The 223,956-nt window shown below is 49.7% G+C and overlaps 3 protein-coding genes across 13 annotated transcripts; 2 read left to right on the forward strand and 1 right to left on the reverse strand.

Moving 5' to 3' along the window:
* Window positions 1-17,711: 17,711 nt before the first annotated feature.
* Window positions 17,712-68,542, forward strand: SLC7A6 (solute carrier family 7 member 6). 2 transcript variants are annotated; one of them, XM_090062788.1, is made up of 11 exons: window positions 17,728-17,779; window positions 21,700-21,820; window positions 39,262-39,828; window positions 44,538-44,663; window positions 45,272-45,416; window positions 49,325-49,448; window positions 63,481-63,584; window positions 64,232-64,328; window positions 65,083-65,232; window positions 66,033-66,216; window positions 67,341-68,542. In XM_090062788.1, exons 3-11 carry the CDS (start codon window positions 39,384-39,386, stop codon window positions 67,433-67,435), a joined length of 1,470 nt encoding a protein of 489 aa, XP_089918914.1. In that variant the 5' UTR covers window positions 17,728-17,779; window positions 21,700-21,820; window positions 39,262-39,383; the 3' UTR covers window positions 67,436-68,542. The 2 variants fall into 2 exon arrangements, with proteins under 2 accessions (XP_089918913.1, XP_089918914.1); XM_090062787.1 differs by lacking the exon at window positions 21,700-21,820 and having other exon boundaries at window positions 17,712-17,779.
* SLC7A6OS (solute carrier family 7 member 6 opposite strand) lies at window positions 66,265-80,138 on the reverse strand. 3 transcript variants are annotated; one of them, XM_090062789.1, is made up of 6 exons: window positions 79,863-80,138; window positions 76,475-76,831; window positions 72,850-73,053; window positions 71,692-71,824; window positions 70,643-70,746; window positions 66,265-69,405 (listed from the first exon to the last, which is right to left on the reverse strand). In XM_090062789.1, the coding sequence occupies exons 1-6, from the start codon at window positions 80,013-80,015 to the stop codon at window positions 69,364-69,366; spliced, it is 993 nt and encodes a 330-aa protein (XP_089918915.1). In that variant the 5' UTR covers window positions 80,016-80,138; the 3' UTR covers window positions 66,265-69,363. The 3 variants fall into 3 exon arrangements, with proteins under 3 accessions (XP_089918915.1, XP_089918917.1, XP_089918916.1); XM_090062791.1 differs by lacking the exon at window positions 72,850-73,053; XM_090062790.1 differs by lacking the exon at window positions 66,265-69,405 and having other exon boundaries at window positions 69,932-70,746.
* Window positions 80,139-80,144: 6 nt separating this feature from the next.
* Window positions 80,145-124,994, forward strand: PRMT7 (protein arginine methyltransferase 7). 8 transcript variants are annotated; one of them, XM_090062784.1, is made up of 19 exons: window positions 80,246-80,276; window positions 80,752-80,894; window positions 83,903-84,081; window positions 84,628-84,664; window positions 94,316-94,465; window positions 96,388-96,496; window positions 96,876-96,988; window positions 98,362-98,603; window positions 98,917-99,097; window positions 99,205-99,332; window positions 102,309-102,447; window positions 103,019-103,102; window positions 106,135-106,182; window positions 109,952-110,041; window positions 110,649-110,810; window positions 117,724-117,798; window positions 119,520-119,680; window positions 123,132-123,228; window positions 124,650-124,994. In XM_090062784.1, exons 3-19 carry the CDS (start codon window positions 83,987-83,989, stop codon window positions 124,809-124,811), a joined length of 2,073 nt encoding a protein of 690 aa, XP_089918910.1. In that variant the 5' UTR covers window positions 80,246-80,276; window positions 80,752-80,894; window positions 83,903-83,986; the 3' UTR covers window positions 124,812-124,994. The 8 variants fall into 8 exon arrangements, 7 of the variants coding, with proteins under 7 accessions (XP_089918909.1, XP_089918910.1, XP_089918911.1 ...); XM_090062785.1 differs by having other exon boundaries at window positions 80,752-80,884; XM_090062783.1 differs by lacking the exon at window positions 80,752-80,894 and having other exon boundaries at window positions 80,145-80,276.
* The last annotated feature ends 98,962 nt before the right edge of the window (window positions 124,995-223,956 follow it).

Genomic DNA, 223,956 nt, shown 5'->3' on the forward strand with positions numbered 1-223,956 from the left:
CCACAAACTTGGAATTCTGATCTTCTAAGGAAAAAAATGCGTTATGAGTAAATTCAAGGGTGCAAGTCCTCTCAAGCACCTTTGTCAATTTGGTTTCACAATTAGAGTTTTATTCCTTTTGTTTTGTTTCTGTTTATAAGATATTTTCCTCTTCCCTTTGCAATATCATAGACCTGCATACAAAGTGGAAAATCAACTATAAAAGTTATGTCAAATGTATAACTAAAGTGAAAAATAAGTGTTTCTCCAATTTGTACTATAGCAGTTTGAAGTATCACTTATATCGGATAGTCTAACCATGTCTGAGACAAATATCATTATATGGGATAGAAGAAAAAGGATTCAGACATTAAAGACAAAGAAAGATTTCAATAAATAAAAGCTTTCTGAACAATAGAAATATATTTCAGCCTCCTCCCATCTACTCTGCATTGCACAATACAGCCCAAACAAGAATTTTTGCAGCTCTGAATTTAACTGTTTCCCCTAAAGGAAAAGATTATGTTCCCAGAAGTTAAAGGTTACAGATGAGCCTAGAAAGTTCCAAGTTGCTGGTTTTATTTAGAATAAATGAAATATATCAGAGTATGGAGAGATTTGAGAGTCCTTTATAAGTGAATGAAACACAACCATGTGTTGCTTTTTATTATCTAGTCTCAGACTCGATTTACTAATTTGCCATTTAATTTGCTGTGGGAGGTAAATAATGGAATTAATTGATTGAATTGTTCAGATGCAAAACAATTTTATTTTTCTATAGCAGGAACAGACTTGGCTACTTTCCTTCATTTACTGAAGTGTTCACAGGCAATCTCACTATAATTATAGATTATTCTTCATCTCTTTTTTTAGACAAAAAATATTAATATAAAGTATCCCCAAAAGGTCAAGAAATCAAAATCCCTTTAATTGGGCATTTGCAACAAACTCATTCTTGCTCAAGCCATGGAACTAGAGCTTAACCCTACCACATAATTTGAAGTTTTGGTTTTCCTATTTAAAATATGCCAATTCATGCTAATCATTTAAATAAATTGGTGCCTGCTGTACTAGCTGTGGAGGTGATGGCAAATGGAATTTGTTACTTTGAGCTAGGCTTGTCCATGTAAGATGATAGTCTGTTTTCTCTTTAGCTAAGTTTCTAATAGATTAGAGGTAGTGAATTTAGATTTAGGACAATACATTCAATGGGAAGAGGAAGACCTTTTAAAAAGGGGACAAGATTAAAAAAACAAAAACAAATGCCAAACTATTAATTCAGTGCTTTATTTTTACAGCAGTGCCTGTTCTGGATACCATATCATCAGCCTTAATGTAGTTCTGAAAAAGGGAAAACACACGCACACAAACTGACAAAAGGCTCGGGAACAGAATAGTAGCAGTGTGACTTGAATCCTGAGAGATGGAGAGACTCCCCAAAGATACAAAAGCACTTTAGTAACAGCAAAAAGGCTCTTTGAAACACAGGTACTGATCCTGCAAGACACCAAGTATCCCACACATCCCACTGACTTTAATGTAAGCTGGAGGCAGTCCAAATTTTTCAGAACTCTGTCCACAGCAGCTGTTATATTGGAGTGCACTGATGACCCATCTATATTATTATCCTGCTTCCAATGGTAGCTATTATCTGATGTTTCAAGACAAGATAAAAATATCTCTACAGTTTTCCCATACAGATACAAAACTCTCTCCCTGATCTCTACTGGCAATCATAAGCATGAGGTTTGGTTTCTTTGTCACAGTTTGAGCTGTGATATTAATCCTAAATGCTGGCTCAGACTTCAATTACAATTGCTGGGTCAAGTGAGCATAAGGATAAATGCCTTCAATTTTGCTATTACATGTATTCACGTCTTATGAAATCAATATTACTGGCATTCAGAAAGCACTCTTACCATGTAGCATGCTGAAGTGGACATCTGGTACTGGAACAAGATTAGTAATGAGTTTCAACAGAAATAGCTGGGGGGGTGGTGTTCTTGAATTAAAAATACACTTAAGAAGCAAAGACAGCAGAACTTGATTGTTTTTGAAAGTTTAATCTATGGCATTTCACAGTAAGTGACCACAGGGTTCTGAAAAGGCTTTACATACTTGCAGGGATTTTGCATAACTTAGTGAACTCTTGGTAGCTTTTAATTAGTCCACTGTGGTTTGCTCAGCAAGACTTATGCAGGTACTAAATGACTGAGCAGTGACAACTGTGCAGTCCGCTGCTCATGTAGACGCAGCCTGTATGCATCAACCAATCAAAAGAAAAGCATGGAGAAAAGGCAAGAACATACGCAGATGGGCACCGTGAGCTCTGGAAATCATATTAAGACAGTTAATAGTCATCCATAATTCTCATTTTAAGACCGAGTACCTTCTAATATTAGCAAAGAACAGAACATAATTTGGAACAACTGAATGCATTTGCAGATGAAAATTTGGATCCAACAGATAACAGTTGCCCTACTTATTCCCAGGACTCATGGGTCAGCACCAGATTCTCATGTATTTTAATAAAGAGAAATTTACTTAATCGTCAAAGATTTATAAGATAAGACTTACAAGATTTCCATTTTAAACTAGTTCTGTCAGGCTATATAATGAACAAAAACCTGAATTCTTTACTCAAACAAGACTTGTCACGAAATCAACAGGAGCTCTGTCTGAGAAAGGATTGAGTGAAAACCAAGGGTTTCAGGTTACTATCTGTGATACCCCAGTTTTCCTTATATCACAAGGCACAACAGGCTATTAATGCTTAAGAATTAAAATTCCTTTATTTTGAACTACAAATGCAGTTTTTTTCACTTTTGCATCTGAAGATAAATTAGTCAATTTTATTTTTTTTATTCAGTTTGTAGTTAGCTTCCACTTATGTTATTATGCAGCAATACAAAGCTACATTTTGCAAATCAAACATGATCTAGGAATGTTCATGGAAAGATCTATTAGGATTATGTTGTATGTTTTGGAAAAAGGCTTTTTGAGGAATTAGGATGGGGACAGTGCGGTAAAACTGTATAATATTATTCTACACATAGGAATGTTGAAATGTTTGGAAATTAAAGGTCTTCACTTCCTGTTATTAAAGTTCCTGTTATAGTGCAGTCCCACGATACACAAGTGTTACAAGTAAAAACAAATTCCTTTAGGCAGATTTTTTTATATTCCACAAATGCTAGAGAGCACTTCAACTGAAAGTCCTGTCACGAAAGCTGAAGTTCTTTCACTAAGCTCGGAGTTGACAATACTGCTGCAAGCTTAATTAAAAGTAACACTACTAAGATGTCAATGAGTGTAAATTGTGCATTTCAGACTGAACATTGAAACAGCAATAAACTGATCGGCTTCATAATAATTAGATGCCTGTAAATAGTGTTAGAAATATTATTAAAAATGCATTATCAATAGCAGATTTAGAAAAACACAGCTGCTTAGCTCTCCTTGTCTCCTTGGTGAGAGAAGGGGGGTTTGGAAATTGAAAGGGAAAAAACTACTAAGGGCTCTTTGTACTAAGGTATCACTCTGTCTTTGTTCTGCAAATTTACTATCTCTTTGTTACACTAAATCACACTTCCTTTCATGGCTCCCACATTTCTTAGACTAGATAAAAATAATTACGATTTTGACCTTGAATTTAAACCCTTCATAACCTCAGGTGCTTTCTGGGCACGCGCAATAAGCTAATACATATTAAGCCTATCCGCCCCGCATACTTAAGTAGTTAATTATAATACACATGCGATGTATGATGTGACGTATTCACATGCATGTTTGTATGAACCGGAAATGAGTTGTAAGAGTTCCTGCTTCTGTACACGTGTTCAGGAGAGTGGGGATAAAAGCCTGCTGATGAGTGTTCTCCGGGGGCAGAGCAGAGCGTTTGATCTTTTGTCTCTCTCTCTGACCCTATTTGCAAATATATACCCTTTTGTATCACCAACGTGTGCCTGAAGGATCATTAATATTCATTGAGCCTCCAAAGAAATGAACCAAGAGATTTTTTACTTCAATAGGATGACAATGTCAAGTAGTGTTAGACACCGTTAGTTTCTATATTCCTGGGTTAAATTGTAGAAGGGGTAGGTACCCCAATGACTAAAGAGTTCTAATCAGAAAAAAAAACTGACAAGGAAACTTTTGCAGCACTGTTCTGAAAACTCCTTAAGTAACACAATACTAAAGAATTCCAAGAGTATTTGAATTGTGATTGTAGAAGTCTGAAATCTATAAAGCCAACATGAGATTTACACAGTTTCATTAATTAAGAGACAATAGAGGCCTTAAAAAGTCCTCTAAGAAATTTTTCGAAACGCTGCCAAACCAGGTTAAAAATGCTGACATGCAGCCAACCCAGGTCCACTCACAGTCTAAGCAAGCAGAAGTCCTAATTTAATTACCAATATCCTCAAGCAACTTTATTGTTTTTGCAGCAGAAACCCCTCTTAACTTGTTTTTTTGCATACCACCATTCTTATTAGCCTACAACTCAGACAAGGACAAGTAAATATTATCTATAAACATTCTGTTGTTCCATAAGTCCTGGTGAAACAGTGGCCCTGACTCCCATGCTGTTTTCCAGTAATGTTATGACCCTAGTTCACCCATCTACACTGATAATCAGAGAACTTCAGTGGATGCATTTCAGCATAGCTATGCCAGTTCATACCAATTAAGGATTTGGTAAAATATTGCTAATGAATGTTAGGTAATTTTAGGTGTCTAAATAATAAAGACAACTCGTTCCCTTAAAAACAATTAAAATCACAAGTAATCAAATAGTTCAAATTAAGTCTCAAAGCCTAATGAAAGAAACCCAAACCAATGCACCTCAAACTTGTAACAAAGAATTGCTCTATAGGGCGCTGCGTAAGTACTTTACTCCCTTGGGTACAGACAGTCAAAAAGCCCGAGGCTGATTTGATTCAGTCTTTGCAGGTTAGTCTGAACTGTATAGATTAAATTGAAACAGAAATGAACATTTACCTTTGATTCAGGAAATTCAGCCACAGGCCTGCAGACACTCAGGCCAGAAGCTTAGGCGGTACTAAAACTGAGCGCTTGGCTGTGTGTTCACTTCCTCTTCCTACTACCCCCAAGATCGCTGGGATTTGCAGTCCAGAATTACAGCAGCAGGACTGTACAGGGTTGCTCATCACTTCCTCTTCCTTCTTCCAGGTGCTTCTGGGATTTGTAGTACACAGCTGCAGCCAGCAATAAGTTTAAGCAGGGAAAAGGGTGTTTAACCCCTTCCCTGGTCCTAGACCCCAGCCAGGGTTTCCCAGGGAGAGGGGGGCACCACCACATAGACTAGGTCAGGGGTGAGCAACCCCCAGCACGTGTTCTGAGCACAGCACACAAGGCCATTTTGCTCGGCACACCACTGCCAGCCTGCGTTCTAGGCAGCTGCTCCCAGCTATGAAGTCTGGGCTGCTCCCAGCAGGCAGCTGGGCAGCTACAAGCAGACCAGGCTCTGTGGTTGACTGACCCAGAGCCTGGGTCTGTTACAGCCAGGGGGCTGCAAACATCTGTTCCGGGCTCTGGATTAGCCCACCATCCACTCCGAGGTGCACATCCACCCGCCAGTATAGAGCTGATGCCAGAGCCCTGAGCAGTTGTTTGCAGCCTTCCAGCTACAGCCAGCCCAGGCTCTGATAGCTCCTGCCAACCACAAAGCCTGGTCTGCTTGTTAAAAATGGAGTACTGTTAGAAATGCACAGCTTGCATCTTGCACCTGATAAGAAAGAAACACTGCCAAAGACTTTTTTCCTTGCCCAGCCTTGCCACAGCTCTTCTTATACTAAATCGCAGACTCTCCCCCAGCTTCTCCCTAGCCTTTCTCATGCAGATTACAGAAGCTGGAATTCAACTGACTGTGTCCTTGAAAGGGGGCGGGGTTAAACTCTTGGTAACCTATAGTACCTTCTGAGCATGCTTAATTAGCTGATGCATATTTACCTCTCCGCCCTGCATACTTAAGTAGTTAGTTATAATATACATGCGATATATGTAGTGATGTAACCACATGTATGCTTGTATGAAACGGAAATGAGCTGTAAGAGTTCCTGTTTCTGCACACGTGCCCAGGAGGAAAAAGATAAATACAGCCTGCAAAAATTCCTTGGTAGGTTCAGAGTAATCTGAGTTTTTTACTCTGCTCTGACCCTATTTGCAAATACACCTTTTGTGCCATCTAATGAGTATGTGTCTGTGATTTTAGTGGCCTCCAGAGAAACGAACCGCTTTTAAGCATCAATTTGGCGACCCAGATGGGACGTCTCTGGATCACCTCAGGGCTCAGTGACAAGATCGTCTCTGCCACCACAGGGAGTGCGCACCAAGCCGCCTTTTTGGGCTCGCCCAGGGGGTTTGAGACGTGAGTCGGGGTACCCGAGAGATTAAAGGGTCCTGTGCAAAATTTTTGGTTTCTGAGGATGCCAGACACACATTCCGGCATTCTGATCAAGATCTCTGGGGTATCTGAGTGAGTATATAAATTCCCTTGCCCAATTTGGTCTGGATCCGGGAACAAAGACGCGTTCGATTTGGTTTAATACTGGGAAATTTTCGGCCTGGTCCATGAGAACCGTCTGTAACTAGGATCTTTTGGTATTTGGTGTGCGTTGGGCGCACTCTTGTGGGCATATGGGTGCGGGTCGCTCCCGTGTAGAGAACTCGGATACGCCTTTAGGTTATATATGACAAAACTTCAGTAAATTTGGAAAGCAGGCAGATTATGGAGTGAAGATGAAAAAGGGTGATTTAATTAAGTTTTGTCAACTCGAGTGGCCAACATTTGGGGTCCACTGGACCCCAAAAGGATCCTTTGTAGTAAAAGAAATGATAGCTATCCATGAAATAGTTATGCAGAATGGATATTGGAATCAATTTCCTTATATCGATTGTTGGTTGTGGGTGGTTCAAAATCAGCCACCTGGAATTAAAAAATGCTTAGTAAAGTCTCATGTGATGGTTGTTAAAGGAAAGACTCGAGGAGGACCGCCTGTACTCCCTGAGTCTAACGAGGGGGGGAATTCTGAATTGGCTGAGTATCGGACCCGCTCTCCGGTCACCCTGTCAGGTAGTGAGGATAAATCAGACACCTCCTCAGGATCCAGTCCTTCTGCACCACCGCTCCCTCCCTCAGGGAAACCACCACTGGCGTATCAAAACATACCTAATGATTCAGAGTGTGAGCCTTAGCCAAGTGCCCCATCTGAATCAGGGAATAAGGGCTATTATTTGCGCAAGACTGTAGAATCACAGCCGGTGCTAAATTGCCCGATGCGAGAGGTTATCAGAGAGGGGGGCAATACAACTTTTGTCTACACCCCATTTAGTACTTCAGATTTATTTAACTGGAAAAATCAGAGCCCCTCTTTTCGTGAAAACCCTGAAAAGATGAGGGACCTGTTTCGATCTATTGGGCAAACCCATCGACCCACTTGGGCTGATGTCCAGATGATGCTTCAAACCCTCCTGACCTCGGAGGAGAGGAGATTAGTGTTGGGAACGGCAGAGCGCATTGCAGCAGCCAGGGTAGAAGTGGAAGGAGCTGCTGGTCGTACCTTGCGTGATACCTGCCCTGTTGAGGAACCGAGATGGGATAATCATACTGCAGAAAGAAGAGAGCTGAGTGCACGGTATCTGGGGATTATAGTGGAAGCAATGGGGAAGGCAGTGCCTCGGGTTACTAATCTGTCTAAATTGTATGAAGTGAGACAGGGAAGAGAAGAGGATCCCTCAGCTTTCCTCGGGAGGCTGTATGAGGCGTTCCGCAGATTTTCGGACCTAGATCCAGAAGCCCCAGATAATCAACGCATGGTAAATCTTATGTTTATTGGTCAATCCACTGCTGATATTCGTAAGAAGTTACAAAAAACTGAGAGAGGTGCTTGGAAACCGATTTCAGAGCTGGTGGAAATTGCATATAAGGTATATGGGAATCGTGAGCATATGCAGGAGCGCAAGGAGGATAAAAAGGCTCAGCGACAGATGGCAGCGCTGGCAGCTGCTATAACTGGAGGTAACCCTGGAAAGGCTGAGATGCAGAAAGTTAAAGGAGAAGAGAGAGGGTGAACCAAGAGGTCACCTCATGCGGGCAGAGGAAAAGGGTGAGGACACAGAATGAAGGGGACGGGGATCTAAGACCACTACCCTTCGGGTTGGAGCCTGAGAAGATCCCATGGTAACCATTAGGGTTGGTGGCAAAAACTTTGAAGCCTTGGTGGATACTGGGGCTACATTTTCAATGATTCCAGAAACCGCCCCCTGTGCAGAAACTAGTGAACAGCATGTACTTGTAGAAGAGATGGAGGGAACGCAATCCCGATTCCCTGTTTGTAAACCACTCCTCACCAAAGTGGGGGACTATTTGCTTGAGCACTCCTTTATATATTCTCCAAGTTGCCCGGTTGCACTACTTGGGCGGGACCTACTCACAAAATTGCAAGCTGAGATATTTTTCAGAGACGACCAGATGGTGGTCCAGCTACCTGTCAAGCAGTGCTCGAACTATCAGATGGCTCTCCTGGAGGACCGACGCCCTGTAGTAAGTTCTGAAGATCACATGACTGGAGTAGACCCTTCGGTATGGGCTGATGGAACCCCTGCACAAGCTAAGTCGGTCTCCCCGGTAAGGATCATACTCAAGGATGGGGAGGGGCCTGTTCGGGTAAAGCAGTATCCACTCAGCCGAGCGGCCAGAGCTGGACTCAAGCCATTAATAGAGAAATACAAGAGGTGCAGATGGCTAGTGGAAGGGTCCTCACCATATAATACCACCATTCTTGGAGTGCCGAAGGCAAATGGGGTCTCATACAGACTAGTCCAAGACCTGCGAGCAGTAAATAAGAAGGTCCTTTCAGACCATCCTGTAGTCCCTAACCCACACACGATTTTGATTTTGACACAAGTACCGGGGAAGCTGAAATATTTTCAGTGCTAGATTTAAAAGATGCTTTCTTCTCCATTCCCCTTCACCGAGAGAGTCAAAAATTGTTTGCTTTTGAATGGGAAGATCCAGATACTTTCCATAAAGCCCAACTCATGTGGACAGTTCTTCCACAAGGATTCATAGCAGCCCCCCATATTTTCGGACTTGCCCTTCAAAAGGACTTGGAGGAGTGGAAGGGATCACACCCTGCAGTAACTCTCCTCCAGTATGTAGATGACCTGCTAGTTGCAAGCCCAAATTTGCAACTCTGTGAGGAAGCCACCAGGTCACTGTTAAACACCGTAGGGGAAAAAAGATATAAAGTTTCTAGAAAGAAAGCCCAAATATGTCAGCCTCAAGTTACATTTTTGGGATATAAGCTCTCAAAAGGAGTCAGAGCCCTGAGTGCAGATCGCGTACAGGCAATCCAAGGTCTAACCTCACCTAAGTCACCCAAGGAGCTGCGGGCATTCCTAGGGCTAACTGGGTTCTGTCGACTATGGATACCAGATTATGGTGGGAAGGCTAGACCACTGTATGACTCACTGACTAAGGAGAGTCTCACTAAATAGAAATAGAATAAAGAAATGCAGCATGCCTTTGATCTGCTTAAGGCAGCATTAACCCAGCCCCCTGCCCTGGCCATCCCAAATAGTAAAAAGCCATATCGACTGTATGTTCATGAAAATCGAGGGGTCGCATCAGGGGTGCTGACACAGCCATCAGGCCCAACCTGGAGACCCGTGGGATATTACTCAAAGGTTCTAGATCCAGTTGCACTCGGGTGGCCAGCCTGTCTTCGGGCTGTGGCAGCCGCAGCAGTGGTTGTTGAAGAAGCCCAGAAGATAGTCATGAGTGCGGATATGGAAATACTCACCCCTCATGGAGTTCCCCAGATTCTAGGGACTGAAAGAGGAAAGTTTCTCAACCCCTCCAGACAATCACGGTATGAAATATTTTTGCTCTCTAATCCAGGACTTACTTTCAAACATACTACAGCCTTGAATCCTGCAACCTTGCTGCCGGAGCCAGGGAAACCGATGCATGACTGCCTTGAGGTCCTGAATCAAACCACACAGGTGCAGCCTGATCTTGCTAAAGACCCAATTGAAGACCCAGATGCTGAATACTTCGTAGACGGCTCCAGCTCTGTCATCGATGGAAAAAGATGAACAGGATGTGCAGTGGTAACCTTAGATAAAATAGTATGGAGGGAGTCATTGCCGAGCTCATGGTCGGCACAGGCCGCGGAACTCACTGCGCTCACCCGAGCATTACAGCTGGGGACAGGCCAGCAGGTTAATAGATACACTGATTCTTGCTATGCTTTGTCTACGGTCCATGCGCACGGACTATTGTGGAAAGAAAGAGGTTTCATTACGGCTTCTGGGAATAAAATTGCTAACGGCCCTCAGATTATCAAGCTACTAAAGGCACTCCACCAGCCTAAAGAGGTAGCAGTCATTCATGTCCGGGCCCATGGGAAGGCTGCTGAGAAAAAGCATAAGCTTGAAAATGCAAAGGCTGATGCGGCAGCAAAGAAAGCCGCATTTATTAGTGGAGAAGCGGAGAAAATATCCAGGCAGGCCTTGTCCCATGCTATATGGCCATACGTCCGGGATTTAGTCCCGCAGTATTCCCCTGAAGAAAATAAATTTGCACAGAAAGCTTGTGCAAAAAAAGAACTCCCAGGAGTGGTGGATAGTACCGGGAGGAAAGGTCATGATACCCAGGCCATTGCTTCGGGAGGTGCTGCAACAGCTCCATGCAAGAACCCATATGGGAGGCTTGGCTATGAGTGATCTAGTGATCTGCCAAGCAGTAGCCCCAGGGCTATATATAGAAGCTCAGCGTTTTGCTACCAGGTGCATCACATGCCAGAAAGTAAACCCTCGAAGGAAACCCCCTGTGCCAGTGGGAGGTAGACCCTGGGCAGCGTACCCTGGACAAGCATGGCAGATTGATTTTGCCGAGCTCCCACGGTCCGGACATCATAAGTTTTTACTTGTCATGGTAGACCAGCTCTCTAGTTGAGTCGAGGCATGGCCCACCAGGACTGCCACTGTGGCTACAGTAGTAAAGTATTTGTTGCAGGAAATCATTCCCCGGTATTCTCTGCCTGAATCCATGAAGTCGGATCAAGGACAACACTTTGTGAAAAAAGTAGTTCAAAAAGTCGCAAAAGCTCTCAAGATCACTTGGAAACTACACACACCATGGAGACCACAGAGTTCAGGACAAGTGGAACACATGAATAAGACCTTAAAGACTCTACTCACCAAAATCTGTATTAAAGCACGCCTTAAGTGGCCTCAAGCATTGCTGCTAGCTCTTCCTTGCATTCGAAACACTCCCCGACGAGGCATTAAATTAACCCCATATGAAATTATGTTTGGCAAACCCCCTCAAGTCTTACCCCCTGGGATGCAAGAAAATGTAACTTTTAAATTAGGTAATAGCGAGCTTCATATGTACGTTATTGCTTTGCAGTCTGTCTTATCTTCTCTTCACAGGTATGCAGCCTCCTTTCAGCGTCTGCCTTTAAACGTACCGGTACATGACTTCTGCCTGGAAGACTGGGTCTTGGTGCAGTGGTAGAAAAAGGAACCTTTGACTGAGAGGTGGAGTGGCCCTTTCCAAGTACTTCTAACAACCCACACTGCTGTAAAGATTGCTGGCCATGACAGTTGCATACACCATACCCGTGTGACACGACATCCACGAGCGTCAGAGGACAACAACTCCCAGGACGAACTCACTCCGGAAGCTGAGTCGTCCTCGAAACAAAAAGCCAGCAAGTGGAGCTGTGAACCTACTAGTGATCTCCAAGTGTGCCTGAGACGGCTTAATCAAAGTTCAAAAAATTAGACAAGAAAGTAAAAACAAAAATTTTAGGCTGTACTTGATCTCAAGAAAGGGAGAATATAGTGGAAATCTTAATATGCTTTGTTGTTATCTATGTAGTAAGAGAAACAGGATTGAGCAGCCCTAGCCACCAGCCTATATCCCCGCTTCCCCCAATTGCTCCCCCAGGGACAAATTTGTATGTTGACATGATGAAAAGAATTGCAGGTACTTTCAATCTTACCAACTGCTGGGCCTGTGGGGGACTCTGAGAGGCCGAAGAACAGTGGCCTTGGAGGACTTTTCCTTTGGCCCCAAAATGATTAGTAAGTGATAAGGCAAATGTTAAGAGTACTGGTCAAGAACGGGATGAGAACCGGAGCTGGGATCTTTCCCAAGTGGCATTAGGAAAGTACTGTCTCACTAGATTGATAACCACCACAGTTGAAGGGATGCAAGTTGCAGCAGTCCCCCTCAAAGCGCAGACTGTAGCAAAAGTCATAGTACTCAGAAAAATTCCTCGTAATTATCTTGATCTGCCTAAATGAGAATGGGGAGCAGAAAGCATCTTGAGGGGGGAATATTGTTAAAAATGGAGTATTGTTAGAAATGCACAGCTTGCATCTTGCACCTGATAAGAAAGAAACACTGCCAAAGACTTTTTTCCTTGCCCAGCCTTGCCACAGCTCTTCTTATACTAAATCGCAGACTCTCCCCCAGCTTCTCCCTAGCCTTTCTCATGCAGATTACAGAAGCTGGAATTCAACTGACTGTGTCCTTGAAAGTGGGGGGGTTTAAACTCTTGGTAACCTATAGTACTTTCTGAGCATGCTTAAATAGCTGATGCATATTTACCTCTCCGCCCTGCATACTTAAGTAGTTAATTATAATATACATGCGATATATGTAGTGATGTAACCACATGTATGCTTGTATGAAACGGAAATGAGCTGTAAGAGTTCCTGTTTCTGCACACGTGCCCAGGAGGAAAAAGATAAATACAGCCTGCAAAAATTCCTTGGTAGGTTCAGAGTAATCTGAGTTTTTTACTCTGCTCTGACCCTATTTGCAAATACACCTTTTGTGCCATCTAATGAGTATGTGTCTGTGATTTTAGTGGCCTCCAGAGAAACGAACCACTTTTAAGCATCATGCTTGCAGCTAAACCCACCTGACTCCCACCCACTCCTGGCCCAGACCACCACCAGGATGAGGCTGGTGCTGCCCACTGTCAGAAGCACTGCACCTTTTGTGCACTTAGCTGTGCATGGTGGGTGGGTGGGTGGTTGGTTGGGCTGATGGGCAGGCTCCCAGCCAGGGCCTCGGCCAGCTGTGCTGCAGCCTGGGGGCCAGGGAAGCACAGGGGCTCTGGTGGGACCAGGGCATGTTTGGGTTGGACTTTGTCCAGTGGCCCAGGAGCCCAGCTCTGTGCATCTGGTTCTGTGTGTCTGTGTGTCCACACGTGTCTGGTTCTGGATGTGTGTATGCATGTGTCTGTTCTGGGTGTATTCTGGTTATCTGCGTTTGTGCACGTGGTTGTTTGTGTGTGTGTGTGTGTGTGTGTGTGTGTGTGGTTCTCTCTCCTTTTACTTTCTCTCTCGCTTCTCTTTCTCTTGTCTTTTTTTTTTCTCTCTCTCTCTCTCTCTCTCACTGCAACATGCTCAACAAAAAAGGAATACATAACAACAAAGGCAACGTTGATGATTATTAAATATACTAATATGCAGTGCATCCTGCCATGTACCACCCCCTATTTTGTTTTTCTGGCATGCCCGCACTCCGGCACCTTCCAAGGTAGAAATTGTGGTTTTTTCGGCACTCCAGTCAAAAAAGGTTGCCTACTTCTGGTCTAGGCTGTATCCCAAACTGGGCTTGCTCCTCCCCCTGCTTGTCAGCCAGCCCCACTGCTCCAGCTAGGGAGCAAGGGGTTGGAGCTAGCCCTGCTCTCTGGAGCAGACAGGGCTGCAAAGCATGCTGGGGGACTGTGATTTAACTTGAACCAGGAAAGGGTTTAGGACAGAAGTTTCATAAACTGGTTTGATCCAAATCAGTTAAGTCTGATACTACATTGAGCCATGTTTATCTTAAATCAGTCTCAGCCATTTTGAAACTGGTTTATGTGCACTGAGCTTCTCTTCTGTTACAGGTTCAAACCAGTTTCTGATCACTTAAACTGGTTTATGTGTAACTTCTGTTCCTAGCCTTTAAGTCCATCCGCAGACCTAGAGGTTTTGAACTGTTTAGACAGGGACAATCCTGCTTTGAGCAGGGGGTTGGACTATATGTCCTCCTGAAGTCCTTTCCAGTTCTATTTTCTATGAAGTATTTACTTTCCAGTCAAGGTTTTGTTGCTACCACTTGAAGTTATGTCCTCCTTCTCAGCTTTCCAGCTCAGACAGGACTAAGTGAATAGAAAGTGGAATCATGCAATAGTTTTTTATATGCCAGTAAAATGATAATCTTTGATTAGTGTGAACAACAAGGGGTATAGGGATTAGGGTAAGGCAGTAAAAGTAAAATATTACTCACAAGTTAGCAGCGGCAGATATGGGGAAATGAGAAAGGAAGGTTGGATGGGAAAGTTTACCACAAACTTCTATTAAACTTTTGCAAACTAGTGACTCAGGTTAAGATTTTCAGAAACTGGGTCCTAACGTTAACCTCTGAAACAGCCAAATAAGTAGTCTCATTTTATAAAAATCATTGAGTCAACGGAAACTGCTCACTACCCAGCACCTTTAAATAACCAGACAACTTAGATATTTAAATTGGGATTTAGAAGCCTAATTTAAATAATTTTTTAAATTCTTGGTTGTAGGTTTTCTATTTAATCAGCTCCCTCAGTATGCACTCTTTTTATCCTTGCTGTATGGGGTTAGCAGTCACTCATTTTCTAAATAGGTTGATACATGCACTTTTTAAGATTCTGTCACAATATGCTGTCATACCTAACATTCCTATCTCCCACACCTCATAAAATATTTCTCTTCTGCTGACAGAAAAGCTGTTTAACTTTGCATGGGATACTGCTTCACTGATAGAGCTCTGCAGAACAAAAGATCACTGGTAGGATGGTGATTTTTGTATTTATAAATGACACAGAAGAATAAGCATTAACAGGCCCTTCAGTAGTCTATCTAGTAAGAATGATTCTGTTTCTAATCCAGGGTACAAAGCATCAGTATTTAGATTCAGAATTGCAGCTGCTTCCCCTTGGTGTGCATCAATACGTTCATAATTTCTTTCTATCTCAGTTTATTCTGAGCCACCTGTGTACATAGAATTCCAAAGGAAGGGTGAACAGGTAGAGGATAATGTACTCATTTATTTTCCTATTTAAACAAAGCCACCCATACCTGAAACCACAGAACGGGACAACAAACCCATAAGCTTGTAAGATCATTTGCTGGAAGAGTTTCTATTGTTTTTCTGAAAGCTATACAAGTGTATATGGATAAAAATACACAGGTCACATTGTGTGGTTTGAGATGGAGTTGCAACAAAGATTTTACCAAGGATGATTCCAATTCAAATGTTCCGAACATTTGTCATTGGGTAGCATATAATACATGCATAAGTAATAAATTGCGTCTTCCAAAGAACATTTATGGCCTCCAGAGATAAATTTCTGGAAAAGGTGCTACAGTAGTATCCAGAGGGAATTAACTTAATCTGAAGCATTAGTAGGCCCTGAAAAATTATCACTACTGTTTTATGGAAGAACTTCAGCAAGAGCTACTACAAATTCTCAACAGCTCATCGTTGCTAGCAGCTCCTCCACAATACTTACATGGAACAAGTAAGCCCATCCTATTTGCTTGGCTCCAGCATTGACCTTTGTAAAGCTGATATGTAGGTTCCTGTCTCTACCTGCAGGAATATTCTTCACCAGGAAGAGATATATTCTTAACTCAAATAAGTGAACACAAGGGAAAACTAGAGAAGAAAAGGCAGGTTGTAGCTCTCATATGTGGTAGCAGTCTGAGTTGGACTTTGACAGAATCTATGGTTCACTTTGGCATGTGAAAATGTTGCTGGCATTTTTCCTAAGAATTCTTTTCTGAGGATAGAAAATGGAAAATTATCATCTGTACTTTCAGCATATGCAGAACACTCTGTTTTTTTCCTGTCCTTTTAGCTCTAAATTGATTTCTTTTCCATGAATGCAGTTCCCCAATGTCTCATGCAACTCCATCTCTCCAGGGACTGAATGTTATCTCCAGTAGATACAATTTTTGACACAGCTTGCCAAGCACTCCAGCATGAGTTAAATCTAACTTCCTCTCTTCTGCCCAAATACAATCACCTCTTAGTAATAAGTTACTGAAGGGACAGCTAAAAATATACCTGTCTACCTGAGAGATACCATTTTGGTATTACAGACAATAGGGTGCTAATGAAATAAGTCATAAGTAAATGAAATCTATTACCACCAAAGAACTGTTTGGCTTATATGACATTTTGTGTCATTATTTCAGTTGCCATTGGGCATATTTGAGACATTGCTGGGATACTACAGAAGCCAGCACTACATTGTTGATGCTATACTTTTCTGTGTATAGAACAACAATCTTCATTCCTCAGGGTTACAGAGGCCTCTGTGAAGTTAGGGCTTTTAGAAAACACTATTCCTCACTGGCTTGAAGAGGCAGCATGTTTGATCTTGTTGCATCAATGTGAAATAAGACAAGGATAAGCAAAAAAACCCACAGTTGTAACTGGCACTAATTAAAACAGAGGGATGTTAAGTGCTAGCCATATTAGCTTGAAGTCAGGCAGAAGGCAGGGTAGAGGTGCACCTTACAGACTAACTGAATCAGAAGTTAGGTAGGAGGCAGGATGTAGGTCCAACAAAGTAGGTTGTTGGCAGTTTGGTGTTGAAATGGTCAAGACTCCAACACACAAAGCTTAAACACGTACACAGCCATCTTAAAAAGAAATTTAAAAAAAAACTTGCGTCATCTACTTTTGCTTCTTACACAACAGAAGCAGTATCTAGGTATATCAGAGATGGTCATGGCTGCTTCCCATGTCAGATACCTGTCTGACAGTGAAGGCAGCAATGAACATTTAAAACAAACAGGTATGGCTGGAAGGGAGTGGGAAAAAAGAGGCAGCAAGAAACAGACAATGTGGGACCCATTCTTGCTATCTGCAAAGTCACTGGTGAATTTCCTGTTTGCTGGTACTCACAATGCGGCTGTAGCTTGTGGCAGAGCAATGCTGTCTATGTCCTAACTGGCCTAGGTACTATTGGCCTAATGAGTCTCAGATCCCTACTCCAGGACACCAACCACATTGTGACTCACATGTCTGGGACTGTAAAGTCCAGTGCCTGGGCTGGCACCGAATTATTCAGTTGCTTTTAGTCAGGCAGAGCAGGACTACCCATCTCGTGATATCTACTGTAAAAGCAAGCGTTGGTAAGGGCCTTGCCTTGAGCTCAGGCGAGTGAAGAGCAGCTCAGGGGAGGCAAAGGCAGCAAACCCGCAACACTAATCACAGGTTTACTGGGGTGAGGCACACAAGGAACCTCAAGGCCTCAAGATGGCCTGGCCCAGGGGACAACACAGAGAGCTGCTTACCGGGCTGAGCCCCAGACTTTGGTGCTGCAGGGCCCCTAGAGATCAGTGCCATATATATAGTGGTTTCATTTAAATAACAGAAAAAATGTGGTGTTGGGGTTACTTTTTTAACCCTAAATTGGGGGGTGTTTTTAAATCAGACAAAACCGGAATCCCTGGAGATCACCCAGCTCCAAAGCTCAAGCTCCCTCCCTGCAGGCTGGGCTGTGGCTAGGGCAGGCGCCTCGCCCGGACCCATCCCGGCCCCCGCGGGTCAGACGCGAGTCCGAGCAGTCTAGCAGGGCGGGAAGCCGCCGCCGCCGCAGCCCCGGCTCCTCCTGCCTGGCTGCAGGAGGCGGAGCAGCTGCTGTCACGTGGCGCAGAGACGCGGCTGCAGCGGCCGGAGCAACTGGGAGCGCGGAGCAGCGCGGGTTACGGCGAGGTACTGCGGGTGGGGTGCAGCGGCCGCCGGCACGTGCCCCGGGCCGGCTGCGGTGTCCCCGAGCCGCGTGGCGGAGGGGCTGGTTTGTAGCGCCCGGCTCCGAGGTGCTTGGCAGCAGGTCCTCCGGGGCCGCGGCGGTCGCTCTGCTGCTGTCCCCGGGCGGGGCGGGGCGGGGCGAGGCGCGGCTGCGGGCGGGCGAAGCTGGATGAGCCTCGCGGGGAAGTGCTGCAGCCCGGCGGGACGGGGGCGCTCCCAGGGGCCCGGCCGGGCTGGCTCTGCAAGCCTCCGGCTCGGTCCCGCCGACAGAGCTGGGACGGGGAAAGAGTCGCCTCGGCGCAGCCTTGCAGGGAAATCCCGCTCGCGAAGTCATAAGGGTCCGCAGCGGGTTGTTGGCCGGGGTGCACTCGGACTTTACCTAGTACCTGCAGGGTCACAGTTGTTGTAGGGATGCTGAATATTTTAAACGCTTTTTTGAAAGCAGAACAGTTCAGATCTGTTTGGCCGTACACAGACATAGAGATGATGGGTGCTATATAAAAGCACTTAAGCAGAAAGGAGGTAACTTGATGTCATGAACTGGATAATTTGCTAAACCAAATACAGTTTTACAGAATTGCAGCGCACTCAGTCTAGCCCTGTGGGTCTCAACCTTTTTTGCACCAAGACCCATGTGTAACCATCAGTGGCCAGTCCTGACCTGGTGCCCCTCACTGCTTACCTGCTGCCACTAGGTCCCAGCTCCCCAGTGTGTGGGGTAGGGGCGTGTGGAAAGTCGCAAGCAGTCCCTTGCAGGCTGGAGCTCTGCCAGCCTGCAAGGGAAAAACCACTGTTTCCCACATTTTTCTTATTTAAAGGAAAATCTATTTTTAAAGTTTGTTCATGACCCTTTCATATGTTGAGACCCACATGTTGAGAAATGGCCTGCAAGGGTCAGCAAAAGCAAACACGCACACTTTCCGTACATAACCAACTGGAGAAACACTTGTTGGAAATCTGTTTCAGTTACTAAAACTAAGATCAGTGAAGTCAGTTTTGTCTACTTTGACATTTGCCAGTGCTCTGTGTGTAGCAGTTCTCTATACAGCCATCAGTTAGGTCTTCTGTTCAAATAGCCATTATAATCTGATGCTTGTTTAATGACCTCTGAAGAGAACTGAAGGATTATTACTTACAGGAGGCCTACTAGTTGGGGATGGTCCTGCTTTGAACAGGGAGTTGGATTGCTGAAACAGAAACATTTACATTGCTTGCCTGTAGGATTATGGCTTTACTGAAAATAGATGCATAATATCCACCAGGAGCCATGTATTAACAAAGCCTAATGTGGTAATGAAAAATAGGTCTAGAGGGGACGTCAGGAGGTCATTTAGTCCAGACCCTTGTTAAAGTCAGGATAATCCCTGTCTAACCCATCCTAGACAACTGTTTGTGTAACCCACTCTTAAAAAATTCCAAGGAAGGAGATAAAGGAAGGGCAAGATTCTGATGAACCAGGAACTGCTGTTGCCAGTATACAGGCTGACTCCTAAAGGTAACATTTTAAAACCAGACAGCTCAGAAGTGACGCAGCAGTTCAAGTCAGATAAACTATGCTCATTTTTTCTCCTCCGAACAATCGTAAGAGCATGTTACTGAATGCATGCCCCTCCCCGGCCTGGTGATATCCAGCCACTTTTCATATTGTATGCTCTTTAACAAACCCTAATATTGCCCCAGGTGCTATATTTTAATTAATCTCTTGGTTTTGGTTAGAGCTGGTGCCTTTGGCTAGCTTTGACAAGTTTCCAAGAATGGTGTACAGGTCTGGAAGGCTTAGAAAAGTTTTGCAACATATGGTATAGCTAAAGGTCTTCCCGTGCTGCTACTTCTAATAATCATTCCCCCTCCTTCCATTTTCTTGTATGGTGAACTTGCAGGTTCGTCATCTAGGCATGGGTGACTGGTGCCTCCTGAGTCTGGTGGGGCATCAGATTGCAGACAGCGGGGTGTCCCCTACCTGCTAATCGCTGACCGGGGTGGGTCCCCCAGCAACCAACTGAGCCAGCAGCGAAACCGGAAGTGCACTTCCAGCGGCGCTTCTGGTTTCACGGTTGGTGCTTCCAGGGGGTGCACGGACAATCTCAGGGGGTGCACATACACCCATCGCTAAGGCATCTAGGGATGTTGCAGCCGGTAAAGACCTACAGGAAGCTATATTACTTAGTGAATACAGGCATGTGTGTCATGATCAAAAAGGGGTCATGTCTGACAACCAACAAAGAGAGTGCAATCCAGGGAACATAAACTTCCTACCTGGGAAGGTTGCAAGGAGGACTGAGCAATTTTGAATATTGTTTTTTCTAATTGCAAAGATTTTGCCTCCCAAAAACTAAGGTTTTTAATTCCAGGGTTAGTGTCTGTTTGTGAGAGAGGAAAATTGGTAACAGACAGCTATAGTTCCTAAATGCATTATCCAGGTAATACAGAGGGACTATTTTCTTCAGTTTTGGTGAGGCAGACCAGGAAGTATGGAAATGCTTGCTCTGGTAATTTAGATGACTATCCCTCTGTCAATGCCCATGAAACGAAAGGAAACAGGTAATCTAATCTTAATACGAAAAACTGTGTCACCAAAAAAGTTGAGAAGTCCCACCTAAGCTTCCTTAAGTTACACTGCAGTACTAGGGATATATGTTGTAGCAGTGTTGGTCTAAGAAAGAGACAAACAAAACTCTTGGGGTAGAGGTGATATCTTTTAGTGCCTGACTAATTGGAGAGGAGTAATTTAAGTGTAGATAATTTAACAGAAATGCAAACTCTAGAACTCTTGGTTCAGAGATGATACCTTTTGTTAGACCAACTAAGAAATCACACAAAAAAATTATATTTTTCTGCAAGCTTTCAGGCGCACACACCCTTCCTCAGGTTCAGGGAAAATTAAAGATGATAAGTCCCCATAGGTAGAAAATAAGCTATCATCTCTGAACCAAGAGTTATAGAGTTTTGCATTTCTTTTGTCGTAGACCAACACAGCTACCAAATACATCCCTGATAACTCAACAAGGTAATTGAGAGAGAACTCAACAGGGTAATTGAGAGAGAACTTGGTTAAACAAAACATTCCTTTTAAATTGGAGCTAGGTCCCTGTTAAATAGATTTAAACCTTTCAGCAGGTGTACATTTTTGTCCTAATGAGCTTGTGCCCTTTCTACTACAAAGGGTAATCACATTTTTACCTGCATGTACAATATAGGGTGTGGTGATGATTTTTATCAGGGAGGAAGGGGCTGGTGGGCAAAAACTTCCAACTTTCAGCTTTGAAATGCCCCACTGTACTGTTCAGGCTGATGATACATCACAGGGATACATACCAACACATCACAGGGATACATACCAAGCTTTCCACGCTTATGCTTAGTACAGTGCAGTGTTTTGCCCATTATAAGTTTTTATGCCTGTCTGTTTGTTAGAGCTTCTCTTTGTTTTGTCATAAGTTTCTGTTTCAGCACTGACCTCATGGAGCCATTATGGCTTGCAAGCAATAGTCATCTTAACCACTACCTTTCAGGTTAAATAAGTTGTTCAAACTTATTACCAGGGACCTGGGTTTTCTGTTTGCTAGGCAAAATGAGAATTTTCTCTAATGGGGAAAACCACAAGAAATAGTGGGTTTGCCCTTGCAGGCTTTCACAGTTCCAAACTGGGGGTAAAGGGACTTGGGGGGGGGGGGGTACCACAGGCATGTGATCAGCAATACAGCCAGGCAGCAGTGGAGAGCAGCTCCCCAGCTGTCTGCAGGTAAACCGGGGGGGGGGGGGTGCAGAATGAAGCAGCCACAGTTAGGGAGGGAGTGTGGCAGGGTTGGTGACTAGAGATGCACTGATGCATCAGTCCATATTGTATCGGCACCAATAATGTCAATTTTCCTTTTATCGACAAGTGGCTTTTTTTGGCTGATGTCACTGATAATGTCGCTGATAAATGATGTGAGCATGCATGCAGCTGCAGCATTCATGTGGTCAGGAGTGCAGCCCGGCAGCTTGGAGAGCAGCATATGGCTGGTAAGTCTGTGGGGGGTAAGTGGCATGGGGGATAGATTGAGGGCCCTGTGGTGAGAGAGATAGTGGGGCTGGGGCAGGGGAAGGCGCTACACAGCCGTGGCAGGACATGGGGTGGAGCTGCGAGTGGCTTGTGTGGGGGTGGGGAGGGGAGGAGGAGGCTCCTGCCACTGTGCACACCCCCAGGGGAAGTTTGGGGGCCATGTGTCACATGAATCAGTGCATGGGGCTAGAGCGGGCTGCCCACTTAAGGCTGGGGGTTGTGCCAGGCTCTTCTTAGCAGAGGGGTTGGGCCAGGGCTGCGCTCAAGGCAGGCAGCGGTAGCTGTTGGGGGGGGGGGGGGCTACAGCCACCCCAGAATTTGCTGTAGTCCTTCTCCCAGCCCCTCTGTTGCCTGCCCTGGCCCAGTGCCCGCTGCTAGGAAGAGCTACGCTCTGCTTCTGGCCCCGAGAAGGCAACCCACCCTCACCCCATGCACATGCCCAACATACCTACCTCAGGGGTGCATGCAGGAGCTGCCCCTGCTTTCTACTCCTCCCCTGCACCCATCTGGACGAATTGGTCCCAGATCTGTCCCATGCCCTGCCCTGCCCTGGCTCTGTGTGTGTGTGGGGTGGGGGCTGTCCCTGCCATTGCCTCTGCCCCTGCCCAACTCCGTCCCTCATTATGTGGGCCTTGATCTGCCCTGCCCATGCCTCTTCCCCCCCCCCCCCGACTTATCAGCTGGATGCTGCTCTCCAAGCTGTTGGGCTTCATATCAGCAGTTGGATCAGTAAAGGCTGATATGGTTAGTTAATAATCGGCCATTGGTATTGACCCAAAACATCTTTATCAGTGCACCCCTATTGGCAGCTGGAGCTGGGAGTGCTGCCTAGCTTGGGTGGTACCCAGGGCTGTGGTGGAAAAGCGCAGCTGTGAGAGCCAGTCAGAGAGCCAGATGGAGCCCCAGATGGCTCATCTTGGGTGGGGCAACTTTCTGCTGCTGTGCACACTTCCAGGGAGGGGTCAGGTGCTAGAGGCCACACATCTGGATGGGTTGGGAGGCACATGCCTCCCCAGATATGTGTGCCCACAATGGGGTGTAGCACTGCAGCCTGGCTGGACCTGCACCAGGCAGGAGCCACCTCTGCGACCCTGCAGGTGCAATCTAGCATGGGAGGGCAGAGAGTCTCAGTGCTAGCGCTGCTGGGAGCCCTGCAGTAGCTGCGCTGTCAAGGCAAGCTGCCCCTTGCCTGCCCAGCAGCCATGGGGGAGCACAACTCTGCACTGCTGCCCCCACTGCTGCAGGGTGGGCACGGGGGGGACCTTGCTGTGACAGTGCAGGTGGTGTGGGAGTCCTGGTGGTAGTGGCACCGAGCCTCTACGCCCTCCCACATAGGTTCCCACTTACTGGGCCACACAGGTCCCTGGGCGAGGGCAGCAGGACAGACTGCATCTGCCCCTACCCCCCATGGGTTCTGCTTGGCTCCACTCTGGTGGTGCCACTTGTGCAGGGGCAGGGACAGGCTTCGCTCCAGCCACAGCAGCTGTCACCTCCTGCATGTGGCAGCCGGGGCTTGGGTGGTTGTGGCTGGTGCCCGCAGAACAGGGAGCAGGCAGCATGCAGCTGCCGGGTCCTGTAGCCCTGGCAACTGGGGGGCGGCAGTGCTGGGGGGACGGGGGGTTAGGGCAGGGGACTGTGGGTTGGGAGTGAGGGGCCCTGATGGGGATGGGAGCTGGGGGTCTGGAGTGAGGGGCACCAGCAGGGCTGTGGGGTGTGGCAGGCTGTGGGTTAGCAGTGAGGGGCACCAGTAGAGTCAGGGGGCTGCAGGTTGGAAGTGAGGAGTGCAAGCAAGGCTGTGGGGGTGGGGATCTGCAGGGCTTGCGGGGTGGGGGATGTGGATTGGAAGTAGGGCACTGGCATGGCCAGGGGGCTGCAGGTAGGGAGTGAGGGGAACTAGCAGGGCTGTGGCTTGGGAATGAGGGCTGACAGCATGGGCAGTACACTGGCATGTCAGGGCTGCTTATCGCCACAAAAGAGCAGGGGAGACAGCTGCAGCTGGGCCCATATCTTGGTGAGCAGAGGGGGCAGGGGGAGTTCTGATTTTCTATGATAAAATAACTCAAAATCAAACACCAAAATATATAGTCATTTAGAATTGATTTTTTTATAATGATTGAGACACTGATAGGCTTCCAAATTGCTTTAAAATTGTAGATGTGTCAATAAAGCAGTGTGTTAAACTGATACCTTTAGACAGACAGACAAAGGACATGTACAGGCATAACAACTTTTGCAAGTATAGGTAGAATGTGGCCCAACTTAAACAATGGAGAGAATAGTCTATAATTTCCATTTTAGAGGCTATGTACTAGGTTCTGTGATCCAATTTGAGGTGTTATAACGTAGGTGTAATTCACTCTGTATTAGGGGACTTTGCCACGTTAAAGACTATTTTCTTAGATGCTAGTATAATTGTTGAGAGAGAGCTGGAAACAGTTTCTAGATATATACTCTTGAAAGGTATTTAGTCTGTAGCTGGAACTTCTTTCCTCTAGCCATGTGTCAGAGGCCAAGTTGCTAGCCTTTAGATCATTGAGTTTTCTAGTTAGTCCTTTCCTGAAGTTCATTATTATTATTTTTTAGTTTGAGGATGATTCATATTTTGCAGCCTATTGCAAATAGCTATTAATTACTATTTTTTAGTATGAGAACACAAGAATGATCCCTTTACCTCTACTCTGTATCTCATAGATCTTGAGTGTAACAAATAGGCCTTTATCTCATAGCAACACAGAGTGAAAGCTAAGGCTAAGGGGAATGATATGGGGAAGATTATTATGCAGGACCTATCCAAATTGATCTGTTCCCTTCGTCTCTTCCATTATAGCTTGCAGCATTCAGAGACCTAGGAAGTCCTATTTGCACCTACATATATAACTGTTATAGTTAATGTATTAATGTTAACTGATGGACCTATCCTTTTATTAATTTTTCTAATCTTGGTTAAACTTGGTTAAATTAATCATCCTCTAAAACATCTTGCAGCAGTGAATTCTACAAGTTAGTTTTGTGTTTCACGCACTCAGTTGCAGTAGTTATCTATGCATGTCTATAAATTATTGTCACCCTGTAAAATGAGAAAAAAATGTTAATTCAATATTTTTTCCACTCTGGCACTTTTTTAAAGGAGACCCCTTCCTGTGGGCAGCTTAAATTTGGCATATTTCTGTACTGTTTTTCTGCAGAATTGTGATGTGGCTAACCTAAGGTACCTTTAAAGAAAGGTACTTAAAAGTTTGGATTTTAATTCCTTATGTTCAAGGTATTGGTGAATAGATTTTGCTTCAAGCAGGTTCAGCAGCTGGCATTGCCTGTCTACATTCTGCTGTTGGAAGTTCCTTTTGCTGGCTGTCCTTTTGAACTTAGCTCATTTGGCATTAACTATGGGCATCTCTGCCCATCTGTCATATCTTGATCCTTATCAAGGGTAGCAAAAAAGCAACACACCAAGGATGCTGTTAATGGTTGAAAAGGAACATGCTGTCCATATCCTTCCCTGCAAAATATTATTTTGTTATATTCCCTCTCAAAATCCTGCAGGAAACAGAGGATTCAAACTGAAGTATCCCACTTGATGTCCTTGATGGTTTTTAAACCTTGGAAAATATAACTACCCACTTGTAGCCCTTATATATTTAGTAAAACAACAGCATGCTACTGAGATACTGATATGTGCCGTGAAGTTAAGAAAGTGCCCTGCTGAGGAGTTTATCATGTGAATAGAAAATATTTCACTATGCCTCTGTTTCATTCTTTTCTCCCAAGTCTGTTCTCATTGCCTAGTCATAGCCTTGTGACAGAAACATGGGTTTTAGTAAATATTTTCTGTTCTCAGCATGTGTTTTTCTAACCTTGATCCAGCTTTAGTTCTGTTCTGTAATATTTTTCCACTCTGTACTCTGCCTCTAGGATTCTTCTTTAGTTGGATCAGACCGAGTTTGCCAATTACAGGTGATAGAACAGAATGCTGGGCAAACTGTGGCGAGAACCATTGCATGCACGTGCAGTGCTCATTTATATCACTCTTTAGCAGAAATTGGAAGCTGGAGAATAGAAAAAGCATACGGTCAGATAAGGGGTTCCATGTATAAAGAGAAACTTGGGACAGTGTAGCCTAAAGTGAGAAGATGGTTTAGAGCAGCTATCTGTTTAGCCATGGCAGAGTGTGATGGTAAAGCAGAGGCAGGAGCTGAATTGGCGAAGACTGTAGCAAAATATCTTAAGTTTGAAGAGGATGACAAGTTTTCATTTTGACTCGGTATACAAAGCATAAACCCACTCTTTTTCTGCAGGATTGGGTTGTATGTGTACAGGTATATCAAAACATTTAAACCACCAAGGTCTTGTCTGTGGTATGAAAGAGGTTACATGTTTAAAAGCTGTTTCAAGTGGCCAGGGTGGATACGTTAAGAATAATTTACACACCATAGTTACTTCCAGAAATGGGGTTGAAAACTTGCAGAACTTGTTTCATAATGGAGTTGAGACTTAACATTTTGTACTGTTTTATACCTTTGCTGAAATAGAAACAAGACTAAGTATAAGGTCAAATTTCAAAATAGCATTTAGTTGTCATAAAAATGTAAGTATCTTCATTAAGTGATAGTGGTTATGTTGTTTGCCTCAGATGAGGCTACCTGAAGTACACATCTAGCAGAAGTCCTATTTTTTAATTGCATCTTTCATTGTCAGAGTGTGCATCTACATGTGTCTGCCATTAAGGCAATGCAATAAATTCCAGTTCAGTTTGTAGAGTCAGGAGCTCTTGCACGCAGTGTCTACATGTATGCCTAGGACCACAGCCATTTGAGCTGGGGCGGAGGAGCCTCAGGCTGTCAGGGGGCCCGAAGGGTCAATTCCAGGTGCAGGTGGCAGTGTCGGGCAGTGGAGGGGCTGGCTGGGGCACTAGGGTGCTGAAGTGTGGGGCTAGGCAACAGGCAGCCCCTGCATTTTACTACTCTTGTACCCCTTCAGCCCTGGTCACCATCTATACATGCTTTTCAGCAGAGTTAAGTACTTTGCTGTAAGATACAGTACTGTCTTATGGCAGAGTTAGTTAATTTACTGTGCCTTAATACTGGCAAGCATGTAGAAGTTTGCATGCATGATGCTTTGCTGTGGACCTAATTAGTCAACTCCGCAGTAAAGCACACATGTAGGTGCACAGAGATTGTCATTATGCCAGCTTTGAATGTTAGTTAGTCGTTATATTTAAGATGGTTACATTTTAGGATGATGTACTCTCATTTGTGGCTAGCTGTTACATCTTTTCTTTTACAATAGCAATAGTTATACTTTAGCTTTTTCTGAAAACATAATAAATTAATATAAATCATGAGGGTTTTTAAGACACCAAAAACAAATCAGCTAATGTATAATGATTCGCTATAGGCACAGATTTACAGGGCTGTTTGCTAGAAGTCACTGTGATAATTATAATATACTTGGATTTCTAGAAGGTATTTGTTGTATACCATACGGAGTTTTGTTTAAAAATAAATCCTATGCTTAAATTTAAAAAAAATATGGCAGACAGTGGTAGATAAAAACTTGGATCACTGGCATCTTAAAATATAATGTTTTAAGGGGATGATCAGTTAACAGAACTGTTTCTATCAGGGTCTTCAGCAATTTATATAATTTTCATAGATTTCATAGACATTAAGGCTGGAAGGGACCTCGGAAGATCATCGAGTCCAGCCCCCTGCCCAATGGGCAGGAAGTCAGCTGGGGTCATAGGATCCCAGCAAGATAAGCATCCAATTTGCTCTTGAACGTGTTCAATGCAGGTGCTTGAACCACCTTTGATGGCAGACTGTTCCAGACCTTGGGGGCTCAGACAGTAAAGAAATTCTTCCTTATGTCCAGCCTGAAACAGTCTCACAGTAGTTTATGACCGTTCGACCTCATCATCCCTTGGGGCGCTCTGGTGAACAAACGTTCCCCCAGATCCTGGTGGTCACCCCTGATAAACTTATAGGTGGCCATCAGATCACCCCTGAGCCTGCGCTTTTCCAGGCTAAAGAGCCTCATGGCTCTCAGCCTGTCATCATAAGATCTGTTTTCCTGACCTCTGATCATGCATGTGGCTCTCCTCTGGACTCTCTCAAGCTACTCGACATCCTTTTTGGATTGTGGAGCCCAAAACTGGACATAGTACTCCAGCTGCGGCCTTACCAAGGCCGAGTACAAGGGGAGAATGAAAGGTGGAGAACCTTCTATTTTTCAGTGTTAAACACCATCAGGTTCTCATCCACCCATTTGCTGAGCCTGTCCAGGTCAGCCTGGATCACCCGCCTTTCACCCGGCGTGGATGCTTTGCCCCAAAGTTTGGTGTGATTGGCGAACTTGGCCAGTCCGCTCCTGACTCCAATGTCCACATCATTAATGAAGATGTTGAACAATATGGGTCCAAGGACAGAGCCTTGAGGGACCCCACTGGTCACAGGACACCATGATGAGTGACTGCCATCAATTCCAACTCTCTGGGTCCGACCACAGAGCCAGTTTCCCAGCCAGCAGATCATGGTGGACCCGAGGCCACAGTTGGCTAGTTTCACCAAGAGGTGATCATGCGCTACCAGATTGAAGGCTTTTTTGAAGTCAAGATATATGACATCAATCTCATCTCCCTTGTCCAGGTGATAGGTCACTTGGTCGTAGAAGGAAATGAGATTGGTCAGGCAAGACCTACCCACAACAAACCCGTGCTGGCTCTCCCTTAGGATGTTGGCCTCGGCCAGTTCATTAAGGATGGCCTCTTTAATAAATCTTTCTAAGATCTTCCCCAGGATAGAAGTCAGGCTGCTGGGCGTATAGTTAGCTGGATCCACTTTCCTCCCTTTCTTGAAGATAGGCATCACATTGGCCTTCTTCCAGTCTTTAGGCACTACACCACAGCGCCAGGAGTTTTTAAAGATCCGTGCCAGGGGCTGGGCTATGACGCTCACCAGCTCCTTGAGTACCCTAGGGTGTAGATTGTCAGGGCCAGCTGACTTGAAGGTATCCAGCTTCTCAAGATGTTCCTTCACGAGGTCAGCATTTATGGAGGGCAGGGGATCTCCCCCACCCAGACCTCCCTGTCCCGTAGTGGGCATGGGCGTCCCATGGGACTGATGAAAGACCGATGCAAAGTACCCATTTAATAGGTTGGCTTTTTCCTGGGCATCAGTTGTCATTTGCCCTATCTGGTTCAGCAGGGGTCCAATGTTGCCCTTGCTTTTCCTCTGGCTCTCCACATATCTGAAAAAGGACTTTTTATTGTCCTTGATGCTTGAAGCTAGTTGGAGTTAAGTTGCAGCCTTAGCTTTCCTGGTTTGCTCCCTGCAGGACTGGACCAGTGCAAAATAATCCTCCTTGGAGATTAATCCTGTCCTCCATCCTTTGTAGGCTTTTCTTTTTAGCCTTAGGAGGCCTGGTAGCTCCCTGGAGAGCTAGGAGGACTGTTGTGCCCTCTTGCTGCCTTTCCTTCGAGTTGGAATAGACTTAGCTTGTGCATTGAGGATAGTTCCCATGAGGAGCAACCACTCTTCTTGAACTCCCCTCTCCCTGGGGTCATGGTGCCTTAGGACTTGACTGACAAGCCTCCTGAGCTTGTCAAAGTTGGCTTTTCTGAAGTCAAGGACTTCTGTGTTGCTGACTGACTTGCCAGCTTTACGGCGGATGGTGAAGGTGATCAGCTCGTGATCGCTGTCACCCAGCTTCCCATTGATCACTAGGTTGCTGATTAGGTCATCCCCTGTAGCCAGTACCAGGTCGAGCAGCACTTTGACTCTCATTGGCCCATAGACTTCTTGAGTCAGGTAGAGGTCATCTACACACAAGAGGAAGCTTTGCGACCGTTTGGATTTTGCTGCGTGATCCTCCCACGAGATGTCCAGGTAATTGAAGTCACCCATGACAACCAAGGTCCTGCAGCATGCGGCCTCAGCCAGCTCCTGGACGAACTCCTGGTCAAGCTCAGGACTTTGGGTGGGAGGTCTGTAGTAGACTCCCACCGTTGTGTCCCCTGTGCCGTGTTCCCCACGGATTTTAACTCAGAGGGTCTCCAGCCATCCACCCTGGTCACCAATATCAGCTTGCAGGGACATGTAGCTTTCCTTGACATAGACAGCTACACCCCCACCCCTTTTATCTATACAATCCCTCCTGTACAGGGTATAGCCATCTATACGCGTGGTCCAGTCATGGGTGGAGTCCCACCAGGTCTCCGTTATCCCAATGACATCATAATTCTTTGCATTGAGCAGGAGGACGAGCTCCTCCTGCTTGTTTCCCAAGCTCCTGGCATGTGTGTACAGGCAGGCAGGTGTCTCCTTGGGGGCTCTTGCCTTGCCCACAGATTGTACCAGGGCTGGGGCGAGGGTGGGCTCCCTTAAGTGCCTTGGTCTACTGGCTTTGCAAGGGTTGCTCAGCGGGCCAGTAGTGGCGGTAGTCCCCCATCCCCCAGCGGGCTTAGTTTAAAGCCTGGTGGAGCAGGTCAGCCAGTCTGGCTGAGAAGAGCCTCCTCCCAGGGGAGAGAGGTGGAAGCCATCTCTTCCCAGCAGCTTGCTGCCTCTCTCATCAAAGAGCGGGCTGTGGTCACGGAAGCCAAAGCCTTCCTGATGACACCAGCTCCGCAGTCTTTGGTTGACTACGTGGATCCTCCTCTCCTTCCTCAGCCCATAGCCCAAGACTGGGAGGATTGACGAGAACACCATCTGTGCTCCCAGACCCTTAAGCCCCGCTCCCAAATCCCTGTAGCGCCTCATGACCCGGCTGGGAGCGCTCCGAGCCATGTCATTGGTGCCCACATGAATAAGGAGTATAGGATAGTGGTCAGTGGGCTGTAGGAACTTTGGGATCTTCTCCACAATGTCCCAGATGCGGGCCCCCGGGAAGCAGCAGACCTCCCGGGCTAAGGGGTCGGAGCGGCAGATTGCCCCCTCAGTGCCCCGCAGGATGGAGTCTCCCACAACAAGCACCTTACGTTTTGTCTTGGGGAGAGCGGGGACGGTAGCTTCAGGTGAGCCTGTGTTGCCTGTGGGAGCTGGCAACGCAGCAGGCTCTGCTGGAGCAGCAAGAGGTGCGAACCTGTTGCTAAGCTCCAGCGGGGCAGGGGCCTTGGTGCGGCGGGCCTTAGGGCCTTTGACCACCTTGGTCCATGCCCCTGACTGGACAGACTGAACAGAGTGGGAGGTCCTGGAGTCCTCCTTTGTCCTGGATGGAGACGGTGGTCTGCCTTCTGGCCCGCAGGGGAGAAGGGCCTGGCAGTAGGAGTCAATCTCCTGCTCACAGTCCCTGATGGCACGTAGTCTCTGGACTGTGGCCTGGAGCTCCTCCAGCTGGTGTGCCGGAGACCCCAAAAGGGAGCAGACCCCACACAGGGAGGTGGCCATGCTCCTGGGCCCCAGAGCCTGAAAAAGGGACAGGCAGCCCCCGCAGCCAAGAGCCAGGGGCTCCGTCTGTGTGGAGCCTGGAACTATGGGCTCCATCTGGGTGGCCATCTCTGAGGTGCCCGATGGGGGGGCTGCAGAGCCCGAGGGGACCCTTGTGGTGCGGCGCATGCCCATCCATGTCATGCCTCTGGTAGGCTGGCTACGGCTGGGACTGACTACCCTGGTGGGTTCGCAGGCAGGGTCACGGTCCCTCCTGTGCCCCCTCCTGTGCAAACTCTGCGCTAACTCACGTGCTGGCAGACAGCGTGCCTGTTTGTGCAGCCTGTTCGTGTGGCTCCCTGGGGGGCTGGGCTAGTAGGGGCCTGGGCGGGGGCTTGATCTGGCCACAGCCGCCTCCTCCCACTCAGAGAGAGTGGAGTTAACCCCTTTCCACCACAAGCCCTGCTTGCCTCCAGCTGTGCTGGGGGTTGGTAGGGGGCTCTGCGGCTGCTGGGAAGTGTCTGAGGTGTCTGGGGGGCTTTGGGGAAGCGGGGGCGCAGTGGGCTTTCACCCGCACATCTCTCACCACTCCAGAGCCTAACTGGGCTTAGTATTGAATAGAGAAACAAGAAATAATGATCTAAATCAGTGCTTGCCAGCCTTTTCCTTAGAATGAGCCCATTTAAACATTGGGAATTGTTTGTGACTCCAAAATGATGCAGACAAGATCAGCACCCCCTCCCCGATGGGCGACATTGCTGGAATGGATCCCATGGGAGGGGTGGGGGAGGATGTGGACTGCCTGCTGTAGGTTTGGGGCTTCCCATTCTGCTGCCCTCCCACTGGGGGCCTCCATAGCCCAGTGGGTAGGCCCTGGTGCGGGAGGGCAGGGAGCCTCGGTGTCGCTGCCAGGATACCCACACTGGGCACATCCCCATGGTGAGGTGCCCCCTGATTACCCAGCAGCAGCAGTGGTGGTGTGGAGTTGTGCCCCCCCTGCTGCTGGTCGGCAGGGGGTGTCTTACCATGGTAGCATTGCTGATGTGGGGGTCTTGGCTGTGGCACTGAACCTCCCCACCCTGATCCGCTTTCCCATGTCGGGCCCTGCTCTTTGGGCTGTGGAGGCCCTGTGGGGAGGGCAGCAGGGTGGGGAGCCCTGAGCCTGCAGCAAGCACCCTACATCTGCCCCTGACCCACTCACAAATCTGGGGGGCAGCCTCCTTGGGTGTGTGCACACTGGCAGGGAGCTAGCCCCCCTGCCACCTTTGAACGAGCTGCCTGTGGCTCCATCCTGTTCCCCTAGTTGGGCCCCACATTCCTGCTTGGGCCTCATGCAGTGGCCCTGCTGGGCAGCAACCCCAGCCCAAGCCCTGCCCCCCTCCCTCCCTCACTTCTGAGGGCCTCAATCTGTTCTCCCCTCCTCACCCCTATAGACTTACTGGGAGAGAGTTGCAGGAGCTGTTTTTCATGCTGCCTGCATGTGGGTTTTTCATGCCAGTTGCATGTGGGTGTGTGCACATGCACCTGGAAACCCCTGCCGATCACCCTTCTCTCGCTCCTCCCCCAGCCCCTTGCAGGCTGGAACTCTGTCAGCCTGCAAGGGGAACTGCCATTTCCCACCTTTTTTCTGTGATTTTCATCATAATCAGTCGACACTGTCAAGTGTCTTTGCAACTCCATTTTTTATCTCCATTTTTTATCAGATGGGGTCACCACCCCAAGGTTGGAAACTGTTGATCTAGACAGAGATGCGAACACTTTGCTGATGAGCTTACAGTGGATGCACAGACTTGTGGGGTATCCAGTAATGAAGAAAGTGGGTTACTAATTGATCTGTATTGCCTAGTTAACTGGTCACAATCAAACAAACTGTTTTAATACAACCACATGCAAAGTAACTTATTTGGGAGCCAAGAATGCCAATTACATTTCCAGGGTAGGAGATTGTGTGTGGCAAAGCAGAAGCTCAGTGGAATTTTGTGGTGGTGTCTTTGTAGTCTTTGTAGAAAAGGGTTTATTTGATAAATTAATGTATAAAGAAAAGTGTCAAGTAGAACTACAGAAGTGGTTTTGTCTCTGTTGTAGTGTTAATAAGAGTATCGCTAGAAAACAGTGTTCAGTTGGGAACACTGAAGCAAGTCCGCAGGCAGGTTGAATAAATTTTTCAGAAGCTGGAAAAACAGACCATTCAATATGAGGCTTCAGTTGTTTAAGTTACTCAGCTTATCAAAGAAAAGACTGAAGAATAGGTTGATCATTGTGTATAGATCATTAGGCATAGAAAATGTAATAGGGAAGCTTTTCAGCTTTGTTGCCAAAGACACATCAGGTTCCAGTGAGTAGAAATTAGAGGCAAACAAATTCTGTCTTGAAATGGTACATAGTTGTGAGGGTTACTAAACTCTCGAAGGGGACATGGTAAACTCACCTTTGTATGGTGAGTTTAAAGTAAAATTGGAGAGATTTCTTTAAAAATATGGTTTAATCCAGAATCTGGGAGAAATTCTGTGGCCTGTGAGTGAGGTTGAGAGGAGGGATGTGTTCAGGTTGGGAGTTTGTGACAGTCTACTTGGGGAAGGACAGGATTGCTATCAATATGCTCATACCATTTGCCACTCTGTTTTTGGATTTTTTTGCCTTTCTCTACTTTATGGGCCTTGTGTGAGTTCAATGCCGAATTATATAAGGACTGAATTAAGCACAGGCTCAGACCTGTTCAATTTAAAACTTTTATTGTTTCACAAAGTCATAAACTAAAGGAGGTCTGTTGGTTCATGAGGTTCCCAAATCAAGCCCTTGCTCTCTAACCCGGAGGCTAGGTGCGGCTGCCTGATTCAGTAGTCTCAGAACTGGTCAACAGCTCAATTAAAAGGAGTCCTTTATCTTTTTTTTAGGCAAAAGATACAAAACTGTCCCCATGGTGGAAGTGAGGCATCTAACATAACTTTACTATTAGTTATATATGATAACACTTATACATATGCATTTCTAATTCTTACTTCTATTGGTTATTTAGTTAACTTATCTATATTATAATATCAGGTGATATGTTTTGTATTATAATTTTTACGCTTCTTATGTTAATCCTTAATGACCTTTATATTTCTTATGCTAATTTTCTATAACCTAAATACATTATTCATTTATATGTTTTGCTGGTTTTTGCAGAGTTAAAATGTCAAGACTGACATAATACGCGGTTGTTTTTTTGTCATTGCGGTTTAGCCGTGCAGTTTCCTATTCTTAACAATGTAAGCGGCGTGCCTGCTATTTTTATCATTGTTCAAAGGTCAGAAGTTCAGCATTTTCATCTAAGGGTGATTATGTGATTACCAGAATGTCAATCGCTGACTCCTCAACCTCCTTGAAGCATTCTGGGAGTTTTAGTGCATTGTTTCTAATGCTAGGCCTTGCTTAGCATAAGCACTCTCTCACAGGCCTTGTTCATTTGCTGGATTTCCTTGGCTTGCTTCAGGTAATTTATTTCTTCAAGTTAAATTCCACCAATTTTCTGGGTGTTGGTAAATTTGGTCACTTCTGTTCTTTGCCAGAACACACAGTTTAATGTTATGAAGACTGAAATAATGTAGTTTAACTAAAGTTTTGGGGCTTATTATTAGCATAACCAAATGAAACTTTTCAGCCTGTCATAGCAGGTTAAACTAGATGATCTCTTGTAGCCTTAAAATCTTGAGAACTTTTCCAGAGGCAGCTTTCCTATTACTCTTGACACTATACTATGTCATATGCCTGTTTTCGTATGGGATTATTTTTCCAAATGTGCGTTTTTACTGCATAATGTTAGCTATGTTTTGGTTTACTTTACCTGATAGTATACATACTTAACATTTAAACATTACTTAAACACATTTTCAAAGATCTATAAGTTTTAATTTGAAATAATATACAAAACATTTGACTGTAAAAGAGAAAGTGGGTTTACAATATACTTACTTTTAATAAAGAAAAAAATCCATTTTAGATGTAGTATTGTAAGAATTTTTCATTTATATGCAAGTAGAGTATTTATCCTAGACATAGAATGAGGAGGCTATATTCCATTCCAGTTACTGGTTTATATTCCTTTTCAGCATAGGTCATGTTTTCAACCAGGGTCGATGTATTAAAGAAGTCTTGCAATGAGTAAAAATTATTCCCACTTAAGTATGTTATGTTTGGCTGTTTTATTTGACATGTATTATGGCATGTAATGTTGATTCTATAATAAAAAGGTGATTTTTTTCCCCCCTCTAAAAGAATGGGTCTGTAATTGTGTGAACAAAACAGCAAGTATAAATTACTGTAGTTCCGTGGACAAAACGTATATTTCAGAGATTTTCAGCCAGGATATTGTGGCACCATGGAGTGCCTGGAGAGCCTTTCACTGGTGCTGTAGGGTGCTATGCAATATCAGCACAAATTGGTTGTACACACAATTCACAGAATAAACACAGATTTCAAATAGGAATCCATAGTGTTAAATGCATTCTAACCTGTTGTGGGCTTCTCGAGTTTTTTGCAAATAAAAAGTTGCTGTGTTACTTTCCTGTAGTCCAAAAGCAAGTAAAAATGTAAGAGCTAGCATTTTCTGAGGAGTGCCTCAAGTCCAAAGAGGTTGAGACCACTGGTATATTTTTATGTTCAGATATCCAGTCAGATGTATTATTAATTACTTTTAGGCACAAAATACATGTATTTATGTGTCTAGTTTTTCCTTTTTTAATTACATTAGAGTTTGGACCTATTTCAAGACATGTTTACATTTGGCTGTAGCAGGCTCACCTTTCAGAGCTTGGGTTGAGTCCCAGGCTTGAGATCGTGCTGTTTTGATTAGTGGTGCTTATCCTCCGATCAGGAGGCAGCAGGAGAAATAAAGTCACACTCCTTTCCTGAGGGGAGGGGGAGAAGAGCTCCCCTGGACCTGATTGAAGCCTGTAAACTGTCAGGTCTGGAAGACTTCAGGGGTGGAGCCCTGGAGTGTATAAAAGGAGTTGCGTGCCCAGCATAAGGAGCAGATGCAGGGAGGGACTTGAGAAGAGTGGAGCCAAGAAAAGTTGGGGAGCTCTCCCCCAGTGGGCAGTAGGCCCAAGGCTCCTGAAGCTGCCACTGGAGGAACAGTCTTGGGAGTTGTGCAAGACCGCTCAGGCTGTTGACAGTGGACAGGGATGGTGCACAGAGACCTGGCCCTGGGAACGGTATAAGGTTGCTTGGGCCCATCACGGAGCACGGAACCCAGGCTTTGGGAGCCGCTAGTGGCGGCCCAAGTCTGCAACCCCAGCCTTGGGGGGTCGCAGTGAAGAGGTTTAGGTCCCATACCCCAGCAAGCGACCAAGCCCCACAGTGCACAGGGCAGTGCATGGACCCAAGACTTGGGAGCCAGGGAGCAGCAGAGGCTGCTTATAGCACAGGCTGCCTGAAGGGCCCTGCCTGTGCTATAAGAGCCCTCGGTGCTGAAGCCAGGGTACGGGGAGATAGTGTGGCAGCATGAGGCCCTGCACCCAGAAGCCAGCAGCGGTGGCGCAGCAGCTGAGAGGAGCTGAGCCCTCAGTGCCCAGAGCAGGGCACAGGGTGGGGAGGAGCTCAGTGGTGCAGGAGAGGCCTGGAGAGGTGCTCCAGCTCGGAGGAGACCTCATTGAGCTGTGTCCTGACCACTGCTATCTTAGGGAGCGCAAGTTCTTGGGCCCTTGGGATACTCCCTGAAAAAGTCTACAGTCTTTTATAAGCAGCCCTATCATTTGAGGATTCCACCACCTCTCTGAGGACCTGCTGTAGAGTAGAGTCCCAAGCTGGAAAAGGTAGTGTCCCCCCTGATTCTGAGACTACTGGGGCACTAGCGCTCCCTGAAGCCTGGGAACCACTACGGTTCAACATATCTCTAGGGTGAAACCTCTGTAGAGAAGCACAGCACCTATAGCAGCAAATCACCTGCCCCGAATCCTGGACAAGTCCCCAAAATGTAACCCGGGTACACCCAAGGGTGTGCTGTGAGAGGGATGCCTCTTTCCTCCATAGAGTTAGTCCTAACCCAAAGTTCTTAACTATATATAATTTGTTGAGTTATAATAAACATAAAACTAAATATTATAAACATATATTTATACAGTGAACATTAACCAACAACCAAGGTCAAACCCTAAATAACTCTAGTCATGATACCACATTTCAATCACAAAATATAAGGTACAAACATGGACAATCTTAATAACATCTATTCCTTAATATAGTCTCTGACCCATGGCAAGAGATAATCCTTCTTCCAATGGGGTCCCTTGCGGGGGGTGTCCAGGGGCCTCTCCCTTTAGGGCCTTGACTAGGTGGGGGAGCTGCTCACCCAGCCCCTTCTCTGGGTTTTCCTGCCCCAAATGTCTTTCTCCTGTGGGACCCAAGGGCCAAATGACTCTCACTCCTTCAGGTGGCAGTGGTCAGGGCACAGCTCGATGTGGTCTCCTCTGCTGGAGCACCTCTCCTGCACTGCTGGGCTCCTCCCCACCCTGTGCGCCACTCTGGGCACCAAGGATTCAGCTCCTCAGCTGCTGCACCCCCACTGCTGGCTTCTGGGCCTCACACTGCAGCGCTATTATTTCTCCGTGCCCTGACTTCAGCACCGAGGGCTCTTTTAGCCCAGGCTGGGCCCTTCAGGCTCCATCCATACATCCTCACACTGGGTGGTTAACCCAAACAGCCTCTGCTGCTCCCTAGCTCCCAAGTCTTGGGTCTGTGTGCCTCCCTGCACACTGTGGGGCCTGGTAGCTTGCCGGAAGATGAGGCCTGAGCCACCTCACTGCAGCCCCCAAGGCCCTGCTGGGGTTGCAGGCTCAAGCTGCTGCATGCGGCTCCCAAAGCCTGGGCTCCATGCACTGAACCATGCATTGTTATGGGCCCAAGCAGTCTCACACTGCTCCTAGGGCTGGGTCTCAGTGCACTGTCCCTGTGCGCCATCAACAGCCAAGTGGTCTCACACCACTTCCAAGGCTGCTCCTCCAGTGGCAGCTTCAGGAGCCTTGGGCCTATTGCCTGCTGGGGGAGAGCTCCCCAGCTTTTCTTGGCTCCACTCTTCTTGAGTCCCTCCCTGCATCTGCCCTTCATGCTGGGCACACAGCTCCTTTTATATGCTCCAGGGCTCCATCCCTGAAGTCTTCCAGACCTGACAGTTCAATCAGGAGCTCTTCTCCTCCTCAGGAAAGGGGCATGACTTTTTTTCTCCTGCTGCCTCCTCATCAAAACAGCAGGATCTCAAGCTTGGGACTCAACCCAAGCTCTGAAAGGTGAACCTGCTACATGGCATTAAAAATAACCCTAAGTAAGTTACTGTTATAAAGAAATTAAATGCAAAATAAGCCAGTTCTGGTAGCTACATTGCTTTATCATAACTAGCCCAAAATTGCCCCTCCTGTTCTATAGAAAACTATTTAAACATGCACTGTGAATTTGGTAATGAGCAAGGATAGATGAAAATAGACATTCAAAATGAATGGAAGATAATGGAAAATAAAGTGAAGCATTTGAAAGTTTTAGCTCCACATTTTCCATTTCAATTTGCTTTTGGCACTGTAAGAGACAGTCATGTTTGGCGGGTAAAGGATTGAAACAAATTTGATTTGTATATGGCAGTAAATCATGTTGTCCTAACTGCTCCCATCTTCTGTTCTTATGTTTTCTTTCTTCTTCCTTTATTCCTTTTGTTTTCCATTTTTTCAGTTCTTCTGATGTGTTCATATCTTCTTTGCTTTTCTCTCTCTACCCCCAGCCTTATAATCAATTGTTTTGTACTTTCTCCCCACTCTTCCTCCATATCAGTCACTTTTTTCACCTTTCTTCTTCTGAGGTATGTTGGGACTGTCTCATTTGCTCAGATATATCATATATCATTAAAAGTAGTACACTTTTTTGAAACCACGTAACTTACCAACATATGGTAGCAAGAGAAGGATATCCCTGGTATATCATATCTCTGGTAACTCTCAACTTTGACTAGAAAGGGTTAGCAGGAGAGTTACAGGTAAGAAACAATTAATATTGATTTCAGTTGTCTTATTTTGTTTTAGATTGTGACTTGAAATTTTGGAGAATACACAGCAATTCTGGCATGGAACTGTACAATGTCTCGTAGTTCTTTATCTGAATACTGCCCCGTCAAGGAAGCAAGCAAGCAAGCTAGATCCAAGTGATGGCTGTAAAAATGCATGACCAAAATCAAGATTCAATGCAACTGAAAAAAGAAATCTCCTTGCTCAATGGGATCAGCCTCATAGTAGGCAATATGATTGGTTCAGGTATTTTTGTCTCTCCGAAAGGAGTTCTCATCTACAGTGCATCCTATGGGTTGTCACTGATCATTTGGTCAATTGGAGGAATTTTTTCAGTGTTTGGAGCTCTCTGCTATGCTGAACTTGGAACCACTATCACCAAGTCAGGAGCCAGCTATGCATATATCTTGGAGGCATTTGGCAGCTTCATTGCATTTATTCGCTTGTGGACTTCACTACTGATCATTGAGCCAACGAGTCAGGCAATTATTGCTATCACCTTTGCTAACTACATAGTGCAGCCTGTTTTCCTTTCTTGTGAGCCTCCTTATTTCGCTTGTCGTCTCATTGCAGCTGCTTGTGTGTGTAAGTATTGTTTAGAAACGGTGGTAATTTTGTTGACTTTTAACACATAAATTACTCCTATTAGATCTCAGAACTGTTGCTCCCTGCATCTACAGCACTTTGTGTTACAATAGGGATAGAAAGTGGTTTCTAGCTCATAAGCAGCATGGTTTAGACGTTTACATCTTCCTTATTTATGAGACCACAAGGTAAGCCCTCTCATTACTTAAAGTCTTGTCTGCATTGAAAAATAACTTAGATGAGTTATTTCTCAACTCTTAGATTAAGCTGAACCTACAAGTTATTGTGCAATAGCTAATGTACTTAAAATGACTGCTCATAATTTATTTCACAATAATTTTCCCATGTAGACAAGCCTGTGGCTATACCCTAGTTCAGCCTCTGATTCTTCGTGGAGGAGGTTATTTCAACTGTCTGAAGACTTTTTTTCAATTTTTAATCAAATTTTGTCCAGGTTGACACATTCCCACAGGAGGTTCTGTTTTAAAAGAATAGTGTTATTTCAACAAAGTCATTTCTTTGGATAATGTCAGCTGGCTCTTGTAAGGAGGTGTAGTTGCAGTCTGAGAGGCTTTTTTTGAATACCTTTAAGAATCTGCTCTGTGAGAGTGCGGAGGCATTGTTATACAGTTCTAAACAATACAAACTAGCAAATTGACAAATTAGAGGGAGACATGAATAGAATATTTAATTTCTGATTTCAAGAAAGCTTGTTCAAAGTACTAGCCTATCTCTGTATGGCAACATGGGAACTCCCTGACCAGCCACAGTGCTAGTCTCCCACCTACCTCTGGGCACACCACCCACCTCTCTCACTTGCCATGCCTTGTTAAATGACTAGGGTTTTAATTAGGCAGGAGGCTGCCCTTTGAATGCCCTGTTCTCCTGGGCCTATGCGTGTACCTCCAGCCATCCCTGTACTGCATCCCAAGTCTTGCAGATGTTTCTAACAGCTGTGTTCTGCTCTGGCCCAAGGCTGGGCCCAACTCAGCATAGTGTTAGGCCTCTTGCATTCTTCCCTATTATAGGCTACACTTGTACCACCTCTCACACGGTCTCTCTCATACTGCCCCTTGTGGGGCCACACTTGTCCCGCCCCTCCTTTTCCCCAGGGCCTGACTCACCCTGCCCTCACCTGGAGGGTCCTTGGGCTTACTTCCCTGCACTCCCTGGCCAGAAAGGGCGTGGCCTCTTGAGCACCTCCCACTGCCCACATCCAAGCAAGCACTGGGCGGTTTGCCAAACACTGGTCTGACTCTGCCTCTGGTCTCTCGCTGGGTCACTCACCCAGCTGCTCTCAGTCAGGGGCTCCTGACTCACCCTGTTGTTTACTTGTGGCTCTTCCTTAGCCATCTCACCCAATCAGCCTCCAGCCCATCTGTGGCCTCAGGCACCTGAAGGCTTATCTGAATGTAACTCAGCCCCCATGCCCCCATGTTAGCAGGACCTACCCTTAAGCCCCCTGTTCACTATATGCCCCTTCCTCACAGAGACTCACTACTACCCCTCTCTACTCACCACTCTCTCCAGGCCTCCCAACTGCCACTCTTGTGCAGGCTATTGGGTGCCCTGTGCACCCCACGCTGCACCTTCGCCTTCACTGAGGTACATACTCTGCCCCATTCTCTGGAGCCTGGGGGTCGAACACCCCCTGTAGGCTCAGGTGCCACTTGCTGGTGTGCATGGCCCACCATTCTTGCTCTCTCGGGTCTTGCACCCCGTATGGGCTCAGGTGCCACACTGCCCTCTACTGCCTCTGGTGTTAAATAACCCCAGCCCCTGCCTTTGGGTGGGCTAAGGCACCCCTCCTCACCTTTCACTGGGGAGGTAACTAGTCTGGCATTTCCTGCAGACTCCCCCATGACAGGGAGTCCCACCAGGCCACCCTTCAGCAGGGTGCAGTTTCAAGTCATGCCCAGGACCAAGAGGTATCCTCCTTCCCTATAGCCTTTCCCTCAACTCCAACTTGTTGCAGGAGCAGCAGCTTCACCAGGAGATGGTCCTTCCATGGCACTGGGCAGCAAACTGCAGCCTCCTGTTCTGCTGACCTGGATCTAAAATGGCCGCTCATCAGAGCTGGGGCCACACCTGCCCCCAGCTCTTAACGTGGCAGACACCCGAAGTGTTCTACCACCCACCTTCCCCCTTAAACTGGTTCCTGGGAGAGGCTTTTCCCTGCTGCTCTGCAAGCAAGCTCCCACGCAGCTTGTAACAGCCCCAGCATGGTGAGCACTGCACTGGTGCTCTGCCACACTCTGGTTATTTTAAAGAAGAAAACTTAGTCAAAAACTGAACATGCCAGACCCCTTCCATTGCTAAGCTGTGCGCTGTAATCTGTTTGCCGAAGTTACTTTGCAGAATGTCATAATATGAACATATTCATGATTATTCACATATATGAAGATAGTATAAGAAATGCCAGTCAGCATAAAGAACTCTGTCACTGTACAAGTGGTTTATTACAGTGGCCATTCATAGTAGAAGTTAGATGTAAGGCCATTCCTTTTCTCAAGAGTTCCTTGGAAGCTAATTCAGTCCTAGCTTTTGAAATATGATGCTTCTGTTTTTCACATGGTCTTGCAAAGTTCTAATGAAATCTTGTTCAGCTGTTTCTATTTGCTAGCATTTACAGGTCACAAGTATCATGCTCATATGAGATCATCACTCTTGTTTACTTTGTGAATTGTTAACTTTTTTGTGGGGCCCCTGGACTGAGTAAGGTTCTAGGTAAAGCAACCCCCAGCATGTGCTACTGCTGGCCACAGGGCCCAGGTTTCTTGCAGCAGGCACTGGGGAGACTGTGAGCAGCCCAGGCTTCATGGCAGGAAGCAGCTGCCCAGAGCCCAGGCTGGATGCGACAGGTAGCCAGGAGGCTGCAACCAGTGCCCTGGGGTCTGGAGTCCTGACCTGGCTCTGTGGCCAGCAGCAGCTGCATGTGTGCCTTGGGGTGCACAGCAGGGAAGGGGCCTAGTGCAGTGCAACCCTGGCTCCTTTCCTGCCTTGAGCCCCAAGGTATGTGTACAGCCACTGCTGCCATGGCGCTGGGCTGGTACTCTGGACCCTAGTGCAGCTGTTTGTAGCCTGGCCACTGCCTACTGCAAGCCATCCAGACTTGATGGGTGGCAAGGGCCTGTCCAGAGCCCAGATTGCCTATAGCAGACAGTGGCAAGATTTGTTGCTGGTAGCAGCTGCATGTGTGCCTTGGGGAGCACAGCAGCAAAGAGGCCAGGGCTATGCTACCACAAGCATCAGGCCCTCATGGCTCCCTTGCTGTCCATCTCTAGCATGCCAACATCTTCCAAGTCCAGGTTGCAAGGTTTTTTTGGCACCTGACCCAAAAAACATTGCCGATCCCTGAGCTAAAGTGTGCATGCAGCACTCTTCTTGTTGGTCATCTCTTGCACCCTGGTTTAAATTACTTCCCTTGTACTTTTTATTATATTTTCTTTTGGGCTTGCCATTTCACCACTTTGAAGAAGTCACTTTGATCCATGTACTTAAAATACATGGTAGTCTAAGGCTATATATAAGCTTAAAAAATGTGGTTGAAGTTAACTGCCCATACTTCACTTGCTAGTGCAGATATGTGCATCTGAGAGAGGTGTCTAAAATTCGGGGTTGAATTTGATTACTTGTTTATAATCCTAATCAATGCAAAAGTTAGAATTAAAGAAAAATATAAAGATTGAGCTTTGAATATGGCACATACAATGGAAGCCTTTCTGATGCTCAGAAATAAAAAGGAAAAACTGAAGAATGCAAAGGGGAAATAACGTGAGCATATAGCAGCAGCAAAAAGAGGCGATCACTGGAGACATTTTATCACACAATTGTAAAGACAGACACTACCAGTTGGAATATTCATGAAAATTAGAAATCTGCCTTTCTTTTTGTTGTGGAAAAGTACCTTCAAAATAACATTTCTGAATGTTTTCAGCTCATCTTGGCAAACAATGCTGATATTGACCTTTTTGGAAACTTGATTTTTCAGATATTTCATTATAACTTAAGATGTTCTAAGTATGTGCTTTTAGCTTTGAATGTCTCACTTAAATTTGAGCAGTTGGTGAATCTCTAATGCTGAAGGAAAACAGAGAGGTAATTTAAGGGCTTGTGCATCTGGGAAGTTAGTGTACAGTAAGTTAGGTTGTAAATTTACAGTGCATTGGCTATTCCACCCACAAGCTTACTGTGACTGAGTTTTCCATGTAGACTAGCCATAAGTGGGAATACTAATTGTCTATAGTTAAAGGGGCTAAGCTCATTCAAGAGGAAAAAATGAAATTCACATAGGACTGCAAATTTTGAGTTCCCCAGCACAGCTTCTGATTTCTGTTTTCATCCTACTGACATCGGTTTTAATAAATATTTTTTCTATCAGATATATGTTGCCTTATCTGTGGAGCTTACGTTATTAATTGCTCTTGAAAGCAATATTAATTGCTCTTAATGTCACAGTTTAATGAAGGTGCAGAAAAGTGTAACACATGAAGGTTCTTTACTTCACTTAAAAGGGGAGGAAAAACCTTTAGAGTGTCACTTCCCTATTCTTGCTTTTGTCATAAATTAAGGAACTGACATGAGAGTTTTGCAGGTATTGCAGATACTTGCAAGGTAGGTTCAACTTTAAAATGATATGGATAAAAACTTAAAATACATGTTTAACAGAAGATTGCTCATAGCTTACTTCTCCCTTTTTTGTCTCGTAGGTCTTCTAACATTTATAAATTGTGCCTATGTTAAATGGGGAACAAGGGTGCAGGATGTATTCACCTATGCCAAAGTCATTGCCCTTATTGTCATCATCATAACAGGAATTGTTAAACTATGCCAGGGTAAGCTTGCAAAATTAAAATCAAGGTTGGTAATATTAATCAATAAGACTGGGGAATAATTAATTGGGTTTCCTTTGCGTTTTTTCTGAACTATACCCCATCAAATAAATGAGAGCTTCATAAATTTGAAGTAGAGATTTATTCAGTTGGATAATCAGTTGTCCTTAAGATTCTGTAAACATTTTTAAAGGACTGTCTTCCAAGAAATAAAATCTTAGTTTTGATACACAGGTTAAGTGGTTCAAAATTCAGGGTACACACTATGACTGTACTATTTTACTTGTATACATTTGCTGGAAGTTCTGGAAGGGTACTGTCAAGGGTGTTAGAACTTGTAGTTTTGTTTTGGAATAAAAGTATGTATTTCACTGTACCTGATTTCTGTTTGTGCTGTTGTGAGCAGACTAAGTTTTTAACTGTAGAAGAATATCACTTCTGCTTCCACATGGTGAGTGTTGTCTATAAGAATAGAAAGGTGGTTCAGCAGTCTCTAGAGATACTGAGACTCTGTTTTTTGGTTCAGTTGGCAACTTTGTACATCATCCTAAAACACTCTTTGTTAGCTGTGTCTTATCGTAATGTATGCATTTTCTTCAATCCGTACACAGGACATTCAGAACACTTTCAAAAAGCATTTGAAGGATCTTCTTGGGACCTCGGAGACATTTCTCTTGCCCTGTACTCTGCCCTGTTCTCTTATTCGGGTTGGGATACACTTAATTTTGTAACGGAAGAAATCAAAAACTCAGAAAGGTAACTAAGTTAAACTTGTAACAGTTTTTCAGTCATTCACTCAGTGGCTGTCTTTCAGTGAAGGTTTTTTGAACTGACTAGAAATTTGATTGTATATGGTAAAGCTACTCTGTGTTGACATAACTCTAGCACTATATGGAAACTGCGGTCAGGGATTATAAAGCTAAAAGGTCATGAAAGTTAAAATATTTTAAAAATGAGAATGTTCTAATGGCTGCTGAAATACTATGTACAATGTTTTAATTGGCATTCAGGGCAGATTCTTGTATATCGTGTACAGTACTGTTCCCGGTATGAGGCAGAGGGTGAGATGATCTTTATATCTGCAATTTCTCCAATTATTTCAATCTTTCAATATAATCCATACCCAAATATGCAAATGTGTCACTGATAAAATTCCTTTAGTTCATAGGTTTGAACGTATTAATAAAAAACATTCAATTTAAAAATTGCATCTCTCTTCTGAAGGTTTTTATTACTATTAACAGCCAAGATTGCTATAACTGAAAAGATAAGAAAGAGGTTTCTTTTCCTCCCCAGTTGACCTGCTTTATGCATTGTAAATTAGTTTGCTCTGTTGCTTGTGACCTTTTTTCACAAAATGAGGACAACTGGAGTGGTTTTAAAGTGACATTAGATAAACAAATTGGGTGAGGAAGTAATTGTTATAATTTAAGATAATTTATAGCTTTAAACAGACTAGATTTCAGATTGAGAGTCTTTATAAACTGCCAGTGGGTGTCACACTCCTACTTAGAAGAGACACAGTACTCTGTGCTTTCCTTAGTTATCAGATGCTTTTAATTTTTTTTTCTGCTATTGGTCTTTTATAACTTCTGTAACAGTCTTTTTACCGTCTTTGAAGATGATCTATTCTCTGATGTTAGTTAAGTAACTTTTATAGTGGATCTATTTAAAGTGAGTTGTCTGCTGGGCATATTTAAACCAATGGAAGCACTTTGTACATCTGTGTTCCTATATAAACTCATGTTTCTAACACATGAGACTTTATTCCTAACTCTTAAAGTCACCTTCAATTTCTAGTCACTCGCATCACAAAAACATTTATAAGAAGTCATATGTGTTTATGACTCTTGAAAATTCTTCCAAAGATGATGACATTTTTCCATAATTATTTTGCCATTTTACTCATCCAGTCAGTTAAAACTCCACAAAGTAAATTTGCAAAGATCCCTTGGCTTTATTTTGAAGGGAGACTGCAGGCCTTAAACTGCCATACCACCTCCCTTTTTTATGACATGATATTTCTGAATTAAATTCTAAGTAGAGATGCACCTATAGAGATTTTTTAGGCTGATATCTATGTCTGATTTTTAACGAGCCATATGGGCTGATACCAGTCCAATTGCCGATAAGCAGCCAAGCAGTTTGGAGAGCAGCATCGGCTGGTAAGTCTGTTGTGGGGGGCAGATGGAGGCCCCCTTGGTGAGGGAGAGAGTGGGGCTGGGCCTGGGGCAGGTGCTGCACAGCTAGGGCAGAGTGTGGGATGGAGCCATGAGCAGCTTGTTCAGGCTGGCTGGTGGAGGAGGGGCTCCTGCTGCTACACACACCCTGGGAGGGCATGGGGGCCATGTGCCCCTGGATCTGCACATGGGGCGAGGGCAGGCTGCTGCTGTGGACTGGGGCTAGGGCACTGCTGAGCTCTTCCTGGTGCAGGGCTGGGCTGGGCTGCATTCATGGTGGTGGGTGGGGTGCTGCAGTGGGTGGGGGGGAGAGCTGCAGCCATTCCATAATTCCTCATAGCTCCCCCCATCCCAGTTCTGCTGCCGCCTGCCCTGAGTGCAACCCTGGCCCAAACCTCCCCGCCCTCAACTGGGAAGAGCTTGGCACCTCTCCAGCCTGCAGCAGCATCCCACCCTTGCCCTGCATGCAGATCCAAGGGCACATGCCTGCCATGCCCTCCCAGGGTGCGTGCAGTGGCAGGAGCCTCAATCTGTCCCATCCCACCCCAATGCCCCTTCCCTCACAACAGACTTACCAGCTGGACCCAGCTGTCTCCGTGCTGCTGGCTGTGCTTTTGGCTGCCTGTGTGCTGCACTGTGGCTATGTGCAACAACAACATTATCAACAACATTATCAGCCAAAAAAAAAGCTGATTGCCGATACTGTCAAGTTTCCTTATTTTGGTGCCGATTCGATATGGGACCAATGTATCAGTGCACCTTTGCTTCTAAGTGCTTGACTGCACTTCTTTGTGCTAAGGTCTGCAGATTTATTACAACAGGTGCTTCAGCCTTCCTGCAAGTTGGGCACAGTCCAGAACCATCAGTAAGTGCCAGTAGGGGAAAAAATGTCCCCACTTCCTTGAAGTTATCCAGGTGTTCTTCTGGATCTCCAGAAGCATGCAGGTTAGCTCATACCATTTGTCTGGGGAGTTTTTTAGATTAAATTTCCAAATCCTATGTTAAATGTTTGGACTAAGCATTTGTTTGAATTTGCACATCTAATTACATCTATGTATAACAGCTGCATTTGATTTGGAAGGGCAGGGGAAGTTCCCTCAGCTCTTCTTTTTTTTTCTGAGGTATTTGCAGTGTCCTTACAGACTTCAGGGCAACAGATGGGTAATTAAAAGCCTAGGACCTATCTTTCTTCTACTATCATTTAGGAAGTATCTTATTGTGGAGCTCTGGCTGTGTTGTCCAGGGAGGGGAGTGGGGGAAAGATCAGGCTTGCTGTTTTTCTTGGGCAAAGCCTGCTTTCCCAGCCTGCTGCAAGGCTGCCTGCAGGGCTTCCTGCAGAGCTGTGGAGCTGCACGGAGCCTGGTGCTTTGCTCTATAGCTGAAGAGGCAGCAAATTAAAACTCCTTGATTTTAGTTTGCTGTGCCCCAACTCATTTAAGGCAGATTGCGCCACCGAATTTTCTACAGAGGCTGGAATTAATATGCAATACACTGCCAAGGCATGCAAACACCGACACCATTAAAGTGGTGCCAAAGCATTTAGCCTGTTTTAAAGTGTCCTGCACACACGCCTCTCATTTTATCTACACAAGTGCAGATGAGTAGCTCTGATCTGTTGCTTTGAAACTGCCTGCATGTCCTCCCAACTGCTTTATGTGGAATTAGACCAGACTCTCTTAATGTGGAGACAAAAATCAATACCTATAAGCTTTGAGAAGAATAAGTAATTGAGCATTGTCTAGAAGTAGTTACCTATGAAGTGGTGGAGTAATTTCAGTAACATGTTCCCAACAGATCTCAGAATAGTGTAGTATGTTTGGCTTTGAAAATAGGATTTCCAACAACCTCTCTGTTCTGAGGCTACTAGCTTTACTACATTTGCTCCTAAGATTGGTGTGAAATACAGAAAATACAAAGTAATAGTGAATTTTACTCGCCAGTAATTTGCAGCCATTTGAAGAAAAATTGTACTGAAAACACAACTTTAATGAATTCTGAGTTCTGCACCACTCTGAGACCTGTTGACCTTCAAATGCTACTACAGGGAGGGACCACGGAGTAGTTCATATAGCCTATGAACAAACTGGCTTCACTGGTACTTACCATTTTTGTTGTTATGTAGTGATTCACAATGCATTTCAGAAAATCCAGTAAGTGTGGTTAAGCTTAGCAACTATAAATCAAGGCTTAACCCTAGTTGTAAACATTATACAGAGGCAGTCAAACTGAATGTGCTTCTCCTTTATAAGCTCCTCTCAAAATGACTAACACTGTCTGTTTTTTAGGAAGCTGATAGCAATGCACTAGAATATAGAGTTGCATTACCAAAACTGCCTTAAAAAGGGTAACCTAGGGCTAGAAGACTGTCTGGGTCAACCAGTCTGAGCACTTAGGGCTTCCAAAGCCTTTTAGAGGTAAAGTTGGTAACTAAAAAGCCAATGTTATCATTAATTTAGTATTTTTTCCCTATTTTTGTTTTATCAGGAACTTGCCACTAGCTATTGCCGTTTCTATGCCAATTGTGACAGTTATCTATATTATGACCAACATAGCTTACTATACGGTGCTGGATATTAATGCTGTTCTTTCTAGTGATGCTGTGGCAGTGGTAAGTCAAACATATACCATTACTGCTATATTGCTACTCTTCAAATTTTAGTGACGCATTATCATTTTGTGAATATACAATCTCAAATTGACTGGGGCTGTCCTGTGCAATGTTAATTTCCCATCAATCTAAAACAGACCATGTGCATAATTTAATTTTTCCCAAATCCCTGAATCAAGTCTGAAATGGGAATGCTTTTAATAAACATAGCATATTAGTTTCATGTATAATATAATTTAACAAGCTAATTAAAACCAGTTGACAGAATCCAAGCCATTAATATTTTTCGTGGGGATTCTAACTAGGCTTCCACTTACAGAGGTGTTTGAAAGACGGCAGTGGGAATGATTAATACATAATTAATTTTTCCTTTATTTGTTCTCACTTTACAGCCTAACAAGTTGAAATAGCATCTTTCGGCATGCTATATTGAACCATTACTCAATCTGTCTTCAATTTCAAGTAGCTCTATAACCTGTTTGCGTTGCAGTCTAGGCAGATTGAATTTGGAGTTATGTTTTACCACAAGAAGAGATGCATCACTCCAGTATACTTTTTCCATCCTAAATTTTTACTGATTTCTATTATTCCCTGTTTTACATGAGGTTAAAAAAAAAAGAGGAGATCTATATCCCAAATGAAAGGTAGTGTTTGAATTTGGATCATCTAGGACTCATTTGTATACAAGTCAATAAATTGTATTAATTAATTCATATAATAAAGCTCTATAATATAATTTTACATCTTTTTCTGTATTTTGATCATTTAGCTAGAGGTAAATTGGATTTATCCAAATGAAATTATGATTACAAATTGATTATTGTAAATCACAATAAGTAAAGTAGAATAAATCTTTTTAAAATAATCACTATAAATCTCTAGTGTTTGTACTTTTTTGATTATTTTCGTAAAGAAAATGAAATATTTGTTTGGCATAGTTCTGTGTTATTTCCTAACCAGGTTGATACGCTATATCCATATACATTTATTTTAAGTATTTATATAGCTTAGCACACATTTATTCAGATTCCTGTGTTATATGTTTTTCACTCTTTATTTACTAAATTATATTTTTTACCCATGATTTGTCAAGCGACAGTTAGCTGCAAATTTGATTTCAGTTAGCATGTGCAAATTACTTTAAATATGCAAATATATAAGAAAAAAAAGTAGCTTATTCAAACATGCAGTGTGTGTAAAACTGATTGATTAAACAAAGCACTGTCTACAGTTAGTAAATAACCAGACTGCTACTAGTCAGCAGGGATCTTTGTTTTCCCTGATAAAAATTTGCAAATTTTCCAATTAAAAACACCAAATTCAGCAATTAAAATGAAACGCTACTAATGTGTGTGTATATAGGTATATGTATATAGGTATAGGGGTGTATATGTGTGCAGGGGTGTGTGTGTATATGCATAGGTATATGTGTACAGGTGTAAAGCAGTTTGGAAGCCTACTAGTGCCTCAATCACTATAGTAAAATAAATTCTAAGTACCTGTATATTTTGGTATTTGATTTGGGGTTTTTTATTATCAGGGATACGGTTTTTCCATTTCTCACAGAAAATGGAAGCAAACTGCGATTTTTACGTTTTTACTGGAGGCAAAGGCGGAATTTTCGTTTTACCAGAGAAAACTGCAGATTTTGCAGTTTTGTAATGAGCTCCCTACAGGCTGGCAGAGTTCCAGCCTGCAGGAAGCTGGGAGGGAGTGGGAGGAGGGCAATCAGGCAGGGGGCACCATGTGCATGCATGTGGCCCCAGGCTGCCCAGAGAGCAGCTCCCACAGGTAAAGGGGGGGCAGGCTGTGGGGGATTGAGGCCCCTGTAGGGAGAAAGGGAGCTGGGCAGGGCTAGGGCTGCTGCCCAGCTGGGTGGTGCTTGGGGCCCAGGGCCACAATGCGCAGCTGCAGAGCCCCAGTGGGGAGTAAGACGAGGCTGTGGGTGGAAGGGGGAGGGCCAGCTCCCCGCTGCTGTGTGCTTCCCAGATATGTGCATGGGGCAGGCACAGGCTGCATGCTCAGGCTCCCACCCTGCTTCCCTCCCCCGAGGCCACTGCAGCCCAGCAGGCACAACCTGACATGGCAGGGCTGGTGGAGAAGCTCATTGTGGTCGCTGCAAGCCCCATGCTGCTATGGCAACATTCCCCTTGTCCGCCCCATAGCAGCAAGGGGCACAACCCCACTGCTCCGGGGTGGGCAGGGGACACCTCGATAGGGCAGTGTAGGGCTCACAGTGGCAAGGAGCTTCCCCCATTCACCCTGCTCTGCCCTGTGTGCTGGGTCCCACCTGCTGGGCTGTGGAGGCCCTAGAAGAGGGCAGCAGGGCAGGGAGCCCAAGCCTGCAGTGCACAGCCCACACTTGCCCCATGTACGTGCTCTCCTCTGTTTGCTCTGGGAGCACATGCAGTTGCCACCCCAGCCACGGCCCTGCAACCACACGTTGCAGTCCTAGGCTCCAAGCCCCACACACCGCCCAGATGGGCAACAACCCCAACCCCAACCCTGCCCAACTCCCTCCCTATGGGGGCCTCTATTCACGCACCCTGCCCCGCTTAGCTGCATGAGCTGCTCTGCACACCCTGCCTGACCGCCTTGGTCCTGCTCCTGCCAGCCCCTTGCAGGCTGGAACCCTGCCAGCCTGTAGAGAGCTCTTTGCAAAAGAGCAAGATCTGCATGTTTCCATATTAAAATGAAAAACCCTTGTTTTTCTCTGGTAAAAAGGAAAATCCGCTATTTTCCTCTTTTTTCCATGGGAAACGGAAAACCCAGATCCCTGCTAGTCACTATAGCTTTTGTGTGAACAAAAGGATCTTATTTTTTCTTACTTCATTTTGATTCATTTTGGAAGAGAAAAAGAAATGTTTCTCAATTCCCAATTGGTTTCTTAACTTAGCATGAATTAGTTAACTGGAAGTGAATGAATATTCTCTTTGCACCTACAGAAGACATCAATATGTCAAAAGCCTAGTTAAGCATTTCAGCAAACTGGTTTTAGTTGTTTAACTAGGGACTTGCATTAGTTCAGTGGGGTTGGTTTTTTTTCTTAACTTCTGTAGCAAAGGTACTGCTTAAATATTTTTAAAGTAAATATTTGTTAGATTGTGTAATTTTAAGGCTTTATCCTGGGTTGTTATACTTTATAAATAATGCTTTACAATGACTTTTATTTTTAAATCAATTTTATCCACCCAGGTTGGTAGAAGGTACAGAAGTAAAAATTTGTGATATTGCAATTTATAAAAAAAGACACAAAATGCATAAAACAATTTCAAAGCAATCAACCAACAAGCTCTAAACAAGATAAATTAAACTTAGTTTAGGATCAATGTTTTATTAAGTGGAGCTAAGTCTTCATGAATTTTCATTCCCCAATATTGGCAATAAAAAAAAATATAGCAATTTTCGTGATGGTGATTTCCAGTAACTTGAAGTTATCTTCCTCATTCTCTCATCTTTCTGTTCAGAGCAAAACTAAAAATAAAACTGACTTGTATTCTCCTCTGTCAACCTTTTGGTGCTAACTTTTGTAAAAATAATGTACCACAGCTTTCTAACTATGACTTGGAAGATGGATTCTAACTTTATTTTTACACTGTTTCTCCTCAAAGAAGACTGAGCAACAGTCATTTAAAAAAACTAATTTATTACAGTGTTTACCTCCTTGTAGAGGGGCCAGGTAGTGTGGGGAGGGTAGCGGCCAATCAGTGATGAACCTGAGCCTATGTTTATCTCCTTACACCTTGTGGCACCCTTCAAAAGATCTCACAGCAGTTGGGTGCTCTGTGATACCCTTTCTGGCAAAACTGAATGTTCAGGCTCAAAGCTGCTTTGTGGAGCCCTTTCATAAATGCAGATGGATAAGGCTTTAGTCAGTTGACTGCTATTCAGAATCTTTTGGGCACTAGTGAAACTTCTAATGTTAATCTTGTTCTGTTGCTACTTAGAGAAAGTATAAGCAATACCTGAGGTAACAACTAGCATTATTTACACTGGGATGGAAGACCAAAAAACTAAAGGTGGGAGTAGAGTAGCTTTCCCCAGTGCACCTTAGCTGGGAGGTTTTGAGTGGAATGGTAAACTATTTTCCCCCTTTTCAGCAGTCATCAGGAAGTGAAGGACTACCTTTCAGATATACTAGTTGGAGGTTGTATCCGTATACATCACCATTTCAGGAATCCATCACTCTACAAAGTAACGAAGAGCTGAAAGAGAGGCTTTGTTGGTAGGGACCTACTTAATTTTCAGCGAGACAAAGGAATTTTTGGGGCTGGTCACAGTTCACAGAGCCAATTTCGCACATGTTCCTGGCAGTCCTGGCCCTCCCTGCTGATCGGCAGAGAGATGGGAAGGGTAACATTTGCAGACAATTGTGGATTTTACGGTTTCTGCAAAATAGCAAAGTGGGCCCCTATTCATTTGATGTTGCTACAGACCTAAGTCACAAAAGGTCCTTTTCACATTTGACATTGCTGGGAGGGAAGGTTTGGGGGGGGGGGGTGTTATGGCAGATTTTGGGGTGGGTAGAGCCTACCCTGTAGCCCCCCCTTCTGGCACCACTGCTGCCCACTCTGTGTGCAGCCCCAGCTCAGTCCCTTTGCTGAGAAGAGCCTGGCACTGCCCCAACCCCTGCCTGCAGCAGAAGCCCACCCCCTCCCCACACTAATTCAGGGGGCACATGCCCCTCTGTGCCTCCTCTGGGGTGCGCCAGTAGGGGGAGTTGCACCCCCAGATGAGCCACTTGAGAATCTGTCTTGTGCCCTGCCCCACCCAGCCCTGCTACATCCCTCCCCCCATCCCTTTTCCCCCTGCAGACTTACCAGCTGGATACTACTGTCCAAGCTGCTGGGCTGCACACATGCACACAGCATTTATCAGTGAAATTGTTGGCCACATCAGTCAAAAAAGCCGATTGCCAATAATGTCTATGTTGCTGTTATTGGTGCTGATACGATATGAACCCATACATTGGTGCACTTCTAGTAATCAGAGCCTTGTCTTACTACAAGATTCCAAGTATGTATTTGGGATTTTCTTCATGGTATTGCCTCTACAGGTTTCCACTTCATGGTTTCAGGACCTCTGTTCCAGCATGTCAGAAAAAAGAACCCACCTGCATCTTGGACTTATAGCCCAGTACTCTAATATATATATATTTTTCTAGTAGTAAGGAAAAGTCAAACTACAAAAAAAAGTTTATACATTGATTAGATGCCTTTTGCTTTTTCAGATGAATGAAAATTGATTTTTTTAAATTTTTTGCAAAGAAAATATTGCAATGTAGCTGTCTGTGGAGGAAAGTGTTCCAATCACATGGTGTCAAGAGGCTCTCCTGAGTCTCTGTCAAATACACCGCAGCTCATCTAGGGTTGAATTCTAGTTTCAGAAGTTTTTGCATTCTTGGGATTCTTGCCTCTGAATAGGGCAGCCACGTTCTCCAAGAGTTTGAGGTTGTATGTCTGCATCTACTTCTAACAAGGAAGCTATGCTTACCACACCAATTCTAGGCTTGGCCACTCTTCAGTTTCCCCTTCATGGTTTATAGTTAGGTAGATTTGTTATGATAAGTGATCTGGCTTCTCATTCAAGTCAGGATTCTCCTTTCACAGGAATGATAATTTTAAATGAAAAAGCAGTTGTTGGCTGTCCTTGGATAACAGCAATCTTTCCAGGAGCTATACAATGTTCTTCCTTGATACTGCGGAGTAAAGATTGAGCTTTAAGATTCTTAAAGGCCTTTAGGTGGGATGTTGCATTCAGCAAAGCAGTGTTCTCAGTCGTTGTACACCTGAAATGCCATGGTTTCTTTCTTCAGTTGAATTGGTCTAATGCTTTGGAATGTGCCTATAGATCACTCAAGAGCATATGTACTTGTACAATAACAGGAATTATTTGGGATGTGTTGCCCATACAGACATTCCACAACCCACCTTCCATTCCTTCTGCCTAGGAGCCCTATTTGCCTAGGATTCCATGGTTGAGAAGAGTATTTGGTCCTCTGCCTTCTAAGCCATTAATGTCTTCTAAGCCATTACAGCCATAAAAACTTTACATTCTCAGCATTAAGCTTTTATTTTTATTTCTGCATGTCAAGCTTTCCTGCTTGCTGCTGTTATCCTACATCATACAGTTTCTTTGAGACTATTTTTTACAGCAAAGTACAGGTCTTAAAGGAAAAATAGTGAAAGCAGTTCACAGTTCTTACTTCCAAACCCCTCCCCCATTATCTCTTTCTCTCTCCCCCACCACCAAGACCTTGGCAGAGCAAAGTGTGATCTGCCTGGTCAATTTCCTTCTGGGCCAGGCCAAGATAGTGACTCTGAAACAAAATGTGGGCCAGCTTGTGTTGTGCTGGGCTATCAAGGGGGCACTCTGCAAGGTTAGAAGATAGACTGCTGGTCCTAAATGTGTAACCTCATGAAGGGTATTATGGGGGGGACAAAAGGAGGGGTTCAGTCTCTGCTGATATGGGGGTTTTTGTTGCTAACAGGTGTTTCAGCCTGGGAGGGCTACGCATTTTTGCACTTTAGATTTTAATGTTTTCATAATGAAGAATTTAAAAGTCTCCCATCTCCATAATGGATTCATCCTGCCACTTCTGGATGAATTGGTGAGGAGAGCACCTTATAAAATAAAACTAGAAGAACCCACATGTATGAGGATTTTTAATGAGCTTTTGGCATTGCAGAAATTCTTAAGTCTTTCTTATGCAAGGCAAGATTTTTTTGCTGTTCTTAATTCAGGAAAGCCTGGTATCTGTTTCCATTTGTCCTTTGAGATCAGTGTTGCTTTAGTACATTGTCAGTATTGCATCTTTTACTGCATCAGCTGTCAAGGTATGGTGTTGCTTGCTATCCTGTTAGCTCAAACTAAAGCAGAAAACAGATTTCCTATTGTGGTTCCTAAAAACAGATGTGGCTCTGTCTTACAGCACTGTAAACTTGACTAATTGGATGTGGGATAGATCCTAAAGGTAGAAAACCATCCTGTGTATTGTGGCAACATTTTATTTGTGGGAGTTTTGCTTGCTTCCTGTTCAGAACTATTACTTCAGAAAAAAATAATTTTAGTAAATCAGGCTTCTGTAACGTGAAATGAAGCAGAAATTCCGAACATTCAATCTTTTGATCATTCTTTTGGGAGCTATAAAGGAACACAGTCAATTCAGCTGAAACATACATGCTGGAAACTATTGACTCCCCTGCAGGCCCCCTCCCCTCCCCCCGCTCCTCAGCACTTTAATAATTACTTCTGGTTATTGATTTCAGAAATAGTTGCTGTTGGGAGAAATTCCAAATGTGTGTCTACATACAGTGTGTGTGTATATATATCTGGGCCACTGTTGGATTTTATCTGTAATTAAGTCCTTTATAACTTTTTTTAACTGTTTCCTGGTTGCAGAAATGGTTATAGTTCAGGACAAGACTACAGGACTTGTCAGACTAGAGTAAGAATGAACATTTATAATCTCTTAATGCTTCTTGCTCTTCAGACTTTCTCAGAAGAAGCCCTGAGCTTCATGAAATGGACCATCCCCATAGCGGTGGCTTTCTCCTGTTATAGCGGATTAAATGCTTCTCTAATAGCTGCCTGCAGGTAGGCCCTTTGGTCGCCATCCATGTATTCCCACAAATGCTCCATTCTCTCCTTTGTCTTCCCTGCCGCACATGTCTTTAGAAACAAACCTGACTATTTACCAGTGGTAGTAACAGAGACAGTGGAATTTATCAGGCTTTCGTTTGAGCTCCATGACTCGTATTTACCTATGGAGGATCTATATATAAGTAAACATGTCTATAATGGAAAGCAGTCACTAACCTTTTTGTCCATATTCCATTGCACTTGGTGTTATGGCCTTGATTTGATCTTTGTTCTAATAATTCTCTGCATCTTCTTGCTACTGGAAAATAACTCCCCTTGTGTAGTTAAATCAGAAGGTGGTCAGATTTGTCGCCCCTCATTTCTTGTACCTCATCAAAATGTCCCGAGATGATTAACACCATGTAGAGATACTTTTTGCCATTAATTAAAGGAAAATACAGGACAGTCTTGGATATGACATCTGTTGACACATAGAATGACTTACATCAGAAATGGTAGGTGGGAATGGTTGGAGGATTTCTAAATATGCATTATGAACATGTAATTATGGATGTGTATTTTTTGTCTTGGAAGAACACACAAACTTTTCAGAATTACTGTAAATTATTACTGTAAAACACACTTTGTAGGTGCCCTCTGTTCCTGCTTTCCCTGTTTTTCTAGTTTCACAACCAGAAATGTATATTTAACCAAAAAGTTCAAGTGGCTCAAGTTTAAACAGCTTAATTTGGCTGAAATATCTTCAAGTAGAAGACTAATCAAACGGGGGGAGGGTGGCTAATCCCTGGTCCCTTCACCCATAAAATGATTACCAATCTACTTAGCTTCTCCCTTCTAAGTGAACCACATTTTTTTTACTCTATGGTTTTATTTGTCTGTTTGGTTGTTTTTGTTTTCTGTGCAGAACACTGTCCACGGTTCTAGAAAAGTATGTTTGTGTAACGGGTTGATTAATTATACATTTACCTGAGGCTTCTTTCAAAGTAGGTTATGGGTTTACAAAAGGTAAAAACTAATTGCCTGGCTTTATGAGTCAGCTCACTGTTTTCACATCATCTTATAAGCCTCAACACCATATCTAATATAATTAAATCCAGTAGACCTTTATCTTTAAAGTAGCATTACTGATAGTGATATAACTTTGCCTGAACCTTTTCTAGACTTCAGTGTCCCATGTTAAGTAGTAGCTGCTTTCTAAGATATATGAAACATTAATTTCATCCTAGAAAAATAAGATTGGACTTACTGAAAAGAATTAACAGTCTGCCCAAGTTAAGTCTCCTAGAAGTACTTGCCCAGTATTACATGTTTCAGGAGAGGGTGAAAAACTCCTGAAGTAGACTGACTTGTCAATGGAAGAAAATTTATTCCTAACTGCACTATTGACTTCCATCCTAAAGCATCAGGTTACATCCTTTTTAACTTCTTTTTTCTTCAGTTTACTTTAGCTGTTAATCTTTATCCATATAAATACCTAATCCTCTATTCAACCTTACTAAACTACTTGACTTCATAATATCTTGTTGCAGTGCGTTCTGCATATAAGCTATGCACCATGTTTGCTTTTCACTAGTATTTTGTTCATGAATCTTAATAAACGATTTAACTTGCTCTCTAGACTCCTAAGTCAGACTATCCAGCTTTTATAGTATTTCAGAGAAAAGAATTACAGTGTTTATAAGAATTTTCATCTTTTAACACTCATTATTTGTTCTAAAGAACTTTTCAAAATTTCACCAGATCATTTATTTCTCAGGACTTGTTTTGCCAGAGATGCAGAAGGGGCACAGATTTGAGAGAAGCACTGTGGACTTCACTGAGTACCCTTGTGGGGTTGCAAAAATCTGTACAGAATAACCTGCAGGTGCATTTTCCTTGTCAATTAATAAGAGCTGAGTTGGGCAGTCCAAGCTGCTATTCGTATGTCTTACAGCTGTTGTTAAATATGTAACCCCCAGCTGCACATGGTTCAATTTTTATAGTGTTAAATTTGTTAACCTAACTTATGTCTTTGTGTCTTTCCATTCTTTTTTTGTGCTCTGGTAATCTTCCTTACCCTGGACAACTGTTCTGATTTCAGATCAATAGATAAGGAAAAATGTACATTTATATAAATCATAGTAAAAGACAGCTAATTAAATAAACTCATCATCCTAAACTGGAAAGCTTTCCCAGTAGTTCTTTGAGGCTAGATTGTAAATAGCACCTCTTTCTCTGATACAGCATCATATTTCCATTTTTAGAGAATAGAATTCTCTTCTTTTGAGGAGATAGCCCTAATGACTCCTTTCATATAATTTATTTTGCTGTGGAACCTCTATCCTAGAGTAACATGGAGCCAGGCGACCCAGCCCAGCAACAATGACATACCACCTCCCAGGCTGCTTTCCCATTACCCCTGGTTTCTTTGCAGAACCCCTGATGTCCTATCGTGGAACCCCAGGGTTTCTCAGTACACCTTTTGAAAGCCACTGATGTATGCTATTGCTTTTTCAGTGTACAGGGTGTGTTTTCATTATGAGTGACTTCATATCAATGTGTATGTGTTTGGTGAAGTGTTAATGGAAAGAAATGAAATTAAGTTATAGCAGGGAACCCCAAATGCAGTGGATGAGGAGGAATGAACCCATGGTATGCTTCTGCAGATGGTTGTTTAGCTTTGAATGACAAAAGGTTCAAGAGTGGAATCTATCTCTCTGTACAGAAACTTCCCATTTGAGACTGTAGGTAGCTGCACTTTTTTAGTTTGTGTTTAGCAATATTAACATCTGCCCTGTTCTTGTACTTCCCACTCAAAGTATCTATGTTGTTAGGTTGCAATAAGAAGCTGACAATATAAAGCCAGCATGCTGACCCCCAGATTTCTGTTTGAAGCTGAAGACTTTTGGCAAGCATTTAATTTGGTAAACTTTGTAATAGGTAAGGCAGCATAAGTGAACAAGAGGCTTCAAGGTTTTTTCCTCTGACATGAAAGGAGAAGATGCTCAACTCTGTTGACTTCTCCTCTGTTAATGGTGCTCAGTAAAGAGGGGTTTCTACTGCTACATACAAGTTTTGCTAAAGACTTCAGGGGAAAAAATGGTATTTTCTAATAGCTAAATTTTACCTACACAAAGTGACTTACATAACTTACAAATTTTTGGTGTCAGTTTGTGCAGATTTCTCTTAGGATATACATTTTTGTACTGGCACATCATTTAGGCCAAATCTAATCTGAATTTGCTCAGCATTTCATACGGGGACCAAACAAATGCTGTTTATAATACCTACAGTTGATCATGTATAGCTAGGAACCTACTGAATCTGTGAATTTGTAGATTTGGCAAAACCCAGCATTGCCCATAAAATTTAGGCAATGCCCATGGAATCCATGGAAAAGAAAAAACTTACCAAAAATAAAATGCTAGCTCTCCAGAGGGAGCCAGCAGTCCTTAGCACATGGTGACAGCCCAGTGCAGGGGAGGAAGGGGCAGATGCCAGCAAGATGATTGCCACTGTCCTGTCCCCCCTGCTGATTGGGTGCAAGGTCTACCTGTCATGTGGCCCCACCCCGCTTGACCAATTAGCAAGGGATGGGGCCATGTGATGAACAGCTCTTGCAGCCAGTCAGCAGCATGGGGGAGGAGGGCATTGCGCTTCACCCACAAAACAGCTGCTCAGGCCCATTTTCTGCCCATGAAATTGAGGGTAGTCCCTGAAGTTAGGTAAGTCCCTATGTATAGCTAAACTGAGTTGGGTTCAGTATTTAAAGTGGCTGGACTAAAATTCTGGAGAATGGACCTGGTCTAGAAGCTGGAAAAGGCAACTCTCAACAGGTAAGAGCTTTGTGTTGATCAATTGTTTATAAATATCCTTGAACCATAAGGTGGTTTAAAGATTTATACAAAGGACTTCTTGGTTTTAATTTTTACAAAAGTTAATCTGAAACCTTATAGTTAGGATAGTTATTTGCCTAACACTGGTGAAGTTTTTAAACTATACAGCTTGGCCACTACCACAGTTAATTTGTTCATAAAGCCATGTGTAGGATACAGGAAATAGAGATGTCAACAACTTGGGCAACAGCTGACAAAAAACCCCAAAAAATCCCACTCAGAACCTTTTATTCCAGTGTGCCCACTTCATACAAACAAAATGCCAGCATGAATATTTACATCATTTGATTTGACCTTCTTAGCCCATATTGTTTCGTGAATGAAAATAAGCTGTCTGAAAGGAAAGAACAGGGTTAAGGAGGTCAAAATACTAATTGTTGGGTACAGGGTGAACGGGAAGCAAGACTGATTTTTCACAGCTCTTGCCATTTGGGAACATTGAAATATCAAAACTGATTCATCAGAATAAAGCTCAAGAAACTAATGAGAGAAATGGTTACTGGATGTGGTTGATGGTTAGCAGTAAAGTATTTATCACGTCTGTGATTATGGTAAAAATGCAGGTTGTTTCCTGCAACTCATTTAATAAAAGATCTTTGTCGTGAATGTTATTTGGATACCATCAGCCAGTTTTCTTTTTTTCTTTTTTTTTACTACATATGAAATGAAAACATATTTTGGGTTATAACTGAAAAAATGACTCCATACAGTCATAATGAGTCAAAGTTTGCACCTGCTTCTATCTTTGTTAGTTTGCTTCAATCAATATTGTCATGGATGTGACATGGAACTTCTGTCTCATAGCTGAAATCTAAAATAGCTTCCATGTTGGATAAGGGAACTTTTCTCTGCAGCTGAACACAGTGGGAGGAGGAAGGATTTGGTGTTTTTAGCTTAATTTAAAATTATTTAAATAGATGATAGAACTTGGATCATTTGTTTTCAGGTGGTTTGCAGTTCCTTTAATTTTAGCAGGTTATCAAATTGAGAACATGTCACTCAGCTGTTTATTGTGTCTTTTACTTTAAAGGATACAGCTGCTTATCATTATCAGCTGATGAGCAGCAGCCCTTGAAGAAACAGCTGCAACAAACAGCTGGATCACCTCAGTAGTCCTCTGCAGCAGTTTGCCAGGACTGTGTATGCTCCTAAGTATTTCACAAACCCTCATCTTTGCATGGGGTAATAAATCTAATCCTGTGACGTATCCAGCATCTATGGTATAGGGCCCAGACATGGAAAACCTTCAGACTGAGAAACTCTTAGTTACTTTGAATTAAACCCTTATTTTCATGTAGCCTGAGACCTTACTTTCTGGGATTCTTTCCTATTGCTTTCATTCAGAGGGCAATACAGTGATGAACAAAACATTATCTAGTGTGATACCTTGTAAATTATGGTGTTAAACAATTGCATTCCTGTTTCCAGAGTACAGGCCTCTGGAAACCCACCTGCTGTGAAACTGTGGTGCTCTTGGCTTCCTTACTCCAGAGCACTAGCACTCAAGGCCAGAGCCATAGCAAACTCCTTTAGCATGTGAGGGGTTGGGATGGGGGAATTCTTCCGATTTTGAGACTGGAGTGAAGGAGAGCTGAATGTTACATCCATTACCTGTCCGGGCTCTCTGCACTCTGGAAGCAGCTGCTACTGCTGTGCCTGGTTGATGTAGCAACATGGACTCCGTGGGAGCTGCCCTGGTGCTCCATTTGTTCCTTCCTCTCCCCAATACACTTAGGCACACAGCTGCACCTACCTTGAAAACACTTCCTAGGGGTGCCACTGTTCACTCCTGCCCCCCAGATACACTGCTGCGTGTGGCCTGCACCTGCCTGGATCCTATGGTTGGGCAATATGGTGTTGTGTCTAATGTGGCAAAGACTACTAGGGGCAGGGGCATTGTGCCCTCTTCATAGTTTGCTACTGGGGCTCATGCTCTGCTTGTCCTTCTCCACCCTCCCAGGTATATTACTGCTGGAGGCCACCACAGTAGCATGCAGCATGGTCTAGCAGCAGTAATAAAAACGCTGATGTTAGCTGACAGTTTGCCTGCTCCAGGCCAAGGCAAGGCTGCATGAGGAAGATAAATTTATGTGTTTGTTGCCTTCTGCAGTATACCATTTCCCTCTTTGGATCTCAAAATATTTCCCATTATTTTTTCTTTGGAAGCCAGTCTATTACACTGGTTTGATTTCTCTCACCTCCATTAATGTGCTGTATTTTGCAACTTAATAGTGAAAATCCAATTTAAAATCTGTTTTATAAAATATGTGAATATAATTCTCAATTAATTGTTCTAAGACAAGGGCTTACTGGATTTTCTGAGGAGTAAGTCCAAATTAAATTGCTTAACTTAATGAAAGTTAATTTTGTGTTGAATCAATAAAATAACTGCAACTGTTGGCTGCCAGTTTTTGCAGCACTGTGGATGGTTTCTAATATGCATATTAAATTGTTGGTTTTTTACACATCATATTAGAATAGCTCTGAGTTTACTGTTCTATTCCTGTACTGTCATTTAGAAACATTTAAATGTTTCCCTTTTCTTTGTCTATTAGACATTTGCTGACCGGGTATTCGGCATTTTCAGTTGGACAATTCCCATTGCTGTAGCCTTTTCATGTTTTGGTGGACTTAATGCCTCAATTTTAGCATCTTCTAGGTAATATTTTGGCTTTGCTTCATAATAACTTCTGGCTAAATTGTTGTTTTATGACAGAGTAAACTAATGTGATATCAAGGCTTTTAAAGAATATCACAATGAAGTGACAGGTCTCAATAGATAATAAGAAACTCCAAACTCCACTGCATATAATATCTATAGTATAATTTAAGGTATGATTAATGATATTCAGTAGGTGATTAAACTGTGTGGTCTCATTTATTGTCATCTTGTTTGGACAAGTAATGTAAATGTTATTCTCTAATTTACTTGTAGAATTAATAAGTTTTATTTCTTGGGAGGTGGGCTATATGCTTAAATTTAATGCACTTCAAACTCATTCTCATATGCAACAAATCACTTATCTTCATGAAATCTAGTGACTATAACAGCAGTCTTTGTGTGCTTTTAACACTTAACAGTGGAAAACTGCCCTAGTTACCAAAAAGTGCACTAATTTATCTGTGGTATTTTCTTTCTAAAAAGATGTAATACAAATGTTTGTATTAGATGGGTTGAATATATACATACAGGTTTATCAAAATAGTTATCAGTGCCCTCAAACACTGTCAGGATGTGTGTTCTGTTCATGTATGTGGTCTTCTCCCTTAGCTTAAGAGTTATGCTTTTGTATGTCTTTTTTTTAGGCTGTTTTTTGTAGGCTCCCGAGAAGGCCATCTCCCTGATCTGTTGTCTATGATACACTTAGGGAGATTCACACCAATACCTGCACTGCTGTTCAATGTGAGTTGCTGCTACTGTATTTTTTTAAGTTCTCTGTGTTTGAGGGTTTGCAAGCAGTTCAACACGCATTTTTTAAAATTGGGTTGGAGTTCTTTAACAGAAGAAACATGTTGTACACAACAGGAAATGATCTCTTATATGAAATAAGATGACACCTTAAGAGGTAGTTGATAAAATGCAAAAAAATTTGAAAAGCAGAAGCAATTTACGAAGTTTGTAACTGGAATGAAATGAACACTTTGTTGTTGTGTGCAGTTTTTTGTCTTTGATTTTAAAATAATAAAATAAATGCTAAAGTAAGACTGACTTGCCTATTAAATTTTCAGTGAGACTTATTTGATGTGCTGTTCATAAGTTCTTCAAGCTGTTTTAAATCTTGAGGATATAAATGAGCTATGAATAATAAAAAATCCAGCTATTTTAGCTTTTCCTCACAGATAACTGTACTCGAAGCATCTTGCCCCTCTTCTAAATTTTTTCCCTAAATACTTAGCCAGACATTGCTACCTAAATTCAGCATTGGACCTGCCTTCCTCTTTGTTCAATGGCAAGAGATGTTCTACTAGTTCCATACTGACTACTTAGGAAATAATAATAGGAAATCTATTATAATCCCACTCTTGGGTATGATAAAAATCATGTGAGACTCAGGCATGAAAGAGGTGGTGTTACTTCAATGTGCATATAGAAAAAATAACAGTAAACTTTTGAAAACTAGATGTCACTTTTTGGGACCTCTCTTCTTTTTTAACAGTGTACTATGACCATCATTTACCTCACTGTAGAAGATGTCTTCCTTCTTATTAACTACTTCAGTTTCAGTTACTGGTTTTTTGTTGGACTATCAATTGCTGGGCAATTGTATTTACGCTGGAAGGAACCAGAGCGTCCAAGGCCTCTTAAGGTAAGAATTAATATATGCAAAATTGTTGTTAAGATCTCTTCTACTTAAAGGCTGGGCCACATGCATTGTCAGAATGGTACTGTTGAACTGTAAATCTATCAGAGCTCAGCCTCTAGGTGAGAATGAAACACTTCTTTCAATTCTAGTTGGTCTAATCAAAGATATCACACAAAAATCCTTGACTCCAACATTTCCTGGCTCATTGAAGTTTCAACATTTCAACCTGATGGAACTCTTGTAATTCTGATATTCTCTTCATTACGTATCACTTCAGCCACTACCTCTCCCTCTGTCCTATGATGTAGCTCATATAACTGAAAACAGTAGCAAGCCTTGCTCCTTGGATTACAGATCAAGTGATAGTATCCTTGGCTCCCTTCCCTTCTTCCCATTGTATTGTTTCAAGTTGGGGATGGCAGATTATGCCTGGAGAACCTTTAGAGCCAGTGTTTGCCTGAATCTCTGATCCTTTTAGCATATCTCTCTAGCAAAAACTAGATAAATTTCGTGGAACTAATGGCCTTCTTCACTGCTCTGAAAGGTGACATCTCAGTTAAGCAGTCGGTTAAACTGCTCTGCTCCAGTACAAACACTTTTTCATCAGTTATTTTTACCCACAAAGGTCTTTGTTATTATACTGTGGTTGTGCCAATATCTACCTATTATTCTGACTAGCTGAGTACATTTTAGGTAACACAGGCTGGTTTTATTTGGGGAAATAAAAAGTGAAAATAACACTCTAGATGTTACTTATTTATTTGATATTATAACAAGAACTTTTTTGTATGTTTCTTTTTCAGCTGAGCTTATTTTTCCCAATAGTCTTCTGTATATGCTCAGTATTTTTAGTGGTAGTGCCTCTCTATAGTGACACCATTAATTCATTGATTGGAATTGGTATTGCTTTGTCTGGAATTCCAGTCTACTTCATAGGAGTCTATTTGCCCATATCCAGAAGACCTCCCTTTATCAACAAGATTTTAGGTAAGTGCTGGTAGATGGTTAGAATAAATTAAGACCGTTGCAATAAAATTAAATAAAATATTATTTATTAAGAGTATCTCAATTATTGGACAAAAGAAAATGGACACATTGTTTGTTTGCCATTTGATACATTTCATCAAACATTAACATTCTTATTTGGGAAATCTAGTTATGATTTTAAAATGGCTTGACTGTCATATGCTTGGTCTTGCTTTGCTTTGACTTTACAAACTCCCAGAGCTGATCAGAACTAATATTTATGCCATTCACAGCTGAAAACTAATTTCCTTAGAATTTTGCCTACTGTGTACTTTTGCTGAATTTTTGCAATTCAAAATAAATTCCCCTCTTCTATCAGTCCTACTGCTTAATGGGTACATCTACGTGTGCATTAATGCACCTTTTTAACTACATATTAAATTTAGGACCTCCAACATGAGGCACTAAATGAATGTGCATTGGGCTGTGCTAATGCACAGCAGTGCGTTTTGCATGCTTTTTTAGTGACGCTTAAAACACATCAGACTATTTTACTTACTATGCATTATCATGTCAGGGGGGTTTTTGTGACACTTTTTAACATGCAGTAAAATAGTCTATTGTGCATATAAGCACAATGTTTACTTGTATAGGGATTAGGCATGAATTTAATCTTAATTTATGAATGGGGACAGTACATCAGCAGTAGTTCTATGAGTTAACAATTAAATCATAACATCTTAAAGTTTATACAAAACTTTCCCCTCATGCCCCTTTCCTTGCTTTTTAAATGTTATCATTTTACTTTAGGCATTTGCAACAATGGGACATACAAATTTTGGTATCTGACAGGATGCTTGGCAAAAACCTTAAAACATCATTAGGACAACACAGTGTTCTTGTTGATGGCTTTTAAAGATGCTAAACCAAACATTTTAGTGTAAATTTTTAGTGGAAACTTAGTGTGCTTCATGTGTCTCTTTCTAAGAAAAGAAATGACTATTTCAAGATTTTTCAATGATCATCTTATACATAGAACAATTGTCTATGAAGTTAAGTTTTAGGTAAGCAGCTATTCTTATGGTAGTGCTCAGATACTCATCTGATTTTTATTTATTTTTATTTTTATTCAATTTCCTGTGCAGGTGCTATTACTCGAGCTACCCAGCTGCTTTGTTACTGTGTTTTGACAGAAATGGACATGAGTGAAGAAAAGAAACAGGAGACCAAGTCTTACTAGATATGAAGCAATTCCAAAAATGTAAAAAGCAAAAAAACATGCAACTAAGGAAACAGAAAAAGCTCAATGGGGGAAATGGGACAATTGAAGGATCAGAACCAGAAGCAGATATCAGTGATACCTGAAGAGGGATTTCTATGCAGACCATGATTTGCTATGGTCTTCCCCTTAACTAAACATTCAGGACAGATTTTTATCCACTTATTTCCCGCAGGAACAATATTTGACAGCTATTTATTGTAGTTTGATGAAATCTCAGAGAAGTGGGATTGAGGTGGTAAGAAGAGCAACAATAAATCTTTGGATGGTAGAGCCGAGTCATCAAATTAAACAGACTTTGGAGGACAGCAGAATAATAACTCTCAGTTGAATTCAAAACCACTTCATGTCCTAAGTGACCAAAAGCCATTCCTATCTGAAGGATGTTTCATGGCCTATGTCAAATGACTTGCTTATCTATGTTTCCTTATCTTGACAGAAAATCAGCCATGGCAAAACTCATTGGCAGTTACAATAGAGAATACAGACAAACACAGATTAAGCTGAACTTTTTCCTGGAAAATCATTTCACCAATATGGTAACTTGGGTGGAAAGATTTTAGTATTCAAAACTTAGGTCATTCAGTATCTTTTATGAACTTTACAAACCTTTTTTTCTGAAATGGTTATTTCACGTGTTAAAGAGGCACCAATTAGGCAAACTGGTTTAACATGTAAACTCAAATGTTGAAGTTTGAGTGGTTCATAAGTGTAACACACAGTGTTACCAAGCCCAGAATATAGCTTCTAATACTGTTCATGGGAAGAAATGCAATATTGTATAAGGCCTTCTTGCAGAATTGAGTATTGCCACAGCTATTACGTCAGCTTGAAAACTGAAGTGGTAGAAGTGACTGATAGGGAACAATATATCAAAAAAGTGAATCCTTAGCGTTTGAGAATTTGAAAAGAGACTCGTTGGCTTTCAGCATAAGCACTTTTATCACTCGTGGATCTGTACTCAGGGTAGCTACAATTTTAGCATGCATCATCACTACAATAAAGAGAGGAAAGAGGTACAATTTGTTAAAATTGTAGCCATCTTAAAATAAAGTACAGTAATCAAAAGGGGCAAGCACTATGGATTGTTTCTCTCATTTTCAAAACATTGGTCTAAATGTTTGTTTAAAATTGAATCAAACTGTGAATTGGAAGTCTACAGTGTGTATCACTTCTAGGTCTCAGTAACTTATTTTTCTAAGTCTGCTTCTTCTGGTATGAAGCAAGCCCCATCAAACCTGCACCCCATTGAACTGAAGATTTTCACTGGGAGGTTAAGAAATTGCTAATACTATAAACTGTTTTAACACTTGTTATAACTGTTGGGCTCCTGGGCATTGAGTTTCTAGTCAACCTTATTTTAGCTGTAAGGCAAAGTTGAAGTTGTGGTACAAATTAAATTTAGTGCTAGTTTTTGTTGTGAACTGGTAGCATTCTGCAGCATTTACCAACCACTGAATTTAATTACTGTTTTAAGTAAATTTAAGGACACTTCAATGTAGGTATTTTGTTTAAGTATCACAATTTTTTTTTAAATCTCACCTAATTATTTAATTAAAAGTGGCATTTAACTACTTAAATCTTGCTGTGGTAGTAGACTGCACTCTATTCTGTAAGTAGGAATACTTCAGTATTTTTGAAGCTTTAACTTTAACAGCATTATAAGTCTCAGCAGGCTTCTTGGATTTTCCAAGAAACTTGGGCATATTTTGTAAGTTCAGAGTTCAAAATCTGTGCTGAAACCAGTTTTTTCCACTTATTATGTTGAGGTACATTTCAGTGACAAGTAATGTGTGATCCTAATTGTCCATGGTGTAATCTAAATACAGTCATTTTCATTAGTAAAGTTGTATCTGACAGTTTGCTTCCATAGGCTCTTGAACTTCTGCTCATGGAAGGGCCCTTTCCTTCCACATCAGAACCAGATGGTGCTTATGAAAAAGGAAGCAGAAAAGCAACAAGTCAGTAGCTTAAAAACACTTGTAAAGTCTCAAGAGTCCTGTTTATTTTTATTTATATAGAGGATCACTGATTTCCCTCTTCTCGTATTAAGTAGTCAAAAATCAGGTAATGCTCCACAATGCACAATAAAGGTTAACGGATCGCTTCAGACTTTTTTTCCATGGACTAGAAAATTATGACCATCTTATCTCCTCAATTTAAAACTAAATGTCACTAACCAAATTAGAGATTATTGTATTACTTTACAAGCAAGCAAAATATATGCTGGACCAACTCTTTAATAGTAGTACCACTTGTTCCACTACTACAAGTATAACTATATGATAGCTGTACTCTTGACTTTACATTTCTGGGATGAACTGGGGCCAAAGTTCCTACTGACTATTTAGTAAGATTTAAAATGTTGCAGTGGAAGCCTCTGTCTTGAGTTAAAGACCAGCTGTGGTAGGTCAAAGTTTGTTTCTGGTTTGTTTTTAAAGACACTGTTACAATCAGTTCGACAAAACAATTCTTTATTTACATACAAAAGTGCATAAATACTTTACTCCATTCTAGTAACTAATATTAAAGGCAAAAAAGTGTCCAGACAATAATCCATAGAACATGTTTACTTATTATATCTGATCTCTCCATTTTTATGTAGAGACTACACTGCCTCTCTTGTTTGTTAAAACAAAATGCAATAGTAACTGAGGTTTACCAATCAAAATTTTACCTGAAGCCATGGTTTTCTCTCTGCTCCTTTCAGTCTCTCATAATACTCAAACTAGAACATAACTTCCTCATTCAAGAAGTGAATGTCTTATTTGATGAAATCAGTGCTGTGTTGTACACATACTTGCTTTCTAAAAGAAGCAGCCAATAATTTTTAGCAAGTAATTTGCCTTTGTCAACAGTTTACCTTAATACTGTTGCTCACTATCTGGTATATTACCATGTCTCGAGATCAGACAGATAGATTATAGTTTAATTTAACGTTTCCCCACCTCACAAGTAGCACTTATGGAACATTAGGAAACTACTTGTTTTGCAAGAGAGAAATGCTTTCCCATTCTTTAACTTTAATCTCATTTCTATAAATAGCCTTGAAAAGCAGCACTTATTTTTGTTCCCCATAAATCTTACCAAGGAGAACAAGAGTATAATGCTATGTATACAGTAGGTTAGTATTCTGAATATAATTTAATCAGAATCCAAGTCTCGGACCTCATCACATGCAAACTCTTGTAGAATATCACTGTGGTATGCATCCCAGGCTCTCCTCTTGTAACCCCCACCATCTTCATCACTGAAACTCCCATCCTCAGACCCTAGAGAGAAGAAAATTTTTAGAACTACAAGTCTGAAATTATAGATCAACTACTCAAAATAAACTAGTACTAAGTTCCTTATTTTGTGTTAAAGTAAAAGCTATGGAAAAGTATTGCTCTTAAAAAACAGTTTTCAGTTGCAATATAATTTCCTGGAGTAGTAATATTGTTTTCCTCAAAGTCTGTGATTAGACTCAGGAACTTAATATGGTCAGAGCAGAATAGGAATTCCATCTCTAAGCAAGGCAAGCTTCCAATAAAATTCTCTGTAGGTGCAGTAGTTTGATATTTTCTAGCCAAAGTAGTTTAGTCAGAATAACAGAGTTAATTCATTCATAGTTGGTAGGGTCAGAAGGGACATTCAAGACATAGGAAATCAGAGACCACTAGAAAAAGCTGCTGCAAGGATGATAGAGTAATGGTATAAAATCACAAGCATCCTTCCTGTTATATATAAGAAACACAAAGAAAACGTCTGCAGCAATCCTGAAGAAAGCTTCATGGTCTTAGCTGTCAGGAGCTTACATAACCCTACAAAGGCTTTCAGGAATTTTGGATTTTAAGGCTTACTGAACTCTTTAAAGTAGTTACTATGATCTCAGTTAATACTTGTTTATGAATGTAGGATGCATGAAAATAAGGAAGCTTATTCCTATTGCCTGCTGCCTGTAATGGAATATAATCATTAGGTTGTGTACTTCTAAGGCAGTTTTGAAAGAGGAATATTCTCCCTCCCCTTGAGAGAAATCATTCAATATTAATCACCTCAAATTGTCTGCCATTAGTTACAATCTTTTTTTTTTGTAGCCAGTATAAAGGACTAGCTTTAGAAAATGTAAGCCACTGTCCTTTTTGTTGAACTATCAATTGTTGTACAGATGCACTTACACTGGAAGGAACCAACTCGGAAGCATGAAAACAAAACCATAATTAGGACTATGATACCTTTTTCTCTGTCACTGTTCTCATTTTCTTCAGGAAGGAACTCATCTTCATCAGGATAATCATTACGCCAATTATTCTCATCATTCTCATCATCTTCATCATCATATATTTCTTCTGAAATATGATCTGCTACCTGTATTTGTCAAAATGGACAAAGTGTAAACAGATGTCACAAAAAGCACTAAGCAATTCCTATGTCCATGTACATAGTGGTGAATGAGGAAGAAAAAAGATGCACTAGTGATACTTAAGCCAATTACAGTACAACACTATGCAGTAGTTAAAGTTACAGCTGCACTACTTAGACTACAGCCTTTTCTGATATGGCACAGCTTACATTTTGGCATATGAAACTACAGTAACTAATAAACTATTGATAGCTTAAGTGCAATTGGGTATTTACCCATTCTGAAATTAACAGCAAAATTCCACCCACTTTCAGCTGTAATTAAGTTATTGTATATTAGATGGGGAGAAAGCATAGATTAACTATTTCATGTATAAATGATAAAAGCTGCATCTCATTTTGGTGTATGGAAGCAATGGACCAGAGGACATGCAATGAAAGAACACTTAAAATAATTTATACTTTGAACAGCTTATGCTTTGAATTAATTACAAAGCTACATCATGACAGAAAATCATCACAAAAAAACAACCAAAAGAAAAGAACATTCAAGGCTCTAAAGTACTCAAAATTTAGGGAATGCCACAATTCAGGGCTTCTCTGTAATCCTAACTTGGTATCCTTGAAATCTTTCTGCTGCTTTTTGGACAAGTACAGCCAATGAAAAAATAGTTTATTGCTTTACAACTGTCGACCATGAAGAACCATACAAGTGGAGTACAAATGACCTAAATTCTTTCCTTTCTTGTGCACCAAAATGAGTTAGCACAAAAATAATGGTTCAGATCTTGGTAAAACTAATGAAAAAAAATTAAAAGGACTGTTAGTGTCAGGTAAGATGCACTTTGTCTTGACAACCTGGAAGGAACTTACATTCAGTATGCAGAGCTGGTAGAAGGAAAGTGTTTGCTTGATAATAAAGTAACTGAGCTACAAATATAAAAGCAAGAGGCCATATTATGCATGATTAATACTCTTCCATTAGCTGCTTTCATTACAAAAAAGGTCTAGTTTGATTTCCAGACCCTTACCAGTTCGTATTCCTCTTTATAGGGCTGCACAGACAAGATATTCTCAATCCAGCCAGGGGTTGATGTTTCCATGTAGTAAATATCATAAACATAATGATCTTCCTTCTTTTCATACTCTTCCCTTTTATCACACTCAGATACAGTTAAACGTTCACGGATCATCTCTACAGCATTGCAGAGAATCGCTTCTGGATCGTCAGTCTTCTGTTACCAAAAAAATCCATCACATGTATTTTAAGTCATGCACAGACTTTCAAAGTGCCATAGAAATATAACATTTTTCCTCAATAACTTAATAAAGGCAAAGAGAACAGGCATCCTGCAAAATACTGGTCTAAAACCTTTTCCAGTGAAAAATGTAGATTGCCTGCGCTCCAAATAACCAGCTATATTACTAAAGGTCTTGGGACACTGAAGAGATGCTTTCAAGTTGAAGGTGAAGTTTCTAGCTCTAGAAGTTTTAAACCAAGCTTTTCCTCAGTTATGCTGTACATAAGAGATCCATTTAAATCCAATATTTATTTTCCTTGTATCATCAAAAAAGTGTTAGTTGTCCGTTATAAAAATTTGCCATGTAAAATATTATCCATTCCTTGAACTTCCACAAGTCTCCACATTCTTACTTGATAGAAATGCAGCCCCTCACATATGGCTCCCTGGTACTTCAGCTGCTTTATCCCAGCAAAAGTGGTAGGTGTAAAATATGGACTATAGTAAGTGCTGTTCTATCTGCTTAGTGCTTCTTAGACAAAGCAGTTTACTTCATAACTTCCATACCAAATTTTGCTCCCGGATTCTTGTGCTTCAAAATACTGAGAGAAATCTGCTATTGTAGTAGCATTATGTAGTTAAATATTTTGTAAAAAAGAACATGACTAGGTAAAGAGTAGTCTCATGCTTACATGGGAAATGATGAAATCAAGTATGAGAGACAGGAAAAGGCTGCTAGGATCAGTGAGTGTGCCCCTTATTGTTTCCCTATTTCCACGTTCACACAAGCAAAAAAAAAAAAACCTGGCAATTTCTTCCTCAGTCAGGGCCATGTGTAAGTTATTTGTTTTAGGTGACTTGCTCTTACATTATCTGTTTGGATTGGCACAAAATATACCTTTGCTTGAAGGCAAGTTTTGAGAAAATTTCATCTATTCAGTACCACTGGCTACATCCGCTTTAAAAAATTCAGAGGCAAAGGTGGGGAGCCAGGCACATGCTCTTATTCCTTCCCAATATTACAGATTTAGGAAAAAGAAAAATAGGAACAAAAGGGAGAATAAAGGAAGAGAATAAAGAAAAAGCTAGCTTGGTTTTAGTTCTTGGTCTTAATACCTAAAAAATGACAATCAACCAACCTACAAGGCAGTAACACTGCGTAGCATTTTAAAAGAATCTGTTCCAATACAGAGTATTAGACTCAAATGGGACACAAAAGAACAAACTTGATTTGTAAGGCCATACATTCCCAGACCATGAGAATAATGTCTGGGTTAAAGATAACCTGCAGCATCACTTCCTTATAAAGATATAATTAGTCTATACAGTTTTTCCTGTCTCCTCCCTCCATTTTAGACCATCCTTTGTTTCTAGCAATATTATTTTGGTCTCTGCAGAAACTGATTATCTGCTCATAAAGGAAAGGCTATTAAGGATATAGACAGGCAAGATTTTTTGAGTAGATGTGCTATCTTTTACTAAACCAAATGAGTAGTTGGAAAAAAGTTCTCAGCAAGCTTTTGGGCGCAATCACCTCCCTTCAGGCATAAGGAGTCTCTGCTGTTCCGAGACTCCAAGGAATAAGAGAAACTAAAAGTGTGGCAGGATGTCAGTGAGAATGTAAATAGGTAGAAATTAGAAAGACAAAAGGTGTAAAGCAGGGAAGGCAAGGGGAGAAAACGGGGAAAAAGGCCAAAGGGAGATACTCCAGTAGTAGTAATACAAGGTAAAAAAGAGGCTGCCTGTGAAAAAGGAAATAGCTGAAAATTAGGAAGACAAAGGGAAGAAAAGTAGGGGAAAAGAGGAGAGAAAAGAAGAATGCAAGAGGTCAGGTCTGACAGGTACCTGGTGAATCGGAGGTCAGGCAGGTTGTAATGTGTCAATATAGACACTGGATTTATGCGTCCGTGATTTTTTGCATCCAGTAGATGTATGAAGTGAAGTTCATAGGCTCATCTATAAAAGGTACTTTGTAAGTTCCCTTTGAGGATTAGAACTGGGAGATTGGAGAGGGAGTGATTGTCCTGTGAGAAGTGTGTACCCACAACTGCGCACCAGAATGAACACACAATAAAAATCTATCAAAGACAAGAATACCCAATTATGTGTGGGAGCACACTTGTCACAGGACAATCACCCCCTCTCTCATCTCTGCCAAAAAGGACTTTGGGGTTACAGTGGACAATAAGATGGATGAGTCAGCAGTGTGTCCTTGTTGCCAAGAAGGCTAACAGCATACTGGGCCGCATTAGTAGGAGCACCGCCAGCAGATAGAGAGAAATAATTATTTTGCTCTAATCTGCACTGGTGAGGCCACATCTGGAATACTGTGTCCAGTTTTGGGCCCTCCACTATAGAAAGGATGTGGATAAGTTGGTGACAGTCCAGTAGGGAGCAATGAAAATAGGGGGCTGTGCCACATGACTTCTGAGGAAAGGGTGAGAGAACTAGGTTTATTTAGTCTGCAGAAAGACTGAAAGGGAATTTGATACTAGCCTTTAACTACCTGAACCGGGGTTCTAAAGGGGATGGAGCTACACTATTATCAGTGGTGGCAGATGACAGAACAAGGAGCAACTGTCTCAGGTTGCAGCAAGGGAGGTTTAAGTTGGGTATTAGGAAAAACTCTCTCACTAGGAGGGTAGAGAAGAACTAGAACAAGTTACCTAGAGAAGTGCTGGACTCTCCATCCTTTAAAGTTTTTAAGACCTGGCTTGACAAAGCCCTGGCTGGGATGATCTAGCTGTGAATGTTCCTGCTTTGACCAGGGGGTTGAACTAGATGACCTCCTGAAGTCCCTTCCAACCCTAATTTTCTACGATTCTATGAAACCCAAGTACCTTCTCTTTCTCACTAAAAGGACTACTTCCAGGAAGGTTTCATATGAAACTAGAGGTGCTTGTAGATGTAAAAAACCCCCCAAACATACAGCACTTTACTTTAAACCTGGCATGTTCCCATGCTGAGCCCTGCACATGCCCAAAAGAGGCAGTATATCATTTCAACCTGGCTGTGCAATGTCTAATAATCGGGTGCTTCAGTGGGGCTTTTTTGGCACTTTTATCTAATAGCTGATTGACTCAGCTTTAGATAAAAGTGCTAAAAAGCTCCACTGAAGCATCTGATCTTTAGTTAGGTAAAGCATGGGGGTTTGTTTTTTTTTAACATCTACAAGCAGCTTAGAATGTTATCTAGTTAGTTAAGCTGGTATAAAGACCCTTTAATATTTTTTTTTAACCTTTATGTTTAGTCTTCCAGCAAACAAATGCATTTTTAAAGGCCTTATATAAGTAACAAATTGGATTTAATGCCAGTGGCAAATACGGGCTCTTTCAAATTTGCCCACATATGCAATTTTACTGCACAGAATAGTTTTAGTTTAGTTTTTCAATGCTAAACAAGTCTCAATACCAACCTGTGTGTGTGCTGCAACAATACTGGGGTCTTCTTCCTCTCGTACTATATCAAACAACTGGAACCCCCCACAATCAGTAGTATTGCTCTCTTTTTGTGAAGCATCCTTTGTTGCTTCAGAGTCTGATCTCTCACCCTTAGTTAACTCTTCATCATTTGTGTCAAGTGCAATAGTTTCTTTCTCAAAGTCTGGCCGGTGACTTGTTAAGAGACGGTATCGGTTTTCCTTCCTATTCACCTGCTTGGAAGAACGCATGTCCTGAAAGATTCTTTGAGCACTTCTGAGAGAGGGCCGCAGAACATGAGCTGTTTTGTCTCGTGTAATAGCTTCTTGTACACACTTCTGAACTGGTTCATCCTGGGTAGAGGGGAAGATTCAAATCATACTATCAGAACTCAAATTGTCTCTGAAAACATGCTGCATCTACTAGGGGTGCAATGATAAAGGATTTTTGGCCGATCCTGGTGGCCAATTATTGACCAGCCATATTGGCCAATATACAGTCCGGCACCTTGGAGAGTAGCATCTGCCCAGTAAGCCTGTGGGGGGAAAAGGGCTTGGGGGACACGGCAGATTGAGGCCCCCGTGGTGAGGGAGTGGGATAGGGGTAGGTGCTGAGCAGGGCGTGGAATGAAGCCGCAGGTGGCTTATCAGCGGGGGAGTGGCTGTGTGCACCCCTGGGGGAGGTAGGGGGGGCATAACCATGGATTTGTGTGCAGGGTGAGGGTGGGCTGCCTGCTGCAGGCTTGGGGGCTGCATCAGCCCCTTCCTACCAGGGGGGCTGGGCTGGGACTGCACTTGGGGTAGGCAGAGGCAGTGACGATGGGGTGGGGGCTACAGCATGGGCTTCAGTACTCCCAAATTCACTGTAGCACCTGCCCATCACCCACTCCACCCCTGCCCTAAGCCCAGCCCACTCTCACCTTGCACACAAATTCGGGGGGCCATGTACCCCCCATGCCTCCTCCAGGAGTGTGTGCACCAATGGGGACCCACCCCCTACCCCACTCCCTCCCTCACTGCGAGGGCCTCAAACTATTCTCCCCCACCCCCAGCAAATTATTTTCCTGGAGGGCAGCTTAAGGGCTTCAAGGGTAGCGACCAGAAGGTTGGGCTATCTTGGAACTAGAAGTCCCACCCCTAATCCCTGGACTTTGCCCCTAGAAGTCCCTCCCCTTGCTGCTGAAAGTATTCCTTTGGAGGGGGCATGGGGATTGCCATCCTGGAAGCGGAAAAAAACCCAAATCATATACTAAAGGTCAAAAAGCTTCTATAACATTTTATTTGAAAAGAATATTTGTCCTCATTTACATGCATTTGCATAGTATAGAGATAATTGCATAATAGCTCAAAAATAAAATCTTACTCTTGTATACAGGTTTCCTTCACTTTATGCGGGTTCTGAATGTGCAAATTCACTTTTATGCAATGACCCTTTTTATACCAAAAATTTATTATATGCAAGGTATCTCTTATGCAAAAAGCCCACTGTGGTGCACTGTAGGAGAGAGGAGAGACACACACCAAATATATTCTCCTGTGTGGATCTGTGCTCCTTGCTCGTTGTCTGCAACGTGTTTCTGTAGTTGCCGTCCCCATCATTTATAGCGCCCTGTGCTTGTGTGTACTTTCTGCTGTTGGTGAGTATCAAAATAGTCTTGTAAAAGTGGTAAAAATGGGTCTGGAGATCAATACAGTCGAGGTCTTGGAATGTATCCCCATTTGTTATATTGTAAAGTGGGTTCCCTTAACGCAAATTCGAGTTACGTGCCATTTTCCAGGAACACATGTACAGCATAAAATGAAGGAAACTTGTATTGTATGGGGTGGGGGGTAGAGAGGGGTAGGGTATGTTGGGGGTATTGGTGTGTGTATATATGCAGGAGTGTGGGGGGTGTGGTTTGTTGATGGGAGTGTGGGAGGAGGTGCAGGGACCTCCCCCACACACGGCCCCCTACTCATGGTACAGTCCCCACTGGTGGTGGCAGCAGCAGCAGGCCCTCAGGGTGCCTATGGCCCGTGTAGGCACTGCCACCCAGTAATGCATGGCTCCAGCCAGTTCCAGGAGTCGCACATGGTGGCAAGCAGTGGAGCCAGGCCAGCCCCCATCTATTGGCTGGGGCTCCCTGCAGCTCAGTATGCAGCTCCTGGAACTTGTGCTGGGGGGGGGAGCTGCACGCAATGGAGCTGGATGCCTTCCCTGCTCCCTGCCACCAGGTAAGTGGCGTGGCGCTCTGCTCCCTGGCTGAGTCCTGGAAGCTGCACGCAGTGGCAGGAATAAGGGAAGGCAGCTGGCTCCATCACACAGGGCTGCCCCTCAGTGGTGTGCGAGTCCCAGGAGCTGCATGCGAGTTGTGGAGAGCATGCCGCGATACAGGCAGGCCGGCTTGGCTCTGCTCCTTGCCACCATCTGCAGATCTTGGAACTGGCTAGAGCCGTGTGCTGCTGGGCAGCTGTGCCTGTGTGAGCCATAAGCACCAAGGGCCATGAGCACCCCAAGGGCCTGCTGTGTGCTGCTCCTGGCAATGGGGGTTGTGCACCATGGTGGGGAGAAAAGGACACATGGGGCAGTCCCCCACACACCCCCTCTTCCCCTCAAACCCCACATACCCACACCCTACCCACCTGAGCTCTGTGCTCCCACAAGCCCCAACCCCAGCCCCATGCTCCCACCCTGCTGCAGCTTCCCCCTGCCCGCCACCATTTCCCTACCTGCTGCCTGGAGCGAGCACTGCAGGACAGGCATAAGGAGGAGCTGCTGGCGGCAGGAGAAGCCAAGCAGGTCCCCCAGCAGCAAGCTGTGTGTGTCCAGGGCTCTCCTGTGCATGAGGGTGGGCAGGAGGTGCACAGTTTGGGGTGGGGGTGTAAATTAATTGGTGGGCAACCACATGCTGGATGCAATTGCCTGGTGGGCCAAATGCAGCCCACAGGCTGTATGTAATTTGCCTGCCCCTGTTGTTCATGCTGCTTTACGGTTGTCTTAGGTGGAGCATCAAGACTGATCAATGAGCCGTGGTACCTCAAATCAAAGAATCGCTAATGATGCGAAGGAGCAAGACTGAAATAGAAATGTGCTTTGCACTCAAAATGGTGAAGTCTGTCAGCTGTTCATTTCCAAGGAAATTTGTTTCATAGTCTTGAACTAGACCCCAAGCAAGACCTGATCCCTCCCTTGGGCAAATTTGACCCTTTTCATAAAAAGATTCATTGTGCAGAGGTAAAGCTGCAGACAGGAATATTCACCCTGCAAATTGTTTCTGGTCCTTCCGTGCCGAGACACAGCCTACAAGGGAAAAACTGAGGTCTTGCCTCTGCTCTCCGCGCGCCTCTTTACAAGGACTGCGGTACTGGGGGAGGGGAGGGGAGGGGAGGGCAGGGCGCCCGGTACCTGCGAGGCGACTGTGGCCACGAGCGTGAAGAGGTTCCTCTCGATGTCGCCGCCCTGCTCGGTGCGCAGCCGCTTAGACGACAACACCAGCACCTCGGCCGGCTCCGGCCCGCCACGCTTCCGCTTGACGCGCAGCACTGCGGCGCGCTCCATAGTAGGAGGCCGCGCCGCACAGCTCGCCGGGAAACCAAACCGGCCCCGCGCCCCCGCCCCCTGCTTTGCTTGGCCCTGCCCCCGAGGCCCGGAGCTTCAGGGCCGGGTGCGTGACGTCACGCTGCGCACGGCTTCGTCCTCTCTTGCCGAGAGCCGGCTCGGGTTCAGGGTGAGGCTCGCGGCGCGGGGCGCTTCCGCCTCGACGGGCTTTGTGTTCTGGGAAGATGGCAGTGTGCTGCTGCTGAACGGCTGGAGGGACAGGTGAGGGCCGCGCGGGAGCAGCTGGTGCGGCTCTGACGCGGGCTCCGGCCGGTTAGCGTCGCTGTTCGTTTCTTCGTCACCCTCACCCTTCGGGGAGGCCGGACATAGATGTTTTTTCTAGACCGGGGTGTTCAGCCTCTTACCCGCTGGGCCTCCGCGCTTTTGGGAGTTTGGCCGTAGGAGAGCGGTGGTCATTAATAGAGCCGTTCTCCTCCTGCCCGGTTCCCAAGCCTCGCAGAGCTGGTCAGAGCTAGGCCTAGTCCTGTTCCCCTGTAGGGCAGGGCTCTGCCCCCTGCCCTCGCTGCTTGTTGGAGCTGGGCCAAGCCCCCTTAGAGCATGCTGATAACTGAGTACCTGAAACTTTCATGAGAATCTCTAAAGATGTGGAAAGTGTGTTTTTCTCTTCTCCCTCAACATTTCAAAAAATTCTTTTTCTGTACGCACTCTGCTGTGGCATGTGCTTGCGTGGATGCAGATCTTCAGGCAACCGTTGATATCTACATGGACACATGAGAAAATGGGACTGATATTTAACATTCAGAAGGTTAAGGTCTTCCACCAACAGACTCCTAATGAACAGCCCCCAGCTCCGGTAATCCAGGTCCACAGTGAGTAGAGGTACACCAGTATGTTGATTGCATATTGGATTGGCACCAACAAAAAGGAAATTTACATTTATCAGCCTTTTTTGGTTGGTGTAGCCAAGAATAGTCACTGATAAATATAATTAGTTGGGTCTTCTGGCCAGAGCCCTCACATGCTGTGTGCATGTGCACAGCTGCCCACATGCATGTGGCCAGGAATGCAGCAGGGGAAGCTTGGAGAGCAGCATCCTGCAGGTAAGTCTGGAGGGGAAGGGGTGCCCTGTAGGTAAGTCTGTGGAGGGGAAGAGGCATGTGGGGGGGAGGCAGATCGAGGTGCCTACTCTGAGGGAGGGAGTGGCGTAGGTACTGGGTCTAGGGACACTGCCCAGCCAGGGCAGTGAATGGGACCTGGGGCAGGGAGTGGGATGGAGCTGGGGGGGGGGGATTCCCCATGGCTGTATAGCTGCTTGGGGGGGCATGTACACATGGGGCAGATGCAGGCTGCTAGCTGTAGGCTGGGGGCTCTCTGCTGTGCTGCCTTTTCCCTGGGTCCCCCACACCACCTGGCAGCAGTGGGGGCAGCAAGTTGTACTTCCCAGTGCTGGGCAGGTAGGGGACACACGGCCAGCACAGGGCTGCTGGGGCAAAGACAGCTGGGTGGAGAGCCCTGAGCCCACAGCAGGCAGCCTGCATCTGTCCTCATCCCACTTGACTGCTCCAATTAAGAGCATCCCTGCACTTAAAAATGGCAGTGGCAGTGCTTGAACTAAAGCTCATTTAACAAGCTTTAGCTCGAGCACCTCTACTGCCATTTGTAAGCACTGGGACCCTGCTTCCCTGAATAAACTGCCTGTGGCTCCATCCTACTTCCCACCCTGGGTCCCATTCACTACCCTGGCTGGGCAGTGCCCCCAATCCCTGCTCCACTCTCTCTGCCACCGTGAGGGCCTTGATCTGCACTCCCCCATGCCCCTTCCCTGCCCCATGCCTCTCCCCTTCCCCTTCCCCTTCCCCTTCACAGACTTACTTACAGGGAGTTGCCCTCCTTGCTACCTGGCTGCATCCCTGAAAATCAGTTATCAGATTGATAATTTAGCCGATATGGTTGGTTAATAATTGGCTGTCACCCAAAAAATACTTTATCAGTGCACCCCTAACAGTGACTCTGGAGAACATACCTTGGAAGCCATCTCTCACAGAAGGCTGACATTGAAGAAATCCAGCCTACAAGGGGAAAACAGGTCTTGCAGGGCACGGACCTCCTCGCAGGATACCAAGCTGCCTCTGCTCTCCGCGCGCCTCTTTACAAGGACTGCGGTACTGGGGGAGGGGAGTATGCAAATGAATATATGCAAATATGCAAATGAAGTCTTTAGACACCTGAAGAAATGGGTGTTCGAAGATCATGACATAGGATTTGAAACCAAGCTCATGGTTTATCAAGCCATTGTGATTCCCATCCTACTGTATGGAGCTGAGACATGGGCAATGTACAACAGACATTTAAAGTTGTTGGAGAAGTACCATCAACAATGCCTGCAGTAGATCCTCTGAATCCAAACACCATGTGTACTGAGGCAGTGATCATCTGGCATCAGCTTTGTTGGGCCGGCCATGTTGTCCAGGTGTCCAACTCCAGGCTCTCAAAGCAAGTTTTATTCTCCTTTGCTCAGCCAAGGTATATGCTGAAGAGGAGATCAGAGAAAGTGCTCAGGGCCAACTTAAAAAAATGCAGCATGGATGTCAACTCAGTGAAAGATTATCACCCAGGACCACCCCAAATGGAAGAAGAATCTGCTGCAGTGCATAACAGCAGCAGGAAATGGAAAAGTGGGAGCAGCAAAAACAGTGTCGTGGACCAAATAAAGAATCCAGCACCACACCCCCACATGGAAACCCATGTACAAGCTACAGTAGAGCCTACCTGTCCCAAATAGGACTCGCAGATAAACAATCATGGGCGACTGTCATCCTCAACCATGAGGGGTTTCTAAAAAAGACTCTCTGGTATGCAGCATGCTGTGTAGTGCTATCTAAAGATGAAATTAAGGGCTGGGTCAAGCTTCTTTCACTTGAGCTGCCACATTGGCCAACCTGTCGCCAGCCCCTTCTGCATAGCTAGGTGGTGTTTGCCGTACCTGCTCCAGGCACCAGATCAAGACCACCAGCTGGATCTGGCCTGGGGTGGCACTCAGCACTGTCCATCTGACCGGCAGGGGAAAAATTTTGAGCACCACTGTTCTGGACTAATTGAATCAGAGGTGAGATTTCAGGAGCCACATAGTTATAGTTTCATAGTTTGTAGGGTCGGAAGGGACCTGAGCAGATCATCAAGTCCGACCCCCCTGCCATGGCAGGAAAGAGTGCTGGGTCAAACAACCCCAGCAAGGTGTTTGTCTAGCCTTGTCTTAAAGACCTTCAAGGTAGGAGCCAGCACCACTTCGCTAATCTAAATTTACCCTCTGCCAGCTTGTGACTATTATTTCTAGTCACTCCTGAGGGAACAGGGACTCCCCCAGTGCCTGCTGGTCCCCCCTGACTAGTTTGTAGATGGCCACTAGCTCCCCCCTCAGCCTTCTCTTGTGGAGGCTGAACAGGTTCCGGTCCCTGAGCCTCGTAGGGCCAACATCTTGGCAGTGTTTTAGCCATCAAGGCATATTTTCATACTTTCATACAAATAGGGGAAGACCTCTTCCTGGTATTAAGGATTATGTGATTTGGATAAACACAGATTCAGACACACACGGTGTGAAATGGAGGCTGTGTAAGAGATCAGATTACTTTTTTTTTGCCTCTCTATTTTTAGTGATTGTGCCCATGTTTTTCTGTTCCTGTTTATCCGCAATTATATGTTGTATAATAATATATCTGCAGTGGGAACACATAGAATGTTTGATTGATTTGGAGAAAACTCCCATGTTAAAGGTTGGCTTGAGAGAAGATAAAAGTGCATGTTTGTTTACTGAAGAGATGCTTAGGAACAAGGCAGAAAACTACAGAGGTTTGTCATACTATAACTTCAGTTTTCTGTTTTGTTAACAGGTTTTTGACCATCAGGTAAAAATCATACTCAAAGGCAAATCAACAACCCTGTACACAATACATAGATATAAGTTGGGATCCATTATGAAGATCTTCTGTGGAAGGGCCAATCCAACCACAGGTACAATGGAGTGGTTAGAGGAAGATGAGGATTATGACTATCATCAGGAAATTGCAAGGTATGACGGGAAGAAATACTGGAACTATAATAATATAATTAATAAAATGAGCAAATGAAGCAGTGCATAATTTCAAAAGCCAGTGTGGTAGGCTGCATTTCTATAGGCTAGTAGTCCCTTTCTGAGACATTTAATCTTTTTTCATGCAGTTTTTTGGAGGTTTTCAATAGCTTACTGCATCTGACTTTTCCATTTAATAATAATAATCCTTGACAGTAACTGGTTCATAGGTTTGTTTATTCGTCTTCTATTTATTTTTCCCCAATTTGCTGAAAGAAAATATGATGCAGAAATTATCAGAAGAAACCAAATTATAGCATAATAATTTGTGTTCTGCTCATTCATACTTTATAGTACACAAAATGGGAGAACATGTAGAACAATAATTGACCTGAATCTTTTGGAGCAAGGATTGAAATTGCAGTGTCTCAGTGATCTAGCTACTCACTAGGACTCATTTCTTTAGGTCTCATAGCAAAAATTATTCTCCCAATTTTATATTGCACTGTTTAATATGCTGTGTTTTCATTTTAACTTCATTTTTAGATCACGCTATGCAGACATGCTGCATGACAAAGACAGAGTAAGTACAGGAAAAAAATGGCTCCTAAAATGTGGAAAATGTGTGTTTTTCTTCCCCCTCAACAATGATTAAATGCAGAAGTTTTCATGAAAGTTTCAGAGTATTTTATCAGCATGCTTTAAGGCAGTGTTTCCCAACCTTTTCCAGCCCGAAACACACTTACATTAGTAAAAATTTTCCGCAGCACACCTGTTATGGCCTTCCGCATCCTGATACCTATTGTAGCTCGTTGCCATGGCAAAATTCCACAGCACACCTGTTTGTTTCTGACTGCATACTTTCGTGCTGCTGCACACTAGTTGGGAAACACTGCTCTAAGGTACCAATCCTGCAATTTGAACAGCACAGATCCTACTGTGCTGGGCAGGATGGGTTTGATTTAAATCAGATCTGTTTAAATAATGATTTAAATCACTGGTCAGAAAGCCTTGATTTAATCATTGTTTTCTACAAAAAGTGCATTCTTGTTGTTTGTTATAACTTTAATACATACTATTCACAACTTGGAGACAGAGATGTAGGGTTCATTTTACAAGGTACACACTATACATTTTAAAGCAGTGATTTACTTTGATATTTTTTTCAAATGAATTCTGCAGCTACATCAGAAAACTGAATTACGATTTGGTTAGTTTACTTACCAAAGCTAATTGAAGCAGATACTTATTTGAAGTCATTAGGAGGTAAACTATCTCCAATTCACTAGATTAATTGTGGATATTTGGGGAATATTTTTGCCATGCTGTATTAGGAGGACAACATCAATCATTACCAAAACCAACAGACATTTAAATTGTTTTATTTAACTAAAACAACAAGCTTGTGTATTTTTTGGATATTTTTATTCAACAACAAACATATAATTATTTTAATAAAACAAGTGTATGTATTTTTGAATTTTTAACTATCTTAGTTATAATGGTGAAATTTGTTTTTAACAAAAAATAAATAGATTACTTCAGCCAGGTTAACATGAGAAACATAAAATACTAGGTTATGCAGCAAACTCGGTCTTCACCTCCCTCTTACTGTGTATCCATGAACTGGAAAAGAAAGACAAGCTCAGTTAACAGAGATGCTTAATGGGATCTTCTAGACTGAGGACTGAGTCCCATTGCGTAGAGTGGTTTTCTTTAATCTTTACAAATCTCTAGAGGAGTCTCTGGGAGCTCTGTAAGATTGGGCCCCTGTTGTGACCAATTTATAAACCTTTTTTTAGAAAAGAAAATGAATATATTGTCTCAAATAGTATATAACTAGAAGTTATAATCCCTATTCCATAATGATATTTTTGAGCTTTTACATATCTAAAACTAAAACTATTTGATGTAGATTTATTTTTTAAAAACATCTTAAAATACAATTAAATTTTAAAAAAATCTGATTTAAACGTAAAAAAAAAAAAAAGATTTTTTTTTAAATTGTTTTTTATCTACCCTGGTGCCTGGCCACGTAGCTGTTGTCAGCATCTGTCAGGATGTCACCAGTGGGCCACTACTCTGGAGCTCAAAGTATTGCTGTAGTAATAATAGGAACAGGAACCAACAGCTATTGTAGTAATAATAGGAATTTTCTAAGAAACCTCTAGTTAGATATGGGAATTTCATTTCTTTGACTCTCAGGGTAGTGTACACAGAAAAACGCCTTTCTACAAGAAGTAAGGATGTTCTCAATTTATGGAGGGAAATTACTGAATAAAGAACTTTTAACTTATAGTTTCATAGTTGGTAGGGTCAGAAGGGACCTGAACAGATCATCAACTCCGACCCCCTGCCGTGGGCAGGAAAGGATGCTGGGGTCAAATGAGCCTGTGGGTAGGTGTCTAGCTTCCTTTTGAAGACCCCCAGGGTAGGAGCGAGCACCACTTCCCTTGGAAGTTGGTTCCGGATCCTAGCTGCCCTGACTGTGAAATAGTGTCTCCTGAAATCTAGCCTGAATCTACTCTCTGTCAATTTATGGCCGTTATTCCTTGTTACTCCTGGTAGTGCTTAGGGGAACAGGGACTCTCCCATTGCCTGCTGGTCCCCCTTGGCCAGTTTATAGATGGCCACCAGATCCCCACTCAGCCTTCTCTTGTGGAGGCTGAACAGGTTAAGGTCCCGTAGCCTCTGTTTGTAGGGCCTGCCCTGCTGCCCCTGATCATGTGAGTGGCCCTCCTCTGGACCCTCCTGATGCTGTCCACATCCCTCCTGAATTGCGGCCCCCAAAACTGGACGCAGTACTCCAACTGTGGCCTGACCAACTTGATTGGTTACGAATATAGGAAACCCTTGCCATTTGCGGGGGATCTGTTATGGAGATTCCTGCAAATGGCAAAATCCACGAATACTGACGGGGCTCCCTGTCAGACCACACAGCTGCCGCCTGCTCCCCCTCCACAAGAGGCTGGAAGCGCAGGACTCCCCTGCTGTACTTGGGAACTGACTGCGGCTGCCTCCGGGGTAGAAGGTGCTTCTGCCTCCCTCCCTGTCCCTGGAGTTCACTCTATGCCTGCCTAACTCTGCTCTCCACTCCACTCTCCCCAGCTCTGCCCACCCCCACCCCATGCAGTGCTCTGTGCCTGGCTTAACTGCAGGGGCAGGAGCTTGGTGCAGCGCCAGAGGGAGCTGCAGCAGCACTCTTCCCAACCCACCCAGTTGGTGCGGCACACTGTGAATATTCAAATCCGCAAATAGTGGATTCATGAGTAGCAAGGGTTTCCTGTAGCTGCTTTTCTTATGTTTTGAAAGAGCGTTTTAGATTCATTTGATACGTTCGCTATAGCAGTTCCATCTAGTGTTTTCTGTCTGCATGTATTTGTGATTAAGTTGTGTCTTTTTATTCTCCTCTGCTTATTGTTGGTTTAAATTTTCTAATTTGGGCTAAGGGGAAAATTAAGGTAAACATACCTTCAAAGATGACTTGAAATCATTTAAATGACAGTAGATCTTCATTGCCCAGCTATAACATCTGTTAAGTGAATTTTATGAATATCTTCTGCATATACTTGGAAAGCAGTCTAATTGTGGGAACAGCCCTTTGTAACCCAAGTTTTAGAAACAGTGTGGTGGGACAAGATCATTAAATAGCCATCTGACCAGGGTAGAGAAACTCATTCACTAACTAGGATTCATAGATTGTAAACCGCCGGAAGGGACCTTGCAAGATCATTGGGTCCAGCCCCCCCTGCACTGGGCAGGAAAGACAGCTGGGGTCAGGTGACGCAAGCATGGTGTGACCATCCATTCTCCTCTTGAAGATTTCCAATGTAGGTGACTGCACGACCTCTGGAGGGAGTTTATTCCGTAGTTGAAACCATGACTGTGAAGAAGGTTTTCCTAGTGTTAAGCCTGAAATGTCTTCCACTGATTTGTGGCCATTACTCCTGGTTTTCCCCAAGATGTCAACCTCCTCTCTCTTATTCAGGTGGCAAGTTACCTGGTCATAGAAGGAGATAAGATTGGTAAGATGAGACCTGCCCTCAACAAAGCCATGCTGGCTGTCATTCAGAATCCTACCTTCTGCAAGACTATTGCATATAGACTCCTTGATAAATTCTTCCATGATTTTCCTTGGCATAGAAGTTAGGCTAATTGGCCTATAGTTGCCCGGGTCCTCTTTCCTCCACTTCTTGAAGATGGGCACAACATTGGCTCTCGTCCAGTCTTCAGGGACCTCCCCCAAGAGCCAGAAGTCCTGCAATGACTTTGGCCAGCCCCTTCAGCACTCTCAGATGAAATTCATCTGGTTCTGCTGACTTATAAATGTCTAACTTTTCTATCTGATCACCAGGGATCCTGGTTTTCACCGAGAGGCCACCACCGCACCACATCCCATGCAGCTTTCCTGCTGCCGGCCGCAGGCAAGTGGTGTGAGGTACAGCTGTGGCGGTGCATGCAGCGGTGGTGGCGGCTGCCATATACACCCCTTCTCCACCCCCCGCCCCAGCCAGGCAGGTGTGTGCAGCCCGCAGAGCGGTGCTACTGCCCTCACCCGCCCCCAGGCTCTGCTCCTGGAGTGGGCACAGAGTGAGCTGATGTGGGTGGCCTGCAACTGGGAGCACCCCCACCCCCACCCCCACCCCCACCCCTTGAGCCCAGCCCCCAGAGCCCTGTAGTCACTGATGGACCTGGTCCGGTTTACTTACTTCTGGCTGTGTCATTTGTGCACACATGGATGAGGAGCCATGGGATAGTGGTTGGAGGGCCGGATGAGCCTAGGGATTGTCTTCACAACATCCCAGATGCAGGCCCCAGGGAGGCAGCAAATCTCATGAGCTAGGGGGTCTGAACAGCAGGTGGATCCCTCAGTGCCCTGGAGGAGGGAGTTCCCCCCCCCCCCCGCATCTCCTCTTAGGGGTGACAGTTCAGTGACTACCCACTTCCTCCTCTGGTGGGGTGTGGCCATTTTGGTCGTGTGTGGCGAGGGGAGCGTACCTGTTGTGCAGTGCCAGGGGAGAGGCAGCCTTGCCCCTGCATGTTGTGGAGCCTGAGACGACTGTCTTCCAGGTAGCTCTGGCTGGGTCTTTTTGGCCAGCCTTCTTGTTGGCCTTCTTCTCTATCTTTTTCTTTTCTTCATTCTTCAGGAGAAGATGACTAGCAGTCATCAATGTCTTGCTTGTGGGCCCTGATGGCATGAAGTCTGCCTACCTGGGCCTGGAACTCAGTTACCTGGGACTCCAGGGACCTCACTAAGGAGTGTACACCACAGGTGGGGGTGACCTTGCTCCCATTCCCAGTTTCTGGCAGCTGTGCCAAGCAGCCCTTGCAGCCCAGTGCCAGGGGCTCCGTCTGGATGGAGGCCTCAGTGGTGCGAGGGAAGGGAAGCCACCAGGTATGACACGCCCCCACCATTGTAGGCTATGCTACTACTCACGAACTGACCTGCAGACTGCTTCCCCTGTTTGCAGTCCCTGTTCACTTGCTGGCTCCCTGGTTACCTGGGGGGATCTCCTTGTTGAGGGTGACCAAGCCATGTAAATTTCTAGCTTGGAAATTTGATGGCAGGGGAGTAGTAGCAGTCTGAATTGCTAGTGCTCCCCCACTGCCAAATTTCCAGAGCCGTAGAGAGACCCATGGGCCAGGAGTTGAGCACCTCTGGCTTAGAGCATTTCTAGACTGTAAGAACTGACTAAGAACTTTTTTCAGCAAAAATTAAAGTATTGTGAATTACATGGTTCGTCTAAGTTAACTGAATAAATATTTAAGGTTTTTGAATTTCAAAATAAGGCTTAGAAATGAAATATATCCTCAGTGCAGATGGAGGGTGAAATCTTAGTCTTTTGTGTAATAACAGAATGAGGTTCAGCACCTTGTTGGATCAGGCCTGTTGGATCATAAATCTAGTCAGAACAAAAAAAAAAGATAAAATGCACAGTAATTAACTTTTGATGAAAAACACGCATCACACATGAGAGGCTTAATGGAAATGGCACACCTTTTAGTTCAAGGTGAACCAGCTAATAATGTATAAATGGTACTCTAGATTCACACGTGTTTCTAGAAGCCCTGACATTTATAATTCACATACCATGATTTTATATACATGAGCACTTAATGTTGCTGCTTAATTATTTAAGGATAAAGAGAGAATGTAGCATAGCTGTGTGAGTTCGATGCCGAATTATATAAGGACTGAATTAAGCACAGGCTCAGACCTGTTCAATTTAAAACTTTTATTGTTTCACAGAGCCATAAACTAAAGGAGGTCTGTTGGTTCACGAGGTTCCCAAATCAAGCCCTTGCTCTCTAACCCGGAGGCTAGGTGCGGCTGCCTGATTTAGTAGTCTCAGAACTGGTCAACAGCTCATTTAAAAGGAGTCCCTTATCTTTTTTTAGGCAAAAGATACAAAACTGCCCCCATGGTGGAAGTGAGGCATTTAACATAACTTTACTATTAGTTATATATGATAACACTTATACATATGAATTTCTAATTCTTCTATTGGTTATTTAGTTAACTTATCTATATTATAATATCAGGTGATACGCTTTGTATTATAATTTTTACGCTTTTTATGTTAATTCTTAATGACCTTTATATTTCTTATACTAATTTTCTATAACCTAAATACATTATTCATCTATATGTTTTGCTGGTTTTTGGAGGGTTAAAATGTCAAGGCTGACACAATACGTGGTTGTTTTTTCATCATTGCGGTTTAGCCATGCAGTTTCCTATTCTTAACAATGTAAGCGGCGTGCCTGCTATTTTTATCATTGTTCAAAGGTCAGAAGTTCAGCATTTTCATCTAAGGGTCAGAAAGTGATTACCAGAATGTCAATTGCTGACTCCTCAACCTCCTTGAAGCATTCTGGGAGTTTTAGTGCATTGTTTCTAATGCTAGGCCTTGCTTAGCATAAGCACTCTCTCACATAGCTGGCTCTTTTGTGTGTATAGGTAATATCAAGCCTATCTAATTGCATTCTGTTATAGTACATTTCAGCAGTGTAGTGCAAGTTTGGGGATGAGTCCTAATTTCCTTTTATATACATTTGCTACAGTAGACGGGTAATACAGATGCAATGAAGTCAACTTCTTACATAGTTTTATAATCACAAAAAATAGAGGGTGCTGCATACTGTACAGCAGCTTTACCTGTCTCCAGTGTTATTCAGTATGGGAGAATGGAAGTATCCTTGGCAATCCTTGACTAATTAAAAATGGGAGGTTTTTTGAAAAAAGGAAAATAATTGTCTGTACCAATGTTCCTTTGTTAATCTGGTAATCCGTTTGGTTTCTTCTGTACTGTACTGAGATTCATACGTCCCAAAATGTTCAGCAAAGTGATGACATTTAAATTTTAGCCATTATTGGAGATTATTGTTAGAACATAGAATAGGCACACTAGTTGTGCCTTCTGTTTCAACTGGTTGTTTTTTTTCTGTGTCATGTCATTACAATTATTTATTGGGTAAAAGAAATGGCTATTTCCATTCTATTCAATGAGTGTGTCAAATAAAAAGAAGCATGTTTGTAAAGGCAGTCTTGTTGCTTTAACCAGGAAAATGTTTCCTTATTGCACACAAGATTAACATAAAAATTGAGGAAAAAGCTGTGTTTCTTTGCTAGTGGGTCTTTACTATCCTATACCAGTGAATACTTTTCTCCTACTATGTTGGGTCATTTGAGGGTTAGCAGGATTTGCGTCTCATTACAAAAGCATACTTTTGGAAGTGCTTGATCACTGGTTCTTTGTTTTTCCTTTTCCTTTACACCTGTTGGGTTCCCAAAACAATTCACAAGCCAGAGTCCTCAAGTGTTTCATAAGAAATCAGTCACTTCTGTTTTCTTTTAGCAACTTGTTTCCTTTAATTCATTTTTAAGTTTATGTTTTGGTAGGTAGTAATAGATCATGATTGTCTGTCACACATTTCCTCCAGCTGGGAATCATGTCGTTCAGTATCTGGCTTTAGAAAGTTGATAAATCTCTTACCTTTCTTTTGTTTCAAAGAGGTATTCTTGCGGGCTGGTAAGGAGCTAGGTATGATGCAAGTCATCAGTGGATTCCCCTGGTATAAGATTAGAGGGTTCCAGTGAAGCTGTGGGAACAGCAGGGAGATGGGTCATGATTTTTTCAGACAATGGCAGTGGCTTTAAAGCCCTTTTATTTTAGAATATCAGTTTGAATTTAAATGCAATCACTAGGACAACTTTTTAATGGGTAAAATAAAGATAAAGTTGAGGTTTCATAGTGATTCCATGTTCCTTGCCTTCCTTGTAATATGTTGAAGCTCTGCGTTCTTAGATAACCTTCTGTAAATGCCCCACATTCTATTTGTGAAATATCTAATGCTTGATTTGTGGAATAGGAATTTGAAGTTCGCATAGGCCTGATGTCTGTTTTCAGAGATGTTCTCAGGACTTCCTTTTCATCTACTTCAATGTTTAATATCTATATCATGAGTTTAAATGTGCAGAGTGGAAGTGAATGAGCAGGGCATAGTTCATGGCAGCATGTCCCAGTTACTACCCAGTTAGTTATCTTTTAGTTGTCACCTTGGTCTGGTGTGCTGCTAGGGTGTTCTAGTAATTGGGTTTGAGGGGAATGATTGCTGTCTGCCACGTGAGCTGAAATCTTGATCCACCACATAACTTTATGTAGCTGTACTAATTAGAGGGCTGAATATAGTTTTGCAAAAGTCTGTCTCAAAAGATGCATATCAAGTATAAACAATACCTTTTCATCAGCTGTTGGTTATACACTTTCTTTCCCGTTAGTTTAAATCACGCTTATACATTTCCGTATTTAAGTCAGGCACTTGTTTCACAGCAGCCTGTCGGGCTAGGGACAGAAATTACTCATAAACCAATGTAAGTGAAACCAATTCAAATCTAATGCAACAGAAGTTTGGTGCACACTTTGGAAATTACCAAAACTGGTTGAAGGATCAGGGTTCATCTTTTTGAGAACATAAACACATTAAAACCAATTTCCATTCATCAAGAATAAAAGCACTCGGTTTTTATAATTATCACTTGTCTTGCATTGTGTTAAAACGAATGGTAAATGAACTTGCTCATATACAAGCCAGTGTTACAAAGAGCAGGAGACTACAAAGCCAGCTGTAGGGATCATAAGAGACATTTATAGAAAATGCACCACAGAAGCTGGATTTTTATCCATTCTTCAGGCTTTATAATAAAATTGCAAAATGTTACTCGAACCATTGCCTAAGAACTATACTGTTCTGTGTTCCCTCGAAAGCACCATGAGCATATTCCCTAGCCTTTATACCAAGTGGTCTAGAAAGGGGCGGGTGATATTGTATTCTGAATAGACGGTTGTCCCTAAGCTGCTTCCCATTTGAGGCCCCCTCTGAAGAAACATTGATTTTTTTTTTTCCCTCATGCATATACAACATTTTTTCAGTGATCTAGTAATACTGAGTCCTAGATGGTGCCAGTTGCTGCCGCTGCCTAAGACATCTGTGTATTGTCATAATGCACTGACCAAAGTGACAGCAGGAAAAGTTTACAGAACCCAGGTGTTGCCGGCACAAGGTGCTCGAGGGAGGCAACAATTGGGTTCGTTGCCCAGTGTGCGTCGCGCCAAATAAACACACTGGGGGAGAAGCAGACAGAGTTTATTTGAGCTCAAGTAAAAGGCACAGGGAGACTGTATTGTCTCAAATCCTGCACACCTAACCCTGCAACAGTGGGATCTTTATACCCCGGTCAGTTTCACTGTCAGTGATTTTCCATCAGCTGGCCTCCCTCTTTCTCCCCTTTCCCTCCTCCTTTCTCTCTCCAAGCGGTGCCCTTGCATTCCACAGATAACAGTTTTAGCTCGCCTGCTTTCCAGAAGGACAGGAGATTGCAGGCGCCAAAGAAAGGGTTACAAAGGTTGGGCAAGGGGAGGTTTTGGCTCTTCTGAGCCTGGAGCAGAAGGACTTACTCGACACTCGTGGTCTTCCATCCCTCTGAGTTACCCAGGGTTATGCCCAGTGACACCAACACAGGTTACTGTTGAAAGTTATTGGGTGGCACTGTTATTTCTTGCTGAAAGACAGTAAAAAAAACACAAAAACAAATTGAAAATGGATAGTACACCTCTCTCTGTAGTGTGAAGGAAAAGCAGACACCTACTAACTCATAGGGCCTGAAAATAAAAGGCCAATTTACAGAAGGGGATTCCACTGGGTGACTGATCTTTGTTTGTTTTTCTTGCAGAATGTGAAGTATTACCAGGGTATTTCTGCCGCAGTGAGACGAGTGAAAGAAAGGGGCGAGAGAGCAATTGTTTTAGACATTGGGACTGGCACAGGACTCCTGTCTATGATGGCAGTTTCAGCAGGTGCAGACTTCTGCTATGCTATTGAGGTAAGTATTTGCTTATGGACAGTACATATGTCTGTGGCTCCGGGCATGCAAATGGTATAACTAGCATGCAGATAAGAGTGTATGCACTTAGTCTAACCAAAAGAGCTCCAATTTGTAATTCCCGCTATCAAATCAGCAATATGGGTACCTCTGTATCGTGGTTTTTAAAGAGACATTTAAAAAATACCATTTGTATGTTCAAGGAAGTTGACCATATAGGGAGATATTTTTAGTGAACTATTTTATAGCTCTTGGCAGTTTCTTGAAACACCACAAAACTGTAATTAGTGCAGTTAGAAACGAGGTTATTGCACTGGATCTTCTGAGTTTCTCTTCCTAGCTGAAAAGCAGTATTAGGGAAATGATGGACATTCTGAAAGGTGCTTGTACTCAAAACCATGTTGTAGTTTTTCATAAGCTTAATTTTCTCTTCAACCATGAGTTCTCAAGACTCTTTTTTTTTTGTAGTGTGGACCACCTCTTAATAGGAACATGCAGTTTCATATACTACTACTGGATGTCCAGTTCCTGCCACAGTTTGCAGGGAGTTCCCTCATCCTTGCCACTCAACTGAGGATGTTCCCAGGGGCGGGGTCTGTGTATGCAGCTATGTGGCTGACCAAGTGGGGAAAACCCCAGCTACCAGGCAGCAGTAGGTCCAGGGCAGCAACTGGTGCTTGAGATATCTTGAAGAGTGGTGGGGATGATGCACCCTGCATCATCTCTTACCACTGTGGGGGAGGAGGAATAAGATAAACTTGTGAAAGCTGAAAAACTTCTTACGTTGAGAAATTTTTTAAAATTTTTTTTATTTTCTAAATATATTATTTGGAATCGCATGTCTAATTAGTTTGTACATTACACAGGGTGATTCTGCAAATGGGCCCTGATTTTTTTTTTTGCTGTGTCCATATTAGTTTCTGGTTTATATACAGAATTCACCATTAGGCATGCCAGGATTGTAGAAATTTTCCAACTTAAGCAGGTTTCTAGCTTTCACAGGTTCCACCTTAGGCAGTTTTCACTTGACCAGCTGAAACTGCCGATCACAGCTTTTGTGCTCCCACAGTTTAGAAGTAGCGCTGAGTAATTTTAAGTAGCTTCTGCAGTTTTATATTTACCTAAAATCATATAGGCTCTTTGGGCACAGGCTTTGTGTAGTGCAGTGAAATAGCAACATTTTAAGTTCTATGGGACAGCTGGATTGAGTTCAAAAGTTGTTACCAATCTCCTCTTCTAAGTAATCAGCTCCTACAGTTGGACCAGTTTGAAAATACTTTAACTTAGTACAAAAAGCCTTTTGCATTGCAGAAGTAACCTAGAAAGATGGCTGTCGTTTTAAAAACTTCCCATATATTAATTTTGGTCTTCCCATTCTTGACTCAGTAAGGAATAAAATAAACATTTTTCTATCAGCTGTGATTTGGGGGGGAAAAAAACTCTCTTTTGCTATGGTTCATGTTTTGTTAGATATACATTTTGACAAGCAGAGCAGCTCTGTTTGTTTTATTGGCAATCAGTTTCTCTTTCTCCCCCCCCACACTTCAGCTTAATTAGGTCTTGTAACCATCTTATAATGAGCAGATTTTGAAACTGGAAGTTTACTTCAGATATTAGTGATTAATATTCCTCATATAAATGTTTCACTTTTGAAAGGTTAGAAGAGTGATTGAACTGCATAGTATCGCTATGTGCTTTTGCACAGGGGGCATATGAAGCTTATGAATGTGTTAAGTTCTAAAAAGTAACAGTCACATTCTTACGCTTCCACAGGAATAGTTGTGGTAAAAAGGAGGTTTTCTTTAATAACATTTAATTTCTTTGTATAAGATTGACTGTGTAGCAGTATCTTCCCTTTGGATGCTGATGCTTTTTGTATGTTGCTATATCTGATCAAAATATTGCATTGTTGGTAATTTCAGGTTTTTAAGCCTATGGCCAATGCTGCTGTGAAGATAGTGGAGAAAAATGGCTTTAGTGAGAAGATCAAAGTTATTAATAAGCACTCCACTGAAGTCACAGTTGGACCAGGTGGGGAAAACTCAAAGAATAAAAATTTGGTTGTTTAAGTATGTTGACTATTTAAAAATCTGTTTAAGTATTTTGTGAGGTGACGCTTCTTTTTCTTTTTCCAAATCTAGCTTAATTTAATAATCATCCTTCCCTCTGGAATGTGGTAGAGAAAACAAATCCAAAGCAAAATTTTCACAAAAGCTCAGTTATAAACTTCTTCATTGTTATTCCTTGATGCTCAAGCTCCACAATGAACATTTAAACTGCACCACAGTAAAAATCAGCGGTTTTTTTATCCATTTATACTTGCATCACAGTACCTGATGGGAAAGAACATTATAACATTCTCTAATATAACACAGCCTGGTAGCATCTTAATTTTTCCCTTTTTTAAAAGATGGAGACATGCAGTGTCGTGCAAATATCCTCATAACAGAGCTTTTTGACACAGAGTTGATTGGAGAAGGCGCTTTACCAAGTTACGAACATGCCCACAAGTATCTTGTACAGGTAAGAAGTTAAAAGTAGGTAATATAACAAAATCTGTCTCTGGTATACCTCCTTTCTTTTCTATAGCGATGGATAAGGCTTGAATATGGGCTGTATTTAATTCCTACCTCAGTGTGTAATTTGTCAGCATTGTTCATAGAATCAAGGCCAGCAGTGACCTTCAGATCAACTAGTTTATTTTTTGTATATCAAAAGTCCTTAAATTTCACAGTTACTCCCATCTTGAGACCAAGTAATTGCATTTGGTTAAAGGCTATCTTCCAGAAAGTTATTCAGTCATAATTCTATCCAGGGGGCATGAGAATCTACCACTGGATAAACCTTATTGGCTTTTTCCAGTGATTGATTAATCATTCCCAATGTCCTTTATTTATAAAGTTTTATTTCTAATTTGATTCAGCTTAGTTCAATTCAATTCTTAGTTCTTGCTATATCTTTTCTGCTAGATTAAAGAGGCACTTAGTTTCCAGTATTTTATCCTGGTCTGGGGCAGGTTTCACTGTAATTTCATTCTTCCTTTCATGCAGTAACTTATTGAGAGACAGTTATCTGTGTTAGTCTGAAATCAGACAGAAGTCAAGGTAAAGATGTATCTCCGAGTTAATTACCATTGTGCAATGTATTATAATATAATCGCCCCTCAGTCTTGTTCTTAAGCTAAATAGGTTGAGCTCAGAATCTTGCTATATTTTCTCTAGCCTTTTAATCACTTTTTTTTCTTGCGTCCTCTAACGTTTCTGTATCCTTTTTAATTATAACTGTAGAATGTTATGTGGAATTCTAGTATAGACACCAATACTACGAACAGAGAAATTAGCTTCCTGTTCTTCCTCCCCTGTCCATACACCCAATTTCATTTAAAGCTTTTAGCATTTCACTGGGAGTGCATGTCTAGTTTCTTGTACATGATAAGACCGCAATCCTTTTTAGTCACTGCTTTCTAGGACTCTCATTACAGTCTGTAAGTATTATTTAATCTTCGCTTTTTGTTTATTTTTCATTGCATTTGTTAATTCTAGTCTTGGTGCTATAGCTCAATGAATTTGTTTTGTTTTATAAAGTTTGGGTGGGTCTCTAATACATGAAAACAGCATGAGCTTAGTAGACAGTTAAAAAGAAAATGACAGTAGTAGGTACTGGAAAAAGGTAAGTAATTCTCACAGCCACATTTTGAGAGTTAGACCTCTTCATATTTTATGGGGGCGGGAGTCAGGGGATAACGGTAAAGCATCTATCCAGCATTGTGGAAGAAGGGTCGCATAATTGGGCATAAGACTTCCAGGTTTTCTGTGTTGTGCTTAGTTCACCTATTTATTTTCCTTGCGTGTTACAACTTTGTTGAGTGCATTTACCCTTTGTTTTTGAATGCTTAGGATGGATGTGAGGCAGTGCCTCACAGGGCAACAGTATATGCTCAGTTAGTGGAATCCAAAAGAATGTGGTCCTGGAACAAGTTGTTTCCCATTCACATCCAAGCAGAAGATGATGAGAAAATTATTGTCTCCCCTTCAGAAGTGGAGAACTGTCCTGGTGTTTCTTCTGTTTATGATATCCAACTCAACCAGGTGCCTTGGAACAACTTCACTATTCTCAGTGATGTTGTAACAATGTTCAGGTAATGGGCAGATTTGGTTCCATTTTAAAATTTAAAAAAAATCCTTCTGTGTGAACAAACTTCAGCATGGGAAACAGAAAAGTGAAGTTCAGAGCAAGCTGACAATGCGCTTATGAAAAATAATTTGTGATTGTTGTTGTTTCTTTTTTTTCTGTTACTGAATTTCAACCTAGGGTTTGATTTCAGTGTAACTTATTTTTAAAATATTTTAAACTCTCATTTTAGTCCTATTGCTATAATGTTTTAAACACATATATTTTTAAGGACATTTACCACTCTGTTTGTATTAAATATATTTAATGTTTCTCTGTAGTGTGGATTTCAGTAAACAAGTAAGCAGTGCCTCTGCTTATCATAGAGTGCTGTTGAAGCCTGTAAAGTCTGGCATGGCACAGGTGATCCTCTCTTGGTGGGATATTGACATGGATCCCTCTGGCACAATAAAATGCACAATGGCACCATACTGGGCACAACCCGCTTCTCTTGATATCCAGGTAAGATACTGAGCATCTGTTAATTCCTGTTGTCAGATGATGACCCTGTAACTATATTAAGTAGAGTTTTGTAATGTATTGGGTTTTTGTTGTTTACATTTTTACAGTGGAGAGACCACTGGATGCAGTGTGTATATTTTCTTCCAAATGAAAAACCACTTCTTCAGGGTGAGATTGTGTATTTAACTGCCTGTCGTGATGAGTATTCTGTGTGGTACAAGCTTCAAAAAGCAAGGTAACTGTAGAGGAAAGAAGGGAAGGAGCTGGTTTGAAGATATGGGCTTATGCTAATCTTAAATACACCCCATGGAATTACACAATTATGCGCTCGTGTATTTTGCACATAAATTGCATGACTGTCCATAATCACATAATAGCACATAATTCTCCGGAGTGTAGGTGGTGAGTGGGAAGGGGAGCTCCTGCCTGCAGGAGAGGAGGGTGGGCATGGCCCGTGCTGCCATGTGCAGCTCTCAAGATTTGCCATAGCTGCGTGCTGCCGGGGGATCTGCCTGCTGCAGCCAGGAGCACCCTGAGAGCCCACCAGTGGTTGGGACTGCCGGGGGAGGCATGTGGCGGCAGGGGTTGTGTATGTGGCGGGGGACGGGGCGTATGGCAGCAGGGACTGTGCACTGGTGGGGCAGGGACTGTACTGGGGGAGTGGGCATGTGGATGCAGGGGCTGTACTGGGGTGCGGGGCTTGTGGCAGGGGAGCCTACAAACCCCACATATGCCTACACACACCTTCACAATCCCCCCCCCGCTCCCCCAGCCGACACCCACTGTTGACCACATCCCCACCCCCCCCCCGGCCATATACATATACCTGTATATATTTCTAAAGAAGGGTCAAGTAGTGTTATATTTAGTTTAATTTTTTAAGTAATGAACTTGGCATTATTTTGAATTTTTCTGCACACAATTTTGAATTTTTCTGCATATAATTCCCTGGTGCATATCTAAACCTGAGGCACTTTGAATTTGTAGGTTCCTCACCACTGCTGTAGATTCATCATTAAGCATAGTAATATCATAGTTTCTAGGGTCAGAAGGGACCTGAGTAGATCATCTAGTCCAACCCCCTGCCTTGGCAGGAAAGAGTACTGGGGTCAAACAACCCCAGCAAGGTGTTCATGTAACCTCCTCTTAAAAACCCCCAGGGTAGGAGCCTGCACCACTTATCTTGGAAGTTGGTTCCAGACCCTAGCTGCCCTGACTGTGAAGTAGCGCCTCCTGATATCTAGCCTAAATCTACCCTCTCCCAGCTTGTGACTCTTATTCCTGGTCACTCCTGGCAATGTTCGGGGGAACAGGCACTCCCCCAGTGCCTGCTGATTCCCCCCCCCGACTAGTTTATAACAGGCCACTAGATCCCCCCCTCAGCCTTCTCTTGTGGAGGCTGAACAGGTTCAGGTCCCGTAGCCTCTGTTCATAGGGCCTGCCCTGCTGTCCCCTGATCATGCGAGTGGCCCTCCTCTGGACCCTCTACATGCTGTCCACATCCCTCTTGAAGTGTGGCGCCCAGAACTGGACACAGTACTCCAGCTGCGGCCTGACCAGTGCCGCATAGACAGGGAGGATCACATCTTTGGACCTGCTCGAGATGCATTTGTGGACGCATGACAAGGTACGGTTGGCCTTCCTGACTGCCTCCCCACACTGCCGGCCCATGTTCATCTTGGAGTCAATGATGACTCCAAGATCCTTTCCACCTCTGTGCTGACAAGAGGAGAGTTCCCCAACCTGTAGGCATGGTGCCAGTTGTTCCTCCCCAGGTGCATCACTTTGTACTTGTGTGTGTTGAATCCCATCCTATTCTCATCCGTCCACCCTTGTAACCTGTCTAGGTCCGATTGTAGCCTGTTGCTTCCTTCCAGTGTGCCTGCATCCCCCCATATCTTAGTGTCATCAGCAAATTTGAACAGGGTGCTTTTTACCCCCTCATCCAAGTCACTGATGAAGATGTTGAACAGTGCCGGCCCGAGAACCAAGCCCTGCAGAACCCCACTGCCCACGTCCTTCCAGGTTGAGGAGGACCCATCCACTGCCACCCTCTGGGTGCGACCCTCCAGCCAGTTGGCGACCCATTTGACTGTGTGGGTGTCGACACCACAGTCCCCCAGTTTCTTAATGAGAACGGGGTGAGAGATGGTGTCAAAAGCCTTCCGGAAGTCCAGGAAGACTATGTCCACTGCTACCCCTGCATCTAATGATTTGGTGATCTGATTGTAAAAGGCTACCAGGTTGGTCTGACAGGACCTGCCACTGATAAACCCGTGTTGGTTGCCCCTAAGCATGCAGTCCCCTGCTGGCCCCTCATGGATGTGTGCCAGAATAATTTTCTCAAACAGCTTGCCTAGGATCGAGGTGAGACTAACCGGCCTATAGTTTCCCGGGTCCTCCTCCTTCCCCTTTTTGAAGATGGGAACCATGTTGGCCCTCTTCCAGTCCTCTGGCACCACACCAGAGCACCACGAGTGCTCGTAAAGCCGTGCCAGGGGTCCTGCAATGACCTCGGCCAATTCCTTTAGAAATCTAGGTAAGTGTTGGCACATATACCTGACGCCACCAGTTACAACTGTGTGGAAACGAAAAATGGCGCGTATGTGAAATGGCAGTTTAGCCGAGAGTATATTCTGATGAGCTCTCAAGGGACCCTCCTTTGTCTCTGGTATATCAGTGTTCTGTAACAGGGACAGAATTCCACTCTGATTTTTATGAAATAAAACTGCAGCTCAGTCAGATTCTGGAAAGTCAAGTTCATCAAGAATAGAACCAAGACAGCAGTTACTACCTTCCTCCATGCGTTTGCTGGCTTGTGTGCATACATGCATGCACACAAACAGAGAACCTTGCAAAATCAATGACCTCTTGTTCAAGATAATGGAGTAATTCAAAATTAGTCATGATTGAAACAGTTGCCGAGATTTTTAAAATTTCTAATGCTTCAGGCTGGTGCCTCTTTCTGTATGTAGAAGCCCTTTCCTAGAGGTCAAAAACACCTGGCGTTCAGTACTGAAGCTGGTTGGGGCATTTAAAACTTCTTAAAATTAAGCCATTTCAAATTCATCCACCTGGTCTTCTCCTTTGTAAATGCAAAAACAAAAAGAAAGACTAGCCAAACTAAAATGGAACAATGCAGACCACCTATGTACCGTATATATTATCTGTTAGAACGCGTGTATTACTCAATATTTTCCATTACTTATAGAGATAAAGAAGATAAAACAGATGCCCATGTTGCAAGTCCTGTTTGTAGATGTCAGGCTCACCTGCTATGGAATAGGCCACGTTTTGGAGAACTAAATGATCAGAACCGAACAAATGAATATATCAAGGCTTTGAAGAAAGTGAGTAAAGGCCCCTTAACATCACCCCCTTACACTGCCAGGCCATCTTTGTGCATCTTTCCATCTTCTATGGCTTATCAAGTAGGTCTGGACCATCACTTTTAACAATGAGCTGTGTTTGTTTACACAGCACAAAACATTCTAAGTTTGAAATATAGCTGTAATTCAGACCTCATTTTGAAATATCTACTATCCAGTTTTCTTGAATTGCAGGCACAAAAGATCCTTGTAACTGCAGAATATTTTTCAAAGGGATTTTCTTCTATTCAGATGCAGACAGGCTTTTGGTGATCACAGAAGGAATTAATATTGATTTTGTACGTGTATGACCAGTAATATCACCTTCATTATTACTGTGGAGTTCATATAGCACCTTTGTATTAAAATCTAATATTCTGAATTTCTGCAGCTACCTCTTTGTAACAATCCCTTTTCCCCCAGTCCTAATTGCACTGAATGAGTATCTTTTTTTTCAAACTATATTTGAATGACCAGATGTGGAAAAATATTATTTGAGAAGTTTTTCATCTGGACCAAAAGGAATGCTGACAACTTGTCCTATTTTCTATAGGTCCTGAAAACAGATAGTGTTTGCCTCTGCATCAGTGATGGCAGTCTGCTTCCTGTGCTGGCTCACCATCTTGGAGCACAGCAGGTACAGTACTTGGCTTCTTCCTGTTGTGTTTCTGGTTTTCAGCTGTTAATTCTCTGGGATAGTTTGATGTTCCAACTCTTGATACAGACTTGTTTCTGAAGTTGCTTCTTCAGTGATAATTGGGGGCTTGTCTTACTCGCTGTATCAGGGATAAAGGTGACTTCATCTTCCTGTGAACACAAAACTTTAGAGACATAGCAAGACCAGCTGTCACTTCTTACCTAGACTGCAGCCAAAAGTTCCAGGTGCAACTTTCTGGGTTCATTTTCTTGTTGCACTTGCTAATGGTGTTTAGGTCCAAGAAGGGTAAGAAACTTTCTCATTTTGTGCTTGCTGTTTTGAGGTTGATCGGCTTTTCTCTCAAGAGAAATGGAGTGACCATAACATTAGGATGCATAAAATGTTACAAGAGCATTATGCTTGCGTGTTTTACATTTTATATCGACTTGTGCTCCTTCTCTCATCACACAGCTGGGCTGCTCTTAGCACCTCTATTTTGGTCTTCCTGGGTTGGTCAGGTTAAAACATACCATAGTCAGAGACTGAATAGCTAAGAATATTTTATGTAATCCCTGGGCATGTGGTACTTAGTGGTTGCATGAGGTTCTGGCCTTTTCTAACTCCATTTTCCCCCTCCAAAATAGGAGTGTGAATTGATGAAGGAAAAGTTTTTAAGTACAATTGGACAACACATAAAAGCAGACAACAATTTCAAGGTGCATGCCCCTGTAAAGGCTCTGCGTTATAAAACTGCATGGGTTCCCCAGCCATGCACAATGCTAGAGCTGTGTGTCAGGATTAAAGTCCTAGCAACAATCCTATTTATCGTAACTGCTGTCCAATAGTCCATTGGCTTGGCACTTCAGTAAACAGATGCTTTTGTAATTGCAATCCACCTGCATTGTCAGCATATTTCTTTGCAGTCTAAATAAACTGGCTTGATTGTAATCAGTTATGAGGATGATCAGCCAAAAACCACAGTTCATTTCAGTCTTCACAGGAATTTCTGAAAGCTGTAGCCTAAAGTGAGACCCTCGCTAGGGAGGTGCAAGCTTCTGGTTCAGTAGTACTTTCCTCTCTGTAGCTTAGCAAATGCTGTACACCTGGGTGTCACATGGATGTTAAGATTATCACAGCTGCATGATTTTGCTAATTAATTTCTGAACTAGCATTCTTAAAAGATGCAGTGAGACAAAGTGCTCAGTGTGGCTTTACAACTCATCTTGCTAAACAGTGCTTCAGTAAGCTAATGCAGGTGTTTCACGTTCATTCGTCGCAGAAATGATGGTTGCAGTAGTCAGTGAAACCAGATGGCTTACAGTCATTCTCTGTAACTTGTCAAAGCCCCAAAATATTCAGGTGATGTGGTGTTATTCATCTATGCATGTAGCTTCACTTGTGGTTAATCCTGAGTTGGCAGTAACTTCTTTGGCCACATGTTAGTGTGTAAATGCTGCACTTGTTTCCCATTTGAGGCTGTCTTCCCCCAGAGCATTGAAGGTATACATTAAGGGTCTACTGAGAAATGGAAATATGTAGTTGACTGCACTTGTCATTGCTAATAATGAAAACAGTGGTAGAACCATGATGACTTCAGGTGGTTATTTCCTCCAGACCTGATGTATATGGTGCATATAACTGAAACAGGCTACAGTTATGCATATAAGCCAGAGTTAGGTGCTTAAATACTGTTGCCTCAGGATTCCTTTTACCAGAGAGCCCCAAAGATTAACACAGCCCTTCAACCAATTTTCTGTCAAGCAAACTTTATTTAGTTACCCCTGGGCTTATTACAAGATAATTATCCTTGCAATACAACCTGGCAAGTGGTTCCTTAGACTTTACAACAGCAACCTGCGGTGGTACCGGCCTCATATCTTCTGCTGGGTGGGTGAGATGTTTACATTCTGGATTCCTCGTTGTTCGAACAAGAATGTCAAGGTTGCTTCTGTCTCCCCAGGGTGGCAACACCAACACACAGGGTCTCCTTGTTTATCCACTACTTTTGTAATTTTCCCATCTCTAACTGCCCAGTCCTCAAATTTCTTACCTCATCTTTTTAGATAAGGTACTCCAATCCTATTCTGTTTTTGGTTTTCTTTCCTTTTAAGGAAACTACTGTACCTGGTTAGCCCACCGTACCAATCACAGCACTCGTTTTTTCCAGCACCTATAAGGCACTCTGTACACTGTAATTGCTTAGTTCTGGGAAGGCCTAAGGTTATGCTAAGAGCCTGAGCATAACTCAGTTTGCCTGCTACAAATAACTTTATGGTTCTGGGCCTAAGTTTAGAAAGGGGGTTCAATCAAAGCAGTCTTTTTGATGTTGTGTGCTCTCACATTAATCCACTCTGCCGGAATGAATGTGAGTGAAGTTTATGGTGTGAGCACAGCTCATCAGCATTATGGCCAAATGCGAGTGCCTCACTCTTGTTTCAGCTCCTTATTACTAAGTGTTGGATTAGGGCCAGAAAGTGCAAAATGACGACCTTCCCCTTCCCTCAGGGAGTATGATGCTTCCTTCCCAGCTTCTAGCATAGTCGAATCTTGCTGGCTTGTGCTTCAGTAAACTGAAAATCCCCAAATCGATTGTTAACGTTATTACTTGGATTTGCAGCTAACCAGAATTTCAGTTAATGATGATTGGTTGTTCTTGTCTGCTATTAAGAAAATGAATTGCAGTTTCCTCTGGGGATAGACTAGAACAAATGGTAGTGCGCTATGCACTTTGATGGTGCAGAATAAACTACAAAACATTGTTAATTTTGCTGCTGTGCAAGCAATACATTTTAACCTGTAGTTTTGTTGAATTATGTTGGTTTTTGTATTTATTTTATGTATTTGTATTTATTTCTGTAGAAAAAAACAGAAGATCAGACAGTAAAATAGCCATTGCTTTTTCAGTTAGATAAACAGGTGTCGTTCTCCTGAGCATGTATGACTGTATCCCAGAGCAATGACATGGACAAGTCACTTTTAATGACTTTAGGGTGACTAAGCCAGTATGATTTACTGTATTATTTTCTTTCTAGGTGTTCACATTGGAGAACTCTGCAGTATCCCACGCTGTCATGGAGAAAGTAAGTAGTTAATCCTGCAGATTAAAGAGTGAGTAGAGCTGTGGATTTCACAGGATCACTAAGGCCAAAACACAAAGCCTGAGAAATGAATGATATATGGTTATATCATCAGTCCAGCAATTAAACACTTTAACCTACTTGGTTATACAGTTTGACATGGCTCCTTGGGAAAAGTCTGTTTTCAGATAATGTTCAGATTTCAAATGGAAACAGAGTTATGCCAAAATTATTCTCATAGCCTCAGAGCAAATATTCTTATGCGAGTTGTTCCCACCGTCTGTATAGTGGTCCCTTAACCTGTTCCCACACAAAGTTGTTACAGCCTAGTTCTCTATCCCATTCCTGACTATTATTCTACCGCAGGGGTGGGCAAAATTATGGCCTGTGGGCCAGATCCACCCCTCCAGACCATTCTATCCAGCCTGCAGAGCACCTAAAAAATTTAGGAAATTATTATTTATTCGCCCTGACTCTGTCAAGGCTGACAGGAGGCAGGGGCAATAGGACCCAGAGGGAGCCCTCGGCAGTCTTGGGGGCTTGAGCAGCCCAGCCCCGCACACCCCTAGCCAGTTTCCTGCTTTTCTGACCCTCCCCTCCCCAGACATCATGTGGCTGTGGCTCCCAGCTGCGTCCCTGGCCCGCGGAGTACAGCACCGTGCTGGGTGTGTGTGTGTGCGCGCGCACATGTATGCGTGCATGCACGTGCATGTCTGCAGGCACAGGGACAGTGTGTGTGCATGGTCATGGGGCATGTTCACGCCCTACCATGCACACACTCCTCCCCTTGCACTGCCGTAAATTAACCCCAGCCACCCTCCCTCATACCCACCCATACCCCACATATCCACACCCACATGCTCCCTCACCCCACACACCCACAGCCCACACAAACCTATATCCACCCTCCACAATATACAAGGGTAAGACTTTATTTTAAGCTATTGTGCAATCACCTCTGTGTACGTTACTGTGTACAGAGAGGCATGTAAATCAGGACAAAAATATTTTTTGGAATTAAATTAATGTTTTAGCTGGAGGGTTTTTTTGTTTCTTTTGTTTTTAAGAAGATAATTTGGTAGTTTTCTGGTTCAGAGATGGCAAAACCCCTTGCTGAAAGGAGTACTTCTGGGGGCAAAAGGAGAGATTTCTGGTGGCAAAGGTCAGGGGTTAGTGTGCTGGGACTTCTGGTCACAAGATGGTGACCAGGGGCCGGGGCACCTGTCAAGTGGTGGGGCTACCTATGCGGCCTTCGACAGCTTGCCAAAACTGCCCTCTGCACAAAATAATTGCCTCTCCCTGTTCGATCTAATGTTATGGCCATTTGAGTGGCTGGGCTTTCTAGAAATACCGTTTTTTTCCCCCCTGACAATTCAGTATACATTTCTGAAAAGCAGGAAAACCTTAATTAGGAACATGAACATTTTTATGTCAGGTCAATGAGTGTCTGTAGCGTAAGTCTGAGTCAGGTCTGAATACAAGACGTTCCAGGTTTCTTGTTACGTACTAAAGAACTAGAACTATTCATCAGCATGCTGAAGGTTCATCTGACTTCCAAATCTGCAATTTATCTCCTAATTTATGTTCACAATTTTTTTTCTTATCATGTGAAAGCGTCATTGCTCACTGGCCTAAGTAGACTTTGTTTCCCACCAGCCAAGATCCCGGTACCTCCATAGGACTTTAATTTTATGCCAGTAGCTCTCCTGGAGCTGCTATTTGAGCCAATGAAAAATTGTTTGCTAAAACACCTTTTGGAGATTTGTCTGGTTATTACATCAGTCAGGAGAGTGGAGGCTTCCCATGCACAATATATTCAAAATTGGTCCCATAAAGCCATACTCAAAATACTTGCCCAAAATAACCTATTTTACCTCAACCAGGGTACCAGCCTCCCTATCCTTTTCCCAAACCTGATACCCATAAGAAAATTAGGTTTCCAAACCTTTGTATCCCACAAGCCTTCTTTTTTTTTTTTTACTTCTGTCGCGCCCCTAATGCCAGTGCACCCTTGACCTGCGAGCCTGGGTCGGCACGACCAGCTTGGCGCGAGGAGGGGGATTTATAACCGGACAGGTGGGTGATAACGGTGAGCAGGAGTCAGAGGATTTAAACACAGCGTATTGTTACACAAAAGGTTTATTTTACTTACGCTACTGATGTGCTGCAGCATAGGCAGAGGAGTTAATTTATGCAGTTACAGCATATATCATGTTACCCAGCATTTACAGGGTGGGTAAGAGAGTTGCTTGTTACAGATTCCGAGCGATTCACATAAGCCGTTGCAGTCTGCAGATTACCGAGAGCTCTTGATAAGAAAGAGTACGACAGAGATAGAGGGATAAAAGGGCCGGCAAGACGGAGATAAGCCAGAAAGATACGTAGGCGGAGAGATCATATTTGTGCACGATCTGTTCTTCTTGAGTGTATACACAGTTCTCTGCTCTGGGCGGAAGTTCTTTCAGAGTTATATTTGCCAAAGGTGACCAATTACTATACGCTAGGCATGAATAATTAATGAGTTGGCACTTGTGCTTTCTTTGTTTGCTCAGGTTTCAGAAAGAGGGGGGGCGTTATTTTTACTTGGGTGGTCCTGGTCCTGTTTTGGTCACAGGATGGCGCGCATAGTATATTATTTCATTTTACAGCTTCATTAAATTAGTTTCATTTTTATCTGGTCACCATAGGTACAGATATCTCTCGTGCTGAGTTGTCAAGGTCAGTTTCTTTCTCTTGTATGGGAACGCAAGTAATTTGAAATGAGGCACAGACAGGGGTGTGTATATGCAGTACTGTTAATACAGAGGGATAAATTACAATTACAGAGTTTGTTGTGTTAGCTTCTGACCTCTTGCCATCTGACGTTTTGCCATCGGCATCTGAAATCAAAGGCTTTGATCTTTGACAACTTGGACTGCATACAGTTGTTTTAGAACCTTACCTCTCCTATTGATTTTATATGTTGAGAGAATGGAAGGTTAACTATTCTGATTTCAAAGATTCCTGGATAAAGGCTTGTATAGTTTCCTGCTACCAAGTAGAGCATGCACATCCTCCATATCATAGTTCTAGCTCATTCTACTGGGACTACGTCAGTCCCTGTCTTGAGAAATGTGCCAATTTGGGGGATATTTGAAAAGCAGCTACTTAGTCATCCATTCCTGTGTTCTCAAAATATGTTGTCAGCCACTTCATATCTTTGACAAAACTGTTTTGTGCTCCATATGCAAATAGATTTTAAGCCCTTCTGTCTTTGGAATATTTGAAGTGAAATAATATGTTCAATCATTCTGAGAAGAAGAAGTGAATACTTATCATAACTATTACTCAGGGTGCATTGTACACACTTAGCTTGGAACCTGCTTCGGGGCCCAGTGGAGGGAGTGTTGGGGCAATATTCTTTGGAGACGTGATGAGATAAAAGGTATGTGTTCTTGGCAGTGGGTGCTACTACTAGCTCAGTGCATGTATCAAAAGTGGAATAGGCTTGTGCAACACATCAAGAAGAGCACGAGTTATGAAAATCACAGAATTATAGAAAATTAAGGTTGGAAGGGACCTCAGGATGTCATCTAGTCCAACCCCCTGCTCAAAGCAGGACCACCTCTAACTATATCATCGCAGCCAAAAGATATCATTTGTATTAATTTACCTTCTATATGGTGTTTTCCATCTTTATTTGTGTTTAACATGGTAATTTAATAGAATTTTGGGTCTGTGCTTATGTCTTTAGGAAAAAGTTAAGCACAAATTATTTCTTTTTCTCACTCAGATTTTTAAAGCCAATCATCTAGAAGATAAAATTAAAATAATAGAGAAACGTCCAGAGTTGCTGACCCCTTCTGATTTAGAAAATAACAAGGTAAGTAACACATGTCCTGTTCTGGCATTTAAAAACATAAGCAGACTAACAAATCCTTTGCTTTTCTCTTGCATTATAAGAACTATAACTAATCCTGGTACAGCTCAAACTGCCAGTAATGAGTAGGTGGCTCATACTGCTGTCCCATTGAAACTGAAAAAATACGCTGGTTTCAGGAGCAGCATATGCAGCCACAGGTGTGATTCTTCCCTTACCTCCTAAACAAATCATTACACTGACACAAACCCAACTGTATGTGGTGTTATAAGCATGCTTTCTTTAAACCATAGTTTGGTCCACTTCCCATATGTGATTAAGTTATACAGCAGTGAAAACACTGCAAGCATGGTAAGGAGTCGTATTACTTCAACATGTAACATTTAATATAGCACAACTTTTGTATGTGCACAAACCTGAAACGTGCAGCTTTCGGTTATCCTAAAGCCAAACAGAATTTCTGAGAAGTGCTACCTGCACTTTAGAGAAACATTGCTTGAAATGTATCATTCTGTTTTTATTTGTATCAACCTCAGATGTTTTGCAAATCATGTTTGTTCTGTCTTTTTATTATTTTTAATATACTCTGTCCTTTTTTGTTTCCCCCGAGGTCTCTGTTGTTATTGGAGAACCATTTTTCACTACAAGCTTACTACCTTGGCACAACTTGTATTTTTGGTATGCCAGAACAGCAGCGGCTAATCAACTCGCCAGAAACATCACTGTCCTGCCACAGTCTGCTTCCCTGCACATGATGGTTGTAGAGTTTAAGGTGAGATGGAAATATGCCTTTTATATTTTCGTGGCTTCAGTTAAGACCAAGTTGAGTCTTTTCAGCATTATTTTACATTTCAAGTTTATTGTAAATTACAAAAACTGAAAATTGCTATTTACTTCTTGTTTTTATGTCAGAAACTAGGAGCTTCAATTATTCTGGTGAAATTGAAGTATTTTTAACTATTTAATTTATTTTTAAATCCCTGTGTCAAATAGAGAGACATTACTTGAAATGTGTCATTTCTGTTTTTATTTGTAGAATAAGTTTGTAAATAATATTTTGGGAACATAGGACTCTGTCTGGTTTACAGACTTTTTAAAAATTAATTTTGGCCAGCATTGAGGGAACACAGCAATCTTCACAAAGCACAGACCATGTTTGAGTGCACCTTAATTGCTGGTTCCCCTATTGTTTATGTTTTAGAACAAGTGATGCTTATAACCATCCAAGGTAATTCTTATAACCATTGTAAACTTAAAGCCCAAGAGCCCAGGTGCAGCAGACAAGTATGGATTTTATTTTTTTTTAGATTAACCAAGTAACTCTCATATAGAGATGTATATTCTGTGTTTTACTGGTTTGTTTTTCCTTTTGCACCAAAGAAAATAGTGAATAGGACCCTAAGTTAGGACTTGCCAGCTATAGATTTCCTCTGTGATCTTTGTTTGGCAAGTTACTTAAGCTTTCAAGGTTTTAGTTCACCTGTAAAATAACTACTCTCTTATCTCACTGGGGTGCTTGGAAGAAGAAAGATAGATTGCGAAGTGCTCAGTTACTATGATAATGGAAGCAGGTAAGTACTTTTAAAATGATAGACAGGGGTGATCACTCCTGTGGCCACTGTTTCTCTCCATCGAGGCAAGCTCCCTTGGCCACTATTTGTCTCTGCCATGACAGGGGAAAAGTGACCACCTGAAGCTGCAAATCCATGGGCTGAATCAAATGGCTCCATGAGCCAGTAATGAAAAGGTTTGAAAGGTTTTTGTAGGGGGCTTTGAACAAGTATGCATCCAGCTAGAGACGAACTGCTTTCCTCCCTGCTCGCCTTGCCCATCTGTTATTGGGGGAGCTGGGGTTGAAAAGTTTAACCAGTTAGGATATCTGCAATTTATCAAAACCATACGATAGTGTTGTTTACTGACTCTAATCTTTCCTTAATTACTAATCAATGCTGCCTGCAAACTTGAGGCATTCCTGCAAACATTTTTAATAGATTTTGCATGCGCGCAACAGTACGGTTGGGGGGGGGGAGCTGGTTTTGTTTTGTTTTGTTTTATTAAACCAATTTGTTATCCTGAGGAAAGTCAAATTATTATCTTTGGGTACAGAATCAAATATGTTTTAAAAAATAACATTGCATCCACAGTTACACTCAGACAAAAAAAAGACAGGCATTTTGCTTTCTTTTAAGAATAATGGCATACAATAGGATGTTAAGTGGGAGGTTATGCTGTCTGTTACGTACATGACAGTTTTATGTTAGCAGCAGACTGAGAGCCAGATAGTCGTCTTAAGGATCTTGTATAATCAGCTTTGTATTCAGCCATTTGAAGTTATAGAGCGGTAAGAGTTGAACAAAACTACACTGTGCCAATCCACTGTATGTGCCTGGTACTGCTGAATAGTTTGCTCTGACAGGTTTTGAGTGATTTAAAAAGAATGTGTCTGTCAGCAGATTTGTTTGCACAACACTTATTCTAAGCAGCATTTAGATACATTTCAATATGTAAAACAATGTATGAATATAGCTGATTTTGGATTCTCCTATCAGTTTTGGTAAAATAGATGCATGCAACTTGACTCTTCAGAGATCAAATAATTTTGGGAAGTCTAATTTTTGGATGCCCAATTTTTTGAGGATGGCTGGTTTCCAAATTCAAATTCCTTTCCTTCTGACAAGTGTGGTTTTCTATGATGTCTCAAATTGAGCACTAACAATCATTTGTCACTTCTGAAAACTAGGGCTGTGCTGAATAATTTCATCATACATGGAAGTTCTGTATTTTAATTAGTACTGTGATACTAAAGATATTTCTAGGATTCTTCTTCCCTCTTCTGGAAAGTGTACTTGTATTCCCAGCAACTTGGGTGAATAGGAAGGAGGACCCACTTAATTATTTGATCAGCTTTTCTTTGACCAATGTTTTACAGAATTATGAGAAACAGAATGATAACTTTATAGTTAACTTAGAAAAGGATAAAAACAAACTTTTTTCTTCATACATGGCAACTTTCAGTTATCCTAGCGGATCTAAAGCAAACTTCATAATGGGGGAGAATTCAAAAGTATTCCAGGTAATTGTACTAACTTGCTGTTTTAACCCTTCTACATTTCTTAAACATCACTGGATAGACCTAACAGACATTTCATAATCACCCTAGGGTTTTATTTTTTGATGCAGCAGACATTTATTTCAAACATCTGGCTTATGCCATCACTGCTGATGTTCTGTGTAAAGTGGCTATTCGGTGAACAGGATCCAGTGTCAGCAGAAAAATTTGTGGGCTGTTGCAGCACACCAATAAATTAGTAATAAAATGTGTATTTCTGAAACTGTGGTAAAATTTCTCACTCCATTAGAGAACCAGCAATATGGTCTAGAAAACAGATGAATGTTGAACTGAAATACTGCCTATTATCTGAACCATTGGGTTCAATGAGAGGTGATCCTGGATAACTGTTGTCAGCACACTCTCTAATAACCTCTGCCGAATGAAAGCCTTAGTGAAGGTAAAGTAGCAAGATTTTTTTTTTTCCACAAAAAATATGAATATGGACTCGGCTGGAATTCTTCTTTAAAAGGAGAGAGGCTGGTAGCACATGGATCAGAATATATACTGTGCACAGAGAGCCTCAAATGGGGTTCTCCTTGCATGTCGTTCCTCAGAACTAGCCAACCTGCAACGCATGCCACAAGTGGCACGGGCAGCGTGTGTGTGTGTGGGGGGGCAAGTTTCAGGTTCCTGGGGCAGCTGTGACACCCCCTAGTGACCAGGCCAGCCTTGTCCTGCTCCAGCTCCCTTTTGTTCTCAATCACCTGGCACACCTTGATATATTCAGTTGATTGGAAGGAAGGCTGCCTAATGGGGCCTAGAGTAAACCCCAGTCTTTGTGACAGCCAGCAGGTCCTTCCCAGACCCTGCTGGCCTCAGTTCTGTCCTTCTTGGGCCAAGTGGGCCCTCCTGACCTGGCACTCTCTCGCAGGCCACCTGTAGCAATAAGTGCTGGCTATTTATGGCCTCCAAACTCTCCTACAGCCATGTCCGTGCCTCACAGGTGTTAGTGTATCATCACTCCCTTATCGGGGCCTCAGCCTTCTCAGCCTCCACCACTTTTCTCTAGCTGGACTTCCAAGCTTTGACCTACTATGCTGAACCTGGCTTCTGGGTACGAGCTTTTATCTTGATTACGTTAGTCCTGGGCCCCCCTCACCCAGTCTCTGTCCTGCCTGGGTGCTGAGCCTGCTTTGGGCAGTGAGCCTGCTCTGGCTCGGTCTGTCTAGGTTCCCTGGCCACATCTCTGCCCTGCGCTGTGCACTAAGCCTACTTTGGCTCTGCCTGGGACTCCTGGCCCTTCTCAGCTTCCACCCAAGCTAGATTGCCAGCTTTCTCTTGGCTGCCATTTGCTTTTGGGCCAAAGTTCACTCTGTGTCCTGGGCCCTTAAGCCCCTGGCGGGCTCAGGACACCTGCATGCCTTCAGGCACTACTGAGACCTCTGCCAACACCTGATAGTCCCAAACCTAAGCCACTGAATTAAACTGTAACAAAGGAATAAGCAGAACTGCCTATTACAAATTTAACCCACTCTAGGTGTAGACATCAACAGTAGTTTGTGGCCTTGCAGCAAGGAGTCCCCTTTACCCTGGGTTGCATTCCAGTGTCTTACAGGTAGTCCCCAGGGCAGCTCAGGAGTGAGACAGTATCCTCCTGCAGCCTTCCAAACTAAGAGATCTTCACTCTGCAACTTACTGAGCCAGACTGCCTGGCGCCAACAACAGTTTTGGGCAGAGTACCAAAAACACCCACAACTTCAACTTGTAAGATGTTGGCTTGCCCAAGGCGGACAGTGAGGGAGCTGTGACTAAACTGAAAAGCATATATATCAGTTGAACACCATTTTATATATATATATATATATATATATATATATATCTGCAATTTGGAAGCCTACAAGTAACTAAATTGCTATAATAAAATAATTTCTAAAAACCTATACATTTTGATATTTGATTTTGAGTTTTTTGTTATAGAAAATCAGAGCTCCCACTGCCCCCTTAGCTCACAGAATGCAGGTTCAGGCCCTCGCTCCCAAGCCACATCCCTCTGCCCTCCCCAGCCTTACCGGAGGGGGCCCCCAGCTTCCAGGGCTATGGGACTAGGGACCTGGGTCCTCAGCTGTCTGCTTCCCACAGCAGCACCTGAGCCCCAGCTCCCACCCGCAGGAGGGCAGCAGCTCCTGCAGCGGAGAGGAGCGCAGAGCCCAGCTCCCCCTCCCCCCCACCACTGCCTGTCCACTGCAGGCTTGGTGGGCACTGCATGCACTCCCATGGACAGCAAGGGGAACCCTTGCTCCCCAGATCAGTTCACAGGATGGGGGTGGGTGCAGGCTGCCCACTGTGGGGTTGGGCTCTCCACCCTGCTGCCCTGCCCCTGGGGCCTCCACAGCCCAGCAGGTGTGACCCGGCGGTGCAGGGCAAAGCAGGGCCACATAGGAAAGCTGCTTGCCGCTGTCAGCTCTGCAGTTCCCTGGTGAGACATCCCCTGCCTACACCGCAGCAGTAAGGGGCGCAACCCTATGTCGCTGCTCCTGCAAGTGCCGCATGGGCAGGAGATGCCTTGCCAGGTCAGTGTAGAGCTCACAGCGGCAAGCAGCTTTCCTGTGTGGCCCCACTGTGCCCTGCAGCGCTGGTCACATGCTCTGGGTCACAGTCATTCTTTGATCCTTGTTCTTTTAAGCATTTGTACCACTCCAGATAAGAAATAATGGAAGGGTAAGGAAGTTGAGTCCAAGCCTTGAGGGATCACCCAGATATAGGTTTGGAGGCTCTTGCTGGAAAATGTGACTGTAAAGGCAGCAAAGATACTTTAAGGTATCTTTTACCTTTGTGAGTTTTATTGCTCATTTCTACAGGGCAGTGGTTCTCAACCAGGTTACTGTGGCACCATGTGGTGCCCTGAGATCTGTTCAAGGATGCTGTGGTGTGCCATGCAATATTAGCACTGTTAGTTAGGCACATGTGATTCACAAGATAAACCCAGAGATTTCAAAGAGGAATCCACAGTATCAAAAACATTTTGGTTTTTCTGAGTTCTTTGCAACAGAAGAATTACTAATTTTTTCACTAGTCAAAAAATAGCACATGACAACTTAGAGTGAGCATTTTCTGAGGGGCGCCTTGAGTCTAAAATGGTTGAGAACAATTGCTCTGGGGACTTGCTGAAATATGTTCACTAATGCAGAGTCAACTGAACTGTATGATGGGTGAAGTAACTTAATAGGTGTGCAAAAGTGTAATAAGATGTCGATCCTAAGGAAAGAAAAGCATTTGAAATTCTTGAACAGGAAATCTGTTTGGGGCAGGAGGGAGTAATGCTACTGTTGATTGTTTAACAATCTTAACTTGTATGTACTTTCTCACTAGCTTTTGTCTTTTTGCAAAAGAAAACTTAGCTTTTGTATGTCTGGAATTAGTTTTCCTAAATGTATTCAAACTGCTAGGTTCATAAAGGTAAGTAATGTTCTAAGTGACATTCATATGATCATGCTTGGAACAGTACAACCTACTTTCCAGCAGCGTGGAAAAAGACAATTTATTTCTTGCTGTAGCTAAACATGAAAACCAAAATACTCATGTTATGTGGATTTTTGGACTGTTTTTGTTTGAGAACATCTATTTGTGTTGGATCGTCAATGGGAGAAGCCTGCCTGAAAAATAACATTGGCCTCATAGGGGCTGTGGGTGGACTGACAGAGGTTGAAATAAAGATAATGTCCGTAAGAATCTATTTGTCTTGAGTAAATTCAGTGGTTTTGCTTGCATCTGTCTGCAGCTGAATAAGAAATGAATTGGAAATAACTCTGAAAATTAGGTTTTATGCTTCATCAGTAAAACTCCTGTAGGAAAATGTTCTTTCATTCAGCAGAGCTATTTATCTACAGAGTTTTGGTACTTCATTTTTGAGAATGATTAGAATAGGTAGCTTTTTTAAGTGTTCATTCTTTTTATGCAAAATAAAGTAAAGTGAAGTGTCTGAACAGCTCTGACAGTTGACAGTTTTTGGGGAATTATGTATTGTTTCCTGCCATAATATCTTATCAGTATGCTTCCTCATTTGGAGGGTGTAGCCTAGGCAGGGCAAGACTCCTGTCTGTGGATAATGATCTGCATGCTATTTGCGTCTCTGAGATGGACTTAGGCACTGGTCCTCTAGGAACTAAACGTTGAGCAACTGATTTAAAAGGAAACAAAGCAGAAGAAAGATAGTAACCAGTTTAGGTTGCTGTGGTTTGAATTCTTTCCTGAGACCTAAACGTTTAATATACAGTGGCGCAAAAGTCAGGAATCATAGGCATTAGAACATACTTCAAACTGGCTACTTCAATATGTGTCTCAATTCTCTTTTGAATTGGTGCCAGGACTCTTCTTCAGTTAATTTTTGTGGCATTTTCACCTGAACAGGACAAAAGACACACAAAAAAAAGTTAGTGCCCATGGGTACTGATTTTTGTGACACCCTATAATAATAATAATAATAATCCCATTATTAGCCTTTTTCCCCCAACTCACTTTAGAATAGGTATTAAAAATATTTTCTTACAATTTCCAATACATTACACTTATACAGTTAACAGCTTCATTCACAACCAAAACCTTTCCTAACCAGATTGCTTACTTTTCTCCTTAGGACTTGTGGAGAATCCGAAGTCCATGTCGTACTTGTGAAGGGTTTGATGTTCACATTATGGATGATATGATTGGGGTAAGAGGGATCGCATCTGAACTCTTCAAACAGAATATGATGTTACAGCTCAAGTTTTAGCTATGCTTTAAAAACCATTTTGTGGAATAAAAGTGGAATGTGTGTGTGATATTTGACACAGAACCTTAATGTTCTGTTTTTCATAAACTGATACAGCTGTCATTTTTAAGCTATTTAATTCCTACAGCAATGATCTTTCTTTCTTAGTTTTGTATTTCTTCTGATATGGCAAAGCTGTTGGCCACTTTCAAGCATCCAAAACATTGTATTTTAAGTTGATTCAAAGTAGGAATAAGAAAACATTTTATCAGAGTTCATTGCATTCTGTGCTGAAAATCAAGTCAGCCAACAGTGATAATTGTAAACAAACTTTCTTTTTTGCTTCCCCTTACTCATTGTAATTTCTTATTATAAGTGTTCTGGATTCTAAGAACTAGAAACAGGATGTAGCTCTAAATAGTAAATTGTTTGTCATAAACTTTATTGATTATTGGGCCAAGCCATTAACTATCATCTTTATTGCAGAAATTACATATACCCATCTCGAGCATTTCTAAGATAGCTCTCCAGCTAAACTTCATTTATTAAATAAGAATCTTTGTGTAGAATGTTCCTGGTAGTTTCCATCTATTTGAGAGTAGAATTTTTATAATATTCAACATTTGTATAAGTATCTTGGCAAAACATAATAAATAAAAGTGTAGGTTTCTCTGCTGCAGATTTTTTATATTTACAAAAAAGTAGCTGCACTTTATAAATGCCTCTGCAAACAGAGGTTTGGGATGATTAGAGTTCTGAATGAGAGAGAGAACCATAATCTGTGCTATGAACTATTTTGACTTGGTTCCTAGTTACCAGCATTTTTTACTGGTAATAGGTTAATTGTAACCAGCCTTGCAAAATTCAGTAGTGGCAATGACTGTAATTCAGCAAAGAATCTATATTTGTTCTTAAACTGAAACACATGTTGAACTGCTTTGCTGAATTAGTACTTTACCAATACAAAAGCATTTAAGCATTTTGGATGCTTAAAAGTGGCTATTAAGCTATTAAGTGATCTCAGAGTAGAGGAACTCTCTTTAGAATTCAGGTACCTATTAACATGCCCAAGTGTAAATAAAGTGAAATTAAACTAGTATTTTGTGTACTTGTAGCCTCCCTCATCATCATTACACAAGTGCCTTCCAGTAGCACATTAAGCTGTGTAACTGAGATCTGTGTGTAGCTGTTTTCTCTTTTACCTCCTCCTGAGGGAGAGGACTCTGTGTGTGCAGTGGAGTGTTTCATATGAAAGGGTTTTTGTTTTAAAAATGAATGAATGTACATACCTCTATACGTATGTAAGCCAAAGAAGCGCTATTTGCATTTGGAACAGAAGGTGATGAGGTTTGTGATGGGCGTTGGTTTAAATGACAAAGTGGTCTCTCATACAGATTAACTTGACCTTCGTGACAATTTACTTGTGCCCATTGAGCAGCGCTCCTGCCTAAGTCCTCATCCTGGAACTTCAGGCAATTCTATGCATCCTGAGCCCAACCTGAAGCTGAGGACTGAGACAGTGACTTAACTCTGTGAGAAGCAAGTATAGCATGGAGTCAGGACATTTGCAGAGATTGACTGGGAGACCTACCATGGCATTGCATGCTCAGCATAAGTGGTTCAGGGCCAGTGCTTGCCAAATGCAAACTTTGAAGTTGTTACAAGGTTGTTTCTTCTTTCAGAATTCTCTGAATTTTCGAGAATCCAAGGAGGCAGAGCCTCACCCACTGTGGGAATACCCTTGCAAATCACTATCAGATCCCCAGCAGGTCATGACATTTGATTTCAGACAGACTGTACCACAGCACCATCTCAGCACAGAGGGTTCCATGAAGCTCTTACGGTAAGATGAAATGTAGGAGAAGGAGCGAACAGAACTTTCAGTTTTCTTACACTCAGATGATTTATATATGTGGGTAGGGTTTTAAAAAGGGTGGTGGAGGGAGTGTGGTGCATTACCTCCTCACACAGCACATTTTTCTCCCATTAAAAAGAAACTAGAAGATTTACTAGCTAGGGGACCTAGGGCTGTATTATTCAGTTTATGATCCAAGCAAAAACTAATACAATGGAGTCTGTGCAGGGCCAGCTGCTAGCTTCAGGATGGGGTAGGCACTTAGTCCTGGGGGATATAGTTGTTACCCTCCCAGCCTGGCCACAGACAGAACTGCACCCCCACACATAATTGCCCCAGACATTCCACCGTGAGCCAGAAGCGCCCTTCACTGCCCCTGCCACCTCAAATGTCCCCTGGCTCCGCTCTGTCCTTGCTATCCCACATATCCTCATGCTTAGTCCCACTCCATCATGATCGAAACCCATCAGACCTCCGCTACCTCCCTTACACTCCACCATGCCCTCCCCTGCATTCAGACTTCTTATCGCAGCCTCTCACTGTTTCACCCCCACAGACCCCACTAACTTTCCTCGGCCCCAAACCCTATCTGCTCCTCACATGTCCTCAGCCCCTCCTCACCCCACACCTCTTTACCCTACAGGCCTTCCTCCTAAAAATCCTTTGATGCCCATGACTCCTCCTCCCCGTCCCGGCCTTCCTTCCAGCCCCTCCTGGCCCTTGGGAGCCCCTTCCCCTCAAAAACCCTCCCAAACAATTCCCCTCCCCCTCACCCCAGCCATGGGGCAGCTGAGAGCAGAGCTGTAACTTCCTGCCCAACGTTTCCCCCCACCCCTCTCCCCACTGCATGCCCATAGCATTATACTCAACATACAGAAACAAACAGTTGGGGGTCAAGGGAGGACTCACTTCAGCCATTGGCAGGACCCCTGTCCTGGGAGACCAACCCCTCTCACTTGCCCATGCCTGGTTTTATGCATCCATGGTTGCGCTATTAGTTCAGCCTCCCACAGCCTCCATCGTCTGCTGAAATGAATAACCAAAGAAAAGGTCACTGCAGTAACTTAACTCTGTCTCGCCTTTGCAGCTCCCTCCTGCCTCCGACTGCTGCACCACTGCACATCTGGCTTGCTTTTAACTCTGCCCCCCTCCCCACCCTGTCTCTGATTTGTTGTGGGTTCAAATCCACTAAGAACAAAGCCAGACGGTACAAGTTCCCAAGTAGCAGCACCCCTTCATTGGACGTGCTGGGGAATGATTAGAGCAATGTTACCGGGAGTTCATAATTGATAGGAACCTAGCTTGCTTGCTTAGAGGAAGACCAAGGGTTGCTATAAAGTCAGTAGGCTCTCAAATCCATCGGAATAAAAATTTGATTGTTCCTGCTGGGCAATTGAAACTAAACTTTCAGTGCAGTAGAAATCAAAGCAGGGGGGAGTTCAGCTGCACCCCCCCCCTCCCCTAGGGCCCCCAGATCTGCTCCTGTTTGTATATTACACTTAATAATGTTAAAAGACCGCACTTGATAATGTTAAACAGATGACCAAAATTGCAAAGGTTACACTGACATAGAACTATGTTCTGCCCTAGCTTTGCATGCTGCCTACTCTTAAATTTAAAATCTACATGTGTTTACAGATAGCTCATAACTCACATGTAAAGTGGAATAGAGGGTAGAGGCACATTACTATATTAGTTATATTTTGAAAACAGCATTCTATTAGATGAGATATGAATACAGCTTTTCATAATTTGTTAGGACAAGATCTAGATGTTTATTTCACTCTTCCAAATAAAACCAGCTGCTTCCTGGTGATAAGTACTTTCAGAGCTGGTTCATGGTTTATTTTTCAAATATATGTGTATTAACTTCAGTAACTTTGAAGTGCCAAGCATCCTTACCTGTAACTGCCCATATTTATAAGCAGCTAAATTCATTTCTATTTAATAACTAGCAAGTTGCCAGTTATGAATGACACGAGGACAAAGTGCTGCCAACAGCGCCCTGCGGTGCCACTGCTCCGCCTCTGGTCCTATGCATTTTTAACACACATGCACGCAGTTCTCCTGCCTGTTCTGGCCCTCAGTGGGGAAGGTGGTGACCGCCTTATTCCCATGCACTTCACCCCCTTACCCATGGCTCCTACCCTTTCCCTGCGAAGCCTGTGCTGCCATCCCAGGCTGGCAGGGTAGACCCTCTTGTCAGACACATTTGGAGCCCCAGGGCATGCTGCTGCTTCAGTGCTAGTGGGCCCCGTGCAGCCAAGCTCCTGCAGCCACTGGGGAGAAGCCACTTTAGCAGACGCCCAGTGTCCGTGTGGCACCTTAGCCTGCCTGTGCACTGCTCATCATCTCCACAGCAGCCCCCGGTACTCGTGTCTCTGCGGCACGAGTGGTGTTGCTATGGCAGTAGCAGCAGCAGGAGCCAGTAACGGTCTCTTTGTTGCCTAGCACGGCTCCCTGTGACCACTCTCCAGTTCCCGATTCCCCTCCTGCCGCTCACCAGGACTAGTAGCCTGCTGTGGGTTTGGGCCAGTGGCAGGGCATGGGGACCAGACTATGCTCACTAGGGTGCTCTGTGGTTGCAGCCATAATTATTGGCTATAACAATTGGAAAAAAGCTGATAATGTCATTACTCCTTGTATGCCACTCCGATATCCTTTAATGCCAATCCAATAGCCAACCAATGTATCAGTGCACCGATACATATAACTTATTCTGTACATTTCTGGAATGCTCTAAAACTATTTAAAAGAGAAAAAAAGAACCCACTAAATCGAAAACTTGATTTCCACTACTTCAAAACATGTGGTCTTGTGCAGCAAACGTCTTGCCTAAACGCTTCTGTTAACTTGGCTTTGTTGCTCTATGTGAGATCCATTTTATATAGTTATAACTCTAATTCACTTGGTATGATGAGGTTTATTTCAGTGTTACCTTTACAGTTTGTATTGTGCGTCTCCAAAGTTGGCAGATTTTGGGTTCTGTGAAGATCATATGGGAATCTGTCAGAGGTCAGGGCAATCTGCATGGACTTGTGCTTCAACACCCATGGTGTGCTAGGGCAGCATGAGTTCCATTCCCAGAGATTACCTGCGTTCAGAAGGTTTGATAAAAAGTCTAAAAATAATTTGAGGTTTTTTAACCACATTCTGTGAAGTAGAGGCTATGAAAATGAGACAGCGTTTCATACTTCCATAGAAAGAGGGGAAATTTTATCCTTTGTACGGTAAAAGGCAGAAGAGACTCCTTTCTCCTCTATATTACTTACCTAATGGGAATGCCTTTTGAATCGTCATGGACCCAGTCCTAGGCTTTTCTTCTTATAACATGTGTTTCTACTAGTTTCGCTGTGCTTTATGAGACTGGAGACTTTGCTTTAGGTCCAGGTGTTATATCAACTTAGTAGAAAATAATACTCAAGCTCTTTCTTTCTAGGACTGGAAAAAGCCATGGAGTCGTTCTATGGATGGCCTATCATCTGACTGCTGACATCTCAATTAACACAGGACTTGTGCAGATTTCAAATGAAAAGGTGTTTTTAAAAGTTTATTTAATCTGTGTTCTTCGAGGGAAAGATAAGTCTGTAGAATTATATTATATTTCTGAGTGCAAATGTTATACACACCTTCTTGATTATCTTTTACTTGGTGCATCTTATTAGATTGAGCTGTTCATTATGCTAGCATGGTATTAATTTTAAACTCTTTTAACCCAATGCCAGTGGAATTACCCATTTAAATTTGAAGTAAATAGTTTGAAATAGACCCAAGTGAGATTCAACTGTTTATCTGGTTCTTGAGCAAAATAGCACCTACTTCTCATTTGATCCAGTTTGTCAAAACCAAAACACTGTGAGAACGAAAGAGTAACAAATAAGCATTGTTTTCACCCCTTCCCTCACCCTGTCGTGGCTAGATACTTTTCTTTCACGTTGCCCTGGTCAATATGATATGTTGTACTTAAAGAAATGGATAATTGCATTCCACCTGTAGGAGGGATGAAAGGTAATATTGATAGCCAGCGTTGATCTTTACAGTGGAGACATATAGGTGTATTGGACTGGTGATGTACCTAGAGGTACACCAATACATTGGTCCCCATTTCGGATTGGCACCAATATAAAGAAAACTGGCAGTATCAGCAATCGGCTTTTTTTGGCTGATATGGCTGATAATGTTGCCGATAAATGCCCCATGCGTGCATACAGCTGCAGTGCAGCACACAGGTGGCCAGGAGCGCAGCCCAGCAGTGTGGAGAGCAGCCTGGTCCGGCTGGTAAGTCTGTTGGGAAGGAAGGAAGGTGGGGAGGGCAGGGGCAGATTGAGGCTCCAGTGAGGGAGTGGGGCTGGGGTTGGGGCAGGAGTAGGGGCAGGGGCAGGTGCTCCCCAGCTGGGGCAGGATGCAAATGGAGCCACAGATGGCTCATGGGAAGTGAGGCAGCTTCCACCACTATGCACACCTTGGGAGGGGCGTGTGCCCCAGGATCTGCGTGCAGAGCAAAGGCAGGCTGCTGCTGCAGGCTGGGGCCAGGGTGGCACTGGGCTCTTCCCAGCAGAGACTGAGGCTAGGCTGCACTTGGGATGAGTGGTGGCAAAGCTGGGATGGGGGGCTATGGCAAATTTGGGGGCAGCTTGCAGCTCTGACCTGCACTCCATCCTGGCTGTGCAGCGTCTGCCCCTGGCCCAGCCCCACTCTCTCCCTTACTATGGGGGCCTCATTCTGCCCCCTTCTCCCACAATAGACTTACCAGCCAGACGCTGCTTTCCAAACTATCTGACTGCATATTGGATCAGTATTGGCTGATATGGCTTGTTAAAAATCGGCCATCGGTATTGGCACCAAAAAATCTCTATTGGTTCACCCCTAATAAGAACTGTTCTTCTCTGTACAAAGGTCAAGGAATTGCTGACCAATGCTGTGGAGTTGTGACCGTTTTTCTCTAACTTTTCTATAGGGCAGCTGCCAATGGAATCCCCACTGCAAGCAAGCTGTTTATTTCTTCAGTTCTGTAATTGAATCGGGAGCTGTGGCTGACCCTTCTAGTGCTGTTGCATACTCTTTAAGTTTTGACCCACAGACAGGCAAGATTGCCATGGATTTTAAGCTATTGCCATAAACATTCTGCTTTTACTTATATTTTTTTCTAAGTTATAGTAAATACATCAAAACATGGCTACGCAGCATTTTTGTTTGATTAAGGTTTTTTACTGCGCTTACTGGTTTACACTGTTATCTACCTCAAATCTCTGTCTTACCCTGCACTCCCAAAGTACGTATCTTGATAAAGAAGAAAACACTTGCTATTTTGCCATATGGAATAATTTTGATGGACCATATATATGTGTCATTCTTTGCTATAGCGTGAAAACTGGCATACCTGGGGGTTTTGTTAGAGACTGAAACAAATGATTGAAATACTGAACATGAGTGTGCCATTCTAAGAAATGAAGGCTGCTGACAGATGTGAAACCAACCCTGCTCTTTACCAGACCCAACTCCCCAGTGTGTCTGTATAGATCAGGCTCCTCAACAGGGCTTTCTGGCATTTTTATCTAACGGCTGCTTCAATCACTTTGACAAACAGTGGCCAGAAAACTAGCTGGAAAGTTAGAAAATGTAGATAATTCAGACTAATTGTAAATAACAAATGGCGGTAATAGGTTTTACGAATTGATGAAGCATGAACATTTGGAGAACAAATAGCACAGGAGTGTCCAGCCTTTTTGAATGTGGGGCCGGATCACAATGTTTTCCTTGGGCCGGTGAGCCATATTCAAAGACATCACAGGAAGTGGTTAGCACATCAGGAAGTGATGTCACGTGACCTTGGACACCAGTGAAGTTGCAGGGGTTGACATGGTGCTGCAGGAGCTGCTTGGCTACAACTGGGTTGACCTGGTGCTGGAGAAGCTGTGGGGCCAGGCCAGGGTTAACCTGGGGCCCGCCCGGCCTGCCCGTGCCATGCCCAAGTTGACATGGTGCTGCAGAACCTGCCTGGGCAGAACCGGGTCGGGCACCGGCCAAGAAAAGCAGCATGCAGCTGAAGCACGTGCTGCTGGGGACGGGAGGAAGGCGGCCAGGTCTGCACCGGCCAGCAGAAGCGGTGGCGGAGCCGTGTGCAGGCTCGTTCTGTCCCGAGCGGCAAACGGCTCTCCAACGGCTTCTGCCCAGAGAGCCGCAGCGACCTGGGGGAGACTGGCTGGGGCAGGCCAGGGCAGCGGGGCTCGTTTGAAGTGGGTAGGTGAGGAGGCAGGCGTGGGCCAGCAGTGCCAGCGGCCGCTGCTTGGCCTCCCGCACGGGGCCACTCCTGCAGCGCAGGGCACGGGCATGTGTCAGGGCGTGGAGGCGGGGTCAGGAGCACGGGCACTCCCAGACACTCATCCTCCCCACCAGCGACCGGATGCAGACCCCCATCCTCAGCTGTGCAGGCTACATTATCAGGACCTGAACCGCCAAGGAGGCAGCTGGATGTAGAGCTCCTCTGGGCTGGGCTCCTCCTGCCTCCTGCCCAGCCTAGCTCCAGCAACCGCATGCCCCACAGCCCCCCCAGCTCCATGCGGTAACTTACCTCGTGCCTCTGTCCACCATGCATGTGGGCAGGTGCAGCTCCCCCAGCCATGCGCAGGGGGCAAGGGGCGGAGCCAGAGAAGAAGTTGCAAGTGCTGTCCCCAGCTCGTGTAATCAAACGCAGCTGGAGCAGCACTGTGCTGCGCAGTCCTCGGGGCAGCGGCAGCAGGACCCGGCTCACTGATGAGCCCGGGCCTGCGGGGGTAAACAGCTCCCCTCCCCTCACTGCCAGCTGGGGCCGCAAGCCGGCCCTGCCTGCATCGCCTTGCTGCTGCCAGGAACATGGAGCAGGCACCTCGGGCCAGATAAAATGGCTTGGCGGGCCACATGTTGGACAAGCCTGAAATAGGAGAATTGCATTGTTCTAGAGGAGCACACTTCCAGAACCAAGGCTGCAGCTCACTGGGAGAAACAGCAGAGAATGGCCTTATCTGGGTGCAGTGAAATCTCTGTTTCAGCACTCGGCACACAAGCCAACTGCGTACATAATGCCTATTAATCAAGGAACGTACAATCATGACTAGTGCATCTGTGATCAAATTGTTTGGCAAACGTAGTAATCTCTTCACCAGCACCTTTGAGAAATGAAAGGAGTAACTCCACCTAGATGTCTAGTTGAGGTTCCAGGGGCAGTCTCCTGGACTATCTATAACCAGAGGTGGTCCTGGAGAAGACTGTATGCATGTCAGCCTAGTTTTTTAAGATGTGGTTAATTTCAGACCCTTGGGTATGTCCCCATGAGTGGGAAGATGTGTTTCTCCATGGACAAATAGCAGTGGTACATTTGTGCACTGCTACTTGTCCCCAGGGAATGTTCTCGCATATGTGCTCTGGCATACAGCAAATTCCCCTGGGTGGGGTAGGGGAGACTGGGGCCAGTATCTAGGCTGGAATCCTGGGGGCTTCCTGGGGCTGCAGTAGCTGGCTGGCAGCTGGAGTGTAGTTCTGGCCAGCCAGGCTCTGGTTTTGGGTGGTGCATGTTGCAGCCAAATGCATTGTGCTGCTTTTGTTTGGTTTTTTTTTTTGTGTGCAAATTTTTTTTTTTTTTTACTACTGAAATCTCCCCTTAGGCCTTAGTAGTTACTCAGATAGCCATCTTTATGCACTAAACTTTCAAATTTCAAATTTGCACACAGTTTTGTAATTATTCACTACATTAATAAGAAGCAAGTGGGTGTGGACAATGAGACCACTGCAGTAATAAAAATGCAGAGGAAAACAATGACAAAGTGAGTCATTTTGGAATCAACAATATAAGTGGGGAGCTGATTTATTCTAGTCAGTCCAAGGAGAAGTGTGCAAAACAACTAAATGCTAATATTTCTAATACAAAAGGAAACCTTGCTTGAGAAATAAATATATGTGTCAAAGCAGAAATTATTCTGTACTACATAAAGAATAAAGCTATTCATCTGCTATTATTTAGTGGGGCTTTTTATTTCTAGAACTAACCAAAGTGTAGCAAGAGGCTCCCGGAGAAAGATGCAAGGCTACATACTACTCCCTTGGTGCAGTAGCGGAACTGTGCTGATTGATAACTGAGGATCAGGATCATGGTTTCAGAGACTCTAGAAGCAGCTGACTTTAAAAAAAAAAGAAAAAAGTTTGGAACAGCAATTGAATGGAAGCTGACAATGTTCTAAAGAGGCAGAAGTAGAAATTGTAAGAATCCACAGGTTTTTAAGAACTTGAGGTGGAAATTTTATCATAGCCGGTAACAATACCCTTGACAGTAAAAGTAAGTTACTCTTCTCAGGGAAGAATAACAATAAAATCTATTTTAAAAAACAGTGGCTGACTTTTTCTTGCTAAACACCCTGATGAATTGGCTAATTCATGAGGGAGTATTGTAGAGGAAGTTGGACTTGATTATTACAGTTTTATATTGTGCTAGGTACTCTAAACCAGGGATCCTGGTTTTCTCTGATTAGAAATTGTGAATTCTCTGTTTAAAAACAAAAAAATCTCTGATAAAAATTAAAGATCCCCCCAGCCATCCACACAGCGCTGCTGGTGTCCCGCATTCCCCCAGTCTCAACAGCCCTCCTGATGCCCTTCGCGACGGTCCCCTAGACGTGCAGACATGGACACTGACACCCAGCCCAGCAGGTAAGTATATGGGGGGAGAAGGGGTGGGGCAGGGCAGGGGAAAGGGAAGGTGCTGTGGGGGGAAATAGATCAAGAAGGGGAGGGAATGTGCCCCTGTGCTCCCAAGAACAGGGCCAGGGGGTGAGGGAAGGGGCGCCACTCTGTGGGCCGCACATGCTGGCTGGCCTGAGAGGAGGTTTGCACACAGAGGCTGCCACTGCAACTCTGCTACCACACTCTGCATGGCTTTGTGGGCTATGGGCACAGGGCATGGCAGCAGCAGTCCGGTGGCAACCACCGTGTGCGGGGCACATACATGCCACCTGCCTGGGAGGTGAAACAGGGTGGTTTGCATGCAGCGGCATGCCCCGCAACTGGCTGCATGGCTTTGCAATGGTGCGGGCTGGTGGCGGCTGCATGCAGGTTTGTGGAGGGCCATGCCGTTCGTCCCTGGATCCTAGAGGTCAGTGGGACTTGGGGGCTGTGGGGCAGGGCTGAGGAAGTGGGGGGCTTTATGGACAAGTTTTGTGGGGTGCAGGGTGCAGTGCCAGGAGCGCAACCCACCAGGTGGCCAGGAGCGCAGCCCAGCAGTATGGAGAGCAGCTTGGTCTGCCTGGTAAGTCTGTTGGGAACGAAGGAAGGTGGGGAGGGCAGGGGCGGATTGAGGCTCCAGTGAGGGAGTGGGGTTGGGGCTGTTGCTGGGGTTGAGGCTGGGCCTAGGGCAGGGGTAGGGTTAGGGGCAGGGGCAGGTGCTTCCCACCTGGGGCAGGATGCAAATGGAGCCACAAATGGCTCATGGGAAGTGAGGCAGCTTCCACCACTGTACACACCTCGGGAGGGGATAGGAGGGGCGTGTGTCCCAGGATCTGTGTGCAGAGCGAAGGCAGGCTGCCGCTGCAAGCTGGGGCCAGGGTGGTGCTGGGCTCTTGCCAGCAGAGGCTGAGCCCGGCCCAGAGGAGCTCTACGTCCAGCCACCACTTTGGCGGTTCAGGTCCTGATAATGTAGCCTGCACGGCTGAAGATGGGGATTTACATTGAGTCGCTGGTGGGGAGGATGCGTGTCCTGTCCTGCCCCCGCCTCCCCGTCCTCGTGCCCGTGCCTGCCTCCTCACCCACCCACTTCAAGCAAATAACCATATTGAAGGCTGTGACAGGGTTTCTCCTTCTCTCGCCCATAGCAACTGCTTGAGTATCCTGGCCGCTTCCTTCTCATTGCTCCGGCAGAGTTCCCACCCCTATGGCTGCTGGCAGGGAATTGCCTACCTGACCTCAGCCTGGATTCATATATAGGTCAGACCCTGCCCTTTTCCGGTCAGCTGCCCTACTGTGGTTGCCCCGGCAACCAGCACCTGTACCTCTTTATAGGAGCAGAGCACTGAGGTGCTCTGCAACACACCTCCCCCCGCTTAAGATCAAGACTCACCGGGGCTGATCTTCATTTTTGTGAGGTGTTGCATCCATCTAGGGCTCTTCTCCTGGCCTTTTTTTAAGCATCCGTCAACTGAGATACCAGAGGCGGAAGTTTTCAGGCACCTCCAACTCACCTTTAACCCAAGACACACCGTGTGGGATTTGTCAGAAGTTACCCGCCACAGGTAGTCCCCCCACATTAGCCAACCTTGGTAAGTTGCACCCTTTGCCAGCTAAGCTCCTGCCTACTTTTTGGGATTTCTCCTCCCTTCCCTTCCTACACACCTGGGTCTCTTTCTCCAGGTAAATTGTCAGGCTTCTTGTCTCTCTCCATCTCCCTGAAGGTCTTGGAGCCTTCCCCAGATCTCCCACTGTTGACTTAATGCTTTCTGGGCATCCTCTTCTCTCCAAAACTCCACTTTTCCCTGGCCAGCGGATCTCCCTCCAGGCCCCTTATAGATTTTTATAAAAGCCACTCCTCCAACTTTTTCTTCAATGATCTTTCTTAGCATCCTCCACCTGATCTGTCTGGGGATGTTACTCACATAGATCTGTGGTCTTTTCTCGGGTTCTGATCCCCTTTTGGTTGATTGTTCCCTCCTCCTCATCTCACATGCCTTGGCTCTATCTTCCTTTCTGGGCTGAATTGCTCCCCTTTTTGTAGAGCCTGTCTTTGACTCATGTTGCCCTAAGCCCGGGACTGTCTGTGCACAGTCCTGGTAAATTGAGCAGGAGGTCTCACTCCTAGAGGAAGTGCGTTCGTCCTTCCTTGCTGTTCCTACATCTGTTAAGTCAGCCACCTCTGGCTGCCCTTGACTAAGCGCTGCCCTTCCTCCCTTGCCCTGCAATAGGGATAGTTCCCTTAGCTGGCTCATTTCTTGTGTGTGGCAATACTGGCATCTCAGGTCCCAGTATTCTAGGAGAGCTGACTGGGCCTCCCTTGTAAGGCCCCCAGTTTCTCTTCTATGGCACTCTCCTCCCTGGTGCTTCTCCCTGGCTATCCTGGCCCAGCTTCCTCTCTAGGACCCTCTGGACTCTTGATACTGGGAAGCTCCTCTGACTCTAGGCATTGGATAAACCTAGACTAGGGTGGTCTCAACTTGTGCCTCTGCCTGCTTCAAGGACTCCATAAGTACTTCCCTCTTGTGGAATTCAGACTTAGCGGCTCTCGTGAACTCCGCTAGTCGAGTTTCAAGAACCTCCAGCCTTTCCTTTCCATACCGTAGTCCGTGTTCTTTACAGTCTGCAGTTCTTGCCCTGCTGTTACCTTCTCTTCTGACCTCTCAACTTCCTTCAGTTCTCAGATTTTCATGGCCATCTGGTTATTTGCCCCTTGTAGCCTCTTATTGTCTGCCTCCAACCCCTGAATCTCTTTCCTCACAGTTTGCATTTCAACCCGTAACTGTTCTTTTTCTGCATTTATGCTTACTTCTTTAGCCTGGCTATCTTTTAGGAGAGTTTTAAGCGACTGTGCCTGTTCTCCAAGGTGGTCTTTTTCTGCCTCCACACGCTGTAACTGCGACCTTAACCCATTGTTCTTTCTCTCCCTGTCCTCTAGCCCCCTTCCAAGGGACAGGTTTCAATCACAGCGCCTCATAATTTATCATGAAAGCTTTTACCTTCTCCATCTCCTGCACTATTACCTTGCCATTTTCCTCAGTTTGGGGGCATGGGTTTCTCTCAGATTTTCTTGCAGCTGTTCGACCAAATGTTCACCCCCCCCACAAACATCTCTCCTGCCATCTCTCCAGGTCCTCATGCAGACCTATTATTTGGTCCACTTGGCTGTGGACTTCCTTTTGTAGGACTCCTATTAGGCCTCTGGCCACTTCCAGCTTCTGCTGCATCTCCTCCTGTTCCCCTGCCTGAGTTGTGCAGGCCTCTGGAGACCATGTCATCCAGGCTGTCATCTCCCTCTGCATCTTCTGCAGCTTCTCTTCCCTCGCTGGACTCTTCTGAGCCTCTTGGGAAATAAGCTGTTCAATTACTCGAATTTTCCCTGCCTCTGCCACCACTAGGCGCCCGACTTCTTTCGCGCCTCCCTTTTTCTTACCTGACTGTACTTGTCACTCTAATGCTGCAGCCTTCACCTCTGCTCGCTCTTTCTGGGCTTGTGCTAGTCCTAGCTCCTACTGCAGTTGGGTCATCTTTTCCTTCATCTCATCCATCCTCAGTTGCCAGGCAAAGTTTTCCTGCCCCTGGCCTCCCGCATTTCCTTCCTGAGCCATAACTACCCTGACCTTGTCTTCCTGAGTTGGGGTCTTAGTCTTGCTCCAGAAATTCGGGGCAATGGGCATCCTTCCTCAGCCCAGCCTAGTGAGCTGTGGTAACACTGCTTTCTTACCAAACCGTCCGTCGCTCTACTCTAGCCCCCGGGTTCATTTCCCTTTTCAGGGACACAGGTGCCTCCCCCCGTGCACAGCCAGTTTCCCAGCCAATGCACCAATTTGTCACGACGCGGGGTCCTAGGAGTGGCCGTGATCTCCCCTAACGCCCCCTACCGTGCTAAGTTCGCATTAAAGCACCCCCGTTCTCGCCCGCCATGTCTTTGATGTTATGTATTTGTAGGGGAGGCGGCCTTTTGTCCCCTTACACATGATGCTCTGATGTACCCTGGCCCCTGTTCTGTATTGTTTGACTCGGTGCACCCCAGCCTTATGGGCTATGCATGGCTCCATCACCCCTGTACCATGCCCCAAGCCTCGCAAATGTATGGGACGTTGTTTGGTGGATTTCACTCTCTGCGCCCCATGGGTGCTTCTGGCTTGCCTCGCAAGCGTGCTCCCTGGCACTCATCAAGCTCTGCCACCACTCCAGGGCTTCTCGCAACTGCCCAATCCGGGGTGTCTTGCCTTGGGGCTCAGGTGGCCGTAGCCATGCCTGGCCCCCAGATCTCTTCCTTGGGTCTTAAACCTCCTGTAGGACTCAGGCGGCCTCGGCCTTACCTGGCCCCCTCTCAATCCTCTGCTCCCCTTCTCAGAGCTGGGGTCAGTGCACCTCTGAATGTTGTGCCCTCTCTGGCACTGGGGTCCCCACGCTACTGTGGAGCCCCTATGAGGCCTCCTCCAACCCCTAATAGCCTCACCCGGTCCTCTGGTCTTAACCAGTAAACAGAAACTCTAGCCTCTTGGCTAGAACATAAATTCAAACCATCCAGCTATAACCATATTCAAGTCCGTGACAGGGTTTCTCCTTCTCTCCTTCTCTCGCCCATAGCAACTGCTCAAGTATCCTGGCTGCTTCCTTCTCATTGCTCCAGCAGAGTTCCCACCCCTATGGCTGCTGGCAGGGAACTGCCTACCTGACCTCAGCCTGTATTTATATATAGGTCAGGCCCTGGCCGCTTCCAGTCAGCTGCCCAATTGTGGTTGCCCCAGCAACCAGCACCTGTACCTCTTTATAGGAGTAGAGCACTGAGGTGCTCTGTGACAATCACACTAGAAGAAGTGGTTTATACAGAATTCTTTAGTGCTACTGTGAAACTGTTCAAGTCCCTCTTCCCTCACTTGCTCTTGCAGCTTCTATGACTCATAGCTCATCCCTAGAGTTAGAAGTGATTCCTTGGAGAACAATTCCCATAATATACAGTGAACAATCACTTATTTAGCACACTTGGTAGGGTCCATCAGCCTCTTAGGTTCAGGAACTTAATATAACCAGATATTCCCCAGATAAAGTCTTGGTTTCTTCTGATTTTCCTTTCCATGTTTTTAATTACAGAAGCATTCAGGGATATGAAGTCTCGTCTCCATCTACTTGGACTTGATGATCACACTGCAGTGGGGCTGTATTTGTGGTCACCCGTGCATTAAGGAAACTAATAAGTACAGCAGAACTGGAAGTTAAAAGTCTAAGTTATATGTATATCTATGAAAGAATATTTGAGCAAGTGTATTTTTGTTTTTGTTTTCATTTCTGATCATCTGTGGCCAAAACAACACCCAAAAAAGCACCATTATGTTACTGCATCTGAAAACTGGGAATAATAATGCACCTCTCCCTCTTTCAGCCTTATTAATCTTTTTAGATCCTGAGACATGAAATTAAAAAATGATCGGTTAAATACTACATCAAATTAAATCTGCTTGCAAAGCAACTTGAGACAGTAAGGAAGCACATAGGGAAAACATGCACAACTTTCAACTTCTGTATCTTACAGAGACCCACGACTGTAAAGCCCTGTTCATTCAATGAAGTATGTGCAACTGCAAATGGAAAATAATGAAAAGAAGAGGAATGGCCTTAGGATTATCTTTAGTTAGAACTGCACAAGTTGGCTGTATTAATAATGAACTCAATGATAGGCTTTCGAGGAGAAGACAAAGGAGAAAAGATGTCATTATTATTGACTCTGTAACTTAAGATAGAGGCAGGGACCCGAGGAAGGACACTTGACTCCCAAAAGCTTGTCAAAAAGCTCTCCCAACTATAAAATTGAGCCAATAAAAGAAATTGCAAAAAACGCTTGCCTCTCAGGGCATTTCTTGGACTATCATGGCTACAACAACACTCAAACCCCACTACTTACCAAAGACAGATTTTGTAACCTGCATAACAAAGCAGCAATTTCAGTACAATTATTTGCAGCAGCAGCAGGTGTACCTCATAACTTGTAACCAGACTGTAAGACAAGAACAATGCAGAAGGCTAATGTTTTGTTAGGTTATTTGAGCTACTCCCCCCTAGGTTATTAGCAGTAATAACCTAATAACACCTAGTAACAATGTTCAAACTTCCCTTTATTTCAAAATCTGACACCAGCACTGCAATGATACTGTATACTGTTGGAGTGGGAATTGCTTCTGGGTGCTGGCATTTGGCATCCCATTTTTTTATTAGACATACTATACTCAGTATTGCCGCTGCAGGCCAAACGCCGGGGAAGAGCAGGGAAACATCAGTTATTCAAGGGGCAGAGTAGAATCAAATGAGTAGTACTAAATGTACTAAATCTATGGAAGAGAACAAGCCAATATGACCAGCAGTAGAACTGCAGCCCCGTTAAGCACAAAGCACATACAACCTGATACCTACTGGGTGCATTTACACATGCAATTAGCACATAGCAGTAAATTCCAGTGCAATTCATGCTTGATTTTATTTTGCCTGGGAGCAGTTTTTATACGTGTATCCAGGACCACAAAACATTGAGCTGGGGGAGAGCAGTCCTTGGGGATCAGCCTGCCAGCCTGGGGCTGCTCCACCTCAGCTCAATATGAAGTGGAGGGACTGTCTGTGGCACAAGGGTGATACAGTGAGGGGCTAGCTGTACAGCAGTAGTTGGGACAGGCAGTACTATTTTACAGTGAAGATAATTGACTGCACTCTAAATACTGGCACACATGTAGATGGTGACATTTTACTGAGAAGAGAAGCTGTTTACGTGCAACATGTTTATGTCCTGTAGACGCCTTGACCTCCCATTCCAAGTGAGCTTTTGACACAACCATGTGGAATTTCTCGGAAGAGATCTTCTAAGTGCATATTTGCCATCTCTGTTGTCTTGTGTGTCTCTTTAAAAAAATCTCTGTGTTCAGGCAGAGGGCATTATAATTAGGTTATTACTGCTCTTTTCTGTTAAACTGGCTTTCTCGTTACATACATACCATAATGCCCTCTGCCTGAACACAGATTTTTTTAAAGAGATGCTCCCTGTGGCACTGCACCAAGCTCCTGCCCCTGCAGTTAAGCCAGGCACAGAGCGCCACATGGGGTGGGGGTGGGCAGAACTTGTTTTATTAAAACCGAATAGCACCATGAATGAAAGGGACCTAGATGTAATACTAGACCATAGTATGAATATGAGCTATCAGCACGATGCTGTAGCCAGCAGGGCAAACAATACTCTGGCATAAATCTTCAACCAATGCATCTCAAGCAAAACCAGGGAAGTGTCACATTACTCAGCACTGATGAGACTGCAGCGGGAGTATTATGTCCCGTTCTAGGCACCACCAATATGATCACAGACTTGCAAGGTAAGCTATATGAAGAAAGGTTGAGGGACTTGGGTCTCTTCAGCCTAAAAAAGAGAAGGCTGAGGGGGGACTTGCTATCAGCTTACTGCTATATCAGAAGAGGGGGTCATCAAAAGAAAACGAAATGCTGAGTATGGAGTGGCAATGCTCCTGCACAGCAGGATCTAACTATTCTTGGACAGAGCCAATCTTGGTCAGTGGAAACCAGTGATTAAGCGAAATCAAGCTCAAACTGAAAGCTTGCAACGTTCTGCCATTTGTCACTATTTTTCCAACAGTCCCTTTGTCTTCCAAGATTCTCTTATCTATGTGTCAGATAAGTTTGTGCATATGTTTCTGTGTGTGGTGGGTGATACTAGACTCTGGATATGGTCCACAACATGCAGTTTCTGTCATCAGGCTTTTGCAGCTCCTGTTGTTGTCGGGAGGTTATAAAGTACTGACATCCTTGCAGCAGATTCTTCCTCCATGAGGTGGTTCTGGGAGGCAATGAGCTGGTTTTAACGTGTTTTCACTGATTTTGACCAGTTCTTACTGGTTTGAACTGGGTTCATCTGGATTTAACTGCTTCTGCTTGGTTTCAACTGGTTTTGACTGGTTTGAACTAGTTTGAGCTGGTTTCAAGTGGTTTTGACCAATTCTGACTGGTTTTGTGCAGTTCTAACTGGTCTGAACTGGTTTTATCTGATTTTAACTGCTTCTGACTAGTTTCAACTGGTTTTTACTCTTTGGGACTGGTTTAAACTAGTTTGAGCTGATTTTAACAGGTTCTGACAGTTTTTTTTATTGTTTTGAACTACTTTGGACAGGTTAGTTTGAGCTGGTTTGAACTTGTTTACACTGGTTTTGACCAGTTCTGGTCTGAACTGGGTTCATCTGGATTTAACTGCTTCTGCCTGGTTTGAACTGGTTTTTCCTGTTTTGAACTGGTTTGGACTGGTTTGAACTAGTTTGAGCTGGTTTCAACTGGTTTTGCCTAATTTTAACTGTTTCTGACTGGTTTTTATTGTTTTGAACTGGTTTGGACTGGTTACAAGTAGATTGAGCTGGTTTTAACTTGTTTTCACTGGTTTTGACCAGTTCTGACTGGTTTCAACTGGTTTGACCTGGATTCAAATGGGTTGAACTGGTTTGAGCTGGTTTAAACTCTTTCTGTCTGGTTTCAACTGGGTTTTCCTGTTTGGAACTGGTTTTGACTGGTTTGAACTAGTTTGAGATGGTTTGAACTGGTTTGAGGTGGTTTTAACTGTTTTCTCCTGGTTTGAACTGGACTGAACTGTTTTTGACTGGTTAGAACTAGTTTGAGCTGGTTTGAACTATTTTCAACCTGTTTGAAGTGGTTTTCACTGGTTTTGACCAGTTGTAATGGGTTTGAACTGGTTTTATCTGGATTTAACTGCTTCTTATAGTTTCATAGTTTGTAGGGTCTGAAGGGACCTGAGTAGATCATCTAGTCCGACCCCCTGCCATGGCAGGAAAGAATACTGGGGTCAAATGACCCCAGCAAGATGTTCATCTAACCTCCTCTTAAACACCCCCAAGGTAGGAGCCTGCACCACTTCTCTTGGAAGCTGCTTCCAGACCCTAACCGCCCTGACAGTGAAGTAGCGCCTCCTAAATCTACCCTCTGCCAGCTTGTGACCGTTATTCCTGGTCACTCCTGGCGGTGCTCGGGGAAACAGTGACTTCCCCAATGCCTGCTGATTCCCCCTGACTAGTTTATAACAGGCCACTAGATCCCCCCTCAGCCTTCTGTTTTGGAGGCTGAACAGGTTCAGGTCCCGCAGCCTGTCCTCATAGGGCCTGCCCTGCTGTCCCCTGATCATACGAGTGGCCCTCCTCTGGACCCTCTCCATGCTGTCCACATCCCTCTTGAAGTGCGGCACCCAGAACTGGACGTGGTACTCCAGCTGCGGCCTGACCAGTGCCGCATAGAGTGGGAGGATCACCTTCTTGGACCTGCTCGAGATACATCTGTGGATGCATGCCAAGGTGCGGTTGGCCTTCCTGACTGCCTCCCCACACTGCCGGCCCATGTTCATCTTGGAGTCAATGATGACTCCAAGATCCTTTTCTGCCTCTGTGTTGATAAGAGGGGAGTTCCCCAACCTGTAGGTATGGTGCCAGTTGTTCCTCCTGAGGTACGTCACCTTGCACTTGTCTGTGTTGAAACCCATCCTATTCTCGTCCGCCCACCCTTGTAACCTGTCAAGGTCTGATTGTAGCCTGTTGCTTCCTTCCAGTGTGCCCACGTCCCCCCACATCTTAGTGTCATCAGCAAATTTGAACAGGGTGCTTTTTACCCCCTCATCAAAATCGCTGATGAAGATGTTGAACAGTGCAGGCCCAAGGACCGAGCCCTGCAGAACCCCACTGCCCACGTCCTTCCAGGTTGAGAAGGACCCATCTACTACCACAGTCTGGGTGCGGCCCTCCAGCCAGTTGGCGACCCATATGACTGTGTGGGCATCGACACCACAGTCCCCCAGTTTCTTAATGAGAACAGGGTGAGAGACAGTGTCAAAAGCCTTCCGGAAGTCCAGGAAGATTATATCCACTGCTACCCCTGAGTCTAACGATCTGGTGATCTGATCATAAAAGGCCACCAGGTTAGTCTGACAGGACCTTCCACTGATGAACCCATGTTGGTTGCCCCTAACCGTTCTGGTCTAGACTGCTTTTGAACACATCTGACTGCAGTGAACTGGGTTGTTTTGGATTTAACTGCTTCTGCCTGGTTTGAACTGGTTTTTCCTGTTTTGAACTGGTTTGGACTGGTTTGAAGTAGTTTGAGCTGGTTTCAAGTGGTTTTGCCTGGTTTTGGCCAATTCTGACTTGTTTTGACCAGTTCTGACTCATCTGAACTGGGTTTATCTGATTTTAACTGCTTGTGACTGCTTTGAACTGCTTTTTACTCTTTGGGACTGGTTGAAACGAGAGTGAGCTGATTTTAACTTTTTCTGACTGGTTTTTATTGTTTCAAACTGGTTTGGACTGGGTACAAGTAGCTTGAGCTGGTTTTAACTTGTTTTCACTGGTTTTGACCAGTTCTGACTGGTTTCAACTGGTTTGACCTGGATTCAAATGGGTTGAACTGGTTTGAGCTGGTTGAAACTCTTTCTGCCTGGTTTCAACTGGGTTTTCCTGTTTGGAACTGGTTTTGACTGGTTTGAGCTAGTTTGAGCTGGTGTGAACTGGTTTGAACTGGTTTGAGGTGGTTTTAACTGTTTTCTCCTGGTTTGAACTGGACTGAACTGTTTTTGACTGGTTAGAACTAGTTTGAGCTGGTCTGAACTGTTTTCAGCCTGTTTGAAGTGGTTTACACTGGTTTTGACCAGTTGTAATGGGTTTGAACTGGTTTTATCTGGATTTAACTGCTTCTGCCTGGGTTGACCTGGTTTTTACTGTTGGGAACTGGTTTGGACTGGTTTGAGCTGGTTGAAACTGGTTTGGACTGGTTTTGACCACTTCCGACAGGAGTGAACTGAGTTGATCTGGATTTAAGTGCTTCTGCACGGTCGGAACTGGTTTTGACTGGTTTGAACTAGTTTCAGCTGGTTTCAAGTGGTTTTGACCAATTCTGAGTGGTTTTGCGCAGTTCTAAGTTGTCTTAACTGGTTTTATCTGATTTTAACTGCTTCTGCCTAGTTTGAATTGGTTTTTCTTGTTTTGAACTGGTTTTAACTGGTTTCAGCTGGTTTTAACAGGTTCTGAATGGTATTTCTTGTTTTGAACTGGTTTGGACCGGTTAGTAGTAGTTTGAGCTGGTTTGAACTTGTTTACACTGGTTTTGACCAGTTCTGGTTTGAACTGGGTTGAACTGGATTTAACTGCTTCTGCCTGATTTGAACTGGTTTTTCCTGTTCTGAACTGGTTTTGACTGGTTTGAAGGAGTTTGACCTGGTTTCAAGTGGTTTTGCCTGGTTTTGGCCACTTCAACCCAGTTCACGCCAGTCAGATCTGGATTTAACTGCTTCTGCACGGTCGGAACTGGTTTTGACTGGTTTGAACTAGTTTGAGCTGGTTTCAACTGGTTTAAACTAGTTTGGGGAGCTCTAAACCGGTTTAAAATGGTTTAAACTAGTTAGGACTAACCCCAGGCAAGCGAAAGGGGCCTTGCAGCCACCAGGTCAACCCCCTTCAAGCCTATGGGGCCCTGCAACCACCAGGTCAACCCCCTGCAAGCCAATGGGGCTTTGCAGCCACCAGGTCATACCCAGGCAAGTGAATGGGGCCTTGCAGCCACCAGATCTACCCACTGCAAGCCTATGAGCCCTGCAGCCACCAGGTCAACCCCAGGTAAGTGAAAGGGGCCTTGCAGCCACCAGGTGAACCCCCTGCAAGCCTATGGGGCCTTGCAGACACCAGGTCAACCCCAGTTAAGCGAATGGAGCCTGGCCCAGGTGTGGGGGGGCACTCCTTGGAGGCTTAAGCCCGGATGGCTTAAAAGTCCCAAGGCATGCCTCTTGATGGAGGCTTAAGGCCCTGGCGGTTGTGCGGGTCCAGCGTCCACACTCCGGGTGGTTGTTTGGGAGTGAAGCGCAGGGCGGCAGCAGGTCAAGGCACGAGGTCATCCCAAGGCATGCCTAGGGGGACTTTTGGAGCCCAGGTCAACCCCAGGCACGGGAATGGGGCCTTGCAGCCACCAGGTCACCTGCAGGTAAGCGAATGGGGCCTTGGAGCCACCAGGTCAACCCCAGGCAAGCGTATGGGGCCCTCCAGCCTCCAGGTCACCCCCAGGCAAAGAAATGGGGCTTTCCAGCCACCAGGTAAACCCTCGGCAAGTGAATGGGGCCATGCAGCCACTAGGTCAAACCCAGGCATGCGAATAGGGCCTTGCAGCCACCAAGTCAACCTAAGATAAGCGAATGAGGCCTTGCACCCACCAGGTGATCCCCACGCCAGCGAATGGGGCCTTGCAGCCACCAGATAAGCCCTAGGCAAGCGAATGGGGCCTTGCAGGCACCAGCTCAAACCCAGGAATGTGAATGGGGCCTTGCAGCCACCAGGCCAACCCCAGGTAAGCGAATGGGTCCTTGTAGCCACCAGGTTATCCCCAGGTAAGCGAATGGGGCCTTGCAACCACCAGGTCAACCCGAGGCATGCGAATGGGGCCTTACAGACACCAGGTCAACTCCAGGCAAATGAATGGGGCTGGCCCAGGTGGCAGGGGCACTCCTTGGAGGCTTGAGGCCGGGTTGGGGGGGCACTTGATGGAGGCTCAAGCCCCTGGCGGTTGTGCGGGTGCTGCGTCCGCAGTCCCGGTGGTTGTTTGGGAGTGAAGCCCCGGGCAGCAGCAAGTACAGGCACCATGTCAACCCAAGGCATGCCTAAGGGGACTTTTGTAGCCCAGGATAACCGCAGTCAAGTGAGTGGGACGTTGCAGCCAGCAGGTCAAGCCCAGGGAAGCGAATGGGACCTTGCACCCACTAGGTTAACCCCAGGCAAGCGAATGGGGCCTTGCAGCCACCAGGTGAACCCCAGGTAAGCGAATGGGGCCTTGCAGCCACCAGATAAACCCTAGGCATGCTAATGCGGCCTTGCAGCCACCAAGTCAACCCCAGGCAAGGGAATGGGGCCTGGCCCATGTGGGGGCGGCACTCCTCGGAGGCCTGATCCCGGGTGTGGGGGGTACTTGATGGAGGGTTAAGGCCCTGGCTGTTGTGCGGGTCCTGCGTTCTCAGTCCCGGTGGTTGTTTGGGAGTGAAGCCGCGGGCGGCACCAAGTCCAGGCACCAGGTCAACCCAAGGCATGCCTAACGGGACTTTTGGAGCCAAGGTCAAACTCAGGCAAGGAAATGGGGCCTTGTAGGCACCAGGTTAACCCCAGGTAAGTGAAAGGGGCCTTGCAGCCACCAGGTCAAACCCAGGCATGCTAATGGAGCCTTGCAGCCACCAGGTCAACCCCAGGCAAGCGAATGGGGCCTGGCCCAGGTGGCGGGGGCACTCCTTGGAGGCTTGAGCCCGGGTAGGGGGGGCACTTGATGGAGGCCTAATCCCCTGGTGGTTGTGCGGGTCCTTCGTCCTCAGTCCCCGTGGTTGTTTCGGAGCGAAGCCCAAGGTGGGAGCAAGTCCGGGCACCAGGTCAACCCAAGGCATGCCTAAGGGGACTTTTGTAGCCCAGGGTAACCCCAGGCAAGCGAATGGGGCCTTGCAGCCACCAGGCGAACCCCCTGCAAGCCTATGCGGCCCTCCAGCCTCCAGGTCACCCCCAGGCAAGGGAATGGGGGCTTGCAGCCACCAGGCCAACCCCAGGCAAGCGAATTGTTCCTTGCAGCCACCAAGTCAAACCCAGGCAAGAGTATGTGGCCTTGCAGCCCCCAGGTCAACCCCAGGCAAGCGAATAGAGCTATTCCAGGTGGGGCGGGGCACTACTAGGAGGCTTCAGGCCAGGTGGCGTAGGGCGAACTTGATGGAGGCTTAAGGCCCTGGAGGTTGTGCGGGTCCAGCATCCACACTCCGGCTGCTTGTTTGGGAGGGAAGCGCAGGGCGGCAGCAGGTCCAGGAACGAGGTCAACCCAAGGCATGCCTAGGGGGACTTTTGGAGCTCAGGTCAACCCCAGGCACGGGAATGGGGCCTTGCAGCCCCCAGTTCAACCCCAGGTAAGCGTATGGGGCCCTCCAGCCTCCAGGTCACCCCCAGGCAAGGAAATGGGGCTTTCCAGCCACCAGGTAAACCCTAGGCAAGTGAATGGGGCCATGCAGCCACTAGGTCAAACCCAGGCATGCGAATAGGGCCTTGCAGCCACCAAGTCAACGTAAGATAAGCGAATGGGGCCTTGCAGCCACCAGGTGATCCCCACGCCAGCGAATGGGCCCTTGCAGCCACCAGATAAGCCCTAGGCAAGTGAATGGGGCCTTGCAGGCACCAGGTCAACCCCAGGCAAACGAATGGGGCTGGCCCAGGTGGGGGGCGGGCACTCCTTGGAGGCTTGAGCTCGGGTTGGGGGGGCACTTGATGGAGGCTCAAGAACCTGGCGGTTGTGCGGGTGCTGCGTCCGCAGTCCCGGTGGTTGTTTGGGAGTGAAGCCCCGGGCGGCAGGAAGTCCGGGCACCATGTCAACCCAAGGCATGCCTAAGGGGACTTTTGTAGCCCAGGTTAACCGCAGTCAAGTCAATCGGACCTTGCAGCCAGCAGGTCAACCCCAGGGAAGCGAATGGGGCCTTGGAGCAACCAGGTCAACCCCAGGCAAGCGAATGGAGCCTTGCAGCCACCAGGTGAACCCCAGGTAAGCGAATGGGGCCTTGCAGCCACCAGATAAACCCTAGGCATGCTAATGTGGCCTTGCAGCCACCAAGTCAACCCCAGGCAAGGGAATGGGGCCTGGCCCATGTGGGGGTGGCACTCTTCGGAGGCCTGAATCCCGGGTGTGGGGGGTACTTGATGGAGGGTTAAGGCCCTGGCGGTTGTGCGGGTCCTGCGTTCTCAGTCCCGGTGGTTGTTTGGGAGTGAAGCCGCGGGCGGCACCAAGTCCAGGCACCAGGTCAACCCAAGGCATGCCTAACGGGACTTTTGTAGCCCAGGGTAACCCCAGGCAAGCGAATGGGACCTTGCAGCCAGCAGGTCAAGCCCAGGCAAGTGAATGGGGACTTGAAGCCAACAGGTCCACCCCAGGCAAGTGAATGGGGCCTCGCAGACAGCAGGTCAACCCCAAGCAAGCGAATGGGGCCTTGCAGCCACCAGGTGAAGCCCCTGCAAGCCTATGCGGCCCTCCAGCCTCCAGGTCACCCCCAGGCAAGGGAATGGGGGCTTGCAGACACCAGGTCAACCCCAGGCAAGCGAATTGTTCCTTGCAGCCACCAAGTCAAACCCAGGCAAGAGTATGTGGCCTTGCAGCCCCCAGGTCAACCCCAGGCAAGCGAATGGGGCTATTCCAGGTGGGGCAGGGCACTACTTGGAGGCTTCAGGCCAGGTGGCGGAGGGGGAACTTGATGGAGGCTTAAGCCCTTGGCGGATTTGCGGGTCCTGCGTTCGCACTCCAGGTGGCTTTTCAGGAGTGAAGCCCCGGGCGGCAGCAAGTCCGGGCACCAGGTCAACCCCAGGCATGGCTGGGGGGACTTTTGGAGCCAAGCTCAACCCCAGGCAAGCCAATGGGCCCTTGCAGCCACCAGGTCAACCACAGGGAAGCGAATGGGGCCTTGCAGACACCAGGTCAAGCCCAGAAAAACATATGGTGCTGGCCCAGGAGGGGCATGGCACTCCTTGGAGTCTTAAGCCCGGGTGGTGGGGGGCACTTGATGCCGGCTTAAACCCCTGGCGGTTGTGCGGGTCCTGCGTCCGCACTCCCGGTAGTTGTTTGGGACTGAAGCGCAGGGCGGCAGGAATTCCAGGCACCAGGTCAACCGAAGGCATGCCTAGGAGGACTTGTGGAGACCAGGTCAAGCCCAGGCAAGAGAATGGGGCCTTGCAGCCCCCAGTTCAACCCCAGGTAAGCGAATGGGGCCTTGAAGCCGCCAGGTCAACCCCAGGCAATCGTGGTTGTTTGGGAGTGAATCCCAGGGAGGCAGCAACTCCGGTCACCAGGTCAACCCCAGATAAGCGAATGGGGCCTTGCAGCCGCCAGGTCAACAACAGGTAATTGTGGTTGTTTGGGAGTGAATCCCAGGGAGGCAGGAACTCCGGTCACCAGGTCAACCCCAGATAAGCGAATGGGGCATGGCAGCCACCAGGTCAACCCCAGGTAAGCGAATGGGGCCTTTATACCACCAGGTGAACTCCCTGAAAGCCTATGGGTCTGTTAGGGCACCGGGTCAACCCCGGGAAAGCGAATGGGGCCTTGCAGCCACCAGGATAACCCCAGGCAAGCGAATGGGGCCTTACAGCCAACAGGTCAACCCCAGGCAAGTGAATGGTGCCTTGTTGCCACGAGGTCAACCCCAGGCAAGCGAATGGGGCTTGCAGCCACCAGGTGAAGCCCAGGCAAGCGAATGGGGCCTTGGAGCCACCAGGTCAAGCCCAGGCAAGAGAATGGGGCCTTGCAGCCACCAGGTCAAGCCCAAACAAGCGAATGGGGCCTTGTAGCCACCAGGTCAAGCCCAGGCAAGTGAATGGGGCCTTGCAGCCACCAGGTCAATCCCAGGCAAGTTAATGGGGCCTTGCAGCCACCAGGTCAACCCCAGGTAAGCGAACGGGGCCTTGGAGCCACCAGGTCACCCCAGGCAAGCAAACGGTGCCTTGCACCAACCAGGTACACCACAGAGAAGTGAATGGGGCCTTGCAGCCACCAGGTCAACCCCCAGCAAGCGAATGGGCCCTTGCAGCCACCAGACCAACCCCAGGCAAGTGAATGGCGCCTGGCCCAGGTTTGGGGGGGCACTCCTTGGAGTCTTCAGCCCGGGTGGTGGGGGGCACTTGATGGCGGCTTAAACCCCTGGCGGTTGTGCGGGTCCTGTGTCCGCACTCCCGGTGGTTGTTTGGGACTTTAGCCCAGGGCGGCAGGAATTCCAGGCACCAGGTCAACCCAAGGCATGCCTAGGAGGACTTGTGGAGCCCAGGTCAAGCCCAGGCAAGAGAATGGGGCCTTGCAGCCCCCAGTTCAACCCCAGGTAAGAGAATGGGGCCTTGCAGCCGCCAGGTCAACCCCAGGCAATCGTGGTTGTTTGGGAGTGAATCCCAGGGAGGCAGGAACTCCGGTCACCAGGTCAACCCCAGATAAGCGAATGGGGCCTGGCAGCCACCAGGTCAACCCCAGGTAAGCGAATGGGGCCTTGATACCATCAGGTGAACTCCCTGAAAGCCTATGGGGCTGTTAGGGCACTGGGTCAACCCCAGGCAAGCGAATGGGGCCTTGCAGCCACCAGGATAACCCCAGGCAAGCGAATGGGGCCTTACAGCCACCAGGTCAACCCCTGGGAAGCCAATGGGGCGTTGCAGACACCAGGTCAAGCCCAGGAAAGCGAATGCTGCTGGCCCAGGTGGGGCGTGGCACTCCTTGGAGTTTTAAGCCCTGGTGGTGGGGGGCACTTGATGGCGGCTTAAACCCTTGGCGGTTGTGCGGGTCCTGTGTCCGCACTCCTGGTGGTTGTTTGGGACTGAAGCCTAGGGCGGCAGGAATTCCGGGCACCAGGTCAACCCAAGGCATGCCTAGGAGGACTTTTGGAGCCCAGGTCAAGCCCAGGCAAGAGAATGGGGCCTTGATACCACCAGGTCAACCCCGCTGCAAGCCTATGGGACTGTTAGGCCACCGGGTCAACTCCAGGCAAGCGAATGGGGCCTTGCAGCCACCAGGTCAACCCCAGGCAAGCGAATGGGGCCTTGCAGCAAACAGGTCAACCCCAGGCAAGTGAATGGGGCCTTGTTGCCACGAGGTCACCCAAGGCAAGCGAATGGGACTTGAAGCAACCAGTTCAAGACCAGGCAGATGAATGGGCCCTTGCAGCCATCAAGTCAACCCCCTGCAAGCCTATGGGGCCCTGCAGCCACCAGGTCAATGCCAGGCAAGCGAATGGGGCCTTGCAGCCAACAGGGCAATCCCAGGCAACTGTACGGGGCCTTGGAGCCAACAGGTCAAGCCCAGGTAAACGAATGGGGCCTTGGAGCCGACAGGTCAAGCCCAGGTAAACGAATGGGGCCTTGCAGCCACCATGTCACCCCCCTGCAAGCCTATGGGACCCTGCATCCATCAGGTCAACCCCAGGCAAGCGAATGGGGCCTTGCAGCCACAAGGGAAACCCTAGGCAAGTGAATGGGGCCTTGCAGGCACCAGTTCAAACCCAGTCATGCGAATGGGTCCTTGCAGCCACCAGGTCAACCCCAGATAAGCGAATGGGGCCTTGCAGCCACCAATTCAAGACCAGGGAGGCGAATGGGCCCTTGCAGCCACCAGGTCAACCACAGGGAAGCGAATGGGGCCTTGCAGACACCAGGTCAAGCCCAGAAAAGCATATGGTGCTGGCCCAGGAGGGGCATGGCACTACTTGGAGTCTTAAGCCCGGGTGGTGGGGGGCACTTGATGGCGGCTTAAACCCCTGGCGGTTGTGCGGGTCCTGCGTCCGCACTCCCGGTGGTTGTTTGGGACTGAAGCCCAGGGAGGCAGGAATTCCAGGCACCAGGTCAACCGAAGGCATGCCTAGGAGGACTTTTGGAGCCCAGGTCAAGCCCAGGGAAGAGAATGGGGCCTTGCAGCCCCCAGGTCAACCCCAGGTAAGCGAATGGGGCCTTGCAGCCGCCAGGTCAACCCCAGGCAATCGTGGTTGTTTGGGAGTGAATCCCAGGGAGGCAGCAACTCCGGTCACCTGGTCAACCCCAGATAAGCGAATGGGGCCTTGCAGCCGCCAGGTCAACAACAGGCAATTGTGGTTGTTTGGGAGTGAATCCCAGGGAGGCAGGAACTCCGGTCACCAGGTCAACCCAGGTAAGCGAATGCGGCATGGCAGCCACCAGGTCAACCCCAGGTAAGCGAATGGGGCCTTGATACCACCAGGTGAACTCCCTGAAAGCCTATGGGTCTGTTAGGGCACCGGGTCAACCCCAGGCAAGCGAATGGGGCCTTGCAGCAACCAGGATAACCCCAGGCAAGCGAATGGGGCCTTACAGCCACCAGGTCAACCCCAGGCAAGTGAATGGTGCCTTGTTGCCACGAGGTCAACCCCAGGCAAGCGAATGGGGCTTGCAGCCACCAGGTGAAGCCCAGGCAAGCGAATGGGGCCTTGGAGCCACCAGGTCAAGCCCAGGCAAGAGAATGGGGCCTTGCAGCCACCAGGTGAAGCCCAGGCAAGCGAATGGGGCCCTGCAGCCACCAGGTCAAGCCCAGGCAAGTGAATGGGGCCTTGCAGCCACCAGGTCAAGCCCAGGCAAGTGAATGGGGCCTTGCAGCCACCAGTTGAAGACCAGGCAGGTGAATGGGCCCTTGCAGCCTCAGGTCAACCCCCTGCAAGCCTATGGGACCCTGCAGCCACCAGGTCAATGCCAGGCAAGCGAAAGAGGCATTGGAGCCACCAGGTGAACCCCAGGCAAGTGAATGGCATCTTGCAGCCACCAGGTCAATCCCAGGCAAGCGAATGGGGCCTTGCAGCCAACAGGGCAATCGCAGGCAAGTGAACGGGGCCTTGGAGCCACAGGTCAAGCCCAGGTAAACCAATGGGGCCTTGCAGCCACTATGTCAACCCCCTGCAAGCCTATGGGACCCTGCAGCCACCAGGTCAAGCCCAGGCAAGCGAATGGGGCCTTGCAGCCACCAGGTAAACCCTAGGCAAGCGAATGGGGCCTTGCAGCCACCAGGTCAACCCAGTCATGCGAATGGGGCCTTGCAGCCACCAGGTCAACCGAGTCATGCGAATGGGGCCTTGCAGCCACCAGGTCAACCCCAGGGAAGCGAATGGGGCCTTGCAGACACCAGGTCAAGCCCAGGAAAGCGAATGGTGCTGGCCCAGGAGGGGCGGGGCACTCCTTGGAATCTTAAGCCCGGGTGGTGGGGGGCACTTGATGGCGGCTTAAACCCCTGGCGGTTGTGCGGGTCCTGTGTCCGCACTCCCGGTGGTTGTTTGGGACTGAAGCCTAGGGCGGCAGGAATTCCGGGCACCAGGTCAACCCAAGGCATGCCTAGGAGGACTTTTGGAGCCCAGGTCAAGCCCAGGCAAGAGAATGGGGCCTTGCAGCACCCAGTTCAACCCCAGGTAAGGGAATGGGGCCTTGCAGCCGCCAGGTCAACCTCAGGCAATCGTGGTTGTTTGGGAGTTAATCCCCGGGCGGCAGCAACTCCGGTCACCAGGTCAACCCCAGATAAGCGAATGGGGCCTGGCAGCCACGAGGTCAACCCCAGGTAAGCGAATGGGGCCTTGATACCACCAGGTGAACCCCCTGCAAGCCTATGGGGCTGTAAGGCCACCGGGTCAACCCCAGGCAAGCGAATGGGGCCTTGCAGCCACCAGGTCAACCCCAGGCAAGCGAATGGGGCCTTGCAGCCAACAGGTCAACCCCAGGCAAGTGAATGGGGCCTTGTTGCCACGAGGTCAACCCCAGGCAAGCGAATGGGGCTTGCAGCCACCAGGTGAAGCACAGGCAAGCGAATGGGGCCTTGCAGCCACCAGGTCAAGCCCAGGCAAGAGAATGGGGCCTTGCAGCCACCAGGTGAAGCCCAGACAAGCGAATGGGGCCTTGTAGGACTAGCTCAAGCCCAGGCAAGTGAATGGGGCCTTGCAGCCACCAGGTCAACCCCAGGTAAGCGAACGGGGCCTTGGAGCCACCAGGTCAAGCCCAGGTAAACGAATGGGGCCTTGCAGCCACCTTGTCAACCCCCTGTAAGCCTATGGGGCCCTGCAGCCACCAGGTCAAGCCCAGGCAAGCGAATGGGGCCTTGCAGCCACCAGGTATACCCTAGGCAAGCGAATGGGGCCTCGCAGCCACCAGGTAAAACCCATTCATGCGAATGGCTCCTTGCAGCCACCAGGTCAACCCCAGATAAGCGAATGGGGTCTTGCAGCCACCAGGTCAACCCCAGGCAAGCGAATGGGGCCTTACAACCACCAGGGAAACCCTAGGCAAGAGAATGGGGCCTTGCAACCACCAGGCCAACACCAGGCAAGCGAACGGGGCCTTGCAGCCCCCAGGTCCACCACAGAGAAGCGGATGGGCCTTGCAGCCACCAGGTCAACCCCAGGCAAGCTAATGGGGCCTTGCAGCCACAAGGTCAACCTCCTGCAAGCCTATGGGGACCTGCAGCCACCACGTCAATCCCAGGGAAGCGAATGGGGCCTCGCAGCCACCAGGTAAACCCTAGGCAAGGGAATGGGGCCTTGCAGCCACCACGTCAAACCCAGTCATTCGAAAGGGTCCTTGCAGCCACCAGGTCAACCACAGATAAGCGAATGCGGCCTTCCAGCCACCAGGTCAACCCCAAGCAAGCGAATGGTGCCTTGCAGCGACCAGGTCACCCCAGGAAAGCAAACGGTGCCTTGTAGCCACCAGGTACACCACAGAGAAGCGAATGGGGCGTTGCAGCCACCACGTCAACCCCAGGCAAGCGAATGGGCCCTTGCAGCCACCAGATCAACCCCAGGCAAGTGAATGGGGCCTTGGAGCCACCAGGTCAAGCCCAGGGAAGCGAACGGGGCCTTGGAGCCACCAGGTCAAGCCCAGGTAAACGAATGGCGCCTTGAAGCCACCATGTCAACCCCCTGGAAGCCTATGGGGCCCTGCAGCCACCAGGTCAAGCCCAGGCAAGCGAATGGGGCCTTGCAGCCACCACGTCAAACCCAGTCATGCGAATGGCGCTATGCAGCCACAAGGCCAACCGCAGATAAGCGAATGGGGCCTTGCAGCCACCAGCTCAAACCCAGGATAGTGAATGGGGCCTTCCAGCCACCAGGGGGACCACAGGTAAGTGAATGGGGCCTTGCAGCCACCAGGTCAACCCCCTGGAAGCCTATGGGGCCCTGCAGCCACCAGGTCAACCCGAGGCAAGCGAATGGGGCCTTGCAGCCACCAGGGGAAAGCCAGGCAAGCGAATGGGGCCTTGGAGCCACCAGGTCAAGCCCAGGCAAGTCAATGGGGCCTTGCAGCCACCAGGTCAAGACCAGGCAGGCGAATGGGCCCTTGCAGCCATCAGGTCAACCCCCTGCAAGCCTATGGGGCCCTGCAGCCACCAGGTCAATGCCAGGCAAGCGAAAGAGGCATTGGAGCCACCAGGTGAACCCCAGGCAAGTGAATGGCATCTTGCAGACACCAGGTCAATCCCAGGCAAGCGAATGGGGCCTTGCAGCCACCAGGTCAAGCCCAGGCAATCGTGGTTGTTTGGGAGTGAATCCCCGGGCGGCAGCAAGTCCGGTCACCATGTCAACCCCAGATAAGGGAATGGGGCCTTGCAGCCACCAGGTCAACCCAAGGTAAGCGAATGGGGCCTTGATACCACCAGGTGAACCCGCTGCAAGCCTATGGGACTGTTAGGACACCGGGTCAACCCCAGGAAAGCGAATGGGGCCTTGCAGCCACCAGGTCAACCACAGGCAAGTTAATGGGGCCTTGCATCCACCAGGTCAACCCCAGGTAAATGAATGGGGCCTTGCAGCCACCAGGTCAACCCCCTGGAAGCTTATGGGGCTGTTAGGCCACCGGGTCCACCCCAGGCAAGCGAATGGGTCCTTGCAGCCACGAGGTCATCCCAAGGCCAGTGAATGGGGCCTTGTTGCCACGAGCTCAACCCCAGGCAAGCCAATGGGGCTTGCAGCCAGCAGGTCAAGCCCAGGCAAGTGAATGGGGCCTCGCAGCCACCAGGTCAAGCCCAGATAAGCGAATGGGGTGTTGCAGCCACCAAGTCAACCCCAGGCAAGCGAATGGGGCCTTGCAACCACCAGGGAAACCCTATGCAAGCGAATGGGGCCGTGCAGCCACCAGGCCAACCCCAGGCAAGCGAACGGGGCCTTGCAGCCACCAGGTCCAAAAAAGAGAAGCGAATGGGGCCTTGCAGCCACCAGGTCAAGCCCAGGCAAGCGAATGGGGCTTTGGAGCCACCAGGTCAACCCCAGGTAAATGAATGGGGCCTTGCAGCCACAGGGTCAACCCCCTGCAAGCTTATGGGACTGTTAGGTCACAGGGTCAACACCAGGCAAGCGAATGGGGCCTTGCAGCCACAAGGCCAACCGCAGATAAGCAAATGGGGCCTTGCAGCCACCAGGTCAACCCCAGGCTAGCGAATGGGGACTTCCAGCCACCAGGGGAACCACAGGTAAGTGAATGGGGCCTTGCAGCCACCAGGTCAAAGCCAGGCATGCGAATGGGGCTATGCATCCACAAGGCAAACCGCAGATAAGCGAATGGGGCCTTGCAGCCATCAGGTCAACCCAAGGCAAGCGAATGGGGCCTTGCAGCCACCAGGACAAAGCCAGGCTAGCGAATGGGGCCTTCGAGCCACCAGGTCAAGCCCAGGCAAGTGAATGTGGCCTTGCAGCCACCAGGTCAAGCCCAGGCAAGTGAATGGGGACTTGCAGCCACCAGTTGAAGACCAGGCAGGAGAATGGGTCCTTGCAGCCATTAGGTCACCCCCCTGCAAGAGTATGGGGCCCTGCAGCCAGCAGGTCATTGCAGGCAAGCGAAAGAGGCATTGGAGCCACCAGGTGAACCCCAGGCAAGTGAATGACATCTTGCAGCCACCAGGTCAATCCCAGGCAAGCGAATGGGGCCTTGCAGCCAACAGGGCAAACCCAGGCAAGTGAGCGGGACCTTGGAGCCACCAGCTCAAGCCCAGGTAAACCAATGGGGCCTTGCAGCCACCATGTCAACCCCCTGCAAGCCTATGGGACCTTGCAACCACCAGGTCAACGCCAGGCAAGCGAATGGGGCCTTAAATCACAAGGGAAACCCTAGGCAAGTGAATGTGGCCTTGCAGCCACCAGGTCAAACCCAGTCATGCGAATGGGTCCTTGCAGCCACCAGGTCAACCCAAGATAAGCGAATGGGGCGTTGCAGCCACCAGTTCAAACCAGGGAGGCGAATGGGACCTTGCAGCCACCAGGTCAACCCCAGGGAAGCGAATGGGGCCTTGCAGCCACCAGGTCAACCCCAGGGTAGCGAATGGGGCCTTCCAGCCACTAGGGGAACCACAGGTAAGTGAATGGGGCCTTGCAGCCACCAGGTCAACCCCCTGGAAGCCTATGGGGCCCTGCAGCCACCAGGTCAACCCGAGGCAAGCGAATGGGGCCTTGGAGCCACCATGTCAAGCCCAGGGAAGTGAATGGGGCCTTGCAGCCACCAGGTCAAGCCCAGGCAAGTGAATGGGGCCTTGCAGCCACCAGTTGAAGACCAGGCAGGTGAATGGGCCCTTGCAGCCATCAGGTCAACCCCCTGCAAGCCTATGGGACCCTGCAGCCACCAGGTCAATGCCAGGCAAGCGAAAGAGGCATTGGAGCCACCAGGTGAACCCCAGGCAAGTGAATGGCATCTTGCAGCCACCAGGTCAATCCCAGGCAAGCGAATGGGGCCTTGCGGCCAACAGGGCAATCGCAGGCAAGTGAACGGGGCCTTGGAGCCACAGGTCAAGCCCAGGGAAACCAATGGGGCCTTGCAGCCACCATGTCAACCCCCTGCAACCTATGGGACCCTGCAGCCACTAGGTCAAGCCCAGGCAAGCGAATGGGGCCTTGCAGCCACCAGGTCAACCCAGTCATGCGAATGGGGCCTTGCAGCCACGAGGTCAATCCCAGGCAAGCGAATGGGGCCTTGCAGCAAACAGGGCAATCCGAGTCAAGTGAACGGGGCCTTGGAGCCACCAGGTAAACCCTAGGCAAGCGAATGGTGCTGGCCCAGGAGGGGCGGGGCACTCCTTGGAGTCTTAAGCCCGGGTGGTGGGGGGCACTTGATGGCGGCTTAAACCCCTGGCGGTTGTGTGGGTCCTGTGTCCGCACTCCTGGTGGTTGTTTGGGACTGAAGCCTAGGGTGGCAGGAATTCCGGGCACCAGGTCAACCCAAGGCATGCCTAGGAGGACTTTTGGAGCCCAGGTCAAGCCCAGGGAAGAGAATGGGGCCTTGCAGCCCCCAGTTCAACCCCAGGTAAGAGAATGGGGCCTTGCAGCAGCCAGGTCAACCCCAGGCAATCGTGGTTGTTTGGGAGTGAATCCCAGGGAGGCAGCAACTCCGGTCACCAGGTCAACCCCAGATAAGCGAATGGGGCCTGGCAGCCACCAGGTGAACCTCACGAAAGGTAATGGGGCCTTGCAGCCACCAGGTAAACCCTAGGCAAGCGAAAGGGGCCTTGCAGCCACCAGTTCAAGACCAGGGAAGCCAATGGGGCCTTGCAGACACCAGGTCAAGCCCAGGAAAGCGAATGGGACCTTGATACCACCAGGTGAACCCGCTGCAAGCCTATGGGACTGTTAGGACACCGAGTCAAACCCCGGCAAGCGAATGGGGCCTTGCAGCCACCAGGTCAAGCCCAGGCAAGAGAATGGGGCCTTGGAGCCACCAGGTCAAGCCCAGGCAAGCGAATGGGGCCTTGTAGCCAGCAGGTCAAGCCCAGGCAAGTGAATGGGGCCTTTCAGCCCCCAGGTCTATCCCAGGCAAGTGAATGGGGCCTTGCAGCTTACAGGTCAATCCCAGGCAAGTGAATGGGGCCTTGGAGCCACCAGGTCAAGCCCAGGTAAATGAATGGGGCCTAGCAGCCACCATGTCAACCCGAGGCAGGCGAAAGAGGCATTGGAGCCTCCAGGTGAACCCCAGACAAGTGAATGGAGCCTTGTAGCCACCAGGTCAAGGCCAGGTAAGAGAACGGGGCCTTGCAGCCACCAGGTCAATCCCCTGCAAGCCTATGGGGCCCTGCAGCCACCAGGTCATCCCCAGGCAAGCGAATGGGGCCTTGCAGCCACCGGGTCATCCCCCTGCAAGCTTATGGGGCTGTTAGGCCACCGGGTCAACCACAGGCAAGAGAATGGGGCCTTGCAGCCCCCAGATCAACCCCAGGTAAGCGAATGGGGCGTTGCAGCCGCCAGGTCAACCCCAAGCAATCGTGGTTGTTTGGGAGTGAAGCCCTGGGCGGCAGCAACTCCGGTCACCAGGTCAACCCCAGATAAGCGAATGGGGCCTTGCAGCCACCAGGTCATCCCCAAGTAAGCGAATGGGGCCTTGAAACCACCAGGTGAACCCCCTGCAAGCCTATGGGGCTTGAAGCCACCGGGGAACCCCAAGCAAGCTAATGGGGCCTTGAAGCCACCAGGTCAATCCCAGGTAAATGAATGGGGCGTTGCAGCCACCGGGTCAACCCCAGGCAAGCGAATGGGGCTTGCAGCCACCAGGTCAAGCCCAGGCAAGCAAATGGGTTCTTCCAGCCACCAGGTCAAGCCCAGGCAAGCAAATGGGTTCTTCCAGCCACCAGGTCAAGCCCACGCAAGAAAATGGGGCCTTGCAGCCAACAAGTCAAGCCCATGCAAGCGAATGGGGCCTCGTAGCCACCAGGCCAAACCCAGGCATGCGAATGGGGCTATGCAGCCAAAAGGCCAACCCCAGATAAGCGAAAGGGGCCTTGCAGACACCAGGTCAATCCCAGGCTAGCGAATGGGGCCTTCCAGCCATGAGAGCAACCACAGATAAGTGAATGGGCGTTGCAGCCACCACGTCAACCCCCTGGAAGTCTATGGGGCCCTGCAGCCACCAGCTCAACCCGAGGCAAGCGAATGGGGCCTTGCAGCCACCAGGACAGGGCCAGGCAAGCGAATGGGGCCTTGCAGCCACCAGGTCAAGCCCAGGCAAGTGAATGGGGCCTTGCAGCCACCAGGTCAACCCCAGGCAAGTGAATGGGGCCTTGAAGACACCAGGTCAATCCAGTTCTTTCGAGTGGGGCCTGGCAGACACCAGGTCAACCGCAGGGAAGAGAATGGGGCCTCCCAGGCTCTAGGTCAAGCCAATGCAAGTGAATGGGGCTTGCAGCCACCAGGTCAACCCCATGGAAGCGAATGGGCCTTGCAGCCACCATGTCTACCCCATGCAAGCGAAAGGGGCCTTGCAGCCACGATGTGAAGCCCAGGCAAGCGAAAGAGGCCTTGCAGCCACCAGGTCAACCCCAGGGAAATGAATGCCGCTTTGCAGCCACCCTGTTAATCCCAGGCGAGCGAATGGGGCCTTGGAGCCAACAGGTCAATCCCAAGTGAATGGGGCCTTGCAGTCACCAGGTCAACCCCAGTCATGCGAATGGCGCTATGCAGCCACAAGGCCAACCGCAGATAAGCGAATGGGGCCTTGCAGCCACCAGCTCAAACCCAGGATCCCGAATGGGGCCCCAGCCACCAGGGGAACCACAGGTAAGTGAATTGGGCCTTGCAGCCACCAGGTCAACCCCCTGGAAGCCTATGGGGCCCTGCAGCCACCAGCTCAACCCGAGGCAAGCAAATGGGGCCTTGCAGCCACCAGGAGAAAGCCAGGCAAGCGAATGGGGCCTTGGAGCCACCAGGTCAAGCCCAGGGAAGTGAATGGGGCCTTGCAGCCACCAGGTCAAGCCCAGGGAAGTGAATGGGGCCTTGCAGCCACCAGGTCAAGCCCAGGCAAGTGAATGGGGCCTTGCAGCCACCAGTTGAAGACCAGGCAGGCGAATGGGCCCTTGCAGCCATCAGGTCAACCCCCTGCAAGCCTATGGGGCCCTGCAGCCACCAGGTCAATGCCAGTCAAGCGAAAGAGGCATTGGAGCCACCAGGTGAACCCCAGGCAAGTGAATGGCATCTTGCAGCCACCAGGTCAATCCCAGGCAAGCGAATGGGGCCTTGCAGCAAACAGGGCAATCCGAGTCAAGTGAACGGGGCCTTGGAGCCACCAGGTAAACCCTAGGCAAGCGAATGGTGCTGGCCCAGGAGGGGCGGGGCACTCCTTGGAGTCTTAAGCCCGGGTGGTGGGGGGCACTTGATGGCGGCTTAAACCCCTGGCGGTTGTGTGGGTCCTGTGTCCGCACTCCTGGTGGTTGTTTGGGACTGAAGCCTAGGGTGGCAGGAATTCCGGGCACCAGGTCAACCCAAGGCATGCCTAGGAGGACTTTTGGAGCCCAGGTCAAGCCCAGGGAAGAGAATGGGGCCTTGCAGCCCCCAGTTCAACCCCAGGTAAGAGAATGGGGCCTTGCAGCAGCCAGGTCAACCCCAGGCAATCGTGGTTGTTTGGGAGTGAATCCCAGGGAGGCAGCAACTCCGGTCACCAGGTCAACCCCAGATAAGCGAATGGGGCCTGGCAGCCACCAGGTGAACCTCACGAAAGGTAATGGGGCCTTGCAGCCACCGGGTCATCCCCCTGCAAGCTTATGGGGCTGTTAGGCCACCGGGTCAACCACAGGCAAGAGAATGGGGCCTTGCAGCCCCCAGATCAACCCCAGGTAAGCGAATGGGGCGTTGCAGCCGCCAGGTCAACCCCAAGCAATCGTGGTTGTTTGGGAGTGAAGCCCTGGGCGGCAGCAACTCCGGTCACCAGGTCAACCCCAGATAAGCGAATGGGGCCTTGCAGCCACCAGGTCATCCCCAAGTAAGCGAATGGGGCCTTGAAACCACCAGGTGAACCCCCTGCAAGCCTATGGGGCTTGAAGCCACCGGGGAACCCCAAGCAAGCTAATGGGGCCTTGAAGCCACCAGGTCAATCCCAGGTAAATGAATGGGGCGTTGCAGCCACCGGGTCAACCCCAGGCAAGCGAATGGGGCTTGCAGCCACCAGGTCAAGCCCAGGCAAGCAAATGGGTTCTTCCAGCCACCAGGTCAAGCCCAGGCAAGCAAATGGGTTCTTCCAGCCACCAGGTCAAGCCCACGCAAGAAAATGGGGCCTTGCAGCCAACAAGTCAAGCCCATGCAAGCGAATGGGGCCTCGTAGCCACCAGGCCAAACCCAGGCATGCGAATGGGGCTATGCAGCCAAAAGGCCAACCCCAGATAAGCGAAAGGGGCCTTGCAGACACCAGGTCAATCCCAGGCTAGCGAATGGGGCCTTCCAGCCATGAGAGCAACCACAGATAAGTGAATGGGCGTTGCAGCCACCACGTCAACCCCCTGGAAGTCTATGGGGCCCTGCAGCCACCAGCTCAACCCGAGGCAAGCGAATGGGGCCTTGCAGCCACCAGGACAGGGCCAGGCAAGCGAATGGGGCCTTGCAGCCACCAGGTCAAGCCCAGGCAAGTGAATGGGGCCTTGCAGCCACCAGGTCAACCCCAGGCAAGTGAATGGGGCCTTGAAGACACCAGGTCAATCCAGTTCTTTCGAGTGGGGCCTGGCAGACACCAGGTCAACCGCAGGGAAGAGAATGGGGCCTCCCAGGCTCTAGGTCAAGCCAATGCAAGTGAATGGGGCTTGCAGCCACCAGGTCAACCCCATGGAAGCGAATGGGCCTTGCAGCCACCATGTCTACCCCATGCAAGCGAAAGGGGCCTTGCAGCCACGATGTGAAGCCCAGGCAAGCGAAAGAGGCCTTGCAGCCACCAGGTCAACCCCAGGGAAATGAATGCCGCTTTGCAGCCACCCTGTTAATCCCAGGCGAGCGAATGGGGCCTTGGAGCCAACAGGTCAATCCCAGGCAAGTGAATGGGGCCTTGCAGTCACCAGGTCAACCCCAGGTAAGCGAACGGGGCCTTGGAGGCAGGAGGTCAAGCCCAGGTAAACGAATGAGGCCTTGCAGCCACCATGTGAACCCCCTGCATTCCTATGGGGCCCTGCAGCCACCAGGTGAACCCCCAGGCACTTGAATGGGGCTTTGCAGCCACCAGGTCAAACCCAGTCATGCGAATGGGACCTTGCAGCCACCAGGTCAACCCCAGGCAAGCGAATGGGGCTTGCAGCAACCAGGGAAACCCTTGGCCAGAGAATGGGGCCTTACAGGCACCAGGTGAACCCAAGTCATGCGAATGGGGCCTTGCAGCCACCAGGTCCACCACAGAGAAGCGAATGGGGCCTTGCAGCCACCAGGTCAACCCCAGGCAAGCGAATGGGGCCTGGCTCAGGTTTGGGGGGGCACTCCTTGGAGGTTGAAGCCCCTGGCAGTTGCGCGCGTCCAGCGTCCGTGCTCCCGGTTGTTGTTTGGGAGTGAAGCCCAGGGCGGGAGCAAGTCCGGGCAACAGGTCAACCCCAGTCATGCTTAGGGGGAGTGTTGGAGCCCAGGTCAACCCCAGGCAAGCGAATGGGGACTTGCAGCCAGCAGGTAAACCCAGGCAAGCGAATGGGGCTATGCAGCCACCAGGGAAACCCCAGATAAGCGGATGGGGCCTTGCAGCCACCAGGTCAACCCCAGACAAGCGAATGGGGCCTTGCAGTCACCAGGAGAACCCCAGGCAAGCGAATGGGGCCTTGCAGCCAGCAGGTCAACCCCAGGCAAGTGAAAGGGGCCTTGCAGCCACCAGGTCAACCCCATGGAAAGGTATGGGCCTTGCAGCCACCATGTCAACCCCTTGCAAGCGAATGGGGCCTTGCAGCCACGAGGTCAAGCCCAGGCAGGCGAATGGGGCCTTGCAGCCACCAGTTCAAGCCCAGGCAGGCGAATGGGGCCTTTCAGACACCAGGTCACCCCAGGCAAGAGAACGGGGCCTTGGAGCCACCAGGTCAAGCCCAGGTAAACGAATGGGGCCCTGCAGCCACCAGGTGAACGCCCCGCAAGGCCTATGGGGCTTTGGAGACACCAGGTCAACCCCAGGGAAGCGAATGGGGCCTTGCAGCCACCAGGACAGCCCAGGCAAGCGAATGGGTTCTTGCAGCCACCAGGTCAAGCCCAGGCAAGAGAATGGGGCCTTGCAGCCAACAAGTCAAGCCCATGCAAGCGAATGGGGCCTCGTAGCCACCAGGTCAAGCACAGGCAGGTGAATGGGGCCTTGCAGTCACCAGGAAAGCCCAGGCAAGCGAATGGGGCCTTGCAACCACCAGGGAAACCCTAGGCAAGCGAATGGGGCCCTGCAACCACCAGGGAAACCCTAGGCAAGCGAATGGGGCCTTGCAGCCGCCAGCTCAACCCCAGGCAAGCGAATGGGGCCTGACCCAGGTTTGGGGGGGAACTCCTTGGAGGCTTAAGCCCCTGGCGGTTGTGTGGGTCCAGCGTCCGCACTCCCGGTTGTTGTTAGGGAGTGAAGCCCCGGCGGGAAGAAGTCCGGGCACCAGGTCAACCCCAGGCAAGCGAATGGGGCCTTGCAGCCACAAGGTAAACCCCAGGAAGGTGAATGGCTCCTTGTTGCCATGAGGTCAAGCCAAGGCAAGCGAATGGGCCTTGCAGCCAGCAGGTCAAGCCCAGGAAAGCGAATGGGGCCTTTCAGCCACCAGGTCAAGCCCAGGGCAAGAGAATGCGGCCTTGCAGCCACCAGGTCAAGCCCAGGCAAGCGAATGGGGCCTTGTAGGCACCAGGTCAAGCCCAGGCAAGTGAATGGGGCCTTTCAGCCTCCAGGTCAAGCCCAGGCAAGTGAATGGGGCCTTGCAGCCAACAGGCCAATCCCAGGCAAGTAGAATGGGGCCTCGCAGCCACCAGGTCAACCCCAGGTAAGCCTACGGGGCCTTGCAGCCACCAGGTCAACCCCAGGTAAGCCTACGGGGCCTTGCAGCCACCAGGACAACCCAATGCAAGTGAATGGGGCCTTGCAGGAACCAGGTCAAAGCCAGGCAAGCAAATTGGACCTTGCAGCCATCAGGTCAACCCCAGCCAAGTGAATGGGGCATTGAACCCAGCAGGTCAAGCCGAGGCAAGCGAATGGAGCCTTGCAGCCACCAGGTCAACCCCAGGTAAGCGAATGGGGCTTCATGCCTCCAGGTGAACCCCCTGCAAATCTATGGCGCCCTGCATCCACCAGGTCAACCGAAGGCAAGTGAATGGGGCCTTGCTGCCACCAGGTCAACCCCAGGTAAGTGAATGGGGCCTTCATGCCTCCAGGTGAGCCCCCTGCAAATCTATGGCGCCCTGCATCCACCAGGTCAACCGCAGGCAAGCGAATGTGGCCTTGCAGCCACCAGGTCAACTGCAGGTAAGTGAATGGGGCTTTGCAGACAACAGGTCTACACCAGGTAAGCGAATGGGGCCTTGCAGCCACCAGGTCAACCCCAGGCATGCCTAGGGGGACTTCTGGAGCCGAGGTCAGCCCCATGCAAGGGAATCGGGCCTTGGTGCCACCAGATCAACCCCTGACAAGTGAAAGGGGCCTTGCAGCCACCAGGTCAACCCCAGGCAAGTCAATGGGGCCTTCAACCCACCACGTCAATCCCAGGCAAGCGAATGGGGCTTTGCAGCCAGCAGGTCAACCCAATGCAAAAGAAAGGGGCCTTGCAGCTACCAGGTCAACCCCAGGCAAGCGAATGTGGCCTTGCTGCCACCATGTCAACTCCAGGCAAGTGAATTGGGGCTTGCAGCCACCAGGTCAACCGCAGCCAAGCGAATGTGGCCTTGCAGCCACCAGGTCAACTGCAGGTAAGTGAATGGGGCCCTGCAGCCACCAGGTCAACCCCAGGTAAGCGAATGCGGCCTTGCAGCCACCAGGTCAAAGCCAGCGAAGCGAATGGGACCTTGCAGCCAGCAGGTCAACCCGATGCAAGCGAATGGGGCCTTGCAGGAACCAGGCCACCCCTAGACAAGTGAAAGGGGCCTTGCAGCCACCAGGTCAACGCCAGGCAAGCCTACGGGGCCCTGCAGTCACCAGGTCAACCCAGTGCAAGAGAATGGGGCCTTGCAGACACCAGGTCAAACCCAGTCAAGTGAATGGGCCCTTGCAAACACCAAGGCAACCCCAGGCAAGTGAATGGGGCCTGGCAGCCACCAGGTCAACCTAATGTAAGCGAATATGGCCTTGAAGCCCCCAAGTCAACCCCAGGCAAGTGAATGGGGCCTTGCAGCCACCAGATCAACTCCAGGCAAGCGAATGGGGCCTTGCATACACCAGGACAACCCCAGGGAAGCGAGTGGGGCCTTGCAGGAACTAGGTCAACCCCATGTAAGTGAACAGGGCCTTGCAGCCACCAGGTCAACCCCTGCAATCCTATGTGGCCCTGCAGCCACCAGGTCAACCCCAGGTAAGCGAAAGGGGCCTTGCAGACAGCAGGTGAAGCCCAGGCAAGCGAATTGGCCCTTGCAGCCACCAGGTGAACCCCAGGCAAGAGAATGGGGCCTTGCAGCGTTCAGGTCAACCCCAGGTTAGCGAATGGGGCCTTCAAGCCTCCAGGTGAACCCCCTGCAAGCCTATGGCGCCCTGTATCCACCAGGTCTATGCCAGGTAAGCGAATGGGGCCTTGCACCTACCAGGTTAAAGCCAGGCAAGTTAATGGGATTTTGGAACCACCAGGTCAACCCCTGCAAGCCTATGGGTCCCTGCAGCCACCAGTTCAACCCCAGGTAAGCGAAACGGGCCTTGCAGCCACCAGGTCAAAGCCAGGCAAGCGAATGGGATCTTGCAGCCACCAGGTCAACCCCAGGCAAGTGAAAGGGGCCTTGCAGCATCCAGGTCAAGGCCAGGCATGCCTAGGGGGACTTTTGGAGCCCAGGTCAACCCCAGGCAAGCGAATCAGGCCTTGCAACCAGCATGTCAACCCCAGGTAGAGTGAATAGGGCCTTGCAGCAACCAGGTCACCCCTAGGCAAGTGAATGGGGCCTTGCAGCCACCAGGTCAACCCCAGAGAAGCGAATGGGGCCTTGCAGGAGCTAGGTCAACCCCAGGTAAGTGAATAGGGCCTTGCAGCAACCAGGTCAGCCCTAGGCAAGTGAATGGGGCCTTGCAGCAACCAGGTCAACCCCTGCAAGCCTATGGGGCCCTGCAGCCACCAGGTCAACCCCAGGTAAAGCGAGAGGGGCCTTGCAGCCACCAGGTCAAAGCCAGGCAAGCGAATGGGACCTGGCAGCCACCAGGTCAACCCCAGGTAGGCGAATGGGGCTTTGCAGCCACCAGATCAATCCCAGGCATGCGAAAGGGGCCTTGCAGCCACCAGGTAAACCCTAGGCAAGTGAATGGGGCGTTGCAGTCACCAGGTCAAACCCAGGCATCAGAATGGGGCCTTCCAGCCACCATGGCAACCACCGGCAAGCGATTGGGGCCTTGCAGCCACGAGGTCAAGCCCAGGCAAGCGAATGGGGACTTGCAGGCACCAGGGGAAGCCCAGGCAAGTGAATGGGGCCTTTCAGCCACCAGGTCAACCCCAGGCAGGCGAATGGGGCCCTGCAGCCACCAGGTCAACCTCAGGCAAGCGAATGGGGCCTTGCAGCCATTAGGTAAACCCAAGGCAAATGAAAGGGCCCTTGCAGCCACCAGGTCAACCCCAGGTAAGCGAATGGGGCCTTGAAGACATGAGGTTAACACCCTTCAAGCCCATGGGGCCCTGCAGACACCAGGTCAATGCCAAGCAAGCGAATGGGGCCTTGCAGCCACCAGGTCAACCCCAGGCATGCGAATTGGGCCTGGCAGCCACGAGGTCAACCACAGATAAGTGAATGGGGCCTTGCAGTCAAGAGATCAACCCCCTTCAGGCCTATGGGGCCTGCAGCCACCAGGCCAACCCCAGGGAAGCGAATGGGGCCTTGCAGCCACCAGGACAAGCCCAGGCAGGCGAACGGGGCCTTGGAGACACCAGGTAAACCCCAGGCCATTGAATCGGGCGTTGCAGCCATCCGGTAAAACCTAGGCAAGAGAATGGGGCCTTGCAGGCACCAGGTCAAACCCAGGCATGCGAATGGGGCTATGCAGCCGCCAGGTCAACCCCAGGCAAGCGAATGGGAACTTGCAGCCACGTGGTCAACCACAGATAAGTGAATGGGGCCTTGGAGACGCCGGGACAACCCCCTGGAAACCTATGGGGCCCTGCAGCCACCAGGTGAACTCCAGGAAAGCGAATGTGGCCTTGCAGCCATGAGGTCGAGGCCACGCAGGCTAATGTGGCCTTGGAGCCACCAGGTCAAGGCCAGGAAAGCGAATGGGACATTGCAGCCACGAGGTCTAGCCCAAGCAAGCGAAAGGGGCGTTGTAGCCATGAGGTCAAGCCCAGGAAAGCGAATGGGGACTTGCAGGCACCAGGGGAAGCCCAGGCAAGTGAATGGGGCCTTTCAGCCACCAGGTCAACCCCAGGCAGGCGAATGGGGCCCTGCAGCCACCAGGTCAACCTCAGGCAAGCGAATGGGGCCTTGCAGCCATTAGGTAAACCCAAGGCAAATGAAAGGGCCCTTGCAGCCACCAGGTCAACCCCAGGTAAGCGAATGGGGCCTTGCAGTTATGAGGCCAACCCCAGGTAAGCGAATGGGGCCTTGAAGACATGAGGTTAACACCCTTCAAGCCCATGGGGCCCTGCAGACACCAGGTCAATGCCAAGCAAGCGAATGGGGCCTTGCAGCCACCAGGTCAACCCCAGGCATGCGAATTGGGCCTGGCAGCCACGAGGTCAACCACAGATAAGTGAATGGGGCCTTGCAGTCAAGAGATCAACCCCCTTCAGGCCTATGGGGCCTGCAGCCACCAGGCCAACCCCAGGGAAGCGAATGGGGCCTTGCAGCCACCAGGACAAGCCCAGGCAGGCGAACGGGGCCTTGGAGACACCAGGTAAACCCCAGGCAATTGAATCGGGCGTTGCAGCCATCCGGTAAAACCTAGGCAAGAGAATGGGGCCTTGCAGGCACCAGGTCAAACCCAGGCATGCGAATGGGGCTATGCAGCCGCCAGGTCAACCCCAGGCAAGCGAATGGGAACTTGCAGCCACGTGGTCAACCACAGATAAGTGAATGGGGCCTTGGAGCCGCCGGGACAACCCCCTGGAAACCTATGGGGCCCTGCAGTCACCAGGTGAACTCCAGGAAAGTGAATGGGGCCTTGCACCCACCAGGTCAACCCCAGGCAAGAGAACGGGCCCTTGGAGCCACCAGGTCAAACCCAGGTAAACGAAAGGGGCCCTGCAGCCACCAGGTGAACCCCCTCCAAGCCCTATGAGGCCTTGCAGCCACCAGGTCAACCCCAGGCAAGCGAATGGGGCCTTGCAGTCACCAGGTCAGCCCAGGCAAGCGAAGGGGGCCTTGCAGCTACCAGCTTAAGCCCAGGTAAGTGAATGGGGCTTTGAAGACACCAGGTCAACCACAGGCAAGCGACTGGGGCCTTGGAGCCACAAGGTCAACCACAGGCAAGTGAATGGTCCTCGCAGCCTGCAGGCCCCATTGGCTTGCATTGGGTTGACCTGGTGGCTGGAAGGCCCCACTGGCTTGCATTGGGTTGACCTGGTGGCTGCAAGGCCCCATTCGCTTGCCTGGGTTTGACCTGGTGGAAGCAAGGAGCCATTCGCTTGCCTGGGGTGACCTGGTGACTGCAGGACCCCATAGGCTTGAAGGGGGTTGACCTGGTGGCTTCAAGGCCCCATTCACTTGCCTGGGATTCACCTGGTGGCTGAAGGCTTGCCTGGGTTTGACCTGGTTGCTGCAATGCCTCATTCACTTGCATTGGGTTGGGCTGGTGGCTGCAAGGCCCATTAGATTGCATTGGGTTGACCTGGTGGCTGCAAGGCCCCTTTCACTTACCTGGGGTTGTCCTGGAGACAGCAAGGCCCGAATCGCTTGCCTGGGGTTGACCTGGGCTTGAAAAGTCCCCCTAGGCATGCCTGGCATTGACCTGGATGCTGCAAGTCCCTATCACGTGCCTTGGGTTGACCTGGTGGCTGCAAGGCCCCATTCACTTGCCTTCGGTTGACCTGTTGGCTGGAAGGCCCCATTGGCTTGCGCGGGGTTGACCTGGTGGCTGCAAGGCCCTATTCACTTGCCTGGCATAGACTTGGTTCCTGCAAGGCCCCATTCACATGGCTGGGGTTGACCTGGTGTCTGCAGGGTGCCATAGGCTTGGAGGGGGTTGACCTGGAGGCTTGAGGGCCCCATTCGCTTACCTAGGGTTGACCTGGTGGCTGCAAGGCCCCTTTCGCTTGCCTGGGCTTTAGCGCGTGGCTGCAAAGCCCCATCCGCTTGCCTGGGGTTGACCTGCTGGCTGCAAGGCCCCATTCACCTGCATTAGGATGACCTGATGGCTGCAAGGCCGCGTAGGCTTGCCTGGCTTTGACCTGGTGGCTGCAAGGCCCCATTGACTTGCCTGGCTTTTACATGGTGGCTGCAAGGCCGCATTCACTTGTATTGGGTTGACCGGGTGGCTGCAAGGCCCCGTAGGCTTGACTGGGGTTGAGCTGTTTGCTGCAGGGCCCCATTCGCTTTTCCTGGGGTTGAGCTGGTGGCTGGAAGGCCCCACTCGCTTGCATTGGGTTGACCTGGTGTCTGCAAGGCCCCGTAGGCTTTCGTGGGGTTCACCTGGTGGCTGCAAGCCCCATTGGCTGACATTGGGTTGACCTGGTGTCTGCAAGTCGGTGTAGTCTTGTCTGGGGTTGACCTGGTGGCTTCAAGGCCCCATTCACTTGCTTGGGGTTGATCTGGTGGATGCAAGGCCCCATTCGATTGTAATGCGTTGACCTAGTGTCTCAAAGCCCCCTTTCGCTTGCCTGGGGTAGACCTGGTGGCTGCAAGGCCCCAGTCGCTTACCTGGGGTGGTCTGCCTGGTGCAAAACCCCATTCACTTGTATTGGGTTGACCTGGTGGCTGCAAGGCCCCGTTGGCTTGACTCAGGTTGACCTGGGTTCTGCATGGCCTCATTCGCTTGCATTTGGTTGAACTGGTGTCTGGAAGGCCCCATTCACTTCCCTGGGGTTCACCTGGTGGCTGCAGGGCCCCATAGGCCTCAAGGGGGTTGACATGGTGTCTGCAAGGCCCCATTCGCTCTACCTGGGGTTGACGTGGTGGGTGCAAGACCCCATTCGCTTGCCTGGGGTTGACCTGGTGGCAACAAGGCCCCATTCACTTACATGGCGTTGACCTGGTGGATGCAAGCCCCATTATCTTGCCTGGGGTTGACCCTGTGGCTGCAAGGCCCCACTCGCTTGCATTGGGTTGACCTGGTGTGTGCAAGGCCCCGTAGGCTTGCCTAGGGTTCACCTGGTGGCTGCAGGGCCCCATAGGCCTCTAGAGGGTTGTCCTGGTGGCTGCAACGCCCCATTTGCTTGCATTGGGTTGACCTGGTGTCTGAAAGGCCCCGTAGGCTTGTCTGGAGTTGTCCTGGTGGCTGCAAGGCCCCATTCAATTGCCTGGGGATGACCTGGTGGCTGCAAGGCCCCATTAGCTTACCTGGAGTTGACCTGCTGGCTACAATGCCCCATTCACTTGTATTGGGTTGTCCTCGTGTCTGCAAGGCCCCATAGGCTTGCTTGGGGTTGACCTGTTGGCTGGAAGGCCCCATTCACTTGCATTGGGTTCACCTGTTGGCAGCAAGGCCCCGTAGGCTTGTCTGGGGTTGACCTGGTGGCTGCGAGGCCCCATTTTATTTCCTGGAGTTGACCTGGTGGACGCAAGGCCCCATTCGCTTGCATTGGGTTGACCTGCTGTCTCCAAGGCCTCATTCACTAGCATTGGGTTGACCTGGTGTCTTCAAGTCCCCATTCGCTTACCTGGGGTTGACCTGCTGGCTGCAAGGACCCATTCATTTGCATTGGGTTGACCTGGTTGCTGCAAGGCCCGATAGGCTTGACTTGGGTTCACCTGGTGGCTGCAGGGCCCCATAGGCCTCTAGGAGGTTGAGCTGGTGCCTGCAAGGCCCCATTCCCTTGCATTGGGTTGACCTGGTGTCTGCAAGGCCCCATGCACTTGCCTGGGGTTGACCTGGTGGCTGCAAGGCCCCATGCACTTGCCTGGGGTTGACCTGGTGGCTGCAAGGCCCCATCCACTTACATGGGGTTGACCTGATGGCTGCAAGACCCCATTCGCTTGCATTGGGTTGACTTCATGGCTGCAAGGCTGCGTAGGCTTGCCTGGCTTTGAACTGGTGGCTGCAAGGCCCCATTCGCTTGCCTAGGGTTGGCCCGGGGGCTTCATGGCCCCATTCACTTGTCCAGGGTTGAGCTGGTGGCTCCAAGGCCCGATTCGATTGCATTGCGTTGAGCTGGTGACTGCAAGGCCCCATTGACTTGCATTGGATTGACCTGGTGTCTGCATGACCTCATTCGCTTCCCTGGGGTTCACCTGGTGTCTGCAAGGCCCTATTCGCTTCCCTGGGGTTCACCTGGTGTCTGCAGGGCCCCTTAGGCTTGCCTGGGATTCACCTGGTGGCTGCAGGGCCCCATAAGCTTGTTTGTAGGCGGTTGACATGGTGTCTGCAAGGCCCCATTTGCTTACCTGGGGTTGACCTGGTGTCTCAAGGCCCAATTCGCTTACCTGGGGTTCACCAGGGGGCTGCAGGGCCCCATAGGCCTCTAGGGGGTTGACCTGGTGGCTGCAAGGCTCCATTCGCTTGCACTGGGTTGGCCTGGTGTCTGCAACACCCCGTAGGCTTGTCTGGAGTTGACCTGGTGGCTGCAAGGCCTCATTCACTTGCATTGGGTTGACCTGGTATCTGCAAGGCCCCGTAGGCTTTCCTGGGGTTCACCTGGTTGCTGCAATGCCACCTAGGCCTTCACGGGGTTGACCGGTGTCCTGCATTGCCCCATTTGCTTGTCCGGGGTTGACCTGGTGGCTGCAAGGCCCGATTCACTTGCATTGCGTTGACCTGGTGACTGCAAGGTCCCATTCACTTGCCTGGGGTTGATCTGGTGTCTGCAAGGCCCCATTCACTTCCATTGGGTTGACCTGGTGTCTGCAAGGTGCCGTAGGCTTGCCTGGGTTGACCTGGTGTCTGCAAGGCCCTGTAGGCTTTCCCGGGGTTGACCTGGTAGCTGCAAGGCCCCCTTCACTTGCCGGGGGTTGTCCTGGTGTGTGCAAGGCTCCATTCGCTTGCCTGGGGTTGATCTGGTGTCTGCAAGGCCCCACTCGCTTGTATTGCATTAACCTGGTGTCTCCAAGGCCCCTTTCGCTTGCCTGGGGTTGACCTGGTGGCTGCAAGGCCCCATTCCCTTACCTGGGGTTTATCTGGTGGCTGCAAGGCCCAATTCACTTGCCTGGGGTTTATCTGGTGGCTGCAAGGCCCCATTCGCTTGTATTGCATTGATCTGGTGTCTCAAAGGCCCCATTCGCTTGCCTGGGGTTGACCTGGTAGCTGCAAGGCCCAATTCACTTGCCTGGGGTTTATCTGGTGGCTGCAAGGCCCCATTCGCTTGTATTGCATTGATCTGGTGTCTCAAAGGCCCCATTCGCTTGCCTGGGGTTGACCTGGTAGCTGCAAGGCCGCATTCGCTTGCCTGGGGTTGATCCGGTGTCTGCAAGGCCCCATTCGCTTGTATTGCATTGACCTGGTGTCTCCAAGGCCACATTCGCTTACCTGGGGTTGACCTGCTGGCTACAAGGCCCCATTCGCTTACCTGGGGGTGACCTGCTGGCTGCAAGGCCCTGTAGGCTTGCCTGGGGTTGACCTGGTGGCTGCAAGGCCCCATTCGCTTTCCTGGGGTTGACCTGGTGTCTGCAAGGCCACATTCGCTGGCATTGGGTTGAACTGGTGTCTGCAAGGCCCCATTCGCTTGCCTGTGGTTCACCTGGTGTCTGCAAGGCCCTGTAGGCTTGCCTGGGGTTCACCTGTTGGCTGCAGGGCCCCATAGGCCTCTAGGGGGTTGACGTGGTGGCTGCAAGGCCCCATTCGCTTGCCTGGGGATGACCTGGTGGTTGCAGGGCCCCATTCTCTTGCATTGGGTTGAGCTGGTGTCTACCAGGGCCCATTCACTTGCGTTGGGTTTACCTGGTGGCTACAAGGTGCCATTCACTTGCTTGGGGTTGACCTGGTGGCTGCAAGGCCCCATTCGCTTGCTAGGGGTTGACCTGCTGACTGCAAGGCCCCATTCACTTGCATTGGGTTGACCCTGTGGCTGCAACGACGCATTCGCTTGTATTGGGTTGACCTGGTATCTGTAAGACCCCGTAGGTTTTCCTGGGGTGTGACCTGCTCTCTTCAATTCCCCATTCGCTTACCTGGGGTTGACCTGCTGGCTTCAAGGCCCCATTCACTTGCATTGGGTTGACCTGGTGTCTGCAAGGCCCCATAGGCTTGCCTGGGGTTCACCTGGTGGCTGCAGGGCCTCATTTGCTTTCTTGGGGATGACCTGGTGGGTGCAAGGCCCCATTTGCTTGCATTGGGTTGATCTGGTGTCTGCAAGGCCCCGTAGGCTTGTCTGGAGTTGACCTGGTGGCTGGAAAGCCCCATTCACTTGCCTGGGGATGACCTGGTGGCTGAAGGGCCCCATAGGTTTGCAGGGGTTTGACATGGTTTCTGCAAGGCACCGGAGGCTTGTCTGGGGTTGACCTGGTGTCTGCAAGTCCCCATTCACTTGCCTGGGGTTGACCTGGGAGATTCAGGGCCCCATAGGCTTGCAGGGGGTTGACCTGGTGGCTGCAAAGCCCCATTCACTTACATGGGGTTCATCTTGTTAGATATATCATTAAAAATGCATTATCGATAGTGTTGTTAGAACAGCACAGCTCCCAGCTCTCCCTGTCTCCCTGGTGGAGCAGCGGGGGTTGGGAATTGAAAAAAAACGCTACTAAGGGCTCTTTGTATTAAGGTATCACTCTCTCTCTTTGTTCTGCAAATTTACTATCTCTTCGTTACACTAAATCACATTTCCTTTCATGCCCCCCACATTTCTGAGTCTAGATAAGAGTCATTGCCATCTTGTCCTTGGGTTTGAACTTCTTGTAACCTAAAGTACTTTCTGAGCAAGCTCAATTAGCTAATACATATAAGCCTATCCGCCCTGCATACTTAAGTAGTTAATTATAATACACATGCGATGTATGACGTGACGTCATTTCATATATGTTTGTGTGAACCGGAAATGAGTTGTAAGAGTTCCTGCTTCTGTACACGTGCTCAGGAAAGAGGGGATAGAAGCCTGCTGAGGAGTGTTCCCCGCGGGCAGAGAGTGTGATCTTTTGTCTTCTCTCTCTGACCCTATTTGCAAATATATACCTTTGGTATTACCAACAACCTGGTGGCTGCAAGTCCCCATTCGCTTGCCTGGGGTTGACCCTGTGGCTGCAAGGCCCCATTCGCTTGCATTGAGTTGACCTGGTGTCCGCAAAGCCCCGTAGGCTTTCCTGGGGTTCACCTGGTGTCTGCAGTGCCACATAGGCCTTCAGGGGGTTGACCTGGTGGCTGCAAGGCCCCATTTGCTTGTATTGGGTTAGACCCTGTGGCTGCAAGGCCCCATTCGCTTGCATTGGGTTGATCTGGTGTCTGCAAGGCCCCGTAGGCTTGCCTGGGGTCGTCCTGGTGGCTGCAAGGCCCCATTCACTTGCCTGGGGTTGACCTGGTGGCTGCAGGGCCCCATAGGCCTGCAGGGGGATGATCTGGTGGCTGCAAAGCCCCATAGCCTTGCCTGAGGTTGAACTGGTGGCTTCAAGGCCCCATTCGCTTCCCTGGGGTTGACCTGGTGGCTGCAAGGCCCCATTCACTTGCATTGGGTTGACCTGGTGTCTGCAAGGCCCTGTAGGCCTGTCTGGGGTTGACCTGGTGGCTGCAAGGCCCCATTCACTTGCCTGGGGTTGACCTGGGCTCCAAAAGTCCCCCTGGCATGTCTGGGGTTCGCCTGGTGCCCCGACTTGCGGCCGCCCGGGACTTCAATCCCAAACAACCACGGGAGTGCGGACCCAACACCCGCACACCCTCCATGGGCTTAAGCCTCCATCAAGTGCCCACCTGAGATGGGCTGAAGCCTCCAAGGAGTGCCCCCCCCCCACCTTCGCCAGGCTCCATTCGCTTGCCTGGGGTTGACCTGGTGGCTGCAAGGCCCCATTCACTTACCTGGGGTCGACCTGGCAGCTGTAAGGCCCCATTCGCCTACCTTTGGTTGACCTCGTGGCTGCAAGGAGCCATTCACTTGCATTGGGTTGACCTCGTGGCTGCAGGGCCCCATAGGTTTGCAGGGGGTTGACCTGCTGTCTGCCAGTCCCCATTCGCTTACCTGGGTTTGACCTGCTGGCTGCAAGGCCCCATTCAAATGCAATGGGTGGACCCTGGGGCTGCAAGGCCCCATTCGCTTGCATTGGGTTGACATGGTGTCTGCAAGGTACTGTGGGCTTGCCTGGGGAAGACCTGGTGGCTGCAGGGCCTCATAGGCCTGCAGGGAGTTGACCTGGTGGCTGCAAGGCCCCATTCACTTACCTGGGGTTGACCTGGTGGCTGCAAGGCCCCATTCACTTTCCTGGGGTTTACCTGCTGGCTGCAAGGCCCCATTCACTTGCATTGGGTTGACCTGGTGTGTGCAAGGCCCCGTAGGCTTGCCTGGGGTTGACGTGGTGGCTGCAGGGCCACGAAGGGCGAGACGATCCCCATGAGAGGTAAAAGAGGGAAAGGGGCCAGGAGGCTTCCCTGGCTGACCAGAGAAATCCAGGGCAGACTAAGGGCCAAAAGGGGAGCACATAAAAAGTGGAAACAGGGAGAGATCACAAAAGAGGAATATACCTCTTCTCCTTGTGCTTGTAGGGAGGCAGTTAGACAGGCCAAAGCTACCATGGAGCTGAGGGTGGCAACCCAAGTAAAAGACAATAAGAAATTGTTTTTTAGATATATAGGGAGTAAAAGGAAGGCCCAGGGAGGAATAGGACCTCTGCTAAATGGGCAGAAACAATTGGTGACGGACAGAGGGGACAAGGCTGAACTCCTCAACGAGTTCTTCGCCTCAGTGTTCCTAAGCGAGAGGCATGACAAGTCTCTCACTGGGAGTGTAGGGAGGCAGCAGCAAGGCACCAGACTTCCATGCGTGGACCCTGAGGTGGTGCAGGGTCACTTGGAAGAACTGGATGCCTTTAAGTCGGCAGGCCCGGATGAGCTCCTTCCGAGGGTACTGAAGGCACTGGCCGACATCATTGCAGAGCCACTGGCGGGAATATTTGAACGCTCGTGGCGCACAGGTCAAGTCCCGGAGGACTGGAAAAGGGCCAATGTGGTTCCCATTTTCAAGAAGGGGAGGAAGGAGGACCCGGGCAACTATAGGCCAGTTAGTCTCACCTCCATCCTTGGCAAAGTCTTTGAAAAAATTATCAAGGCTCACATTTGTGAGAGCCCAGCAGGGCAAGTTATGCTGAGGGGAAACCAGCATGGGTTCGTGGCAGGCAGATCATGCCTGACCAATCTAGTCTCTTTTTATGACCAGGTTACAAAACGCCTCGATGCAGGAGGAGGGGTGGATGTCGTATACTTGGACTTCAGGAAGGCCTTTGATACGGTATCCCACCCCATACTGGTGAACAAGTTAAGGGGCTGTGACTTGGTTGACTGCACAGTCCGGTGGGTGGAGAATTGGCTGGAGGGTCGCACCCAGAGAGTCGTGGTGGATGGGTCGGTTTCGACCTGGAGGGGTGTGGGCAGTGGGGTCCCGCAGGGCTCGGTCCTTGGACCGATACTCTTTAATGTCTTCATCAGCGACTTGGATGAGGGAGTGAAATGTACTCTGTCCAAGTTTGCAGATGACACTAAGCTATGGGGCGAAGTGGACACCCCGGAGGGCAGGGAGCAGCTGCAAGCAGACCTGGACAGGTTAGACAAGTGGGCAGAAAACAACAGAATGCAGTTCAACAAGGAGAAATGCAAAGTGCTGCATCTAGGGAGGAAAAATGTCCAGCACACCTACAGCCTAGGAAATGACCTGCTGGGTGGCACGGAAGTGGAAAGGGATCTTGGAGTCCTAGCGGACTCCAAGATGAACATGAGTCGGCAGTGTGACGAAACCATCAGAAAAGCCAATGGCACTTTATCGTGCATCAGCAGATGCATGACAAATAGGTCCAAGGAGGTGATACTTCCCCTCTATCGGGCGCTGGTCAGACCGCAGCTGGAGTACTGCGTGCAATTCTGGGCGCCGCACTTCACGAAGGATGCGGATAATCTGGAGAGGGTCCAGAGAAGGGCCACTCGTATGGTTAAGGGCCTGCAGGCCAAACCCTACGAGGAGAGACTAGAGAAACTGGACCTTTTCAGCCTCCGCAAGAGAAGGTTAAGAGGCGACCTGGTGGCTGCGTATAAGTTCATCAGAGGGGCACAGAAGGGAATTGGTGAGTATTTATTCGCCAAGGCCCCCACGGGGGTTACAAGAAATAATGGCCACAAGCTAGAAGAGAGCAGATTTAGACTGGATATTAGGAGGAACTTCTTCACAGTTCGAGTGGCCAAGTTCTGGAACGGGCTCCCAAGGGAGGTGGTGCTCTCCCCTACCCTAGTTTCATAGTTTCATAGTAGCTAGAGTCGGAAGGGACCTAGGTAGATCATCTAGTCCGACCCCCTGCCTTAGCAGGAAAGAGCACCGGGGTCAGATGACCCCGGCAAGGTGCTCATCTAACTTCCTTTTAAAAATCCCCAGGCTAGGAGCCTGCACCACTTCCCCTGGAAGCTGGTTCCAGGCCCTAGCCGCCCTGACTGTGAAGTAGCGCCTCCTAATATCTAATCTAAACTTACCCTCCGCCAGTTTGTGACCGTTATTCCTGGTCACTCCTGGCAGCGCACGGGGGAACAGGGACTCCCCCAATACCTGCTGATCCCCCCTGACCAGTTTGTAGCAGGCCACAAGGTCCCCCCTTAGCCTTCTCTTGTGGAGGCTAAACAGGTTCAGGTCCTGTAGCCTCTCCTCATAAGGCCTGCCCTGCTGACCCCTGATCATACGAGTGGCCCTCCTCTGAACTCTTTCCATATTGTCCACTTCCCTCTTGAAGTGTGGCGCCCAGAACTGGACGCAGTACTCCAGCTGCGGCCTGACCAGTGCCGCATAGAGGGGGAGGATCACCTCCCTGGACCTGCTCGAGATGCATCTGTGGATGCATGACAGGGTACAATTGGCCTTCTTGACTGCCTCCCCACACTGCCGGCCCATGTTCATCGTGGAGTCAATGACGACTCCAAGATCCTTTTCCGTCTCCGTGCTGGCAAGAGGGGAGTTCCCCAACCTGTAAGTGTGGTGCCGGTTCTTCCTCCCCATGTGCAACACCTTGCACTTATCAGTGCTAAACCCCATCCTATTCTCATCCGCCCACCGTTGCAACCTGTCAAGGTCAGCTTGTAGCCTATTGCACCCTTCTAGTGCGCCCACATCCCCCCACATCTTAGTGTCATCAGCAAACTTGAGCAGGGTGCTTTCTACCCCCTCATCCAAGTCACTGATGAAGATGTTGAACAGTGCGGGCCCGAGGACCGAGCCCTGCGGAACCCCACTGCCCACATCCTTCCAGGTCGAGAAGAACCCATCCACTACCACCCTCTGGGTGCGGCCCTCCAACCAGTTGGCGACCCATTTGACCGTGTGGGCATCGACACCACAGTCTCCCAGCTTTTTGATGAGGACAGGGTGAGAGACAGTGTCGAAAGCCTTCCGGAAGTCCAAAAAGACTACATCCACAGCAACTCCTGCGTCTAATGATTTAGTGACCTGATCGTAAAAGGCCACCAGGTTGGTCTGACAAGACCTGCCACTGATGAACCCATGTTGGTTGCCCCTGAGCATGCATTCCCCCGCAAGGCCCTCCTGGATGTGTGCCAGGATAATTTTTTCAAAGAGCTTACCCGGGATTGAGGTCAGACTAACTGGCCTGTAATTTCCCGGGTCCTCTTTTTTTCCCTTTTTGAAGATAGGGACCACATTGGCCCTCTTCCAGTCCTCCGGCACCTCGCCAGAGCACCACGAGTGCTCATAGAGCCGCGCCAGGGGTCCCGCAATGACCTCGGCCAGTTCCTGTAGAACCCTAGGGTGAAGATCGTCCGGACCAGCGGACTTGAACACGTCCAGCCTCTCCAGAAGTACCCTAACTAACTCCTCGCTAACCCTTGGCCCAGGCGTGTCTCTCTCGGGGCCCGAGGGGGGCCCAGCAGGGAGGTGGCTGAACTGGTCCCTACTTAGGAAGACAGAGGCAAAGAAATCATTAAATATGTTAGCTTTGTCATCTGGCGTGATGACTAAGTTGCCCATCGTGTCCTGCAGGGGCCCCACATTACCCGGGACCCTCTTTTTACCCCCTATGTATTTGAAGAAGGACTTCTTATTGTCCTTAATCCGGGAAGCTAGTCCTATCTCCAACTCTGCCTTGGCCCTCCTGACTGCCCCCCTACATCCTCGGGCGACTGTAACATAGTCCTTCTTGGTGATGACCCCATCTCTCCATTGGGTATATGCCTCCCTTTTAGCAAGGAGACATTCCCGGATGCTCTTAGTGAGCCATGGGGGTTTATGTGCCCTCCTGCTCCCTTTGACCCTTGTTGGGATTACCTCCCTTTGGGCATGGAGGATCGTCTCCTTAAGGAGCAACCACTCACCTTCGACATCCGATTCCCTTCCCCTCTGGGTCCTCAGCGCTTCCCCAACGATCCTCCTTAGCTTGTTGAAGTCAGCCCTCCTAAAGTCTAGGGCTGTTGCCTTGCTGCAGCCCTTTGCCACCTTACGCTGGATGGTGAATTCCAGCAAGCGATGATCGCTGTCTCCCAGGTGGCCCATCACCCGCAGCCCCCTCACCAGGTCATCACCCGTGGCCAGCACCAGGTCCAACAAGGCGTCTCCCCTGGTGGGACTGTGCACCTCCTGGGTTAGATGGAGGTCTGCTTAAGAACCGACGTGAGCGATCAGACTTGGCTGACTGCTCCTCCCAGCAGATGTCTGGGAAGTTCAGGTCCCCCATGATGACCACATCCTTAGCCCTCACTGCCTCTGTAAGCTGACCTAAGAATTCCTGGTTGGTCTTCAGGCGAAGGCTAGATGTGTATCTAGCTGGGGAAATGTAGGCCCAGCACTCTTTCCTGCTTATGCAGGGGGTCGGACTCGATGATCTATTGAGGTCCCTTCCGACCCTAGCATCTATGAATCTATGAAGGCCTGCAGGGTGTTGACCTGGTGGCTGCAAGGCCCCATTCGCTTTCCCGGGGTTGACCTGGGGGCTGCAAGGCCCTGTATTCTTTCCTGGGGTTGACCTGGTGGCTGCAAGGCCCCATTCACTTGACTGGGGTTGACCTGGTGGCTGCAGGGCCCCATAGGCCTGCAGGGGGATGAACTGGTAGCTGCAAAGCCCCGTAGCATTGCCTGAGGTTGAACTGGTGGCTTCAAGGCCCCATACGCATGCCTGGGGTCGACCTGGTGGCTGCAAGGCCCCATTCGCTTCCCTGGGGTTGACCTGCTGGCTGCAAGGCCCCATTCACTTGCATTGGGTTGACCTGGTGTCTGCAAGGCCCCGTAGGCCTGTCTGGGGTTGACCTGGTGGCTGCAAGGCCCCATTCGCTCCCCCGGGGTTGACCTGGTGGCTGCAAGGCCCAATTCACTTGCCTGGGGTTCACCTGGGCTCCAAAAGTCCCCCTGGCATGTCTGGGGTTCACCTGGTGCCCCGACTTGCGGCCGCCCGGGACTTCAATCCCAAACAACCACGGGAGTGCGGACCCAACACCCGCACACCCTCCATGGGCTTAAGCCTCCATCAAGTGTCCACCTGAGATGGGCTCAAGCCTCCAAGGAGTGACCCACCCACCTTCGCCAGGCTCCATTCGCTTGCCTGGGGTTGACCTGGTGGCTGCAAGGCCCCATTCACTTACCTGGGGTCGACCTGGCAGCTGTAAGGCCCCATTCGCTTACCTGGGGTTGACCTCGTGGCTGCAAGGACCCATTCACTTGCATTGGGTTGACCTCGTGGCTGCAGGGCCCCATAGGTTTGCAGGGGGTTGACCTGCTGTCTGCCAGTCCCCATTCGCTTCCCTGGGGTTGACCTGCTGGCTGCAAGGCCCCATTCACTTACCTGGGGTCAACCTGGCAGCTGTAAGGCCCCATTCGCTTACCTGGGGTTGACATCGTGGCTGCAAGGACCCATTCACTTGCATTGGGTTGACCTCGTGGCTGCAGGGCCCCATAGGTTTGCAGGGGGTTGACCTGCTGTCTGCCAGTCCCCATTCGCTTCCCTGGGGTTGACCTGCTGGCTGCAAGGCCCCATTCACTTGCATTGGGTTGACATGGTGTCTGCAAGGCGCCGTAGGCTTGTCTGGGGAAGACCTGGTGTCTGCAAGGCCCCATTCAATTGCCTGGTGTTGACAAGGTGGCTGCAAGACCAAATTCCCTTACCTGGGTTTGACCAGCTGGCTGCAAGGCCCCATTCACTTGCATTGGGTTGACCTCGTGGCTGCAAGGCCCCATTCGCTTGCCTGGGGTTGACCCTGTTGGTGCAAGGCCCCATACGCTTGTATTGGATTTTCCTGGTGTCTGCAAAGCCCCGTAGGCTTTACTGGGGTTCACCTGGTGGCTGCAGTGGCACATAGGGCTTCAGGGGGTTGACCTGGTGGCTGCAAAGCCCCATTAACTTGCATCGTGTTGACCTGGTATCTACAAGACCCCGTAGGCTTGTCTGGGATTGACCTGGTGGCTTCAACACGTCACTCATTTGTATTGCGTTGAGCTAGTGTCTGCAAGGCACCATTCTCTTGCCTGGGGTTGACCTGGTGGCTGCAAGGCCCCATTCACTTACCTGGGTTTGACTTGCCGACTGCAAGGCCCCGTTCCCTTACATTGGCTTTACCTGGTGGCTGCAAGGCTCCATACCCTTGCATTGGGTTGAGGTGGTGTCTGGCAGGCCCCATTCACTTTGTTTGGGTTGACCTGCTGGCTGCAAGTTCCCGTAGGTTTGTCTGGGGTTGACCTGCTGGCTGCAAGGCCCAATTCACTTGCATTGGGTTGACATGGTGGCTGCAAGTCCCCGTAGGCTTGCCTGGGCTTGACGTGGTGGGTGCAAGGCTGCAGTCACTTGCCTGGCTTTGACCTGGTGGCTGCAAGGCCCCATTCACTTATCTGGCGTAGACCTGGTGGATGCAGGCCGCCATAGGCTTGCAGGGGATTGATCTGGAGGCTTGAAGGTCCCATTGGCTTACCTGGGGTTGGCCTGCTGGCTGCAGGTGCCCTATTCACTTGCCTGGGCTTGACCTGGTGGCAGCAAGGCCCCATTCACTTGCCTGGGGTTGACCTGGTGGCTGCAAGGCCCCATTCTCTTCCCTCCGGTTGAACTGGTGCCTGCAAGGCCCCATTTGCTTGCCTGGGCTTCACCTGCTGGCTTCAAAGCCCCATTCAATTGCCTAGGGCGAACTGGTTTCTGCCAGGCCCTATTCACTTACCTGGCATTGACCTAGTTCCTGGAAGGTCCCATAGGCTTGCCTGGGGTTGACCTGGTGGCTCTAAGGCCCCGTTCGCTTCCCTGACTATGAACAGGTGGCTGCAAGGCCCCATTCACTTGCCGGCGGTTGACCTGGTGGCTGCAATGCCATACTCGCTTGCCTGCGCTTGACCTGCTGGATGCAAGGCCCCTTTCGCTTGCCTGCGCTTGACCTTGCTGGATGCAAGGCCCCATTCGCTTGCATCTGGGTTGACCTGGTGGCTGCAAGGTCCCATTCGCTTGACCTAGGCTTTGACCTGGTGGCTGCAAGGCCCCATTCACTTGCCTGGCTTTGACCTGGTGGCTGCTAGGCCCCTTTGGCTTCACCTGGGGTAGACCTGGTGGCTGCAGGGCCCCGTAGGCTTGCTTTGGGTTGACCTGGTGGGTGCACACGCCCGATTCACTTGCCTAAGGTTGACTTTCTGGTTGCTGCAAAGCCTCTATTCACTTACCTGGGGTTGACCTAGTTCCTGCAAGGCCCCATTCGCTTCCCTGGGCTTGACCTGGTGTCTGCAAGGCCCCGTAGGCTTGCCTGGGGTTGACCTGGTGGCTGCAAGGCCCCATTTTCTTGCCTGCGGTTGACCTGGTGCCTGCAAGGCCCCATTTGCTTGCCTGGGGTTGACCAGGTTGCTGCAAGGCCCCTATTCGCTTACCTGGGGTTGACGTGGATGGCTGCAAGGCCCCGTTAGGCTTGCCATTGGGTTGACCTGGTGGCTGCAAGGCCCCGTTCGCTTGCCTAGGGTTGACCTGGTGGCTGCAAGGCCCCATTCACTTGCCTGGGGTTGACCTGGTGGATGCAATGCCCCATTCATTTGTCTGGGTTAGATCTGCTGGCTGTAAGGCCTCATTCTCTTGCATTGGGCTTGAACTGGTGGCTGCCAGGCCCCATTCACTTGCATCGGGGTTGACCTTGGTGGCTGCAAGGCCCCATTCGCTTGACTGGCTTTGACCTGGTGTCTGCGAAGGCCCCGTAGGACTTGCCTGGGGTTGTCCTGGTGGCTGCAAGGTCCACATTTGCTTGCCTCTGGCTTTGAGCTGGTAGGCTGGAAGGCGCAATTCTCTTGCATTGGGTTGACCTGGAGGCTGCCAGGCCCCTTTCACAAGCCTGGGGGTGACCTGGCGCATGCAAAAGTTCCCCTTCAGGCTTGCCTGGGGTTGACATGGTGCCTGCAAGACTCCATTCACCTGCTTTCGGGTGACCCGCTGGCCATAGGCTTGCAAGGGGTTGACCTGGTGGCTGCAAGGTCCCATTCGCTTACCTGGGGTTGAGGTGGTGGCTGCAAGGCCCCATTCGCTTGCCTGGGGTTCACCTGGTGGCTTGCAAGGCCCCATTCACTTGCCTGTGCTTGACCTCGTGGCTGCAAGGCCCCATTCACTTGCCTGTGGTTTGCCCTGGTGGCTGCAAGGCCCCATTTGCTCTGCACCTGGGGCTACACCTGGTGGTGCAAAAGTCCCCCTTTGCTTACCTGGGGTTGACTTCCTTGGTGCCAGGCCCCTTAGCTTCCCTGGGGTTGACCTGGTGTGTGCAAGGTCCCTTATGCTTGCCTGAGGTGACCTGGTGGCTGCAAGGCCCCATTCGCTTGCCTGGGGTTGACCTCTTGTTTGCAAGGCCCCATTCGCTTGCCTGGGCTTGACCTGGTGGCTTCAGGGCCCGTAGACTTGCCTGGGGTTGACCTGGTGGCTGCAAGTCCGCATTCGCTTGCCTGGGGTTGACCTGGTGTCTGCAAGACCCCGTAGGCTTCTCTGGGGTTGACCTGGTTCCTGCAAGGCCCCATTTGCTTGCATTGGGTTTTCCTTGTATCAGCCAGGGCCCATTCGCTAACCTGGGGTTGCCTTGGTGGCTGCAAGGCCCCATTCACAAGCCTGGGGTTGACCTGGCGCATTGCAAGGCCCCATTCACTTGCTGGGGTTGACATGGTGCCTGCAAGACCCCATTCACCTGCTTTCGGGTGACCTGCTGGCCATAGGCTTGCAAGGGGTTGACCTGGTGGCTTCAGCGCCCCAATCGCTTACCTGGGGTTGACCTGGTGGCTGCAAGTCCCCTTTCGCTTTGCCTGGGGTAGACCTGGTGGCTGCAAGGCCCCATTCACTAGCCTGGGGTTGACCTGATGGCTGCAAGGCCCCATTCGCTTGCATCATGTTGACCTGGTGGCTGAAAGGCCACATTCACTTGCCTGCAGTTGACCTGGTGACTGCAAGGCCCCATTCGCTTGACTGGGATTGAGCTGGTGGCTGCAAGGCCATATTAGCTTGCCTGGGGTTGACCTGCTTGCTGCAAAGCCCCATTCGCTTGCATTGTGTTGACCTGTTGCATGTAAGGCCCCATTCGCTTGCACTGGATTGACCTGGTGTCTGCAAGGCCCCGTAGGCTTGCCTGGGGTTGACCTGGTTCCTTCAAGGCCCCATTCACTTGCATTCGGTTGACCTTGTGTCTGCTAGGCCCCATTCGCTTAACTGGGGTTGACCTTTTGGCTTCAAGGCCCCATTCACTTCCGTGGGCTTGACCTGGTGGTTGCAAGGCCATATTCACTTCCCTGTGGTTACCCTGGTGGCTGCAAGCCCCATTCGCTTACCTGGGGTTCAGGTGGTGGCTGCAAGGCCCCATTCGCTTGCCTGGGGTTGACCTGGTGGCTGCAAGGCCCCATTCACTTGCCTGTGCTTGACCTGGTGGCTGCAAGGCCCCATTCGCTTGCCTGGGGTTGACCTGGTGGCTTCAAGGCCCCATTCGCTTCCCTGGGGTTGACCTGGTGGTTGCAAGGCCCCATTCACTTGTCTGTGGTTGCCCTGGTGGCTGCAAGGCCCATTCTCTTACCTGGGGTTGAGGTGGTGGCTGCAGCGCCCCATTCGCTTGCCTGGGGTTGACCTGGTGGCTTCAGCGCCCGTAGTCTTGCCTAGGGTTGACCTGGTGGCTGCAAGGCCCCATTCGCTTGCTTGCGGTTGACCTGGTGGCTTCAGGGCCCCGTAGGCTTGTCTGGGGTTGACCTGGTGGCAGAAAGGCCAAATTCGCTTCCTTGGGGTTGACCTGGGCTCCAAAAGTCCCCCTAGGCATGCCTGGGGTTGACCTGGTTGCTGCAAGGCCCCATTCACATGCCTGGGGTTGACCTGGCGCCTGCAAGGCCCAATACACTTGCTGGGGTTGACATGGTGCCTGGAACACCCCATTCACTTGCTTTCAGGTGCCCCGGTGGCTGCAGGGCGCCATAGGTTTGCAGGGGGTTGACCTGGTGGCTTGAACGCCCCATTCGCTAACCTGGGGTTGACCTGGTGGCTGCAAGGCCCCATTCGCTTGCCTGGGCTGGACCTGGTGGCTGGAAGGCCCCATTCACTTGCCTGGGGTTGACCTGGTGGCTGTAATGCCCCATTCGCTTGCCTGGGGTTGACCTGCTGGCTGCAAGGCCCCATTCGCCTGCATCATGTTGACCTGGTGGCTGCAAGGCCATATTAGCTTGCTTGGGGTTGACCTGCTTGCTGTAAGGCCCCATTCGCTTGCATTAGGTTGACCTGGTGTCTGGAAGGTCCCGTAGGCTTGCCTGGGGTTGTCCTGGTTCCTGCAAGGCCCCATTCACTTGCATTGGGTTGACCTCGTGTCTGCTAGGCCCCATTCGCTTACCTGGGGTTGACCTGTTGGCTGCAAGGCCCCATTCTCTCACCTGGGGTAGACCTGGTGGCTGCAAGGCGCCATTTGCTGACCTGGGGTTGCTTGGTTGCTGCCAGGCCTCTTAGCTTCCTTGGGGATGACCTGGTGTCTACAAGGGCCCGTAGGCTTGCCTGGGTTTCACCTGGTGGCTGCAAGTCTCCATTCGCTTGCCTGGGGTTGACCTGGTGGCTTCAAGGCCCCATTCGCTTGCCTGGGGTTGACAAGGCCCCATTCGCTTGCTTTAGGTTGACCTGCTGTCTGGAAGGCCCCGTAGACTTGCCCGGGGTTGACCTGGTTCCTGCAAGGGCCCCTTCGGTTTCATTTTGTTGCCCTTGTGTCAGCTAGGCCCCATTCGCTTACCTGTGGTTGACCTGGAGGCTGCAAGGCCCCATTAGTTTGCATTGGGATGACCTGGTGGCTTCAGGGCCCCGTAGGTTTGCATGGGGTTGACCTGGAGGGTGCAAGGCCCCATTCACTTGCCTGCGGTTGACCTGGTGGCTGCAAGGGCCCTTTCACATGCCTGGGGTTTACCTGTTGGCAAAAAGGCCCAATTCGCTTGCCTGGGGTTGACCTTGGCTCAAAAGTCCACCTAGGCATGCCTGGGGTTGACCTGGTTGCTGCAAGGCCCCATTCACATGCCTGGGGTTGACCTGGCACCTGCAAGGCCCCATTCACAAGCCTGGGGATGACATGGTGCCTGCAAGACCCTATTCACTTCCTTTCAGGTGCCCCAGTGGCTGCAGGGCGCCATAGGCTTGCGGGGGGTTGACCTGGTGGCTTGAACGCCCCATTCGCTTACCTGGGGTTGACCTGGTGGCTGCAAGGCCCCATTCGCTTGCCTGCGCTGGACCTGGTGGCTGCAAGGCCCCATTCACTTGCCTGGGGTTGACCTGGTGGCTTTAATACCCCATTCGCTTGCCTGCGGTTGACCTGCTGGTTGCAAAGCCCCATTCGCTTGCACCATGTTGACCTGGTGGCTGAAAGGCCAAATTCACTTGCCTGGGGTTGACCTGGTGACTGCAAGGCCATATTAGCTTGCCTGGGGTTGACCTGCTTGCTGCAAAGCCCCATTCGATTGCATTGTGTTGACCTGTTTGATGCAAGGCCCTATTCGCTTGCACTGGGTTGACCTGGTGTCTGCAAGGCCCCGTAGGCTTGCCTGGGGTTGACCTGGTTCCTTCAAGGCCCCATTCACTTGCATTGGGTTGACCTTGTGTCTGCTAGGCGCCATTCGCTTAACTGGGGTTGACCTGGTGGCTGAAAGGCCCCATTCTCTCACCTAGGGTACACCTGGTGGCTGCAAGGCCCCATTTGCTTACCTGGGGTTGACTTGGTTGCTGCCAGGCCCCTTAGCTTCCCCGGGGGTTGACCTGATGTCTACAAGGCCCCGTAGGCTTCCTTTGGGTTGACCTGGTGGCTGCAAGGCCCCATTCGCTTGCCTGGGCTTGACCTGGTGGACGCAAGGCCCCATTCGCTTGCCTGGGGTTGACCTGCTCTTTGCAAGGCCGCTTTCGCTTGCATATGCTTGACCTGGTGGCTGCAAGGCCCCATTCGCTTCCTGGGGTTGACCTGGTGGCTGCAAGGCACCGTAGGCTAGCCTGGGGTTGACCTGGTGGCTGCAAGGCCCCATTCACATGCCTGGGGTTGAACTGGTGGCTGGACGGCCCCGTAGGCTTGCCTGGGGTTGACCTGGTGGCTGCGAGGGCCCTTTCACTTGCCTGGGGTGACCTGGTGGCAGAAAGGCCCAATTCGCTTGCTTGGGGTTGACCTGGGCTCCAAAAGTCCACCTAGGCATGCCTGGGGTTGACCTGGTTGCTGCAAGGCCCCATTCACATGCCTGGGGTTGACATGGTGCCTGCAAGATCCCATTCACTTGCTTTCAGGGGCCCCGGTGGCTGCAGGGCGACATAGGCTTGCAGGGGGTTGACCTGGTGGCTTGAACGCCCCATTCGCTTACCTGGGGTTGACCTGGTGGCTTCAAGGCCCCATTCACTTGCCTGGGGTTGACCTCCTGGTTGCAAGGCCCCATTCGCTTGCTTTGGGCTGACCTGCTGTCTGCAAGGCCCCATAGGCTTGTCTGGGGTTGACCTGGTTTCTGCAAGGCCCCATTCGCTTGCATTGGGTTGTTTTTGTATCAGCTAGGGCCCATTCGTTTACCTGGGGTTGACCTGGTAGCTGCAAGGCCCCATTCTCTCACCTGGGGTAGACCTGGTGGCTGCAAGGCCCCATTTGCTTACCTGGGATTGACTTGGTTGCTGCCAGGCACCTTAGCTTCCCTGGGGTTGACCTGGTGTGTGCAAGGTCCCGTAGGCTTGCCTGAGGTGACCTGGTGGCGGCAAGTCCCCATTCGCTTTCCTGGGCTTGACCTGCTGGTTGCAAGGCCTCATTCACTTGCATTGGGTTGACCTGGTGGCTGCAAGGCCCCATTCGCTTCCTTTGGGTTGACCTGCTGTCTGCAAGCCCCGGAGCCTTGCCTGGGGTTGACCTGCTGTCTGCAAGGCCCCGTAGCCTTGCCTGGGGTTCACCTGGTTCCTGCAAGGCCTCATTCGCTTGCATTGGGTTGACCTGGTGGCTGCAAGGCCCCATTCGCTTGCCTGTGGTTGACCTGGTGGTTTCAAGGCCCCATTCACTTGCCTGTGGTTGACCTGGTGGCTGCAAGGCCCCATTCCCTTAACTGGGGTTGACCTGGTGGCTTCAAGGCCCCATTCGCTTCCGTGGGGTAGACCTGGTGGTTTCAAGGCGCCATTCACTTGCCTGTGGTTACCCTGGTGGCTGCAAGCCCCATTCGCTTACCTGGGGTTGAGGTGGTGGCTGCAAGGCCCCATTCACTGGCCTGGGGTTGACCTGGTGGCTTCAGGGCCCGTAGGCCTTGCCTGGGGTTGACCTGGTGGCTGCAAGGCCCCATTCGCTTGCCTGGGGTTGACCTGGTGGCTGCAAGGCCCCATTCACTTGCCTGTGCTTGACCTCGTGGCTGCAAGGCCCCATTCGCTTGCCTGGGGTTCACCTGGTGGCTTCAAGGCCCCATTCGCTTCCTTGGGTTGACCTGGTGGTTGCAAGGCCCCATTCACTGCCTGTGGTTGCCCTGGTGGCTGCAAGGCCCCATTCTCTCACCTGGGGCTACACCTGGTGGCTGCAAAGCCCCATTTGCTTACTGGGGTGACTTGCTGCTTCAGGCCCCTTAGCTTCCCTGGGGTTGACCTGGTGTGTGCAAGGTCCCTTATGCTTGCCTGAGGTGACCTGGTGGCTGCAAGGCCCCATTCGCTTGCCTGGGGTTGACCTCTTGTTTGCAAGGCCCCATTCGCTTGCCTGGGCTTGACCTGGTGGCTTCAGGGCCCGTAGACTTGCCTGGGGTTGACCTGGTGGCTGCAAGGCCGCATTCGCTTGCCTGGGGTTGACCTGGTTTCTGCATGACCCCATTCACTTGCATTGGGTTGACCTTGTGTCTGCTAGGCCCCATTCGCTTCCCTGGGGTTGTCCTGGTGTCTGCAAGGCCCCATAGGCTTGCCTGGGGTTGACCTGGTGGCTGGAGAGCCCCATTCGCTTCCCTGGGGTTGACCTGGTGGCTTCAAGGCCCCATTTGCTTGCCTGGGGTTGACCTGGTGGCTTCCAGGCCTCATTCGCTTGCATTGGGTTGACCTGGTGTCTGCAAGACCCCGTAGGCTTCTCTGGGGTTGACCTGGTTCCTGCAAGGCCCCATTTGCTTGCATTGGGTTTTCCTTGTATCAGCCAGGGCCCATTCGCTTACCTGGGGTTGACCTGGTAGCTGCAAGGCCCCATTCTCTCACCTGGGGTCGACCTGGTGGCTGCAAGGCCCCATTTGCTTACCTGGGATTTACTAGGTTGCTGCCAGGCACCTTAGCTTCCCTGGGGTTGACCAGGTGTGTGCAAGGTCCCTTAGGCTTGCCTGAGGTGACCTGGTGGCTGCAAGGCTCCATTCGCTTGCTTTAGGTTGACCTGCTGTCTGCAAGGCCCCGTAGACTTGCCCGGGGTTGACCTGGTTCCTGCAACGGCCCCTTCCCTTTCATTTTGTTGCCCTTGTGTCAGCTAGGCCCCATTCGCTTACCTGTGGTTGACCTGGAGGCTGCAAGGCCCCATTAGTTTGCATTGGGATGACCTGGTGGCGTCAGGGCCCCGTAGGTTTGCCTGGGGTTGACCTGGAGGCTGCAAGGCCCCATTCACTTGCCTGCGGTTGACCTGGTGGCTGCAAGGGCCCTTTCACATGCCTGGGGTTTACCTGTTGGCAGAAAGGCCCAATTCGCTGTCTGGGGTTGACCTTGGCTCAAAAGTCCACCTAGGCATGCCTGGGGTTGACCTGGTTGCTGCAAGGCCCCATTCACATGCCTGGGGTTGACCTGGCACCTGCAAGGCCCCATTCACATGCCTGGGGTTGACATGGTGCCTGCAAGACCCTATTCACTTCCTTTCAGGTGCCCCAGTGGCTGCAGGGCGCCATAGGCTTGCGGGGGGTTGACCTGGTGGCTTGAACGCCCCATTCGCTTACCTGGGGTTGACCTGGTGGCTGCAAGGCCCCATTCGCTTGCCTTCGCTGGACCTGGTGGCTGCAAGGCCCCATTCACTTGCCTGGGGTTGAGCTGGTGGCTTTAATACCCCATTCGCTTGCCTGCGGTTGACCTGCTGGCTGCAAGGCCCCATTCGCTTGCACCATGTTGACCTGGTGGCTGAAAGGCCACATTCACTTGCCTGGGGTTGACCTGGTGACTGCAAGGCCATAGTAGCTTGCCTGGGGTTGACCTGCTTGCTGCAAAGCCCCATTCGATTGCATTGTGTTGACCTGTTGGATGCAAGGCCCTATTCGCTTGCCCTGCGTTGACCTGGTGTCTGCAAGGCCCCGTAGGCTTGCCTGGGGTTGACCTGGTTCCTTCAAGGCCCCATTCACTTGCATTGGGTTGACCTTGTGTCTGCTAGGCGCCATTCGCTTAACTGGGGTTGACCTGGTGGCTGAAAGGCCCCATTCTCTCACCTAGGGTACACCTGGTGGCTGCAAGGCCCCATTTGCTTACCTGGGGTTGACTTGGTTGCTGCCAGGCCACTTAGCTTCCCCGGGGGTTGACCTGATGTCTACAAGGCCCCGTAGGCTTCCTTTGGGTTGACCTGGTGGCTGCAAGGCCCCATTCGCTTGCCTGAGGTTGACCTGCTGGTTGCAAGGCCGCTTTCGCTTGCATATGCTTGACCTGGTGGCTGCAAGGCCCCATTCGCTTCCTGGGGTTGACCTGGTGGCTGCAAGGCACCGTAGGCTAGCCTGGGGTTGACCTGGTGGCTGCAAGGCCCCATTCACATGCCTGGGGTTGAACTGGTGGCTGGACGGCCCCGTAGGCTTGCCTGGGGTTGACCTGGTGGCTGCAAGGCCCCATTCGCTTAACTGGGGTTGACCTGGTGGCTTCAAGGCCCCATTCGCTTTCGTGGGGTTGACCTGGTGGTTTCAAGGCCCCATTCACTTGCCTGTGGTTACCCTGGTGGATGCAAGCCCCTTTCGCTTACCTGGGGTTGAGGTGGTGGCTGCAAGGCCCCATTCGCTGGCCTGGGGTTGACCTGGTGGCTTCAGGGCCCGTAGGCTTGCCTGGGGTTGACCTGGTGACTGCAAGGCCCTATTCGCTTGCCTGGGTTTGACCTGGTGGCTTCAAGGCCCCATTCGCTTGCCTGGGGTTGACCTGGTGGCTGCAAGGCCCCATTCTCTTGCCTGTGCTTGACCTCGTGGCTGCAAGGCCCCATTCGCTAGCCTGGGGTTGACCTGGTGGCTTCAAGGCCCCATTCGCTTCCTTGGGTTGACCTGGTGGTTGCAAGGTCCCGTTCACTGCCTGTTGTTGCCCTGGTGGCTGCAAGGCCGCATTCTCTCACCTGGGGCTACACCTGGTGGCTGCAAAGCCCCATTTGCTTACCTGGGGTTGACTTGCTTGCTGACAGGCCCCTTAGCTTCCCTGGGGTTGACCTGGTGTGTGCAAGGCCCCTTAGGCTTGCCTGAGGTGACCTGGTGGCTGCAAGGCCCCATTCGCTTGCCTGGGGTTGACCTCTTCGTTGCAAGGCCCCATTTTTTGCCTGGGGTTGACCTGGTGGCTTCAGGGCCCGTAGACTTGCCTGGTGTTGACCTGGTTTCTGCATGACCCCATTCACTTGCATTGGGTTGACCTTGTGTCTGCTAGGCCCCATTCGCTTACCAGGGGTTGACCTGGTGGCTGCAAGGCCCCATTCTCTCATCTGGGGCTACACCTGGTGGCTGCAAAGCCCCATTTGCTTAAATGGCGTTGACTTGCTTGCTGCCAGGCCCCTTAGCTTCCCTGGGGTTGTCCTGGTGTCGGCAAGGCCCCATAGGCTTGCCTGGGGTTGACCTGGTGGCTGGAGAGCCCCATTCGCTTGCCTGGGGTTGACCTGGTGGCTTCAAGGCCCCATTTGCTTGCCTGGGGTTGACCTGGTGGCTTCAAGGCCTCATTCGCTTGCATTGGGTTGACCTGGTGTCTGCAAGACCCCGTAGGCTTCTCTGGGGTTGACCTGGTTCCTGCAAGGCCCCATTAGCTTGCATTGGGTTTTCCTTGTATCAGCCAGGGCCCATTCGCTTACCTGGGGTTGACCTGGTAGCTGCAAGGCCCCGTTCTCTCACCTGGGGTCGACCTGGTGGCTGCAAGGCCCCATTTGCTTACCTGGGATTTACTAGGTTGCTGCCAGGCACCTTAGCTTCCCTGGGGTTGACCAGGTGTGTGCAAGGTCCCTTAGGCTTGCCTGAGGTGACGTGGTGGCTGCAAGGCCCCATTCGCTTGCCTGGGGTTGACCTGGTGTCTGCAAGGCCCCATTCGCTTGCATTGGGTTGACCTGGTCTCTCGAAGGCCCCGTAGGCTTGCCTGGGATTGTCCTGGTGGCTGCAAGGCCGCATTTGCTTGCCTGGGGTTGACCTGTTGGCTGGAAGGCGCCATTCTCTTCCATTGGGTTGACCTGGAGGCTGCCAGGCCCCATTCACTTGCCCGGGGTTGCCTTGTGGGCTGCAAGGCCCCATTCACTTGCTGGGGTTGACATGGTGCCTGCAAGACCCCATTCACCTGCTTTCGGGTGACCCGGTGGCCATAGGCTTGCAGGGGGTTGACCTGGTGGCTTGAACGCCCCATTCGCTTACCTTGGGTTGACCTGGTGGCTGCAGAGCCCCATTCGCTTGCCTGGGGTTGACCTGGTGGCTTCAAGGCCCCATTCGCTTGCCTGGGGTTGACCTCCTTGTTGCAAGGCCCCATTCGCTTGCTTTGGGCTGACCTGCTGTCTGGAACGCCCCGTAGGCTTGTCTGGGGTTGACCTGGTTCCTGGAAGGCCCCATTCGCTTGCATTGGGTTGTCCTTGTATCAGCTAGGGCCCACTCGCTTAACCTGGGGTTGACCTGGTAGCTGCAAGGCCCCATTCTCTCACCTGGGGTTGACCTGCTGGCTGGAAGGCCTCATTCCCTTACCTGGGGTAGACCTGGTGGCTGCAAGGACCCATTCAGTTACCTGTGGTAGACCGGGTTGCTGCAAGGCCTCATTCTCTTCCCTGGGGTTGACCTGGTGCCTGCAAGGCCCCGTTGGCTTGCCTAGGGTTGACCTGGTCGGTGCAAGGCCCCATTCTCTTGCCTGGGGTTGACCTGGGGGCTTCAAGGCCCCATTCACTTGCCTGCGGTTGACCTGGGGTCTAAAAGTCCCCCTAGCCAATACTGGCATTGACCTGGTTGCTGCAAGGCCCAATTTACATCTCTGGGGTTGTGCTGGTGGCTGAAAGGCCCCATTCACTTGACTGGGTTTGACCTGGTGTCTGCAAGGCCCCGTAGGCTTGCCTCGGTTGGACCTGGTGGGTTAAAGGCCCCATTCGCATGGCGGTGGTTGACCTGGTGGCTGCAAGGCCCCATTCGCTTGCCTGGGGTGGACCTGGCGCCGACAAGGACCCATTCACTTCCCTGGGGTTGACTTGGTGTCTGCAAGGCCCCGTAGGCTTGCCTGGGGTCCCCTGGTGGCTGCAAGGCCCATTCGCTTGACTGGGCTTGACCTGCTGTCTGCAAGGCTCTATTCGCTTGCATTGGGTTGATCTGGTGTCTGCAAGGCCCCGTAGGCTTGCCTGGGTTTGACCTGGTTGCTGCAATCCCTCACTTGCTTGAATTGGGTTGACCTGGTGGCTGCAAGGCCCCGTAGGCTTGTCCGGGGTTGACCTGATGGCTGCAAGTCCCCATTTGCTTGCCTGGGCTTCACCTGGTGGCTTTAAGGCCCCATTCGCTTGCATCGGGTTGAGCTGGTGGAAGCAAGGCCCCATTCACTTGCCTGGGGTTGACCTGGTGGCTGTAAGGTCCCATTCGCTTGACTGGGGTTGAGCTGGTGGCTGCAAGGCCCCATTCGATTGCCTTGGGTTGACCTGGTGGCTGCAAGGCCCCATTCGCTTGACTGGGGTTGACCTGATGTCTATACGGCCCCATAGGCTTCCAGGGGGTTGATCTGGTGGCTGGAAGGTCCCATTCACTTGAATGGGGTTGCCCTGGTGGCTGCAAGGCCCCATTCGCTTGACTGGGGTTGACCTGATGTCTGTACGGCCCCATAGGCTTCCAGGGGGTTGATCTGGTGGCTGGAAGGTCCCATTCACTTGAATGGGGTTGCCCTGGTGGCTGCAAGGCCCATTCGCTTGCTGAGGGTTGACATGGTTTCTAAAGGCCCCTTTCGCTTGCCTGAAGTTGACCTGCCGTCTGCAAGGCCCCATTCAGTTGCCTGGGGAAGACCTGTTGGCTGCAAGGCCCCTTTCGCTTGCCTGGAGTTGATGTGTTGTCTTGAAGGCCCCATTTGATTCCCTGGGCTTGACCTGGTGGCTAGAAGGCCCCATTCGCTTGACTGGGGTTGAACTGGTGGCTGGAAGGCCACATTGGCTTGCCAGTTGTTGACCTGGTTCCTGCAGGGCCCCATAGTCTTGTAGGGGGTTGACCTGGTGGCTGCAAGGCCTCATTCTCTTCCCTGGGGTTGACCTGGTGTCTGCAAGGCCCCGTTGGCTTGCCTGGGTTGGACCTCGTGGGTGTAAGGCCCCATTCGCATGGCTGTGGTTGACCTGGTGGCTGCAAGGCCCCATTAGCTTGCCTGGTGTGCACCTGGCGCCGACAAGGACCCATTCACTTGGCTGGGATTGACCTGGTGGCTGGAATTCCCCATTGGCTTGCCTGGGCTTGACCGGGTGGCTGCAGGGCCCATAGGTTTCAAGGGGGTTGACCTGGTGGCTGCAAGGCCCCATTCACTTGCCTGTGGTTGACATGGTTGCTGCAAGGACTCATTCACTTCCGTGGGGTTGACCTGGTGTCTGCAAGGCCCCGTAGGCTTGCCTAGGGTTGACTTGGTGGGTGGAAGGCCCCATTCTCTTGCCTGGAGTTGACCTGGGGGCTGGAAGGCCCCATTCACTTGCCTGCGGTTGACCTGGGGTCTAAAAGTCCCCCTAGCCAATACTGGCATTGACCTGGTTGCTGCGAGGCCCAATTTACATCCCTGGGGTGGTGCTGGTGGCTGAAAGGCCCCATTCACTTGACTGGGTTTGACCTGGTGTCTGCAAGGCCCCGTAGGCTTGCCTCGGTTGGACCTGGTGGGTTTAAGGCGCCATTCGCATGGCGGTGGTTGACCTGGTGGCTGCAAGGCCCCATTCGCTTGCCTGAGGTGGACCTGGCGCCGAGAGGGACCCATTCACTTGGCTGGGGTTGATCTGGTGGCTGGAAGGCCCCATTGGCTTGCCTGGGGTTGACCTGGTGGCTGCAGGGCCCATAGGCTTCCAGGGGGTTGACCTGGTGGCTGCAAGGCTCCAATCACTTGCCTGTGTTTGACATGGTTGCTGGAAGGACTCATTCACTTCCCTGGGGTTGACCTGGTTTCTGCAAGGCCCTGTAGGCTTGCCTGGGGTTGACCTGGTGGCTGCTATGCCCCATTCCCCTACCTGGGGTTGACCTGGTGGCAGCAAGGCCCTATTCGCTTGCCTGGGGTTGACCTGGGATCTGAAAGTCCCCATAGGCATGCCTGGCGTTCACCTGGTTGCTGCAAGGCCCCATTTACATGCCTGGGGTTGACCTGGTGACTCCAAGGGCCCATTCACTTGCCTGGGGTTGATCTGGTGGCTGCAAGGTCCCATTCGCTTGTCTGGGGTTGACCTGGTGGCTGCAGGGCCCCATAGTCTTGCAGGGGGTTGACATGGTGGCTGCAAGGCCTCATTCGCTTACCTGGGGTAGACCTGGTGGCTGCAAGGACCCATTCAGTTACCTGCGGTAGACCGGGTTGCTACAAGGTCCCATTCGCTTGCCTATGGTTGACCTTGTGGGTACAAGGCCCCATTCGCTTACCTGGGGTTGACCTGGTGGCTGCAAGGCCCCTTTCATTTGCCTGGGGTAGACCTGGTGGCTGCAAGGCCCCATTCGATTACCTGGGGTAGACCTGGTGGCAGCAACGCCCCATTCACTTATGTGGGGTTGACCTGGTGTCTGCAAGGCCCCATTCGCTTGCCTGGGGTTGAGCTGGTGGCTGCAAAGAAGCATTCGTTTGAATGCGTTTGACCTGGTGGGTGCAAGGCCCCTTTCGATTACCTGGGGTTCACCTGGTGGCTGCAGGGCCCCATTCGCTTACCTGGGGTTGACCTGGTGGCTGCAGGGCCCCATAGCCTTGCAGAGGGTTGACCTGGTGGCTGCAAGGCCCCATTCGCTTGCCTGGGGTTGACCTGGTTGCTGCAAGTGCCCTTTCGCTTGCCTGGGGTTGACCTGCCATCTGCAAAGGCCCATTCACTTGCCTTGGGATGCCTTGGTGGCTGTAAGACCCCATTCGCTTGTCCGGGGTTGACCTTGTGGCTGCAAGGCCCCATTCATTTGCATTGGGTTGACCTGGTGGCTGGAAGGCCCCGTAGGCTTGTCTGGGGTTGTTCTGGTGGCTGCAAGGCCCCATTCACTTGCCTGGGGTTGAGCTGGTGGCTGCAAAGCCCCATATGCTTGACTGGGTTTGACCTGGGGGCTGCAAGGCCCCGTAGACTTGCCTTGGTTGGACCTGGTGGGTGCAAGGCCCTATTCGGTTGCCTCGGGTTGATCTGGTGGCTGTAAGGCCCTATTCGCTTGCCTGGGGTTGACCTGGTGCCTGAAAGGACCCATTGACTTGCCTGGGGTTGACGTGGTGGCTGGAAGGCCACATTAGCTTGCCTCGGATTGACGAGGCGGGTGCAGGGCTCCATACGCTTGCAGGGGGTTGACCTGCTGGCTGCTGGGCCCCATTCACTTGCCTGGGGTTGAACTGGTTTCTGCAAGGTCCCATTCGCTTGCCTGGGGTTGACCCTGTGTCTGCAGGGCCTGATTCGCTTACCTGGGGTGGACCTGGTGCCTGCAGGGCAGCATAGGCTTGCAGGGGTTGACCTGTTGGCTGCAAGGCCCCATTCACTTGCCTGGGGTTAACCTGGTTGCTGCAGCATCCCATTCACTTGCTGGGGTTGACCTGCCATCTGCAAGGCCCCATTCACTTGCCTGGGGTTGACCTGGTGGCGGCTGGGCCCCATAGGCTTGCAGGGGGTTGACCTGGGGGCTGCAAGGCCCCAATCACTTGCCTGGGGTTGCCCTGGGTTCCAAAAGTCCCCCTAGGCATGCCTGGCACGGACCTAGTTGCTGCAAGGCCCCATTCGCTTGCCTGGGGTTGACCTGGTGGCTGCAAGGCCCCATTCGCTTGCCTTCAGTTCACCTGGTGGCTGCATGGTGCCATAGGCTTCCAGGGGGTTGAACTGAAGGATTGAAGTCCCCATTCGCTTATCTGGTGTTCACTGGGTGGCTCTAAGGCGCCAATCATATTCCTGGGGTTGACCTGGTGGCTGCAAAGCCCCATTCGCTTGCCTGGGTTGGACCTGGCGGGTGCAAGGCCCCATTCGCTTGCCTGGGGTTGACCTGGTGCCTGCAAGCCCAATTCGCTTGCATTGGGTTGACCTGGTGACTGGAAGGCCCCGTAGGTTTGCCTGGGGTTTTCCTGGTGGCTGCAAGGCCCCATTTGCTTGACTGGGGTTGACCTGGTGTCTGCAAGGCCCCATTCACTTCCCTGGGGTTAAGCTGGTGGCTGCAAGGACCCATTCACTTTCCTGGGGTTGACGTGGTGGCTGCAAGGCCCCATTCACTTGCCTTCAGTTGACGTGGTGGCTGCATGGTGCCATGGGCTTGCAGGGGGTTGTCCTTAAGGATTGAAGTCCCCATTCGCTTATCTGGTGTTGACTGGGTGGCTGCAAGGCGCCAATCACATTCCTGGGGTTGACCTGGTGGCTGCAAGGCCCCATTCGCTTGCCTGGGGTAGAGCTGGTGGCTGCAAAGCCCCATTCGCTTGACTGCGTTTGACCTGGTGTCTGCAGGGCCCCATAGGCTTGCAGTGCTTGACCTAGTGGCTGCAAGACCCCATTAGCTTGCATTGGGTTGACCTGGTGGCTGCAAGGCCCCATAGGATTTCCTGGGGTTGACCTCCTGGCTGCAAGGGCCCATTCGCTTGCATTGCGTTGACCTTGTGGCTGCCAGGCCCCATTCACTTGACTGGGGTTGACCTGGTGTCTGCAAGGCCCCATTCGCTTACCTGGGGTTGACCTGCTGGCTGCAAGGCCCCATTTGCTTGCCCAGGGTTGACCTGGTGGCTGCAAGGCCCCATTCACTTTTCCAGGGTTGACCTCGTTGATGCAAGGCCCCTTTCGCTTGCCTGTGGTTGACCTGTCGGCTGCAACGCCCCATTCGCTTGCATTGGGTTTAAATGGTGACTGCAAGGCCCCATTCGCTTTACCTGGGGTTGACCTGCTGGCTGCCAGGCCCCATTCGCTTAGCTGGGTTTGAGTTGGTTGCTGCCAGGCCCCTTACCTTGCCTGGGGTTGACCTGGTGGGTGCAAGGCCCCATTTGCTTGCCTGGGGTTGACCTGGTGCCTGCAAGGGCCCATTCGCTTGCCCGGGGTTGACCTGGTGCCTACAAGGACCCATTCACTTGTATGGGGTTGACCTGTTGCCTGGAAGGCCCCATTGGCTTGCCTGGGGTTGACCTGGTGGATGAATGGCCCTGTAGGCTTTCAGGGGTTTGACCTTGTGGATGCAAGGCCCCATTGACTTGCCTGGGGTTGACCTGGTTGCTGCAAGGTCCCATTCGTTTGCCTGGGGTTGACCTGGTGGATGCAAAGCCCCTTTTGCTTGCCTGCGGTTGACCTGCTGTTTGTAAGGCCCCATTCACTTCCCTGGTTTAGACCTGGTGTCTGCAAGGCCCCGTAGGCTTGCCTGGGGTCGATCTGGTGCCTGCAAGGCCCCATTCAAATGTCTGGCTTTGAGCTGGTAGCTGCAAGGCCCCATTCACTAGCCTGTGGCTGACCTTGTGGCTGAAAGGCCATATTCGCTTGCCTGGGGTTCACCTGCTGGCTTCAAGGCCCCATTCACTTGCATTCAGTTGACCTGGTGGCTGCCAGGCCCCATTCACTTGCCTGGGGTTGCCTTGGTGGCTGTAAGGTCACATTCGCTTGACTGGGGTTGACCTCGTGGCTGCAAGGCCCCATTCGCTTGCATTGGGTTGACCTGGTGTCTGGAAGGCCCCGTAGGCTTGCCTGGGGTTTTCCTGGTGGCTGCAAGGCCCCATTCACTTCCCTGGGGTTGAGCTGGTGCCTGCAAGAACCCATTCACTTGCCTGGGGTTGACGTGGTGGCTGGAAGGGCCCATTAGCTTGCCTCAGGTTGACCGGGGGGTACAGGGCCCCATAGCCTTGCAGGGGGTTCATCTGCTGGCTGCTAGGCCCCATTCACTTGCCTGGGGTTGACATGGTGGCTGCAGGGCCCCATTCGCTTACCTGTGGTGGACCTGGTGTGTGCAGGGCGGCATAGGCTTGCAGGGGTTGTCCTGCTGGCTGCAAGGCCCCTTTTGCTTGAATGGGGTTGACATGGCGGCTGCAAGGCCCCATTAGCTTGCATTGCGTTGACCTAATGCCTCCAAGGCCCCATTCCCTTGCATGGGGTTGACCTGGTGGCTGCAAGGGCCCTTTTGCTTGAATTGGGTTGACATGGTGGCTGCAAGGTCCCATTAGCATTCATTGGGTTGAGCTGGTGTCTGCAAGGCCCCGTAGGCTTGCATGGGGTGGACCTGGTGGCTAGAAGGCCCCATTCGGTTGCCTGGGGTTGCCCTGGTGGCTGCGAGGCCCCATTCACTTGCCTGGGGTTGCCCTGGTTGCTGCAAGGCCCATTCTCTGTACTGGGGTTGACCTGGTGGCTGCAAGGCCCCATTCGCTTGCCTGGGGTTGACCTGGTGGCTGCAAGACCCCATTAGCTTGCATTGGGTTGCCCTGGTGGCTGCAAGACCCCATTCGCTTGCTTGGGGTTGACCTTGGCTCCAAAAGTCCCCCTAGTCATTCCTGGTGTTGACCGTGTGGCTGCAAGACCCCATTCGCTTGCCTGGCATTGACCTGGTTGCTGCAAGGCCCCATTCACATGCCTGGGTTTGATCTGGTGGCTGCAAGGCCCCATTCACTTACCTGCGGTTGACCTAGTTGCTGCAAGGCCCCCTTCGCTTCCCTGGGGTTGACCTGGTGTTTGCAAGGCCCCGTAGGCTTGCATGGGGTTGACCTGATGGCTGCAAGGCCCGATTCGCTTGAATGGCGTTGAGCTGGTTGCTGCAAGGCACTATTCACTTGCCTTGGGTTTACCCGGTGGCTGCAAGGCCCGATTCGCTTGAATGGCGTTGAGCTGGTTGCTGCAAGGCCCTATTCACTTGCCTGGGGTTGACCTGCTGGATGCAAGGCCCCTTTCGCTTGCATCGGGTTGACCTGGTGGCTGCAAGGCCCCATTCACTTGCCTGGGGTTGACCTGGTGGCTGCAAGGCCCCATTCGCTTGCATTGCGTTGACCTGCTGTTTGCAAGGCCCCATAGGCTTCTCTGCGACTGACGTGGTTGCTGCAAAGCAACATTCACTTGTACTGCGTTGACCTGGTGTCTGCAAGGCCGCATTCGCTTGCCTGGGGTTGACCTGGTGGCTGCAAGGCCCCATTCGCTTGCATTGGGTTGACCTCGTGGCTTCAAGGCCCCATTCACTTGCCTATGGTTGCCCTGGTGGCTGCAAGTCCCATTCACTTACGTGGGGTTGACTGGGTGGCTTCAAAGCCCCATTTGCTTGCCTGGGGTTGACCGGGTGGCTGGAAGGAGCAATTCGCTTCCCTGGGGTTGACCTGGGCTCCAAAACTCCCGCTAGGCATGGCTGGGGTTGACCTGGTAGCTGCAAGGCCCCATTCACATACCTGGGATTGACCTGGTGCCTGGAAGGCCCCATTCGTTTGACTGGGGTTGACCTGGTGGCTGCAAGGCCATATTCGCTTGCCTGGGGTTGACCTGCTGGCTGCAAGGCCTCATTCGCTTGCATTGGGTTGACCTGGTGTCTGGAAGGCCCCGTAGGCTTGCCTGGGGTTGTCCTGGTTGCTGCAAGGCTCCATTTGCTTGACTGGGATTGACCTGGTGGCTGCAGTGCCACATAGGTCTTCAGGGGGTTGACCTGGTGGCTGCAAGGCCCCATTTGCTTGACTGGGATTGACCTGGTGGCTGCAAGGCCCCATTCGTTTGCCTGGGGTTGACCTGGTGGCTGCAAAGCCCGATTTACTTGCCTGGCGTTGACCTGGTGCCTGCAAGGCCCCATTCACTTGCCTCGGTTTCACCTGTTGGCTGGAAGGCCCCATTGGCTTGCCTGGGGTTGACCTGGTGGCTGCAGGGCCCATAGGCTTCCAGGGGGTTGACCTGGTGGCTGCAAGGCTCCAATCACTTGCCTGTGTTTGACATGGTTGCTGGAAGGACTCATTCACTTCCCTGGGGTTGACCTGGTTTCTGCAAGGCCCTGTAGGCTTGCCTGGGGTTGACCTGGTGGCTGCTATGCCCCATTCCCCTACCTGGGGTTGACCTGGTGGCAGCAAGGCCCTATTCGCTTGCCTGGGGTTGACCTGGGGTCTGAAAGTCCCCATAGGCATGCCTGGCGTTCACCTGGTTGCTGCAAGGCCCCATTTACATGCCTGGGGTTGACCTGGTGACTCCAAGGGCCCATTCACTTGCCTGGGGTTGATCTGGTGGCTGCAAGGTCCCATTCGCTTGCCTGGGGTTGACCTGGTGGCTGCAGGGCCCCATAGTCTTGCAGGGGGTTGACATGGTGGCTGCAAGGCCTCATTCGCTTACCTGGGGTAGACCTGGTGGCTGCAAGGACCCATTCAGTTACCTGCGGTAGACCGGGTTGCTACAAGGTCCCATTCGCTTGCCTATGGTTGACCTTGTGGGTACAAGGCCCCATTCGCTTACCTGGGGTTGACCTGGTGGCTGCAAGGCCCCTTTCATTTGCCTGGGGTAGACCTGGTGGCTGCAAGGCCCCATTCGATTACCTGGGGTAGACCTGGTGGCAGCAACGCCCCATTCACTTATGTGGGGTTGACCTGGTGTCTGCAAGGCCCCATTCGCTTGCCTGGGGTTGAGCTGGTGGCTGCAAAGAAGCATTCGTTTGAATGCGTTTGACCTGGTGGGTGCAAGGCCCCTTTCGATTACCTGGGGTTCACCTGGTGGCTGCAGGGCCCCATTCGCTTACCTGGGGTTGACCTGGTGGCTGCAGGGCCCCATAGCCTTGCAGAGGGTTGACCTGGTGGCTGCAAGGCCCCATTCGCTTGCCTGGGGTTGACCTGGTTGCTGCAAGTGCCCTTTCGCTTGCCTGGGGTTGACCTGCCATCTGCAAAGGCCCATTCACTTGCCTTGGGATGCCTTGGTGGCTGTAAGACCCCATTCGCTTGTCCGGGGTTGACCTTGTGGCTGCAAGGCCCCATTCATTTGCATTGGGTTGACCTGGTGGCTGGAAGGCCCCGTAGGCTTGTCTGGGGTTGTTCTGGTGGCTGCAAGGCCCCATTCACTTGCCTGGGGTTGAGCTGGTGGCTGCAAAGCCCCATATGCTTGACTGGGTTTGACCTGGGGGCTGCAAGGCCCCGTAGACTTGCCTTGGTTGGACCTGGTGGGTGCAAGGCCCTATTCGGTTGCCTCGGGTTGATCTGGTGGCTGTAAGGCCCTATTCGCTTGCCTGGGGTTGACCTGGTGCCTGAAAGGACCCATTGACTTGCCTGGGGTTGACGTGGTGGCTGGAAGGCCACATTAGCTTGCCTCGGATTGACGAGGCGGGTGCAGGGCTCCATACGCTTGCAGGGGGTTGACCTGCTGGCTGCTGGGCCCCATTCACTTGCCTGGGGTTGAACTGGTTTCTGCAAGGTCCCATTCGCTTGCCTGGGGTTGACCCTGTGTCTGCAGGGCCTGATTCGCTTACCTGGGGTGGACCTGGTGCCTGCAGGGCAGCATAGGCTTGCAGGGGTTGACCTGTTGGCTGCAAGGCCCCATTCACTTGCCTGGGGTTAACCTGGTTGCTGCAGCATCCCATTCACTTGCTGGGGTTGACCTGCCATCTGCAAGGCCCCATTCACTTGCCTGGGGTTGACCTGGTGGCGGCTGGGCCCCATAGGCTTGCAGGGGGTTGACCTGGGGGCTGCAAGGCCCCAATCACTTGCCTGGGGTTGCCCTGGGTTCCAAAAGTCCCCCTAGGCATGCCTGGCACGGACCTAGTTGCTGCAAGGCCCCATTCGCTTGCCTGGGGTTAAGCTGGTGGCTGCAAGGACCCATTCACTTTCCTGGGGTTGACGTGGTGGCTGCAAGGCCCCATTCACTTGCCTTCAGTTGACGTGGTGGCTGCATGGTGCCATGGGCTTGCAGGGGGTTGTCCTTAAGGATTGAAGTCCCCATTCGCTTATCTGGTGTTGACTGGGTGGCTGCAAGGCGCCAATCACATTCCTGGGGTTGACCTGGTGGCTGCAAGGCCCCATTCGCTTGCCTGGGGTAGAGCTGGTGGCTGCAAAGCCCCATTCGCTTGACTGCGTTTGACCTGGTGTCTGCAGGGCCCCATAGGCTTGCAGTGCTTGACCTAGTGGCTGCAAGACCCCATTAGCTTGCATTGGGTTGACCTGGTGGCTGCAAGGCCCCATAGGATTTCCTGGGGTTGACCTCCTGGCTGCAAGGGCCCATTCGCTTGCATTGCGTTGACCTTGTGGCTGCCAGGCCCCATTCACTTGACTGGGGTTGACCTGGTGTCTGCAAGGCCCCATTCGCTTACCTGGGGTTGACCTGCTGGCTGCAAGGCCCCATTTGCTTGCCCAGGGTTGACCTGGTGGCTGCAAGGCCCCATTCACTTTTCCAGGGTTGACCTGGTGGCTGCAAGGCCCCATTCGCTTGACTGGGGTTGACCTGGTGTCTGCAAGGCCCCGTAGGCTTGCCTGGGGTTTACCTGGTAGCTGCAAGGCCCCATTCGCTTGCCTGGGGTTGACCTGCTGGTTGCAAGGCCCCATTTGCTTGCATTGGGGTGACCTGGTGGCTTCAAGGCCCCATTCACTTGCCTATGGTTGACATGGTGGCTGCAAGTCCCATTCACTTACGTGGGGTTGACCTGGTGGCTGCAAGGCCCCATTAGCTTCCATTGGGTTGAACTGGTGTCTGGAAAGCCCTGTAGGCTTGCCTGGGGTTGTCCTGGTCTCTGAAAGGCCCCATTTGCTTGACTGGGGTTGGCCTGGTGGCTGCAAGTTCCCATTCAATTTCCTGGGATTGACCTGGTGGCTGGAAGGCCCCATTCACTGGCCTGGGGTTCACCTGGTGCCTTCAAGGCCCCATTCAAGTGCCTCAGTTTGACCTGTTGGCCTGAAGCCCCATTCGCTTCCCTAGGGTTGACGTGCTGGCTGCAAGGCCCCGTAGGCTTGCCTGGGGATGACCTGGTGGCTGCAAAGCCCCATTCACTTGCCTGGGGTTGACTGGGTGGCTGCAAGGCCCATTTCGCTTCCCTGGGGTTGACCTGGGCTCCAAAAGTCCCCCTAGGCATGCCTGGGGTTGACCTGGTAGCTGCAAGGCCCCATTCACTTACCTGGGGTTGACCTCTTGCCTGGAACTCCCCATTCATTTGACTGAGGTTGACCTGCTGGCTGCAAGGCCCCATTCGCTTGCATTGGGTTGACCTCGTGTCTGGAAGGCCCCGTAGGCTTGCCTGGGGTTGTCCTGATGGCTGCAAGGCCCCATTTGCTTTACTGGGGTTGACCTGGTGGCTGCAAGACCCATTCGCTTGTCTGGGGTTAACATGGTGGCTGCAAGGCCCCATTAGCTTGCATTGGGTTGACCTCGTGTCTGGAAGGCCCCTTAGGCCTTCCTGGGGTTCACCTGGTGGCTGCAGTGCCAGATACGCCTTCAGGGGGTTGACCTCATGGCTGCAAGGCCGCATTCGCTCGCCTCGGGTTGACCTGGTGGCTGCAAGGCCCCATTCGCTTTCCTGGGGTTGACCTGGTGGCTGCAAGGCCCAATTCGCTTGCCTGGGGTTGACATGGGCTCCAAATTCCACCTAGGCATGCCTGGGGTTGACCTGGTAGCTGTAAGGCCCCATTCACATACCTCGGGTTGTCCTCGTGCCTGGAAGACCCCATTCGTTTGACTGGGATTGACCTGGTGGCTGCAAGGCCATATTCGCTTGCCTGGGGTTGACCTGCTGGCTGCAAGGCCCCATTCGCTTGCATTGGGTTGACCTGGTGTCTGGAAGGCTCCGTAGGCTTGCCTGGGGTTGTCCTGGTTGCTGGAAGGCCCCATTTGCTTGACTGGGGTTGACCTGGTGGCTGCAAGGCCCCATTCGCTTGCCTGGGGTTGACCTAGTGGCTGCAAGGCCCCATTCGCTTGTCTGGGGTTGACCTGGTTCCTGCAAGGCCCCATTCGCTTGCATTGGTTTGCCCTTGTGTCTGCTAGGACCCATTGGCTTACCTGGGATTGACTTGGTAGCTGCAAAGCCGCATTCTCTCACCTGGGGTTGACCTGGTGGCTGCAAGGCCACATTCGCTTGCCTGGTGTTGACCTGCTGGCTGCAAGGCCCCATTCGCTTGCATTGGGTTGACCTGGTGTCTGGAAGGCCCCGTAGGCTTGGCTGGGGTTGTCCTGGTGGCTGCAAGGCCCCATTTGCTTTACTGGGGTTGACCTGGTGGCTGCAAGGTCCCATTCGCTTGCCCTGGGTTGACCTGGTGGCTGCAAGGCCCCATTCACTTACATTGGGTTGACCTCGTGCCTGGAAGGCCCCTTAGCCTTTCCTGGGGTTCACCTGGTGGCTGCAGTGCCACATAGGCCTTCAGGGGGTTGACCTGGTGGCTGCAAGGCCCCATTCGCTTGTCCGTTGTTGACCTGGTGGCTGCAAGGCCCCATTCACTTGCATTGCGTTGACCTGCTGTTTGCAAGGCCCCGTAGGCTTCTCTGGGATTGACGTGGTTCTTGCAAAGCCCCATTCACTTGTATTGCTTTGACCTGGTGTCTTCAAGGCCCCATGTACTTGCGTTGGGTTGACCTGGTGGGTGCAAGGCCCCTTTCGCTTGCATTGGGTTGAGCTGGTGTCTGCAAGGTCCCATTCACTTTCATTGGGTTGACCTGGTGGCTGCAAGGCCCCATTCACTTGCTTGGGGTTGACCTGGTGGCTGCACGGCCCCATTCGCTTACCTGGGGTTGACCTGGTGGCTGCAAGGCCCCATTTACTTGCATTGGGATGACCTGGTGGGTGCAAGGCCCTATAGGCTTGCCTGGGGTTGACCTGGTTTCTGCAAGGCCGAATTCGCTTTCCTGTGGTTTACCTGGTGTCTGCAAGGCCCCATTCGCTTGCATTGGGTTGACCCGGTGGCTGCAAGGCCCCATTCACTTGCATTGGGTTGACCTGGTGTCTGCAAGACTCCATAGGCCTCTCTGGGGTTGAGCTGGTGGCTGCAAGGCCCCTTTCATTTGCCTTGGGTTGACCTGGCGTCTGCAAGGCCCCGTAGGCTTGTCTGGGGTTGACCTGGTGGCTGCAAGGCCCCATTCGTTTGCCTGGGGATGACCTGGTGGCTGCAAGGCCCCATTCACTTGGCTGGGGTTGACCTGCTGGCTGCAAGGCCCCGTTTACTTTATCTCGGGTTGACCTGGTTGCTCCAAGGCCCCATTCGCTTGCATTGAGGTGACCTTGTTCTCAAGGCCCCTTTCGCTTATCTGGGGTTGACCTGGTGGCTGCAGGGCCACATAGGCCTGCAGGGGGTTGACGTGGTGCCTGGAAATCTCCATTCGCTTGTCCAGGGTTGACATGGTTGCTGGAAGGCCCCATTCGCTTGCATTGGGTTGACCTGGTGGCTGCAAGGCCCCATTCACTTCCCTGCGTTTGGCATGTTGGCTGCAAGGCCACATTCGCTTGCATTGGGTTGACCTGGTGTCTGCAGGGCCCCGTAACCTTGCCTGGGGTGGACATTGTTGTTGCAAGGCCCGATTCGCTTGCATTGGGTTGACCTGGTGTCTGCAAGGCCCCATTCACTTACCTGGGGTTTACCTGGTGGCTGCAAGGCCCCATTCTCTCCCCTGGGGTAGACCTGGTGGCTGCAAGGCCCAATTCGCCTACTTGGGGTTGACTTGCAGACTCCAAGGCCTTGTTCCCTGACACTGGTTTGACCTGGTGTCTGCAACGCCCCATTCACTTGCATTGAGTTAAGCTGGTGTCTGCAAGGCCCCATTCACTTGCATTGGGTTGTCCTGGCGGCTGCAAGGCCCCATTCACTTGCATTAGGTTGACCTGCTGGCTGCAAGGCCCCATTCACTTGCATTGGCTTAACCTGGTGGCTTCAAGGGCCTGTAGGCTTGCCTGGGGTTGACCTGGTTTCTGCAAGGCCCCATTAGCTTTCCTGGGCTTTACCTGGTGTCTGCAAAACCCATTCGCTTGCATTGGGTAGATCTGGTGGCTGCAAGGCCCCATTCACTTGCATTGGGTTGACCTGGCGTCTCCAAGACTCCATAGGCGTGCCCCGGGTTCATCTGGTGGCTGCAGGACCCCATAGGCCTCTAGGGGGCTGACCTGGTGTCTGCAAGGCCCAATCAACTTACTTGGGGTTGACTTACTGACTGCAAGGCCCTGTTCCCTTACATTGGGTTCACCTGGTGGCTGCAAGGCCCCATTCACTTGTATTGGGTTGACCTGGTGGCTGCAAGGCCCTATTGACTTTCCTGGGGTTGACCTGCTGGCTGCAAGGCCCCATTCACTTGCGTTGGGTTGACCTGGTGGCTGCAAGGCCCTGTAGGCTTGCCTGGGGTTGACCTGGTTGCTGCAAGGCCCCATTCGCTTTCCTGGGGTTTACCTGGTGTCTGTAAGGCCCCATTCGCTTGCATTGGGTTGACCTGGTGGCTGCAAGACTCCATATGCTTGCCTGGGGTTCACCTGGTGGCTGCAGGGCCCCATAGGCCTCTAGGGGGTTGACCTGTGGCTGCAAGGCCCCTTTCATTTGCATTGGGTTGACCTGGCATCTGCAAGGCCCCGTAGGCTTGTCTGGGGTTGACCTGGTGGCTGCAAGGCCCCTTTCACTTTCCTGGGGTTGATCTGGTGTCTGCAAGGCCCCATTCACTTGCCCGGGGTTGACCTGGTGGCTGCAAGGCCCCATTCGCTTGCCCGGGGTTGACCTGCTGGCTTCAAGGCCCCATTCGCTTACCTGGGTTTGACCTGGTGCCTGCAAGGCCCCATTCACTTACCTCGGGTTGACCGGGTGTCTCCAAGGCCCCATTCGCTTCAATTGGGTTGACTGTTGTCTAAAGGCCCCTTTCGCTTACCTGGGTTTGACCTGCGGGCTGCAGGGCCACATAGTCCTGCAGGGGGTTGACCTGGTGGCTGGAAAGCCCCATTCGCTTGTCCGGGGTTGACCTGGTTGCTGCAAGTCTCCATAAGCTTGTATTGGGTTGACCTGGTGTCTGCAAGTCCCCATTCGCTTGCCTGGGGTTGACTTGGTATCTCAAGGCCCCTTTCGCTTACCTGGGGTGGACCTGGTGGCTGCTGGGCCAAATAGGCCTGAAGGAGGTTGACCTGGTGGCTGCAAGGCCCCATTCACTTGCTTGGGGTTGACCTGGTGGCTGCACGGCCCCATTCGCTTACCTGGGGTTGACCTGGTGGCTGCAAGGCCCCATTTACTTGCATTGGGATGACCTGGTGGGTGCAAGGCCCTATAGGCTTACCTGGGGTTGACCTGGTTGCTGCAAGGCCGAATTCGCTTTCCTGTGGTTTACCTGGTGTCTGCAAGGCCCCATTCGCTTGCATTGGGTTGACCCGGTGGTTGCAAGGCCCCATTCACTTGCATTGGGTTGACCTGGTGTCTGCAAGACTCCATAGGCCTCTCTGGGGTTGAGCTGGTGGCTGCAAGGCCCCTTTCATTTGCCTTGGGTTGACCTGGTGTCTGCAAGGCCCCATAGGCTTGTCTGGGGTTGACCTGCTGGCTGCAAGGCCCCGTTTACTTTATCTCGGGTTGACCTGGTTGCTCCAAGGCCCCATTCGCTTGCATTGAGGTGACCTGGTTCTCAAGGCCCCTTTCGCTTATCTGGGGTTGACCTGGTGGCTGCAGGGCCTCATAGGCCTGCAGGGGGTTGACGTGGTGCCTGGAAATCTCCATTCGCTTGTCCAGGGTTGACATGGTTGCTGGAAGGCCCCATTCGCTTGCATTGGGTTGACCTGGTGGCTGCAAGGCCCCATTCACTTCCCTGCGTTTGCATGTTGGCTGCAAGGCCATATTCGCTTGCATTGGGTTGACCTGGTGTCTGCAGGGCCCCGTAACCTTGCCTGGGGTGGACATGGTTGTTGCAAGGCCCGATTCGCTTGGAAGGGATTTCCGGCCTCCGGATCCCGGTCTTCCGGAAAACCCGGAAACTGGATCCCGGGAAGCGGATCCGGAGCCTGGTCTTCTGGAAAACCCGGAAACCGGATCCCGGGAAGCGGATCCGGAGCCGAGTCCTCCGAAACTTTTGCATAACGAAGGGATTTCCGGCCTCCGGATCCCGGTCTTCCGGAAAACCCGGAAACTGGATCCCGGGAAGCGGATCCGGAGCCGAGTCCCGGGAAGCGGATCCGAGCCGAGTCCTCCGAAACTTTTGCATAACGAAGGGATTTCCGGCCTCCGGATCCCGGTCTTCCGGAAAACCCGGAAACTGGATCCCGGGAAGCGGATCCGGAGCCTGGTCTTCTGGAAAACCCGGAAACCGGATCCCGGGAAGCGGATCCGGAGCCGAGTCCTCCGAAACTTTTGCATAATGAAGGGATTTCCGGCCTCCGGATCCCGGTCTTCCGGAAAACCCAGAAACTGGATCCCGGGAAGCGGATCCGGAGCCTGGTCTTCTGGAAAACCCGGAAACCGGATCCCGGGAAGCGGATCCGGAGCCGAGTCCTCCGAAACTTTTGCATAACGAAGGGATTTCCGGCCTCCGGATCCCGGTCTTCCGGAAAACCCGGAAACTGGATCCCGGGAAGCGGATCCGGAGCCTGGTCTTCTGGAAAACCCGGAAACCGGATCCCGGGAAGCGGATCCGGAGCCGAGTCCTCCGAAACTTTTGCATAACGAAGGGATTTCCGGCCTCCGGATCCCGGTCTTCCGGAAAACCCGGAAACTGGATCCCGGGAAGCGGATCCGGAGCCTGGTCTTCCGGAAAACCCGGAAACCGGATCCCGGGAAGCGGATCCGGAGCCGAGTCCTCCGAAACTTTTGCATAACGAAGGGATTTCCGGCCTCCGGATCCCGGTCTTCCGGAAAACCCGGAAACTGGATCCCGGGAAGCGGATCCGGAGCCTGGTCTTCTGGAAAACCCGGAAACCGGATCCCGGGAAGCGGATCCGGAGCCGAGTCCTCCGAAACTTTTGCATAACGAAGGGATTTCCGGCCTCCGGCTCCCGGTCTTCCGGAAAACCCGGAAACTGGATCCCGGGAAGCGGATCCGGAGCCTGGTCTTCTGGAAAACCCGGAAACCGGATCCCGGGAAGGAGCCGGATCCGGAGCCGAGTCCTCCGAAACTTTTGCATAACGAAGGGATTTCCGGCCTCCGGATCCCGGTCTTCCGGAAAACCCGGAAACTGGATCCCGGGAAGCGGATCCGGAGCCTGGTCTTCTGGAAAACCCGGAAACCGGATCCCGGGAAGCGGATCCGGAGCCGAGTCCTCCGAAACTTTTGCATAATGAAGGGATTTCCGGCCTCCGGATCCCGGTCTTCCGGAAAACCCGGAAACTGGATCCCGGGAAGCGGATCCGGAGCCTGGTCTTCTGGAAAACCCGGAAACCGGATCCCGGGAAGCGGATCCGGAGCCGAGTCCTCCGAAACTTTTGCATAATGAAGGGATTTCCGGCCTCCGGAGCCCGGTCTTCCGGAAAACCCGGAAACTGGATCCCGGGAAGCGGATCCGGAGCCTGGTCTTCTGGAAAACCCGGAAACCGGATCCCGGGAAGCGGATCCGGAGCCGAGTCCTCCGAAACTTTTGCATAACGAAGGGATTTCCGGCCTCCGGATCCCGGTCTTCCGGAAAACCCGGAAACTGGATCCCGGGAAGCGGATCCGGAGCCTGGTCTTCTGGAAAACCCGGAAACCGGATCCCGGAAGCGGATCCGGAGCCGAGTCCTCCGAAACTTTTGCATAACGAAGGGATTTCCGGCCTCCGGATCCCGGTCTTCCGGAAAACCCGGAAACTGGATCCCGGGAAGCGGATCCGGAGCCTGGTCTTCTGGAAAACCCGGAAACCGGATCCCGGGAAGCGGATCCGGAGCCGAGTCCTCTCAAACTTTTGCATAACGAAGGGATTTCCGGCCTCCGGATCCCGGTCTTCCGGAAAACCCGGAAACCGGATGGTCTTCTGGAAAACCCGAAACCGGATCCCGGGAAGCGGATCCGGAGCCGAGTCCTCCGAAACTTTTGCATAATGAAGGGATTTCCGGCCTCCGGATCCCGGTCTTCCGGAAAACCCGGAAACTGGATCCCGGGAAGCGGATCCGGAGCCTGGTCTTCTGGAAAACCCGGAAACCGGATCCCGGGAAGCGGATCCGGAGCCGAGTCCTCCGAAACTTTTGCATAACGAAGGGATTTCCGGCCTCCGGCTCCCGGTCTTCCGGAAAACCCGGAAACTGGATCCCGGGAAGCGGATCCCTGGAAAACCCGCCGGATCTGGGAAGCGGATCCGGAGCCAACTCCTCCGAAACTTTTGCATAACGAAGGGATTTCCGGCCTGCGGATCCTGGTCTTCTGGAAAACCCGGAAACCGGATCCCGGGAAGCGGATCCGGAGCCGAGTCCTCCGAAACTTTTGCATAACGAAGGGATTTCCGGCCTCCGGCTCCCGGTCTTCCGGAAAACCCGGAAACTGGATCCCGGGAAGCGGATCCGGAGCCTGGTCTTCTGGAAAACCCGGAAACCGGATCCCGGGAAGCGGATCCGGAGCCGAGTCCTCCGAAACTTTTGCATAACGAAGGGATTTCCGGCCTCCGGATCCCGGTCTTCCGGAAAACCCGGAAACTGGATCCCGGGAAGCGGATCCGGAGCCTGGTCTTCTGGAAAACCCGGAAACCGGATCCCGGGAAGCGGATCCGGAGCCGAGTCCTCCGAAACTTTTGCATAACGAAGGGATTTCCGGCCTCCGATCCCGGTCTTCCGGAAAACCTCCTGGATCCCGGGAAGCGGATCCGGAGCCTGGTCTTCTGGAAAACCCGGAAACCGGATCCCGGGAAGCGGATCCGGAGCCGAGTCCTCCGAAACTTTTGCATAATGAAGGGATTTCCGGCCTCCGGATCCCGGTCTTCCGGAAAACCCGGAAACTGGATCCCGGGAAGCGGATCCGGAGCCTGGTCTTCTGGAAAACCCGGAAACCGGATCCCGGGAAGCGGATCCGGAGCCGAGTCCTCCGAAACTTTTGCATAACGAAGGGATTTCCGGCCTCCGGATCCCGGTCTTCCGGAAAACCCGGAAACTGGATCCCTAGGAAGCGGATCCGGAGCCTGGTCTTCTGGAAAACCCGGAAACCGGATCCCGGGAAGCGGATCCGGAGCCGAGTCCTCCGAAACTTTTGCATAACGAAGGGATTTCCGGCCTCCGCCTCCCGGTCTTCCGGAAAACCCGGAAACTGGATCCCGGGAAGCGGATCCGGAGCCTGGTCTTCTGGAGAACCCGGAAACCGGATCCCTGGAAGCGGATCTGGAGCCGAGTCCTCCGACACTTTTGCATAATGAAGGGATTTCCGGCCTCCGGCTCCCGGTCTTCCGGAAAACCCGGAAACTGGATCCCGGGAAGCGGATCCGGAGCCTGGTCTTCTGGAAAACCCGGAAACCGGATCCCGGGAAGCGGATCCGGAGCCGAGTCCTCTAAAACTTTTGCTTAATGAAGGGATTTCCGGCCTCCGCCTCCCGGTCTTCCGGAAAACCCGGAAACTGGATCCCGGGAAGCGGATCCGGAGCCTGGTCTTCCGGAAAACCCGGAAACCGGATCCCGGGAAGCGGATCCGGAGCCGAGTCCTCCGAAACTTTTGCATAACGAAGGGATTTCCGGCCTCCGGCTCCCGGTCTTCCGGAAAACCCGGAAACTGGATCCCGGGAAGCGGATCCGGAGCCTGGTCTTCTGGAAAACCCGGAAACCGGATCCCGGGAAGCGGATCCGGAGCCGAGTCCTCCAAAACTTTTGCTTAATGAAGGGATTTCCGGCCTCCGCCTCCCGGTCTTCCGGAAAACCCAAAAACTGGATCTCGGGAAGCGGATCCGGAGCCTGGTCTTCTGGAAAACCCGGAAACCGGATTCCGGGAAGTGGATCCGGAGCCGAGTCCTCTGAAACTTTTGCATAACGATGGGATTTCCGGCCTCCGGATCCCGGTCTTCCGGAAAACCCGGAAACCGGATCCCGGGAAGCGGATCCGGAGCCGAGTCCTCCGAAACTTTTGCATAACGAAGGGATTTCCGGCCTCCGGATCCCGGTCTTCTGGAAAACCCGGAAACTGGATCCCGGGAAGCGGATCCGGAGCCTGGTCTTCTGGAAAACCCGGAAACCGGATCCCGGGAAGCGGATCCGGAGCCGAGTCCTCCGAAACTTTTGCATAATGAAGGGATTTCCGGCCTCCGGATCCCGGTCTTCTGGAAAACCCGGAAACTGGATCCCGGGAAGCGGATCCGGAGCCTGGTCTTCTGGAAAACCCGGAAACCGGATCCCGGGAAGCGGATCCGGAGCCGAGTCCTCCGAAACTTTTGCATAACGAAGGGATTTCCGGCCTCCGGCTGCCGGTCTTCCGGAAAACCCGGAAACTGGATCCCGGGAAGCGGATCCGGAGCCTGGTCTTCTGGAAAACCCGGAAACCGGATCCCGGGAAGCGGATCCGGAGCCGAGTCCTCCGAAACTTTTGCATAACGAAGGGATTTCCGGCCTCCGGATCCCGGTCTTCCGGAAAACCCGGAAACTGGATCGGATCCCTGGGAAGGAAACCGGATCCCGGGAAGAGCCGAGTCCTCCGAAACTTTTGCATAATGAAGGGATTTCCGGCCTCCGGCTCCCGGTCTTCCGGAAAACCCGGAAACTGGATCCCGGGAAGCGGATCCGGAGCCTGGTCTTCTGGAAAACCCGGAAACCGGATCCCGGGAAGCGGATCCGGAGCCGAGTCCTCCGAAACTTTTGCTTAATGAAGGGATTTCCGGCCTCCGCCTCCCGGTCTTCCGGAAAACCCGGAAACTGGATCCCGGGAAGCGGATCCGGAGCCTGGTCTTCTGGAAAACCCGGAAACCGGATCCCGGGAAGCGGATCCGGAGCCGAGTCCTCCGAAACTTTTGCATAACGAAGGGATTTCCGGCCTCCGGCTCCCGGTCTTCCGGAAAACCCGGAAACTGGATCCCGGGAAGCGGATCCGGAGCCTGGTCTTCTGGAAAACCCGGAAACCGGATCCCGGGAAGCGGATCCGGAGCCGAGTCCTCCGAAACTTTTGCATAACGAAGGGATTTCCGGCCTCCGGATCCCGGTCTTCCGGAAAACCCGGAAACTGGATCCGGGAAGCGGATCCGGAGCCTGGTCTTCTGGAAAACCCGGAAACCGGATCCCGGGAAGCGGATCCGGAGCCGAGTCCTCCGAAAACTTTTGCTTAACGAAGGGATTTCCGGCCTCCGCCTCCCGGTCTTCCGGAAAACCCGGAAACTGGATCTCGGGAAGCGGATCCGGATGGTCTTCCGGGAAGGATTCCGGATCCGGAGCCGAGTCCTCTGAAACTTTTGCATAACGACGGGATTTCCGGCCTCCGGATCCCGGTCTTCCGGAAAACCCGGAAACCGGATCCCGGGAAGCGGATCCGGAGCCGAGTCCTCCGAAACTTTTGCATAACTTTCCGGCCTCCGGATCCCGGTCTTCCGGAAAACCCGGAAACTGGATCCCGGAAAACCCGGAAACCGGATCCCGGGAAGCGGATCCGGAGCCGAGTCCTCCGAAACTTTTGCATAACGAAGGGATTTCCGGCCTCCGGATCCCGGTCTTCCGGAAAACCCGGAAACTGGATCCCGGGAAGCGGATCCGGAGCCTGGTCTTCTGGAAAACCCGGAAACCGGATCCCGGGAAGCGGATCCGGAGCCGAGTCCTCCGAAACTTTTGCATAACGAAGGGATTTCCGGCCTCCGGATCCCGGTCTTCCGGAAAACCCGGAAACTGGATCTCGGGAAGCGGATCCGGAGCCTGGTCTTCTGGAAAACCCGGAAACCGGATCCCGGGAAGTGGATCCGGAGCCGAGTCCTCCGAAACTTTTGCATAACGAAGGGATTTCCGGCCTCCGGATCCCGGTCTTCCGGAAAACCCGGAAACTGGATCCCGGGAAGCGGATCCGGAGCCTGGTCTTCTGGAAAACCCGGAAACCGGATCCCGGGAAGCGGATCCGGAGCCGAGTCCTCCGAAACTTTTGCATAATGAAGGGATTTCCGGCCTCCGGATCCCGGTCTTCCGGAAAACCCGGAAACTGGATCCCGGGAAGCGGATCCGGAGCCTGGTCTTCTGGAAAACCCGGAAACCGGATCCCGGGAAGCGGATCCGGAGCCGAGTCCTCCGAAACTTTTGCATAACGAAGGGATTTCCGGCCTCCGGATCCCGGTCTTCCGGAAAACCCGGAAACTGGATCCCGGGAAGCGGATCCGGAGCCGAGTCCTCCGAAACTTTGGCATAAGCGAAGGGATTTCCGGCCTCCGGATCCCGGTCTTCCGGAAAACCCGGAAACTGGATCCCGGGAAGCGGATCCGGAGCCTGGTCTTCTGGAAAACCCGGAAACCGGATCCCGGGAAGCGGATCCGGAGCCGAGTCCTCCGAAACTTTTGCATAATGAAGGGATTTCCGGCCTCCGGCTCCCGGTCTTCCGGAAAACCCGGAAACTGGATCCCGGGAAGCGGATCCGGAGCCTGGTCTTCTGGAAAACCCGGAAACCGGATCCCGGGAAGCGGATCCGGAGCCGAGTCCTCCGAAACTTTTGCATAATGAAGGGATTTCCGGCCTCCGGCTCCCGGTCTTCCGGAAAACCCGGAAACTGGATCCCGGGAAGCGGATCCGGAGCCTGGTCTTCTGGAAAACCCGGAAACCGGATCCCGGGAAGCGGATCCGGAGCCGAGTCCTCCGAAACTTTTGCATAATGAAGGGATTTCCGGCCTCCGGCTCCCGGTCTTCCGGAAAACCCGGAAACTGGATCCCGGGAAGCGGATCCGGAGCCTGGTCTTCTGGAAAACCCGGAAACCGGATCCCGGGAAGCGGATCCGGAGCCGAGTCCTCCGAAACTTTTGCATAACGAAGGGATTTCCGGCCTCCGGCTCCCGGTCTTCCGGAAAACCCGGAAACTGGATCCCGGGAAGCGGATCCGGAGCCTGGTCTTCTGGAAAACCCGGAAACCGGATCCCGGGAAGCGGATCCGGAGCCGAGTCCTCCGAAACTTTTGCATAACGAAGGGATTTCCGGCCTCCGGCTCCCGGTCTTCCGGAAAACCCGGAAACTGGATCCCGGGAAGCGGATCCGGAGCCTGGTCTTCTGGAAAACCCGGAAACCGGATCCCGGGAAGCGGATCCGGAGCCGAGTCCTCCGAAACTTTTGCATAACGAAGGGATTTCCGGCCTCCGGATCCCGGTCTTCCGGAAAACCCGGAAACTGGATCCCGGGAAGCGGATCCGGAGCCTGGTCTTCTGGAAAACCCGGAAACCGGATCCCGGGAAGCGGATCCGGAGCCGAGTCCTCCGAAACTTTTGCATAACGAAGGGATTTCCGGCCTCCGGATCCCGGTCTTCCGGAAAACCCGGAAACTGGATCCCGGGAAGCGGATCCGGAGCCTGGTCTTCTGGAAAACCCGGAAACCGGATCCCGGGAAGCGGATCCGGAGCCGACTCCTCCGAAACTTTTGCATAACGAAGGGATTTCCGGCCTCCGGATCCCGGTCTTCCGGAAAACCCGGAAACTGGATCCCGGGAAGCGGATCCGGAGCCTGGTCTTCTGGAAAACCCGGAAACCGGATCCCGGGAAGCGGATCCGGAGCCGAGTCCTCCGAAACTTTTGCATAACGAAGGGATTTCCGGCCTCCGGATCCCGGTCTTCCGGAAAACCCGGAAACTGGATCCCGGGAAGCGGATCCGGAGCCTGGTCTTCTGGAAAACCCGGAAACCGGATCCCGGAAGCGGATCCGGAGCCGAGTCCTCCGAAACTTTTGCATAACGAAGGGATTTCCGGCCTCCGGCTCCCGGTCTTCCGGAAAACCCGGAAACTGGATCCCGGGAAGCGGATCCGGAGCCTGGTCTTCTGGAAAACCCGGAAACCGGATCCCGGGAAGCGGATCCGGAGCCGAGTCCTCCGAAACTTTTGCTTAATGAAGGGATTTCCGGCCTCCGCCTCCCGGTCTTCCGGAAAACCCGGAAACTGGATCTCGGGAAGCGGATCCGGAGCCTGGTCTTCTGGAAAACCCGGAAACCGGATTCCGGGAAGTGGATCCGGAGCCGAGTCCTCTGAAACTTTTGCATAACGAAGGGATTTCCGGCCTCCGGATCCCGGTCTTCCGGAAAACCCGGAAACTGGATCCCGGGAAGCGGATCCGGAGCCTGGGAAAACCCGGAAACCGGATCCCGGGAAGCGGATCCGGAGCCGAGTCCTCCGAAACTTTTGCATAACGAAGGGATTTCCGGCCTCCGGCTCCCGGTCTTCCGGAAAACCCGGAAACTGGATCCCGGGAAGCGGATCCGGAGCCTGGTCTTCTGGAAAACCCGGAAACCGGATCCCGGGAAGCGGATCCGGAGCCGAGTCCTCCGAAACTTTTGCATAATGAAGGGATTTCCGGCCTCCGCCTCCCGGTCTTCCGGAAAACCCGGAAACTGGATCCCGGGAAGCGGATCCGGAGCCTGGTCTTCTGGAAAACCCGGAAACCGGATTCCGGGAAGTGGATCCGGAGCCGAGTCCTCTGAAACTTTTGCATAACGACGGGATTTCCGGCCTCCGGATCCCGGTCTTCCGGAAAACCCGGAAACCGGATCCCGGGAAGCGGATCCGGAGCCGAGTCCTCCGAAACTTTTGCATAACGAAGGGATTTCCGGCCTCCGGCTCCCGGTCTTCCGGAAAACCCGGAAACTGGATCCCGGGAAGCGGATCCGGAGCCTGGTCTTCTGGAAAACCCGGAAACCGGATCCCGGGAAGCGGATCCGGAGCCGAGTCCTCCGAAACTTTTGCATAACGAAGGGATTTCCGGCCTCCGGCTCCCGGTCTTCCGGAAAACCCGGAAACTGGATCCCGGGAAGCGGATCCGGAGCCTGGTCTTCTGGAAAACCCGGAAACCGGATCCCGGGAAGCGGATCCGGAGCCGAGTCCTCCGAAACTTTTGCATAACGAAGGGATTTCCGGCCTCCGGATCCCGGTCTTCCGGAAAACCCGGAAACTGGATCCCGGGAAGCGGATCCGGAGCCTGGTCTTCTGGAAAACCCGGAAACCGGATCCCGGGAAGCGGATCCGGAGCCGAGTCCTCCGAAACTTTTGCATAATGAAGGGATTTCCGGCCTCCGGATCCCGGTCTTCCGGAAAACCCGGAAACTGGATCCCGGGAAGCGGATCCGGAGCCTGGTCTTCTGGAAAACCCGGAAACCGGATCCCGGGAAGCGGATCCGGAGCCGAGTCCTCCGAAACTTTTGCATAACGAAGGGATTTCCGGCCTCCGGATCCCGGTCTTCCGGAAAACCCGGAAACTGGATCCCGGGAAGCGGATCCGGAGCCTGGTCTTCTGGAAAACCCGGAAACCGGATCCCGGGAAGCGGATCCGGAGCCGAGTCCTCCGAAACTTTTGCATAACGAAGGGATTTCCGGCCTCCGGCTCCCGGTCTTCCGGAAAACCCGGAAACTGGATCCCGGGAAGCGGATCCGGAGCCTGGTCTTCTGGAAAACCCGGAAACCGGATCCCGGGAAGCGGATCCGGAGCCGAGTCCTCCGAAACTTTTGCATAACGAAGGGATTTCCGGCCTCCGGCTCCCGGTCTTCCGGAAAACCCGGAAACTGGATCCCGGGAAGCGGATCCGGAGCCTGGTCTTCTGGAAAACCCGGAAACCGGATCCCGGGAATCGGATCCGGAGCCGAGTCCTCCGAAACTTTTGCATAATGAAGGGATTTCCGGCCTCCGGATCCCGGTCTTCCGGAAAACCCAGAAACTGGATCCCGGGAAGCGGATCCGGAGCCTGGTCTTCTGGAAAACCCGGAAACCGGATCCCGGGAAGCGGATCCGGAGCCGAGTCCTCCAAAACTTTTGCATAATGAAGGGATTTCCGGCCTCCGGATCCCGGTCTTCCGGAAAACCACCCGGAAACTGGATCCCGGGAAGCGGATCAGGAGCCTGGTCTTCTGGAAAACCCGGAAACCGGATCCCGGGAAGCGGATCCGGAGCCTGGTCTTCTGGAAAACCCGGAAACCGGATCCAGGGAAGCGGATCCGGAGCCGAGTCCTCCGAAACTCTTGCATAATGAAGGGATTTCCGTCCTCCTGATCCCGGTCTTCTGGAAAACCCGGAAACTGGAACCCGGGAAGCGGATCCGGAGCCTGGTCTTCTGGAAAACCCGGAAACCGGATCCCGGGAAGCGGATCCGGAGCCGAGTCCTCCGAAACTTTTGCATAACGAAGGGATTTCCGGCCTCCGGCTCCCGGTCTTCTGGAAAACCCCAAAACTGGATCCCGGGAAGCGGATCCGGAGCCTGGTCTTATGGAAAACCCAGAAACCGCATCCCGAGAAGCGGATCCGGAGCCGAGTCCTCCAAAACTTTTGCATAACGAAGGGATTTCCGACCTCCGGCTCCCGGTCTTCCGGAAAACCCGGAAACTGGATCCCGGGAAGCGGATCCGGAGCCTGGTCTACTGGAAAACCCGGAAACCGGATTCCGGGAAGTGGATCCGGAGCCGAGTCCTCTGAAACTTTCGCATAACGATGAGATTTCCGGCCTCCGGATCCCGGTCTTCCGGAAAACCCGGAAACCGGATCCCGGGAAGCGGATCCGGAGCCGACTCCTCCGAAACTTTGGCATAACGAAGGGATTTCCGGCCTCCGGCTGCCGGTCTTCCGGAAAACCCGGAAACTGGATCCCGGGAAGCGGATCCGGAGCCTGGTCTTCTGGAAAAACCGGAAACCGGATCCCGGGAAGCGGATCCGGAGCCGAGTCCTCCGAAACTTTTGCATAACGAAGGGATTTCCGGCCTCCGGCTCCCGGTCTTCCGGAAAACCCGGAAACTGGATCCCGGGAAGCGGATCCGGAGCCTGGTCTTCTGGAAAACCCGGAAACCGGATCCCGGGAAGCGGATCCGGAGCCGACTCCTCCGAAACTTTTGCATAACGAAGGGATTTCCGCCCTCCTGATCCCGGTCTTCTGGAAAACCCGGAAACTGGATCCCGGGAAGCGGATCCGGAGCCTGGTCTTCTGGAAAACCCGGAAACCGGATCCCGGGAAGCGGATCCGGAGCCGAGTCCTCCGAAACTTTTGCATAACGAAGGGATTTCCGGCCTCCGGATCCCGGTCTTCCGGAAAACCCGGAAACTGGATCCCGGGAAGCGGATCAGGAGCCTGGTCTTCTGGAAAACCCGGAAACCGGATCCCGGGAAGCGGATCCGGAGCCAACTCCTCCGAAACTTTTGCATAACGAAGGGATTTCCGGCCTCCGGATCCCGGTCTTCCGGAAAACCCGGAAACTGGATTCCGGGAAGCGGATCCGGAGCCTGGTCTTCTGGAAAACCTGGAAACCGGATCCCGGGAAGCGGATCCGGAGCCGAGTCCTCCGAAACTTTTGCATAACGAAGGGATTTCCGGCCTCCGGATCCCGGTCTTCCGGAAAACCCAGAAACTGGATCACAGGAAGCGGATCCGGAGCCTGGTCTTATGGAAAACCCAGAAACCGCATCCCGAGAAGCGGATCCGGAGCCGAGTCCTCCGAAACTTTTGCATAACGAAGGGATTTCCGACCTCCGGCTCCCGGTCTTCCGGAAAACCCGGAAACTGGATCCCGGGAAGCGGATCCGGAGCCTGGTCTTCTGGAAAACCCGGAAACCGGATCCCGGGAAGCGGATCCGGAGCCGAGTCCTCCAAAACTTTTGCTTAATGAAGGGATTTCCGGCCTCCGCCTCCCGGTCTGCCGGAAAACCCAAAAACTGGAAAGCGGATCCGGAGCCTGGTCTACTGGAAAACCCGGAAACCGGATTCCGGGAAGTGGATCCGGAGCCGAGTCCTCTGAAACTTTCGCATAACGATGGGATTTCCGGCCTCCGGATCCCGGTCTTCCGGAAAACCCGGAAACCGGATCCCGGGAAGCGGATCCGGAGCCGACTCCTCCGAAACTTTGGCATAACGAAGGGATTTCCGCCCTCCTGATCCCGGTCTTCTGGAAAACCCGGAAACTGGATCTCGGGAAGCGGATCCGGAGCCTGGTCTACTGGAAAACCCGGAAACCGGATTCCGGGAAGTGGATCCGGAGCCGAGTCCTCTGAAACTTTCGCATAACGATGGGATTTCCGGCCTCCGGCTCCCGGTCTTCTGGAAAACCCGGAAACTGGATCCTGGGAAGCGGATCCGGAGCCTGGTCATCTGGAAAACCCGGAAACCGGATCCCGGGAAGCGGATCCGGAGCCGAGTCCTCCGAAACTCTGGCATAACGAAGGGATTTCCGCCCTCCTGCTCCCGGTCTTCTGGAAAACCCGGAAACTGGATCCCGGGAAGCGGATCCGGAGCCTGGTCTTCTGGAAAACCCGGAAACCGGATCCCGGGAAGCGGATCCGGAGCCGAGTCCTCCGAAACTTTTGCATAACGACGGGATTTCCGGCCTCCGGCTCCCGGTCTTCTGGAAAACCCGGAAACTGGATCCTGGGAAGCGGATCCGGAGCCTGGTCATCTGGAAAACCCGGAAACCGGATCCCGGGAAGCGGATCCGGAGCCGAGTCCTCCGAAACTCTTGCATAACGAAGGGATTTCCGGCCTCCGGCTCCCGGTCTTCCGGAAAACCCGGAAACTGGATCCCGGGAAGCGGATCCGGAGCCTGGTCTTCTGGAAAACCCGGAAACCGGATCCCGGGAAGCGGATCCGGAGCCGAGTCCTCCGAAACTTTTGCATAACGACGGGATTTCCGGCCTGCGGATCCCGGTCTTCCGGAAAACCCAAAAACTGGATCCGGGAAGCGGATCCGGAGCCTGGTCTTCTGGAAAACCCGGAAACCGGATTCCGGGAAGTGGATCCGGAGCCGAGTCCTCTGAAACTTTTGCATAACAAAGGGATTTCTGCCCTCCTGATCCCGGTCTTCTGGAAAACCCCGAAACTGGATCCCGGGAAGCGGATCCGGAGCCTGGTCTTCTGGAAAACCCGGAAACCGGATCCCGGGAAGCGGATCCGGAGCCGAGTCCTCCGAAACTTTTGCATAACGATGGGATTTCCGGCCTCCGGCTCCCGGTCTTCCGGAAAACCCGGAAACTGGATCCCGGGAAGCGGATCCGGAGCCTGGTCTTCTGGAAAACCCGGAAACCGGATCCCGGGAAGCGGATCCGGAGCCGAGTCCTCCAAAACTTTTGCTTAATGAAGGGATTTCCGGCCTCCGCCTCCCGGTCTTCCGGAAAACCCAAAAACTGGATCTCGGGAAGCGGATCCGGAGCCTGGTCTTCTGGAAAACCCGGAAACCGGATTCCGGGAAGTGGATCCGGAGCCGAGTCCTCTGAAACTTTTGCATAACGATGGGATTTCCGGCCTCCGGATCCCGGTCTTCCGGAAAACCCGGAAACTGGATCCCGGGAAGCGGATCCGGAGCCTGGTCTTATGGAAAACCCAGAAACCGCATCCCGAGAAGCGGATCCGGAGCCGAGTCCTCCGAAACTTTTGCATAACGATGGGATTTCCGGCCTCCGGATCCCGGTCTTCCGGAAAACCCGGAAACTGGATCCCGGGAAGCGGATCAGGAGCCTGGTCTTCTGGAAAACCCGGAAACCGGATCCCGGGAAGCGGATCCGGAGCCAACTCCTCCGAAACTTTTGCATAACGAAGGGATTTCCGGCCTCCGGATCCCGGTCTTCCGGAAAACCCAGAAACTGGATCCCGGGAAGCGGATCCGGAGCCTGGTCTTATGGAAAACCCAGAAACCGCATCCCGAGAAGCGGATCCGGAGCCGAGTCCTCCGAAACTTTTGCATAACGAAGGGATTTCCGACCTCCGGCTCCCGGTCTTCCGGAAAACCCGGAAACTGGATCCCGGGAAGCGGATCCGGAGCCTGGTCTTCTGGAAAACCCGGAAACCGGATCCCGGGAAGCGGATCCGGAGCCGAGTCCTCCGAAACTTTTGCATAACGAAGGGATTTCCGGCCTCCGGATCCCGGTCTTCCGGAAAACCCAGAAACTGGATCCCGGGAAGCGGATCCGGAGCCTGGTCTTCTGGAAAACCCGGAAACCGGATCCCGGGAAGTGGATCCGGAGCCGAGTCCTCCGAAACTTTTGCATAACGAAGGGATTTCCGGCCTCCGGATCCCGGTCTTCCGGAAAACCCAGAAACTGGATCACGGGAAGCGGATCCGGAGCCTGGTCTCCTGGAAAACCCAGAAACCGGCATTCCGAGAAGCGGATCGGGAGCCGGATTTTGCCGGGGATTTCCGACCTCCGGCTCCCGGTCTTCCGGAAAACCCGGAAACTGGATCCCGGGAAGCGGATCCGGAGCCTGGTCTTCTGGAAAACCCGGAAACCGGATCCCGGGAAGCGGATCCGGAGCCGAGTCCTCCGAAACTTTTGCATAACGAAGGGATTTCCGGCCTCCGGCTCCCGGTCTTCCGGAAAACCCGGAAACTGGATCCCGGGAAGCGGATCCGGAGCCTGGTCTTCTGGAAAACCCGGAAACCGGATCCCGGGAAGCGGATCCGGAGCCGAGTCCTCCGAAACTTTTGCATAACGAAGGGATTTCCGGCCTCCGGATCCCGGTCTTCCGGAAAACCCGGAAACTGGATCCCGGGAAGCGGATCCGGAGCCTGGTCTTCTGGAAAACCCGGAAACCGGATCCCGGGAAGCGGATCCGGAGCCGACTCCTCCGAAACTTTTGCATAACGAAGGGATTTCCGGCCTCCGGATCCCGGTCTTCCGGAAAACCCGGAAACTGGATCCCGGGAAGCGGATCCGGAGCCTGGTCCTCTGAAAACTTTTGCATAACGGATCCCGGGAAGCGGATCCGGCCTCCGGATCCCGTCCTCCGGAAAACCCGGAAACTGGATCCCGGAAGCGGATTTCCCTGCGGATCCTGGTCTTCTGGAAAACCCGGAAACCGGATCCCGGGAAGCGGATCCGGAGCCGAGTCCTCCGAAACTTTTGCATAACGAAGGGATTTCCGGCCTCCGGATCCCGGTCTTCCGGAAAACCCGGAAACTGGATCCCGGGAAGCGGATCCGGAGCCTGGTCTTCTGGAAAACCCGGAAACCGGATCCCGGGAAGCGGATCCGGAGCCGAGTCCTCCGAAACTTTTGCATAACGAAGGGATTTCCGGCCTCCGGATCCCGGTCTTCCGGAAAACCCGGAAACTGGATCCCGGGAAGCGGATCCGGAGCCTGGTCTTCAGGAAAACCCGGAAACCGGATCCCGGGAAGCGGATCCGGAGCCGAGTCCTCCGAAACTTTTGCATAACGAAGGGATTTCCGGCCTCCGGATCCCGGTCTTCCGGAAAACCCGGAAACGGAAACGGATCCGGATCCCGGAAACCGGAAGCGGATCCGGAGCCGAGTCCTCCGAAACTTTTGCATAACGAAGGGATTTCCGGCCTCCGGCTCCCGGTCTTCCGGAAAACCCGGAAACTGGATCCCGGGAAGCGGATCCGGAGCCTGGTCTTCTGGAAAACCCGGAAACCGGATCCAGGGAAGCGGATCCGGAGCCGACTCCTCCGAAACTCTTGCATAATGAAGGGATTTCCGTCCTCCTGATCCCGGTCTTCTGGAAAACCCAGTAACTGGATCACGGGAAGCGGATCCGGAGCCTGGTCTTATGGAAAACCCAGAAACCGGATCCCTGGAAGCGGATCTGGAGCCGAGTCCTCCAAAAATTTTGCTTAATGAAGGGATTTCCGGCCTCCGCCTCCCGGTCTTCTGGAAAACCCCAAAACTGGATCCCGGGAAGCGGATCCGGAGCCTGGTCTTATGGAAAACCCAGAAACCGCATCCCGAGAAGCGGATCCGGAGCCGAGTCCTCCAAAACTTTTGCATAATGAAGGGATTTCCGACCTCCGGCTCCCGGTCTTCCGGAAAACCCGAAAACTGGATCTAGGGAAGCGGATCCGGAGCCTGGTCTACTGGAAAACCTGGAAACCGGATTCCGGGAAGTGGATCCGGAGCCGAGTCCTCTGAAACTTTCGCATAACGATGAGATTTCCGGCCTCCGGATCCCGGTCTTCCGGAAAACCCGGAAACCGGATCCCGGGAAGCGGATCCGGAGCCTGGTCTTCTGGAAAACCCGGAAACCGGATCCCGGGAAGCGGATCCGGAGCCGAGTCCTCCGAAACTTTTGCATAACGAAGGGATTTCCGGCCTCCGGATCCCGGTCTTCCGGAAAACCCGGAAAACCCGGAAACCGGATCCCGGGAAGCGGATCCGGAGCCGAGTCCTCCGAAACTTTTGCATAACGAAGGGATTTCCGGCCTCCGGATCCCGGTCTTCCGGAAAACCCGGAAACTGGATCCCGGGAAGCGGATCCGGAGCCTGGTCTTCTGGAAAACCCGGAAACCGGATCCCGGGAAGCGGATCCGGAGCCGAGTCCTCCGAAACTTTTGCATAACGAAGGGATTTCCGGCCTCCGGATCCCGGTCTTCCGGAAAACCCGGAAACTGGATCCCGGGAAGCGGATCCGGAGCCTGGTCTTCTGGAAAACCCGGAAACCGGATCCCGGGAAGCGGATCCGGAGCCGAGTCCTCCGAAACTTTTGCATAACGAAGGGATTTCCGGCCTCCGGATCCCGGTCTTCCGGAAAACCCGGAAACTGGATCCCGGGAAGCGGATCCGGAGCCTGGTCTTCTGGAAAACCCGGAAACCGGATCCCGGGAAGCGGATCCGGAGCCGAGTCCTCCGAAACTTTTGCATAACGAAGGGATTTCCGGGATTTCCGGCCTCCGGGAAGCGGATCCCCTGGTCTTCCGGGAAAACCCGGAAACCGGATCCCGGGAAGCGGATCCGGAGCCGAGTCCTCCGAAACTTTTGCATAACGAAGGGATTTCCGGCCTCCGGATCCCGGTCTTCCGGAAAACCCGGAAACTGGATCCCGGGAAGCGGATCCGGAGCCTGGTCTTCTGGAAAACCCGGAAACCGGATCCCGGGAAGCGGATCCGGAGCCGAGTCCTCCGAAACTTTTGCATAACGAAGGGATTTCCGGCCTCCGGCTCCCTCCCCCGGTCTTCTTCGGAAAACCCGGAAACCGGATCCCGGGAAGCGGATCCGGAGCCGAGTCCTCCGAAACTTTTGCATAACGAAGGGATTTCCGGCCTCCGGATCCCGGTCTTCCGGAAAACCCGGAAACTGGATCCCGGGAAGCGGATCCGGAGCCTGGTCTTCTGGAAAACCCGGAAACCGGATCCCGGGAAGCGGATCCGGAGCCGAGTCCTCCGAAACTTTTGCATAAAACCCGAAGGGATTTCCGGAGCCTCCTCCGGCATAACGAAGGGATTTCCGGCCTCCGGTCCCGGTCTCCGGAAAACCCGGAAACTGGATCCCGGGAAGCGGATCCGGAGCCTGGTCTTCTGGAAAACCCGGAAACCGGATCCCGGGAAGCGGATCCGGAGCCGAGTCCTCCGAAACTTTTGCATAACGAAGGGATTTCCGGCCTCCGGATCCCGGTCTTCCGGAAAACCCGGAAACTGGATCCCGGGAAGCGGATCCGGAGCCTGGTCTTCTGGAAAACCCGGAAACCGGATCCCGGGAAGCGGATCCGGAGCCGAGTCCTCCGAAACTTTTGCATAACGAAGGGATTTCCGGCCTCCGGATCCCGGTCTTCCGGAAAACCCGGAAACTGGATCCCGGGAAGCGGATCCGGAGCCTGGTCTTCTGGAAAACCCGGAAACCGGATCCCGGGAAGCGGATCCGGAGCCGAGTCCTCCGAAACTTTTGCATAACGAAGGGATTTCCGGCCTCCGGATCCCGGTCTTCCGGAAAACCCGGAAACTGGATCCCGGGAAGCGGATCCGGAGCCTGGTCTTCTGGAAAACCCGGAAACCGGATCCCGGGAAGCGGATCCGGAGCCGAGTCCTCCGAAACTTTTGCATAACGAAGGGATTTCCGGCCTCCGGATCCCGGTCTTCCGGAAAACCCGGAAACTGGATCCCGGGAAGCGGATCCGGAGCCTGGTCTTCTGGAAAACCCGGAAACCGGATCCCGGGAAGCGGATCCGGAGCCGAGTCCTCCGAAACTTTTGCATAACGAAGGGATTTCCGGCCTCCGGATCCCGGTCTTCCGGAAAACCCGGAAACTGGATCCCGGGAAGCGGATCCGGAGCCTGGTCTTCTGGAAAACCCGGAAACCGGATCCCGGGAAGCGGATCCGGAGCCGAGTCCTCCGAAACTTTTGCATAACGAAGGGATTTCCGGCCTCCGGATCCCGGTCTTCCGGAAAACCCGGAAACTGGATCCCGGGAAGCGGATCCGGAGCCTGGTCTTCTGGAAAACCCGGAAACCGGATCCCGGGAAGCGGATCCGGAGCCGAGTCCTCCGAAACTTTTGCATAACGAAGGGATTTCCGGCCTCCGGCTCCCGGTCTTCCGGAAAACCCGGAAACTGGATCCCGGGAAGCGGATCCGGAGCCTGGTCTTCTGGAAAACCCGGAAACCGGATCCCGGGAAGCG

Source organism: Crocodylus siamensis, chromosome 9 (genome assembly GCF_052110815.1).
Source record: "Crocodylus siamensis isolate JL-2025a chromosome 9, ASM5211081v1, whole genome shotgun sequence".
Taxonomy (NCBI): domain Eukaryota; kingdom Metazoa; phylum Chordata; order Crocodylia; family Crocodylidae; genus Crocodylus; species Crocodylus siamensis.

What these genes read in the sequence shown, in the direction of transcription:
- SLC7A6 (XM_090062787.1), top strand. Translation starts at nt 39,384, where the DNA reads ATGGCTGTAAAAATGCATGACCAAAATCAAGATTCAATGCAACTGAAA. An exon ending in AATTGTTAAACTATGCCAGG is followed by an intron (nt 44,664 to 45,271) that starts GTAAGCTTGCAA and finishes ATCCGTACACAG; the next exon opens with GACATTCAGAACACTTTCAA. An exon ending in TACCTGCACTGCTGTTCAAT is followed by an intron (nt 64,329 to 65,082) that starts GTGAGTTGCTGC and finishes CTTTTTTAACAG; the next exon opens with TGTACTATGACCATCATTTA.
- SLC7A6OS (XM_090062789.1), bottom strand. Translation starts at nt 80,015, where the DNA reads ATGGAGCGCGCCGCAGTGCTGCGCGTCAAGCGGAAGCGTGGCGGGCCG. An exon ending in TTGTTGCAGCACACACACAG is followed by an intron (nt 73,054 to 76,474) that starts GTTGGTATTGAG and finishes TTTTGGTAACAG; the next exon opens with AAGACTGACGATCCAGAAGC. An exon ending in ATAAAGAGGAATACGAACTG is followed by an intron (nt 71,825 to 72,849) that starts GTAAGGGTCTGG and finishes TGACAAATACAG; the next exon opens with GTAGCAGATCATATTTCAGA.
- PRMT7 (XM_090062779.1), top strand. Translation starts at nt 82,900, where the DNA reads ATGAAATTAAGGGCTGGGTCAAGCTTCTTTCACTTGAGCTGCCACATT. An exon ending in ACTTCTGCTATGCTATTGAG is followed by an intron (nt 94,466 to 96,387) that starts GTAAGTATTTGC and finishes TGGTAATTTCAG; the next exon opens with GTTTTTAAGCCTATGGCCAA. An exon ending in TACAAGCTTCAAAAAGCAAG is followed by an intron (nt 99,333 to 102,308) that starts GTAACTGTAGAG and finishes CATTACTTATAG; the next exon opens with AGATAAAGAAGATAAAACAG.